Source organism: Ctenopharyngodon idella, chromosome 4, assembly GCF_019924925.1.
Source record: "Ctenopharyngodon idella isolate HZGC_01 chromosome 4, HZGC01, whole genome shotgun sequence".
Lineage (NCBI taxonomy): Eukaryota > Metazoa > Chordata > Actinopteri > Cypriniformes > Xenocyprididae > Ctenopharyngodon > Ctenopharyngodon idella.
The window spans coordinates 13814097-14073505 of record NC_067223.1 but is presented as its reverse complement, the minus strand read 5'-3'; the positions used below and the strand labels follow the sequence as shown (position 1 = coordinate 14073505).

The 259409-nt window shown below is 38.0% G+C and overlaps 14 protein-coding genes and 3 long non-coding RNA genes across 24 annotated transcripts; 5 read left to right on the top strand and 12 right to left on the bottom strand.

Annotated features, from left to right (window-relative positions):
• Nucleotides 1-1221: 1221 nt before the first annotated feature.
• Nucleotides 1222-7855, bottom strand: LOC127511007 (uncharacterized). The gene is made up of 4 exons (XM_051891264.1): nucleotides 7618-7855; nucleotides 7450-7518; nucleotides 3346-3438; nucleotides 1222-3055 (listed from the first exon to the last, which is right to left on the bottom strand). Exons 1-4 carry the CDS (start codon nucleotides 7732-7734, stop codon nucleotides 2966-2968), a joined length of 369 nt encoding a protein of 122 aa, XP_051747224.1. The 5' UTR covers nucleotides 7735-7855; the 3' UTR covers nucleotides 1222-2965.
• A 2296-nt stretch (nucleotides 7856-10151) lies between these two features.
• ntf3 (neurotrophin 3) lies at nucleotides 10152-28846 on the bottom strand. The gene is made up of 2 exons (XM_051892312.1): nucleotides 28693-28846; nucleotides 10152-14897 (listed from the first exon to the last, which is right to left on the bottom strand). Exons 1-2 carry the CDS (start codon nucleotides 28708-28710, stop codon nucleotides 14121-14123), a joined length of 795 nt encoding a protein of 264 aa, XP_051748272.1. The 5' UTR covers nucleotides 28711-28846; the 3' UTR covers nucleotides 10152-14120.
• Nucleotides 28847-52215: 23369 nt separating this feature from the next.
• On the bottom strand, nucleotides 52216-67725 carry tbc1d30 (TBC1 domain family, member 30). 5 transcript variants are annotated; one of them, XM_051892246.1, is made up of 14 exons: nucleotides 67028-67725; nucleotides 66013-66177; nucleotides 59889-59950; nucleotides 59720-59785; nucleotides 59512-59637; nucleotides 59023-59208; nucleotides 58074-58242; nucleotides 57830-57998; nucleotides 57637-57742; nucleotides 57335-57441; nucleotides 56118-56257; nucleotides 55360-55566; nucleotides 55179-55244; nucleotides 52216-53884 (listed from the first exon to the last, which is right to left on the bottom strand). In XM_051892246.1, exons 1-14 carry the CDS (start codon nucleotides 67551-67553, stop codon nucleotides 53037-53039), a joined length of 2943 nt encoding a protein of 980 aa, XP_051748206.1. In that variant the 5' UTR covers nucleotides 67554-67725; the 3' UTR covers nucleotides 52216-53036. The 5 variants fall into 5 exon arrangements, with proteins under 5 accessions (XP_051748206.1, XP_051748208.1, XP_051748209.1 ...); XM_051892248.1 differs by lacking the exons at nucleotides 66013-66177; nucleotides 67028-67725 and adding an exon at nucleotides 61424-61870 and having other exon boundaries at nucleotides 52225-53884; XM_051892249.1 differs by lacking the exons at nucleotides 66013-66177; nucleotides 67028-67725 and adding an exon at nucleotides 60849-60967 and having other exon boundaries at nucleotides 52228-53884.
• A 1215-nt stretch (nucleotides 67726-68940) lies between these two features.
• Nucleotides 68941-74498, top strand: gnsa (glucosamine (N-acetyl)-6-sulfatase a). Its single transcript, XM_051890755.1, has 14 exons — nucleotides 68941-69249; nucleotides 69382-69441; nucleotides 69669-69875; nucleotides 70042-70107; nucleotides 70612-70710; nucleotides 70795-70962; nucleotides 71493-71575; nucleotides 71676-71794; nucleotides 71883-71986; nucleotides 72071-72172; nucleotides 72333-72443; nucleotides 72527-72637; nucleotides 72772-72932; nucleotides 73043-74498. The coding sequence occupies exons 1-14, from the start codon at nucleotides 69070-69072 to the stop codon at nucleotides 73116-73118; spliced, it is 1647 nt and encodes a 548-aa protein (XP_051746715.1). The 5' UTR covers nucleotides 68941-69069; the 3' UTR covers nucleotides 73119-74498.
• On the bottom strand, nucleotides 74114-80472 carry zgc:194209 (uncharacterized protein LOC570908 homolog). Its single transcript, XM_051890759.1, has 9 exons — nucleotides 80318-80472; nucleotides 79481-79570; nucleotides 79233-79354; nucleotides 79055-79153; nucleotides 77554-77706; nucleotides 76572-76684; nucleotides 76338-76498; nucleotides 76069-76267; nucleotides 74114-75996 (listed from the first exon to the last, which is right to left on the bottom strand). Coding segments are annotated over exons 1-9 (1146 nt in total). The 5' UTR covers nucleotides 80320-80472; the 3' UTR covers nucleotides 74114-75789.
• A 287-nt stretch (nucleotides 80473-80759) lies between these two features.
• rassf3 (Ras association domain family member 3) lies at nucleotides 80760-123376 on the bottom strand. Of its 2 annotated transcripts, XM_051890756.1 has the most exons (6): nucleotides 122839-123376; nucleotides 112748-112881; nucleotides 88747-88854; nucleotides 86824-87079; nucleotides 84374-84489; nucleotides 80760-83792 (listed from the first exon to the last, which is right to left on the bottom strand). In XM_051890756.1, exons 1-6 carry the CDS (start codon nucleotides 123269-123271, stop codon nucleotides 83643-83645), a joined length of 1197 nt encoding a protein of 398 aa, XP_051746716.1. In that variant the 5' UTR covers nucleotides 123272-123376; the 3' UTR covers nucleotides 80760-83642. The 2 variants fall into 2 exon arrangements, with proteins under 2 accessions (XP_051746716.1, XP_051746717.1); XM_051890757.1 differs by lacking the exons at nucleotides 112748-112881; nucleotides 122839-123376 and adding an exon at nucleotides 101125-101669.
• Nucleotides 113715-121694, top strand: LOC127510762 (uncharacterized). The gene is made up of 4 exons (XR_007929745.1): nucleotides 113715-113917; nucleotides 118123-118216; nucleotides 119349-119508; nucleotides 119716-121694. It is a non-coding gene; the product is annotated as an uncharacterized LOC127510762 (long non-coding RNA).
• Nucleotides 123377-124725: 1349 nt separating the features above from the next.
• Nucleotides 124726-152038, bottom strand: LOC127510947 (diacylglycerol kinase iota-like). Of its 2 annotated transcripts, XM_051891127.1 has the most exons (35): nucleotides 151970-152038; nucleotides 150229-150285; nucleotides 150014-150136; nucleotides 149857-149925; nucleotides 149086-149202; nucleotides 148001-148075; nucleotides 147716-147811; nucleotides 146751-146833; nucleotides 145230-145290; nucleotides 144837-144950; nucleotides 143602-143727; nucleotides 142613-142691; nucleotides 141977-142032; nucleotides 141830-141892; nucleotides 141626-141699; nucleotides 140037-140148; nucleotides 139500-139699; nucleotides 137395-137457; nucleotides 135598-135698; nucleotides 135388-135467; nucleotides 135143-135187; nucleotides 134639-134708; nucleotides 133236-133276; nucleotides 133022-133146; nucleotides 132878-132903; nucleotides 132596-132633; nucleotides 132261-132381; nucleotides 131777-131813; nucleotides 131593-131692; nucleotides 129403-131504; nucleotides 128246-128511; nucleotides 128003-128128; nucleotides 127826-127884; nucleotides 125588-125860; nucleotides 124726-125477 (listed from the first exon to the last, which is right to left on the bottom strand). In XM_051891127.1, the coding sequence occupies exons 5-30, from the start codon at nucleotides 149176-149178 to the stop codon at nucleotides 131388-131390; spliced, it is 2196 nt and encodes a 731-aa protein (XP_051747087.1). In that variant the 5' UTR covers nucleotides 149179-149202; nucleotides 149857-149925; nucleotides 150014-150136; nucleotides 150229-150285; nucleotides 151970-152038; the 3' UTR covers nucleotides 124726-125477; nucleotides 125588-125860; nucleotides 127826-127884; nucleotides 128003-128128; nucleotides 128246-128511; nucleotides 129403-131387. The 2 variants fall into 2 exon arrangements, with proteins under 2 accessions (XP_051747087.1, XP_051747089.1); XM_051891129.1 differs by lacking the exons at nucleotides 131593-131692; nucleotides 131777-131813; nucleotides 132261-132381; ... (24 more) ...; nucleotides 150229-150285; nucleotides 151970-152038 and having other exon boundaries at nucleotides 129403-129565.
• LOC127510948 (diacylglycerol kinase iota-like) lies at nucleotides 151978-177375 on the bottom strand. The gene is made up of 4 exons (XM_051891130.1): nucleotides 176742-177375; nucleotides 154660-154768; nucleotides 152528-152623; nucleotides 151978-152060 (listed from the first exon to the last, which is right to left on the bottom strand). The coding sequence occupies exons 1-4, from the start codon at nucleotides 176951-176953 to the stop codon at nucleotides 152046-152048; spliced, it is 432 nt and encodes a 143-aa protein (XP_051747090.1). The 5' UTR covers nucleotides 176954-177375; the 3' UTR covers nucleotides 151978-152045.
• A 2112-nt stretch (nucleotides 177376-179487) lies between these two features.
• On the bottom strand, nucleotides 179488-201194 carry creb3l2 (cAMP responsive element binding protein 3-like 2). Its single transcript, XM_051890105.1, is given in 13 exon segments — nucleotides 179488-180740; nucleotides 182089-182282; nucleotides 182284-182333; nucleotides 183566-183689; nucleotides 183903-184002; nucleotides 184149-184217; nucleotides 184869-184927; nucleotides 185047-185193; nucleotides 185285-185466; nucleotides 186388-186472; nucleotides 186567-186745; nucleotides 187933-188161; nucleotides 200757-201194. Coding segments are annotated over 13 exon segments (1584 nt in total). The 5' UTR covers nucleotides 200853-201194; the 3' UTR covers nucleotides 179488-180670.
• A 298-nt stretch (nucleotides 201195-201492) lies between these two features.
• On the top strand, nucleotides 201493-210803 carry LOC127510527 (uncharacterized). Its single transcript, XR_007929664.1, has 3 exons — nucleotides 201493-201552; nucleotides 209571-209767; nucleotides 210057-210803. It is a non-coding gene; the product is annotated as an uncharacterized LOC127510527 (long non-coding RNA).
• On the bottom strand, nucleotides 201833-206983 carry ssbp1 (single-stranded DNA binding protein 1). The gene is made up of 7 exons (XM_051890107.1): nucleotides 206891-206983; nucleotides 206424-206498; nucleotides 206284-206341; nucleotides 203181-203321; nucleotides 202561-202648; nucleotides 202387-202475; nucleotides 201833-202270 (listed from the first exon to the last, which is right to left on the bottom strand). Exons 2-7 carry the CDS (start codon nucleotides 206445-206447, stop codon nucleotides 202230-202232), a joined length of 441 nt encoding a protein of 146 aa, XP_051746067.1. The 5' UTR covers nucleotides 206448-206498; nucleotides 206891-206983; the 3' UTR covers nucleotides 201833-202229.
• Nucleotides 208004-220300, bottom strand: c4h12orf56 (chromosome 4 C12orf56 homolog). Of its 2 annotated transcripts, XM_051890102.1 has the most exons (13): nucleotides 219941-220300; nucleotides 218306-218492; nucleotides 216327-216405; nucleotides 212457-212814; nucleotides 211967-212055; nucleotides 211708-211852; nucleotides 211528-211616; nucleotides 211224-211313; nucleotides 211046-211142; nucleotides 210811-210885; nucleotides 209856-209933; nucleotides 209526-209704; nucleotides 208004-209440 (listed from the first exon to the last, which is right to left on the bottom strand). In XM_051890102.1, the coding sequence occupies exons 1-13, from the start codon at nucleotides 220235-220237 to the stop codon at nucleotides 209326-209328; spliced, it is 1878 nt and encodes a 625-aa protein (XP_051746062.1). In that variant the 5' UTR covers nucleotides 220238-220300; the 3' UTR covers nucleotides 208004-209325. The 2 variants fall into 2 exon arrangements, with proteins under 2 accessions (XP_051746062.1, XP_051746064.1); XM_051890104.1 differs by lacking the exon at nucleotides 209856-209933.
• Nucleotides 220301-220413: 113 nt separating this feature from the next.
• On the top strand, nucleotides 220414-228342 carry LOC127510526 (uncharacterized). The gene is made up of 4 exons (XR_007929663.1): nucleotides 220414-220551; nucleotides 223300-223802; nucleotides 227981-228014; nucleotides 228231-228342. It is a non-coding gene; the product is annotated as an uncharacterized LOC127510526 (long non-coding RNA).
• Nucleotides 220983-228639, bottom strand: zgc:162331 (uncharacterized protein LOC793007 homolog). The gene is made up of 5 exons (XM_051890106.1): nucleotides 228177-228639; nucleotides 223589-223780; nucleotides 223319-223475; nucleotides 223052-223237; nucleotides 220983-221767 (listed from the first exon to the last, which is right to left on the bottom strand). The coding sequence occupies exons 1-5, from the start codon at nucleotides 228355-228357 to the stop codon at nucleotides 221542-221544; spliced, it is 942 nt and encodes a 313-aa protein (XP_051746066.1). The 5' UTR covers nucleotides 228358-228639; the 3' UTR covers nucleotides 220983-221541.
• Nucleotides 228640-233479: 4840 nt separating this feature from the next.
• On the top strand, nucleotides 233480-250791 carry slc13a4 (solute carrier family 13 member 4). The gene is made up of 16 exons (XM_051890101.1): nucleotides 233480-234100; nucleotides 237849-237977; nucleotides 239859-239995; nucleotides 240084-240259; nucleotides 240363-240423; nucleotides 240511-240541; nucleotides 243682-243756; nucleotides 243836-244020; nucleotides 245176-245295; nucleotides 245378-245479; nucleotides 246342-246443; nucleotides 246588-246694; nucleotides 246910-247040; nucleotides 248167-248328; nucleotides 248471-248608; nucleotides 248780-250791. Exons 1-16 carry the CDS (start codon nucleotides 233981-233983, stop codon nucleotides 248915-248917), a joined length of 1914 nt encoding a protein of 637 aa, XP_051746061.1. The 5' UTR covers nucleotides 233480-233980; the 3' UTR covers nucleotides 248918-250791.
• Nucleotides 250777-253550, bottom strand: LOC127510525 (cytochrome c oxidase assembly factor 6 homolog). Its single transcript, XM_051890108.1, has 3 exons — nucleotides 253371-253550; nucleotides 253015-253173; nucleotides 250777-251058 (listed from the first exon to the last, which is right to left on the bottom strand). Exons 2-3 carry the CDS (start codon nucleotides 253156-253158, stop codon nucleotides 250963-250965), a joined length of 240 nt encoding a protein of 79 aa, XP_051746068.1. The 5' UTR covers nucleotides 253159-253173; nucleotides 253371-253550; the 3' UTR covers nucleotides 250777-250962.
• Between the last annotated feature and the right edge of the window lie 5859 nt (nucleotides 253551-259409).

The following is a 259409-nucleotide window of genomic DNA, read 5'->3' as shown; positions in this document are numbered from 1 at the left end:
GACCTGATTATTATATATCCCAAAAATATCCACATTTTTTTTTAAAATGAAATTATGTAAATATTTTGGCAGATAAAATAATAGCCCCTTTCACACAGAAATCCCAGTTAATTACCATAATAAAATTACTAGAATTACTTTTCTTGTAAATACACAAATGCACTGTTCACACAAGCAACGGCGTTCCTTATTTTTTAAGATACCATTCACACATCAGTATCAAAATACTGGTAAACTCATCAGAAATGACCTTTAAATGCTGAGCCATTTTTCTTCATCCACCTGGATTAGGAGAAGAGATTCATACGATAGCATCACTGATGATTGGAAAAGAAGTCAGGGAACGCGAGATGCGGCGCAACGGTCAGATGTTCGTCTAGCTAAAAGCATCGAACTTGCGTAAACAGCTCCGACAGAGTTTTATGATTGGCTCAATGCAAAGCTCTTACATCAGCGCGCTCTGACCTTGTACATGCTCATACCAGTGGTAATCTCCATTCTTGGTTCACGCACATGATACCAGTAATTTACTGGTAATGTTACAACTTCTCACACCAGGAAATGCCAAAACAGATTTACCGGTATTTTTCAAGAGGTCCTGTTCATACATGATCTCATAACAGTAATTAACCGGTAATTTACCAGTAAAGATGTGTGAAAGGGGCTAATGACTGGTACTAATTCCAGTTGAATAACACTAATTATCTCTTCATCACGGCACCTGTTAGTGGGTGGGATATATTGGGCAGCAAGTGAACATTTTGTCCTCAAAGTTGATGTGTTAGAAGCAGGAAAAATGGGCAAGCGTAAGGATTTGAGCGAGTTTGACAAGGACCAAATTGGCAAGAAGACTGGGTCAGAGCATCTCCAAAACTGCAGCTCTTGTGGGGTGTTCCCGGTCTGCAGTGGTCAGTATCTATCAAAAGTGGTCCAAGGAAGGAACAGTGGTGAACCGGCGACAGGGTCATGGGTGGCCAAGGCTCATTGATGCACGTGGGGAGCGAAGGCTGGCCTGTGAGGTCCGATCCAACAGACGAACTGCTGTAGCTCAAACTGCTCAAGAAGTTAATGCTGGTTCTGATAGGAAAGGTGTCAGAATACACAGTGCATCGCAGTTTGTTGCGTATGGAGCTGCATAGCCGCAGACCAGTCAGGGTGCCCATGCTGACCCCTGTCCACCGCCGAAAGCAGCCAACAGTGGGCAACTGGACCACGGAGCAATGGAAGAAGGTGGCCTGGTGTGATGAATCACATTTTCTTTTACATCACGTGGACGGCCGGGTGCGTGTGCGTCGCTTACCTGGGGAACACATGGCACCAGGATGCACTATGGGAAGAAGGCAAGCCGGCGGAGGCAGTGTGATGCTTTGGGCAAAGTTCTGCTGGGAAACCTTGGGTCCTGCCATCCACATGAGATGTTACTTTGACACGTACCACCTACCTAAGCATTGTTGCAGACCATGTATACCCTTTCATGGAAACGGTATTCGGTATATCCTCTTTCAGCAGGATAATGCGCCCTGCCACAAAGCAAAAATGGTTCAGGAATGGTTTGAGGAGCACAACAATGAGTTTGAAGTGTTGACTTTGCCTCCAAATTCCCCAGATCTCAATCCAATCGAGCATCTGTGGGATGTGCTGAGCAAACAAGTCCGATCCAACTTACAGGATTTAAAGGATCTGCTGCTAACATCTTGGTGCCAGAAGTGGGACCAACAGGATTAGGAAGGTGGTCATAATGTTATGCCTGATTGGTGTATATTGCAAATTTTAAATTTAGGTATTTCATGCATACTGAAAACTGGCATAATGTGCACAGTATATATACCAAAGACAGCCCTAGTAGCCCTAACATAGCACTAGTGCTCTACTTTGACCACCGAAAAACCTTGTACGGTTATGAGAATGAAGGGTCATGGCCCAGAAATGCTCAAAATGAGAAAAGAACAAAATTGAGTGTTGAATGACCCAAAATTGCTTAGAAACATTTAATGTGCTAAATGAATTGGAATCTGAAGAGGTGTGTGGGAATGCTAGAGGGAAAATTACTGTTTGATTCCAGATGGAATGCTTCAGTATGGTGGGATGAATTGCCTAGAACTATTTACTGGAACACTTGTTTTGGAAAAGACTCTAGCATGTCGTAAGGTAGCATTTCACTGAAATGTGTTCTGCAGTGCATATTGAGGGTGTAGAATAAATCAAAGCTGTACAGCACAGCTACACATACTCAGTGTGTCTGCCATGAAATAAACACAACAGTGCACATGGAGGTGATGTAGAGCCGCAGCGTGCAGAAAGGAATTCTGGGATGTGAGGATGTGTGACACTGGAGACTGTGGCATTTTCCTGCCCTCAGGGGTCAGACATGCTGTAACATGATTCTGCTGTGTTCTTCTACCTTAATGCTAGACCTGTACCACAGGAACCACCTGTTTCTTTCTCTTCCATCCTTTCTTTTGCATTCTCTATTCTCATCTTTTGTGCCAGAGATCACCAAAGATGCATAAAAGACTCTGAAAGACATGAGAATTAATTGGTTCTTGTTCTCTTTTGAATCTGAGCTCCTCTGTTTGTCTTGCTCTTGCTCTTTCCCTCCTCACCGCAGAGTCATGCGATTTATTGTCCATTTATACTCATATGCTGCAATATTACAGTGAAACATCGGACATGTGACACACATTACGTCGTTAGCTGTGATTTATTTGCCACACAGTCAGCGAGCTTGTTATTTAATCATTTTGAACATCAAATGAGCCGTAACTCACTCGGTTAGTGTCTTTGAGCTCGAAGAAGAGGTAGAGATATGATTTCACTTAAGTTACATGCTTTTTCGCTAATTGTCTAATATTAACACGTCTTCAGAAGTTATCCGACCACACACCTGTAATATATCATATAAAGCTCTGTTAGCATTTTAAGTATTTGAACAGTTTGGAGTTCATCCATTTAATAGTAAACACAGTTACAGTCGCATCAGAAGGTGCTTGACAGTCTCGTTTGCAGAAGCAGGGTCCACACCCAAATCCTGAAGCACAACTTGCTTCTGAAAGTCCTGAAAATTAAAAGTGAGATGCATTAATGTCTGAGATGATATATGAAGATACACTGTAGGTGAACTTCCTTCTTGAATTTTTTGGTGTCTGTAGATGTAATCTGCGCCTGTCCATTGCTGCGAGTCAGGTAGGTATGGTATTGGTTAGCATACTTTGCATTAGATATGTTCAACATCTGGTCACATTCAGTCATACTGCTTTTGGGCCTCACATCTGTATCTGGGGACTGTAGTAGTGTTTCTGTGTGTGTGTTGGTCTATCTGCATGTGTGTCTATAGACAAACCTCACCCTAAATTCTCGTAGTCGGTCTAGTTTTGCACGGATGGCCTTGCGTTGGACCGCCAGCTCGGCCACATGACTTTTCCACTGCTCTTCTTTCTCCTTTCACAGACACAAATACACAGCATGTTCATAGTTCTTGAGAGGCTCAGAAATGGTGAAAACAGGATTGTAATAGTGGGTAAATTAAGGGGCATTCAGCTTTGTAATAATATTAGGCTGTTGTTATGAAACCATTAATTTTGAAAATAGCATTAAGGGGCTATATTTATGTTGCAGTTTCCTTTTAAATGCTTCAGTCCACTTATAACGTTAGTCAAGGATTCTTGTACCAAAATTAGCCTTACATAACATTTTCCATCCTCTTAGAAATAATGTTTGCACTATTTGTACAGTAGTGGCCAAAAGTGATGTCCGGAGGGGATATTTGTTTATAATGATATAATTTTTTAAATATGAGAGAAGAACAAAATACTAAACTTGGTTAAAGGGGTCCTTGATTATGATTTCACTTTTCTTTTTTTTTTTAACTTTAGTTAGTGTGTAATGTTGCTGTTAGAGCATAAAAACATCTGCAAAATTACGACGCTCAAAGTTCAATGCAAAGGGAGATACTGTATTTTCTTTTACAGAAATCACTTTTTAAGGACTACAACAAATGGCTGGTAGGGACTACAACAAGCTTCTTCCTGGGTTGATGCATTCTAAATGTTGTAACTTCTTCCTGAGTCTCTCCATCAGTGTCGACTCCGGTTTGAACAATGTAAGGCTGAACACTGTTACTGACAATCCTCATTCTGGCTGCGTGAGATTCTCCAGTTTTGTTGTTGTCGAGCTGTTAAAGCTCCGCCCTCTTCTGGAAAGGAAATGCTCATTTGCATTTAAAGGGACACACAAAAACGGCATGTTTTTGCTCACACCCAAATAGGGGCAAATTTGACAAGCTATAATAAATGATCTGTGGGGTATTTTGAGCTGAAACTTCACAGACAAATTCTGGGGACACCAGAGACTTATATTACATATTGTATAAGGGCCATTATAGGTCCACTTTAGGGTATTTATCTGACAGCTACAGGTTTTATTTTACTATGCAAAAAATGCATAGACAAAACAAAACGCTCACAAGAAAAAGCATTGACTACAATATAATCAGTTGGTAATATTTCATTGGTGTGTTCATACTTTCTATGTATGACAGCCTGGCCAAAAATTGCCCGCAAAATTTGTCATGTTTCACTGCGTTTTCACAAATAAAACAATTGACTCAAAGCACAATTACGCATAATGTTTACAAAATCTTTTACAAATTCTTAATAACATTTGAATAAAGGGTAAAGATGTCAATTTTCCAAGGCTGGACATCAAGGCCAGACACTGTACTTTTAAGACAATATTCAAATGACCTCTGTTATGATTGGCTAATCACTTTGCATGTAAATCCTTTAATCATAATCAGAATTTGCTAGATACTGATTAGGCATTAATATGTTAATTTGACTTGTATGTTAAAGTGCAAATGGTTGTGAAAGTAGAAAGCTGGTTTGATCTTCAGCAGAAATTACACAGCCATTCATTTCCAAACTGTCAGATGTTATTTTAAGCTTCTTATTGCTTAGAAGCAAGCCTGTGTGTCCGAGGGCCGATGCAGTGAAGCAGACCCTGATGTAGGGCTGAAGGAATGAGGCTAGGCTTGACCTTTGACCTATGTAGGCTTCAGATAGATCTTCTGTGGGTGCTACTTCCCGTCTCTAATGCGATAATATAGGCCAGGCAATAACGTAGCTGTGCTCAGCATATGGAAGACGTTGAAACACATTGCCTTCTAATCAAACTATAATAAGAGAAAAAACAGGCTGTAACACCTCTTCCCTCAGAGGACTGAAACAGTCACAGGCAGTTCTCTCCCAGTAACACACACTCACAAACACACAGAGGGTGGGGTTATCTGTTGATATCTGTGGTTTGAGGGATGTAGGTTATGAATGATAACAGGATCAAATAGTATGACCATGGGAAACAAAAGCAAGTACTTCTTCCCTGACCCTCAGGTACATTAATCAGAGGATGGACACGCTGCAACCCTGAAAACTTGAGACTCTGAGCAGCTGGAGAGGAAGGAAGCGAGAGTGGTGGACTGTCTGTTTGTAGCCTTTAGGAATTACAAAGGCAGAAGGCTATTCCACCGACTTGACTGAGAGAGTAATTTTTTTTTTAACTTAATCCCATTGGGATTTCTTCTTAAACGAGCTTGGAGTTAAAAAAGGCGTTGCAGGAATTCCTCAAGCTGTTGAATTTATGACAACGGCCAAGTGGACAACAACAACATGACTGTCCTTCAGTGACCTCACACTTGGCTGTTAGATTCGACTTTACTGGCAACAGATCATGTGCAGCTGGGGGCTTCATCAACTCACACAAACAGTCCCTGAGCGTCCTGAACAACAGCTACACGGTAGCATGTGCTTTCCACCGTTGCATCTTGCACGCACAGTTTTAGTTTCATGCCCACAGACCACTCACAGTTCACTCACTGTTTGTTGCATACACACTGCATGTAATGCATGTACATAGTTTATCATCATGTTCTGGGAACATTAGATTAATGTTAGAATAACATTCTGGGAACCAAAAACTAACGTTCTGGGAACGTTAAAGAAACTTTCCTGGCTAACCAAAAACAAACCATAAAAAATGACTGGGAACCAAAAACTAACGTTCTGTAAACATTATAATAACGTTATAAGAACGTTAGAATAACGTTATACAAACCAAAAACTAACATTCTGGGAACGTTCTGGGAACCAAAAGCTAAAGTTCTGGGAATGTTAAGAAAACTTTCCTGGCTAACCAAAAACAAACCATAAAAAAAAAAATATTATTATTGGGTCTGCCAAAGTTCGCAAGGTTTGTGGCTGCAAGTTTTTTTTTGAATATTCAATTTTTGTATGCTTCCTGTACATTTATTAATTTAGCATACAAGGTCATTCAAAAGCAATTTAGATCATAAGGAGTTTGTTATAAGAACATTAATATCTGCAGTGCATAATTCCAAGTATTTATTTGTGGTTTAAATTTGAGTCACATACAGTAGTGTCCAAAAATGATGTCCGGACTAGGACAATTGACATATTCACCCTTTTTTCAAATCTTATTAAAACTTTGCTGATTTTATAAACATACTGCATAGTTCTGCTTGAAGTTATTTGTGATATTGCAATGAAACATGCCAAATTGTGCGGACATAATTATTGGCCAGGCTATCATACAAAGGAATTATAAACACATGCAAATCGAGCGAGAACCAATGAAATATTAATAACTGATTATGTTGTAGTCAATGTATGCTTTTTCCTGTGAGCTTTTTGTTTTTCTCTGCATTTGTTTTGCATAGTAAAATAAAACCTGTAGCTGCAGTTTTGCCTTTTTTGCCAAATAATGATTAAAACATCAAAATATGAGAAAAATATTTTTAAAAAGATAAAATATTTTTCTTATATTTTGATGTTTTAATCATTAAAAACAAATATCCCCTCCAGACATCACTTTTGGCCACAACTGTAGCTGTCTACTAAAATAGATGTTGACAAGCCAAGCTGTATATTCTGCTTTGTGTTTCTGTCTAAAATAAACAGTATTAGTATTAGTTCTCTGGTGCCAAGTTTTTGGCACGCAAACTATTTTTAGTGGAATCATCTGTTTACTTCGCTCCTAAAAAAAAAGCATACTGTGGTTGATATTTTTTACATGTCAGTCAGAAGGTTATCAACCAGAAAAAGCTGATTAAAGCGGACCAGACTTCACGCCACCTGCGCAGACTACCAAAGTCCTGTTTTTTAAATACTTTTTGTAGCAGGAATGATTGCATTAGTGTGTTTACCTGCGTTACCTGGCCTTACAATACAGAGGTCACTGCATGTGCAGCCAAAGTTAGGAACAATGCAGACGTAATGCAATCAAGCACAATTAGCCTGACAATGTAAGTCTGATGAAGCAGGTCTGTCGTCCCTGGACAGACTCAGGCTGCGGATGGTGGAGACAGATATAATTAGGGTTATCACTGCAGACAGCAGTGATAGCCCTGCGGTGACTTTTTGACTATGGTCAACATACCTTCTGCTGTTCCTCAATCTCACGTTGCTTTTCTTGTTCCAGCTGCTCTCGCTCCAGTCGACGGCGAATCTAGCAGACCAGAGAATAGCGTAAGCATCGGTATGCGTTAGTAAACACGGACTTGTGGAGGTTTAAAAGAAGGTAACAAACAAACAAGTTTACATTTACCCTTTCTTCTTGCTTTTCCTGACACTCACTCTCCAGACATGTGCTCTCCGGACTCTTATCCTGCTTTCCAAGACTGTTTAAAAAAGTGTAGTCTTCCTCTTTACAAAGATCTCGCATGCACTGAGTGGATAGTAAGACATTACAAATGATTAGATATTAATTTAGCTTTTTTTGTTTATGTTATAGATGCCCAGCTGGTCACAAGCTAAATTTGCAGTGTGTTGCAGGTCTTTTTTAAACAAATCTGACATAAATGGTTAAATGATGCTGTCAATCATATCCTCATAGACAACATATGCATGAAAAAGTTGCAATAGAAACATGAAAACCTTAGACATGGGAATTTGAGAAAATCTCTTCGCATGAGCCATCCTAAAATGAACAAAGTAGAAAATTCAGACAATTTCAAAGATATTTTTTAAGTTTTAAACACAACTGCACAAACAAATTTTGTCAAATTCAATCAGCCAGCTCACCTTTACTGAAGTTATCCTGAAAGCTTCCAGCTCTCCTTTTGTTTGCTTTCGTCTCCTTTCATAAACCTCATACAAATGGTAATATACTGTGACGACATGCATAAGACATCATAGTTATTTCTGCACAAGGCTGCTAAAAAACCCACTGTGGTGCTAATAAAACCCAGTGTCCTTTCACTTTTGATTAATTGAATCGTTCCATGTCAATATGTTTCCTTCACACTTCTGAATGAGGCTTCTGTTCGTACAGATCGACAATCAGCTTCCATGTCTCAGACCGTAATGTAGAAACCCTAAGTCTGATCACAGGTCAGTATACTGTAACAAATGCAATCAGCCTGCAGATAAACACAGAGGTCAGAGTTGTTTTCAGTGATGTCATTGGATCTTTTGGAATGCATAAAGGCTTCTTAACATGAATTGATGGAGATGTGTTTGACATTAAGAGGCACACACAGGCACTTTAGCAGAAACCAGAGACGTGAGCAGCAAACTGACCCAGGAATGTAGATCATATGATGAAGGTGTCTGTTGTAGAAAAAATGAATAGGTTGTAGCCGGAGGAAAGGTATTTGGATTGTTTTACTACGTTTAACCGCCAGCTTTTAGAGGGGCCGTGGTTTAGGTGTGAAGGTCAAGGGTTGATACAACACTTTGACATCACTTTGAACTTTTATGATCTGAAACAAGTTATTGCCAGTGAGTTTATTCATTTAAACACTCCTAGTTCAGTGCAATGTTGTTTTGGACCCCACTGACTTTCATTATATTCAGTTCAAATATCTTCTTTTCGTATCCTACAGAAAAAAAGTGACATGAGGGGAAGAATTTTATGATTTTTGTGTGACCTATGTTTTGAAGTCACACTTAAAAATGTTATTGCATTAGAAAATATGGTAACACTTTATTTTACAGTGTCCGTACTTACCATAGTAATAACAGTAAATTATGCATAATTTACATGCAACGAACCCTCAACCAAATCCTAATCATACCCTAACCCTATAGTAAGTACATGTAGTTAATTGATATTACTCAGTACTTAAATATATAATTACACTGTACCAATGACACCTTAAAATAAAGTGTAACCGAAAATATCAAAACAAATGGCATTGAAAGACAGAACAAGCTCAATCTTCACATATAGATTTTAAATGATTAAACTGTAGATTTCGTTTTTAAGTATTGACACTTTCTGATTTTGAAATGTTACAGCACTTTAAAAAAAAAAAAAAAGAAAAAAAGAAAAAAAAAAGTAAGTTACCTGGTTGCCTTAAAATTTTGAGTTCATTGAAATTAAAAAAATTTGGTTAATACAATGAAGGTGATTGGTTTAATCAACAGAAACTCAAAATATTATTTTGTTATTTGAACCAAATTATTTATCTAAGTTGATTTGACAGAAGAAAAAATGTGATAAATCATGAAAATAATGTTTTGGTTTTTTTTACAGTGAGTGTCAGTAGTTAATGTGATGAACTACACATGTGTGATTTTGAGGGGAAATGACTTCATACTTCCACTAAAAATCATCAAAACACCAGTTACAAAACACCCATTACAAGTCGGTAACACTTCATTTTAAGGATACTACATGTTCATGTTCATTTTAAGGTTACTATATGTTCATGTTACTACATGTACTTACTATAGTATTAACAGTAAATTATGCATAATTACAAGCAACTAACCCTAACCGTAACTCTATAGTAAGTACATGTAGTTAATTAATATTACTCAGTACTCTTTTGAGTAATTACAATGTAACTACGTCACCTTAAAATAAAGTGTAACCAAAAAGTCTCAAAAAAGTAAAATTAGTTGCTCCTGCAGCACTTGAACTCAGATGTCCCTTGTTTTGTTATCTAATGCAATGACATTCACATATTTTTAAAAAGTGTGATTTAAGTGTCCGAATGGTCACTGTACACTATATTGACAGCGGTTTATTGCACTGATATAGAGATGTAAACAGAACACTAGCATTTGTTATACTTTCACCTCATTTAACTCTTTTTCAGCAGTGATTTTTCAAGATCACTCCGTCTCAGGCTTTGCTCTTAAGAACACACCGCAAGAGGATTATATGCTAATTAACCATCGCCCAGAGCTATTTTCTTCCTGTGGGTTCTGGCAAACCAATGTATTTATAGGTCACTGAAGGTTGTTTAGTCCTATATGCTCCTTCCCATGGTTACTCGGGTTTTAAAGAGACCATCAGTGTTTGATTACAGAAACACGGATCATCTCACGACTCAAGGCTGGGAAACATTCTTGGGTTCTCTTCTGGTCATTTGTGAATGATTGAAATGTTTAACATACAAAGAGAGATATTAAACCCTGCAGAGGACAATATTCATACAGTAGATTCCCAAAAGGACGTAATCAGCAGGAAGATTAAAAAAAAAAAAAAACCTTTATTCAGACAAATCTCACACAGACTGCCCTTGCAGCGAAAAGAGGAGGATGTTGTAGGCCAGATAAACAGCGCTCCTTCAAGTATCAGCATGAGAAAGACATTTCAAGAGACATTATGGGAAAAGTCTCTCTCTCTCAAAAAAAATAAAAATAAAATAAAATAAAAAATACAAACAATGGGTTATGGGTACAGCCAAAAGAAACTACTTCACTAAACAACGACCAGCAAGCAAACGAGTCTTTCTTCTTTACTAAAATAGAGATTCGCCTTGCAATTTTCTCAATTTTGACATACCGGAGATCATTTTCATGTCTGAATATTATTAAGAAGCATGTAGTCCTTAAATAGAGTTTGGTGTGTTTTGGCACAGTTTCCTTTTCAGCATTAAAAAGAGTTATCCAAGGGTTTCAGCAATGGCCATTGGTCCATTATAAGGTCGGTTGTAGTGGTTTAAAGCAGCAAGAATCCTACACAGCATGCTTGACACCAGCAGGGCTTTTCAAGACAGCATAAAATGCACAGGAATGTTTCAGTGAAAGTCATCCAAGACAAAATCGTTTAGGGATCCTCATGTTCCAGTGTAATAATGTTTGTTACAGGAAAGGCAATGCATTTGGACAACTGTGTGGGCCATTCCCAGCAGTATCCTAGAAAGTTCCTGTGTTCAGCTTTTATCCTGTTTTTCCGCAGAGGGCCGAACTGAAGCGGGACGTAATCAGCCGGAATATTGAATTCGAAAAAAGGTGTGTTGTATCCTTGGTGGTCTGTGGTTGTGTTTCGAATCTGAGCTGACACTTTCTCAAAATTTCACACCCAATACAAGCATTGAATATCCGGTCACAAACAGAGCCAATTTGATTTTAGTGCCTTTATCTAACAACCCTCTCATAAAGGATGAAAATGCAATAAAAAAAATTTATATCGATTTTTTTTTTATAGCCACATTGTAATAAATGATTGCATGCTAATAAAGTTTTATGTTTGGACTTGGAGGACAAAGTCTTGGCACTTCACTTCATGCATTAATGGGTTTGGACCTCATTCCGGCTTATCCTGCTATGCTGATAGAGAATTAAATATGTGTAGGTAACCAAAAATATCACCAATACTGCAAATGTTGGGTTCTATATGTTGTTCCTTGGGGATGCTCGGACAGTTTTTCCAATCAGAGGTGACAAAGAAAAGCCTGAACAAAAGCCGAGCCGCAGCTGCCTGCTCTTCATATGACCCTAAACGTGCTGTCTATATGCCTCTGATGCTTTGCTTTTCGTGTTGTCTTGGGTATATCATATTTATTGTGAAGCAGTACAAACCATGATCTACTCTGATGTATATTAAATCAATCTGATGAAGAGGCTGACATATTTAGCACATCTTAGATAGCATAGAAATCTCTCATGACTAACGATTGACTAGGTCTCCTTATATAAACGTACAGAAGGAAAACACGGCAGGCCTTTTTATAGCTGCAGCACACCGGCGAACTGCTTATCTCCTAAGATGAGTCTGACAAGAGGGAAACCCTCTTAAGGGAGAGATTACGTGTTCAAATCCCAGCTCTGCACGTATGTACATCGTCTTAAGGCAGCTTTACCTCTGTGTAAGACTACAGTGTCATTAGCAATGGCCCATTTAGTTGCCCTTTTGTTTACATGCTGCTCTTATTCGTGCTGGCTTCGCTCTTTAAGTTTGTAAAGTTGCAATTGATCATAGTAGGTGATCGAAAAGAGGCTAAAAGTGCACTAAGCTTATTTCTGGTGGTCGTGGTGGTCAGATTGGACTCTGGCAGGCTGGGCGTGGCTTCTAGCAAAGGGCGTGGCTAGTAGGAGGAGTCTTTGCTCCTCCATCTGCTGAGGAACCTTTTTCAGCACTACTAATGGTGAGCAAAAGTTTAATCATTGGACCCTTATAAGTTAAAGGGGTAGTTCAGCCAAAATTAAAAATTATCCCATGATTTACTCACCCTCAAGCCATCCTAGGTGAACTATCTTCTTTCAGATGAACACAATCAGAGTTATATTAAAAAGTATCTTGGCTCTTCCAAGCTTTATAATGGTATTGAAGGGGGCTTGGAATTTTGAAGCCTAAAAAGATACATTTATCCATCATAAAAGTAATCCATACGGCTCCAGGGGGTTAATAAAGGCTTTCTAAAGCGAAGCGATGGGTTTTTGTAAGAAAAATATCCATATTTAAAACTTCATAAACTATAATAACTAGCTTCCGGCAGACGGCCGTACACATCAATTTCTGGCGAAAGAGTAACCCTTGACCATGATGTACTGACAAACATGAAAGCGCAGAGAATAGAGAAAAAACAACAGTCACAAATTAGAAGTCTAAAACGAGAATTTTCAAAGAGAAATGTTGGAGGATTTCGATATAAGAGAAGAGGAGCTTAAGTTTGTTGCACAGCCCTATTTGTTTAAACCGCGAGAGGCGTCAATTACGCTACTACCACATCCTACGTCGTGTCAGAGGTTACTCTTTTGCCGTAAATCGGTGCATACGGCCATCTGCCGGAAACTAGTTATTATAGTTTATAACAAAAACGCATTGTTTCGCTTCCGAAGGTCTCTAACCCCTGGAGCCGTATGGATTACTGTTATGATGGAGGATGCACTTTTTTGGGCTTCAAAATATCACGCCCCTCATTGGAAGAGCAAGAATATATATTTTAATATAACCCCGATTGTGTTCGTCTGAAAGAAGAAAGTCATATACACCTAGGATGACTTGAGAATGAGTAAATCATGGAATAATTTTCATTTTTGGGTGAACTATCCCTTTAATTTTTGGCTGCTTTCATCCCCACTTTCCCCTTTACCGCTGCTATGTCGGCATGTGCTAAAGGCGAATTCTAAAATGATATTGTGAATTTTTCTCTAAATACTTCCAGAAGGCCATCTAGAATCAAAACACTGCCCAGATTGAATTTGAGAAATACTAAACCATATTTTATATACTTTTTGGTCCATATATTCTGCTAGGAATGTGACTAATATTCCAGTGGTTTGCTTTGCTAGTGGCGTTTCGATTCTTTTCCATCAGTCTCGCCATCTATAAACCACTAACATCATGTTTTCACGGTGTACAATACGAGTGCTTAGAAAAATATATATTTCTTAGGTATTTCATGCAGTTTTGATACACATATACTGTAAGTTTACATATTTTCATACAACATCCCGACTGTGATTCGTTTTCCCAGATACGAAGAGGATATACTGGCAGCCTGTTCCAGTAGAAAAACTGGTTTTCATGAACAATACTGAAGTAAATATGATATTGAGTGATCTGTGTTTTCCATTGCAACTGTTCCCAAGGTCCAGGTCTAGTGGAGTGACGTGTCCTACGTGAGCAAGGCACAATTCAGCATGCAATGCTCCTGTAGCTTAGCGGCATTGCATGTTTTCGTCAAGTCTCTCTCTCATTCTCTCTTTTTTTAAAAAGCTTTTTCTTTGCAAACTTAAATAAATAACAAGTATATTTATACATTATACATAGACATGTATAAACTATATGCATTCCATATAACTTAAATAATAATTTATATATTTACAGGGAACAATAGAAAGACAGTGGTTAGGTTGCTGTAGTGTTTTTCATGTCCTGCGTTTGCGTGAAAGTGCGCAGACGCATGAGGTGTCTATCCGTATCCAGCGCCAACCCACCATAGATTTATACTGAGTGAGGGCGCGCACGAAAGACTGCGAGGTTTTGCACTGTGAGTTCCAATGCTTCCCGTCAATACCCCTACAGCCGCTCTTGTGGTGCTTGGCGGTCTCACATTTTGTCTCGTAAAAGTACTGCTTTATGTTCGTGCGTCCCGCGTTGATGGACCTCAGAACCGTGACCTGTCGTCCCTCAATGTCCATGGCCGTGGTCATGTCCGTCACCCAATCGCTCTTGCTGTCGCACACCGAGAACTCGGCCCTGTAGCTTTTGTGCTCGGCGTATCGCTTCTGCCGCGTCTTGTTGCCCTCTTGGTTACTGACGAAGTCGTTCGTTAGGTAGAGCGGCGGCGGTTGCAGCGGAGGTCGCTCGCTCAGGAGCACTCGTGGTGAGTTGTAACGTTTGTGCTGACGTAGCAGCTCCGACGAGATGTCTGTCACGGGCTGGTAGGCGGTTGAGCTGACTTTCTCCTTGTAGTCGGTCACTGCAGGTGTGTTTAAGGTGTTGGAAGGAAGCGCGTCGAGGGCACCCTCGTCCTGCTTCTGTCGGCTGCGGCTGATGTCGGCCTGCAGGAGCTTTATGATGAGCGTGTTGATGGGGTCCTGCGTGGGCCGCTGCTTGTCCATCGTCGAGGCTGAGATACCATAGAGGTACGCGAGGAACATCACGTACAGCAAGATGGACATCACTAGATTCACCTGTAAGACCTGTGAAGAAACAGAATACGCTCTTGTAAGCACATACAAAACAGTTTCCTAGCAGCAAACGAAAGCAATCAACTGTAGTTTGTTGGCCCTGTGACAGCACTGAATTCTCATGAAGTTCATTGTTGACATATTATACGGAGGCACTTCTCCAACACATCTGCAATAGAGTCAGGGCACACAGTTAATTGGCCTGTGGTGAAAGATGGCCTGCAGTGACATGAAGTTTGCAGGGCCTCCCTTATGGCATATTTATTTGAGTGTCTGGCGCATCCATTTGGCCCGGTGTATGACTGAGCGCAACAGCATGAAACAGAAACCACAAAGTGCAAAACTCCCCAGGGAAACCTGTGTTTAAGAAGGGTCTGCTAAAGCAATGGAGTGTCATTAGCGTACAACATTCCATATAAAAGATTAGATGTTGTTTAAACTGGAATCAAGCTATTAAAGGAACAATAACAAAAGAAAACCTGTCATGACTTATTCACCTTAATAACTTTTATTTCCGTACTGAGTTTTTTTCCCCGTGCAATTATAATTAATAGGAACTAGAACTTTTCAAGAATGACTTACATTTCGATTTATTCCTCACACAGTTAAAACTTTTCAACTTTTACAAGACTTTTATGATACTTTATAGTTCTTGTGAAGGATTCATTGTAAAAACACTAAAGAAAAAACAAAGTTCCAACATCATTTAACTACATTACTTAACATGAACTAACATACTTCTACAGCATTTAATAATATTCATTAATGACAACTTCAACATTTACTAATACATTATTATACTCAAAAGTTGTATCTGTTAATATTATTGATAACACTTTATTTCGATAGTCCACTTTAGACATTCTACTAACTATAAATAACTTTGCAATTACATGTCATCTAACTCTCGTAAGAATATTAGTAGACTGTCTGCTTAATATCTGCTTAATAACACTTTATTTTGATGGTCCACCAACAGACATTCTACTGACTATAAGTAACTTCGTAAGTACATTCTATTCTATATTCTTCTAACCTGAAGTTACTTAGAGCTAGTAGAATGTCTAAAGTGGACCGTATTATTTAAAGGGAACCTATTATGCAAAATTCACTTTTCTAAAGTGTTTGAACACAGATGTGCCTAAACAACCAGCCTGTAATGGTAAAAATCCACCCATTCCTTTTTTTATTACCCCCATAAATCATAAACAGTCTCTCCAAATGAGCGGCTCCAGATTTTCCCCTACTCTTTTGTAAGCCCCGCCCATGACTGGTGATGATCTGCCCTTTTAGCTTAGCTCCTCCCCTGAGTGAGCTGTACACAGTCCGCCATGTCTAACAGCAGCATTTGAGTAAGAAATGTATTCTTGTTTAAGCTACTAAAGTTATTTAATCAAGAGCCGTGAGTGATTTTGTTTTTCTTTTGTTGTTTGATTCATATTAACAGCATATACAGGTACTGTATATTACGCTGCTTTAACTTTAATACACAGATCTAATACACACATGCGATTTCTTTTCCTGCTGTTTGCATTCACAGACATAACCGACTGTGAGTATTTGACAGTTTAAGTGCAATAAGACGTGAAAGAAATGAGTTTAATACTCACAGGACGCGCCGTCTGACAGCCAGCTTTCTGTGCATGTGCTTCGGATGTGTGCGCTCAGAAAACCATATTTGAGAAGTTTAAACTGTTATGGATTTAAAAGCATGCAAATAATTAACTTTCATGATGACTAAGCACTGCATGACACGCGAGCGTGACCGCGATAGAGATGATGATCAAAACCAAGCAGATGTTTTGTTAGTTTTTGGCAGAGTATCCGAGGCATGAGCTGTACAGGCTCCGCCCTCTTTTCTAGAAAGCAGCAGCTCATTTGCATTTAAATATACATGCACGAAAACAGCATGTTTTTCCTTTCACTCAAAAATGGGCATTTAAAACTTCACAGACACATTCTGGGGACACCTGAGACTTATATTACATCTTGTAAAAAGGGGCATAATAGGTCCCCTTTAATAGACTTGAGCCAACATGAACTAAATGGTTGTATTTAACATTAACAAAGATGAATAAATACTGTAACAAATCTAGCTCATTGTTAGTTAATGCATGCACTAATACAACCATATTGTAAAGTTCTTTTAACATTATTGCCTTTTTCCATATTGCATCAAGTAAGAAAGTCTGTCCTCTGTGAGCTGTTTGTGATATTTACTGCAGATTCTCATGCTAAATATGGTCTCCCATATGGTTAATTTATTTAATGCTAACAATTACAGTTAATAGCCTTTCAATTTTCCTTTCAACAGTAAGCAAGAGGTAGGCAATTATCAGATGCATTACTTTCCTAGTATGACATGGGTACCAACTAGTTTACAGTTAGGCATCAGTAAAACTATGCATTCCTCCTCAGTTCTACCTGAATAACCAGACAGTGACTTGTTGCGTTCACGTTTTGTTTCAGATGAACGTCTCCATTGTGTGTTTTGGGATTACTCGAAATCACATTGATAAAACAAGTGAATGTGAGACACGGCACCCGCTGCAAAACATCTTAGTGTCAAGCCTAGAGTGGTTAAATTGTAAGTGACACTAAACTACAGACTCCAGTGCAAAGTGCAGCAACTGAAGACTAATGATGACACTGATACAGTGAGAGAGGTGTTGCAGACAGTCAGCGGTTACAGCTGCTACATCAAAGGGCCATTTGGCAAGATGGAAATAAATATCAAGTGTGCTCCCTGATCTTTACACTGCCCTGGGTGCTTCTATATCTTTTTCTAAACCACATGTCTTGCCGTCGAAGAACCGCAGGGTTTGGGAGGTCTTGGCATGGTGGGCGATAATGTCATGGGATGCTCGGTTTGTTACATAAACGATTGGTTTTAAATTAGACTTTTGGTGACGAAAACGAACACAAAGACCTCTTGTTCTGCAGGAATGTTTGATCTTTTATCATTTGACATTGAGTTCAGAGTAGTTCACCTGGATTTTATGGAAAATTATCTAATTCGTCATTGCAGACACAAGTGCAAGTTTGCAGCCAATTATTTGTGCATACTTCCAGCACTGACCTTTGTTGTTTAGCAGGTCTCTTTAATGGACAGGACGAGCATATGAGGGAGTGCGAATCAGACCCACGACACTAAGAGGAGATTGTTAATCACTCCGTCCTCATTATCGGTCAATAAGCATGGCTAATTTCACTTTTTGGCAGGGGTGATGCCTGCAATTACACGTTGATGCTTCAAAAGAGGAGTGCGACAAAGTCACCTTACAGGCAGCGGCGCAGAAAATGACTCAGAAGCAGCGAGTTTTATTGTCTGTATGGTTTCATTTTTCTGCCTCTGTAGTTTGTTGGGTGAATGTGATTTAATCAAGTACATGTTCCTGGATCAACATCTTTGTTGATCCTGGAACAACATTCCAGGCAACAAATCAGATTTGAGGGACAAGTTTAGAGTTTATGTCAAGTTTAGACGTCTACATCAGTGTTACTCACCAATCATTTCCCTCTGATTTTAGGGATAAGTTATGGGTAGGGTTAGGTTTAAGGGTAGGGGTATGGTTAGGACTAAATGTTTGGACAGGAATGTTGTTCCAGGATCAACAAAATATGTCTTACTTGGCAAAATCACGTTGCTAGTGATTCGATTTCTCACAACACCCACATTACTGAAGTTGTGATTGAATAGAATATTTAATCTGTAGTAAAGAATTTACTAATTCCAGCTTAATTCCAGGGTGAGCTAATAAGCTAAATTTGATAAACCAAATCTAATTTTCATTTGCAGGAAGATTAGCCAGACACAAAGGGATACAATTTGCACTAAATTCTCAGGCAGTAAGGCAAGAATCAAAATAAGGCCAAAAATACGAAAGCCCTGCAATAAAGCTATTTGTTCAAAATAAAATACACATTATTTTACCATAACACCTTCTTAAAAATGTACACAGGCCTGTAAACATTGCATTAAAAACGTAGAGCTATATGTGACTATCCCAGACAGCCTGTGACAATGAATGTGTATTGATTACAGATTTGTTGTAATGTTTATATCCATTTGCAGACCTACTTCACACCATCTCTCTGTGTAACATTCCCATGTGCACTTTAATTGAAAACAGCAAACACTGAAACTTGCAATGCTTCGTCCTTGTCTGCATTATTTGCATCTCAAACCCCATAAAAGTACGCATAGCCTCCGGGGGAAAGTGTACAAAATCACAAGATTCTGGAATGAACATCAATTACTCTTCCAATTTGGGCTCATTCAGGTGAACACAGGGTGGAAATTTACTTGGAAACTCAAGACCAGGGTCGAACAGATAATCTTCTTCATCCTCTTAAGTGCGATCAAATGCTCGGCTATGTTTGTATACGTCCAGTAAGCTTTTAAAAGGGTTCTTCTTCATTAAGCTGCAAAAATTGCCCATAATGAGCAACTCAGTCACGTTAAAGTCAACTGGCTTCTCTTAAAGCGTAATTTATAGCACAACAAATGATGCGATGGGAACACATGCACTTGAATCTGTTTTGACCATGTTTGAAAAGATAATCCTTTGCATCCTCTTAACTGCTCTCAAATACTTAGCTGTGTTTCTTCATGTGCTGCAAACATTGTCAGGGACCTTCTGGGAAGCACGGCTAATGTGATCCCTCACTAAACTAACAACAGTTTAACAGGTTTGTTCCATGCAGAAGGCTTTTCCAAAGGCTTTCCTCTCAAACTCATGTTAAAAATCTCTGACCCTTTCAAAAAAGTGTGATATTTCTTTATGTGCTTTGCTCTGTCATGTTACATAAATGCAGGAAGTTCATGTCTCACAGGAGCACAGATGTGCATTCATGTCTCTTCCTGGATGAACAGCAGCTTAAACTCTTCGGGAAGGTGCCAGAAAAGAGGCTTGGTAAGGGGAGATGGTGCTTTCTTGTTTTCTTCTAACATCACAAATGAGAGCAGATCAGCTGACTCAAGCTACGCTTCCTAATTTCTATGCAAAACATAGCGGTAGGCCATGCTAATGCTATTATGGAGTAGCTCATGTTCATTCAATGTAAATCTCCATGCTAGCTGTATTTCAGGCATTCAGCTTTAGTCATTTTGCTACTACACATTATAATATAAATATGCTGCTGTTTTTTTTCAGTGAAACACAAAAAGAGAAATTTGAAGAATCTGTTTACAGCATCTAAAAAGAACAAAACACAATAAAAGCACCACAGAAGAAGATGTTTTTTTTTTTTCCAAGTCTTCTTAAGCCACATAATAGCTATGTCTGAAGAACTGACTGAAATTTAAGCCATTTTAGAAACTGCACCAGTACAAATTTGGGTAACTAAACAGTTGATGGACCCCACTGACTTCCATAGTATGGAGAAAAGAAAAAAAAAAGTAAGTTAATGGGGTCCAATCAACTGTTTGGTTTCTGACATTCTTCAAAATATCTTCTTTTGTGTTTAGTAGAAGAACGATATTCATAAAGGTTTGTAACAACTTGAGGGTGAGTAAATGATGACAGAATTTTAATTTTTAATCCCTTTAAAGGTTTCAGCGGATAGGAAGATTTTGATAAATGTTTGTTCCTCACACAGTGTACGACTTCTGAAGACTTTTTAACTACTTTTATGGTGCTTTATATGAACTATTGTGTGCAAGGATTCCTCAAAAATCATTTTGTATTGCATGAAAAAACATTTGCATATTAGTTTGCAATGGCACCAGGGAAGAATAAATAAAGAACTGTCATTTTTAGGTGAACTTTTCCTTTAAAGCACAAGTAAAAACAAAGGAAAAATGTTTTCTGCCAGCACTTTTACATAGTAACATGAATATTTTGTCGCATAATGAAAAATGCTCTTTTTTAATGGCAATTACGTAAAATGTTAACAAATTTGAGGCTGTTTTCTATATCATTTTGTTGGACATTTGGTTATGGTTAATGCACAATAACAGAAGCTAAACAATTTTTTTGATAAAATATTTATATTTACTCTCCTCTGTTGGTTTTAAATTTTTTAATTAAATGTTTAAACCCAACAGTCGGGTTTGTCCATATTTGATCCAAACATGGGTTGAAACAACCCAGCATTTTTCCAAGTGCTCTCACAAAGGTCTAAAGGATATTTAAGGGGGGTTACAACTTTGTTCATTTTAAACAGATGAAATAAAGCAAAGACAAACTCACTAAAGTACCCAAACTCTCGCTGGGCCTCAATGAATCTCTTAATATAAAGTCAGGGGGAAAAAAAATAAAATACTTTAAAAGGCCTTAATACAGTTCATGCACAAACAGAATGTAGGCTAAGTTACTTGTTATTGGATAAAAGTTTTGCATTTGGTAACATTCCTGGTTAAAAAAGTCTGGCACAGTGACCGCTACAGCCCGACCAGTGGTGTAAATCACTCCCTGTGTCTGTGACGAACTCTTTTGCTCGACCCAAGTTGTGCATGACATATATTTATAAGTGGTCAATGACTTCCCTTGGTGGCAGTTCCACATACAACCTCAGAGCCAAACCACACCAGACTGTTTTAAGCGCCTGGAATGACACTGTAAGTTCATGTGATTGGCCAAGTCAGCTGATAGGGCAGTTAATGGACTCTAGGTTGCTTTCTTCGAAATGCCTAAATTTGTTGATGCCCTAATCCATTTAAACTAGGTCGGAGAAGGTAGAAGCTGTCTGTGTACTTCGAATAATTAAGAAAACTCCAAGACACGATAAGACTTTTCACGCGGTATCAAGTTCGAAACACAAATTGCAATGATGAGCTGTTGGGCACATACTGTACAAGCTCACTCATTCAAGCGTTTTTCCATTTTGCTAAGACTTTATTGTTGGGCAGTGCTGATAGCAATGTTAACACCACATATGGTGCGTCTGCTGCGGGCTATAAAAATTATGCAATAAACAACGCATACAGCATATTTGAATTCCTGATTGTATGTTGGGTCGGAACAGGATCAAGAATTGCTCTAGGAGTGGACTGATCTTCAGCAGATCAGAGGGATATTGTTCTTAAATCACCCTGGGTCCTGTGTACTCTAGTACTGCTCCTCCTCAGCCAAAATTGATGTGTTGAAGGCGATAGATAACAACCCAACAACCTCCTTGACTAAATGCTTCCCAAACACAAGTGAGCATTGTTTAAAAGCTCACAAGCCTATAGCCTCAGAAGTAAATTACCTCAGAAAACTACATCAAGAAATTCCTTTCATTTACACACAACTGACTCTCACACAAACTGTCCAGCACAATCAGTTTGATCTAAGCAAAATGCTTTTTATATAACCTGAGTCTTGTGATATCAATGCATGAACCTTTTCTATATTGGTAGCAGTTTCTCTCTTCATTGGAAAACAAAGGTCCTGGCTATCTAGCCAATATTCATAATGACATAATATCAAACGACATAAAACAGCACTCTCAGTGAACTCTTATTCCAGGACACGGGAGCATTAGGCGTCAAAATCTGGTCCTTGATCTCCTTTAACTGGTTTAGGCCACTCCGATGCACAGCTCTGCACTTGCCTCGGGATTAATCCTCATAAACACTTGTGGTTTCCTTAATTTTAGAAACACCAACCAAATCATTCCAAAAGGTCAATAGAGGTCCTAATAAAAAAAGGTCTTTGTTTATTTGATTCTGCACAGTAAATCTTTCTTCCTGCTGAGATGAGATATATAGGAATAAAAATCATTTGCATTCATATTTCGGTGTTGTTTTCGACTACAGTTCAACGTACAAAATACTTAATTTGTTTGAGTAGGACAAACTTAAATTAAACAAATTAGTTCAGTCAAATTAACTGTTATGAGTATTTTTTTTTTCTTTTGAGTTCTCAGCACTGACATATTTCAAGTAAACTGAACTGTTTTGCCTATGCTTTGCCCACAGCACTCGAAAGGGAGAGTAAATGCTAAAATTAAGTGTTATATAATGTTTTTTGTGCAAGAGGTTAGGGTTAGGGTTAATGGTAAGGGAGATTTGGTAGTGATTAATGTTTTGTTATACTAATTTAGAAGAGTTTCTATTAATGTGGGTTTTTGGAGATTTACCATCATGGTGACAAATGGTGCATGCTGCTCGGTTTGAGAGCAGGTAAGTTACATGAATTAGTTTGTTATATCTAACAAAATATTTACGTTGAGATAACCTGATAATTTAAAGTTAAATGTATAAATTAGTGTATCAAAAAATTTAAAGTTAAGAACAATTAAAATGTATGAGTACAAAATAAACATCTTACTTTAACTTTGATTTTCTTAAATTAAAAAAATTCTCATTCAACTTTTTTGAGTTCTGGCAACTTATTAGGGTTTACAGTGAAGTAAATAACATTTGATTTGCAAGAACTCAAAATAAAAAAGTTAATTAACTAAATCTTTTATGTTAATCGCTATCAAAAATGTACGAGTTAGCTAAAGTTAGGAGCAATTAACATGCATGAGTACTACAAACTCAAAACTTGATAGTTCTGCTTACTTAAAATTGATAACATCATAACTCAAAAAAATTGATAAATTTTTTGAGTTATCCCAACTTATTCGGTTTTACAGTGTAGTTGTGCATCTACAGAGTAGCATTTCCATGTACGACAGGTGTTAATCTCTTGCAGCACTGTGTCAGTGGCCTCGACATCGCGGCTTCTTCACCACCTACGCACATCATCTAAGACTGGCCAAGGAGGCTTACAACTCCCTGAGCTTTTAACTCCTAGAGGATTGGCCTGAGATTAGCAAGAGCCTTCACACCACCCAATGCACCATTTAACACACCATTCAGCCCGGCACGCTGTGCACTTCAGTCTAGATAACAGAGCTATTGGAGTTGCACGGTCAACATGCAAAGGACTATTTTAGCATGCATTGACTAATCCACATGTCCTGATTTTGCACAATAATACACGTTCCTGGGTCAACATATTTTGTTGATCCTGGAACAACATTCCTGTCCATATTCCTACCCCTAAACCTAACCCTACCCATAAGTTATGCCTAAAATCAGAGAAATGATAGGTGAATAACACTGATTTAAAAGCGCCTAACCCTGTTTCTAAACCTAAACTTGACATAAACTCTAAACTTGTCCTCAAATCTGATTGGTCGATTGGAATGTTGTTCCAGGATCAACAAAGATGTTCCAGGAACATGCTGCACTTGGTGAAATCAGGTTCTGCAACTAATCCACTCAATGGCCAGTTTGACATATTTACACCAAAAATGTATTTTCTGCCGTATCCGTCAAAATACAATACATTCAGAATCTGCAGCCAGTTTCCCCATTCTTAGGGTCTTGTTTTCTGGGATTGAAATCTTGAAATGAGCATTAGACCTCGAGCATATGCAAGGGACATGCGTCCAACTACAGAATAGCGAGACAATCTATAGATACTGATATTCTTTGTATACCTCAGTCACATGGAGTAGGGTTTTTAGCTTTGGGAAGAAACCGAATAAAAGAGTTTTCCATTCAGGCACACTATGAACTGTTTGGCTATTGTTTGAGATCGAAACATGTGCATACATGCCACTGGAGAAATAATACTGACTAGAAATAGTACAATGAAACGGAAAATACAATATAAAAAAGGTAAAAGCCACTTTAAAGTAGCTGCTCTCAATGCACACAACTGTTCTGTTAGCAATGCATTGGCACATTGAAAGCATCATGTAAAATGACATGCTATCCAATGCATCTTATGGTATGAATCAAGAGGACATGACACTATGACCGTACATATTTCTCTTGTGTTGCAGAAGAGCTACCCAAGTTGATGGACTCAGGATGGCTTAGGAGGCAGCGTGCCAGCGGAAGAAATCCACCCAGGATTTTCAAAGAAGAGCGTCTAAACCCTAATGCTGTCCAATTGCCTCCAGATGTTCCCCTAAAAGAGCGAATAGACCCCCCGTCTGGATGCTCTCCATCTCTGACCAGCACCATGCACTAACTTCCATCTGGATTCATGCTGTGCTCACACACATCTCAGGTTAGTTCTGAATGGTTGTGAGATGTAAGGCATGACCTGCAGTGTTTGGAAACCCATCAAGTGGTGGCATTTATTGCAATCAAGAAAACGTACGCAGATGCACGCTGACTTCGCACATTACGTTCAGAAGACAAACATTTCAGCTGTAATGATTTATAGGTGGGTTTTTGTCGAAGGTTAGCAGACTTTAAATAGCAAAAGCTAGACAAGCTATGTAAACTTCTAAAACACATTTAGCATGTCTTATGAAGCATGCTAGCTCATGTCATGTTGTCAAAGTTCAGTGCCTCATGATGGAGTCGTTCAGTGTAAGGGACGCATTGCAGCTGTTTGGCCTTCTTTGCAGCTGGTGTCAACACCTCCCTTAACACAGTTCTTTCAGTTGGCATGTGTTTCTGGTAAGTTCTGATAATCGGCCAATGTGCTGAATGGTATATTCTATGACAAGTGTAAACTAATATGACAAAGCTGAAAAATGTGCATGTCAAATTTTGGCAGCAAATGCTTTCACGTTGTTGGCACTATTAGAGTGATTACAACACCAGTAAGGGTCTAAACTCCTTAAGATTCAATACTTGGAAGTTGTAGTTACCATCTTGGTCTCACAAGCAGGCGCAGGCTTAAGCAGAAGAATAATAGTTCTTTACATTTTTTTTCTTCGAACAAACTGCCTTCCATAACATCGCAACTGGTGATGAAACATTTTCCTAAAACCAGCCATGATTACAAGCCTATTACAAAGTACAAAAAAGTCTAAGTCGGGTGTCTTGGTGCCATAAAACAAACTATTAACGTGAAGTCTGGGAGTCATTAGCGATTAGCCTGGATTTTATAGTAAAATAAACACAGAACGTGCTCTCTGTTTGACACAACACTGCCAAACTCAACAGTTACTGTAATTAACAGATCTTGGAGTTTGTAACGTGAGCATGTTCGATGGTTGTTTTGATGTAATGTGATAGACGGGTGTTTGGCAGCTGACAGCAACACTTTGTCAAGGATACAAACTACAAAAGGTGTAGCTACTTCCACTCAGCAGGGCTGATATATCTACCGCAGCTTCATGTTTAATGCATCTCACCTCACGACACTTCTAGAACACATGTTAGAAGCCTTTTGGAAAAACTGATGTACAGAAGACTAAAAAGGTTTTAGAATTTTTTGGGTTTCCATGTTTTATGGGGACTTTCCATAGAAAAAATATCCCCAGAAGGACAAGGATTTTGGATATTGCCACCTTTGTGGGGACATTTTGTCCCCATAACGTAGGGTTTACCTGAACCAAACACACACAAGACAAATTATCTCCTGACTACAATATCAATAATATATATATTTATTTAAATATTGGCATTAGCCAATATTTGTGAGGGGTTGTAAAATGTCTAGACATCAACCACAGAATATCAAACACCACCATTACCACACCATGTGCTGAACATTTCTGGTAAAAATTACTATTTATTGTAACTTATTGGTAATAGTAACAGACTACTGTACTGTACAAACCTGCTTACAGGGTTCTCACTCTAATGCCACTACCCATAGCAAAAAGATAACATATGGAAATGCACAAACAAATTCTGCTATACTTCCTTGTCAAAACAGCAAAAACTTGCTGTTCTTGCCGGGAACAGTGCAAGCAAAAGCATAAGTATGAAAGTATTAGATTACCCAGCATACCATGCTTCCGTGTTGTGCCACACAATATCAATGCTGTGTGCTGATAAGGTAAACGTGACAGAAAATAATGGAAATGCGATGGCAAATTCTGTGCTGTTACGCTGTGCAATTTATTGGTGCATTATCGCTAGCTCTAACCGTTTTGTGTTCTGTAATAATCAATAGCATGCAAAATGAAGAGATACTAAGAAATGCTCCATTTCTTTGAACCTGGCCTTGATAAATGATGTATTTAGGCCTGGCTGCCATCTGTGATTTGGATGATGGGTCTGTCGGTGCAGTGAACTGACAGCTCAGACTCTGTAACCTGCTAGCGTAGCATGCTAGGACACGTTTATCTTGATGGAAAACATAATTTCATTTGTTAATGACAAATGACCATGTTCAACTATCTGTCTGCATGAACTGGCATACATAAGGTATTCTATAATGAGACTATCCATATATGGTCACCGTTGCGAATTTCCCACAGTTTAAACATAGTGACTTTTGGGTATGAGTGACCCATGATAAAGTTGATGAGACCCCTTGATGGCCAGCCAACATTTTTCGCTGTTCCCATTTTACAGTGACAGAGAGCTATACCCAGAAAAATGAGGATGTGCTGCAACTGGTCCCGAACATTTACCCCCACCGTTTTTTTAAAACCACTACTACACAGTTGAACTCAAACCACTGTAGGTAAACCACAAGCCTGGAAGTGTTTTAAAGCCGCAATAATGGAGAAAATGACATAAGTGAATTGGTTATCCTGTTAGCTAGTGGACTAAATCACCTATTGTGTGCAGTGTCTGTGGGCCTAGTTAAGACAGTATTCTGCAAATTTAGAAAAATATGATTAATGGAATATTTACTAAATAAGGTATTTAGTCACATATACTTAAAAAAGAAACAGGAAACTTTGCATATATACTTTAGTAAAAATCAGTAAAATTGTGCTAAAAGTCATTATGGAATAAAATAACAATTTAAGACTAAAGAAAATGCTGTACATTCTCAAATAGTGCCAATGGGTTCACCGCAGCCATGTCCCATATCTCTTTCGACACATGTTCACCAGTAAGTTTAAATTATTTGCATTAACCCTTTAGCCTTGTCTTCAGTGGATGCCTCTTGTCAAATCCTTGATTTGACAGATGCTTGTTTCAGGAGCATGTCTGCACAAGACTTCCCTCTACACACACAGCAGGGAAACATAAGCAGAAACACACACAGGCTGGAGGAAACAGGCCTATCAAATACACAAGTGGGGGGAAAAATATGCCAACAACTTCCAGTTGAGGAATAGGAAGAGCAATAAGTTAAACTCACAGAAAAACCTGAAGGGCCTCGAGAGCACTGGCCAATAGCATCTCCAGCACAGATTTATGTGGATTATCTATTTTAGGGATTGTCTGCCAATCTCAGCCAGCTCTCGGAGGAAAGACGAAAGAGCAAAGTGTTTCTTAGACTACATTTAAGTAGATTTTAAAGTCTGGCATTTGTTGTTTTTAATGCATCTTTTCAAATAAGTGCATCTTAACCTTTTATATATACAAAAATATTTCTATTGGGGTGAATTCAGGTTGATTGGGACACTTTTTCCAAGTCAACTCAATGGCAAAAAAGTGTCCCAAACACCTTGAATTCATCCTATGTAGATAGATATAAAGTTATATACATGCATTTAAAGTTACATCACCTAGATAGGTATAGACAGATACACCTTAATTTATAGTTAGAAGACCTAAAGAATCGTATTAAAATAGCAAAAAAAGTTTTCTTGGCAATCTATTGTTTTGTGCATAAAGAGAAGAGCACTCTGTGAAAGGTAAGAAGTGAATTTGTCCGTACTGGTTTACAGTTCAGCCCGAGGCGCATAGCAGTTCAAATTCTTCCCAAATACACAAATACGCTGAACGTTCCAAAGACTCTTTAACTCTAATATTTTTGAATAACATTCCAAATTACGCAGTAGTTTCTCTAGAAAACGCCTTGTGTTCAAGCACAACTTTTTTCAGTGGCAAATCGCACAGAAGCCGTCCTGGAGAACAAGCGCAAATGCGCAACCGTGCCATGAGCCTTCCAGATTCCCACCAAACGATATGGAAGCAGTTCGAGCAAACAAACTTTGAAAGGATACATACCGTAATAAAGGTAACCATAGCATCGGTGAGGAAATATTCAGCAGTGCCGACATGAAGGTAATGAGTTTATAGCGAATCCTTTTCGAAAGTTTCCAGATAGAAAGCGCGCGGTGCGTGCTGAGAGTCTTACTGAAGAGTGCAGCGCGCAGATCTCTCTCCCTCTTTCTCTCTCTCTCTCTCTCTCTCTCTCTCCCCCCCCTCTCTTTCTATCTCAACGAGCATAATCTTCTACTCTCCTGTGCACATCCAGCATAGACAGATGGCTTTTATAGGGTTGCTGTGCTTAGTCCAAAGTGATGCTGTTTTCATTAGTCAATCATGCATTGGTAACTCTAATAACTTTCATTTTAATAATGTTCATTTTTAAAGTATGCATTAAATGCTCGTAAATTACATTGAAATGACTTTCACTTATATTCATATTGAATTTACGTGAAGTAGCTATACTGCTCTGCCTTTTATGTTTTGTGATGAAGACTGCGATGAAGATTTCTTAAGGGACGAAAGTTCATCAGACGTCACCTATGTAGATCTATGTGAAAGAAATTTGGCAAAACAACTAGTTATAGTAGCTTATTATAGGTATAATTTTCATATTTGTTTGGTAACAAAAGAAACCTTTTACGAATTGAGAGAAATTGCATACTTTCCCATCTACTCGAATTGATGTAAAAAGTTATTCAAAAGATCCTAATAACTAGGTATGACAGCCAACTGAGGAAAAAATGTTGAAAAATTAATGCACAGTTTGAGCTCACGGGCATTAAGCGTGACTCAGCCGAAAGCTCTATAATCATCATAACTGTCATAGTATATGCATATTATAAGAGCAGACTGAGAGCACGAATGATTTTATAATGGGCAGGGACAGGAAACACTCAACAACCCTCTATAATCCTCTCTTTTCTTCTGTTAGTTGACCCTTTGTTGGAGATGTTTGTGTAGAATGACGTCTTGAGGTCTTCAAGCATTGCAGTGATGATATACAACACTCTAAAAATGCTGGGTTAAAAACAACCCAGCAAGTGGGTTGAATTAGGTTCATTTTAAGCCAGCAATATAGTAATTTTTAAACAATATTTGGGTTAAATAAAACTAACCAACACTTTGGGCAAACATTTAACCTAACTGCTGGGTAAAAACAACCCAATTGCTGGGTTTGCCCATTTTCAACCCAACTTGTGTTGTTTTTAACCCAGCATTGTTTAGAGTGAAGGATATTGAGGTAGCCAATTAACCATCTGGTGTTGCCTTTGCAGAGCAACAAACACAGTCAATGTACAGTAAATAGAAAAATAAAAGACAAAGCATTTATGTCTCTCACATGTCTCGTCATTTTCATCTTTCTTTTGTTTGTTCTGAACAGTCATGGTCACTAGGTGATCCATATTCATATTGAAAACCAGAAAATTAAATACTGCAGAGGGTTGCATGTCCATCTTTTCTAGACTGAGCCAATCACCTGAGCCGTAAATGCCATGTGACTTTAATGCTATGTGAAATTATCCCATAAACTAATGAACAAAACCTCTTGTGCAGATCAACCAAAAGCCAGGTAAAAAGAACAACTTACCTGTTAATACTTGGTGTGAACTTCCTGGTAACATGTGAATGTGTTTCTTCCTCTTTTTGGATGGCTATGGGACATCAAGTGTGACCGTAAGAGCAAAAGAGAGATGTTTTTGGCTAAAAATAAATGGTTGTAATGTTGTTGCATGTCTCAATCAGGACAAAGCTACCTTTATGACATTTTCTGTTAAAGCACAGTCATGACACAACCAGTAGCTGCGCCCCCGGAAGTTGTAGCAATGCCTCAGTTTTTTCCCCAACCAGGAAGCTGACCTGTGAATATTCAATGAAGTTATCAGTTGCTGAATGAGGACATACTTAGGACATTTCACAAATGAAGTCATTTCCTTTTAAACCAGTCTAAGAGGAAGATAACATTGAAGGAATTTGTCTTGTCAATGCTTTTTGCATCCTTTCAGGAACAAATAGTTTTCATTCGAGTATTGCATCACATTAAGTCTGAGCTTTACAGATGCCTAGAGCTGAATGTTAATAATATTGACCAAATTCCATTCCAAACTGTGGAATAAAAGGCTCAGTTTCTGTTAAATGACACAGCACTGATGGTAAGCAATATTTGTGGAAGTGTAACAGGAATATTTTTGTGTTTAAATGTGAATTGTGTATTTTTATGTCAATAGTGGCAGCAAACGAAATTGCCCCTTTCATTTTCTGTACCATATTATATTGATTTCCTGTGTTCAACTCATCATTTTTATGCAATTCCAGAGTTTTTGATCTTTGCTTGAAAATTCAAATGGGTTTTTTGGTTTGCAACTACATGTCAACTAACTCTCATTAGAGTATTAGCAGACGGTTTGATGGTCCCCCAACAGACATTCTACTGACTGTAAGCAAAGTCCCTTTCAAGGAAAGTCTTTTCACTCTGCGGCCATATTTTCAACACCTCTGGGCAGCTATTGCAGGCATCCAAGACCAAGTCCTATTTACTTGAATGGGGGAATCCTGAAATCTCAAAAACTGCTTCCTGAACTCACAATTAAATAACATTTCAATTCAGCAACAAAATCTAATATAAACTGTCCTATAAATCATGTTTTTTATGCTCAAATAGCGTTTAAAAAGCTTCTTTGTCAGCAGCTGATTCTAACAGCAGCTGCAGTGATGACTTTACCAATCAGCGAATGGCTTTTTTAATTAGAAGGCGGGACTTATACGTTGCATATTGCGTGGACCATCGAAATAAAGCGTAACTCGTTTTTCTATTATTTTCATTAACATTTCATGCTGTTTCTCATATTAGATTATTTTGATTGCTTTAAAGCTCTATTTCATGTTTTTTTTTTCTCATTGATTGATTGATTAATGCATCATTACTTTTTTTGCTGTTGAAAATCAAGCGGCAACCTACCGGTCTCTCTCTTTAATTCAACATGGATGTGACTTAAACTGCAATTCATCGACTGGCCGCTAGAGACAGGCTCCAAAAGGGAGTACAAAAACACTTTTTTGTACAAAAAGTGTTTTTGTCGGATAACGGTTCTAAAAAAAAATAGTGTTTTTTGTAATGAAGGGCTAATTTTTCTGTGAGGGGGGTAATTTATTTTTATAACTCATTCGTATAAATTATATTAAGCTTTAAAGTTCTGCATAATTAAGAGCGTGGCCACTTAAGTGACAGGTGGACACTTTGGTGACACTACTAGCCATTTGTCTGCTGTCTCAGCTCCACCCACATCCCACCTCTTTGCCCATTTTTGGTTATCCAGGAGTGATGCGCGGTGATGTGCTGCCAAGATGGTGACGGCCGACTCCACCCACTTTAAGCTTCAAAAATGCTCTTCAGAAACCTACGGGTGACATCACGGACACTACGTCCATTGTTTTATAGTCTATGTTGAAAATACTACTTTTTCTTCCATTTTGTCATTGGTTTCATTGGTAGGTTATTTTGCCTTTTTGAAGATTTTCCTGTCTGCAGAGATGCAAGTACATTTCTGAAAACTTATTTTCCATTAGAAAAATGAATGATTTAACCCATCCTCCAGAGCACCAATACGCAGGTGTTAACCCAGTGCTCCTCGTGCTGCTCGTGACTGAATCAGCTTTAAAGTTGTACAAAATGTTTTACAAGCGAGTGAATCAGTAGACCTCAGGTTGGGCCAGGTGGTGTGTGTGTGTGTGTTTTGTTTGAGAGGAATGCAGGGCACACCTTACTGGCATACATTGGGTTCTGCTAACCTCAGCATACACAGCTACTGCTGCCTTTCAAATAGTGCCACACAATGAGACACAATGGAGTACGAACAATGCCGGCACCTGTGGCTGGTTAAAGGAGTTCCCTGCTGTAAGTATGCTTTTTATTTTGTTTAATGATGGAGTACCTTTTGAATCATCCGTGGAGTAAATCTCCCCACCGACAGCTCTGTAACCGAGTGTATCAAAACAGTGGCTGTTTGAGTAACTTTGTGTCACCAATAAATTATGCGGCCCGTGCAAAAGTGAACTTGTTGCCAAATTAAATATTTATATACTTGCATCTACAAGCGTGATGGTCTATTTGCACTACATTAGTTTTGTATGTACAGTACTCGGAAAGAGATTTTAGGTATTACATGCATGAGTAATTGAGAAGCATAGAGTGATTTATGTGTTAAAAGATCTGATTTCCTTGTGCTTATTGAACAGTCAATAAAGGATTCCTGTGAAGTCATTACATAACTTGATTTACTCATATGAGGCCACTGAGCAGTGATTCATTGGATGTATATGGGCTAAGGTTGAACAAACATAAACAATAAGCAGTGAAGTTAATGTTTCAGACCGCAGGAACTTTTCTACAGGTTTCTTCCTTTTTCACTTTCGTCTTTTAGTCCCAGTCAGCATTCAGCACTTTCACCTGCACCTACAATGAGTCTGTTGTTTACAGTCCCGTTCGGGCATCGCTAAAGTCGCTTTCTCGTGATGGATGAGGTGTCTCCCACCTGGCTCCGAGGCCATCGGGGCGTTGATCTCTGCCCCTCGTCACAGTAAGCCATGGCTAGAGGGGAAGGTGGGAAAGATGTATCAGAGAGATTGAAAGAAAGAGGAGGGGAGGAGGGAGCGCTGCTGTCGGTGTAGGTCAGATCGAGTTTCTGCCCGATTACAGCCGTCACCCCAACCAACCCCATACACGAACGCACGAATACGGTGGTGCCAAATAGAAAAGTGAAAATATGCTGAAACATGTCATGCACTCTTAAAAATAAAGGTTACAAAAGGTTTTCGCAGCGATGCCACTGAAGAGCCATTTTGGTTCCTCAAAGAACCTTTCAGTGAACTGTTCTTAAAAGAAGCAGTTCTTAGTGTGAAGAACATTTTAAAAAATCTAAAGAGCCCTTTTACACTATAAAGAATGTTTTGTACAATGGAAGGGTTCCATGGATGTTAAAGGTTCTTTACAGAACCACTGATGAAAATAAAGAAATTAAACATTGCGCTGGATGATTAAAGACGACTTCTGAGAGCTGAATCAAACTTGTTTCATAACTGACAAATTTTATAACTTATTTCTTGTGTGTCAAACAAGTACGGTTGAGTTTGTTTATGTTCGCTGATCAATGTTTATATGTGAATAAAAGCCTAAATTAAATCTGTTCATCATTTAAAGCGATTGATTCTCTTCAGAAAATATGGACTAAACCGCTCGATTCATATGGATTCGTTTTATGAACTCTTCATGAACTTTTTGAAGCGTCAAAGTGGTAGTTCCGTAGCGGTCAATGGAGGGACAGAAATCTCTCAGATTTCATTTAAAATATCTTCATTTGTGTTTCAAAGATGAACGAATGTCTTACGGGTTTGGAATGACATGAGGGTGAGTAATTGATGACAATATTTTCATTTTGGTGGAACTAACCCTTTAACGTTTCGTATTAAGAGTGTATGAAAGTTTAAACGTGTTGTGGTGCACCTCGGCTGTGGAAATGGGCCTCCCAGTTCCTGCCTCCCCACATTTATTTACTTTGTTCTCACACTTAGGCGTTCACTGGTGGTCTTTCCGACTTGTATCCTGTGGAAGTGTTGAGTCTCTGCCATACTTTTTCCTCTTCCCTTGGGTCCCGTACCGCTTCTCCTCCCATTTTACATCAAACCTCTTAAGCATCCACGCTCTATCGCTGCTTTGAGTCAACTCTTCCCTCTCGCTTTGTCTTTTAAAGTGTTTCTGTTCAAACGGACCCGACCGTGGCGTTCACGCAAACACCAGGGAGTTCTCGCTGGGTCCAAACCGTCGAGGGGTTGCAGACAGGGCCTCTCTTGTGCTCTTTGTGCGGCAAATCCGACAGCGCAGACCACTGACCTGAAAAGTGAGCCAGGGAGTGCAGCGTAACTCAAGGCCCGGGGTTCAGCTTACCTGCTGGGCTGCTGTGAGAGCGGAGTGGAGTGCTCTCTCCGCAGGGTTAGATTGCCCATTGAGATAAGGGCCAAATACCATACGAGAGTTGTTAAGCAATACTGCTACAACACAAGAGACAGATAACACAGCGGTCAGAGCCCGCTGGGGAATGTTAGCTCGCTGTGTTAACGGCACTGAAATTGCATCAAGCCTGCAGAGGGGGTTTTCCATTTGCCTCTTTCAAAGGAGTCTTATTGTTGTCAAGTGCCATGTCTGAAAATAAAGTCAGTACACTATAGAGCCAGAACGTTATATAATATTTCAAAGCCAATTAAGCAGAAAATTAATCAGCCTATTCAAGTGTATATTCCCATAATGCTCAAATACAAGACTGTTTCAATACGTAAGATAACAAAACTTCTCACTTGAATACATTTATTCCCATGTGAGTACAGATATAACCAGGAACAAAAAAACAAAAACAAAAGAACAGCCAGGTTGGCACAGTGTTGCTCCCAAGAAAGCATTAAATGTGATCTCTGAAGAGAAGTTTAAAAATTTTCACACTGCATTTCCTATAGACATGAGAAAAGATGGACCTGGATCCATTTTCACTTAACAATTAAGATTTCTTAACATTTCCACTAACAACTCTTACAAACAATTTTAGAGGTGATAGAAATACAGTTCAATACTTGGACTTTATATTAATATATTGAAAAAATAAATAATTAAATATGTATTATACAACAATAATAAACAAAACATAACATACTGTATTTTAACATACTGGTAATGTGCAGTTTACATGGTTATCCCAGTAGGCGACAAGTGACTGTCGAATCACTGACTCGCTGATTCAACCGATTCATTTAAAACACTGATTCATTCAAGAACAAAGTGACTGTATGCGTCAAAAAACTTGAGTCGTTACTTCTTTTGGTGCTTCATGAACAAAATATAGTACATTCTATATACAGTGCACTGTAGTACGAATGTGTAACATGATAGTAATCCAGGAGTAATACATTCGTCATGTTGTCGTTGTCATATGACTTACAGTACAGTCATGTCGCTTCACTGCCATTCACAAATCCTCTCCTGTGGCCTCATAGACCTCAAAGTGTCCATTGGATGTGCACTTTGGAAGTAGTAGGTCATTTCTGTTTTACCGTGAATTTGAACATACTATCTACTTTTCACACATACTGTTTTTTGCCTGCTGCATAGTAAGGAGGTAAGCATATTTGGATGCAGCCACTGTTATAAGTGAGTCATTGAATCATTCAATCAACCAATTCATTTAAAAACACGATTTTGTTCAAGGATTAAAAACACTGGTTGCTTGAAGACGAAATGGTTCATTTTGTTTTGATTTTAAAACTATTTTTGCTGGCAAGCAATTCATAATCGGACTACACTGGTCATCCTGTGGCGGCACTTAACACAGTATGTATTGCAGACTATTTTAATATGGTATTTCGTGTGCATCTGCAGAAGAACGCATGTGCGAGAACCATTAACCAAACTGAATTTGATGTACTTATTTAAAGAACTTTTAAAAGAAAATTGTGTTGTTACTACGTTTTGCCTTTAGGACAGTATATTTTGAATTCTTCATCTTTTGTAGTTGTTTTTGGGTGTGCACGCTTCACGTGATTTACATTACCAACAGGTTTAAGTTAAACAGGAATCTGCACTGGCAGAACTCCACAGAAAGCTCTGCAGATTTCCTTAGAATTATTGATGTTATGCACATTCCCTACTCCTTGCGTATTAGTTTCTAAAATATTTAGGTTAATTTCATTGTACTGTCAGCTATTAATATGAGCACAGTAATCTCAGCTTCGTTTAGTACATTTTACCATATTAAATGCAGAATTCTTCTGATTTTCCCCCCTAAATCATTGCATGTTTGAAATTGACACCTATATGTACCAAATTAAGTTTATTTTCACTATTTTCAATGCTTACTTAAAGAGGTAAGATGAGGTTTTGCTTCCTGTCCTAGAGCAATTTAATCAGTGTGTGGACAATATAGCAGTGGTCACCTTGGTAGCAATGTCATTAAAAACCACCATAAATGTTGTTTTTGCACTTATGCAACACTGATAATCTGACACAGGTGAGCCTGTGACCGTCCGTCGGTTCAGGAGAGTTCCTGATGCTTTTACAAATTAGTGTCAGGCTGTTAAACAGTGAGCATAAGGAAGCAAGTACATTTCCACGGCAAGTAAATTTCCACAGCATCTTCTGGACCCGATTTGCTAAATAAATAATGCTTGTTGTCAGTTTTAAGTAGGCGAGGCGTGTAACCGTATGGTTTGGTGTCATATATACTCCACATGGTGGGCAAGTGGGTCTTTACCTGGACTTGACAGGCGAGAGCAATTCTGCGAAACGTAATCCGAGGATCAAAGCTTGTCCTAGTCCAGTCTGTGGTCAGAACGTTCCTGATGCTTTCCAAACTGCCATATAGGGTCGTCTTTAAGAGCTTCAAGTTTCACCTAAGTTCAAAGTTGGAGTTCTTATGATTCACTATGTCTTAGAAACGTTTGGCATGCATCAGGATTGAATTTCATGTCTTTTTGCCCTCAGGTGTTTGGATGGTTCACGGTGTGCCCATATTAGACTGGGAGTGACTATAATATCAAGTTGACTGATAAGCTTGTGTGCAGAAGTATGCATACTAATTATGCATGCTAAAAAAAAGAACAGAGACCGATCAGGTGTCGTCTCATGGTGCGAACACATATGTTCTAGCAAACGCACAGCAGCAGTGACCTGAACATGAGGCCGTTCCTCTACTTGTGACTGCCATCGCATTTGGCTACAAAGCCAAGTTCGGAAACTTGAACACAGATAATTATAGATTGTGACAGGTGCAGACTCCACGAAATAGTGTGGAAACTGAACTGTCGGTCTGCTTTAACTTATCATTAAATTGGATTTTGCCAGGGCAAAAACATCAAGATATTAAATGTGCCTACCATAACATCTACTGTCTGCTGGATTTGCAGAAACTGCCAAATTACACTTTACAACTTGCAAGTTTGTTTTGAACCTGTTTTAACTTGCAATTTATATTGCAGTAGCTATATAAATTCTGACACAGAAATTGATTGCTATAATTTTTGTTCGTTTTTTTTTTTTTTTTTTTTTTTTTAACATGCCACTGTTGAATATAAAAAGCAGCTTGACGCTGAATTAAATTACTTTGGGTGTTAAAATATTTTCTCTCTTCACATGTTGTGGCATTAGGGAATTAATCATTTTTGCTGCTTGATTTCTATACATGTTATTTTTACAAGACCCCTTTAAGCTCAAAAGAAAAGTGAAGAGGGAGATTTGTCTGTTGGAGTGGTACTTCGTGAAGATAATCCTGTGTTTCATTCACAGTCAGTTACCACACAGGTAAGTGTTTATGTTGGATCTTGAACTGAATGTTTATTTCAACACCCATTTGTTAAGGAATGTCATTTGCCAGCCAGCAAGGCTTCATTTTACTGTATCCTTGTATCTCACTGCCAAGAGCAGAAGACATTTTCAAACCCACAAATCAACACTTCTAATATGTAAGTGAAAATTAATATTTAGACATTTTTAGCCATTTCTTGTGCAGATTAATCCCATCTAACAAGTCTTTTCTTATTTTTAGGCTGCCCTTTTTACCGCAGATGTCTGATAATCCAGCGGATGGCAATGACAGTGAAAGGAAGACCTTGTGTGACAGCAGTGACACCAGGATCGATGGGCTGAATCCGAGGTTATAGCTGACTCGGATATTATCAGCGTGTGACGTATGGTAAACTGCGTCATCATCTTTGTCTTTGTCCGTCCTCTTTAATAATCTTTAAAGGTTTTTTTTTTAGGAGACACAAATGGCTCTCTGGATATCGTGGCCAAAGATGGTTGGTGCTTATTTTTTTCATTTATGGGTAAAAGAGGATGAGATGCTTGCTCTCATTTTCTACAGATGTTCAGAGGTTAACTTTTCCAAGATGATATTAATTTCAAGTGTTTTTAAGCAGCTTATGCATCTGAGCAAAGGGTGAACAAAGTTGATGTAAAAAGCTGCTTACACTCAAACAAATAAAGGTTCTAAAAGGTTTTTTTTTTTTTTTTTTTTTTTTTTTTTTTTTTTCAAAGAAATGTGTGAACTGAAGAATATTTTAAAGAATTTAAAGAACCTTTTTATGATCCATTACTGTTAAAGGTTCATCGATGCTAATAAAGAACCTTTATTTAAGAGTGTACTTCAAATGTGGACCAACTGCAGAAAAATTCACAGAATAACAAAGTGTGAATGTTTTTGTTGAGTGGCTGCCATTTGAACCAGACGTGCATGTATAAACTCTTCTACAGAGTTGACTGACCCATACCAAACACCTTTGGCATCTATTCTGATTTGTTCCTGGTTCTTTGCGGTTCAACCCCATCCTGAGTGACTTTGAGCAAGAATCCCTCCCTCCCACTACTACAGCCTGTAACATTTTTGCTGTTTGACAGTAAGTACACAGTAATTAATTGAGGGTGTGATGTTGTTGTTGTTATTGATGATGTTGATTGTTGGATGGTTTCATAATTCCTTTAACAAACGTGTTCCGCCACATATTGGCTGCCATTCTGTTACTGGTAAAAATGTTCCATGGTAACCATAGTTGTTCAGAAGTTCTTTTCATTCTTGGCTTGGGGGTAAAAAGAAGTTTGAAATACGTCAGCAGTGGTTTACTGTTAGCAAACATCCTGATGTTGAGAGTGGCGTTTAGATTAATATGTATAAATATGTGCTGTGTGCTTTCCTTTCAATAACAAAATGAACACACAACAAAAATGATAGCGGTGAGAAAAAAAGGATAGTTCACCCAAAAATGAAAATTATCCCATAATTTACTCACCCTCAAGCCATACTAGGTGTATATGACTTTCTTCTTTCAGCTGAACACAATCGAAGTTATATTTAAAAATATTTTGGCTCTATAATGGGAGTGAAGGTTTTTTTTTTGAAGCCCAAAAAACGCATCCATCCATCATAAAAGTAATCCATACGGCTCCAGGGGATTAATAAAGGCCTTCTGAATCGTAGCGATGTGTTTTTGTAAGAAAAATATCCATTATTATAACTTTATAAACTGTAATGACTGTCCACATTTTCATGAGAGAGTCGAGTTTTGTCGTATGACGAAGGATGTAGGAGTAGCGTAAGCTCAGGTGAGAGTAGACACCTTTCAGGTTAGGGGTCACTCTTCGACTGAACTAGACTCTCGTACGGTCATTACCGGAAGCTAGTAATTACAGTTTATAAAGTTATAATCACGGATATTTTTCTTAAAAAATGCATCGCTTCACTTTAGAAGGCCTTTATTAACCCCCTGGAGCCGTATGGATTACTTTTATGATGGATGTGTTTTTTGGGCTTAAAAAAAATGGCATTGCCATGGACCAATGGTAGTTTGAAGATGTTTACCAGCCGAAGTGAACTTTTTGTTGGTCAGTGCAGCGAATTTGCACAACCAACTAGAACCTGTTGCAAAATCTACACAAAGAAATCTTTCACCCTCACATGAAATTACAGATCGCATGGATTTCTATTGAAATGGCTGGATTTTGTCTGCATAAATCCGCTGAACAACAAGAAATGTGAGGGAAGTTTATTTTGCAATGCAGGGGCCCTATCATACACCCGGCGCAATGTGACGCCAGGTGCGACAAGTGTTTTTTGCTAGTTTCAGCCTGACGCAGTTATCATTTTCACGTCCAGCGCCCACATTGTTTAAATAGCAAATGCACCCAAGGCCATCTGTTCGCCCATGGGCGTGCTGGTCTAAAAACGAGGTGTGTTCAGGTGCATTGTTGGCATGTAGCTATTTTGAGGCAACTGAAAACGACAGCGCCATTGACCAACTGAAACCTGGTCTAAAGTCAATGGCGCAGTATAGCCTATAGACGGGTGCACAACGCATGTACATTCTGCTTGTTACACACACAGGGACCCACAGCAGCACACAAACATGCCAAATATTAAAAATAAAAGGATTATTATTGTGTACATAAAGATAAAAATTCCTACATGTCATGATAGATAGTCATTGCATGTATCAGAATTACCTATTTGCAGTAATGACGAATGAAATTGGCTAATTATTTGACAAATCATGGCAATACACACATGTATTTAAACTGACTCATCAGGTTGAGGGTGTAAATAGCATTGTGCAAATAGCATGGTGCAAGCGCACCTGGCGTTTAAAGGCTTTTAAAGAGATGACACTCTGATTGGTTTATTGGACGTTACACCCAAAAGACACTCATGACTCATTAAGAGACTTGGTACAACCTTTTTGGAACATGCGCCTGGTGCGCAAAACATTTTTTTCATAGTTAAACTAGCAAAAGTGGATTCGGACACATCCTAAGTGCACCTTCAGACAATGCACTTAGATCGTTAAAATAAGGCCCTCAGTCTTAATCAGTAACGCCCTGATAGACTTTAATGCATTAAGTTTAAAACTTAAAGCTTTAAATATCTCTAAAATTTTATCGACTTATTCTGATATGATATAAACATGCTGTAGGCTATAAATGCACTGCATTCTCTTCCCTTTTGATGAAGACAGACAAATGATACAGTGAGGAAAAACATTGGCAGCCTGATGCATAACAAGGTTTTTAGATCTGTTTTTATACGTTTTATCCGTCTAAACAGTGGCTGTTGATGTATTGGCTGCAGCAGTGTGGCACTTTGCCACAGCCTGTCGTGATTCAATTTGCTGCAATTCCAGTGCTTAATCTCACTGACTTCTATTTAACCTGTGGTCAATAAGACATTTTACTGTCTAGAGAGGCTGAATTACCTCTTCACATTTGATCTTGAGCTCTCAGATATTCTCTTGGCATTAACATTTGATTATTTTACAGGGAATACTGAATTTGAGCACATGCAGTGTAAATTACTTTGTGAATCTGCTGAAATTACATTTGCATATAAATACGCATGACATGTATGCATAAAGCATATTTACATTAAAATGCATTAATATTAGAAAACATATTTAGCAGGAATTCATCCGAATGTTTAATTTGGCGCTCTTGCAGTTTATGAATGACACATGCAGGCATATCTTCTGCACTGATCTCATAACTAAACAGCTTTGAGCCTGTTGCAAAATTAAATGTCAGAAGTAATTTATAGGTTTATTTGAAAAAACTCCTGGAACATACAGCTCTTTTTTTCTTCACAAAGTATCTATAAACCAAACAATACAAACAAAATTTCCAAAAGGATGCAAATATGATCTTCAGATTTTGGAGTTTTTATCTATTCCACAAAAATACAGATTGCATTGCCACTTTTTCATGCCCCAGATTTGAACTCCCCCTCTGATAGACAGACTCAGGTCTTACATCTATAGGCAATTTCACATATTAGACACTTTTGGCTACAATGTGTGATTTAGAGTTTTTTCAAACTGCATGTGTGTGCATGCAATGCGTGTGCATATTTGTGCTTTAGCAGTATGTTGCTCTTCTGTTCCAGCTGTCAATACATAAATTGTAGCATAAGGTAATTTAGCCTAAAGGATCACTGTAGAAGTTCTGAGGAAGCAGGCATGGCATGTACGCTAGCGTTTTAACAAACATATTCTCAAAAAACAAAACATAACGCAAGTCCCATTCTGCACACTGACCTCATTTACCTTTGTTTACTTGAGGAAAGCACTTTCTGTGTGTCTATGCATGTAGTTCTATGCTTATCTGGATTATAGGGTCAGAGCTTAATGTATCCCATGATATAATTATTTGAAATTTACTGGAGAGGACTGTGCCATAAACATAATATCCTTCAACAATGTGTATGGAATAACAAGGCTCTATGAAAGCCTGTTAATTCAAATCCCCTGGTTTTATTTTTGCATTTCTCTGTTTTGTCTGTAATCCAGCTTATCGGCTGGTAATATTACATTAGTATTTACTGCATTAACACGTTTGTCATGGGGTCAGTGCGTCACAACAACTTAAGTCTATCCCATATTACATCATGATTTCCAGTACTTATCATAATGGGTCATTTGTACGAAACACAGGTGCCATTTGTGCCAGAAAATAACAGGAAATCTATATTTGGAATTCATATATGTATCTCTCAAGTTTGTCAGTGTTTTGGTTTCAGTTTCAAGAACTTTCAGTTTGTTGTCAGTCAGTGTTGTGGAAAGTTACTTTTAAAAGTAATGAATTACAATATTGAGTTATTCCCTAAAAAGTAACTAATTGCATTACTTAGTTACATTTTATGGAAAGTAATGCGTTACATTATTCTTGTGTTACTTTTCTCACCTGGGCTGGGCTTGCTTGTTTGTTTTATAATAACAAAAAAAGTTATATTTTTGGCAAATGTAAAGGCCCTATCACAATGGATGAATAAGCTTCAGGCTGATCACAAATGTGATGTTTATCTAAAGTCATTTTGCTTATTAGTATGGTTGAATTGGATCATTGAAGGTCAGCAGCAAATACATTGGTTAATAAAGTGAGATTAAAGTATATTTGTTTAATTTAATAAATTTAATTATTGCAGGTTTGTGCAATACACTGTTTTTATTCATTTTGAGGAATACTGACTAGTCTAGAACTACAATAACCATCATGTTTATTAGTCAATACATGGGAAAACAAAGTAACTTGAAAAAGTAGCTCAGATATTTTGTTGTAAATTTAAAAGTAATGCGTTATTTTACTAGTTACTTGAAAAAAGTAATCTGATTACGTAACTCAAGTTTCTTGTAATGCGTTACCCCCAACACTTGTTATCAAAATTCCCTCTGTTTCCTATGTTTTCTTCCCGCTTTCGTTTTGATCATCATGCATTGCATCCGAAATCAAATACTCCCCTAATATATAGAGTGTGAAAAACAGTATGCTAAAAGAGTAGTATATCCGAATTCACAGTATTCAAAAAACAGGAGGCGAAAAGTTCCCGGATGACCTACTACTTCCGGCGAGATTCTGAAGTGTGCAATCGATGGACACTTTTCACGTGACAGCAACAACATGGCGGATATTGTACTTCTGTATTTCATTCATACTACCCATATTCATACTATATAGAACATACTTTTTTAATGGTCACAAAATAAGTTCAAATTCAAATGTTGTACGTACTCAGACAGTACGCGATTTCGGACACACAGATAATTCATTAATTGATTAGTGCTCACCTGTTTTGTATTGAGTTCATTATCTTATGTATTTAAGACCTTCAGTTCTCTCAGTTCATTGTCTTGTGTTGATTGTGACTTATCGCACTTTCGTTTACCTTTGTTTTCTTTCTAGTTTTGTATTTAGTTCTTTTGTTTGATTTAATAATGTACGCTGCAAATAGATCTGCTATGCCTCTTTTGCCTCATCATCAATGTGACCGAATTATTTGAATAGAATAATTATAATGTAATAATACCATTTTTTTTTTCCACTTCACAGAGCTGAAACAGAGCTTGACAAGGGTGTTTTAAAAGTTAAATCCATCAAATACTGTGAATTACAGTATATCAGTAGTAAGTAGGAACGTTTTATGAAAAGAAAATTTATCTCTGTACACAATTACTGTTGTGCCGATTCTCTATCTTGATTGTTTTTAATATCAAATACATTATTCAGACAATAGATCAATAACTTTCTCATTTCTTTGTGCTGTTTGTATCCTGGTTACCATATCCTGCTTTCAATATACCCTCATTTTATCTCCATTAAAATGCCGCCATTGAGCGTTTGTCCACCTCCACATCCGTGAGTCTGAAATAAAGGGCGGTGGAAACTCACTCCAGCAGTTCTGCTCCGTATTACTTACATTATTTGCATTTGATTATGGAAGATTCTCAGAGCAGCTCAATGAGCGGTCACTGATGTGTACCTGACCGACCAAAGAGCAGGAACCCGAAGAACAGACATCATTGTTCACTCTCACTGCCAGAGACGGTCGTTCTTCTATGTGTGTGTGTGAGGATATCAGGATGTATTTTCCTGCGTCGTCCCTCCTCTTCAGAGGAAACGTGGCTACCTGGTGCTTTCTGTTTCCTCTGAGGACATCTAAAGGTGAAAGCTAAGCGCTACAGAGATGGATGAAAACGTGAGGTTGTGATGTCTAGGCAACAGAAAAGTATTTGAAAACAGATCTGTTGTTTAACTGCACATCAGAACAGGAATTTGGGAGGCAGTGTAATTCGGCTCCTTAGGGCCTCTCTTTCATTCTATGACACATAAAAAAAAAAATGCTTATACAATGTTCAGGATAATGCAGAAAGAGCCATTCTGTAATGTAATGTCAATGTGTCATGCAAAGAATAGGGATTAATTCAAATTATAGTCTCACATAACCGGATATATATAGTCTCAAATACGCTTTATAATCAAACTATCATAACAGTGTACTTTTAACTACCTCATCTGTCAACATGATGCCGACGAATTGCAGAGCTGGTACAAACAGATGCTTTCTTAACTGCCGTTTTCTCACCGCTGTCATTTTTGTTGACAAAAAGCACATGGAGCATATTTACATATTCATCTAAAAGTCACTCTCAGACGCCGTGTCTGAGATGTTCGTTAACAGTATATTGCTGCAAAGGTATTTAGATTTAGATTGGTAAAATAGGGCCCATAGTCCCTTTAGTGCTGCATTAAAAAAAAAAAAAAAAAAAAAACTTTTTAAAACATTTTTTGAAAAACTGGACATTTAAAATATATTTCAAAAATAACATTTTTATAACAACTTCATGGGAATGTTAGCAAAACTTTCTTAGAACATTTTTGTTTTGTTAGCTGGGATCACAGGCATGTTGAAGAGCATATGGTGCAGGTTAACTAGTAAATGCATAAACCTGTCATTATACACTAAAGACTGTCCACTGCTTTTCAAAACCAAAAAATACTTGTCTATGCATAGAGATGTCATCGATCAACTAACAGCAGGAACATTAACTCCCAGTGCCAAGATTCCTCTGGCTTTAATAATCCTGCATTGTCACTCAATAATGTCTCAGGGGTCTGTGCGGCGTCTTTATCCAGTCTTCGTCCTTTTCCCCCACTCTGCTTTACTAAAAGCCGAGGGAGAGTGGGAATTTGAACGGGAAGGCTTTTTCCTCTTAAACTGTCCGACTTTTGTAAATTTTGTATAAATGTCTGTCCACTGTGGAAATGAAGAGAGGTTTTGCTGGTTTTACAGGTGCAACATTAATTTTCCCTCTTTTAGCCCATTGGGGTAGAGCGAGGATATTTGCAAGCCGTCATGTGCACGCCTGGCAGCATGTTTTACTGCATTCTGTTTGCAACAGTTGTGGGAAATTGCTTTTGCCTTTATTCTTTGTCATATAAAACATACTTAGACATGTCAATCTTTTTTGCTCAGACAAACCCAAAACAAGTACCAAACAATCTAAAAAATGCTGGGTTAAAAACAACCTAAGTTGGGTTGAAAATGGACAAACCCAGCGGTTGGGTTAAATGTTTGCTCAACCTGCTGGGTAGTTTTATTTAACTCAACTATTGTTCAAAAATTACTGTATTGATTGCTTAAAATTAACCCAAAGTATGTTGGAAACTAACATTTTTTAATATGTTTAATAAATGAACATTTATTAATAAGTTTAATGAATAATAATTAAACAACAAACATTTATTAAATTGCTTATTAATAAATGTTCTCCTTTTGATTATTATTGTTGCCTCTAGTAATTATGTGTCTGATTTTTAATTTTGGGTTCATTTTAAGCCAGCCATATAGGAATTTTTAAACAATAGCTGGGTTAAATAAAACTGCACAGCAGGTTGGGCAAACATTTAACCCAAACGCTGGGTTTGTCCATTTTCAACCTAACTTTTAACTTTTTAGATTTTAAGATTTTAAGTAATGCAAACTTTAATAAATAAGATATATTTATTTTATTTCTTATTATTTATTCATACATTTTATTTTTTAAAAATCAATTTAATCAATAATAATAATATATATATTTTGACAGAAATAGGGTTATATCCATCAGATACTGTGAATTATATTAGTAATAGAGTTATATTAGTCATAGAGACATGTTATGACAGAGATTTGTCTCTGTATGCAATTACATTTATATTGATTTTTCTAATATCAAATACATTATTCTGAAAATAGATCAATAATTTTCTTATTTGCTTGTGTAATGTGTATCCTGGCTACCATATCCTGCTCTCATTAGTCTCTTATGAAAAATGTTTATGTTACTGCTGGGAATAACAAAATTCTTTCCCACCGGCTTTAAATGAGCAACAGGAACATCTATATGTGTTTTCCTATTGCAGGAGTTGCATGCATGTGCCAACTTGCAGGTATTGACACAAAATGAGACCCAACCACCCAAACATACACTTTCGCTAGTAGGAAGTGTGATTGCCTGATTACTTCCAATATTAGTCTTTTTGTCTCTCTCTCTGTTTATGTCTGGCGTCATATCCACGTCTTATTCAACTGTATGTGCCGTTGCACCCATTTTAAGAGCAGGGCATTGTTTGTATGAGGAGGACTGGAACCTCCCTTATGAGCTTATGATTTTTACGTGCTTTGTGTGGTTAAGCACACGGGACAAAATTCACAATGAAACCATTAATCAAATACATAGTCTGCATTAGTTCCCATGCTTTGTTTATGAGCCCATAGGGATGAACAGGCAAAGCGTATGTGTGTACAAGTGCAACGGTAAGAACTATTTTAGCCTCAGAAAAAAAGAAGAAAAATCATTTTGCAGGTCACATGCTAAATGACCTTTTAATAATTGATTTTTATCAGACTATTAAATTTCCATTTGCTGAATGCATGGGTGAAGCTCTTAATGTGTATATGACCTTTCCTGTAGATGACTCACTGAGTGGGCACGTCCTCTTGATTATAGTTATTATTACCCCAGAGAACAACCTTGTCTGCACTTGTCTGCTCTTTACATTGACATGTTATGATTGCGTTTGTGTCGCTGAGTGACATGTAACTTCTGTTATACAAAGAGAAGGTAAATGAATCAGAAATTGAACGAGTGAAAGCGAGAACGGCAGTAACCAATCAACACGCAGGCCAGAAAAGTCCAGAAAATCTCTTCGCTTTGAGTGAACTCACAAAAGTTAACAAAATCAACTCAATAAAGGACCTATTTTGCTTTTTTACATGTTCAGTTTTCTTTAGTGTCTAATGTTGCTGTTTACGCATGAAAAAAGATCTGCAAAGCACAAAGTCACTCTAGCGGGAGTTATTCTCTATATCAGTGCGCAGATTCTGAACTCCCTGAAACGCCACGATTGTGCGTGACATTTCCGAGACATGCTCAAAACAGCTGACCAATCACAACACACTAGTCCAACCAACCAATCAGAGCACACTGCACTTTTCGGAAAGAGGGGCTTCTTAGATACATGAACTAATGCTGCCTTAACGTGCTATCGGTAATTTCCATCTGAAGTTGTGGGCTGCATCCAAAAACTTCGGCAGCTGACATGCCATATCAGTCAATGAGTTTGTAGGCAGCATTTGCGTATGAAGGCACCTCACAAAACTGATTTCAGACAGATTTCAGGGGCAGTGTAATGGTTTAATGATCTACAGCAAAATAGAGCAAGCTTTGGTGATAACTAAGTGAATATTTAATAGTAATTTTTCACTAGAAATGACATTAAAAATGGAAAACAATGGTCAAAAATGTACTGCCTGTGGCCTTTTTGATAAAAGTGACGAGGCTTTCAAAATTATCCTTCTCAAATTCCCAGTTTCAATAGGAATGAAAATGTTGCTTGTCAGTGTGTTTTATTGGCTCTTTGAACTCTCTTGCACATCTTTCTTTGCACATCTGTTCAACTTTCACACACACAGATTGTGTAAGCCTCCGCTTCCTCACAGAGTAATCCTGCCGGAAACGCAGAGGAAGTGTGATTACGCCCAGTCATGCATGCATGGATTATAACGTGTAGATTATGTCGTGCAGGAGCAGGGCGGAAGGGGACGTCAGCGTGGGGATTCACGCATGTAGTGCCCACTCCTGTATGACCGGGACAGATAAATAATCCATGTCTGAACCGACGGATTGAGAGATTACTGTGGCCATCACTCGGCCAGTTAATTAAGAGAAAAACGGAAGCATCTGAATAAAGTCATTACTGGGTCACTGGGCGGGACGGAAATGCTTTTTTCCCACAGGAACTTCAAATAAATGGGAAAACAACAGTTACACTGCATCATCATGGCACATCCATGTAATATTTTTATGTATACTTTACAGTGGCATTGCTTTTCCTTTCATTGCATTTATTTTTTTATTATTTAATTATTATTAAAAGGTACACTATGTAACTTTTTGCCCTCTAGCTGTTAAACAAAACTGCATGCATTTTGCGGAAGAACATTGTTTTGGCTCTGTGTGACTGTGCAGATGAATATGACTTTACAATGAACTCTGTTAGAGAGCTATATATGGCAATTTATCTGTTCAATAAAATACCTGACTGATCTGTTGAGTAATAAAAACGCCATCTCCGAGACGCTTTTACAACATTTCAAATCCCACAGTTCTGAAAAGCCAACCCAATGTTGATTCTTGTTTTATTATGAGTTCTGTCACGTTCTCTTTTTGCCAGCAGACTCTCCTCTGTTCTGTGTTTTTTTAAAATGGGTGATTCCCTGGAGGTTAGAGATTTAGCTGCTCCATGTCAACCTTTCTTGCTCATTGTGAAAACTAACCTATGCCACTTAAACACCATACAAAGCTGCGAGAGCAACTTTCTTCTATTTACAGATATGATGAGACACATACGGGTGAGTGACATACAGTATGTATGCAATTTCCCATGAAAACCATCCTGTCCAGTCTAAAATATAAACACTTAGAATAGGCTTGTGAATCAGGGTAAGACAAAAACACATTTTGGAAGGATTGATAATGTATTGACTCGTTACTTCAATTTAAAATTTAAAAAAAAGTGCAGTGTAGCCTTACTTTAAATTAATTTTAAACATTTTTTTTTATTTAATTAGATTGCAGTAAACTTTCAGCTGTGGATCTCATTTGTGAATCATCACAAACAACTTTATTTACTTTTTCTTATTAAAAATATCTGGAATTAAATAGAACCTTTTAGTATTTAAAAAATCTGAAAACAAACAAAAAAAGAAATATTGAAGATTCTGTCCTATTTCTAACAGGTCACTAATCTTGAGTAAAATTATGTGACTCATTATTTGAATCTTTGCACTGACAGTCAGATGTTCTTGCTTCCATTAAAACATATGAAACATTTCTAAATCATGCAGGAGAACAAGATCATCAGGTGTTTTTTCTCCACACAAAATGCTAAGAAATTTGAATATTCATTTGAATCAGATTGATTTCTGTGCTCTGCAAGTTTAAAAACAACACCTAGGCAACCAGAAAAACAAACTCAGTCAATCGCATTATTCGAAGGTGAATTTCAGCCTTGTCCTTTGCTTTTGAGACAAATTGGCCCCTGAGGAAATCATACATTAAGTAAATATAAGCAGAACTCGGCACCTTGCCAGTCTCAACAGGAACGTCTGCCCATTCGATCAGTAGACTAAATTCAGACCATCCCAGAATCCTTTGGGAAATCTGCATCCAGCATTTTCTCAAGGTCGCAGAGATGCATAAATCCTGCACAAATGACACCCAGGGTTTATTTGCATCTTCGGGATATATTAAACACACTAAACTGGAGCTGAAGGAATTTTAGGGACTGTTTGATTCATGTGTGTTTTTTTTATTGTGGTCATTTTTTGAAATACTGCATCTTCATATCAGCATGTCAAGGCAACATCTCTCCTCATGTGGCTTTATGAACAGTATGATGTTTTATAGATCAATTATTAGATGCTTAAGAGGCACATTGGCGCCTGCTGAACACCACCACAATAAAACTCAGTCAATAACATCTCTGTGTGGAAGAGAAGACCCAGCGTTTGAGTCGATCATGGCGATGATGACACATCTATGACGATCTAAATTCATAACCCTAAGACTTTATCAGCATGATCTTTACCAGCTCATTTTGTCAAAGAGGGTTAAAAACTAAGCACAAGTTTGTCATCTTTTCAAATGTAAACTTCACTTATGTGGAGAAATAATGTGATTATGATCTGTAGCCTACTTGTTTATATCATGTTGGAGAAATTTAATTACGCGTACAAAGAGTTTTTTTTTTTTGGTCATTTGTATAATAGGACATTTCTTGTCACAATCAGCTCCTAAACCGCACAAGGGCTTTTGAGAGGTAAAACTAGAACAACAGCGACATCTAGTGTTCAGCACAATAACTATTAAAAACTCAGTCAGAAACCTTCTCTAGCTTTTTGCTTACTCACATCTCATGTAAACATACTGCTGAATGTAGGCTATTATCTTAAGTATTAATAATGAAACGGTCGTACACAGAAAAAAAGAGAAAGAAACAAAATGGCCGTCTTAGTTCTGATATAAACAATCGAGTGGGTACTCACCTGAGTTATCTGACTTACTTCTGCTGCAGTTATAGTCCGTTTTAGAGCTCCTTAATGGGTTCATGATTTCATACAGCAGCACCGGAAAGCCTGTAGCCACATACAAAATATGTGTGAGTGTCGTTGTATTAGATAATGTATCAAACCAATGGGGATTTCTTATTAGTTCACCCAAAAATTACATTTCTGTCATTGATTACTCACTCTCATGGCGTTCCAAACCCGTAAGACCTTCGTTCATCTTCGGAACACAAATTAAGATATTTTTTGATGAAATCCGAGAGCTTCTGACCTTCCTATACGCAGCAATGTCTTAACCAATTTCAAGGCCCAGAACGGTAGTAAAGACATCGTTAAAATACTTAATGTGACTACAGTGGTAAAACCTTAATGTTATAAAGCGATGAGAATAATTTTTGTGCGCAAAAATAAAACAAAAATAACGACTTTATTCAACAATTTCTTCTCTTCCCTATCAGTCTCCTTTTAAAGTTTTTTTTTTATTATTTATTTTTTGTCTCCTATTGAAGTTGTAAACACAGTGCAGTGCTTCCGGGTTCGCTACGTCAGAACGCCGACTCATTATTGGCCGGCTCCTGCGTCAGCAGCACACGCATGCGTAGTAATCTGTAATCAAAATAACCCTCCCTCTCTCTTCTCTGATGACGTGTTACTATCGCGAGGGCGGGACAACCTGTCACTCACATGAGATTGACCAATAGCAAACTATCAAACCATCCAACCAGTTCCCCATGGACAAAATCTAGTCACGCCCTACATTTTTTGTTGTTCAAGAAGCCAAATTATGTCTATTATATTCTCAGCATCTAAAGTGATTAGTTACATGGTGGTTGTGAGTGGAATAACAACTTTAACAGCTGATGGGCTCTTGTGTCTTAGCTTTGTAGAGTTAAGGCTTTTAAAGAGATAATTATAAAATCACTTCAGACTGGATGCATTTTACATTTCAATTATTCATGAGGCACTGGTGGAGATGCCAGATTAAATGACTATGTTACATTACAATTTAACCAGAGTACAATCTCTACTAGACTCAAAAGAGATAATGTCAGTGTGAGATATTGGTGGTTTATGTGTCATTTTAGTTAAGTTTTACTTTCCTGATAGATGTCTTTGTATACATAAAAACTATTGTAGTTTCAACATGAAAGCAAAAACAAATTACTTAATGGAGAGGACACAGCAGAAATAAGTAGAAACGGAAACGTTTTTTTTTTTTTTTTTTTTCATACTTGCATGTATTTTATTCTCTTTGGGGTGTTTGTGATCCTTCAATACTCATAAGCACCAAAGGTTGATAAAGAGAAACATTCAAAGGGACGTTCAGTCACAGGAGCGTTTAGAACAAGAACTCCAAAAAGAGATAAACTAAATTGACAACAACTTGTATTATTCAGATGGCAAATGAATAATTTACTGAGGGAAAGATCAAGAGAAGTGAAGAGAAAAGTGTTTGAAAAATTATTGATAAATGAAGAATGCAGAACTGTAGCATTTCCCACAGTCATAACATGAGATATTTTACATAAACGTGATTGTGATTTTCCTAGCTTTGGAGCATATGAGTAAACATACACAGTGTATTGTAGCGAATACTGGTGCCCCTGAACATGCAGAAAGAGCTTGTGGAACCATCATCCGTGTCTGCCGGGTATTATTCCCAGATGTTTTGGTAGGATTTCATTTTTTTTTTAAAAAGAAAGAAAGAAACGGCCTTCATAAATTCATATGATCAACTTCATGGGAGCATTAAATTATCCAATATGGTTCCTAAATGTAGATGGACTCTTGAGGCATGTTTTGGAGTATCTGGAAGCATAGAGTTCAGAATGCATGTGCTTTCATGGTAGGTCGGGAGTTTCGAACCCAAGCGTCTCGTGCTCGTCTCTAGTCGACGACTCATCATCGGCGCTTCGTGGTGCTTCCTACGCAGTTCATGCTTCTGCTCATCTGGGGAAAGTGCACATTTGGAGTTCTGGCAGTTGGGCCGTAGAGGCCCAAATTTCTCGCAGCAACGGACTTGCGAGGGGTTTTGATGCAGGGGAATGGAGAGAAGATCTGCTGAGGTTTCGGAGGTTCTCCAGCCAGCGTTGAAGGGCTTCTTCTGAGGGAGCCTACACTTTCTGAGCTGGAAGAGTCTGAACCTGGACGGCGGGTGGATGGGAGCGGAGCTGGGGCTGTGGACTCCGGCTGAGGTTCTGGAGTTGGTGTAGGTGGATCAGAAGCTGAAGCTGGTTCTGGTGAAGATTCTGGTTCCAGTTCCAGAGAAGACAGCTGGTTGTCAATCTGCTGGAGTTCCTCTCCTTCTCCAGTGCTGTGATCTTGCTGAGAGACATCTGAGCTTCCAGCCGTCAACTTCTCTTGCTCTTCATTCTCTAACTTCCCTTGCTCTTCATCATCCTTGTCTTCTTCAAGTCTTCTCTCCTCTCCCTCTTCAGATGCTTTTTCCGTTTTGCTCGCATCAGTTTGATCTTCTATCTCCAGAGAATCATCAAAGCCGAGCTGTGCCCGTGCCCTGGCGATGTTCCTGCGGTGCGCACGCACATGGGTGCGCCAGGGGGAATGATGTCTTGGCCGCATCATCTGATCCTGGCTGGGAGTGGAGTGGGCTTGGGGAACTCCACCATTATGGATGATACAATTCTTTGAGGACCGCTGAGCGGATCTGGGCCTCCTGCCCAAGAGAAGATGGTTGACCACAGGGGAGGGACCAATTTGGGAGGCAAGGATACTGGTGGCTGGACACTTATCTGTGAAGAATCAATAACAAAGCATAAGAAAACAGTAGTAATTGTAAGCAGACTGTCAACATGGCAACATGAAACTGTTTGCAACCGATTTCACTTCTGTAATATAACGTATTTCTGAGTTAAGCCGGGTGCACACTGTATGATTTATAATAGCCCTTTACAATTGTTGCTTGTCAGACTGTACGGACATGATCCCCGCTGTAAGCCATGTCACACTGTAGGATCTCGGCTGTCATTAATGTCAGACTGTACGGATGGATGTACACGAGAAGACTTGTCCATCTCGTTTGATGACAGTGAGATTACATGCGGGACTGAAATGGTGGCTAACAAAGAAACACAATCTTTAGCGATAATGTTGATTGTAGCTTGTCTAGAAAAGAAAGAAAAAAAAGATGACGATGCGTTTGGAGCAAGTGGTGGTTTGTTGTTGTCACTGCACTAATTGCACCATCAGGTTTTGCACTCCTATTAATTTTTGATTTGATGGTCGTCGTAGGAGAAGCCACAAAACTTCTGACACTGGCAGAATTTCATCAGAGGTAAAATTTGATAGCAATAGACATTAATCGGCTGTCGGCGTATATGTCAAACTAGCGATCAAAGACTTAAGATCTTTTCGGATTCTCAAAATGTGTCTCAGATGGCCAAATCATACAGTGTGAACCCAGCTTTAAACGATTAATCGATTTGACAGCACTATAAATATATATATATATATATTTTATTTTCAGGGGATTGGTATATGCTTAAGATTCTTAATTACCTTTTTTTCCCCATTTATTAAAATATTGGAAGATGTAATATTGCAGTACCACCATTACAGGGCATAATGGAGATTTAAAGTCAACATGAAATTATTAAGAGAGAGAGAGAGAGAGAGAGAGAGAGAGAGAGAGAGAGAAATAATTAATTATATATTTTTAAATAGTGTGCAGTGATGATTGTGCATTATGAAAATAATTGTGACCTATTATAATTTCATGTTGACTTTAAATCTCCATTATGCCCTGTAATGGTGCTACTGCAATATTAAATCTTCCAATATTTTAATAAATGGGGAAAAAAAGGTAATTAAGAATCTTAAGCATATACCAATCCCATGAAAATAAAATATACATGATCATGATGTAGAAAATACCTTGATTAATCAGTTCAGCCATCACCAAAATTACAAATTACAGTGTGATTTATTGCATTATACACCAGCAGACCCAACACCGATCAAAACCGATCTACTGCACCATATCTCTACAGTATAATGAAGCCATAGTTGGCCCATGAAGATCAATACCAGTGTGTTGGTTCTGCTGTTTACTGGGTTGATGAGGTTCAATAGTTTCAGCTTCCACTGGAGGTCCTGGGAAAAATGTCACAACACACTGACTAACACTTCATATGCCTTCTGTCACTTCCTGAACTCATCTTCGACAGAAAAAAGTTTATTGGTCATGAAATCAGTATGATCCTGCTACCTGAATGGATGTAAAGTAGCCCGGCTTGCTGCTGTTGTTTTTGTTTGATGCGTGAGTACTGTTTCTTCAGCGCGCTGATGTCAGTGCTCATGCGCTCCAGCATCATGCTGTTGATGGCCGCTTGGTGCTCGGCCCGTCCTGCGCCCACCGCCCCGGGACTGAGCTCGGCCATGTTACTGCCGTGAGAGGTCTGCTCCGCTCTCTGATCTGCAGAACAGATAAAAACAGAAAGAAAACATCCAAAATGAAAAATGACAGTTGGTGAGTGCAAGAATATTTGTGAAACATTTTAAAGGGTAACTTGAGTAGCGGCTGTGTCGGCTCCTTTCCAAACATTCCATTTATTTAGTTGCACTGGAACTGAAGGCTGTAATTAAGGACAGCTTGAATGACTCGACCCACCTCAGATTTAACAAGAACTGACAAATGCATCAAGGATTAAATCCATTTGAGGGCAGATTCAGACAGGATTGTCAAGAGTTAGAGTCTTGCCAGAGTTAGGTTGGCAGAGGGAGCTCATGTTTGCATTACTCCATGAAATCACCCTTACTTTGGCATAGCCAATATAGTTTTAGTGACTCATAAAATGTTAATCATTAAAAAAATTTTTTTTTTTTTAAATTAAACATCTTGTGTATTTTATAAATGTGGTCAGTCTGTGTTCAGAAGGACATAAATCATGTTTGTAACCTCAGACTGACTATTAAATCTATTTCCTTTTTAGGTTTTTTGCTTGTGAAATGTAATCAGACACAGACCTTTAAGGTGCTTTTGGTATCTTTGGATTTCAGGGGCCAGAAGACCACCAAGAGGCCCTAGGCAGCCCAGGGCGGTGACAATAGAGTCTTCATCATCCATGTCAGCATCATCATCACTCTCCCATCCATGGAGTGCCAGACTATACAGAGAAAATATAATACAATTATATCATACATGAAAAAAAAAAAAAAAAATCAATTAATATTAATTTAAAACGTAATTATATATTTAAAAATAAAATACAAAAAATGTATAAACTGCATTAATAATGCATGAAAAATATTAAACAACACATAATAAAATATAAAATAAAATTTAAAAATAAATTAATATTTTAAAATGTAATTAAATATTATAAAATAAAATAGAAAAAACAAAAATAATAATAAAATATATAATTAAATTAAAAATTAATTCATAAAAAAATTATATAAAATTTAAAAATGTAATGAAATATTTTAAATAAAATAGAAAAAATAAAAAAGAAACAAAAACAAAATCTAATGCATGAAATAAAATATTAAATTAAAATAATAAAATATATCTAATTTAAAAATAAATTAATAAAATGTAAAAATGTAATTAAATATTTTAAAATAAAATATAAAAAGAAAAGGTTATAAAATGCATAAATACATGAAACAAATTAAAAATTAATTAACATTTAAAATGTAATAAAATATTTTACATAAAATAGAAAAAATAAAACAGAAACAAAGTAATAAAATATAATGCATGAAATAAAATATAAAATGTAAAATAAAATTAACAAAAAATATAATAAAACTGAAAAATAAATCATGTTAATAATGTTATTAAATATTTTAGAATAAAATAGAAAAAAAATTAACAAAAACAAAACAATTAAACCATGCATGAAATAAAAATTAAATGACTATAATTTAACAATAAAATTATTTAAAATAATGTAAATAAAAAGAGTAAATAAAAGAAAAATAAATAAATAATAATTATAATAAAATGGTTTTATTATTTCATCAATGCTCTCTTTTTTAAAAAATAAAGTCAGAAATTATCTTTAAACTGAGTGTAAATCTTGTCAAGATAAGGCAGAACATTTGCTTTTAATATTTGCATGCCAATATATACACACGTGCCATAAAACATCACCCTGCAGTCTCATAGTAACGTGTTTATGGCTGCTAAACTCTCACGACTGCCATCTGTGCTGTGGGCGGTGAGTGTGGTTTTATACCTGCTGTTGGCTCTGACCGGGGCAGGGAAGGGGGTGATGTTGTAGGTGTATTTCTCCCTGAGCTCTGCCAGCTGGGGGAATGGGAACGGGGCCATGGAGTAGACCGTCTTTCAGGAGGAAAACAAGTGCACACACATTTTCAGCCAAAAAAACAGTCTGATATACTACTTTAAGAAGCTTTCTGCATTTTCAAACACAATTCTGCAATATTAAAGCCGTTACTCTCGATTTATCTATATGATAAGTTTCATATCTAATTAATGCCATGAATTATTCATGATCTTTTCTACGCTCTGTCTTACCTGCATGAGTTCATTGGAGTCGATAAGGTTGTGCTCCAGCATTTCCTGTGTCAGGCAGCCCATAGTGCTATAAAATTCATCAGCAGTCTGGCACTCCTCAATTCGCCTGAGAGGGTTGAAAATTTATCTTATAATTTATGAGCACATAATTTTCTTTGCAATCTACAGTGCAACCAACTCTTAGTGAACTTACTCTCCGAGTTTGGCCCAGATGGCCAGAGCGACACGCAGCAGCATTTCAGAGCCCTCGAAGAAGACCGAGTCCCAGATCTTCAGCACGGTGTGATGGGGCAAACAGGTGGCAAACATGGTCAAAAACCACTGCATGGTGAAGACGTTGGTGAGCGGAGGCTCATAGCTGCCTGAAACACAGTGCAGTCAGCAGGTACAGACATTGTTCTTTCACATCCATATATGTATACAGGGTTGCTACACACCTCCTCCTTCCCGATTGGCTGCTTTCTGGAGGTGGTGGAGATGCTGAGAAAGTTCTGGAAGCTTCAGTCGCAGAAGATCTCTGAACACGGCCATGTCCACTGAGAGGGCACGCAGGTTATTGGCGAAGTAACTATCGGGAAGCACTTTATCGATCAAATAGATCATAACCTATACCAGAACGACAGGAAAGAAATATTAGGTTTAGAAATTCTTTTTGCTTATATAAGATAATATCTTATCTTGCTTATATAATTTGTCTGTCCAAAATGTCATGCTCATTTAAACTGAGGGGGCAAATTTTAATTTTTAAAGTGGATTATGAATTAACAAATAATATTAATAATTAATAATAAATTAATACAAGGATATTATAATTAAATTAATAAAAGATAATTCATAAAATTAAATAAATTAATTGCCCAATTGTTGTAGGATTAGTTGCAAATTCTTGTTGGTTTCTTTTTTAAAAAAAAAAACCTAATTAATTAATTTTTAAAAATTAATGAGTCAGGACCGGTGTTATTTTGGTTTTATATATATATATATATATATATATATATATATATATATTAGTTTTCATGTTAATTTTAGCTTAATTAAATTAAATTAATTAATTAAAGTCTATTAGTCATCTCATTATGTGCTTTTGTCATTTTATTAGTTTTTTGTTTGATTTAAGTTTTCAACTAATATTTATATTTTATTTTATTTCAGCTTTATTTTAATTAACAGAAATGTTAATAGTTTTAGTTAACAATAATGGTCAGGATTCAAAAATATATATATATGTACATAGGGTGAATTCAGGTTGATTGGGATGCTTTTTCCATGTCATCTCAATGGCAAAAATTGTCCCAATCACCCTGAATTCACCCTATATATAATATATATATATATATATATATATATATGTAAAAATTCACAGAATTTATGGACATCTAGACAAACCTTTAACGCATCTCCTTCGTTTCCCTCGGTGACCTCCAGAATGAGGGCAGCCAGAACATTGAAGCCCTGACAGTAGCCGACAGTCTTGTTCCAGCGGGCGTATGCCAGCAGTACCCGCTTCAGCACCACCCGGTCCTGCTCCGCCTCCTGGCCACAGTAGGAACTGCAGCCTGTCCTGTGCAGGTCCTGAATGAGAAGAGACAGGAAAATAAAGTGTGACTTACCTATGTACATAAGCACACTGAACTTTGCTCACTTTCACACAAATACCTCGCTGTTCTCTTTAATCCACACTACACACACAAGCACACATCCTGCTCCATTATCCACTTACTGACGCACTGCAACAAGTAAATATCCTGCTGTTTAACCATTTAACCTTTTATCAAGCTGACTTCATTCCATTAAATATCTCTAACGCTACAATTTATTTGCTGCCTCATAATGTTATATATAGCCTTAAAACGAAAAATAACTGCATATATGAACCTTCACTATTTGGATTCCCAAAGAGTCATCATCTGGATTGCTGCGATCATTGAAGGCAAATCTCATGGTTTTCTCCCAGTCTATGGAGATGCTGTGGAGGTACTGGTCAGCCAGGGTCAGCCAAACCTACATCAAAACAAACAAACATTATTTGGTGTGTAAAATGTCACGGATATCATGAAAACAGTGAAATTTCCAGCACACTTACCCTCTTCCTCCACTCTTTGGGAATACCCACAGGGAGTCTGGCCACTGCTTTCAGGGCGTCGTACCACTGCAAAGAAAAACAACCCCAAATAACATTCAAACCAAAAGCATATTTGTTGGTTTATTGCAGTTTGAGCATTTTATGTCCATAGTAAGGATCTAATGCATACTTGTTGAAAGCCGTTCTTGCCTAGAGAGGGTTCGATAGTGAACTTCAACCTGGTGTCCACCCCTGCAAAAGACAAATCAGAGAGACAATGACGACAATATAAAGACGTCTCTTCTGTAGCTGCAGGTGTTTCATTAACAAATGAATGAAGGGTTGTTGCGTAATCAACACTTGGGATGAAATTTAAAAGATATAATGTCATAACCTGAAATAGGTTAGAATAGATTTTGAGTTAACAAATAATATTAATCATAACTAAAAATAATAAATAACCCAATTATAGAAGGATAAGTTGCAATTCTTTTGGTTTATTTGAAAAAAAAATTTTAAATAACTGAATCAGAACTCATCAAAAGGAGGTACAAGAAAATATTATACGTTTTCAAATTCTTGATATTTAAAATTTATATTTGTAAAAAATTAAATATGTCCTTTCATCATCCCCACTCGCATGATACACTGACCCATTAATAATAAATAATGTTTGTTTTCATTCAGTGGCTCATTATTTATGGAAGGCAGGTTACCTAACTCTCTTCTTTGTGAGAGACAGGAATAAACATTAATAAAAAAGCAACAGACATTACTGGAAACGAAAAGTGTATTATCGACCATGACGCAGAAATCAAACGCTGGATATCGAATAGTTGATAAATGTCGCTGTCCACTGCGTAGCGGTGCTGAATCCCACTTCCGCCTACAGTTTCTTCCGGATACACGACACCATCCTGTATCACGACTAAATAAACTGTGTTTTTTTCATTGTTAAGATGTCATATTGTGCGGTAAAGAGCTACAACAACACGACGAACTCTTTAAATTGATGTAACCTTCACATTAGCTATTGCTAAAGATGCTAAATCCTGTCAAACGCGCATGTAAACAACTGTTACCTCACCAACACGATGTGAAAAAGGAAGCAGCATTTCTCCTTCATAAGAACACCAATAATAAGACCAACCTGAGTCCATCTCTGTCATAGTTTCATGGTATAAATGATAAACAGGAGTGGCTCCATTTCTGCATCTATTTCACTCGTCAGCCGAGGCTGTTCCGGATTAACCTACACGATTACCATCATCTCTCCAGCCCTCATACTGCACTCATGTTCGGCACAACACATGTGTCTGGATGAGAAGTGTGTATACTGACTATCTTAATCATTAAAAAGATCATTTTGACTTATCAAAACAATTATCATTTAATAAATATATAATGTTAACTATTTCATAATAGACTAAAATAAGCCTATTCAAACTTTCAGGACCCCTCAAAGTCAAAACCATAATATTTCTCAATTTAAATGTACTAATACAGTTTACTTAAACATATAGTTCACAATTACAGCTGATAAAATATTTATTTAATAAAAAAGAGAAGGCCCTTCAGGTCTAATTATCACAGAAATGCCATTCTGCATTCAGCACCAGTGCAAAAAAAAATGGGCATCTTAGCAATAAACCGTAGGAAGAGTATTATCTATAATCACAGGGCAAAGACAGACTAAATGAATAGAAATGATGATGCTGTATTCACCTGGCTCTAGGGTGCACAGCAGGCGCGGCGCTCTTCTAGAGATGCCGTTGCGTTTCTTCAGCACATTACTGATAATATTACCGACTCCTCCAGCTGCATTCTGCCGTTTCACACAAACCCTCGATCTCTTAGAGGAAACAAACCGTTCCTGCTTCATCTGGAGAAAAAACTGGGAGGACGAGGTCCGCGCATTTAAGATTCTCTCATCCCATCTAAAAATATCCTACTCGTTATGATATCAATAAAGCAGAGGAAAAGAACACATTGAAGTATCATTTATCCTCATACATGAAGATGCATATCTGTACCTGAAGTATAAGAATTATAAATGGCACAAAAAGAATCAACGGTGATCGAAACGAATGCGCAGGATGGGAGAGGCGGAATATCGCGGAGATGCGCGCGTCTACACCCACATATGAGCGTCACATTCAGGGTTGTGAGGGAGGAGGGACCGCTGGAGCTCTGGAGGAAGGGCCAGAGACAGCTGAGGAAAACAACGACCAGTACATGAATGACTAGTGCCATGCTGCCAACTTTAGCTTTAATCTTAGAAAGAATAAGGAAATAATATACTCTGAAATCACAAGAAAACCTAAAAGTAAACAGAGTCTTAGGACCCAATTATAGGCTAAAATCCCAAGATAAGAATAAGGATAAGATGCTTAAAATCACCATGAATTCAGTCATACAGTATTACGCAAGCGATCTGAATGATTTACTAAAGCAATAAGCCACAGGAAACCGTGAATTTAGAACAGTTAAAACAGCTAAAACCCCCTTAGCTGTTATAAATTTACTGTAAACCACAGATTCACAGGGCTTATTGTTTTTATAAAACAGTTAGTACATTAAAATATTAATTTAAAGTGGAGCAGTAATGCTGGTGTAATGAGATCACACAGGTGTATGTTTGTAGAGTAATTTAACCAATCAGAATCAAGGACTGGATCTCTGTGTTTAATAAAAAGGAAATGTTGTACTTTAAGGCACTTGGAGGAAATAGTAAATTATTTTAAGTTAATTCTGTATAATGTAGGGCCGGTTTCACAGACAGGGCTTAGCCTAAGCCAGGATTAAGCCTTAGTTCAATTAGGATATTTAAGTATCTTTAATAAACGTACCCTAGAAAAAAACATTACTCGTGTGCATCTTGAGACAAAACAATGGCACTGGCATATTTTAAGATGTGTCAGTGCAAGTTGTTTTCAGTTAAAACAGCTCAAACATGCATTTTAGTCTGGGACTAGCTTAAGCCTTGTCTGTGAAACCAGGGGGTAATGCTGTAAAACATTACGACAAAGCGAGGGAGATAAGTAAAAAATAAAAATATAAGCAGGTCTTCTTATTCAATGCTTATTTTAACAACAGTGTCTCAAAATATTCAAAATTAAAGTATCTATCCATACAACATACAGCAGGATAAAGTCAAGTATATTTGACCATTTTTAACAATATACAGATTGTCCTAAAGTGTCTCAATTTACCCAAACTCATGAGGAACATCTTAAAGTGATAGTTCACCCAAAAACGAAAAATCTGTCATCATTTACTCACCCTCAAATTGTTCCATATTTTGAATGTCGGTAACCAAACAGTTGATGGGCCCCACTGACTTCCATTGTATCAGAGTTGCCAGGTCTGTGCAACAAAAGTAGCCCAATGCATTTTCTCCACAGGGTGGCTGAATTCTCCATTGAATTTGTACATCTGGGGGTTCTTTTTGGGGTGTTGGAGCGCCAAAATTGTACGTATTGGGATTTTTTTTTTTTTTTTACCTGCTTAAAAGTAGCCCAATTCTACGGGAAAACCACAAACTTGGCAACACTGCATAGTATGGAAAAAAATACTATGGAAGTCAATGGGGCCCATCAACTGTTTGGTTACCCACATTCTTCGAAATATCTGCTTTTATGTTCAGCAGAAGAAAGAAATTCATACAGGTTTGGAACAACTTGAGGGTGAGTAAATGATGACAGAATTTTCATTTTTGGGTGAACTATCCCTTTAATGTGGCTAACAAGAGGGACACGAAACAGATGTTTAAAAACTTCTGGCAGAAAGAATGATAGTCCTGATACGGAAAATGTATATTTTTTCCATTGGACGATAAGCATTCGGGTATTTTTTCTGACATGCGTTTACTGACAAAACTATGTCTCATTACTCATGTTTACAAAAATAAACATGCCAATAAATACAACAAAATCCATAACCGTTAACATCTACTATATAAAGTCACACCTCTTGCATCAAGAATAGACATGGACTGAATAATGGCAACCATGTATTGCTATAGATTTGATGTGATTTCATACTGTACCTGTTTGACAGTACTTGTCATGCTGCATGTAGATAAAATGGAGGAAAAAACATTAAGTGAATCAAGGCCACATTATCTGTTGGTCTGATACAGACTGCATGAATTACTGCTGGACAATGACTAGTTAGCAAGCAAAATTCAAATACAAATTTGAGCTCACTACAACGTTACGGTGCTAATTTGCATGTCAGTGTCATAAACTCATCACATGAATGAGTCGCCTCTGAACCGGCAGTGACCTTGAACAGAGTGTCGGTTTTGAATCTAATGCAAATAACTGAGTTGTAAAGGTGAGGAGGAGTCAATCCTGTGGTAGCGGGAAGATATTTGAGAATGCTTCTAAAATATCAACTGAGAGAACTAGACCTAGGTGAAGCAAAAATGCATTTGGTTTATGTAAGCCTTTCTGCAACCATTATCTATGTAAGCTATATTACACCACAGCATCCTTTTAAAACAGCTGAAGGATAATAGACGTCCAGCATCAGTGAAAGCTAAGGTGTACAGTCAATCTAAAATACATTAGTCTTTAAAGAGCAAAGAAGGCCTTGGGTAATTTAAAGGGGTCCTATTATGCTTTTGTAAATGTTCAAATTTCTTTAGTGTGTATGTTGCTGTTTGATCATGAAAAATGTCTGCAAAGTTACAAAGCACAAAGTCACACCAAAGCGAGTTATTCTCTATATTAGATCACAATTCTCCCATGATTTTGAATACATAACTAAACAAAACAGAAAAACTAATATAACAATACTACTACTACTACTAATAATAATTATGAATTAATTCTTTAAAAAAAATGGTTTGAATAAATGATTCAATGACTTATTCATAAAGACTTCACTTGTTTCATTAGGATGAATCAGCATTTTTTGAACGAATCTCTTGAATGAATGATTCAATGACAAATAGCCTACGTTTTTTTAACAGTCACTTGTCGCCACCAACTGGTGTAATGACGCAACTGATATAATCTTTGTTTGAAGCATCAAGTTACTTTCAAAAGGTGATTTACTCTATTTTGATCGCAATCCTGGACATCAGTGTTTATATCCGAACTATATTTAATCCCAGTACTTCTGTGATAATATGAATTATTGTAAAAGACAGAAATAATGATACTGTTTGTTTCATATCTATACATGCCAACTGCTCTCTCTGGATCAGCGGCAGCGCCAATGCAGATTTGAGTAATGTTCCTCTGTGATCGTACTTTTCAAAGGTTTAACAGACTGAATCGTTGTCATTTAGGAATAAGATCACGTGGGTGTCTGAATCAAAATCACGATCTTTTATTAATTAATCGTGCAGCTCTACTTTATATCAGTGTCACTGTTTCTGAACTCCCTGAAACGCCTCCATTGTAATCTTGAGTTTTCTTCTCAGCTATGGTAAGGGGTGTGACATTTCCAAAACACGCTTGAAGCGGTTGACCAATCACAACACACCGGTCCAGCAGACCAATCAGAGCACATTGCGCTTTTCAGAAGGAGGAGCTTTATAGAGACTGGTGCGGAACTAAACAAGGGTGCGTTTCCCACCCAATTTATGTAACTCGCTGCTTAAGCCCCATGGTACAATGCATTACTTTAGAAACTAGCTAGTCACGACTGTTTCCCCGAAAATGTAGTAACTTTGTTGCACATCCATTGTTCAAACAATGTCGGTTCAACAATATAGCTAATGACATCACACAGGTAGTCGAGTAATAATGTCTACTAATTAATCAGTTCTAGATCTAATTAATGTCAGATTATTGCTGTAAATAACGAACATGGCATCTGAAGACTACTTAGTTTTTTGTTCTAAGTTGTTTTGCTTTATTTCCAGATGTTTGTCGCAGGTTCAGGGGGGGCTTGATGATCAATGATCTGAACCCATCCACATGATCGATTTAAGTCATACTAACAAGAAACTGTGCTTCTAAACACAGGTCGAGAGCTGTAGGTCCAACCACACAACTTTGTGATGCCATTTGCGAATGTTCGTTGTAACTATGGTTTCGGGAAACACTGAATCATTGAACTATGCTGGTAATGATTGAACTTGTGACCATAGTTGGCAAACAAGGATTTAGGGAAATGCACACCGTACATTACTGACAGACTGGGAAGAGAGGTGCTGCAACAATGTAAAGTGTTTTTTGAAAAATCAAATATGAAAACCGATTGTAGTAAACCCTAATAACAAAATCAAGACTCTTTAATACTGCTCATTACAGTAATGACAGCAAGAGGAGTGAAATGAGAGAATGATTTGTAATTACGTCTTTTCTGAGAGACGGCTTGCAGGCAGGCGGTGACTATATCACAGTTCTTTTGAAACTTCTGCCGGAGTCTGTCCCTCCTCTTGACCTGACGCACCAGTTTGGCCGACTGGACAGCGATGCGATACTTCACCTCTTGAACGATCCACTTCAGCTCCTCTGGACCTGAGCACGAAATAAAGGTTGTTTAAATCTGAAGGATGTCCATTCATTTGATAAAACATTTCTTTGAAATTATTGCACAGCGAGAGTGCAAAACACACTACATATGTAGACAGATTAAGATAATTATGAATGACAGAACACAGTGTAAAAGACTGTCGTATGTAAATTGTCATTATGGCCTACAAAGAAGCTGAGCACCTGAGACAACAATTAAATTACTTCAGCAAACAAAGGGTTAAGATTTAACTGGCTTTTTGAGTGGCATTATAACTGGGTCAGTTCTGTCACATCATTCTGTGACATGCCATATTTCATCTAAAACCATTTTAAACACCCTAATCATATTACATTTAATATTACTTAAGAGTAAAGTCACTCTATTTTAGTGTGTACATGGAAAAGCACAGAAAAAAAAAATCAATACAATAAACATAAAAAATAAAAATTAAAAAGTAAAAATGGTGAAAATACTTCAACACTAAACATCTACACTTTCCCTTTTATTTATATATTCATATTCCTATTTAGTTATTTATAGCATGACTTAAGATCAAAAATTCCATAAATTATGATTAACGTTTGGAATAAATACGGTTTTTTAATGTTTTTGAAAGAAGTATCTTGCACTCACCAAGGCAAAACATACAGTAAAAACTGTGAAATATTATTACAATTTAATAAAAAATGTAGTTTTCTATCTAAACATATTTTAAAATGTAAAATATTCCTGTGATCAAAGCTGAATTTTCAGCTTCATTACTCCAGTCTTAATTATTCCAAACGTTTGACCGGTAGTGTATGAATTACACAAATTGGACTGAATTGAGTTGAAAGGGAAAGTGGTGCTCACCTTTTTGAGCCAGGTACTTCATCTGATGGCGTCTCGTGTGCTTCTCCTGAAGTTCTTGCAGAAAGTTGGAGCCGGTGTTGCTTCTTCCCAGGAAGGCATCCGAGCTGGAGGCTTCTGTCGAGCTGTCCACCCCTCTGACGCTATTACTGTACGTGTCATAGAGCTCCACTAACAAACACTCCACTATAGATGATGCCCGGGACGTTCTCAGATCATCTTCATCCGAATACACACCTGTTTCATGGATCCCCCCTCCTTCTCTCTCCATACGGATCTCTCCAGCTGGTGATCCATGTGGCACATTTGCGCACTTGGATAGTGCGACTGATAATGATGAAGCTGTTTTGGCGCTCTCACAGTTTTCATCTGAGACTGAACGTCCCTTTGAAACCCATTTGTGAAACGCCGAGAACCCTTCAAGGTACGACGCACCTGAGCTGACGAAAACTCCACTCTCCTCCTCCGAGCAGATGTCACATATGTCAATCTCCTTAAGTTCCTCTTTAGCGTCGTCCACGCCAGACATGTTTTATCGCTCTTTAAAGTTCAGCATTACACACTCATGCACATTTGCTGCACATAAGTACAAACCAAAGATTGTTTTAGATGAATCAATAAGGAACTCGAGTTCCGGGTGTGTTCCATTACTTGAGCAGGGTTGGCAGCGCCGTTCCCAGGCTCTGGTTTCCTTCCTGAAAAGGTCTAAATCCTGATTGCACGCCCCTGCTGCAGGAATAGTTCATCCCAACCCTGAAACTTTTGAAACAAAGTTTCTGAACAGGTGAATGAGAAATAGGCTCTATGGTATTTGTTTATCTTACTACACATATTTGAAATAAAAATATACATTATTTGTTTGTAAATTAACGTCTCCAAATAAATACATAAAACAGTAAAACATCTGGGAAAATGTTCATTTACATATTACATATTTAAATCTATATACACATATAATATAGCTATATAAGGATATATATATTTACATACAATATAGCTAGGCTATATATGTGTGTGTGTGTGTGTGTGTGTGTGTGTGTGTGTGTGTGTGTGTGTTTGGAACATATGTTTTTAATTATACGTTTGTTGCTTTTTTAAATATGTTTTAATGTTTTCAAATATATTTGTATGTAGTATTTTAGTGTATATTATTTTAGCCTTTAGTTAAGTACGATTGTTATTTTTATTTCTTATGCATGGTATTTTTATTTCTTACACGTTTTTTGATTATTTTATCATTATTTTAATTCCTTAACTATGTAAAGTACTTTGAATTACGATTGTGTATGAAATGTTCTATATAAATAAACTTGCCTTGCATTAGGCTATAAATATATAATAAAACACAATTGTATATGTATATTCTTGCACCTTAATACACGTGAGTTTAGTCATTATTTTTAATTTGTTTTTTGGGGGGGGAGTTAAATTCAGTTGAAAACCTGCGTGCATCATTGTTGTTTTGCGTGAAAATCTAGATTGAAACGTGAAACTGCATCATTCTTACATACTAGTTAAAATATACAACTTTTGTAGGCCTGGTAGAGATTTGAATGGGAAAGACAAATAAAAAGAGACCATTTAAGCCATAAAACAGCGTTTTAATGAATGACATCATGTCTTAGAGCGTAAACATCAGCTGACCGGGGCTTCCGTATCTCCACATGACTCAAACCGAAGAGGGAAGTTTTATTAATCCTACTATGGCGACGCGTACGTTTATGAATATTAATGACGCAAAGCGTCTGATTGGCTGTAAGGCAGACGTTGGTAGGTGGGCGTTAGTCATCTGTCGAATTACTGAATCTTACTATGCTGAAGGCTTGGCTAATGAATATAAATTAGGCTACGTGACTAGACGCCACAAGAAGGTAACAAAGCAACGTCAGAACGTCTAATTAATATTCATGAGTCAAGACGTCGCCATAGTATGATTTGTAATTTCGTACACTACTAGACAAGGAAAGCTAGCTGCTCCTCTAAAGGAGCGTTTCCCATAACAGTATTTCATGCTTTTATCGCAAGAAAAGGTCCTCGTTTAGGCCATGGCTTTATTTGTTTTTAATTCGGCATCAAAGATGGTTTCATCTCCGTTAGTAATATTACATTTTATTCTCATCTGCGTCACTTTGCATTGCAACAATCTGGCCGCGGCTAAAACGAATCTCAGACCGAACATTGTTTTAATTCTGACCGATGATCTGGATGTCTCCATCGGCGGAATGGTGAGTATATTTTCTGAGAAGCTAGTTTTATTGTTGCCATTTTCTGTGGTCGTGATTTCGTCCATGCATTTTACTTTAATTATTGTTGCCAAGTAAATGAGCTACATCATCATGACATCTTTCTTTGTACAGATCCCTTTAGTGAAGACTAAAAAGCTGATTGGTGATGCTGGAATAACCTTTACAAACACGGTGAGTAGAAATTGTCAGACAACAACTGTGTCCTTATAAAAAAAAAAAAAAAAACATAAAAGTGCTGTGGGGTCTTGCATGTTTTTGCACATAGTCTAAGCTTAAATATTGTAATATGCATAGATTTGTTAGGAAGAGTGTGCATTATGGATCAACCAGCATGTATGTTTGCCATTGCATCTTCAAGTCATTTCCTAACCCTTCTTGTCATCTCTTCTCTCACCCAGTTTGTAGCCAGTCCCCTTTGCTGCCCCAGCAGGGCGAGTATCCTGACAGGCAAATATCCCCATAACCATCATGTGGTCAACAACACGCTGGAGGGCAACTGCAGCAGCACAGCATGGCAGAAGACCCAAGAGCCCGACAGCTTTCCTGCCTTTCTTCAGAAACACGGCACCTATCAGACCTTCTTCGCTGGGAAGTATCTGAATGAGGTAAAGAGATACTGGGAGCGTGAGGGTGCTTTCATAATGATAAACCCTTTCTTTGGGGTGGAAAATCATTTTTATAGTCTTTAACATCATGTTATACTGCCAGCCCTGACAGAGCAAATCTGAATCAGCTGACAGTACATCATCCATGTGTGTTTCTCTGCTTCAGTACGGCAGTAAAAAAGCTGGAGGAGTGGAGCATGTTCCCCCGGGCTGGGACCACTGGTTCGCCTTGGTAAGAAAATAACAGAAGCCGATCATGCTTTTTACTAGAGCTTCAAGGTTGTGACGTACACAGAGAGCACTGAGGGTCATGAGTAGAAGACAATAATGATTTAGTAGAGATGACAAGCTGGAACACACTGACAAGCCTGTCAACCTTTCCCATGAGCCCTGCAAAAGTCTAATCTTAGCTAGAAGGCTAGGAAAACAGTTAGTAGCATGTTTGTGAAGCTGGTACAAGAACTCAAGCAAATTTAGGCATGGAAATTAATCCAGAAGAAAAAAAGTATGTTCTCTGGAGCCATGCTGATTATTCTTATTAGCAGCTCACGGTGTCTTCGAGAGCAGATTGTAGGTCTCTGTGTCAAACTGCAGTTGAATTTATATGTATGTATTTACTTCTTTGTTTAGTTGAATTCTATTTATTTTAATTACTGATTTTTTTTAATTAAATTTATTATTCATTTTATCCTGAGACCAGATTTATTTTTTGAGTGAAATCTTTGTGTTCCTACAGGAGAGAAACTCCAAGTACTACAACTACACGCTGTCTGTGAATGGCAGGGCGCAGCGGCACGGACAGAACTACAGTGAGGATTACCTTACGGATGTTCTGGTAGGAGCAGATCTCACCTGCATTTATGAGATTACATAGACCCTTGTGCAACAGAAGTTAAGTTACTTGGCTGATTCCATCCAGGCCAATATTTCCATCGACTTCCTGGAAAACAAGTCTAACCGCAGGCCTTTCTTCATGATGGTGTCCACTCCGGCCCCACACTCACCCTGGACGGCTGCTCCTCAGTACGAGAGCAGTTTTTCCAACGTCAAAGCGCCAAGAGACCCTAACTTTAACATACATGGGAAGGTAAGGGTCTTATGTGTCTTAAGGGGCTTTCACACTGGGTAGTTATAGGAACTATCCACCAGGGCGGTCCCCTGAGAAATAAATTTTCCCTCTAGACCCATTTTCCTGGTTGCATTCGCACCGCCAGTAGGAACTCTGAAGTGACGTGAGCCGGCCGACAGCTGACTTGGTCATTTAAGTGCCATGGACTTTGGTGTCGCTCCATCTATCACTGTTTTCCAACTGTGTGTTTACATGGGTTTTCAAAAATGCCGGGTGTTTCGTACGGCATGCGTTCGGCCATTCAATGAACACTTACATCACTGGTAGTTCCTGTTGTGCTGGGTTAGGTGCTACTCTGATGTAGGAGCAAATTTAGTCCCCCTAAAAGGAAAACTAAAATCGTTCGCAGTTCCAGCAATTCAAACATGCCAAAAAGCGGGTACTTTCGGCAATAGTTATAGGAACGTTCCTCCGATGTGAAAGCCTCTTTAGATGTTCGGATTGGATGTTTTTCAGCATATCTGACAGAATTTAAACTTGATTTTCAGGACAAACACTGGCTCATCAGGCAAGCAAAGACACCCATGACAAACTCTTCAGTGGAGTTCTTGGATAACGCCTACAGAAAACGGTATTCAGATATATTTTTTTTTTTTTTTTTTTTTTAATAATTTAAATCATTTTAACACTGTACATGAGGTAATGCAGTACTGTTGATATTGTTCCACTAGGTGGCGCACTTTACTATCAGTAGACGACCTGGTGGAGAAAGTGGTGAAGAAGTTGGAGGTCAGAGGAGAGCTTAGCAACACCTACATCATTTTCACCTCAGACAATGGTTACCACACAGGTACATGATGAGTTAAATAGTTGAGAAATAGTTTTTCTTTAACTCTACCTATCTTTTATCTTGTCATGTGTCTGTTTCTTCCTCTCAGGCCAGTTTTCTCTTCCGATGGATAAGAGGCAGCTCTATGAATTTGACATCAGAGTTCCTCTGCTGGTGCGAGGGCCTGATATCAAACCCAACCAGACAAGCTCGGTAATATAAACAAGCATTTACATTATATTTATTTTCTTTTTTTAAATCTATTGTGTGTCATTAATAATTGATCTGTTTTAATAGTTACTTGTAGCAAATGTGGATTTGGGTCCAACAATTTTGGACATAGCAGGATATAACGTCAATGAAACTAAGATGGATGGGATGTCATTTCTTCCTATCATGGTAAATCATGTTTGAACTTATCAACTTTGAACTAAATAAATAAATGCATTTTTTTGGTTATTTTGGGCATTATGCACAAGTTTTTTTTCTTTCTTGCTACACGTACAGTGTAATTCATTTAAATTCTACACAAGGTTGCATTTGATTTGATTTGTTTCAGGTCGGTAAAGGGAACAGCAGCACATGGAGATCTGATGTACTGGTGGAATATGAGGGAGAAGGAAGCAACATCTCAGACCCAGCCTGCCCTCTGCTGGGCCCGGGGGTCTCGGTGAGGGTCTGCGTGCTACAAATAGACAGTCATTACAGTAATTGCAAAAAATGAGTGCTATAACACAGCTGTTTTCTCTGCAGGAGTGTTTTCCTGACTGTGTTTGTGAAGACTCGTACAACAACACGTACGCCTGTGTTCGCACAGTATCGCAGGCTGCCAACTTACAGTACTGTGAATTTGATGATAATGAGGTAAAAAAAAAAATCTATTGGTTCCTCTATATATATATATATATCTACACAAACACACACACAGTATATTATGTAACTTATGTTTGCTTACTATATATACTGTAATAATAATAGCTCACTGCCTTTTCTTGCAGGTGTTTGTGGAGGTCTATAACCTGACAGCAGACCCCTTTCAGTTGAGTAACATCGCCAAGAGCATCGATCAGGAAGTCCTGGAGAAGATGAACCACCGTCTAATGATGCTGCAGTCCTGCTCGGGACAGTCCTGCAGAACGCCAGGCGTCTATGACTCAAAGTCTGTACTTCCTGACCATTTTAACATTCAGTATTCACTGGGAACAGTTGTCAAATAAAATAATTCTAATTGTTTTCAAACTTATATTTCACCTGTCACTGTTCCACCAGGTTTAGGTTTGATCCTCGGTTAATGTTCAGCAGCCTCGTCCCTCACAGGAACAAACTGCGACAGACGTTGAAGTAGAGCGTGGAGAGAATTAACAGAAGAAGACCAATGGAGGGAAAGAATAAAGGGCACTGAATAACAAGCCCTGTTGTTGCCTTTATATCCTGACGTTCTCCCAAAGACGCCCAGTCTCTCCTCCTCAGAAGAGATCATCAGGGTGCGCCAGGGTACCAAACACACTAGACACTTACAGACAGGACGGCCCTCTGACATCATTCACATCAGATCCTGACACACATCTGTGAGAACATTCACATCATATTCCTGTTTGTTCTGAATTAATCTTTATTTGTGCTGCTTTGACTTCAACAATAACATAGAATATTTCAAATTTTGTCTTTATTTTAATTTTATTCATGTTTCGAAGATTTTTGTTTTACTTTTGCTTTAAACACACACACAGTTTTGAACTTAAGCTTGAATTTTGAGAAAATTGTTAGATTATTTGTTTGTTTGCCAGATGTAACTGAAACATTTCACTCCACATATTTGGTTCAAAAAACTAATATTTGAATGTTCTTGGCCTTGATTTCTGATCAACCACAAGGATTGAAAGATTTATTTTTCTTGTTTAAAAATGGCAAATGTTAAAAAGAAATACATTGAGAACAACCACAATAGAAATATATATAACTGCACACTTGCCAGTCTTTTGTGATGAACACTTTCAGGCCCAAAATACCATATTTAGTGAACAACTATATTTTTTTTATGCACAATTTTACTGTTAAAATATTCTATCACCTTTTCAGTTCCTGTCACTTGCATATGGCAGCAAACAATCTGTGTTTGGACATTTCACTTGAGTAATACCACAAAATAATTACTTATTAACCAAGTGCAAATATTGTATTTTGCATTTCATTATTGTCTTTTAACTGTTGTTTTTCTTATTGTTTCTTGCGTTTTGTTTGTTGACGGATGTCAGTTGTGAATGAGCCAAAGGTGTGGATCACAGCAGGTCAATGAATATCATCTGACATTGTTTAGCCTCAGTTTAGTACAAGAAAACATTTTTTTTTTTATTATTTATTTATTTTTGTTCTATGAGGGAAATCCTGTGGTTGGGTTGCTTCACAGCAACTCAAACTTGAAGCATTAAGGGACTGTTTTACTTTCAGACTACTATGTATCCTTCAACAATCTTCTGCTGGAATTGGCAATATCTTAAATCACCCAAAATGATCTGAGAGACAGTGGACAGGCATAAGATGTGCGTTTGAAAAGGTCTTTCTCACAATACTTCAATATATCCGTTCCGTGAAGCACTTTCCAGTCTGTGATCAACATGTCTGACATGTTTTGCACATAATTCTTTCATTATATTTGTTAGTAGCATTGCTATGGTTGGTGTGGACTTTTGTCTTGTGTTTGATTGATAAAAGCATTCTGAAATTATTTTTGTTGCTGTTGTTTTTTTCTGCTTGAATCATTTTAAAATATTTGAAAAGAATAAACCAAACAATTGATGTGGCTCACAATTAGATGATTATTATATAATCTAACTGCAATGCAATTATTTTATTAAAAAACAAATTTTATGTTAGTGTGATACATACATGACACATTTTTAAATGTTATATTTGGGTTGTTGCTTGAAAGTTCATTGCATATTTCTGTTTTGCATTACTTTTGCACACATTTTTTTCCACATTTCTATGGCCAGTGCAGAAAAACAAACAAAACAGAATGTGATGCTTCCCCTTGACTAATACAGTTAAAATGTCTGTTAAACAAACTACAATGGCTTAACTATACTTAAAGAGGCCATATCATGTTATTTTACAATGTGTTGCTTTTGTTTTTGTGCTTTACTAGAATTGTTTTTCATGCTTGAATGTTCAAAAAAAAAAAAAACTTTTTTTCACATATTGTTGCAGCACCTCTTTTTCAGGGTTGCCAGGTTTTCACAACACAACCCACCAAATTGCTACTCAAAATTAGCCCAATTGCGTTTCAGGGGGGGTCCCCCAGTAAAAATCGTGTTATGGGAGGTAAAATCCATGTTTTTGGCGGGGTTCCCCTAGTAAAATAACATGAAACAACCCGCTGCAAAAGTGTTGAAGTAGCTCAAATGCATAGGAAAACAGTGGACTTGGCAACACTGCTCTTTTCCCAGTCTATCAGTAACGCTCTGTTTAGTTACTGTCTCTATAAAGCCCCTCCTTCCAAAAATTGATTGGTCGGCTGGAGCAGTGTGTTGTGATTGGTCAACCGCTTCAAGCGTGTTTGGGAAATGCCACGCCCCTTACCATAACCGCGAGTTTCAACACACTACTAACTCAACCAGGCCCCGCCCCTTTATTTTGTGTATACCTTGGGTGGGAATTATTTAAATGAGGAATAGTGTGACGTGTTTGTTCCTGGAAGAAAACTCAAGACTACAATCAATGCATTTCAGGGAGTTCAGAAACAGTGACACTGATGTAGACAATAACTCCTGCTGGAGTGACTGTGCTTTGTAAATTTGCAGACCTTTTTCATGCTCAAACAGTAACATACACACTAAAGAAAGTATAAAAGCATAATAGGTCCTCTTTAAATCACAGAATTCACAGTTACGACAACATGTATTTTTCTCACAAGACTGCAGTGCATTGTTAAAATTCAAATTTTACATTATCTACGAAAGGTTATCGAAAGTCCTACTTTTCCCATGTATAAGTCCACTTGTAAGACAGCCAGACGATCAGCTCCACTCCTCCAGCACAGGAAGAAATGGCAGGTCAGTGTTGCCCAGATAGTAGTGTGCCCCCTGCCGGAAGACATCGCTCACAGCCCACGTCAGGCTGCCCGTGGGGTCGTGTAAGCTGTCAATCACCTCTCCATCAGGCCCCAGCTCCAGAATCAGCCCGTACTTGGGCAACAGTACATTGTACCAGCTGAGAGGAATGAGCTGCAAGAGAGATTTCACGTTTGTCACTTCTGAACTGACTTAAACTCCACATACTATTTAAGATTTACTTACCTTTACTATGAAGCGCTTAAGAGTGGGGTACGGACCAATTAGATCCAAGAACGGTGGGAAAAGTCGGCCACGGAATCTAACGGTGGATATGCCAACCAAAAATGTGCCACGGTCACTGCGGCGGATGTTATCAGGATAACCAATCATGTTGTTCAGGACGATCTCCTTAGTGCCCGCTTTAGGTCCTTTCAACCAGAACCTGAGAAACAGGAAGATTTCCCTAACGATACTTTAACCTGTGGATATATTAAAAAATTAAAAACTCTTACTTAATAATACGTCCAATACTGGTCTCAGCCAGAAGCAGGAAGTCCTCATCAGGTGAGAAGGCAAAGCCATTAGGCATGTAGAGAGAATCCAACAATGTCCGAACGTGACCGGTCACAGGGTCATATGAGAGAAGGCGACCCAGATGATTCGTCTCCAACACCTGCAGAGAGAAACAGCCTTCAGTGCAGGTACAATTACTGTTGTAAATTTTCATACCCCGTTCTGTTACTCACCTCATAACGGACATGACGTCTTCCCCATTTACTGCTGGAGTCCGTGAAAAACACGGTTCCGTTTTTTGAAATCTCCAGACCATTTAGGAAGCCAAAGGGAATCCCATCAGTTCCTTATGAGAAGAATGTGAAAGAGTTATTTAAATATGATGTTCTTTCAAACTGCAGGATGCAAGGGAATCATAAAAGTAAATATGTTTTAATAAAGTCTTAAACTTCGCACAAAGCAGCAAATATAAAGTACACTGAGATAAAGAAAACCATATGTGCAGTACAGTACAGTGGCCAAAAGTGATGTCCGGCCTAGGAAAATTGACATCTTCACCCTTTATCCAAATATTATTAGAAATGTGTTAAAGATTTTGTAAGCATATTGCATAGTTGTGCTTGGAGTCAATTGTTTTATTTGTTATAACACAAAGAAGCATGCCAAATTGTGCGGACATAATTTCTGGCCAGGCTGTCATACAAAGAAATCATGAACACATGCAAAAACAAGTGAGAACCAATGAAGTATTAATAACTGATTATTATAAAACCAGTAGCTGTAGTTTGCCTTTTTTGCCAAAAAAATGTCAGATAAATACTTTAACCAATTTTAGTGTTTTATTCTTTCCTCATATTTAAAATATTTAAAAATATCTAAAATACTTTCCTCATATTTTGATGGTTTAATCAAACTTGTATGGTGATTAAAAACAAATATCCACTGTATGAAGAATTTTTGGGTATAATATGTCACAGTTTACTTTATTTTGCTATCCTCACTGACATAAATGATCTATAGTGTCCTGCACCCACTAGTAAAAATAAATCAAAAATGTCTGAATGTCAACAAAACAAAAAAGCAAGTATTAAGTATAGAAGAAAATATACAGTAAATTGAGATAAAAATGGCCAGTTGATTATGACTGTCCAAAGCAATCAAATTGTTGTGCAAACTCCTTTTTTGAGACACTTTTTAACTCAAATGTTTACAGACCCTCTTTGCTGGAATGTAGCAATGTCTTCTCTCCAGTCCAAGGGTCAATCTTGAAAAGACCCTGGTAAGAGTCAGCCACGATAAGCTGCCCATCACGGTCCAATTGCAGACCATGTGGACGACCACATACTGGCTCATAGTCCGTACTTGTGCCTATAGGAAGAACAAAATGCCAATATGCAAATATAGCAAGATAACTATATCAGGAAAACAATAGTATCTACTAACTGACAGGCACATTTTGCATTCTGCTTAGTGACTCACTAGAGAATACCTTTGAACACATGATTTTGTTTTAAAAGCTCTGGCTGGTTAAATATAGTAAAATACAAGAAAGGCATCAAATATTCATAAGCCACACCATAAGGAATGATAAGGATCATGGTTACGCTCTAATGAAGACATCTGCATTCAAGATTTTTTGAACAGCCGAGCCTTTGACACAACAACACTTGAGTCTTTGTGAATCACTTCAGCATGTCTAATGTGTGATGGCAGCAGGACACTGGGGCTGTTGGATTTTTCCACACGTATCGAGCCAGTGAACGCCTCCATGACAGCCGATACATATTCATCCAGCCACAGAGGGCACATGAAATATATATATATATTTCTTAAACATATGCATGTATGTATATATACATAAATATACACAGTACAAACGCATATATTATGTAAAGATAAATTAATTGTTTGACAGCACTACTTTTTAAATTTTCCTTTCTAAAAAAGCCTATTTCACCTTTAAGAAGTCTTTCTCAACATTGCATTTCTAATTAACTCCTGATGAACACATTAATTATCATTTGAATTATTACTCAGTCATTTAACTGTGTATTACTGTCTTTGCAAGGCTTTTGTTTTTCAAACACATTAAAATGTACAAATCTGTACAATCTGAACTTCTTTGACCAAATATATTTACTTGAGATTTTAGGTTAATAAGTTAGATCAATAATAAAATTAAGTCAATAATAATAATAAATAATAAAAATAAAATAAAATTAAGTTCATGGTTTTTTGATGTCTGTCATGTGACATGCAGGTAAACATTTTTTAAAATCGAGTTTTATTTTGATTGTTTTTATTTTAAAAATATTTATTAATTACATTTTTTTATGATATAATTGCTTAATAGCTTTTCACTAAACTCACAAACCTCTGCCGTAAAACTCTGACGTAATGTAATATTTAATGCACTTTGTGTTGTTGATAAAAATGGAAAATATTTTTTTCTCTTCATATTTTTATGTCAATATGGTACAAAATTATCCTATTCAAATCAATGTGATAAATGAGTTAGGTTAAAAGTAATCAAAAAGTAGTCGGTTTATATTACCTAAAATGTGTAATGTAATGGATTACATTACTAACGACAATTTTTGTCATGTAATTTAGAATCAGTAACCGACTACAATTTGCAAGTAATCTACCCAGCAAGGATTCAGGTAGAATTGTACAAGCATTTTCTCGTCTTCTGCTGGTCCGATAGTGGATTTACCACATTCAGGGATGTTCCGGCCCATCTGAGTGATGAAAGTGAGGGATTCCTTGTTGATTCTCCACAGCTTCCCGTCAACAGTGCCTGTGTAGATGTTTCCTTGAGAGATACAATGAAGAGATCAAACCTGACTGTATTTCTCAATAACAAACAGATAAAAGCACAAGACGGAGCTCACCGTTCTGGTCTGCTGTAAAAGACTCCGGGCCTTTGAGCTGACCAGAAAACAGCCGTCGACCTCTCTGTAGCCGTGTGTTCACTGCCAGAGGGCCCTCCAGAGCAGGCGGGGGTCCCTCGAATCTGGAAAACATTAATCAGCGGGAAAACATACATCACTACAAGACTGAAATCTCTTTGGAGATCAATTTATGTGGAATTCACTGCAAAGTAAAGAGATTTACAATAAAAAAAGCAAGTGAGACTTACATGTACGGCTCTGGATCAATCGGGGAGGGAATGAGATACAAACCAACTGCAACTGCCAATAATACAACCCTTACAGAACTCTGCCCTAGCCTGCATAAAGAAAGAAAGAAAGAAAGAAAGAAAGACATCTCATAGTTGTATGTCATTATGTAAATTAAAGATAACATTCTGGGCTTTTCTGTAATACCAAACGTTTGGGGCTGTGGTCTATATTATATTATATTATATTACATATCGCATTATTATGTTAAACAATTTTTAAAAAAGTATATAATAAAATTAAAGTACATCATTTATAAAATAACATAATAAAAACAGTATTAATTAAAATAATATTGATCAAATTTAATGTAATATATTTATTAATTAAATATTACATTGATATAGCCTCACATATATAATATTTAATTTTATAATATTATTATAATAATAAAAGAACTAATGCTGGACTTCAGGAGGAGGTTATAACCCATCAAAATATATATGTCATCACGACATGTCTTGTGAACGTGCAAAGTAAATATATATTTATAAGATTTTGAGGCAGCACAGATTCGCGCGTTATCTTTCATCTCATAATTAGAGGTTGTAAAATAATGTTTCATTAACACAAAAGGTGCGAAAGCACAAAAGAAAGACGATTTTCTTACTAAATAATGCAAATAATCCGCCTTATTCACTTCAGCTCAGCGCTTTGAATGTAAAGTACACTACACTCTAGTGCGCCCAGAAGTCAACAACAATAAAAAAGACGACGTTTATTTATCCAAAGTGAACGTTTGTACGTTCCTTAGTGATTAATATGATATTCCGGCTTTATAAATTGTGTAAACTTACATGGTTATGTCTTGGAGCCTTTCTGATAGTTGTATAAAGTTCAGCGTGTGTTCCAGGACGCCATGAAAGAAGTGTTCGGTGAGTCATCGATGAGTTCAGCGATGAGGACATTAAGACGGGTTCAAGCAGAGGGCACATCATTCACGTGTGAATGTCTTGGCCTCAATCAATTCTTCACAGTTTAGTGTGATGTTGAACGCTAGTAAAGGGGCTAATAACTGTTGGTGTAACCCTGTGTACAGTGTCCCTCTAATAAGTGTAAGCTTCTTCATTGTATTTGCATAAACACGTGTTTAATGACAAACGAGTTGCAGGTTATTAGAAATACCAGCTTTTTGAGCTCATGCCAAAAGTGAGATCAAGCCTTAGGTGTACTTTTCCAGCATTATCCAAGAGGAGTCAGTTTTTTTCTTACACACAAACAGATGAAGGCTGCAGTGAATTGAGAAATATTTCATCTTTATTTAAAGAAACCATGTCTTTAACAAGAAAGGCCACGATTGGTAACAATACAAACCCTTAAACAACCTCCATCATCGTCAAAAATGCATGACATCTGGATTCATTTGGATTCTAATAATGTAATAATATTTAGTGAAGCTCTTTTAAAACTCAAGGACAATAATCATGCCACTTCTGCCAAGAGTCCTCACTTCATCTTCGATGTATGAAACTTACATCATTCATAAACATCACAAAAAAAAAAAAAAAAAAAATTACAACTGTGGAACAAAATGAGAATTTTTTGGCAAATACAGAGTATGGGTTTCGTGAGCAAACTATGTCTAACTATGCTGTTGAACAAAAAGATCAACAACACTGGCCTGTGATGTCCTAAAACAGCCATAAAATATGCATGAATTAATATAACACATGCACGTATACTTAAAAATATTGAAGCAGTTCACTCGTATCCACACCCCTTTACTACACATGAATACAGTTTAACATTCATTCACAGTCTTACTCTACAAACAAAAGCTTGTTTATGAAAAAAAAAAAAAAAAAATCAAGTACTGAAACAGCTTTAATTATTAAAAAAAAAAAAAAAAAAAATTCATAAAACATAACTCAGCTTCCACTAGATGCAATGCCGCTTAAAAACAGTGGAAGACAATAGGCATCTGATGAAGACTAATAAATCAAAATAATTCCCTGAATTAAAACATAAAGTGCCCAAAAAGCATTTATAAAATTACTGGTCTTATTCCCCTGACAAATCCTCTTCGGTTGCATATATTGAGACTGTTGTGATGTTATACTGACACAACAAGTACACAAATCACTCTAATTTATATTTACCCCAGTGTTTACAATTAAAGTTGCCATGGTAAAACCATTCAACAAGATAGATATTGTAATTTAACCTCAGTTTATTGAGGTGTACAAACTGATTGCACCAGGCAATTGGTTTCAAACTTAAATTAAACTATGCATTTTAACTATATCTTTGGTTAGAGGTTATAAAACCAATAATAATAAAGAAAAAAAAAAAAAAAGCACACAATCCGTGTCTAATAAGACAATTGAATTAACCGACATAGGGGAGACATAAGACTGCAGAGATGTAGTTACAGCAGTTGATCACAAGGTGTCGCTACCTCGCTATGCATGTGTCACAATAGACTCAATGTTGCAGTACCCATCAGAAAACCGTCATGCAGCACTAGCATACAGAAATTCAAATATAAATGAGTATATATATATATATATATTTATTAAACCGCCTACTACTGATACACAAGTATCATTTAAAATCATCGTAATTAGCTTTGACCTTGTGTGCTGCTGTGACAAAGTAGCACTGACTATTAAAGGTTTGTTCACCTAAAAAATGACATTTGTCATTAATTGCTCACCCTCATGTCGTTCCGCACCCGTAAGACCTTTGTTCATCTTCGATATTTTTGATGAAATCCGAGTTTTTTTTATCCCCACAGAGAAAGAGTTCAGAAGATGAACGATGGTCTTACAGATGTGGAATGACATAAGGGTGAATAATTAATGACCGAAAATTTATTTTTGCGTGAACTAACCCTTTAAAAACATGTCTGTTTATTTTACTGTACCTCATAATAGTAGCGGTTTCAGCTACATCTCCATGCCATGAAGAAATGCACATGTAAAAAACTTTTGGCAGAACTTTGCATCCTCCTGCGACTGCAAATCAGACCAGTGTGATTATACAAATATTCATAAATCACAGAAAGAAATGAAGATTACACTGCAATAAGCAGAACTTTGACAGACGTAGCTGAAATCTACTATTTTCAGGCTGTAGCATCAAAACAAACAACTTCATTACTTATATATTCAGTCATTTGCCTCAAAGACGTCCTCTTTAATGGGTTGATGAGAAGTGGCACCCATTACTGAACAATGAATGCCCTGCTGACTGTAATTATCTGCTCAAACCAGGTCATCATGACCCATCATTCACTGAGAAAGAGCGTCTGACCCTGACTAACATCAGTCAGATCTTGAGCAGAAGTCAATCTCTGCGTGACACTTCCCGCATACTTTCCAACATCCTCTATGCTCCTTTTTCCAACTTCCTGAAATTCGTTCAGTTCCAATTCCAGCACATCACCTAAGAATGCTTATGCACACTTTTCTGACTTAAAAAAAAATGCAAGTTTGGTTTTTAATTTGCATTTATGCCATGCGTTCAGCAACTAATGATCATGACATGCTACATTGCTTTAGTCCTCATTTCCTGCCCCTACATCATCACATTCAATCTTTTCCATCACAAACATACTCTTCCTGTCCTGTTTGGTCTCACATGGTTTTCAGCTCTTGGTCACATGCTACGTTTGTCAACAGCACATCAAATGCCAACACTATCTTTGGTAGGGCACATTATGAGTCAATTGGTATTTAATATAAAACAAAAACAATCCCCAATTCCATCAGTTTCTGGTCAGTAAGCATATATGAAATAAAATAAGACTCTTTCAGTAAAATAAACAAAAGAATAAAACTTCACCCACATAAATTAAAACAACAAACAGTAATATTTACAAACCACAGCATCCAACAATTAAATAAAAAACACAAAATTTCACGTTTGCATCGTTCACAACTTCAGGAGGTAAAAGAACAGAAAACATGAGAAATAACTGTGACGGCTGAAACTGTGAAAGATCACGAGAGGGCGGAAGGGTAAATATGGCACCTGAGGTGCATTCTGGGAGGTCAGTGCTCTCCTCTGAGTTTCTGAGACAGGGTGTCCACTTGGCACAGTGACACCTAATAGTGTTCATTACAGACAGTGACCACTAGAGGCAGCAGTGCTACAGTTCCTTCTCTCGGCATGTTAGCTTTAACCCGGGCCGCCCACTGCTCTCATGGCCTCCTCCAGTTTCTCTTTGTAGGTGTCGTAGCGTTTGGTTATTGACGAGATCTGGTCCTGTTCCTCTTTATCCAGGATTCGGAGGAAGTTATGCAGTTCGGGGATGGAAAAGGCGTCCCACTGATGAACAAGAGGAAGATGTGTGTTATAATTACTTCATTTTATTTATTATTTTTTTAATGCCATGTCATCAGCATCAAGGCTATCTTCATGGCGAGAACAAAGTGAATAACAAAATTCAAACAATTAACAAAAAACACTACCATTCAAAAGTTTGGGGTCGATAAATGTTTCTTATGTCTCTTATGCTCACCAAGGATCCAATTATATTCATTTAAGATTCACTGTAAAATAGAAACTATGGATGTACTGATACCATTTTTTCACAACGATCTCTATCCGATACCTACATTCTGAATATCGTCCGATATCTGTCTGATACCAATGCTGTTTTTTATTGGATCATTGTAGAATATCTATACTACTGTAAATGGAACTGATGATCAATATTTTAATGTTAAACACATTCCACTAAATACCAGGGATGTCACAAGACCTATTTTAGGGAGGCCTAAAATATTCATTAGCTGCCCCAAATAAATCAATATATCAGTCAATATATTTTCTCTATGATTTTTTCCCCACTGTATTCCACTGCATCTTAAACTTCTTACTGGCTGTAATATATAGAGAAACCTCACCATGACTTCCCCGGTTTGCTGCTCCTTCAGGACAAAGCTGAGCGTGTCAGTGCTGGGTCCCGCCACCAGACGCAGGAACAGAGGGTGTTCTTCCTCTGCCAACTTACAGGTGTACACTGCACACATACAGACACAAAACACACACTATTACCATCACAGACACTTCATTCACATGACCAGACATTCACTCTAAAAAAATGAACTACATCCAGCAAGAATTAGGGATGCATCAGGAAGGTCAACTGATGTTTTCACCTTCTTTTTTTTTTTTTTTGGTCGGCGTTGTAACCTCATAATGCATTCGGGTCCATTTTGACCCTGAAGATCAATAACAATTTGAAAAAAAATGCATAGTTTTTAAGTACGGGAAAACAGGAATTAGACCACACCATGATAGTTCGTCTGGTCCCTCGACTGAACCTGGTTTCTCCCAAGATTTTTTTCTCCATTTTATCGACAATGGAGTTTGGGTGCCTTGAGGGGGCACTTAATATTCAGCAATACTGACTTGAATGCGCTAACACTACTGGATGAGAACTGAACTGAGCTGAATGACGAAATCACTGTTTTCTCCAGAGCTGCTTTATAGATGAATTGAACTAATTTCATAATTGATGAAATTTACACAGTTATTGAACCGAAACAAATCAACACTAAACTGATTTCACCTGAATAAAACTGTTTACTATTTTCTTTTTAGAGCTGCTTTACAGCAGAAATGAACTCTGTTTGCATCGCTGAATCATTATTTTCCTGTTTATCTCTGTAAAGCTGCTTAGAAACAATCTGTTTTGATAAAACGCTATATAAAAAATGGTGACCTGACAATTTAAAGAGGATTAATTTAGATACAAAACTTCTCGGACAGGGTAACAACAGTAACTGAGACCCTCTCTGAAAAGTTGAATATAATATACTCATGTCAATTAAAACATATAGTTGTATAATAATAATGGCCCGCCACACCACAAAGAGGAAGACACGCCAAACTACTGAATGTTGATCTCAGGCCAAATTTCACAGTAAAAACAAACTAAGCTCAAAAAAAGGAAGAGCACCACCTCATATCAGGAACAAAAAGGTAATTCTCTAGAACTACTGTTTACTTAAGCATTATTGGAGATTTTTCTCCACCCAGAGTGTGGAAGAGAGCACAGACCTGCATTTCTTCATTTTTGAGGAATCTCTCATCTCACTTCCTGTTTAACGAGGGCTTCCTTCTGCCTTCAGTGGGGGTTAATCAGAACATGCAGGGCTGTTATTATGTCTACGCTAATGCGGTTGATTCATTCTCCTTTATAGGCCGAACCGCTGTGATATCACACATGAGGGTCTGTCTGTTTTTATAATGAGCTATGAGATGGGAGTTTATCAGCATCTAAACTTTAGCGTTTCTTAAAGTCGTCTAGTCTAGACGGGGTGTTTAAGAGCTCAACGGCCCTTTTACACACATTAAAAACAGCTGTAAAACACAACGTCTCGCATATCTGTCTCCTAGCATGTGCTGGAGATCTCTCACAGTGGTGAGACCTCGTGAAAACGCTCTGTCTCAGACGGTGGAGAGAAAAAAACGTCACTGTTCAAGACAACCTCCTCAGCAAAATTCCCCCATTGGCAGCAGCACTTATTGGCTCCTACACACACTCCTACAAAATAACTGAAGATGAGCGTAATATCTCCCCAAAGTACTACGACGCTCAGTTCATCAATTCACTGCGACTGAATTCAATTCACAGCAGCGTAGTCTAATTCATGAATGAATGATTCTTATGAGTCGATTCTTGTAATGATTCGTTTCTGTCAAATAAACCAGAGCACATTCCAACCGGCACATAGATTTCGAAAGCAGGTACTTAAAGTCACTGAGCCATATGTGTGTCTGGCTTCCTGCTGTGTGTGTGACGTCAACAGGGGCTCAGACAGTGGCTGGGGTCTGTCAGAGGAAGGAGATGGATTGGAAACACCACTGCTCAGGAATTCACTGTTTGCGAGCCTGTGACTGATACAGCACTGAAAAAACTGACTTCAAAACTGAATAGTCGCTAGTAAACTAGTGAAGTTGATCATCCTGACCCATCCCAGCTGAGAATATCCCTGTATGGCAATGATATGTGGGGAACGAGGCTGGTTAGTGTCTGCATTCAACAGGCTGGCACAGACAACAGCTGGTGTGTATGTGTGTTTACTACGCTGGCATGGTGTATTCTTGGCACATGCGTGCACATATGCTTAGAGTAACAGGCCTGTCCTGTATGTGTGTGTGCCAGAAGTCAAGAACGTCCTCAAATACACACACGTTCCTAGGATTGACCTATTCCAGGAATGCATCTGGTCTTGCCAAAACATATACTGTATACACTAGGGGTCCTGAGTCATTACCATGCTAGCGCTGGTGTACTGTACGCACACATACGCTGATGCACTTTCCACATTCATGCTCCGCGTCTCACCTTGATCTTCTCTGCTGAAGCGTTTGAACAAGGCGAACTTGGCTGGGTTGTCGGCCACGGTGAACTTTTTCAGCAGGGCTTCGATCACCTGTCGCACCGTGTTGGTGCTGCTGATGTGCAGGGTGTTTATGGAGCCGCGCGGAAGGTAAAACGCCTCTTGACCTTTGAGTCCTCCAGCCCCGCCTCCTTTCACTGTGATGGGCCTCCGTAGGTCCATCTGCACCTTGATGAAGCCTGTGTACATGCCATTAGCACTCTGCATAACAGAGACAGAGGAAAGACAAAGAAAGACATTCAGTTTTATGATTAAAACAGCAAAGACCCTACTCTGATCAATGAACACCGGTGTTGAGGGTTAGCTAACTACAAGTACTTTTTTCCTCAAATGAGCAGCAGTTTATTTTGACAAAATGCTACATTACAAATGTATTTTCTATGAATGCCTCTGACAATTGGTTAGAAAGTCTGATTCATTTCAGCAAATCGCTTCCTTTCAGGCAGGTAATTTCTATGAACTGATTCAAAACAAATATGCCATATATTCAGTGTTGTCGTAATTAAGTATTACGCATTAAGTAATGTGAGTTATGTACACGGTTGCCACCTTGTGGATAAACTAATTACTGCCAAAAAAATTAAATGCGCATGTGCAACCTGTGTGGTTACAAAAATACGGCGGTGTGCGTACTCTTCTGATAACGAAATTCACGTTACGTGCATTGTACGGGTAAAAAGTGAAGTATACTTTGGCCTTTGCAAACAAACAGCCCAGCCCAGTCAAGAAAAAGTAACGCAAAAGTAATGCATTACTTTCCATAAAAAGTAACGCAATTAGTTACATTTTTAGGAAGTAACGCAATATTGTAATGCATTACTTTTAAAAGTAACTTTCCCCTGCTTTGGTTTTTTGACTAAATCAAATAATCATTAATTATTACTGTATATGTTTTAAGGTTTTTCTTAGTAACTTGTAGTGTTGTTAACTGCTTTTTAAAGGACAGCTTAACTATAGTTGAACTGCTTAATATGATGTGTAGATTGTAGCTCAACAAGCTTCAGTTTCAAAGCAGCTTCCTCAACACTGTTGAGCACATCTTGCCGTGTTATCTGACTGCGTCCAGATGGAGCTCAGATTTGAGGTTCTACTGTCTGTAAGCTCATTAGTCCAAATGGCAGCCGTGACTGCAGGCTACAAGGGGGGTGTAATTACAGCTCACAAACCTCCTCTGAAACTCAATGCATTGCTCTCCACCACAGTGACACACAACCCTACTGAACACAGGTCTTAAACTTAATGATCCAAGACACAGTGAATGTTTAATGAGTAAAATGTCAGATATACTAATACAAAGTGTTTGTGCCACGGTGGCTAAATTAAGTCTATTCCAGTCTCAAGTCTAAACAACACAGACGCAGTCTGTGATAAAGCAGCAGCAATCTGGACAAAGGTACAGTGGTAAAGTCTGATGTTCTGACATCACAGTCCTTATGGCTGTCACATGATACATTGGAGGCATGATAAACAGATTACAACATGGACAATGATAAAGCTTTTATTAAAAGGGACAAGTCTGAGACTTTGAAAAAAAAAAGTAAAATCTATATAAAAAATATATATGTCATTAAAATTGCTATTTGTATTTAAAAGATGTAACCACTTAGCAAAAAGCAATAAAATATTAATCAGGTTTTTCTTGGGTTATTCTATTTAACAGCCTGAATTAGTTCTGGGGTCATGAGGGTCCTTTTTTGATACTATACGTTTTATGGTTTCCTTGTCTAATGGCAAAAATAGCTTTCTGCATTATTGTAAAACAACTTTTAATCCAGAAGAAATTCAGTAAAATTCTAGATGATATTTTCTGGAGATCTGAGCTGACAAACACTGATGTTTTGGATTTAGCCCAGAGATCATTAACTCACCAGTGTCATTTTAAAGTGGTCACGTGAGTCTGCGTTGTACTGCTCGACCTTCTGTCTGATCTCCTCGTGAGTGAGATGAGTGCGCAGTTCTTTCTCTTTCTCCACATCCTGAAACACAGACAGTGATTATAAGCATTTAGCAAACAGAAAGGTCAGCACAGGTCAACCCGTTGCTCATTTTGACAGCAGATGAGGTACGACTCCAGTACTGCTGAATAATGAAGCCATTCAAAGCAATGGCTTCTTTGTCATGAGCCTGTTCCTGATGCGGGAGCCCAAAACAGCATACGTATCCATCCTCTTAACTGGTGACATCCGTGTGTAGCATAATGACAAATATAGATAACTGCAATACTTCTCAGATGAAGCAAACCCACAGTAGACAGCAGCAGGGTAAACTATTTGCATTTTCAATCTTCTGACCATAATACGAACCTTTTAAGTATTTAAAATAGTGCACATTCCTAGAACAATACAGCACTTGAAAGTTACAACCAGCAGAATTTTGTATGAAACACGTGCAGTGCACTGAACTCTGGTCTTACATGGTCATATCACAGAGAAGCTGATCCGCTTTCATGAGCGCTCAAAGCTCAAAACAAAAGCATAGAGCCCCTTATAAGGGAACAGTCCTGGGCTGAAGTGACAACACATTGATGGACAAGGACCTTCTCAGCTAACAGAGTCCAGAGGCTGAATACTGTGTGTGAACTGTTAAAGGGATAGTTTACCCAAAAATGAAAATTTTGTCATCATTTCCTCATCTTCAAGTTGTTCCAAACCTGTATGAATTTCTTTCTTCTGCTGAAAACAAAAGAAGATATTTTGAAGAACGTCTGTAACCAAACAGTTGATGGACCCCATCGACTTCCATAGTATAAGTTTTTCCATACGATGTTTTTTCCATACTACGAAGTCATTAACTGTTTGGTTCAGCAGAAGAAAGAAATTCATACAGGTTTGGAACAACTTTCATTTACTATCCCTTTAAAGACAGTCGTAATTCCCCTTCTGCAAGCGCCAAGAATGCCTGGAGAGTTTGGAATAACAGGTGGTTTTGTGTTGCGTGCATTGATAATGAACTTTACAGTGCATGACTCACACTGTTTTCATACCCAGAAAACATCTAATTAAAGCCTAAACACCTTTTTAACTTCCTAAGTTTATAATAAATCACCAAAGTTCTTAGAATAAACATGTTTCCATGCAAAACTACAACACTTTTCAAAATCGACTATATTATTCTTTCTTCAGTAAGTGTAGCCTTACAATAGGATAACTGACAACATAACTATATGCCTGTAAATAAATAACTATAAATATGTTTTTATGAATTCATATTTAAGTTCACTTTATAATTTAATTCCCAGAGAGGGTTTTACCCATGCCAAATGTTAGCATGCTAAAGCAGAGCAGGTTATGATAGGTTATAATAAACGGGGAAACTTTTTGAGCAATGTTGCCGGGCAATGTTGTTGAGCCATGTTGCTTGGGCTCTTTCCCATTGAGAATGGGCAACAATTTTTATCTAAAATATCCAGATAGAAATTTGTTGCCCATTCTCAATGGGAAAATGCCCAAGCAACATCGCTTGGCAACACTGCTCGAAAAGTTGCCCCGTGTACCATCACCTTAATTAAGGGTACGGTTACACAACAAGGAAGTTTTTTGACTAAAAACGCTGTATTATGCATGCCAGGTCACTTTGTAAAGAAAGACTATGCTTCTGCGCACATACGCATTCTTTTACTGAGCACTCGCGCCAAATGTGCATGCCTATAGAATAAACACGTAATACGCATGTGCATGCCGTCACTGCTTTCACAGATCCGCGTGTTTGTTGTTTACACCGAGATGATAATGGTATCGTTTTCAAAATTTTGCACTTTGAAACCCATTTTCAAAAGTTTATGTTTTTAGGCCCCCAAAACACCGTTGTTGTGTAAATGAACAGCCATGAAATGCATAAAAAGTTTTCCATTTTTAGTTGAAAACAGTTTTGTGTAAACAGCCCCTAAGAGATACTGTGTCTACAAATTGATAAACTCACTAATTCTGACCCATCTCAAGTTTGGAAGAACAGTCCATTGGCTCAAAAATCCATTCCTGTGCTACTCTCTCTCTCATTCTTTGGTTGGTTAACCTGATCATAGTACCCTCAGAGCTCTGAATGGGGAACAGATTAACCAAGTAACAGCTGCTAAACTAGTGCAATCAGATATCTTATGGTCAAGACTGCTTGGATAGGTGGCTCATGATATTGGAGAGAACACAACAAACACCAATAGGACAAATCTTTAATGACAGAGCTTAGTCTTTCCACTAATTTGGACGTGCCAACCGTCACACCAAGAAGGTCATTAGCATGTGACCATCCTGACAGGCAAAAATGAGAATGGAAAACAATACTTTCCAGACTTTCTTATTAAAGGTTTCTGTCACATGTTCAGATCAGACCAATAAACCAGAAGAAACACTATTATAAGAAGTCACAACTACAAGCTGAGAGCCCATTAATTCTACATTCACCACAACAAAAGCTGGTAAGAGCTTTTTAAATGAGGGGGCGAGTGCGTCTCTGTGGGGCCCATTGAGCATTGAGTGCGTGCAAGGGATTGCAGCTCACCACATAAGCTTGTACTGCCTATGGGTTCAGTGATGTGGTCTCCATCAGCTCTCTGAGGGTTGTTCATTAGCCAGGCTGAACCATGCATGTCGTTCACGTAAACTTTGATTGGTGCCCACAAAGTAATAGTGAGACTTGACGCCAGCTTAATTTCAGTGCCCTATCATGGTCTTTCAACAATAGCTCGGTTTCCATTCAAACGTGAAGCGAGTCTTTAAAAAGTTCGCAAAAAAAAAGAAAAAAACAAACAAATGCGAATTATGTGCATTTCCATCAGGTTGTTTGAGCGGATGATGGTGGTACTGGTAACCTAGTAACCAACAGTAAATAAAACACCATCAGCGGAAACGTACGATTAGTCACATGGGTTTAATGTTTGCTACATCAGAAATTATTTAGCAAATGCGTTTCCATCTCCCATTATTCACATTAACTTTTTTCACACAAGTCAAAAAACCACTTCAAGTAAGCGTAAAAACTTTTTTGCATTTTTTTTCTGAAATTTGCTGTTTCTATCATTAGTTTCTGATGCAATACTTCAAAATGCGCATAAAAAGAAGGTGATGGAAACATAGCTAGTGTAGTCCTACAGGAGTTGACATTGATTTGTCTAGCTAAGAGTGGTTTGTCAAGGTACTGCTGACGTAATGTTTGGAAAAGTAGACACCATGAGCAATGTGAACAGAAGGCTGGGCAGAACTAAACCAGGAAGGACAGGGTTAACACGGATGCCTCTACACAGCAGTGTGACAAAGGCAAAATAAACACTAGCCCGATGAGGTAATGCGACAGAAAAAGCAGCTCTACCTCCCTTGCTGTGAGGGATTGTGTCCTCGCTCTCATGTGGAGCAACACATTCAGAGAGGACAGGGAACAAGAAGAACAGGTTAAAGGTATCCTTGAGGTCCGACCGGACCGTCTCTACTTATCAGAGATCAATCAAGTGTACTTTGAAGGAACATTAGTCAAAACTTTAAAAAGGGAGAAAGCAAACTCTGCACTCTGTAGGCCCCATAGAGTCCTGAGTGAGCTGATAAGCAAGACTGGAGGGTGTGGCATGTGGTAATGTTAGGGTTTTTGTTCTTTGTTTTCAGTCATGTGTTAGCTGATTTCTGTCACACTTGGTGGTCACGGCATACTCGACTTGAGCAGGACACATGAGGTGCGACCGAACTGGTTTTTCAGGGGCACTCCTATCTGACAAACTCTTGACTTCTGCAGATAAAGCACTTGATATCATCTGCGCTACTGACAAATGAGTTAGATGAGCGTGAGCATCAGAAAAACACCAAAAGGCTCATCGGACAAGACAATCAAAAGGCGATCTGCTTTTTATTTTTAGCTGAGATTTTGCAGGGGATTTCTGGGCACACCTATAATGACTGCAACTCATCACGCTTGCCAAAGTACACTGATCTGCAAGCTCTAATAAAACAGCCTATTCCCCCCTACCCCACAGGAAGTCCCTAGTCACCACACCTTTCCTCCCCAACACATTCCTCAGCTAATGAAGTTTCTGTAGCAAAAAGCAGAACCAGTCAATAACCTTATGCAAACCAAAGGCTGGACTCCAGTCACTGGGCGATTGTTCGACAACCGAAGGCATAAAAATGACCATTCTGTGTGACTTCCTACTCAGTGGGACAGTGGGCAGATTTGACTGCATGATGTGATTCTAGAATAGTCAGAACTGCAGGGAGGTTTACAGAGTACAGGAAACCATGGCCAACAAGAATAGAGGAATAGAAACCACCAAGGAACTTGTTGCCAGCGTGGTGAACACTCACACCAAAGCTCATCAACTTACCGACAACACTTATTTCATGTTGTGAAACAAATAGTGTCATATTCTGAAGTTTTAATTTTGGGATTTACAGTTTAAGGAGTGTTGAGTTGCAATGCCTACAATCACTGTTGCCTCAAATCTTCAACTCACTGAAAAATAAGCCACATTTCCACCAAAATTACCCAAAACAATTTGTCCCGGGAACTTTTTCCCCCAGACCTATTGCTTTTCCATCGCGGTCTAAAGTACCGTGAAGATTAGTCCGGTGATGTAGGACTGCGTGTGACCTTCCAATTCCTGCTGGAGTTCGTCCTCCGCACATAAGCTTAATAAAGCCTGAACCTCATTGTCTGTCCATCAGATGTAGTTTTTAAAGTCCATTGTTGATTCGAATAGCAAACAACTGTTACTGTACGCCCCACAACAGACTTGGTGGTTGAAATGGTGGTTGAGATAAAATGCTGCGTGGAGTCAACCAATCAAAATGCTGCGTGAACTCAACCAATCAGCACCCAATTCCCACCTCTGAAAGTTCTTGAACTTTGAAAAAGTACTGCCTTGTGAGCAGGGACTTTCTGAAGGGGAAATTTTTACCCAGAATTTAATTTAGACCCTGGCCCCTGCAGTCGAAACACACAGAGTACCACCCCAAAGTCCCTAGTTCCTGGGGAAAGTTCCTGCGGTGGAAACGCAGCTATAACATCCTTTGTTTTTCTCTTTCTGTAAATCTCCATCAATTTTATTTCGCAATAGTCCAACAAGTATTTTGGTTCTTTCGCAACCAGCGAAGTTCATGCGGTTATCTATCCATGCAGGTATATGACTCATGGGTGTCTTTTATTAGAAGTATTATAACATCACCTCACACGGAGAAGTACACATATGCCTTGATACGCCCATCAGACATTGTCCTTTAACCCTCAATGCTCTCTTAAACTTCCTTCTACAAATTACAGTTTCATAACTCTGTTTATGTCTGCAAGGAATGCCAAGGGAACAAGGAAAATATACCGTAATGTATATTATGAAAGCCAGGCGTGCCTGAACGACACTACTTGTGTGAGGTAAGAACGTAGAAAATATCTTTCATCTCCTCTGTTGCTCTCCCCTACAGACAGGCCAACAATAACACAAGAGCCCCTCAAGGACTCTTACAAGCTGCTTTCATTGGAAAGCGTGACCGATGCCTTCCAGCAATTTCCATCCCAACGTCATAAAGCTCTGCTGGGATAGTAGCTTATGACTGACAGCTTGGTTTCAAAGTTCAAAGTTTTCACTGATCAAGTAGGGCCATTCTAGACCTTCAAACATACTTCACAATATTCCCAAGAAGGTGTCTGTGACTTGCTTGGGATTTATGGGTAAACATAGCTTCAAAGATTACTGATAACATAGGATATGAGCTGAAACATAAAAACAGGGTGTGGTTTGTTTTGCTTGCAACTGAAGGCAACTCTATACAGTGAAAAAAGGTCTGTTGCTTTTCTCGGAGAGAAGATTTCTCGGAGAGAAGACTTAGCCCTTTACAAACTAAAAAGACTCATCCTTCATGCACAACGCAGAATTAAATATGATCCTGGGCTGATTCACAAAGAGAGGAAGTGGAGCTGTCTGACTCACCAAGGCGACCCGATTGATCATAACAAACCTGTCAGGCCAGATGGGGAGTACAGGGCCTTCACTGAGCCCAGAGAAAAATGAAATACAACCCTCACTGTATGACGTCCCAAGTCATAATTCTGAAGAAATCTGCACACTCACCACGGCTGTGGGCAACTGTGAGAAACTGAAGAGGGTTTTTCAAACTTTGTGGCTGGCGCTCATCTGCTTTTGATTGATGAGATGCCACACAAAGCTGAAATATGAAATCACAAACCAGAAAATATCCAGCTAAAACGCTGAATCTGATATACTTGGTAATATATAGGCTAAAGGGGGAAGATACTTGACGTCAAACAGGCCTCCATTAGCCTGAAAGCCCTTCAGAGCCATGTCCAGTTAATTTGCAGTTGGAGAACAAACAGAGTCTTTCAAATTTATCATTAACAGGATGTACCCTCTGAGCACAATTACTTGTGACAAAAATTAACCCAGTATGGAGAGTTTCAACTAAGAGTGTTGAAGATCTGCAACTAACAACAAAAACAAATTGTTGATCTAGCAACCTAAACAAAAAAATGGTAAGATTTTGCACTAAAAATATCATGAATCTAACACTAAAAAAGCTGGGATGATAATGAGAATAAAAAGGACCTTTGTTCATGGGATATAGGATACATTCACTACAGTGCTCAGCGATGATGTCATTCCAGAGGAGTGATGGCTTAGGAAGGATTTCAAAGAAAGGCGTAAAATGGAAGAGGCTGAGATCAGATGTGACACATGCCAGGTGCAGCCATGTGACCTATGCACTCAAAAAACTTATCTGGTTTCAAAGTTACATTCACCAAACTGTGTGCCTTATCTTCTCACTGAAATGTGGGTATGTTTTTTTTCTAGTAAAAAAAATTCATTCAAACAACACGAAAGTTATATATACAAGCTGATTTCAAATGAGATGGAAGGACTAAAGGCCATTTTAGGTATTAAAATGATAGAGATAATGGAAGATTCAACAAATATTTATCCAGAATAAAGTGCATGAACAAAACAGCCAAATGTTAGATCTAATGAAATCCAGGAAGCGATAAAACTCGAGGAAAACTCTGGAGTCTAAGCGCCATTTCCTGATGGATCCATATCTCCAACTGTAAAACACAGAGATCTTTAACAGCACAGAGCTTTCTTTGAAATTAAAACATGACCTAGTCCATCATCACAACTGCAAATGAGCCAAACTAACTAAATAAAGAACTGTTCTAGTGTCTACATGTGTTAATGCAAAGACTGTTACTGTACATGTAGACTTTAAGACTAGATTTATTGTTTTAATTCAATGGCAATTGGGCCTTATTTTTGAAACACCAGCAGAACACATTTCTTTTGCTAAAAAAAAGTTTTATTTTACATAATTCCAAACTAAACAAGTAATTCCCAAATCATGACATGTGCTCCAAATGTCAGCTGGAGAGTTTATCTGCTGACTGGGCTGAGGTTTTGTGTGACATTCAGCCGATGGACCGTAACATAGCAAGACCAAGAAACAACCACTTTCATCTAGTCTTATCTTCCTCTTAACTGTAATTACAGCCCTTCTCTGAGAAACTGCAACCAGATGCTCTACATGTGGATCCACATGAGTCTAACAGAGCCGTGACCATGAACAATGAGAGGGAGAGAGTGGGATGTGCATGTCCATAAAACGTCAACTTTTGACCTATTTTCAAAGCATGAGGAAAACCAAATGCCTCTTGGTCATTCAAAAGCAATCAGTGGGTCCGCAAACAGGGGTCTTGAGAGTTTAACAGCTGTTAATTTATGCATTGACTCAAATATTTATGTTGGAAAATAGGTGCAGACTCTTAGAAGGTGCTGTTTAAATGTTTCTATCATCAAAGGCACCTTGTAATAGGCCACTGGAGGAACACACACCTGAATGATAATCAAATACTGCTCCATGACGTACTTTGTGGGCTAATCAGATTAAATGGCAATGCTCTCTTTATCCAGACTTCATGATGATGAAAACAAACAGTGGCCTACTGGAGCGTTGTAATCTGATGCTTTCCTAAACAGTCAAAAATATTGCTCCATAACTTGTTTTAAATTCTTAATAATTTGGTTTTGTGTAATGCAGGATCTGAAACCGCTCAACCTTGTCGATGTGTTCATGTAACAGTGAGCTATAACAGATGAACAAACAGTGAAATTCTTTTCATTCTGTGATGCAAGGGCATAAAATATGAACTCAGACAAAACAGCAGCACAAAAAGAGTTTTTCATGGTATAAACAGAGCAACACATGGCTCAAAAATTGTCTGAAGAAAATTTTGTTTTTCACTTTGCAATGTAAACAGCATGATCGCTTCACATCACCTTCTCTAAACAGTTTCCCTCATGTGAAGGTCTGTCACCACTAGAGTTTTTTTTAAAGCACTTATCCTGGTCACATTTCAGTTTTGTAAATGTCAAAAAAAAAAATTGAGGTGAAGTTAATGGCGCTAAAAATGCTTTTTTTTTCTTGAAGCAAGGAATAATTTCTATTTCTCTTCATTTTGGTGTGAAATTACATGTTTTTGAATGGTTGAATGTAAACCCTAACGCTCAAAAAACTTAACTGGTTTAAGTAGGACAAACTAAAATTAAACAAATTACTTCAGTTAAATTAACTGTTATGAGTATTTAGAATTTTCCTTTTCTTTGAAGTTCACAACACTGACATATTTTAAGTAAACTGAACCGTTTCATTGTTTTGAGTTGTATGAACTCATTTCTTTTAATTTAGACTAACTGAAACTGGGCTGGGATTTCTATTTCCCAGCATGCTTTGCCCATGGCACTCAAAGGGAGAGTAAATGCTAAAATTAAGTGTTATATAATGTTTTTTTGTGCAAGATTAATGGTAAGGGAGATTTGATAGTGATTAATGTTTTGTTATGCTAATTTAGAAGAGTTTCTGTTAATGTGGGTTTTGGAGAGTTACCATCATGGTGACAAGTGGTGCATGCTGCTTGTTTTAAGACCAGGTAAGTTAAATATTTTAAGTTGCTGTACTCTTTCAGTAAGTGCTATACCATGTTATTGTTAACATTTTAACAAATGAGCCAGTTGGCATTTTCTAAATTATAGCTAGCAAAATATTTACGTTGAGATAACCTGATAATTTCAGGTTAAATGTATAAATTAGTGTACGCAAATATTTCAAGTTAAGAACAATTCAAATGTATCAGTACAAAAAAAAAATGTTACTCAAACTGAGAGTTTCTTAACTTAAATTCTCATTCAACTTTTTTTGAGTTCTGACAACTTATTAGGGTTTACAGTGAAGAAAAGAACTCAAAATAAAAAAATGTTAATTGCTATCAAAATGTTTGAGTTAGCTAATTCTGTACTTCAAGTTAGGAGCAATTAACATGCATGAGTACTACAAACTCAAAACTTCATAGTTCTGCATACTTAAAATTGGGAACATCATAACTCAAAATTTGATGTATCTGATTACGTCAATTTTTTTGAGTTAGCCCAACTTATTCGGGTTTACAGTGCAGCCAGGCTTTTACAATTGACAATGTGGCCTATTAATCCATCTTTTAAATGCTAAAGTTTTTGGTGGTCCATTCATGACTTGCACATAGCAGTGGAAAAAGTTCTACTTTCTCTAAATTTCTATTCTACTTTGTTTGAGAAGATATGGGTAGTATGATATAAACATTTACTCTCAGTCCCTTGAATAGCAGCGTCTCCGGCACACATACTCTTCTCTTGGCTGCTCTCTTTGGATTTACAGCAAGAAGACCTCAATGCAGGATTCCTGGATGTGCTCTCGTGTAAACTCAGACTGGAATCAGCTCAGGCCTGCTGCATTAACATCCTCTAGATTTAGTTTTAACTTTCTGAGTGTGGTTGACATGAAAGTCTTCATCTAATGCTCAGTGAGTGCATGAACTCCTGCAGCTAGCAGATGCAATTCACATCATCAACGCGATTAATGGTCCAAATCGTTTGACCGATCACCTGATCCTTAATGAGGAATTGACGCAATGACTCAAAATGCTTTGATCAGCATCTGACGGCTGAAACATGCCAAGCGGAAAGCTCAGGATAAACCTGGAAAACCTTGTGGAACAGCTAAACAATGGATGAGAAACTTTCACAAGAGTTCAGAGCTAAGTTTCTTTGTGCTTTCAGTGCCTGTGTTGGCAAAGCATGCGAATATTCAAGGCCAATGACGTCATGCACAAACCATTCGCCACCAAATGGAACGTTGCCACAAAAATAAAGTGAGATACTGTGAACAAGTACACAACTGCAATAATCTACAGGTAGAGTAGTGGCTGTCTACGAACATGGGCTTCTGTATTCACCCACAGCAGATGCTTTTGAGTTTTATCTGTGTATGATTACTAATTGAATTTCCGTTCAATCAGGCCTTGAGTTATAAAAACAGCCTGCAGACTGTAGATAACGTCTGTCTTTCTTTAAAACCTTTTCCTGAATAGCAAATCCAGGAAAACTGTTTCAGCACTTCTAACTTCAACAACACAATTCACACTCTCTCTTCGACTGTAAAAATAATTGTGAATGCAATTACTGCCTAAATGTACAGACTGCACCTGTACTGCTTTCTGAAGTTGATGCAACGAAATAAACATTACTGATTTTCACTCCAATAAACTGAGCCATTATGGTCACAATGTTTCCCTGTAGGAACCGAGTGCTGTGGCCCACACAAACCCCCATGATCCTGCTGTTTTGCATGCCTGCCCTAGCAGCTGTTTCCCAGGGTCAGTGCATTTGTGGCATGCAAGAGGTGACAAAACAGATGAAGTACAGGGCATATCTGCTGCGCTTGATAAAGACACTTTACTTTTGTAGATACAACAGTATCTATTTGCATCTTGTGCATACTTTGAAAGTGCCCTTTTAAGAAAAGCCAGAGTTTGAATTTTTGGTTATCTTTGCTGATGATGAAATAGTTGTGAGGGGGGGGTGGTTCTTTGTCAGAATGAAGTAACAGGAAGTGAGCTATAGCAATGTGCCGGGCTGTTTAAGGAACTGACTCATTTTGAGCAATTCCTTCTACAGCTGCTACATTACACAATGGATAGCCATACACTGCATGTGTAGCGTGTGCATTCTAAAAGTCTAGAATTTGATACATCAAGACGCAAAAAATCTGAGTGCGCTGCCTTGCTTTTTACTGACTACAGAGCCAGTTACTTCTAAGGCGGAATAGTATAATGGACTGATCTGGAATGCTCTCACTAAGCTTTTTACAATGCATCCTGGGATTGCTTTCTCTGTAAAGGATGCATGCAACTCAGCCTATCTTTTGGAGCTGCCTTTGATGCCTTAAAATGCTCCCTATGTAGGCAGCTCAATGGGTTTTGGAATAAACACCCAATAAAACAATCTGCAACAGTTTCCCCCAGAAAATAGAAGTCACATGACAGCATTAACTTCATGAAAAATTATCTCCGCTGACATTTTTCTCACAATCGGGTAACTGACAGAAGTGTGGGGGTGATACTATGAATCTTTTCTCTTTGAGCCAATCTTTTAGTCACACATGACTGTGTAGAGGCCATATTCAAATCACATGGGGTCAGTCACACTGACTGGAGTTTTAATAGTAACTCAGTCTCAGACAGAATTTATGAGCAGTTGTCTCTGATACGGACATGCTGATGTTAGCCAATAGACAATCACAATAAGCATGAAAAAGATACTGAACAAAACAGCTTTCATGAGCGGAGAGTGACCTACTTTATCATAACTTCCATGCCATGATGGCATGACGTAATGCTTTTAAATAAATTCAGACGTCATACACAATCAAATAACACCCTTAATAATGATAATATGCATAATAAATCAAAACAATTAGTGTTAAGTGTGCATTATTGTGCTAAATCCATTATTAAGCCTATTAAAGATGTCTGTGTGGCCAGAGAAACAAGGCAAAAATGATTTTAGGATGTCCATTAAGTGTTTTAAACAGTACTTTCTCAATGCAATCTGACACAAAAGAGGAATTATCTTAAGGTCATTGATATCAAGGACATGCCTGCAGGTAGAGCTACGTCATACTGTAACATTCACGTAACATTCAGGTAACATTCACGTATGCAACAAGTTAGCCTAAATAACAGTGTGATAATCATGCTATGGTTAAACTAAAATCTTGTTAATGATCAAGTCTCAGTTTCAAACACTATAAATCAATGAAATATTTTACTATAAAAATTTAAAGCAACAGCTGATCCCACCTGGACACCAACACAATATGGCACGTAAGCTTCCAAAACAAAGAAACAAACAAATGAACTTATATAAATAAATACATATTTAATGTAAATATATTCACCTTGAAGTTCGTGGGTTTAACCGAAGGCTTCTTGAAAAGGGAAGTTCTGGCAGTGAAAAAATATTCCTCTGAATCCTCTTCCAAACTACTGTATCCACTACTCATTGTGCTCGTCCACGACATTTGAAGAGAAACTCGGACACATCCAAAAACAGGCTTTATATGCGCGCATATACTGTACTGAATGATAAAGTCAAACGGAGTAGTGAGTCAACGCTGTGAAACGTGAACCGCGCGAGTCACCGTCGCTCCCTAATTACGGCTGTATTTCTCCCTAAAGACGAAACAGTCGCCAAATTACAAAAACACTTTTCCGTTTCTGTTTAAATATGTAATACCTATATCTAATAAACGTATTAAGAGTGGAAAATAATATAAATGCTTCAAAACATCAAGGAATACGCGCAGTCGAGTCCTTCCCAAGCACTTTTCAAAGTAAACTGAGTTCAATAAACCGGAGCGACTCACTGTAGAGAACACACCCACATTCACAACACACACACACACACACACACACACACACACACACACACACACACAGCATTTCCTCATTCACTGGCTCCTGTTGCGTCCCCTACCTGCGTACCTGATTAATGTTTTTTTTTTTTTTTTTTTTTTAATAAACTTCTTTTCATAAACGGCGGCAATGGTAATAAAATAAACCAATGTTCAATAAAAAAAGATTAATTTATTAGTAGTAATAATCAGGAGGAACAATTCATCCTCCGAGATTAGTTTGTGCGCAAACTGTTGCCAAGCAACGTACAGCAGCCGCTTCAAATTAATTACGGCGGGAATTTTATAACGGCTTCGATCGCTTCTTATCCAGTTACGGTTAGTACTATGAACGCTTTTTCTGTGCTTAAAGAGCAAAAATACAGCTGGAAATCAATTTTTAATATGTAATTTCACTTACCTCTATAAGTATGCAACATACAGATGCAAGTTTTCTTATTTTCCTTCTTTGAAACATAGCATGGACTACTTCTTAAGTTGGTGCAGGCCTACCATCTGAGCTAAAAATATAGGTTTGGGGCATTTAATACAAGGCAGTACGCCCATATGAAAGGGTGTAGCTGTGGACCAATGCAAACATGAGGACTGAGTAAAAGTGGAAGACGGTTTGATGACAGACTTCTGTAAGAGATGTGTGTGCGTGCATGTATGTATTGTAGTAAGGTAATACTTTGACCTACTGTTTGCCACAAGCGTGAGAACAACACCTTAAACATTGTGAATGGTAATTAACAAGTTTGGACAGGGACCTATGTGTCCATGGTCACAGAGGAAATTGGCTGCCACCACTTTTACAACTTCTCACATTTCAGGTCATGTGATCGAGACTAAAGAAGTCCACTTAGGGCTGGTTCACACAACACGTTTTTGCTTTGAAAAACGCTAGACGCAGGCAGTGGAATGGGGTAAATAAGGTCTTGAGACGCATCTTTTAAAAGTAGAACTTATTTTAACTTAAGCACCGCATTTTTAGAACGGCGTGTCAAACGATGCAAGACGCGAACGCAACAGTCAAACGCGTCTGTCTAGCGCGTGTTTACATAGAAAAATAATGGAAAAAAAGCAGTGGAATGGAAAAACGTGTTCTGTGTGAACAGCCCCTTATCTGTTTATTCGCTCATGAAGAGCAAACTTCCATGTGGAAGCTGCTACCCAGTAAAAAAATATAAACCCATTCATCCATTGACAAATTACAAGCCTCATTTTTATGACTTTGTGTCTGGTTTTGGATCTACTCCACAAGCAAACCCATTATTTTTGGGGTTAGCTGCTCTTTGTAATTTACCCACTTTTCTAAAGATCACAAATATCCGGAGAATTAGAAAGTTGTCCTAAAATTAAACATGTAAGTTGTAACACATTGTAACTTCAGGGAAAGTTCTTCTAAAAAGCTAAGTATTTTTCTGTTATATATTTAGTGCTTAAAAGAGCACAACATTTATGATATCCTAAGCAAATTTTCCACTAAACCCATGACAGACCCACAGCTTTGGCTTGCATTATCAGTCAGGCGAAATTCATTACTGCAACCACCACCAAACAGTTTTTATATCAAGAGTGCCAATCCAAAAGAGCACAGACATCATCTTTACTGTGTTAACAGCTGCTTTGAGGTTTTAGCTTATTATGTTTCCAAACAATTTTCCACTTTATACATGTATATTTTCTATTTTACAGTGCTTCACATATGATAACAGCCCACCCAGTCAAGAAAAAAAACATAATTCATTCCAAAGAGTGAAATCCAAGCAACATCTGCAGTAGATCAAGGACAGGGCAAACCACGCCTCACAAACTGCAGCTTTCAAGAAGTTTGTGGAAGGACAGTGCTTAATTTAAACCCAAGAACATGGAGAAGACCTAAAAATACCCTGTCAGAAAAAGAACGGCCAAATCATGCAACCCAAAGGCATCAGTGGTAGGTCAGTACAATGTCAAATTAACACAGCCTCATGGCCATTTGTAACTATTTTATGTTTTGGTGAATTGGTGGCTAATTTTTTTTCTTTTAAAGATTTTTTTTTGCAGTTATTATGATAGGACAGTAAGCAGACAGGAAGCGAAGTGGGAGAGAAAGACGGGGGGCACTCGAACTCGGGTAGCCCAAAGCGCAACGGCGCTATATGTCGGTGCTGCCTACGAGGCTATCGGCACCGACGAATTAGTTGCTAATTTTTATGCATTTGTACAATCCCATTTGTATGTTTTCATACAATCTGCAAGCAACAGTTAGGTTTTGAGGTGGAGCTTCATGCTTACTATCGTACTCTTTCGTACAAATCTAATCGTATGAATTCATACGAAATCACCACTTTAGAAAATATTTAAGTTTTTTTCATAAGATCAAGTTGAATTAACATAAATTTTCACCCAAAAACAATTCTTAGGCCACGTGTCCACCAAGGCATTTTTAGCTGTTAGCGTACTTTTCCAATTGTTTTTAATGGGTGCGCAGCGTTTTTTAAACGCCAGGAGCGTAACAAGGCGCTGAGCGCTTTTTTCATGCTCAACCGTTTTTTACCAGTCGCTTCGAGTTGAAGAATGTTCAACTTTGAGTAAATGCTGCGCTCATCACTGTCACTTTTTAGCCAGCCGTCCAATCAGGGTGGAGGAGGGACGGGACAAATACAACACTGACTAACTGAACAACGGAACAAAATGGATTAGAAATTAATATTGCTGGTCTCCGAACATACATAGCAAGTACATTGTGTCAAAATTTTTTAGTTTGAGACAAATTATCTGCTAAATCAGTTACAAGTTACAGTGCCGTTGATATTCCGTTTCATAGCAACAAAGCGTCTCAACTGAAAAAAAAATTCTGCGATGCCGAAGCGCTCTCAAGCGCATTTTCAGCAAAGCATCTAGTGTTTGCAGCTGGCTAAAAACGCTTTGGTGGACACGTGGCCTTATTCTAGAGAAGAAATATTTTTATAATGTTTTAATTGCTGATTCAATTGAAATTGAATTCAATTGAAAAATTGAAATGCACAATAAACTGAAGAGGAAATACCCTCCATAATTCAGTGTTGCCAAGGAGCGTGTGAAAATCTTTCACTCCGCAAGGAGACTCATTCCAAGTCCACTACAGAACAATAGGGTCTGGCGGGACGGATACAGAGGTGACCTGTGACTGCAACCTGTAGTTTTTCTGGCTGTGGGCCATAGCCTTCATTATACATTACCCACATTCCTTTGCTAAAGGGGGAGTGACTCGTGTTCCCAGCACACAGTCACTGTTTATGTGCCGGCATTTGCATGAAGGCGTGTGGAATGTCTCGTAAATCAAGTTGAATTCCTTTTACATACGCACAAAGAGTTTACTGTGGATGACCTCAGGAAGTACACACCTTACTACGCTCGATGTCTGATCTCGTCTGGCAGGGTGTGGTTTGAGAGGTCAGAGCGTAAAGCCATTTCAGTCCTCTAATTGTCCAAAATTACAAGGCTAAACCTGTAATGACAAATTGCTACATGTACAGTGTTTGCTCTTTAATTATACTTCAAGAGGCCATTGAATCAAGGTGACGTTAGAGAATTTCTTTGCTGACTGTAATTGTGAAAAATAATTTTAGACTCAATTAGTAGCAAACCTTTATACCCCTTTACATACAAAAATCACAAGTGAATTATTTGAGGAAACCAATACTGTAAAGCAAATGCCAGCACTCAAAGACACAATAACTCTACAATGCATGATAACAAAGACACGTAACTCTTATTAATGTCCAAAAGGAGTATTTTGCATAAGGTTTTAACAGTTTCCCTCTGCTCTGATACTCCAGGGGTTATTGTTTTGGGATGCTCAAGATATGAATAATGATCTCATAAAAAGACAAGAATCAGAGGGAAGCTGAAACAGACAGTGACCTCAGCTTCTCAGTCTAAACTCTAGCGAGATCCAAGCCGAGATCAGGGTTTTCTACACAAACAATCAGTGTTCACGTAGATGGAAATCGTAGTCTTTCCTCCAGCCAAACCTCACATATCCAGACAGTAAAGGAAGACTAAATAGAAGGCAATTTGGTCCCAAAATCCACACAAAGGACACCCACAGTTATACAGTCTAACCCCAGTGCAGGTTCCGTCTTGTCTTGTGGTGGGTTTCAGAAGGTCTCTTGAAGTCTTTAAAGACTCTTTGTATGTTAGTCTACAGTTGTCTACAGTTCTTACAGGCATAAAGATCTATGTTATCTTACAATCTGCAGTCTAACCCTCAGGAAAGCATCTATACTTTGCTTTAAATAGTTTTATCTAAACATAAACATTGAGCTGAGATGGTCCTGACCTCTATAAACAACAGCTCGATTCAAACTCTCTAGATTGAACCTACAATGGGGCCATGATTGAATGAAAAGCGAGTGGAAGGATGAAGATAAGGCCTGATGGATTGTGAGACCAAATTTTACCTGAATACAGCATTCCCTGGTTACAATATGGAACTTACTCTGGGTAGAGTATGCACGATCCTATAAATGATATTAATTATAGTTTGGTTATTTTAGAGCCTGAAAAATCCAAAGATAGTTTTATGGAACAGGTTTGTTAACAATCCAAAGGTTTGTGCAATCCGACCTATTGCTGAGCTTTCTACTTCTATAGATCCAGCTGAGCCTGTCCTTCTGAATGTGGTGACGGCTGGGAGCAATTAGCAAACACTCATTCACATGCAGAGAAGCTGGGTGCACTTTTCCATGGAAAGGTGCTTTATTGCTGTTTGATACAGAAGTAGCCACAGCAACTACTCTCTAGTGTTCTGTCAAAGGGTCTTCAGTTTTAGGGGCTCCATGGTTTCATTTACAAACATAGGCTTGCTTTTGGCTAGCTTGATTAATCCTGAGAACTCATATATCCATGCATTGATGCACTGTGATTACATAGCAACATTTACAGCACTTGGAAACCAATAGTAAGTTCCAGAAGGTTTTCTGGATCAGTGTGTGAGAATTATGTGAGGTGCTTACTGGATAGTTACCGCTGACCTAGTTGACTGAATGAAGATCTAAAGAAAGAGGTGGGATTAGCTCTTAAGATAGACAGCGTCTAATCCCAGACCTAAGGGAAGAAGACCTACCTGCTTATTCTGCTCTAAAGATAAGAGGGTTTGTCTTTTTAAAGTCGCATGAACTAAAAGTCAATTATGGTCGCCGATTTCTAATACACCAAAAAGGTCAAGGGGCCTGACCTACATAGGAGGGTATTTATAGATTCCTTTAGGAACGTCATCGTGTGACTGTTAAAAGCCAGAGTGATTTCTTGTAGCATTCCAGTCCAGCAAAGAATGACATATTTTCCCAAGCTGCATTACTGGAGCATATGGAAGTCAGAATTGTAAGATGTAAAGTCAAAATTGTGGGTTATAAAGTCAGAATTGTCTGACATAAAGTCAGAATTGGGAGTTATAAAGTCAGTATTGTGTTATATAAAGTTAGAATTGCCTGATATAAAGTTAGAATTGTCTAATATAAAGTCAGAATTTTGTGATATATAAAGTCAGAATTGTGAGTTATAAAGTTAGAATTGTGAGATATAAACTCTCAATTGCGTGTTATAATGTCCAATTGTGAGGGAAAAAAAGACTGACGTTTTTTTCCGAATTGTGAGTTTATATCTCACAATTCTGACTTTATAACTCACAATTGCAAGTTTAAATCTTGCAATTCTTGGAAAAAAGTCAGAATTGTGAGATAAAAAGTCAGTTACTTTTTTAATATTTTTATTTAGTGGCAGAAACAAGCTTCCATAAGAGCAATAATTGACAAATTGTCCTTTCAGAATCTTGTCAAAAAATGTCAATCTAACCCTATACAGTGCTTGAGGTTTGATAAATAAATCAGATGTCAGTAAATGCTAAAATAGCTACATTTTACAGGCCTTACAACATTTCAGCAGTCAAAGATCAGCTGGACTTTGGGTCCAACCCATTGAGGCTAGATTTTGTTCTGCACTGATGCTTCATTATACATTTCCACATAATAGCATGCGTTCCTGCAGAATTGCATGATTAACTTAGTCAAACATCATGTTATCTGTGACATCTGACATCAGTTGCAGGCAGAAATATTATGCATGCAGGCATAAACTCTAGACCCAATGTGACGCAAAACCAAATCAAATCAGTCTTAAGTAAATCAGCCAATTGATTTACAGTCTTTTCACATGACTGTCTCGGCCTGATACTGTACTCCAGATGGGAACCTTTAACTAAAATATCTGTCCTTCTCTACTTACAGTAATCGTAGGCTTACACGAACAAAATTCAATGCTAAACATACAGTAAACTTGACCAATAGAGACCAGATTGTGTAACATGTATCCCCATTTCTTTGTTAGTAGGAGTCACATGGGCGTGTGGTTAGTGTGGTGGGGTTAAAGCTTTGCCTCTTGCATTTTGGTCCAGCTTCACCACCCAAAGAGTTCCCAGCATTCAGTTCACGCCTGCCAAAAAACTGCAGCCTCACAAAAAAAAAAAAAAAATGAACGACACACATTATCCTGCTGCATACTTGTGCTGAAACTCAACTTTAACTTGCTTTTTTTGGGAGCACGTAACTACAAAACTTGTACTTGTGTTGCAATAAAAAATTATGTAGATTTAATGTCCTTGATGGTCTCTCCCACTGGCTTACAGTGATGTTTGGTATGCGCAAATGGGCGGGCACAACTGGAGCTTATCAGTTATTGTGGTCAATGCACCTTTGTGTTTGTGTTTGTATCTGTGCTCGAGTCTAATGTGATGTGTGCTAGACGTGTGTGTGTGTACTCAGCTATGCTGCAGGCATCCTGTGACTGTTTCCTGAAGGGAAACTCTCTCTTTCCTACATCTGTCTGTTTGTTCCTTTTCGTTTGGATCATATTTACACCTCTGTTTCTTTCTCAGGCTCCACACACAGTATTGCTGATCCAACAGTACAGCGATTAATACAGCAGCACTTTCCAAGGTAAACCACATTTACAGCAGCAGCTTTACAGAAATCCATGTAAAGTCTCAGATATGAATCACCCTTATGCTATGAACAGACATGCTTATAGATTGATAAAGCTAACTTTTGTAAAACAACGAACTATATTACTTGGTTTGGATATTTACCTATTACCTAAATATTAGGAATTCATTTACCTGTAAATATATTGTAAATATATGTTTTGGGTAATTAAAAAAAAAAAGCTGAAATCAAATATAATATAAATATTGATGAAAACTTAAACTGAAATAAAAAATACAAAAAGCGCAAATGACAAAAGCACATAATATTACTAAAACTTAAACTAAAATGAAAATATAAAATAAAAGCTAATTCAAAATAAACATATTAGTATTTAAATCATAGGTGGAGTTTGGGGGGGGGGGAGACATTTATGATTAGAGACATTTATGATTTTCTGGGAGCTATGAATAAAATAAAAATAAATTATAGAATTCACATTTTCTCATTTTATTTGACTTATCTATTATTTTAGTGAATAGAATGAGTAAATTAGGGCTAAAACATTTTTAAATACTATACTAAAAAACATTCTCTCCCAAGTCCGAACTCGCGAATCATATAGCGGTGGTACGCGAGTTGACTCTCTTCTCGTTCTGTTCCCGCTATAGATTAGGCTTATGCTAAATAGCAGACTAACTAAACTAAATGGATATTTATTCATCGTTTTTTAATAAACCCACAACTAAAGGAGAGGGGGCTCTAACTCTGATGCTTCCACTATCAACATCTACACAACTCAGAAAAGAGGCGGCTTCCTCTGCATTAATAACATTAGGCCTAAAGATGTGTTTTTGACTCTTTGCATAGCAGTCGTTCATTATAAATTTTAAATGTAGAAGATATGATACATATATTTTATGAAATGCAGAGTATATGTTAGATATATAGCCACCATAGACATTTAGAGGGACTTCCCAAAGTTTCCCCAAAAATTAGAAATGGCCAAATTGTCCCTCAAATCTTGATGCTGCTCTGCTGCACTTCATTATGCATAGCTCTGTTTGTTATTTGGAAGACAAAACGTTTTAAAATCTGTCTCAATAGTCTAAAGGTGATGATACACAGGGCAACTTTTTGAGCAATGTTGCTGGGCAGTTTTGCAGAGTGATGTTGCTTGGGCACTTTCCCATTGAGAATGGGCAACAAACTTCTATCTGGATACTTTAGTTTGAAATGTGTTGCCTATTCTCAATGGGAAAGTGCCCAAACAACATCGCTCAGCAAAATTGCCCGGCAACATTGCTCAAAAAGTTGCCCCGTGTATCATCACCTTAACAGCGCTCGTCAATGTCAAAATGAGTGAGATGGCCAATCAAATCAAAGAAGGCAGGTCTTACAGAAGACGAGTATGAATTCCAGCGCAACGCTTTAGTTTTATCTCTGAAAGAGTGCATGGAAATTAGCAGCTAAACATCAATATACTGTTTTACGAGAGGAATGCTGAACGACCGAGAGTAATATCCAGGGATGCAAGCAACTCAACTTTTTTTTTTTTTTTTTTTTTAAATGTTACTGTTTTGAATGTAAAATATGGTATAATTTACATTTGATTCATGTACCTCATAACTGAATGTGACAAGACAAGAAACGTTTAGCGTTTGCAGCATATCAGATATCTGTAGAGTGAACGTGTGCATATTTTAAAACAAAATATTATTTGCAAATAGTGATAAATTGCCTACTTCACAACTGCAGTAGAAGTTATTTTATAATGTTTACTTTTATTTATTCCCTTAATCCTTTTAATACTTAATAATTATTTAATTCCTTTAAAACAAAAAGGAACCCGTAAAAAAGCTGAAATAAAATAACTTAAACTTAAAAAAACTCAAACTGAAAAACTCAAAGCTAAATAGAAATATTAAAAAAAGAAAATGACAAAAGCACAACAATAATATTAGTAAAACTTAAACTAAAATGAAAATATAAAATAATCACACACACACACACACACACACATGCATACTCTAAAAATATAATTTTCAGGAATTACATTTGCTCAACAAACTTGACGTTATGTCTTAATGTAATTTTGCCCTTGTATTTTATCAGTGGTTTGTTTTTGCATAGTTGAGTGGGTGTTACATGTAGACACCCTGTCCTCCCTACATCCCTCCCTCAACCGTCAGTGGTTTGTGTGTCCTTGTCTGGCCCTGAGTAACGTGACTGACTCAACCGACTGTCTTCAGGGGGAGGGGGGGCTTCTGGTCTGGAATGTTGGGTCTATATGAAGAGTCAAACACACGCACACTAAAATGAATGTTGGGCTCGTCCATGTTTAACTGACACAGACAGTTGGTCCTCACTGTCCTGTGAGAATGAACACACCCATGTTTAATCCCAAATTACTAACGGACCAACTTCAGACCTCACACAGCACCAACTAACAGTGCACTACGTACTAAACATCCATAATACAAATAAACAAAACCGCATAACGTTATTAATGGCACCATTGCGCATTCACATACATTTTATATGTAAAAAAATCTGATTAAACTGGGACATAATTTCAAAATAACATTTGAGAGGCTGTTCGATGTGATTGGTCGGCTGGTTAGTCCAGTGATCCAATCACATCCTCTGTTGAGGCAAAGTCACAGAAAAGTTTTTTGTTGCACATCAAGGGATTTATTCAGTAAATGTGTTTCCATCGTAGTTTATGTGCATGTCTTCTTACCGGACAAAAAAATATATCTGCCTCAATTGGGTGCGGAAGTTGTTTATGCACATTTTTAGAATTTATGCACATCTTGCTGTTTCCATCCAGAATTTTTTATGTGATATCCCAAAATGTGCATAAAAATAGGTGGATGGAAACAGCTATGTCACAAAGAAATGTCTGGGAGTGGGTCAGTCATATTTTACCTTCAAAAATAAATGAAAAAAAAAAAACTACAATTATATTTTGCATAAAAAAATTCTTTAAAAGTCTAGTTTTAGGATTATTAATGTTACACATTTTTCACATTTTCACATTTTATTAATGTTACACAATTCTCTCTACTGTAATGCTAAAAAACCTCTTTCTTATTAATGTAAATCTTGCCTGCACACACTTATTTTAGCAAAAACTACCATGCTTATCTTCAGGTCCACTTTACAAACGTACTTTAAATAATATGCAAATTATATAATAATTTTTCAGTACTATAAAGTAATGAGATTTTTTTTTCACTTTACACTAGGCTACTAATAGTTTGGAGGAATAAATGTGGTCAATTGTCTTCCCCCCCCCCCATGACTGTTGACATGTTCTTGACAGTTTTCATTAAATCCACCCATTTATAAGTAATCTGAATCACTTTTCAATTCCAACCAGTCACAATACAGTCGGCTCTGTAGCCACAGTTACACAGCAGTTTACATATTCCAATATCTCTTCCTGCGTCGCACTAAACGGACAGACCTGGATTAGTGTGAATTGCACACATACCACACTAACCTGTGTGTTGACCTCATAAGGTCGCACACACACTGCTCGTCTTTCATTCATACTGCACAGTTTACAGAGCGTTGGGGGTGATAGTCCACATGAGAACAAAACTGGACACTATGGGAACCAGAGGAATTCTGCCCAAGAGTAATATCCTGCTATTGTTATTTCCATGTCAAGTGCAATGGGAATGAGTGTGTGTGTGTGTGTGTGTGTGTGTGTGTGTGTACACTCATATGGCACTAAATAACAGTGTATCATCTGTTAGCTAAGTCACACCATTCCATTAAACAGGTCTAAGTGAAGACTGAAGAAAAGCAATAATTACTATGACCAAACTATGACCAACACACCCACAGAAGAAAAAACTTCAACACATGATCTCTGCTAATGTCTGTACTAAAAAAATATATGCTTTTCCATTTGTCTGCCAATGAAGATCTAACATAGACTAAGGTGACCAAGAATGAATATAACACTGATCAGACTACATTTACAGCAATACTGAGACTAATTTATGTTTTATCCGGAATTGTTCTCCCCCTTGTGGTCACACCTAACAATCACTATCAGATGTCTGTGATTCTTGACATTCTCTGAGTTTCACTCCTGTATTTCAGATGATATTGAACTGAATGTTCATGCAAATATGAAAACACACACAAATCAACTCTGTACTCACGCCGTGTGAGGACTGGTTGTTGTTAAGATGGTCCTGAGCAAGAGCGCTGAGTGGGCAGCCATTAAAGGATCCATTCTGATGGCAGTCTAGCGCCACCTGGTCACGGCACTGAGCATGACATGTGTATTTGCAACCTGGAGGAGAGGAAACAAGAACAGACAGCAGTTACTCCTACAGTTTGGTTAAAATAATACCTTTTTAAAGACTTTTATACCTAAAACTGAACTGAACTCGCTGGCACAACACAATAACATTGCAGTACATTTGTAAAACGTTAGAATATTTATTTTTTGCATGTTGCTAGGTGGTTGCTAAAGCATTTCTAATGTGTTTTGAGTGTTTTTACCAAAATGCTAGGTGTTATGGGTCAATAGCACACCTCTCCTCAACAAACAGCATCAGTTTTGTTCAGTAGGAGATTTAGTGAAATACGGTGGTTTTTCTGGTGGGCTAAATGGAAATATCGGTTTGTAAATAAGATGCCGCACATGCAAACTTTTAATGTAGAAAAGTATAATTACGTGTTTAAGGAATGCGATGTAAGAATAATACAAATGTTAAGAAAGATGTAAGAAAACACCAAACAAATTGAGACGATTAAAAAAAAATAACAATCCATTGTTAAAATGAGGTTGATTTTACATGTATATATCTTATGTATTCTGGACTGAAAGTTATGCATACTTCCACATGCATAAGAATACATGTTTTCTGATGCTGAAATGAAACAAAATCCATCTCAGAAATGCATTGGATGGATAATTAATTAAAATGAATAGACAATAGGAAGAGCATCATCTGCTTTCCAGTCCTCACCAGAGACAATGTTCACAGAAAACCTGACGCATACCACATACACTTGCTTATTCATGCAAACGTAAATTTCATGAGGCATTTTTCACTGGCTAAAAAAATCCCTATGGTGCTTTTTTTCAGTTCCTGTTGCTGTTATGACCTACCTGAAGACTGACGCTTGACTTGCTGGGTAATTTTGCCGTAAAGTTTGCAGAATGCTGCTCCCATCCCACTCAATCATATGAGTGATGACGCTTTCTGTCTCGAAAGCTTAACTCACGGCATGCCATGAGAAACACAAACGCTCATCCTGTGCAGTCCACTCTCAGAACAGAAGGACAAACTCATTTGTCTCTCGCCCATGCAATCTCCAAGGTAACTCTCTCTCTCTCTCTCTCTCTCTCTCTCTCTCTCTCTCTCTCTCTCTCTCTCTCAGTGTGCTGAGTCGATTGATTTGACTGTCAAATGATGAACGTTGTGCCCAGAAAATGATGGACACATATAGGACAGGTGATGAGGGAAGCACTTTGTGTTTAAATGTATTTTTATCACCACTGTAAAAACCCTAGATACATCACCCTTAACATTCAGAAATATTAAACAATTAAACCAATTTTTAAACTATTACTTTTACTGTTCTCATATTATTTACGTCACAGCAATGCAGATGCTTTGCTACTTAGTCAGAGGCTGGTGGAATTCTCGGTTTACAGAGCATTCGATAAGACAAAACATTTTGCAACACCCAGATTTCAAGATGAGTCATCACAATTTTTTTTTATTATCCATTGGGCCCTGTTTACACCTGGTATTAAGATGAGTTTTGGTCGATCTTGGTGTTTTAATTTGTCTCTTGTCCACTTTCAACCACTTCTGTCCTGGTTTCTTCGAGGGGATGGTCTATGGGTGGGTAAATGTATGGGCTTTTTCAGATCTTTCGATCTAATGGACGAAATAAGCTCACGCAATTTACATATGAACGCGACTGGAGATGACGGAAAAACATATGGAGAGCAGCAGCTTTTGTTTCTGCTCTGAGAGCCGCAAGACCGCCCGGACACTGTGACTGTGTGTTAGAAATCAGGAATGGTGAGAGAACATTGTGCTTAGTATGTTTTTCATCTTCAGACTGAACTTGTGTCTTCATCTGACAAAGTTTAAATCCCGTCTGGCTAGCGCGCTTCCTATAATGTTTACGTCAGTAGGCGGAGAGTAGATGGTCTTTTGTGGCTGTTCAAATGCATTCGACCACATGAGCGTCTACACTACTAATGCGTTTTCGACTACGTCTGGAAGTGGTCGAAAATGGACAAGCTCAAAAACGTTTTAGACTCCGTTTACATCTGTATTTAGTGTCGTCCACTTGTGATATGATTGACCAAAACGCATCCTAATACCAGGTGAAAACAGGGCCCAAGAGAAAGACAAGTAAATTCTGAATGTGTGTTGGTGCTTAAAGATAATTTTGTTAACTTTTTAGGAAGTACACTACTGTATGTTAACCCCAGAACTGACATATATGCACTAAGGGCTAGTCCACACATAAACAGGTATTTTTTATAAACAGAGTTTATAAAAATAAAAAATTGCGTCCAAACCAACACCTATAACCCTAACCAAAAACCCATGTTGGCCAATCAGAAGCCAGGAAAATAGGTTATAACCAGTTCTGACATCACAAGCCAAACTCTCTGGTTTCACTGTCTACATGATAACACTGCAACCGGAGTTTGTAAAAATTTTCACCCTGGCTGGAATTTTCAGAAAAGTTTGGTTTCAGTGACTGGATACTGCGTTTGTGTGTGGACCAAACCACATAGAAAAAGCTGTGTTTTTTTCTCCACTAACTCATGAGTCTTTTCAACTTTAAGATCTTTACTGACAGCCATCTAAATCCTGCACATTGTATCCATAATCCACTTTCTGCTCCTCTGGTTTTTAAAACCCAAATTGAATCTCTGCCCCTCAAACAGACAAGGAAATGAAAATAACAAATAAGATCTTGTTAATATCTTAAATATTTCCGCTAGACAGCAACAAGATTAAAAGGAGAGCAAATGGTCCCCAGTAAACTCACAAGGGTCTCCTCCAGAGTTTCAGAAAAGATTTTCAGACGTCTCAAACTGTGCTCAAGTCTGTAATCAGAAGCCTGAATCTCAAACATTTCTGAGTGAATTCTTAAAAGGCCAAAGTATTTAAACTATGCTGTCCACATTCATTTCATAACTCTACTGTATGTCAACACTTATCACATATGTTATATATGTCTTTTTATTTCTCCTTAAGCATTTTAGACATCTAGGACAATGGTAATGCTTAAATGTGTTCATCTCATCATCTCTGAGCAATAAAATATTCCTCTGGGAAACAGGAGGAACGCTGCTCTTTTTAAAGATCAGCAGAGAGTAGAATGACACTGAGGATGAGCAATGATAGGGGTGTGATGAAAGTGGATCTTTAATACTGGGGCATGTTAGGTAATGGTTGCTTAAAGTGCCATTCTTTGCACCGAGCTGCGGTCTTGTCAGTGTAGGAACTGAGCTAATGTATGCACACACACTCAAAATCGGTTCTCTGGGGCGGGTGGGAAGTGCAGGCCTGTCTCTTCCTTAATTGCACTTCCCGTAATGAGGGACGGCGCTATCGATCAGGACCTGCCCGAGGAGCAAAACTTCATACACACACACACAATACTGTCCCGTATCCAGACTGTGGCGTGATGGTGCAATATTTGGGACTGTTTCTAAAACTTTGCATGTCGACAGAGAACAAGTCATTCGAGTTCTTAAATGTTTCCTACACAAACACATTACCGACAGCAGACAGCTCATATAACACACATTCCCACAGCAGTCTCATTTTCTAAATATTTACCAACCTCAAAACGAAATCTGCTATTAAGGTACATTTACATTAGATTTCATTAACACTCTAAAAGAAACTACATGCAGAATCCCAATTAACACACGCAACATAATAAATTATGCATGCCTTAATATAATACAATGAAAAAAAAAGTTGACCAGATAGATGATTTTTTGGACTTGCATGAAAAGGAGATGTTTGTTGTGGTTCATTTTTTAATTTTTCAAAGCTGCTAAAGCACTTTTTTTAAAAGCATGAACTTGAAATTTAAATAAATTCAAGATAGGTACTACATTTAGCTTGATGCTAATGTTTACTGTTAAGGCTTCTGTGGAACTGTGACACAATTTTTTGATGTGGAAGTAATATGTGCCAATACTGGCTTACTATAAAATGTTACTGACCCCAAACTTTTGAACAAGTGTACGTACTTTTGGTACAACGTCTGCAAATTGGGATGCAGCCATAGACTGTGACTGACTCTGACAACCAGGAAAAGAAACACATAATGATCTGTAATTAAAGGAAAATGCAGCTTCTGATGTCAGTACAGGGAGTTTGTGATCATGAACCAGGTGTTTTTTACTCTCTCTCTCCCTTATTTAACAGATGTTTGTTCTGGACAGGTGGAGGTGTCAATCTTTCACGATTGTTTTTAACTTCACTTTTCCACATAATGTTTATTCCATCCTCACAAAAAACAATGCCAGAAAAACACAATGTGAAACAGTATGTTAAAGTGTAAAACATTTGTAAACCCTTTTTGTGTTTGATAAAATGTGTCCCTCAAACTGACAAAATGACATTTATCTTTGTCGCCCTTACAAAAAAGAAGTGTACTATTAAAATAAAAATAAGAAAGTATACTTTCAGTCTACTTTTTATACTTCTTGGAAATATACTTAAAATTACACTTAAGCATACTTGACTTGACAGGAAAGTCTAAGTATATTTGTCCTATATGTGGACTCAATCTTTTGATCAAGATATACTTAAAAGTATAATTAAGTATTCTAAGTATACTTGACTTGTAGTTGTGTTTACCCTTCTGATTGAGTACCCTATTAAATACTTTTTTCACATAGTTTTACATACTGTCTTATAACACTTTCAAATTCAAATACTTCAATGTGCTTTCAAACGCTCCTGTGCATTGGTCATTGTAGCCACAGACATATCTGATGAGCTTGTGAACACAAAGACCAATCAGAGGTGTTTATGAATCCGCTCAACAGCGCTCAAAGCATCACATTTTTTAAATGTAAGTACCGATTTGGTATTGTGGTCGGTACTTTTGACAACACTACTTTATACACTGAAAATTGGGCCAATTTAGACCCTAGTAGTATTGAAATAGTATACTACTAGTACTTTGATAGTAGTATACTTACTACATGAGGTATTTTTAAAAAAATACTTGAACTTTACTTAAGTAAACTTAATAAAATTAACTTGAAGTATACTTGTTTTTTAAAGGGGCAGTATGATGTTGCTTATTTTTGATGGTGCCATTTCCTTGTCAAATGTCTCTCTCATATCAGACCTGCAAAACAATAGAGTCTGTTCGTGAAAACTGCACATCTTGACTAAAGAAGTAGCTGAGCCTGTCCTTGCTCAGTTGATCACATAGATAACTATTGTTTCAGTCTGTGTCTGAGCTGTTTTAGGAACAAGATAAGAATAGAGATTCTCATGTTGCTTTCTGTTCACAACAGGGTCGTCTCCATTCCAGCTCGGCTCCGCGCTGGGATTAGATCAGACCGCTGAAACAACACACTGCAGACGAGACACACGCACCACCATCCAGAGGTCACGACAACACCTGCCTGTGACAAAATGTCAAGAAAACACTCCATTCTTTTCCAATCAGTTTTCATTACTTGAGTCATTCACTCGATGGATGTTAAACCGACAAACTATTTGGCATATTATCGTGAACCTCTTCCCACATCGGTGTCGGCTGTTTAGACTCGGCTCTGTCCTTCACTGAGGAACGGCGAGCGGATGTTTTTAGTGCTCTGCTCTGTGTTTTTCTCTGTGGCTGTTGGCATTGCGCAACTTAGCACTAAATTTGTGCCTAAAAAGTGTGAGGTGTGTGAGTTCATTTGTCTATAAAAAGTATGAAGTATTGCTTTGCTTCTGTGAGAAACAGCTCAGCTTTCATGACTTTGGTTTGCACCACAAAGCTGCACACAAAGCAAAACATCAGGCTGCAGCGAAACACACACACTTTCAGAGCTATAGTGTCCTTTCTCAACCACATCAAGGGTCCACCTCACTATAGCCGACATTAAAGAACAATGTCTGCAACTGATTCGTGCAAGATTGGTGTAAATCTTCTCTAAGATAAAGATACTATTTTTGTCTGTTCTCACAAATCTCACAAAGTAAAAGGATGCCACAATTACGTAATCGTTCAAAGGTGCAATTACAAAAAAAAGTACACTTACATTATTCTGCGTGCTTAAGATGAAGTTTATTTCTTGCGACAGGTTATCTTAAAGGGTTAGTTCACCCAAAAATGAAAATTCTCTCATTATTTACTCACTCTCATGTCGTTCCACACCCGTAAGACCTTCGTTCATCGTCTGAACACAAATTAAGATATTTTTGATAAAATCCCATGGCTCAGTGAGGCCTCCATTGCCAGCAAGATAATTAACACTTTCAGATGTCCGGAAAGCTACTAAATCGAAATTTCAATGGTTTACCACTGGGGAGCGTGACTTTGGCAGTTTGATACACGCTCCGAACCACTGATTCAAACAAAAGATTTGTAAAACTTCGAAGCTTCATGAAGCAGTGTTTTGAAATCGCCCATCACTAGATATTGTTGAATAAAGTCATTATTTTGTTTTTTTTGGCACACATTTTTAAGACAAAAAGGTCAGTAATGTTTATACTAGATATGACACTAATATCTGTCCTCATTGTTCCATAGACTTTCAATGAATCAGAGACTTCATTTAACGTCCGTTTGCCTGAACGATAAAACGACAAAAAGCCAAAGAGATCTGGACCCACCGGATGACTTCCACAGCAGACTAACTTCCAGTCGACCGGAGCGCCGCATCATTTTTGGAAGGCGATAGAGGATTCCAGTAAGTCTTCTTAAAGTTCTTCCAAACCCTTTCCCCAGACCCATGACTTACAGTCCACTGCCCAACCAGAACAACATTGAGTCTCACTTGAGTATTTACTGGCTAAAATAAGTTCCCTTTAGCACTGAACCTGCATCATGGCTTCTAACTACTACCTGGTTGTAGTCTCCTGTCATTAAGCCCCTGCTCCTATGTGTGTGTGTGCAGTTGTTCCACTGGTTCCCCCTGCGAGCGCGTCAGCTGCTTGAGGGGAAGCCCATTGTGAGCCTTGGTTCTGCTGTGACAGGACGGTGTGCCTTCTCTAGACACACTGTCACTGCTGCTACACAAACAGACAGATGGACATTAGGGGAGCGAACAGGTGGGTGTCAAATAGCAGGACACAATACTTTTGAGCTAGGAAGGCCAAAAAGGTTGTGAGACCCAGAAAGGTGAAAAAAGGCATCTTTGTTCATTCTGGTTAGGTATACTGACTATTATTTACAGTGAAGTGAGTGAAATCCCACAGAATGCAGACGCTACACTACAAACGATAGGTTAAAGGATTAGTTGACTTCAGAATTAAAATTTCCTGATAATTTACTCACCCCCATGTCATCCAAGATGGTTATGTCTTTCTTTCTTCAGTTGAAAAGAAATTAAGGTTTTTGAGGAAAACATTCCAGGATTTTTCTCCATATAGTGGACTTCAACAGTTAACGGGTTGAAGGTCCAAACTGCAATTTCAGTGCAGCTTCAAAGGGCTCTACATGATCCCAGACGAGGAATAAGGGTCTTATCTAGCAAAACGATCTGTAATTTTCTAAAAAAAAATTATATAATTTTTTAACCACAAATGCTCATCTTGCGATGTGCCACGCATTATGTGATCACGCTGGTCATGTAGGCGTAAAAATCTTGGATGGCATGGGGGTGAGTAAATTATCATGAAATTTTAATTCTGAAGTGAACGAATCCTTTAATAGGCAGAATAAAGCATTGAAGATTCATTAAGTCATTATGACCATTAGAAAACTCCATTACAACTACATTACAGGTGGTAAAAAAATAAAAGAAGGAAACTGTCAGTGACCACATTTTCCCCCTTTTCATAATTCTTTTGTATGGACTTTGGATATATGCAAATGAACAGTATATTATAATATTTCAAGTGAAATGGTTGCATCCCAGTGTTATTTTAGTGTTATTTATATAATGTTCTAGTATTTTTTTTTTTTTTTTTTTCAATTTTAAGTTTTAGTAATTTAGTTTTTTTTTTTAAAATGTAATTTCTATTTAACATTAATTTATTTTTATATCAGTTTTATAATTTAATTTTTTAATAGTTTTACAATTGTGTGATTTCAGTACTTTAAACTTATTTGGCAACATTTCTAATTTTACGTTTTTCAACTAATATTTCTATTTTATTTTCTCTCAGCTTTATTTTGTTTACCAGTTTTGTTTAGTTAAAGGGGTGGCTGATTATGATTTCACTTTTTTAACTTTAGTTAGTGTGTAATGTTGCTGTTTGAGCATAAACATCTGCAAAGTTACGACGCTCAAAGTTCAATGCAACGGGAGATATTTTCTTTTACAGAAATCGGCACAAACGGCTACAACAAACGGCTGGTAGGGACTACAACGAGCTTCTTCCCGGGTTAGTGACATCACTAACCCTAAAATTTACATAAACCCCTCCCCCGAGAACACACAACAAAGTGGGTGAGGCCATGTTGGGCTGCTTTAGAGAAGAGGAAGAGTTGTTGTAATAGAGTGTTGTTAACATGCCGTCATTTTACGCCGGACTGCTTCACAAACGAGGGTCAATTCAACGCTGGATTTGCACAAAAGATTAACATGACGGCACATGCTAGTCGATGAGTTGAATCAACTCCACAGCAACTACATAAATTTATCCACTAACCATTCAGAAACGTCCAGTTTCATTCTAAATGTTGTAACTTCTTCCTGAGTCTCTCCATCAGTGTCGACTCCGGTTTGAACAATGTAAGGCTGAACACCGTTACAGACAATCCTCGTTTTGTCTGCGTGAGATTCTCCAGCTTTGTTGTTGTTGAGCGACCGAAGCGCGAGCTGTTAAAGCTCCGCGCTCTTCTGGAAAGAGGGCCGAGAGGCATATTCTTGCTGTCTTTTTTTAGACTTATATAAACTGCAAAATATGATCTTGACTGCTCATTTCACACTAGTGTATATATAAAGACATTTAAGGAATATGGCAATATGTCCTACTGTAAATATGGCCAATAACCCGCATAAACACTACACAAATCTAAAAACATCAAAACATGGCAGGCCAACTCATTACCTGCCATAACACCATCAAAACAGATACTACTCAGTTAATGCCCACATATTCCAGCATCTGTCAGTGGCCCCTTAAAATGTACTAAAAACAAAATGAAAGGCTAGTTGACTTGAGAGGGCAGAGTGAAAATTGGATGGCTGCTCTAAAAACGGGCTTTCAGCCGAGCCAGTGGCTTTCTCGCTCTCAATTACCTGATCACTCAAGTCAAGCAGCAAGAAGACTCAGTGAAAGTTACCTTTGTCCAGTTGTTCCATTTGAGTTAACTCTTGTGAATGGACAACCTCTGCACAACTGCAGCTCAGACAAGTGAGAGCCATATTGAGGAGAATGAATTGAGGAACATTTCTTTATTTTAATGCACTATGCTGCTATGATCATGCTTTCTTAGGATCACAAAATTTACAATACAAATTTGGTTGCAGCTAAATGCTTTGCATATGATTTTTTAGGAATGTTTTCACTACTGAAGACAATGCAAGGCATTCAGTCAGGAATGAAAATGTCATCCACATCTTTCAGTGACCAATTCAAATGTTCAGTGTGCATATAATTTGAGTCCTAGATTTGATAGAATGAATTTTCAGATGTAGATGTCTGACTTCTGCATTGTCATGTATAATTAGTGTACATATTTGTGACATATGTACAGTAAACTAAATGTGGGTGCTTAAGGTGCACCTCAGTGAATTTTATAAGCCCAAACCAGTCCATCCACATGCCTGAATGAGTGTGTGGTGTGTGAGAAAGCTCAAGAACATACTCTGAGTTTATGATTTATGAAATACTAGCTCTAATATAATTCCATTTTATCCAAAGTAACTTACAATACACTACAAAAACAGTCATTCTCCTAAGTGTCTTGATCAACAGCACAGTAGTGATTAATTGACTAATATGCTAATATATATATATATATATATATATATATATATATATATATATATAAACATTGTTTGACATTGACTACCTCTCTGTTTACATATAATGGTCAAATCTGTAGAAGGCTAATATAAAGTTCTCACCCGTGCATGTCAAGCCATCTTGAAAGATATACGAGCAACACACATCGCACCAAGCGTCCGTCGCGTCCTCACAAAACGTGTGTCCTTCTCCTCTCTCTACCTTCACGCGCGGGTCGAATATCGTCCTCACATCTGGGGGTTTGAAGCCCCTCTTTCTGGACCGCTGTCCGGCTCCTCCGTTCTCTGCCACCTTCGGAAGCGCGTCGCTTTGCACGGGCTTTGGAGAGACGCGCGGCATTTTGGGAGACGGAGCTTTCCTCACCGCCTTCACCTTCGCGTTGCGCATTTTGGATTTGGCTTTCTGTGAATTCTTCTCCATCAGGTTACCTTCTTCCACCCGAAAGGTCGGTAATCGATTCAGCTGAGGCACCTCTAGCGGCGACCCGACGGCGCAGTGGCGCGGTGGCGAGTACTTCCTACTGTGATGCTTCATGCCAAAGGAAACACAAAAACACCTGTAGATCTAGGAAGAAGCCTGTCCGTGGATGTTTGCGATAAGACATTTCTTAGGCCTTTTTATGAGAATTTCGCCGAAATGACCTAAGACGGATTGGTGCTCAAGCAGGTAAGACAGGTGCACAGAGCGCGTCTCATGTTTCACCTGAGCTGCACGCAAGATGCGTGCGCGCACACTCGCGCAGACACCCACAGTTATTAGATCAAATCACTTTACCAGAAGCAAGGTTATAGTTAACTAAAACTAAAACCATAAAATTCGTTTTAGCAAACTACAAATAAAATGGACTTGAGCTAAAATAAAACTTAAAGGCACAATATTTAAGATTTTATGATTCACTAAAAAACCAAATTCCAAAAACCACTAGAGCAATGTTATATATTTTGTTGACTTGTGTACTTACATTATCCTAAATGTTTAAGAATGTTTAAATCCAGAGAAATAAGCTATTTTAACCGGGACACGGACCATGTTTTATTTTGTAGAAACCATGGAAACACCAAAGATGCTTTAATATATTGTGTTTTTTTAGACAGGTGAGCAACTGTTTGGATACATTCATCAACAGAAAACTAATCATGTTATATAGCTTAACACAGTAAGTCTTGTTGTTTAAATCTCGTTTTTTTGATTTACCATGTTTTACCATGCCTAATATCGATGTAGCTTACTACAGTGTGCAACAAGTGTCTCATAGCAGCTGCTAAGTGAACGCAGAGTAGCATTATAACAATATTCAACACACAAATGTATCTAATATGATAAAACAGTGCTGCATTACTCCACATACTCATGACCGGAAGAAGCGGAAGCGGTCGTCTGCGGCATAATAAAAGCTCCGCTGCTCTCGAGCCGTGTGTATCGCGCTCGTCTCTCATTAGCAATCGCTTCAGCGGCCTTGTTCCACTCCATTGGCTTTCAGCCACACCCTGCTTCATACTACAGTAATGTTAATAAATCTTTAATACATTAGTTCAAACATTAATATGATTTCTGCCCGAGTCCCGATTCTTTTCCACCGGCTGTAGACATGAAGACAACACCTCCCATGATTCCGCAAAATCAAGACATCATCAAGCTACGCCTTTGTTTTGAATAAGAGACCTCTAGTGGTGAAAATTTCATATTGTACCTTTAAACGTACTTTATTTCAGCTAGTCCCCAAGAAAACATTTCACATTTTCATTTAGTTTCACTTGATGCAGTAAAATACTATATATGTAAAATCTATATGGACATTAACAAAATTAATAAAGCTTTAATAAAAACTATTTAATTAAAAAAAAAAAAGAATATTTAAACCCAGAGGTTAATCAATGACCTTCTGTTTAGCATTACTGAGGTATGCCTATTAATTAGAAAAGTTGGTCCACATATTTTTATAATATCATATAGTGTAGTAAAGAAAACATTAGACAAAATGACAGAGATTGTGAAAATTATGTTTATTATATCATTGAAAAAAATAGAATTATTTAGGCAAAACTTATATCCTCTTAAATAATTACAAATACTTTCTAGAGGCTAAAATAAACATCTGAAATATGTTCATTTCAAAACAAAAACCGTTTTAACAAAAAGAAAAATAACAATTTGGATGCCTCATTAAATAAAAATAAAAAAAAGTTTACTAATGGAGCTAAATATGTAAACTTGTACAGTCAGGAATGATGTGTCATCCTGATTTTCATAGCATAAAATATGTGTACGCCCGGTTTCACAGCAAAGGCTTAAGCTAGTCCCAGACTAAAATGCAAGTTTGAGCTGTTTTATGAAAGCAACTTGCACTGACACATTTTAAAGTATGCCTGAGCCATTGTTTTGTCTCAAGATGGATAACAGTAATGTTTTTTTCTAGGGTATGTTTATAAAAGCTACTTAAATGCTATAATTGAAATAAGGCCTAATCCTGGCTTAGCCTAAGCCCTGTCTGTGAAACCGGGCCCTAATGCTTTGAGGCAGTAACCATAGTACTCTTAATGAGGTATGGTGTACATAAATCCTCTTTTTTGGCCTGAGATGTTCAGAGAACATGAAAATCATATATCCTTGCTGGTACACTGGAAAATATCTTTTTCCTGTGAATAAAGTGACCGTGCCCCTGAGTAAGACGTTTGTAATGCGAGGAGAACATCTCTTCAGCTTACTGGACCTCCTCTATGGATTCATCTCCAACTTCTCCCTGTGAGAGGGAAAAATGGCACTGTGACTAAAGATTCGTCCTGGTTTTGTATGTGTCATTAGGCCCGATGTCAATGCTGTGAATAATTATATTGTCATTGAGACACTTACATTACATTGTATGTTTCTGCTAATCCAGTTGGAGTATCCTGTATCCTGAAGATACTTGGCACCGAAGCCCAGTACGCGGTTCATTGGATGGTAGTTGATGCCATAGAGCTGATTGGTGGCTTCACAAATCAGAGCGACGTTGACTTTCTGGTCTTTCTGTTCTGTTGGCAGTTCCGAAGAGACACTTCTACAGAAAACGTCCATCACTTTCTTGAAGAAGCCATACTTGAAAGAGGACTGCAGCGCTTCGTTTAAGGCCTTGTCTGCCTTAATCTGCAGCAGAGGTTCAGAGATAAAACAGAACAGATAAATTTAGTATGTTAGAGTTTACATTTAATATATATATATATATATTCCCCCACAGTGTTGGTCTTCAGATAATCACTGTACATATAGCAGAACAAGTCACTTAAATTGTAGCATGTAATCAGTCTAGACTAGTCTAGTCTTACAGAAATAAAAGCCTGAATAATGCTTTCAAAAACACTGGAGGACAAAAACGGTTTAACCTTTGATTTTAAATAGATGAAACTAGATTTGACCACTGACTGAATTGATCCGTTTATCAAATTTCAAAGTAGTATCAAATTGGACACCAAGGTTCTTCACTCTATAGTGAGTTTTGAGTGTCAGGGGCCCTGAACCAGATTATTTCAGTTACGCTTTCATTCAAATTCAGAAAATGATGTGACATCCAATTTAATAAGGACTCAAAAGAACTTTTGTCCCGTTTACGCAAAGGTAGGTACACTTGAGTGTCATCTGTGTAACAATGAAAAGATACTCCATGCTTATGAAATATATAACCTAAGGGTAGCATATATAATGAAAACAAAAATAGATCCTTGCGGAACCCCGCTTTCCAATGGGTCTATTTTAGAATAATGTTGACCAAAATGAACTGAAAACGTCCTATTAAAAATGAAGGACTTGAACCACTTGAATTCCCACTGTCTTTCCTAGGCGAGAGATAAGGATATTGTGATCAATGGTATCGAACGCTGCAAGATCTAATAGAACTAAAACCACTGAGCTGCCAGAATCAATCGAAATCAAGATGATTTGATTTAAAATCTAATGACTGAAAATTTTCAAAAATCTCATTTTGAACTAGAAAAGTCTGCAGTTGGTTGAATGCAACTTTTTCAAGAATTTCAGATAAAGATGGCAGTTTAGAAATAGGCCTGTGATTAGATGAAACATTTGGATCCAAATTAGTTTTTTTCCCAAGAGAAACATATACACACACTATAAATATAATGATTGTTCAAACGTAAAGTCTATTACAGAGTCAATTACGGAAAGTGAAAATACATTTATATTGTGCAGTTCACTGACATTTTTTCCCATTACAAATTATATAAACAGCTCAGTGAAAAGTTAACTTGACATGAATTTTACTTTTTATCATTAATGTTGCCTGCAGACTTTTGGAATCTACTGCTTATTGTGTCAATAACGGGATAAAAAAAACATTGTGTACTATAAAATAGGCTCAATGAACACCATTAAAGAGTTAGTTCACCAAAAAATGAAAATTCTGTCATTATTTACTCACCCTCATGTCGTTCCACACCCGTAAGACCTTCATTCATCTTCAGAACACAAATTAAGATATTTCTGATTAAATCCTTGAGGCCATTGAGGCCTCCATTTACAAATCTTTTGTTTCGAATCAGTGGTTCGGATCGCGTATCAAACTGCCAAAGTCACACCCCCCAGTTGTGAACCATTGAAATTTCGAAACACTTATGACATAATGAAGCCTCGTTTATCGAAATCACGTGACTTTGGCGCTCCGAACCACTGATTCGAAACAAAAGATTCATAAAGCTTTGAAGCTTCATGAAGCAGTGTTTTGAAATCGCCCATCACTAGATATTGTTGAAAAAACTTTATTTTGTATTTTTGGCACACAAAAAGTATTCTCGTTGCTTTATAATATTAAGGTTGAACCACTGTAGTCAAATAAACTGTTTTAAATATGTCTTTAGTAGCTTTCTGGGCATCTCAAAGTGTTAATTATCCTCACTGAGCCATCGGATTTTATCAAAAATATCTTAATTTGTGTTCTGAAAATGAACAAAGGTCTTACGGGTGTGGAACGACATGATGGTGAGTAATTAATGACATTTTCATTTTTGGGTGAACTAACCCTTTAAAGTGCTGGTAGCAGCGTTTGCAGAGACACCTGGTGGTCAGGTTTAACATCTCATTAAACAATGTCATTACACTGACCTTTTCATTCAGCTCATCGCCGTGTATTCTGAGGAGCTCCGCCAGCCTTTCCACAACATCTGCAGAGAGATCAGAAATGAGAAGTTTAGTTTGCAATCTTCTCTGAATGAAGCAACTCAGTGGCCGTTACAATTTACATCAGATACAGAAATCAAAAGAGAATGAGCTTGAACTCACCCTCACCATCACCATCACCAGGACCATCTGTTTCTAGTTCACATGGAGTGAAGTGCACAGAGTCTGATATCTCTGTCAATTCACTGACCATGTTTTCCATTTCATCCACATTCCCATCATCTGAACCTGAAAGAGGAGATGATAGCACATCATACTTTGGAATCTCCACAATCTCACTTTCTCTATAGAGAATGTTCTATAAATAAAAATACACATTTGAAGATCAATATATTTCACACTCACCTTCAAGCATCGCTGGCTGTGGTTCAGGCGTGTCATCTGTCTTGGGTTTAATACATTTCAAGAAGAAAGAAAATCTCTTCTTTTTGAGTCTTTTTGCTTTCTTGAGTACTTCATTTGGCTCTGCTGAAGATGTCTCTCTCTCTGGGATGTCCTGCTTCAGACGGGTGTCCATGGGCCGTCTCTTGCGGGCGTACGCCTTGAGGAGTCTGAACTCCGGACTGTCCGCCGAAGGAATCTGGACATCACCGTTGCTGTGCTCCTGATCCCTGTCAGTTATCAAAACTTCATCAAAACACTTGAAACAGGAAGTGCAACCTACTCTTTATAGGTGCACTTTCATTTACTGAACAGCATTAATAATTGTGTAATAAGTGCTGTAAAACTGATTTTTTAGGCTACTGATATGAATGGAGTCTTCAGCTCATTTGGATATACATCATTTTACTCTTTTTTTTCAAATTCCTATTCATTTATTTATCTGTAAAACTTTTTGAGGAAACATGACTAACTTACAAATCAGGGTCTTAATTTAACTTCATCTTGAAATTCAACTGTAAGAATAAATATCATATATGATTTTAAAGTTTAAATTCCGCTAAATTTGTTAGATAAACAACCATAAGCTTATTTTAACCATATGAGGTTAACTTTAAATGTAATTAAATTTAAGAATAAATATTCTAATTTAACTTTAACATTGATTTATATATGTAATGTTTGCAAAAACGAACTAAAACATGTATTAATGTACTTGCAATGGAAGTCTCAAGTATCAGACCATGAATATTCCTTGAACTTACATTTAATTTTACAATCAAGTGATTTCATTTCTACGTTTATTCATGAAAAGATTTCTTTCATTATAGTTAACTCGCGGTCACTGTGTAGAGTGAATGTGTCTGGGCATGTTCGTCAACATTATCTCGAGACGTTTGTTTCCTTTTACTTCAGACATTTCCATAAGTTTAGACAAAAATCAGACGCATGACAATGTTTTGAGCATTCTCCACACATTTCTACATTAACTGACTGAAGTCACGGAAGTGTGAACCAAATGTACACCTAATCTTTTTAAGAAAAACAGGACAACAGTCTGAGACAGTCACTATTACAACTGTGTCTATGTAAATAAATATAATGAAAGTTAAAACACTTACATGACTCGGTTTCTCGGTGTGAAATTATTTATGCCAAAATAGACGGAGTTTTATACTATAGGAATGAAAGGCGGGGCAAAAACTGGCTGCGTGCTGACGTGCGCAAGGCAAAAACTGGCTGCGTGTTTACGTTCGCTGAGTCACGCTCCATGAAATAGTTTCTCCTTCCATTCATCTTCGGAGCTTTGTCTTTGGTGCCTGTTTTTGTACTGTTCGTAAGTTCTTAAAAAAAAAAACGTTTCGTTCGAACCAAATGATTTATCGATTTCCCTTCCCTCTAAAATATAGATCACACAGCAAAATGACTTGCTTTTTATTAGCTTTTCATGCTTTATACTATCTTAACTCTTTATATTAACTTTCTCGGTTTTGTATACTAGAAATAAAGTGCACTATTCATTGGCTACGTTTTTATATGCTTTCATTGTGTGGAATGGGCAGCATGAACATTATCATGCTAAACAGTTTCTTTTTTGGGTGAAATATCCCTTGAAAAGAGACCCTAAACAGTCCTTTGAAAGTGTAAAGGAGAACGAGTAAAAGAGGTGTAAATGTTCATTTTACGTTTGCACATATTGTATTACAGAATAAAGGGGAGAAGAAACATAAATGTCCATACTTGTCTGAGTGCTGACAATGCATGTTATCTATTTACAGTAATTTCTGTAACATCAGAGTCATCTATGACTGTACATTAAACACAGAACACTGGTGTTTTCCATCTGACTGCCCTTTAATGAGAAAAGCATTCTCAGTTTTGATAATGTGCAACATATCTGTCACATATCCATGTCTACTCATCCGTGACCTCATACACACCTAAAATAGATATTCAGAAATTAGAAAAAACTAAAACATTCAAGTAGTCCCATCTTTTAAAAGATTTTAAAAAAGCAAAATACAACCACTGAACAATTTTCATATAACTTAAAATTAAAAAAAAAAAAAAAAAAGCCATTTCATTACATAATCACTGAGGGGTAGAAACATCCAGAGAGGTAACAAAATTCCATGCACAATAATGTGTTAAAATCTCAACTGATAATACAGGATAACACAGCAGATCACTCATATGTAAATGGATCTCAGCGTGATCCTACAGGCAGCCGTTTTCATGCATTTCCCGTCATGAGTGATTTGACATGGTAGAGGACAAGTAATGTTACAGAAGTGAAATACCACACAACTCTCGTCAGTGTCTTTCTTACGTTCATTTGGTTTAGTCTTTCTTCTCACAGGCCAGTGTTGTCAAACGCAACCTTATAATGGAGCCAAAAACCAGCTGCCATCAATGGAAAAACACATCCGGTTCCCTTGCTTGTCTTGAAACATTAATGTAATGTAATATTAAATAGATAAATGCACAAATGTCATCCATTCATATTGCATTGAAAATGGCTCAAATGTTTTCTTGTAAGATAATTTCACAATCACGCCACTGTAACGGCACACAAACAAATCAGGATGAACAGATTGTGTAAAGTCTGTAGTTATATAGACTTCCGATTCATCGACCTCTGGGATTTGAGTTTAAAATCTCAGCAGTTATTTTGTCCGCTGTGAAAACTCTCTGGAAGATGATCCGCCTTCAAACAAACTCTGAACCAATGACGGGCCTCTTCAGGAGCAGAAGATGTTTTTCCTCTCTGTGTGTCTTTGGCACACAACATGATGTACGAAAGCATGTGTCTCTAAACCTAACCCAATCCAACTTTGAATAAATAGTTATAATAAATAAGAGTAATAAATAAATGCTAGGTCAGAGCCTACAATAAAATAAAACCCACAGCGACTTCAGTGGAAAAACAACAGCTAGACATTTTCCTGTTCACCGAGGACTTTCTCAGCCCGAGGCGTTCTCGTTACAGCTCTCTCTTCCTCCTTCCCCTCTCAAGCTCATTCGAGTGTGAGCAGACACGCGGAGGAATGCTGACAGCCACTTTCTGTGGGTAAAAATCTTCCTAACACTAAGCGCGTGAGCCCGTTCATACAGCCGTCTCCAGATCCTCGTGTGCCGTGGGCTCATCTACCGGCTGGCTCTCCATGAGGGACGCCAACTCTGAGTTCCCAGCATCCAGGGCACAATCCTTGGGAGTTTTTCCCTAAAAGGACAATGGCATACAATGGTTATACATTAGTACTGCAACTGTTTCTTGCAGAAATGAAGAGGAATTCCAAGGAGATTCTCACCAGGAAGTTTGTTTTGCTAAGGGAAGCCCCAACCTCCAGCAGACGTCTGCACACCTCATGGTGCTGCTGGGAAGCTGCTTTGTGCAATGCAGTGTCGCCTCTGACAAAACGGAAATTAGGACAAATGAAATGCCAGTTTACACCATTATTTCGCAAATAAATAGGTCAAACCACAACTACGTACGTGTCTCTCTCAGTTAAATCCAACATCAGCTTGGACCCTGAAAGAAACAGAGTTTTGATATTTCGTCAGCCACGTGCTTTCATGACCCAAACAATGACCCAAAACGCTAGTACTGCCAACTCAATCAAGATTATCATGGTAAAGAAATTTTAGGTTTTAGATTGGCCAAGTCAGTTTCTAGATTTAAATCCTATTGAACAAGCATTTCACCAGATGAAGAGGAGACTAAAGGCTGAACCCCACCCCCCCAAAACAAGCAACCGTTGAAAATGGCTGCATTAAAGGCCTGGATTTATATATATATATATATAATACACATTTACAATTAAATTTTTAATTTATATAATATAATAATATAATTTTTATGTGTAATTTTTAAAATAAAAAAAAACTCCCTTCCCTCCCAGACAAGCATGTGACAAACTTTGAACTTTGAGTATGCAAGCACAGGAGGGTGTGTCCAGATGCTTGTAACGACACTCACCATGTTCTAGAATGAAACCCACAACCTCCGTGTGGCCGTGTTGGGCCGCCAAGTGCAGAGCGGTACAGCCCATAGAGTCCCGCACCAACAGACTGACCCCGCTGCCGCACAAGCCAGACAACTGAAACACACAAACATGATGAGTCAAGAGCATATGATTGAGCTGAGCTGATTTTGATCATACAACAAACACTGGTTTGCCACACGCTTTACAGGTTGCGCAAGCTACACTGCATCATGTGGTATTGTGCACCACCCTGATGAGTCACGCACTTCTAGAAAGCCGTTTCACTTTCATTTTAATAAAAAATAATTATTCAAATAAAAAAACTCACTGCAGACAGGTCTCCTTTAACAGCAGCTGACAACAGAGCTGGAAAAACAATGTCAACACATGTTACTGTATGAGTAACAATCATACACTACCTGATAATTATGACATGCATTTGGGAATTTCTGGTGACACTCTGACTGCCCTTTTGATTATTTAACCAATAAGCTTATCCCACCACTTCTGACAGGAAAACCTCTCTTTATTTTAACTTCATTCCTAAACAGTCCAGACCTGTTTCCTATCTCTCCACCACTTCAAAGAAACACTTGTGTTTGTACTGTACCTTGTTCGTCTGAGGTCAGGGGAATACTGCAATAAGGAAACGAGAGCAAAAAATAAAATAAGCTTTGTTTATGAAACAGCACAGAGTAGTGAGGTATAAAACAGAAAGGAACGAATGGAAAAATAAGGTATTGATGATTCTCACCTGGAACTGGGTTCCACCACCACATCTGGCATTCCAGGAGCACGGACCTGGCTCACCGCTGGAGCCTCGTGGTCCAGGATGAAAACCTCATCCTGGCATATTTCAGTCACAAAGTGAAGATGCTCCTGTGTGTACACACATTACAAGTGCACATTATGCAGCTTCCGATATCTTTTTAACTTTCTATACATATTATAACACCGTATCAACATACCTGAGCCTTGTCTATGCGGTAAAAGCGGTCGGCTGATGTAGCTGGAAACATACAGTGAAGTGATGATTATTACATGCTTTATTTAAGTACAAAAACCACAACACATTCCTGTGTTACTGTGGAGGTAATACAGCTCAGTACTCCAGGGGGTGATTGAGTAGAAACGTCTGTGCTTTTATTCAGCATTAAAGGATTAGTTCACTTTCAAATGAAAATTAGCCCAAGATTTACTCAACCTCAAGCCATGCTAGGTGTATATGACTTTCTTCTTTCTGATGAAAACAATTAAAAAATAAAATATTTTAATGTAAAAAAAAATATCCATATTTAACAAGTTACGAAGTAAAATATCTAGCTTCTGCCAGACCGCCTTCCGTATTCAAGCTACGAAGAAAGTGTAAACTGGCGTCACGTCAGTAACACTTTTTCCGTAAGTTGAATAGGGAAGGCGTAGGACATACCGTAAGCTTTGTGAACTGCAAGAGTTTTACACTTTCTTCGTACGTTGAATACGGAAGGAGGTCTGGCGGAAGCTCGATATTTGACTTTATAACTTTTTTAAATATGGATTTTTTTTTAACACAAACGCATTGTTTCGCTTCAGAAGGCCTTTATTAACCACCCGGAGCCGCGTGGAGCACATATTTATGATCGATGGATGTGGATGGATGCACTTTCTTCAGCTCATACTAGTGACCCCCATTCACTGCCATTATAAAGCTCGGATGCATCAGGATATTTATTAATATTTCTCCGATTGTTTTCATCAGAAAGAAGAGTCATATACACCTAGGATGGCTTGAGGGTGAGTAAAGCTTGGGCTAATTTTCATTTGGAAGTGAACTAATCCTTTAAACAGTTAGGGTGTGCATATTGAGAAACGGCCAATGTGAACACAGTCCAGCGGGGACAGGGGGAGCAATCGAACTCGGGTTCAGAGAAGGCAATCAAACCAAGTGTAAAAGCACCCTAAAATGCTTCATTTTCTTTTTTGGTCCAAACCAGAACCAAGAGAACTGAACTTGAAGTGTGAACACATGCTTAAAGGGTTAGTTCACCCAAAAATGAAAATTCTGTCATTAATTACTCACCCTCATGTTGTTCCAAACCTGCAAGACCTTCGTTCATATGTCTTTAGTAGCTTTCTGTCCATCTGAAAGTGTTAATTATCTTGCTGTCAATGGAGGCCTCACTGAGCCATCGGATTTTATCAAAAATATCTTAATTTGTGTTCTGAAGATGAACAAAGGCCTTACCGGTGTGGAACGACATGAGGGTGAGTAATTAATGACAGAATTTTCATTGCTGGGTGAACGAACCCTTTAAACTAACTTTACTTGCAAAAAGTATGTCTCGTCTTACAGTACAGACAGTAGAAACACATTTGGGATGCAGAGACTCACAGTCTAGGAAGCTCCAGTTGGATGAAAGTCTGTGAGCTGAACTCGGTCGTGGCAAACCTGCGCTCTCATCCTGAGAACAGAAACACATTACTGGAGTTCTGTGTGACGCAGAGTTTGACAAGATGCTGTTTTAAAATCTAATTCAGTTCCTGAGTTTGAACTGAGGCATCAAACAGGATGGTGAATTTGAATCAAAAGGAAGTAGAAATTAGAGTATGAATTTCAGTATGATTCACTCAAACACAACACACAGTGTATTTTGGGGTATCATTTATTTATATATCACTATATTTAATAAAAGAATTTCTATTGTATGGACCACAGTAAAAGACTACATTTCCCACTATGCTCTAATTTAAAATTTTATAACTCAAAATCTTACATAATTAATAGATTAGTAGATTAATAGACAACAGTAAATACTGACAAAAAATACAGACAAGAGTCCCAAAGAGTAAAAACAGAATTTGACTGAATTTTGTCCATCCCAGCTGAGGCATTTACCTGGTAGTGCACTCTGTGACCAGTAGACGGTGCCTGATGTAAATCCTGCCAATAACAGACAAAAATTTGTACTCATGGAAATTCATAACATGATGGTGACATGATCTGAGGTTAAATGATGCAACTAAAAACTACAGGACCAGAAACAACATTCAGTTTTACATCCCAGCAAAAAAGAAAAAGTGAATCTGTCTCATTTTGTATTGTGAAATCAGACTGACAGGAGCAGCATGGGAAGTGCTCACCTCCTGCAGCCTGTCAATGTACAGTCGACAGGTTTCCAGGTCACAGTCTCCTCTCACCACCACGATGCCAACAGGAGTAGCTGAACAAGCAAACACACACACACACACACACACACACACACTGAGTCACTTCATATATTCACCCTTCCTACAGCAGCACTATATTATGATATGTAAACTGAATTCTGGGAAAGGGTACAATTTACTTACAGATGTCACGCAGACGCTCCTTGTCGAACTGCATGCTCTCATATTCCTGCAGGATGATGCGGTTCACGCGCAGTCGCAGACGCTCAGGGACTGCATGAGGGCTGTGATATGCAGACGACAAGAAATAAGAAGCGATGCCACATAAAAACATTGACATATTTAACCAACAGAAGTGGAGGTGGAACAGACATTTTCTTGGTTTTATCTTCTGCTTGCTGATAATGCTCTACATGAAAGGACTTTATGATTGAACTAAATCATAATGGAAGACTATGAAAACACAGTATTTATCCCAGATGATGAGGAGCTAAAAGGAAAAGTGGAAATGAGTTTCACAAAAGGACAGGTGAAGATCAGAAAGGACTGTAGTCGTTAATACAAATCCTTTCTGGGGCCGTTTGGTCTGTTTAGACCAAATCTGTCATCCTCATTCAAGTCAACATGATTGATTCCTAAAAGAATCTTGACATATTCAAAATTAATCGTTATGTACTATTATTTCTGTAACCTTAACCAGCATTAAATTATGTAAATACTATCTGCAATATTTTATAAAGCATTTAAAATGCTTAAATAGCTATTTGAAATATTTTTTCCACATGTGCAGTGCATATAGTCAAAAAAGTGGTATAGAAGGCAAAAAAAAAAAAAAAAAAAAAACTTAAAAAGGTAAAAATAATAATAAAGTAAAAAAAAAAATTATATATATATATACATACATATATACACACACACACACAAAATTAACATTTAAATTAAATTATTATTTATTTAAATAATTATTTGATTTTATTATATTATCATTACAAAATATATATATATATTTAAATTCCGATGTGAACATTTTTAATAATAAATAATTTATTTTTATTACTTTATTGTTACAAAATTAACATTTAAATTCTAGTGTGACTATTTATTTTAATTATTTTTATTTATTTTTTATTTATTTATTTATGTATTTATTTTGTGGTGCTGTAAATACACAAACACACACATACATATATATATATATATATATATATATGCACACACACAAAATTAACATTTAAATTCTCATATTAATATTTATTTGAATTATTTAATTTAATTATGTTATCATTACAAAGTTAATAGATTTAAATTCTGATGTGAACATTTTTATTTTTATTACATTATTATTACATTATATTATTCAAATTAACTGCAAAATTATCATTCCAGTATGACTATTTATTTTAATGATTTATTTTATTTATTAGGACATTTTGTGGTGCTGTATGGCAATATTAAATTCTATTTTGATGGTTGAATTCATTGTTTTGACAGCACTGAACTTATGTGGGAATAATTAGGCATAATTATTGTCACAAAACTTTTTTGTTTTCATTCCTGCAAGCAATAAATGATAGTACAAGCTACCTGCAATAGCTTAGAAAGATAAAACACTAAAAAAGCCGTTTGGCAGCATTATTTTTCCATCTGCATGGTCCATATCGAGTGGCCTAGAAGATGTCAGCTAAAACTGCAGAGCAAGTTATGAAATTCTGATGAGAGGTTAATAAAACAAACACTTTTTTGGACTGTGCTTGTGTGCAATAAGACCAGAAACATGTACACAGGGTCGATTTGATGATTTCATGTTGACTTTAAGATGCACAGCTACAGAACAACACCTCAAGACAGTCAGCTGGGCGAAAAACACAAAACACTCACGAGTGAGGACCCTTGACACACACGCACACACACACACACTCGGTCAGCAGGCAGAGGTGTGTGTGTGTGTGCTGGAGGGATCGTGAAAGATACCATACTTACACAGAGAAGGAGTCGGGGGGAGCAGAGAGCCGGCGCAGGTCGGCTGCGCACACTTTCTGAATGCTGCGTCAGCGCAGCCACACAGGAACACAGGCAGCACAGCCAAGCCAGTCAGCACAAGAGACAGAGATACAGAGAGAGAGAGAGAGAGAGAGAGAGAGATGGAGGCGGAGAGGGACGGAGATGAGAGACAAACGCATGAAGGGCAACCAGTAATTAAGGAGGAGAGAGAGAAAGATGGAGACAAAGAAAAAAAAAAGAAAGAAAAACACACTGAGGCACTGAGCAGCACACAGACAGTGAGAGAGGTTCTAGAAGAGCAGTGGATTAGAGCTGTTACTAGAACATTCATCAGTCAAGCACACGTGAGCCGCAGCAACTACTGTTACAACCTCATCCGGTGGCGTTTGAGCGGGAAACGCATTGTTTTGGGTCAACTGTGAATTTGAAGTCAATGACATGATGCTCATTTTTGTGTCTGTATTTATTAATGTATTCAGAAAGTGTTTAAAACATAATTCATGAACATGAAGATTTGAATATACCTGTTTTGTGATGAAAATGTTTTTAATTTATGACTTATTTTTAATTTATTTAGATGTGTTTTGGGGGGCATAAAGTAATAAACATCAGGTTAACAATCCAGAGATCTTTAAAAAAATCTTTAAAATGAAAAGCTGCGTTTATTTGATCAAAAATACAATAAAAACTGTAATATTGTGAAACATTACAATTTAAAATAACTGTTTTCTATATGAATATATTTTAAAATGTGCTGCTTAATATCTTTGTTTTCTTTAATGAATAGAAATTCAAAAGAACAACATTTACTTGAAATAGAAATCTTTTATAACATTATAAATACCTTTACTGTCACTTTCGATCAATTTAAAGGTCCAGTGTGTAATATTTAGGAGGATCTATTGACAGAAATGCAATATAATATACATAACTGTTTTCAGTGGTGTATAAAGACCTTACATAATGAACCCTTATGTTTTTATTACCTTAGAATGAGCCATTTCTATCTACATACACTGCGGGTCCCCTTACCTCGAAGCCGCCATGTTTCTACAGTGGCCCTAAAAGGACAAACTGCTCTACAGAGCGCGTTTGCTTGACTGGCTACTCTCTGCTGTCTCAGATGGCGACATCTTTGTCCTGTGTCGGCCACCGTAGCTTCTCTATGTGCTTTGAAAGGGAGATGTGACTGGTGGACTGAGCTTCAAAAACAGGCCCCCCTGTTCACTTCCATTATAAAGCTTGGAAGAGCGAGGACATTTTGAGTAAATCATGGGATAAATTTTATTTTTGGGTGAACTATCCCTTTAAGACCTGCCGCACATGACGCAGATCTGACACGCATCCAATTTTCTCAGCTCTTTAAGACTTTATTTAACTCATTTAAGATGGGCATTTTTGCATAATTGTTTTCGACCGTTCAAGCGCTGTCTGAAGCGTCTTTCTGTGCACATGAGTCACACAGACAGGAGATTCACAGACTTTTGTGTCTTATCGTGCTTAAATGGTTTAAAAGCATTTGCATGAATAAGAGCGTGATCATATAATATAATGCTAGCCAAATGATGATGGAAAAAAAGGAAGCTGCGTTAAATATTTTTAACATGTTAAACTGAAATGCATTAATCGCATGCGTTGACGCATTCATTTTGACAGCCCTAATATTATTATTTCCACCAATGTTTTTAAAATTTTATTACGATTTTTAAAACTTATCTGCCAAATCAAAACGTGGGAATCCACTGATCTTGTTCTTGTCACTGTTTTGTAACAAGAAAACCATAAAAAGACCCTCATGACTGTGTGTCAAAGTCAGTCTCTAAATATTTGACCTTGTAATAACAGGACTAGGTTAGTTCAGGTTGTCAAATATCACTTTGTAAAACACCAAGAAAGTTTCATAATATGCATGAATCTGAGATCAAAACGTAAAAATGTGTGAAACAAACAAGTTAAAACCAAGATAAAAACTTTTACACATGCATTTTAAACATCATCTTGCACATCCACATATGCATATGTATTTTGCACTGGTGCATAAGTGGAGTAAGTAGTACTTTTGTGTGCAGATTATTGTGACTCACTCGTTCAGCAGCGGCACAGACGTGCGTCTCTTGCTCTTCTGCACCATGTTGGCCTGGTTCCTCAGTGATATGCGCAGGGTCGAGGGCGCGAGGCGACACGGCTCGCCGTCCACCTGCACGGGCAGCGTCTTGAAGGTGGTGAGGACGACCTCTCTGCACTGATGCAGTCGTTCGCCGTGGCCGCCCACCTGCAGCGCCGCCTTGTGGTGAAGACAGGGAAATGCATGTATGCCATAAGCCTTAAAGCTGCATCAAAGACTTTAGATATACAAAGAAGGTGTGGTGAGAAATCGAGTCTCCCTAGGAATCAGGTCTTCTTTATGACCCGAGTGATCCCATTGGTTCAACAGACTTTTAATGGGTAGTATTTTTTAACATTACCGCCTGGGTCCTAAAGGAGACCCGATTCCAGGGGGGGACTCAATTTCTCATGACAACAGTGCACTCATATTACTATGAATGGGAGAAAATGCAACACGCAATATGGCGGAATAAGTCCTGCCTTCTAAATAAAAGAGCCAATCGCCTGTTGCTCACCAGAGAGGCCATGGTGAATCCGATCACCTCGATGCAGCCGTCGTCATGCCTCTGAGGCTCAAAATCTCTGTGGTCGCCCGTGTTGCCCCATGGCATGGTACCAGCACAGTACCTACAGAGAGAGTACAGCATTTAATGAGGTACATAAAATAAGACTGATATGTTTAAAAAAAAGTTGAATGAATCATTCAGGTAAAAACTGGGATAGAGCCGCACGATTAATCGTTAAAAGATTGCGATCTCGATTCAAACATCCATGCAATCTTATTCCTAAATGACAGTTTGACCAATGCGATCACAGCAAACATTCAGATCTGTGTTTGTGCTGCTGCTGATCCAGAGAGAGCTGTTTTCATGTTCATGTATGAAACAAACCACACAGTATCGTTATTTCTGTGTTACAATAATTCAGATTATCAGAAGTACTGGGATAAAAGTTTATAATTCAGATATAAACACTGATGTCTACCGTAGTGATCAAAATAGAGTAAATCACCATTTGAAAGTAACTTGACGCTTCAAATAAAGATTGTGTCAATTACATCATTACACCAGTAGGTGGCGAGAAGTGACTGTTAAAAATGTATGTGTCATTGAATCATTCATTCAAGAGATTCATTCAAAAACGCTGATTCATCCAGTTATGAAACAAATGAAGTCTTTATGAGTGAGTCATTCATTCAAAACGATTTTTTAAAACAATAATTAATTCAAATTAATTAGATATCTTTTAAATAGACAGCAGCAATTAACATTTTGTCAGAATCTGTAGTAAAGTGCATGTTATTTTAATTAGTTACTTACTACCGATATAATTAACAACATATTGAACTTTAATTTACATGCAATTGTAATGCAAATGAAATGAAAAGCTTAAAAACAAATTAACTAAAAGCTTAATTTTATTTTTTTTATTGGAATCAGTTTGCATGACTCTTTTCATAACCATTATATTTCATATTGGGTTAAAAAAAACTTCTAAAACTAAATAAATAATAAATGTTAAAATAAAATAAAAAATCTAATTAAAATAAATGCTTTCAGCCTACAGTATGTCATTTTTAATGCTCTATGCAGTTTCCAAGAAAATGAAGAAATTGTTCTTTCTTCTGCGCAACCCTATTATTTTGTAACATTTCCCTCCGTAGATGGTTTAAAATATTGGTTTGACCTTTCTAAAATCATATTTAGGGAAGTGACATCACAGAAGTCAGAAGATTAACAGTACTTCATTATAGCCATTATTATAATTAACTTTTTCAAACTCAACATTTAAACACTGTTATGCCAAAAAATATAAAAGTAATATATTTGTACGGAATTGTTTTTTTCTTGGCACTAAGTACAAAAACAATGTGTTAGCGAAGGCCATTATTAGATGTTTTGTACTAACCTTCAACCCAGACACATTTCTAATGTACCATTAGCAGAAAAACATTGGCAGAAAAACATGTTTTGAAAGTTGTTTTATATTTAATGTTTTGTTACAAGGCACATACTGCCAGAGTGATACTACCAGAATTTATTATATAAAAATAAAAACACATAAATGGCTTTTCCTGAGAATGACCCTTATTTTTGCACCCCACCTGGGAATATTCAAGAAGACGATGCACTGAAACTTCAGTTCCTGGATCTTGGGTGTGAGATCCGTACCATCACACTGCCAGGATGCAGAAGAGAAATAATTACAGAGAACAACATGTTAAATATTCAATTCAATTCAAATATCAGCTGGGAAAGTTAGCATGAGCAGACAGGAACAAGAGTTTCAGGTGAAGTTTCATACTCACCACCACTCTGACATGCTTAGACAGATCCCTGGAGCTCCGCTGGAGAAAGTCGGAGAAAGCCGCCTGAGGGGACAAAACTAAGAGTCACACTCACTCACACACACACTTAAACACACACCTCTTCTGTTAGACAGGAACTCTGCCTACCCCTGCATAGAACATCTTGTTACGGAAGCGACTGTTGAATTTCTCGGGGTTGGCTTCTGTGAAGGAACACAACGACACAAGTGATTATGCGAATGAAAGAGAATGAGAAAGAACAGATACATAAAAATCTCGGCCAACAAGGACATTTTATTAAATGCCACACACGTGTGCAGCCAATAATGTGAGTCGAGAGTTCATTCTAAAAGGGTCATATCATAGAAAACAGGATTTTTCTTTCCTTGCTCTTTTTTGAAATAAAAGGTTTCAATGTGCCACACATACGCTGAAGATCACAATCCAGCCCACCGTTCAGAATCATCACGGCTTGTCATCATATTAACATATGCCCGCCCACATTTACTATACACATCAAGACCTGTTCAGTATTCAACAGCTTGACTGATGAACATTACATTTACATATAAAAGCAAATTTATATATATATAAGTTTTAAAGGTCCAGTAATACGTTAATATGCAAAATGCACAGTATCTATCTATGAAAATGCAATTTTAAATGTATTGACTGTGACTGTAATGAACTTAAATGATCATTTCGCCATCCTCATTAACATATTCAATACATCCATCCAGTTCAAGTAATATAATTCAATTTTTAAATTAGCAAATAACAAACCTCTAGACTCGTGGAACTCCAGGGTGACGTGGGCATCAAAGCCGAGGCTGAAGTAGTTATTGAACACATTTAGAGGAAGCTGATAACAGACAACAAAGAGACACGTTGTAATATCAGCAGCGTATAAGCGCAACCGGGGCTTGACATGAACTTTTTTGCTCACCAGCCACTGTGGCTAGCGGTTTTCCAAAGTTACTAGCCACTCAGTATTTTCACTGGCCACAATTTTGACATCGATACCATGGGGAAAAACTGCCACATAGATATTTTTAATATTATATTTGGCAGCAGGTATATTAGGCTGCTGTCACTTTAAGACCTGACACACGGATCTATTATACTGTTACACATGAGTTTTCTTTCTCAACTGTTTACGTTCACTTAAAACATTACTGTGTTTACGTAAATACTCGCCATTATTTTGCATGTATTTGACTGTTTGAGTGCAATAAGCAGCAAAAGAGAACTCAATTTAGTACTGAGAGGCGGCTTTATGTGGCGCACTTTGGGTGTGAGCACAAAATCTGCGGGAATGAGTAAACTTAAGCACAATATATGCAATCCCATGCCGAAATTCAAGCCCTGTAACACAAACAATATTCATCCGGAGCAAATGAAACTAGTGAGTGAGGGGAGGCGGGTTTGTGTGTCAACTCGCTGTCAGAGAGATGAGAGAGCGAGAATTGGTATTGTGTATCTATTCTGCGGAAAATGAGTATTGGAAGCACTTCAGTATCGATATGTATCGAAAAATCAATATTTTTGACAACACTACATTACACTTACTGTAGTTTATTATTTCAGATGCCTTTTTAAAAGACTACAATTGAAAAATGTATATATTTTATATAAAATTCAACCCGCCAAAGTGGCTAGTAGGAGTGACTGCGTTACACGCCACTGCTGAAATCCACCCGCATTTGCCGGGTGTTAATGTCAAGCCCTGAACGTAACATATATCCTCGTGTCAGCATGAATACAGCGATCACCTTCTGTGTGCCCTCCTCCGGCTGAGCAGCCGAACGCTCCACCTGCAGATTCCAGCGGTCCAACTGCACCACTGTACCGTCCTCCACGTGACACAAGACCTTAGACACCGGCTCATCGGTGTAACCCTGAAATATGAAGAGATCATGTTGAGTTGAGAGGTCTTACCTTACATAACACAGCTAATGTATGTAAAGGGCTATTTACTCCTGGCATAAACACAGTACTTGATCATACCATCAATTCAAATGTTCAGAGTAGAGAGTGAGGATCATTATACCCGCTTCATTGCTAATAATAGACTTTCAATTGAAGTGTGGAAAACACAGGGAAAAAAACGAGAGAGACACTCCAGATTCCAAGGCCAGTGTTTCTCCAGGCACGCGGTCAGAGTATAATGGAAAATAATGAGCGGCATTTATCAGTGACAACCACTTAGCTGGCCAATTGCACAATTACAGCCTCTTAGCCAATCAGAGCAGCCAGATCATATCCAGCTAATGCTGTTTGCTTTCATACGCTCTTGTGTGGTTTAAAACAAACCAAATTAAAATACAAAGGTGCTTTGATTCAGCATTAAGATGAGGGTGAAATGTGTGGTGAATGTCAGCTTTCTGTGATAGCAACATGATTGCATGAGTAATGGTGATTTCCACTAGCAATCGTAAGAAAAACTTACTAAAAAAAGGAGAAAGCACATGGGGTATAAAACTATTTATTTTTCCAGGATTTTTCTCCATATAGTGGACTTAAACAGGGTACAACAGGTTGAAGGTCAAAATGTCAGTTTCAGTGCAGCTTCAAAGAGCTCTACATGATCCCAGACGAGGAATAAGGGTCTTATCTAGAGAAACGATTGGCCATTTTCTAAAAAAAAAATAAAAATGTATATACTTTTTAACCACAAATGCTCGTCTTGCACTGCTCTGCGATGTGCCACGCATTGCGTAATCACATTGGAAAGGTCAAGTGTGACGTAGGCGGAAGTACCGCGGTAGGGCGAAAAACTCCATCTCATTTTCTCCTTCAACCCTTCAACCCATTGAACCCTGTTGAAGTCCACTATGGAGAAAAATCCTGGAATGTTTTCCTCAAAAAACTTAATTTCTTTTCAACTGAAGGACATAAACATCTTTGATGACATGGGGGTGAGTAAATTATCAGGAAATTTTAATTCTGAAGTGAACTAATTCTTAAAATGATAAATAAATAGTTTCCTTTAATTTAACTGACTCACCCCTCCCCAGTTCAAAGTCCTGGCAAGGTCATTTCCTGTACCAAGAGGAAGCACAGCTACAGGGGGTTGTGGGTTCATCTGTAGTTCATCTAAGGCTGAGAGGATCCAGCCCACCTAGACAAAAAAAGACAAACTACTCATTCGTGGGCAGAAATGCCAAAAGCACTCAGGAAATCCAAGTTTCATCTTGCATGAGTCATAGATCTAGAAATTACCCGTAAGAAAGCGTGACACTGCAAACCACAGACCCACCATTAGCTAATTACAGTGTTTCGCCACTGCTTGTTACTTTTCAGTTAATTGTCGTTCCACACATTTGTCACCAGAGGGAGTTGTGTCCAAAATGTCTAAACTTCCTCATATCTGATCATCCCAACATGCACTGCACCTTACCGTTCCATCTCCTCCACAGGCAAGGATGCGAAGATTTGGCACTTTCCTGTATAATTCCAACCTGATGGACAGAGGGAAACAATAGTGATATTTGTTACTGATGCATTTGCAATCAATTAGCAAGCACCCTAAAAAGTGACCCCAAAAAGACTTAAAGGTTTTAAGGTTTGGGACTTAAAGTCCCAAAAATGAAAATTCGGTCATCATTTCCTCACCCTCAAGTTCCAAACCTGTATGAATTTCTTTCTTCTGCTGAACACAAACAAAGATATTTTGAAGAATATGGGTAACCAGATTGGTATTTTTTCCATACTATAGTAGTCATCGGGGTCCATCAACTGTTTGGTTACCCATATTCTTCAAAATATCTTTGTTCGTGTTCAGCAGAAGAAGTAGTTCATACAGGTTTGGAACAACTTGAGGGTGAGTAAATGATGACAATTTTCATTTTTGGGTGAACTATCACTTTAAGGCACATTTACAAATGGCTGAACTTCAAATATCAAAGCAAGTATAATTTTCTCAGAATTTAACTTTTCTGAGACATTTTGCAATGACATTGGTAACACTTTACACTAAATGTTATCATTAGTTAATGCATTAGGAATCATGAACTAACAATATACAATACTTTAACAGCATTTTTAATGTTAATTTCTATATATACTGTACTAATACATTTTTAACATTTAAGGTTGTGTAAACTACCTAACATTAGTTCATGTATTATAAACGAACATGAATTAACAATGAACAATAGTATATTTATAAAATAACATTAACCTATATTGATAAATGCAATAAGTGTTGTTCATTGATAGTACCTAAAGCAATAAATAATGTTAACACGCTGACTTTTAACCAAATGGTTATTTTTAGCAGATGTATGAAGTCAGTTCTCCTATTAGAGTAACCACAAGTGTGGTTCAATGCACATTAGCTATGCACAAAATACATTTTGTCTTCATTTTGAACATCTATTATCTATTGTTTTATCATGTAAAACTTAAAAAGATGAATTTGTTTGACATTAAATGCCACTTGGTTTGATATTTTCTCTTTTTTCCCTCTAATGCAAAGACATTCAGACATTTTTAAGTGTGGATTAAATGTTTTGTGGGCCATTGCATGTGTGTGTGTTAGTGTGTGTTGGTTTTCTGTTTTAATAGGAGTTTAATCACAGCTCTGTCAGACAGCTCCAAAGAAAAGCCCCCAGCCGCCCAGCTGTGTCTGCCCTCCCATCTTAATACTCTCTCTCTCTCTCTGTCATCGCTAGAGCCCATCAGAGCCCCTGTGCTATGCTGCCTCACAGCTCAATTACTGAGACAAACTGAGGCAGTGGGCAGCGGGGAGAGAAGCTTCTAGAACACTGAACTCCCTCACAGAACACAGCACTGCTGAGATCCAACGACTACATAATTAATGTGGTCAGGACAAAGAAATGGTGGGTTAAAGCGCATTAAGGGAGGGAGAGATGATCTGAAACGGAATGAAAGAGAACGCTGAAACCGAGAGACTCACGCTTCTCTGGGCCCTCCCTGAGACAAATCAAACACCTGCCGAGGGTTCAGGATCCACATGAACATCTGCAGCAGCTTAGTCCCCTGAGAACCACAGACAGAAGATCAGACAGATCAGACAGAGAGAAAGATAGACAAAACAACACAGAGAGAAAGACAGAACAAAGGACAGAAAGAACAATAGACGGAGTGACAGATAGGCTGATAGCATGACAGAACGACAGACAGACAGATGATAGATAGAAAAACAGATTGACAGACAGATGACAGATAGAAAAAGAGATTGACCGATGGAACAGACAAACAGAACGACAGACAGAATGAAAAATGGAACGACAGACAGACCAGGCGACAGATAGAACGTCAGACAGAACAATAGATAGAATGAGAAAGACAGAAACATAGAACTATGACAAACTGAACGATAGAACGACAGACAGAACGATAGAACAGACAGAATGATAGAACGACAGACAGACAAAACGATATATAGGATGACAGACAAAACGATAAATAAAACGACAGATAGAACGACAGACAGACAGACCGATAGAATGACAAACAGAACGATAAAATGACAGACAGAACGATAGATAGAACAACAGACAGACCTGCAGAATGACAGAATGATAGACAGAACGACAGAGAGACAGAACGATAGTGACAGACAGAATGATAGATAAAATGACAGACACACAGACAGAACGATAGAACAACGGACAGAATGATAGATAGACAGTGACAGACAGAACGATAGAATGACAGACAGACAGAACGATAGAACGAAAGACAGGCAGAACTATAGAACATAGACAAAACGATAGAATGACAGACAGAACGATAGATAGAGTGACAGACAGACAGAGAGATAGACAGACAGAGAGATAGACAGACAGAGAGACAGACAGACAGATAGACAGATAGATAGATAGATAGATAGATAGATAGCTCCTCTATTAATCTCACCTGGTTTCCGCCGCTCTTGGGGTTGACAAACACCAGCACTGGTTTCATCAGCGGTGACGGCAGCGGCTTCAGCATGAACGGACGCCATTTTGATTCCTGTCATTTCAAAGTCACTTCATTATACTTCAAATAAATGCACACGTTTGCACACACACACACACACACTGCAGCAGTAAGCTGTGGGGACAGATGATCACTGAGCAGGAGTTAAGGGAAGAAAGGCCCTCAGAAGACATTGTGGCATCATTTAAAAGGAGGGACAGGACAGGAATCAGATCTACTCACATCCGTGCCCTTTTTGCTGGCTCTTCTTTTGAACGATGTCCGTTTTTTCCTTCGAGTGGAGTTTTTAAATGAGCTCTGGGACACAGGAAAAAGACGTCGACTAAGCCAAAACATACCAAAACCAACTCGAGCAGGACCATGTTGAAATTTTACCATTACTGATAGAAGTGTTCATTTCAAATTAAAGGAATAGTTCACCCAAAATGTAAAACTTATTCATCACTTATTCACCCTAGTGATGCTCCAAACATGTTGACATGAAGTTCACACTGCTCTTTTCTACCAACAAAAGCAAAGATTGACAGCTGTCCAACTCCAAAAAGGGCAAAAAAAGCACCATAAAATATCTTAAAAGTAGTTGTTCAACGTCTTCTGGAGTCATTTAATGATGAAAATACCAACATTTAAGACTTTATTTCCTAAAAAACTTCTTCTGGTCTTAAACTCATTCACATTGTTTAAAAAAAGCAGTGTGAACATTCTGTAAAACATCTTTTATTTTATTTAACAAAAAAAGTGATATGGGTTCAGAACGACATGAGGAATACATGAGAAATAAATTATAAGATTGGTTGAACTATTCCAACAACAGTTTGAGTACAAACAAGCAACTTCCCTTTTAGCAACTCCTGAATTGAAAGTGGCAGTAACATGCCACATTTCAAAAACCTGCCCCATCAATGCATACAGCAAATCCACCAATCATAGCTGAGCGTGGTCTAAATATCTTCTATGACTGTTGATATGATGGGTCAGTTTTTGATCAATTCAATTCTAGCTTTTAATGCAACAGATAAACTGTGACGTTGAAAGTGTAGGAAACAATGAAAGAAGCTCCATATAAAATATGTAGAGGAGTTTTAATGAAACGCGATGTTACTGATATAAAATCTCGCAGCATCAAAGCATATTTAAGCTGAAGATGATCAGCAGAAGAAGACAAGAGCATACAGCCCAGCTTCAAAACACAGTCTAGTGTCACTTTGCATTAGCGTCTCCTGCAGGACATTACATAAACCTCGCTTCATAAAGTGCTGATAAAAACCCAAACAGATGCGAACAACAGCCGTCTGGGGTGAGCGTACCTGCGGTTTCCTGACTTTGATGATCCAGGAAGGGGGTACGATGACCCCGGCGTGAGCTCCCAGCGAGCAGGGCTCCTCGATCTGATGGAGCATGAAGCATGTGACCTTATTGTGGAACTGTGATAGACAAACATGGAAAGAGATGGATCAAGTCTGCATCACATAAACCAGTGAGGTTTTGGGAGTTAAACACTCGGGGTGTAACGGTTACATGTCCTGAATCGTCACGGTTTGGTGCATACAGTCAGACGACGAATACAGTCAGTCTCCAATCCAGAAGGGGGCGCGCGCGGTAATGCAACACTGTTTGCTAACCGCCACAACAGGAAAAAGCGCAGAAGAAGAAGAACAGATGATCTATGCATAGATATGTTGACGTGTAATCTCTTAACCAGTGTTTCAACCACAGAAAGACATCAATAAAACAGCTTGATGTAGCATTACATTTACCTCAGGCAAGTCATTTAGTGTCCACAGCATGTTAGTTTACTAGAGAAATTAACTGTTTCGCTAAATATATATACTGTATTAGCTTTTATATTCATTATATTTTACTTAACCTGTTAGTAAATAGTCTTAATTATTTAATATATTTTAAAATAAATTTGTCATGAATTTAAAGACAGTAACATAGTTTGTTCAATAAACCACTGTTATGTTTAGTTTTCTCCCCCCTGCTGTAACGAACCATGACTGCAATACCGAGGTACGTACCCAACCGTCATGTTTGTGTACCGTTACACCCCTATTAAACACAGACGTGACACTCACTGCCAGCTTGCACCATGAGCAGCTGATGGCCACGATCTCCTTACTATGGAAGAACTTCTGCGGGAAGCTCTACAATGAAAGTGAAGGACAGCATTAACACACTTGACTTATGCATAACGAACTGGCTACTCTCCTTCAACAAAACGTTGAGACATACTTTGCCGCACTGACGACACTTCCCCTCTTGCCGCCGGCGGTGGACCCAGTGATGTCTCAAAACGTTCTGCTGTCGCAAACAGACACAACGGGTCACATGTAAACGTGCCAACAAGGGTTCATTCTGCCATAGCACATAAAGTACAATAAGTATACGTCAAAGCAACTTCAGTGTGATGCAAAATTTGAAGTCATGTGGCGATGAAGTGGACTCACATCTCTAAGGCATCGAGAGCCGCCTTCTCTGAAGGTGGGTTTGCAGCGGAAGTTGATCTGTGAGGGAGAGACAATGAAAGACAGATGTGTAGCTAATATTGTTGTAGTTTAATACTTTATATTAATACTTATATACACTCACCGGCCACTTTATTAGGTACACCTGTTCAATTGCTTGTTAAAGCAAATATCTAATCAGCCAATCACATAGCAGCAACTCAATGCATTTAGGCATGCTCAAGACGATCTGCTGAAGTTCAAACTGAGCATCAGAATGGGGAAAAAAAGTTATTTAAGTGACTTTGAACGTGGCATGGTTGTTGGTGCCAGATGGGCTGGTCTGAGTATTCCAGGAACTGTTGATCTGCTGGGATTTTCACGCACAACCATCTCTAGGGTTTACAGAGCATGGTCCAAAAAAGAGAAAAAATCCAGTGAGTGGCAGTTTGGTGGGTGAAAATGCCTTGTTGATGCCAGAGGTCAGAGGAGAATGGCCAGACTGGTTCCAGCTGATAGAAAGGCAACAGTAACTCAAATAAGCACTCGTTTCAACCGAGATATACAGAAGAGCATCTCTGAACACGTCAAACCTTGAAGCAGATGAGCTACAGCAGCAGAAGACACACCGGGTGCCACTCCTGAACAGAAAACTGAGGCTACAATTCACAAGGACTCACCAATATTGGACAATAGAAGATTGGAAAAACGTTGCCTGGTCTCAATTTCTACTGCGACATTCAGATGGTAGGGTGAGGATTTGGTGTAAACATCCTGCCTTGTATCAATGTTTCAGGCTGCTGGTGTTGGTGTAATGGTGTGAGGGATATTTTCTTGGCACACTTTGGGCCCCTTTTGGGCCTACCTGTGTATTGTTGCTGACTATGTCCATCCCTTTATGTCCACATCTTCTGATGGCTACTTCCAGCAGGATAACGCACTATATCACAAAGCTCAAACCATCTCAAACTGGTTTCTTGAACATTTCAATGAGTTACCTATACTCAAATGGCCTAAAAACCCAACATAAGTCACCAGTCACCAGATCTCACTCCAATAGAGAACTTTTGGGATGTGCTGGAATTAAAGATTTGCATCATGGATGTGCAGCCAAGAAATCTGCAGCAACTGTGTGATGCTATCGTGTCAATATGGACCAAAATCTCTGAGGAATGTTTCCAGCAGCTTGTTGAATCAATGCCACAAAGAATTAAGGCAGTTCTGAAGGCAAACCCAGTACAACAAGGTGTACCTAATAAAGTGGCCGGTGAGAGTATATACATACAATATATTATGAATATTATTATTATTGTTATTATATTTTACAAATTTAACAAACAATAAAAAGAAAGTTTGAACTATTAGTCTATCTCTGAACTCTTAGTTAATTCTACATAATTTCTAATATATTTAATTCAATAACTGAACCAAAAACAGACATTACCACATAGTAAAATATAAATATTTTTTCATTAAATAGATATTGTGATATATACCGTTACATTGATATTCTTTCACAACTATTCACACAATTGTACTGATAACTATATTTGAACATCGCAACAGCAGGGACCCACAACTCCTGATCCTAAAACCCATAACTGCAATATCTAGATTAGACCATCTCATCCCATTTCATTATCCTCCTGATGTCTGTTTGAAGAGACAAACGTCAGCGTTCATCTGTGGAGGGTGTATTTATGACGTGCATGAGAATGAAACGGATATTTCTGCCTCTGCTCACCTTGTCCAACTCCTCAATACACGCCGTGTGGACCACGATCTTACAGGCTGCACACTTCCTCCGGGGAGCCGACTTCTTAAAGAGAACCGAACAGCACAAAACACACAACGATTTGTCATAGAGCAATAGCCTGTGCAAACGCACACACATCTATGATGCATCTTTTAATTCAATTGTAAAAGGAATATGCTCTCAATGCACTCTCATCTTCAGCTGTAAAAAGCTTGTTTCCTCTGAGGCAAGGAAGGATTTTGCCAAACACTTGAAGTGGCAATAATAGAGTTTCTACGGCTCTTGAAAACATCAGAGAGCAGCGCCGCGTTTTAACAAAAGCCTAACAAAATCCTTTTACCTGCTGAACATTCTCAGACTAATAGCTGCCTCTTCCTTTCAATACACACCAGCCTCACATTATCTCATAAAAGAAAATGTCACTGCTAAAACGCTCTAATGACACTCTCTTCTCTGCCTTCAGCTAGCTCTCTAAATACAGCAACTGTCTGACTTCTCTCCAGTTCTTTTCATCCGTTTTAACCTGTTTAAACACAATATACTCACTGCAATCTTGACCAAGCACGTCTCTTCTCCCAGGTAGCAGAGATCGCCGGAGCAGTTCGTCTCCAGCCACAGGTGATCACCGTTCACTGCGTTTTCCTGTGCACAGGCAGATCAAATCAAAAGTTTTGTGGCTTTTAGTCCATGTCTAATAGCTTTGAAGCTAACATCTGCATGCTTGCTCACAAAATTAGCAGATATACACATTTACATTACTCTTCCAGGAAAACTTTGACAAATGCTCTCTAGACTGAAAAATCCCTTCATGCAAATCATGCTTCATGGCTATTACAACAATTTCCATGGATGCAATTATACATATAGCTATAATATATCTGAATTTAGCATGTTTCATAATTTGATGAACTTCACACTATTTTTGACACTACTATCTTCTGTAGAGCTACTTTATAGTTGAGCTCAGTTCGCTTCATACCTAAATTGAGCTGAATAATCACACTATTGTCTTTTTAGAGCTGCTTTACAGCTGAAACTATTAGTTTCATAACTGAAGAACTTTGGAACATTAATTCTGCTTCTTTTTACTGTAAAGCTGCTTTGAAACAATCTGTATTGTATAAAGCTCTACATAAATAACATATGACATATGCAATTGAGCATTTAAATGCAAAAACATTCAGCTTCCTGCATTCAAATCGCACACATTGTGAGGCTTCAATTAGCACTGCCTCGTACACACACTTAGCAGCTTTAGGAAGGCGCATTAATGTTTGATGGCTGCGCTGGTCACGTCGGGAACTAGCGGGGAAGGAAAGGCCAGCAAAGACGCACAGGAAGCGTCCCGCTGGGCTCCGCCCCCTTAGCAGTCTCCATCTGTACACACAGCACCTGGATTAACGAGTCTCTCTTTTGCCATGCCAACCGTCTTTGCGGGACCCGCCCACGGCAAACAGCACCCACCAGTCCAAATGTGCTGATATGTGCAAAACAAATCTTCTAGGGCTTTAGTCTTGGAACGTCGCATACTGTATTATATCAAAAAAATCACTATATATCATGCTTTCATTGTATTTTGAGGGGAAAAAACTATGCAACATTCTAAACTAGTGCCACTTGCCTGTGCCAAACTCATTACAATAGGGGCTTTCGCACTGGTTAGTTAAAGGAACTATCCACCAGGGCGATCTCCCGAGAACTAAATTTTCCCTTAGGGCCATTTTCCTGGTTGCATTCGCACCGCCAGTAGGAACTCTGAAGTGACGTAAGCCGGTCGACAGTGAGGCCATTTAAGGAGCTGTGTTTTTGTAGTGTCGTGGGCAGTGTTGGGGAAAGTTACTTTTAAAAGTAATGCATTACAATATTGCATTACTCCCTAAAAAAAGTAACTTTTTTTTTAATAGAAAGTAATGCATTACATTACTTTTACATTACTTTTTCTCACCTGGGCTGGGCTTGCTTCTTTGTTTTTTAATAACAACAAGAAAGTTCTATCTGATTACATAACTCAAGTTACTTTTAATGCGTTACCCCCTATACTGGCCTTGGGTTTCATGATAACAGAGATGGAATGTAGACGTTATGCATTTAAAAGAGCAAAAAGGAGGGCTACGAGACAAAATCTCCAATGACAACTTGAAATGCTCCATATCATTGAGGCTGAGAAAAAAATACAACGCCACAGACAACGGCAACAGGTAAATGCTATCTATCAAAGTTTTCCACGTTCGTGGAGTAAGTATATGTAAACTGTGTGTTTACACTGCTTTTTAAAAATGGTGGGTGCCAGTGTTTCGTATGGCATGCGTTCAGCCAATCAATGTACGCTTACATCACTGGTAGTTCCTATTGTACTGGGTTAGACCCTACTCTGAAGTAGGAGCTAATTTAGTCCCCCCAAAAGGCGTTCCTATAACTAAAATCCTTCCCAGTTCCTGCAGTGCAAACATGCCAAAAAGCAGGTACTTCCGGCAATAGTTATAGGAACTATGAAAATGTTCCTGTTTTGGGTGGTTGCTTGTTGGTTACTTATTGGCTTAAGTCATATGGACCCATGTCTATATCAAAGTACCATATGATATCATTAAAGCACTGCCAGTATTGTTTTCTATGGGAAAGCTGATAAGACATGCAGTTGGATAGACAATCAGAATTAAAGACAGATGAAGAACACTTACGCTCCAGTCCACGGTGTTGCGGAGCTCCTTGGCTGGTCCATTGCTCAGGGCAGGGAAGGGATTCTGTGCTGGACCCAAATGCTGGAGGCCTGACCGCGAGATGGCTTTCCTGTGTAACAGAATGACCACAAATAGCTTCAGCCGAAGACTGAGTAAATGCATTCAAGAGAAAATAATGAGACCTTGCTGAGCTGAAGGTTTTGACATCTGGGCTAAGCTCCTTGCTGTTGCACATAAAAGGACTAGTCGTTGTGGATCTAAACTGGGGACACACTACAAACACACACACACAACAGGAGACGGCCGTCTACCTTGTGCCAGTATCAAAATGATCCAGACCAATCTGTTAACCAGTCTGCTTGGCCAGGAAGTTCCCATAATTCCCTGCATGCAAAGAGAGCCTCTGCCTCATATGGTATGAAATGGGCTGAGAAGACTGTTCTTAGACACGATGTCTGTGCATGTCTGTGTGTGTGTGTGTGTGTGTGTGTGTGTCTCAGCAAGGGGCTTGCATGAGTCAGTACTGTATGATCACTTCCTCTGTCTGTCATTCTTCCAGTATCACAGATAGATCACAGAAGAATAACCCCCCAAAATCAACCAACTTTCAGAAACTTCCCCAGCTCAAATTTTTGATTTTGTTCATATTTTTTTCTGAAGAAAGACAGTCATAAACACTGATGAAAGCCAAAATATTAAATGCCATGTATATTTACTGAGTAATCCACTGTTTTGTAGAGGGGGGTCAAAATGACAATTTTCACCTGAGATTTGGAGCCAAATTACAGGGGGGTAAAAATGACTTTGAAAAAGATGGCAGCATCATTATTTTATTTTTACACTGAGATTGGAAGGTCTATTAGTTAAATATGTTGACTTTAGCAATCTTGGTTGCATATGCCAACAGTGACCATTCAAAAATGGGGAAAAAACACTTCTTGTGTTTTTTGCCAGAAGTTTGCATGCCTGTAATTCAAGAAGTATTAAAGACATCTTAATGTCCTTTTAGATTTTGGTTTTTAACAAACGTTTCTTTTGGTATCTTATTTTCTACAGCACAATATGCTTCATTTAAAGAGATATGAGGATTTTAATGTGGCTCCATGAGTAAATTGGTAAATTTTACACATTTTCAGTGGTCAAAAAACCAAATGTGGGTCACTTTACATATAGCTAATACTTTTTTCTTTTAAAGAGGAATATCTGAAGAACAAATGATGTTGAAACTAGAAATGCATCTCAATTTTTTCTATTGAAACAACTGCATAGAACATTCCTGTCGGAGTGCTATAAATAATGTTTTTCCAAAGTTTGCATGCCTGTTCTTTCACCAGAAAAAAAATTATCAAAATCAAATTTTTTAGCCAGGGACCTCTGATTGAGTTGACATGGAATGACTTTAGTTTGGAAATTAGTTTTTACAAAATACACACATATATATATATATATATACATAAAGTTTGTAAAGTTTGTACTATACAGGCATTTCAGGCATTTATGAATGTGCATAATCAAAAATAGTTTCACATTATTATAAAACCATCTATAGGCGCCATTTATACAAGCATTATACAACCTGATCTTCCTCCAAAAGGCTCAGTATTTAACATAGTAAACACAGTGCCATATGGCCGTCCCTTTTGAAGCGAAGGTTGAAAGTGACCCCACGCTCCGTGTATAATTTTATACACACTTATGACACAAGCAATAGAGTCAGGGGGTGAAAAGAACAACGGACGAGGAAATGGTGGTCCGTACACCTGACACCCTGCTGAAAGTTTCAAATCCTCATCTAAAATTATCCCGTTCAGAAAGAACACAAGCGAGAGTCTAGTTACGAGCTCTTTTGTAAAGCGAGCTGGGGCCACGGGATCACACACCTTTACCCTCCGAGCTAAAAATAGAGCCACTGTCGGATGACATGTGCGTTGAAAACATGCCACTGTGACAAAATGTGGTGAAGGCCAGAAACATGACAACAAATAGACATAAACAAATGTTATACACACATAGACAAGAACAAAAAACACAAACAAGATCTCTTTAACATCTCAGTTGCTTCTCCTATACACCAACATGCTAAAATGGAGACAAAATGAAGACTTAAGTTCTCAGATTTTTCTCCTGACAAAAAGTAAGGTAACACTTTGGGATGGGGAACACATTCACTATTAACTACGACTTTTGCCTCAATAAACTCTTAATTTACTGCTTATTAATAATTAGTAAGGTAGTTGTTGTAGCGTTTGAGTTTAGGTATGGGGTAGGATTAAGGGATGTAGAATATAGTCATGCAGAATAAGGCATTAATATGTGCTTTATAAGTACTAATAAACAGCCAATAAGCAACTAGTTAAAAGTGAGAATTGTTCCCCATACTAAAGGGTTACCAAAAGTAATTATCTAACATGTCTTCTTAGGGTTTTCAGAAGAGATCTCAAGGTCTTTCTCCTTAGACAAAGTTTTTATTAAAAGATTTATTTTTGGAATTTTTGCCTTTATTATGATAGGACAGTAAGCAGACAGGAAGCGAAGTGGGAGAGAGAGAGAGGAGGTTGGGATCAGGATAGGTCCTCAAGCTGGGACTCGAACTCGGGTCGCCCGAAGCGCAACGACGCTATATGTCGGCGCGCTGCTCACGAGGCTATCGGCGCCAACCTCCTTAGACAATGTTGACACTTCTCCAGAGCAACTTGTGAGCAACAAAATGTTCTTGTGGGATAGGATGACACATGCATCTGAAAAAAGGCCATTGTGACAAAATGCTGTGAAGGAAACATGCAATACATACATGCAATATGCAATACAGGGAGCTGAGTGAGAAGGCTTGCATTAGAAAGCAACGTGACTACTGAATTATTAGTGTCACATGCTTCAGGCACAGCAAGCAAGCATGTCTTTCTTGTGCCTGTGAATGAGTTAAATGTTGAATGGTCAAGATTGCACTAAACTTACATAGAGACGAGGTTGAAGAGGTTGAGACCTCCATATCCTCTTTCCCATTGCAGTCAGGTAAATGAGTAACGCATTTCTGTTTAATATTATTCCATGGCATTAAGCAAATCAATCAACGATGTCCACTGTTTAAAGACACCTTACATTAGGGTGTACAATCAGTCCTGGGTAAACAGTGTCATTTCGCGGACAGCAGAACATATCACTAGAAAGTAATCAACTGAGTGCATGGCACGCAGGCAGAATGGAACACAATTTGAGATAAAGGATACGCCACATGCCGACCAGAGCCGGTGGAAACAGACAGGAAGAGCAATCAGGGAGACTGCTATAATGGAATTAGTTCTACTAAAACGGGCTCTGACAGTGGTCTGGCTTCACCGGGAGATTTCAGATGGATGATGTGCATGTGTGTGACATTTGTCATCGGCCAGTATTAATTTGCCGTGCAAGCTCCTGTTTATCCAAGAGGCAGACATGAAGGGATGGACAGAGGGTTTACATGTGCAAACGCAGGGGATGTGTGTTCAATTTAGCGGCCACTGACTCTCCCTCCCTCCCACGACACCCTGCGGTAATATCATCCCTCCTGTGTAGTCATGGCAACAGTCCAACACACGCCACCGTTGGTGTATTTAAGTCTTAAATCTTGTTGTCAGCATCATAATCTCTGTCCCCACTCCCATTGTCTCGGCCAATTAGGTTTTGTAGTTGTGTGTGGGTTGAAAACTCCCTCCACGCTTTAAGTCAGGTGTCAACCCACGTACACAGCTATGATATCATCTCTCCGCGCCGCCCACTCTCGATCTCAGTGAGAAAAGAAGTAAAAGTGTGGAGTTCAGCTGCTGAAGTGATATACAGCAACACCTGGGCCAGATAGAGCGAAAAGGCACCACAAAGCTGTCACTAACCTGTAGCCCAGAAGCCTGTGGTACCAGGTCACCTTCCGCTTCCGCCCTTTCCCGCATACTCGGTTCTCCTCTACTGTCCTCTGGGCCCTGATCATCCTTCCATTTTGCCTTTTCAATCTGTTTCCTCCTTTCCTAACTACCGGTATGCTTCTCACCTCTTCTCCAGCAGCATGCGAAGTTGGGCAAGGCTCACTTCCACCGGTGCAAGGTAGGCTGACATCACTGTTACACATGGCTGCCTGCTAGAGCCCAAGCATGCCTAACACACCCAATCGTGCACCCTCCCGCTGCCAGTGTAGTGCTGAGATCATCAGGCCGTCAGATAGCTGAGACCTGACGGAGGACACCTGAGAACCGGGGGGCGTGTATGGGTGTCAGATCCTGTCCTGTCACCAGAGACAGACAAGAATCTCTCGCAATCATCATTGCCATCGTTACCCCCAGAGAACCAAACCACAAGGTCAGCCCCACGTCTAGCACTTTGAGCTATTTTAAGGACTATTATGTAACCCAAGATGACCTTCTGCAAGACAATCTATGGGCAACCTGTTACAAAGGGACACTTTATCCATGGATCTGTTAGTCTAAAGGAGTATTTGACTGGCTCTCTGCTCTGCCTAGACTGATTGAGTGACTCTACAGGATGTGACTTAATTTGGTGACCTCACACTTTGATGATGCAAAGCTTTTTGTGAGGAGTCTGATTACGTAAGGGCTAATAGTCATGGATCTATGTTGTTCAGTTAGTGCCTGGTGATGTATGCCAGCAAGTTCTTTCATGATTTGATTGTGAAAGAGTGAAAATGAATGAGCCTTGTCCATGTCTTTTCAACAAGTAACGTGAAGACAATGAACGATCTGGAAGCGATCTTCTGGAATTGCTTGCAGGAAGAGTCTCTGATCTTGACTCCTGAATCTCTTTTTTTCTCTCTCTACTTCTGCTTTGCTAAATCTCTCCTTGCAACTCTATAACTGGGTCAGTGTGCTCGCTGTGATTCTACCCGCCCGCGGGGCCCTGGCGAACATGCACTTGAAGGACAGCTTCTCTGAGCCTTAGCATTATCAGCTTCCTCAAGGCTACTGGCGCTCCACAACACAATCCTTCTTCCTCTCCTCATTTTCATCGGAGCAGGATGTCCTTGACTCAGACCTTTTTCTCATGCCTCCCTCTCGCTCCAGAGATTAAGATCTGAGACTCTGCACTGGGGGGATGAAGAAACGCAAGCAAGAGAAAGATGTGCCAAAGGTAATGAGTGTAACAAAATCAACGTGTACGCAGAGCTCCCGCGAGACCCCAAGACTGAGAGGAATCTTGGGCAGATCGGTGATTAGTGCTAATTCAATCTTCGTGCTTTTATCTGAAGCCAGCAGTGTCCTGATAAGAACGTGATGAACAGAACAACACAAGAATGTATCAAGAGGCAATACAGAATGTTCTAGATAAGAACATCACACATTAACAGCACTTCATTTTTAGGACACGTCTTGTTATCAGTTTATCAAATTAACAGTACGCAGGTTTCCCACAAGTCTTCTTATACATGTGTGTCAGATTTGGGACATTCCATACATTACATAGCCATACAAGCATCAGGAATCCCTCTGGGGATAACTTCTTTCTTGTTGTGTTCAAAGCAGCAACTGTGCACAGCAGTCCCAACAGTGGGAACCAGTAACCAGAAGGCTGCTGGTTTGAACACAACAAGAAACAAATTATCACCATTGTGCTCTTGAGGACTTTGTCCTTGCAATAGTGTACTGCTAGTCACTCTGGATAAAAGCGTCTACTAATTCCGGGTTTCCCAAGCTTTTTTGAACCAAGCACTCCTACTATGACTCCAAAGGTTTTCAGACCCTGTGGTAAATGAATGCTTACTTATAAGGTCTTCCAGAGCCATCAATTGTTGCTGTACAATATACGCATGTTCCTCAAAATGTTTTCAGAGAAACATGCTGATTCCAGCATCATACCTGCTGCAAGTCAGGAGAGAAATAAATATTTTCTACAAATGCTTTGCATGCTTACTCTATCCCAAGGCAAGGATGCAGTTTCTAAACTACTGCATTTACGCTAATGTTTCCTGAATAAATGTGTGGTCAGGGTATTAGTCATTCAGTTTGTATGTGTTGGGGCCGAATTCCCTCAGGTCAGGGTCTTTTTGTATGTGTGTGTCTGTGATGTTGTTGTTGTGACTATGTGTTCATGTGTGTGCCGGATGGAGACACATTTTTCTCATTTGCCCCTGAGCTCTGTCACTGCAGCCTGACACACACCTACTGACAATGGCAGGAAAACTACACACAAACACACACACACACACAAGCAAACTCAGCACATACATCACACTTGTGACCGGATCATGGGGAAGAAATAGAAGTGGTAGGTGGACGTATCCGTGGGCAGATCCAATCATAAACGGGTGTTTCTTCACCTATGGACACTTTTGGCCTGGTGGACCAAAAGTGAATAAATAAACTCTTGTAAACACTTTTCACACTCTCACTAGTTTATCTACTAACAAATTTCCAAAACTGCATATACACACACATTTCAAATTATAATATATATATTATTATGTGGTGGAAAGGACACTGTAAGAGTTTTAAATAAAATGGCCAACTTTGTTTTCTTTTTAATGTTAGCATTTAATGTATTCTAAATACATTTTTCGTCTTTACAGGATTCATATCTCCTCTCAAGCTCTTCACTGAGGCTGTCTCCTACAATAATAGCAAGATCAGATGGCACTGGAATCTGCACTGGGTATTTCACATGACATTTTCGCACATACAGAACAAACTTTACTGCTATCCTTCTCGGGATGTCGTGTTCGCTCTTGATAACCCAGATAACATCTGCGGTGGAGCTGGTGACGGAAGAGCTCAACAAGCCTGATTCACTGACAGATAAATGGTCTTCACATCTTCAGTGATTTCAGCTAAATAAACTTTGCGCCTTCTGATAACAACGTAGGAAATGCATGATAAAAAAAACTGCATGATGCTGCATGATACTGTTCACTGACAGCATGTGTTTGCTCAAACTATTTGAATGACAACTACACATACATGCGCAGATACAATCTAAGAATGTTAATGCATGTGTGTACTAGTGCTACTCATGGAACGAGTAGCTTTCTAGTGTTTAAAATCTTTAAATGCATTTGTTTTCTAATGCATTCATTGTGTAGTTCCATATTCGTTTACGGTGTTTCAATAAATGTTTGTAGGGCATCAACATGCATTGAGAGTATTGTGTATAAAATGTGTAACAGAACTCCCATCCTGCTGGTACAGCGGTCAGACAGGAAGCCTGGGCTTTTCCCGCTTGAACTCCCCAAACAACAGTGCTCAGATATTTATATCCATCACCTCCCAGCCTCACGCTGCGACACACACATTCCCTCCACAGTCCACTAATGACTGTCATCCCTTACATGTCATTCTGTCCGTCCTGTCTGAGCTCTGCCTTCCCTCATGAGAGTGTTTTCATGTCCTTTCCTCATAGTGATGTGATAGTCTGTTCCTCAATCTTTCTCTCGGTACCTCTTTCCTTCCTCTACAGAGAGGTATAAATATATAGGGCATGTTTTCAAAGAGCAGACATGAACAACCTTCTACAGTCTCTCTTTATCTTTCTCAACATCATCTCAGGTCTACAGTAGGGATGATCGATCATGAAAATGATGATCGCTGTGACTTTAAAAAATCTATACATTTTTTCTGATTGGTCATTGCGGAATTTTGTGCGGTACCTGAGGTCTGATTGGTTACCGTTAGGACAGCATGCCGTCCAGACCGGCGAAATAAAGTGACAGAAAGTGCACAGTGATGACTGGAAAGTACAGTAAAGTGCAAGATGGGCAGTGCCAATCTGCCATACATAACATTATAATGAGAACACTATAGAATGTTGTGCTTCCTTTGTGCTATAGGCCCTTTTTACACCTGGTATTACAGATGTGTTTTGGTTTATCGGATCACAAGTGGACCGTGGACGACACTAAATACAGGTGTAAATGGGGTCTAAAACGTTTTGAGCTTGTCCACTTCCAGAGGCAGTCGAAAACGCATTCAACCGGATTGCATTTATAGTGTTGGGCATTTGGTCGAATGTGTTCGAACAGCCACTAAAGACCGCCTACTGACTTAACACGTAAACTTTATGGGAAGCGCACTACCAGACGAGATTTAAACTTTGTTGGCTGAAGACCCAAGTTTAGTTTGAAGATGAAAATCATTCCATGCACATTCCATGTTCTCTTACCATTCCTGATTTCTAACACACATTCACAACGTTCAGCCGGTCTTGTGGCTGTCAGAGCAGAAACGAAAGCTAATGCTCTCTGTGTTTTTCCGTCATTTCCGTCCTCGTTCATATGTAAATTGTGTGAGCTTATTTCATACATTAGATCAAAAGATCTGAAAAAGCCCATATATTTACTAGGGGTGTAACAGTTCAAATTACTCACGGTTCGGTTTTTATCATGGTATTTGTCACGATTTCAGTACGGTTCGGTATGTGCTATGTTCAAGGACTACTGTCAAATAAAAATAAAGAAAATAAGATCAAATAAACTACAAGCAACAGCACAAATAAATACAACAGAGCAAAGATACAAATAAAATAAACAGTGCTTTTTAGGTTATTAAGGGATCTAACAATAGCTTTCATGTATAGAAACTGAATAAATTAATCAAATGTAAAATAACATTGCATATAATCTTCACTGTATAAATTAAATAAAGAGTAATCAACATTAAAGTTACAAAAGCTATTCAGTCAAGAGCAGTGAGTGATTTCCTTGTCTTTTGTTGTTTGATTAACATTAAAAACACAGACAGCAGGAATATTAGGCTGCTGTCACTTTAAGACATGCTGATACTGATACACATGCATTGTCGTTCTTGACTGTTTACGTTCACTTGAGACATAACCAACCTACTATGTTTGCTATGATACTCGCCAAGACGAGCATTTTGAAACAGTTTTTGTGGTAATTTGTCCGTCCAGGCGCAAGACTTGAAAGAGAACTCAATATTTGCTCAATGTCTGAGACGTGGCTTTCCGTGTGCGTGTTTTGGATGAGTGCACACACAAATCTTAATACGGATCTTAATACCAGGTGTAAACAGGGGCATAGTTGCCCATGTTTCAATGCATTGTTAATGGAAGAGTGCGTCCACAACGGAAGTTACACAATCTGGTTAGCACATAACATTTTCACATGCATTTTCACATCCTTTTGTGCATATACAAGACTACAGCCTCTCACCTTCCTCCTTAACTCTCACTTTATCTATGCCTTTTCTTTCTCTTTCCTTCCCTTTCTTTCCCTACCCTTCTCCCTTTCCTCCTCGTCAGGGTCAAACTTCAGTTTCTCCCGGCAGACCAGCTGCTGTGGGCCACATGCACCTCGTCCTTCACCACATGAAGGAGCACAGACACTCTCCCCCTCCATCCCTCTGTCCTACATTCATCTCCCTCCCCCTCATCTTTTCCCCACTCGTCTCTTTCACAGTCTGATTAGCTCACAATTTAGCTTCAAGTATTTTTTAAGAATCTTTGGATATTTCTACTGGAAAACAAGACAAAAATACTGATTAAGGGACTGATTTTTTTTTTGCAGTGCAGCGGGTGCAGGGGCCGTGGGTGGTTTGGCTTTGGCGAGTGCCGTTCGCGCGGATCCAAGTGCTCATGGGTAATCGCCTCTCGCTCTATTCATTTCAGTCTCTCCTGCTTTCTGACACTTTCTCCTGTTAAAGATCCTCATGCGTAGCGACACCAGCTTCCTGCCACACATTTTATGATCACTGAAAGACTCAAGCGGGGAAAAGAAAAAGGTGAATCTTTAAAAAAAGAACTGAATTCAGACACTCAATTGACAGAAGATATAAAAGTGAAATAGATTTTTACATTTTCTAAAGAAAATATTAAGTGGTGCTTCATTGTGCAAAACTAGACAACACTATGCTATAGGTGTTGTCCAATTTCCAACTTTGATACATACCTTAAAAAAACTACATTTACAAAAAAAAGACAAGTAAACAGTCAGTAATAAAATAAGAACAAATAAACAAATTGTAAATGATAGCACAAATAAATATAACAGAATAAAGAGGAAAATGAAATAAACATGGCTTTAAGTTTTTCAGGTGGGTCTAACAGTAGTATTCAGGTAAGAAATACTACAGAAATTAAAGTGATCAAATGTAAAATAACACTGGATAGTTTTCATTGTAAATACAGATTAATGCTTACAATTAAAGTTACAAAAGTTATTCAGTCAAGAGCAGCGAGTGATTTTCTCTTTGTCTTTTGCAGCAGGTTTATTAGGCTGCTGTCACTTTAAGAGCTTATGCATGAATCCAATATACTGTAACACAACATGCGTTTTCTCTCATCTGGACATTTTGACAAAATGTTGTATGTATATGACATTTTAAGCGCAATAAGCCATGAAAAAGAAGTCAATTTGGTACTCGCGAGCTGTTTGAGAAGCGGCAATACAAGCACTATTCAACCGCGAATGAACATGTTTTTGAAGCGTTGATCATTGTAGCTAATCACAGACATATCTGTTGAGCGCGTGAACACAATGGCCGCTCGACAGTGCTCAAAATGCTAGGGGGAAACCACATTTTTAAAATTTCAGTACCAACTTGGTACCAAAGACAGTAATTTTGACAACACTAGTATCGATATATATCGAAATATCGATATTTTTGACAACACTATGAAATACTATTTATTGCATCGCTATGATGTTCTGATTGTTTTATATCTTGTTGCTACGTGGTTGCTAGGGTGTTCTGGGTAGCTATACTGGTTCAGTCAAACAAAGGCACCCACAAGTCACTATGATATTCTCCTCTCTTGATATGGCTCGGGTCTCTCCTTCAATGTAAGTCAAATATTGTAAGCATGATCAGTTAGGAAAGTTACAGCACACTCAATAAGCGGCACAATTTCAGGTATCATTCTTGTCTGTTGCACAAACAGTGTAACAAATGTCTAATACTTATGGTTGGAAGCTTGTTCAAATCACATTAGAGCAAAAGCAATAGCGATTGTCTTAGCAAACAGTGCAAATAATTTCTACAGATGAATGGATTCATTATACTTTATATAATGTGGACAGCAGCTCTTTATTAAATGCTGTAAATAACACTGTTTTTTTCCTCTGATGCTGACATTTATTGCAGACAAAATAATGCTCATGGTTAGCTCTTGCATGTAAAATGTGTTGTTTCAATTGCTTTGCGGCGCAACAGAAACAGCTGTGACACATTTCCCGGTGTTTTGAGGGAGAGGTCCAGACCCCCTGCAGTTTCTGTGTCCTTCCCTTGACTGTCTGTGACCTGACAAACACACATACACACACATTCAAGTCTGCCTTTTGGCCAACAACAATCACAGGAAACCAGTCAGTTCGGCCCCTCAGAGTTTAGTAAAAACACCACATACAGTATGGCTGAGCAACATTATTTAATAATTAAACATACAAACTCAAGTTTTACAGGAGGTGGGTGAACCGGGTCTGTACGGCATGCGATGTTCTTTCACGTTATAGATATATGTTAACGTAACAATACCGCGTCGTGCGCTCTCTGTGGCTCCGCGAGTGGGAGCGTGTGGGATCGGACTGTATAATTACATATAACTGTGACGGTGATGCTTTTGTGTGAGTGAGAGAGATTAAGAGCATCACTGGCAGAGTATGTGGGAGTGTTGGAGCCCACTCCTGCCTGTACATAAACCTCCTCTAGCTCTTTCTTCTCTCTGTTCTCCTCCTCTGGCTGCTGACACCTCCATAATTAACCTCAGCGTTTGGCGCAGGGTGCGGGGGAGGCATCGGAAGCACGCATCTCTCCCCTGGATCTGACCCATCCATCTGCTGAAAATAGCCCCGCCATCAAGAGCAAAGTTCAGGGTTGAGATGGACTCCGGTGGACTGCACACCTACAGAAACTGCTTGGGTTGGAATATGAGTCCCAAAAGTCCACTTTATACTAACCTCTCCAGAAGAACAGGAATAGTCACTATAATTTTTAAACGACGATGTTCACACAGCCAGACTTGTTTTGACTATCCAATAAAGTCTGTTCTACTTTGCAGATTATTCTGGACGAGAGCTCACTTAGAAAGGAAGCGAACGAGGACTAACAGGTAAAATGATCAATCACAATTTGGTCATTCCGTGTCAACTCAACCAGTTATTCTTGGAGCCATATTGAGATTCCAATATCTCTGGAAATAAACCATATAGGGCCTTGAAAATTCAGACACAAAAAGAAAAGTTTGTTAAGAACCAAAATCTAAAAGGATATTAAGATATCTTTAATACTTTTAAAGACTTTTTAATACTGTAAAAAGTTACAGGTAAGCAAACTTTGGGGGGAAAAACTTGAAAACTGCTTTTCCCCCATTTTTAAACTGTCACCATTGGCATATAATGCAACTAAGATTTCTAAAGTCAACAGATTTCTTTAACAGATCTTCCAATCTCTGTGTAAAAATAAAATAATGATGCTGCCATCTTTCTCAAGTCATTTTTACCCCCCTGTAATTTGGCTCCAAATCTCAGGTGAAAACTGTCATTGTCATCTCTACAAAATAGTGGATTACTCAATAAATATTCATCCATGAAATTTAATATTTCACCTTTCATCACTATTTATGTTTGTCTTTCTTCAGAAAAAAATATGAACAAAATCAAAAATTTGAGCCAGGGAAGTTTTTTGGTTGATTTGTAATGTTGACATGCATTCTCTGTAAAGCTGCTTTGAAACGATATGTATTGTGAAAAGTGCTATACAAATAAAATAAATGTAATGTGAATTGAATTGAAAAATTGAATTTGACATGTTAAATTTAAAGAATGGGAGGTTGAATTTAAATTTTGAATTGAAATATGGAATTCAAAGACGCAACTTTTCCCGAAAGGGCTTTTATTGTGCAAACTGTCTTAACAGCTAAAGCTCAGCACGATAAATTTAGCACCAAAGCGAAATCTATAAAAACAAAATAGTAGACGAATATTCGTCAGTTGTGGACGATTAGTCAACCATCATGATTCATCTCTATTCTATGGTTGGATGGATGTCATAAACCACAATTTTGAATTGAAAATTAACCCTTCGACATTCTAAACCACATGAAATGTAAATAAACCTCTCATTCATGGCAAAAACACATCCATGACCTGCAGTTTTCTTTCAGACAATATGTAGTTGTTATCTGTGACCTGTGCCACTTAAATACGCCAATCCCTACGTGTCCCAAAAAGCCAGTCTCTGAACACAGAGCAATGGTGGCAGATGGCTCTCCTGCTAATGATCAGGTAAACGCTGTGTTGTGTGCTGAAAACAGCAATCTGAATGCAACACTAATGTGTGTCAGGACCCTGGATCCTCCATTAGTGCACTAAAAGCGGGGCCGGATCTCCTCGGTTCCACCTCTCGGAGGGCAGTGTATTGAGGGCTTCAGGAACATGAAGGGCCTCCTGGTTTTTCTTTTCCACCTGAGGTCCTTGCTGCCTAATTGAATTAATCATTTGCTAAATGAGGCCCGTGCTGCCATAACCCTGTGCTATCAGTGCATAAAGGGCTGAACCCACACACACACACACACACGCAACCTCCCAGACCACAGCTGGAGAGAGATATACGGCGAGCTATTATTAGCGAGCAGAGCGCATTACACAGAGAAAAAGACCAGGAGAGAGGCAGAATGAGCTAATTGTGTTGAAAAGATAATGTGTGCAGAGAGTGAATGCAAATGAGCTGCACGTGCAGCCGCAATATTTACAACCTTTCCCAGGCATGGGAAACAGATGATAAACTCGCTTCAGGTCTCTATCACTGACCTCTGCGTCTTTTCATTTATTGTTTCCATTAGTGGCAGGACTGCATTGCGATATTTTCACTTGAGAGCAACAAAAAAAAGAAAAACTGAAATTAATAATTCACTGGATTAGCTTGTTTTCAGGTTTATTTATTAAAAAATAAAAGTTTAAAATATAAAATGAAGTTGTGATTGTATGGAATAAGGTTGCAATTATGAGAAATAAAGTCCTGACCTACCCTCACTCATGAACAAGACACAGAGGTACTTAAAGGGATAGTTCACCCAAAAATGAAAATTCTGCCTCACCCTCATGTCGTTCCAAAACCGTAAGACTTTCGTTCATCCTCGAAACACAAATGAAGATATTTTAATGAAATCTGAGAGATTTCTGTCCCTCCATTGACATTTAAGCAACTTTGATGCTTCAAAAAGTTCATAAAGAGATCGTAAAACTAATCCATATGAATTGAGCGGTTTAGTCCAAATTTTCTGAAGAGACTCGCTTTATATGAGCATGGATGGATGGAACGATGGACGGACGGATGGATGGATGGATAGACGGAATAGTGAGATACAAAGTAACATGTTATGAGATATAAAGTTGGAATTGTGAGAAAAAATTATTTATAAGTTTTCCTTTATAAATTTATAACTTTTTCCTTCTGAGGCAGAAATAGGCTTCCATAAAAAATGGCTTTTTTTTTTAAATATCATGGAAAAGCAACTATTGTGATATATTCACAACCACTGAAAAGTTTCAAAAAGAGTCTCTTATGCTCACCAAGGCTGCATTAATCTGATTAAAAATTTAGTTATACTGCGAAATATTATTACAAATTAAAATACCTGTTTTCTATGTGAATATATTTTAAAATGTAATTTATTCCTGTGATGCAAAGCTGAATTTTCAGCATCATTACTCCAGTCTTCAGTGTCACATGATCCTTCAGAAATCATTCTAATATGCTGATTTGCTGCTCAAGAAATATTTATTATTATCAATGCAGCTGAAAACAGTTGTGCTGCTTAATATTTTTGTGATTCTTCTCGCCTACTTTATATCAAAAAGACTAAACGAGGATAGCTAGTACCTGGTGGGCATTTCCATTCACCTAGAAGCAAACACAAGTGGATGAAATCCTCTAATGTGCCATTAACATGAATGAATACAAGCGGTTGGGCACAAAGCCGTACTTCACTTCATCAGGTAGGATTACACACCAATATTATTGCTCTAGCAATCAGTGAAATTACTCGGCGTCAGGATTCAGATCATGAATAAAACTCACATCATTTGAAAAAAAAAAAAAAAAAAATCTACCCAGTAATCCCAGTACAGCCTGTATATAAGCAGCAGCATGCACTATGTGCTTTCTACTCCATTTAACACATTTACCATGTTTACATTCATTATTCAGAATTCTAGATTTTCCACCAAAATCAGCACAGAAAATGCAAATGCACTGAAACTTGTGTCTAAGAGAAACTAGCATGATGGGTGCTTAAAGCCAGTCCATACGGCAAAATCACGCCTACAACCGACTACATGTTTCATTCTCTCGTTTGACGCCCCACCAAAACACACTCACGGTAGCGGCCGTAGCAGGTTTTATGAAAGACCAGCAAGCCTGTTTGAGCCGTCAGAGTGAATTAGAGCGGGTGAATGGCACACGCGGCGAGACAGTGTTAACTCCCTGTTGAGGCGGGGGGAGACGAATGAAGAGACGGAGGCGGAGATGAAGTCTCTCACACCTCCAATGTGGTGGCTGTCTGCAGGTGCTCCTCTGCCAGAACTACAGGTGCAGGACAGAGTCACCGCAGAGGAACGACAGGAGACAGCAGAGGGAAGTAGGGAAATGAAATTGCTTGTATTACTTCAGATGTTAAAATGCATTCTCAAAAGTAGAACTAAGAGTTAGAAACAAGCACTTTGATGTACTACATTCGTTTGTGGGCAGGATATGTAGTAACACAGACACTTATTTCATCATCTGGCTCTTATTTAGTGTTGCTGTTGAAAAAGGTCTGCAAAGTTACAAAGCACACTACAAAGTCACTCCAGCAGGAGTTATTCTCTATATGTCAGTGTTTCTGAATGCCTTGAGTTTTCTTCCGGGAATGAACACGTCACAATATTCATCAGTTAAACAATTCCCGCCCAAGGCATATGCAAAATAAAGGGGTGGGGCCTGGTTGAGTTAGTTAGAGGTGTGTTGAAACTCTATAGGTTGAACAATCACAACACACTGGTCCAACTGACAAATCAGAGCCCATTGCGCTTTTCGGAAAGAGGGAGACAGGAGCTAAATAGAGCGTTACTGACAGATTGGGATGAGAGGTGCTGCAACAATGTCAAATATGTGAAAAAAATGAGGCATTGAACACCTATTTTAGCAGACCCCAAAAAACTAAATCAAGACTTTGAAAAAGGGTATAAAAAAGGGTCCCCTTTAAAGGGATAGTTCATCCAAAAATGAAAATTATCCCATGATTTACTCGCACTCAAGTCATCCTAGGTGTATATGACTATCTTCTTTCAGACAAACACAATCTGAGATATATTTAAAAATATCCTGGCTCTACTAAGCATTATAATGGTAGTGAACAGGGGGCGTGTTTTGAAGCCCAAAATAAATGCATCCTTCCATCATAAATATAATCCATACGGCTCCAGGGGGTTAATAAAGACCTTCTGAAGTGAAGCGATGGGTTTTTGTAAAAAAAATATCCATATTTAAAACTTTATGAAGTAAAATAACTAGTTTCTGCCAGATGACCATATGCATACTGCGTAAGAGTAACCCATGACGCGATGTTTGACGTAGAATAGGAGTATCGTAAAAAACCCATTGCTTCGTTTCAGACGGACTTAATTAACCCCCTGGAGGCATTAATTTTTATGATGTATGGACGCATTTTTTTGGGCTTCAAAATCTCGCCCCCCGTTCACTACCATTATAATGTTTAGGAGAGCCAGGATATTTTTAAATATATCTCTGATTGTGTTCGTCTGAAAGAAAATAGACATATACACCTAAGATGGCTTGAGGGTGAATAAATCATGGGATACTTATCATTTTTGGGTGAACTAACCCTTTAAATTAAGTGGAAACGCAGCCCGGGCCTACAACAAGACAAAAGCCTGGGGCTAAATTTCTGCTTCGACCCCTTATGAGGCGCAGCTCAGCAGCAAACTCATCTGTGTGATGCTTCACTGAACAGAACAGCCTAGGAAAATCCTCTTACACTCATATACCTAATAAGGAAAAGCTTCAAAACTCCAATCCTTTAATGCATCTCCTCAGACTGCAAAACAAACCCCCGCCACAGCGTAAAAAAAAAAGACTGGCTTTATCGGCGTTAAGCCGGCCGGTCTGCACACAGCCATCTTCAGGAGAGATTATGACCATTTATGTAAAATCCTTATTCGTGTCTGCCATCAGGATCTACTGCGTGCTCCCTGGTTTTGCGTTCAGCGTGCAGGAAACGAGACGAGTACCTAGACGCTGCCCTCTTTTACGCACATAGCATACCTTTGCATGATTTAACACGTCAGCTGGACGTCGGCCAATGAAGCGCAACTTACAAAAGAACAGCAGGTCTAAAAAAGGTACATTAGTCATGGATGGAACGACTATTCGAACACCTCCTTCTTGATTTCAGCCTACGTACAGTATTTACACACAATTCCACTAACGCATCCACATTTACAGTAGGTGTGCCGGCCATTTCGCACTCTGATTCAATGCCAACTAGAAATGAGAATAATAAAAAAATAACACAGCACAGTAAAGTAACTGTGAAGGGTACGTCCTAATTGGGTGCAGTGTCTACACAGCTGATTTCAGCCAAACACATAAAGCAAAGTGCCAAAAAGGAGGAGGACTGGCACAACTTGACAGATGACTAAATGCACCAGGGCTCTTATTAAAGTTTCCCTGATAAAACACAACACTTGTAAGCGATCAAATATTAAACCCATTCCCATCTATTTTGCAGCGTCGCTGGCAGCACAATGCATCACTTCCTGGTAATATGCTTCCTCATTGTGATGACTGAATGTTCTGGATTTAAAATGCAGACAACATGTTCAAATGAACAAATTGACCCTATTTACTAGTGTAATTATGCATGATTGCACGTTATTACGAAGAAGTTTCTAATCCGCCATCAAAATGTAATTTGTTCTGATCCTAAAACAACTTTCCTGTTCTGATGACATCACCAATCCCTCTTACTTTACAGCACCGACCCTCCAACCACCTGCCATATAGAGACCATCCCACAATTAAATTAATATCACTTTTTTTCCCCTCATTGAATACACGTCTTCACACATTACACATGTAAAATATTTCCGTCCACACTAGTTTAAATCAGATTTAATTGGTCATTTAGCAATGTAAGTTAACGGAGTAACCGTCCACCATTTGAAGAAGCTCAACAAACAAGTTTTTTGCACTCTCTGATAATGAGCAGACCGCAATAAATATGCATGTTTAACTTTTCAGCAGCCTGGCAGAGTGAAAATGTGTCAAGCATGTATAAATCTACAATCGGGGCTGTGATAGGACACTTAAAAATGCATGAGTTCTTTTTATGTTCCACTGTCTGCTGCTGCAATCCTAGAGCGTTTTTCATTTACACCGCGAGAGAGAGCGGACACAAGAGCCTCTTTATAAGCTGAACATGATTCACTAGATAACAAAAAACTGATATAAGTGCTTTATTTGAGGAGAGTATGAAGAAGAACACTGAGGCTCTGTTCCAAAACCTACCTAGGCAGCATTTTAAGACATCAGATACGCTTCAAACGTGAAGCCTGTTCCAAAAGGCAGCAGCATGTTTAATATGCTGATTATGCTGTCTACTGAGATAAGAGTCAATATTAAATGGGGTAATTAAATGAAACAGATCATGTAAAAATGCATCATCTTTTATTGGAAAATGAAACAACATTTTATCACACTTAGATAATCGCCTTAATCTTTTAAACAATTGAGAAGATAGTGAGTTCTCAGTTCATCTATTGCCAAAATTATGAAAGAATTGCAAAGTCATAAAAATGTCTGTCAAAATAATAACATACAACACATGTTGAACAATGTTCACGAACCTAATGGAGTTTTTCAATTGGAGTGGCATTTATTCCCTTTAGCATGCAGTGTGAAGTATTTCACTCAGTTCCCTGATCATTCCGATTCAATTTCAGTGAGTGAAGAACAAATTTATACTTGTGTGTGTTATGTATTATGTACGTTATCGTCTCTGACAGACAGCATGTTGAAGCCGCTCAGGCGGCCATTTTCTCCCTCTTCTTGGAAAGCGATGACGTAGTCAAAACATTCGGTAGTTTGGGTTTTCAAGGAAATGTGTGACTCGCTTGACCTCTGCTTCTTGTTAATACTACTGTGTATAGTGCATGTTATTTTTTGACAGACATCAATGTAGTGACATTCAAATTATGCGGATTTGAAAACAGATAAGGTAATAATTATTATTTAATTCTTAGTCAGCAAGTATTTAGTGAAGTGATTGATGCTCATGAGTGTGTTATGTCAGTGTTTTTAGTTCTAATATTTCAACCGACAGCCAGGTTCAGCTTTTGATGGACATGATAACGTATGTGAGGGGTGAACTACGTTTGATTTTTGGGTAATTATAAAACGTGCTGGAGATGCTCAAAATGCTTTTTGCGTAGTTCATTATACATTATAACTTTTACTGAATGAAATGTATTTCTTGGCTTAAATAAATTACATGTTACTGACATGTTTGGCTAGTCAAAAATGTTATATTCAGCTGACTCAAATTTGTAGATTTTAAATTTTTTTTTTACCAGAAAAGGAGTGGTTTTGATGCACAAAGTTGTTGTTTTTTCATTGTTTCTTATAACAAAAATATTTTTCTTAAACCCATGAATAAATATAAATAAAAGCGAAAAAAAAATCACTTTTTTAAACCATTATTACCCCTTAGCAGATTTTGACTCCTATTCAAATTTATATAAAGAGCTTGGCAATAATATTCTTACATTTTGTGAACAAATAATCAAGCAGTTGAGATTTGTTATAAAGTCATTTGCTATAAAATCAAATGAAATCACACTGAGATCAATCGTGAGTTGAGTTTCCCATGTATTTCATGTGAGGAACGCTATTTGTGGGATGCAAAGTTGCTGTCCATATAGAGCGCTGCAAGGATCCATTACAGTTAGGATGTTGCATGTAGACAGTAAACCAAAAGACAGCTCACTAGGTTTTGGAACAGTGCCTGTTTGTGTCTTTGGCAACTTCAAAGCTTCCATTTTTAGAGCCTTTGCTTAAAAAAGCTGAACAAGACACTTTTATCTAAGACAAATCACATTTTAGGCCACATTGGCTTGTGTTTGTTTGTTTTACTGATGGTGTGGTTGAGTTTCATGGGACTAGTTGACGTCTTATCTGAATTGGAGATGGATATAGATTGCTCCTACAAAAGAAAGGACAACTTTGATCATTCCTTCAGAGACTGGCCTTAATTGTGAGCGGAGGATTGATCTGCTCGGAGGAGGCTGACCTTAAGACTCTGAAGGAGCAGTGAGGGTAGCAGTGACCTCCACTCCTCCACTGACAGGTGGAAAACGGAGGAGGGGGAGGTCAAATCAGGGGTCCCTGAGAAGAAACGAACAGGCAAGTTTTCTCATGTCTCTGCTTGATTCACGTCAGTTACAGCCCTTTGGGTATCAAAAGGTATCAGGTACATTACAAAGTGATAATGATGAGGCTGAACAGCTAATGTTTCAGCATGAAATCAGTGTTGTCGATACGTCTCAATCCACTGTTCTGGAATGACCAATCATGTCCAACATGACCAATGCATCCAAAAAAAGGATTCGATTTAGATGTTTTCAACAGCTTTACAAGGTCTACACAAGAGAAGCACCATTGCACAAGCAAAACTAACTGATTAATTCCAACAAGAGGGCTTTATGATGCACTAGATACTGTTATGCACTGGAATTGAAAACCATTCAGTGCCGAAATGACCTTTAAAGGGTTTGTTCATCCAAAAATGAAAAAATAAAACTGTCATCAATTACTCACCCTCATATCGTTCCACACGTAAGACCTGCGTTCATCTTCGAAACACACATGAAGATTTTTTAAAATGAATTCTGAGAGATTTCTGTCCCTGCATTGACAAGCCATGCAACTACCAATTTGTTGCTTCAAAGAGTTCATAAAAGAGATTGTGAAACAGGTATAGGTTTAATTTAGTCTTTTATTCACATATAAACATTGATCAGCGAACATAAACGGAAGCTCAACCGTACTTGCTTGGTGCGTGAGAACAAACCTCATTGGTTCTTGTAGAAGCTCAAACGTGATTCGTAACACGAGAATGAACCTTATTGGTTCTCGCATGTCAAGCAAACATGCTTGAGCTACCACAACTGATGTGTGTGTTGATGAATGTTTATATGTGAATAAAAGCCTAAATTAAATAAGTTCATCATATAAGCGATCGAGTCTCTTCAGAAAATTTGGACTAAACTGCTGGATTCATTTAGATTCGTTTTACGATCTCTTTATGAACTTTTTGAAGCGTTAAAGCGTCAGTTGCGTAGCTGTCAATGGAGGGATAAAAATCTCTCAGATTTCATTAAAATATCTTCATTTGTGTTCCGAAGATGAACGAAATTCTTACGGGTTTAGAACAACACGATGGTGAGTAACTGATGGCAGAATTTTCATTTTTGGGTGAACTAACCCTTTAATAAAGCAAAGCGTGCCGTTTCTGCCCCTGACATTGGGGAATCTGTCTCTCTACCGCGGCGGATGTCTAATGCATCACCAGACAGCTATGCATTGCTCTGTTCGTGTCATTTTTATTGTCTATACTGGTCAAATGTCAATTAAATAATTCAATACAAGTGCCTGTCTGATTGCCTAAGGGTTTCACGTGCAAGAGGAAAACACAATTTAATCCTGCTAGCAAATCAATAGCGGGCCAAACGATAAAATACATCATGCACATGATGTTGTGCAACAAAACGTTTTCCACATAATGCAATTCATTTACCAACACTAACCCTAATGCACGTACTGTTCTAATACTAATAAACGAAATCTTCAGTGGTTTTCCTTTTACAGAGACATCCAAGCACAAACCACGATGTATATTTATTATTATTTTCTGTTATTTAGTTGGCTGGGTGTTGCTTTGCACAACAAATGGGGTTTGCATTGTTAAACACAAGGAGTAACGCACAACACAAGCAAACCATCTGACATGTTTTACCGCTCCATATGGTGGAGAATTACATGCACAAATATGCAGTGCTGTACACAAACGCGTAAGGATGAATTAAACTGCATATTTACCTATACGAGATCTGTTTCCTGAACGCCAGACCTTTGAGTTTCTCCTCCAGCGAGTCTTCCATGTCGGCAAAGCTGCTCAGGCTGTCGCTGCCGCCCATCGCCGCGTTTCTCCCGCAGCCGCGTTTCTGATCGTCCGCTGATTCCCCACCGGCAGCTCCTCTGCTGCTGCGCTCCGCCTGAGACGCGCGTATGTCGGGCAGGGGGTCCATCATGCTCCGGTCGGCACTGAGTGGACCCCCTCTCTCTCCTCCGGAGCTTAAAATTCCTTCCAAATGTGTCCTCCGATGTCCCTCATGGGATGAATAAAATCTATCTATCTATCTATCTATCTATCTATCTATCGATAGATTTACTCACGCGCACGCACGACTCTATCCAACGGAACTACAACAACAGCTGCATCCATCCGCGAGGACATTCTGGGATTTGCCTCCTCATCCTCCACGCGCAGCAGCAGCATCAGGCATTAAAACTAGGGCAGAGGGTCTCCGACTGGACACACTCAGGCGCGCACACGCGTGTAAATGCGTGGTGATCTCTGACGTGTTCACTGTGACTGTGATAGAGTTTGAGAGCCCGACTGACAGAGACGAGACGCAGAAGCTGTGTTTACACGAGGGTTTAAACCGGACCTGATTGTGATTACAAACCCCTTTGTTCAGGCAGGAAGAGACGCCTCGAAAAAAAAAATGTTTTTTTAAAATAAATAATAAATATATATCCTTTAGATTTGTAGCGTTTGTATTTTTTATTTAAAAACTACAAATATCCATTAATATTATCATAATATTAACATTACTACTAATATTATCATATTGACCACGCCCCCTAACATTTGTTACGACGACAAAGCTATTATTATCTTCACATTTATTCGTATATTAATTTTATATTAATATATAAAGCCCCCAAATATTTGATTTGACAGAAAAGCACTGGATGCTAGTGTTATTATAATATTATCACATTAAATCACAGGCTATAAATGTATGATCATATTGGCCACGCCCCCAAACATTTGTTACAACGGCAAATTTATCACATTAATTCGTATATTATCTGGTCAGGCCCCGAATATTTGATTTGACAGAAAAGCACTGGATGTTAGTGTTATTATAATATTATCATATTAAATCATAGCTATAAATATTATCATATTGACCACGCCCCCTAACATTAGCTATTATTATAACATTATCACATTAAATCATATATTAATATTATTTTGGTCACGCCCCCGTGTTTGATTTGACTGTATGTTACTATTATTATCATTTTTATCACATTAAATAATAATAAAAAAAAATATTAAATTATCATACTGGCCACACCCCTAAACGGCGAAAGAACCCAGGATGTGCTCTGTAAGATTTCATCCAGATGTTAAACTTTTTAACTCCATTTGAAGTTGATTTTGGTAAAATCTGAATGATATAATGACACAAGTGTCTGACCATATATAAAGCCACAATATTTGTGGCAATGCATCGTTAATTATTTCAAAAATACAATGTTTTTCCTGATAAGTAGAGTTTTTGGAGATACGAGAGCTGCGTCTTATCAAAGACTAGATATAGAAAGACGTCAAGGTTCACTCCTATTAGTTATGAATGGGAGAAACTGGAACGCGCAATATGGCGGAATACGCCCCGCCTTAAGTAAAAGAGCCAATCGCTGATTGGTAAAGTCATTGCGTCACTGCAGCTGCCATTAGAAGCTCCTGTTCCCCAAAGGGTTCCCATAGAAACCTGAGACTTGCGCTTAGGACTGCATATGCGCATTGGCTCGTCTAGCCTGAAAAATAACCTTGTTTTTAACGTTATTTGAGCGTAAGAAACAACATTTATGGGACAGTTCATGTCAGATTTTGTTGCTGATTTGAAATACGTTATTTAATTGTGTTTGCCAAGCAGTTTTTGAGATTTCAGGATTCCCCCACAGTGCCCGACTACCCGGAGGTGTTGCAAATATGGCCGCCGAGTGAACAGAGTTTCCTTGAAAGGGACTTTGGTCTTATTTCGAAGGCTGTGTCCTCCGAAGATAGCAATTAATAGGCTGCATACGTCATCGAGGCAGGTCTCATTTAAGAAAAGTAACCGTTACATTAAAAAATAAAAGAAATTGGAGTATTTTACACCTCGCAAGGAGTAACAGTCAATTTTATTATGATTACTTTTCTTAAATAAGACATCCTTGATGACATATGCAGCCTTCAAATGTGACCTCCATAGGACACAGCCTCCGAAGTGGGACTCTTGGTGTCTTGATATGTCCAGTACACAGGACACAGCACATTTATGCAAAGGATTACACAATTTTTTTGCTTATAAAAGGTCCCAACACCGGGCACGACAGACCTTCACTGCTCTGTAAAATAGAGCAACATGAGTTTAACAGGCAAGATATGAAACAAGTCATGAGAGTCTGAAGAGAACATGCATATTTCTTCTAATACAATTTGGCTAATGTGATTTGAGGTATGAAGGGGACCATCTGAGCTCTCTGATGTGGAGAAAACACCTTTCTTTTGCATAAAACCCTCAAGGACAGGAAAATTGTAATGCAGATCCAGTTTTAATGAAAATAATTAATAGTCAGGTATCAGAGTATAGTCATATGATGACATAAAATATCTTTCTAGACATACTTAATTCCACTCAACGTCCTAGTAAGACCAATAAATCTGGCTAATTTAATATTTTAATTTAGACATGGATAAAAGCAGCAAAATGACGGCTCAGACACGTGATTTATAATGCTTTTACTAAGGAAAATATTTATTTGCTTTGCAGAAAACAGGACAAAAACAAGGCAGAGTGATTTCAGGAAGATCATTTAAGAGCCTGAATTTGTATTGTGATGCAAAGAAAGTGTAACATAATTAAGACTGCAGTCATATAACACTCATTACACCGAATACAGAGGAAACACACCAAGCATGGACATTGCATCTGAATGCATCACATCAGGACAAAACCATCTCCTTCAAAATGCTCTCGTTTCCAGGATAAAAGGATCGCAGGCATGCTAAAAAAATAATAAATAACAGATCGATTCTACGGGGACACAGTGCAAGTGAGTTCACCACATGCCTGGATGCAGATCGCTCAGGACTCAGGTTGTCACAACCGTTCATATCTGGCCAAGAGAACGCTAGAATTGTCAGCGAGCATCCTTTACTCCCAGAAGAGCGCAGACGGGGTTTGGATGGTGGCCAGCCAGAGACAAAAAGGGCCATCTGTCCTTTAAAGACCTTAAACCAAATAAAAGAGGGCAACGTCATGGGCTGGAGAGCGGCCGTCCTCTTCATGTCATGTCCATATTGTCCCTCTTTTATTGCCCTCAATGACAAACATCTCCACTGATATCAATCACATTAATTCATATCTCTCCTAAAATACTTCCTCCATATTACAATAGAGGATACTGCAAATATTTACATATTCAGACAGAGCGTTTTTAAATGCTTTGGAAATTTGCCATCTTCATACTGTAAACACAGCCTATTATTTCAATTCAATTTTTTTATGAATCTTTGGATTAGTTTTGAAAATCCTCTTTGATTGACATGCTACATCGTGTGAATATGCAAACAGATGCAAATTCAATATATTACTACACATATTCTCAGTAGCATGGGGCAAATAGGCAAAAAAAAAAAAAGAAAAGGAAAATATTAAAACAAAAAAATTCAAAGCATATAAAAACAATGAAAATAATGCAAAACAGTGTACTTGAAATATCAAAATTTGATATACTGCTGGAATGGAATAAAAATACATTTTTGGGTTTTTTCGTGTTTATTTTAAAAAAAAGGAGATCTAAGTAAAACAATACTTAAAGTATATCTATAAATACAGAGCCTATCGCCCCGCTGCTGCAGGGAAGAGGAAGAGGAAGAGGGGACATGGAGGAGGACCAGCCGGATCTCACGATGTCTCGTTGACGGTCCTCTCCAACTGTATGACTTTAGCGGTCTCGTTTGACCACTTATCGGACCTGTGAAAATAAAACAGATTGTTTTACATCCATTCCACACCAAAGATGTACAAAGACGGTGCACTGATATTACTATGAATGGGAGAAAGTGCAACACACGATAGAGTGCAACAGTCAGGTTCCAGAGGTAAAAACATTCATTCATTTTCTCCATAGGGAAAGTGATTTTAAAAGATAACTTGTAAATCTTTAAAGAGAGACATACTGTGAGCTACAAGGTTGTTAATTGATGGTATTTGCTTCTGCTGAAGCTGCTAACTCACCCTTATTTCAGCTTATAATCGTGTTTAACAGCAAAATTCCTAGTGAAAAACTACATTACCCATAATGCTGTACAGAAAATTCCACCAATCAGAGTTGAGACCAGTAAAACACACCAAAACATGTCTTTAGCTCCGCCCACTCCCATGAAGCACTGCAAATTACGTAATCGAGTTGATCTCTCTACGCTTTTAAAATACTTCAATGTTTGTGTGTGTGTGTGTGTGTATATATATATATACACACACACATATATACACACACATACATACACACACATGCATGTTTTGTAATCTTAAAAAAATTATATTTTATATACAAAATCTATATATCAATATATTTTATATATAAAATCAACATTTGTAAATTAGTAGTTTTATATTTCTCCATTGTTTTTAATTCGATCATGCTCTTTGCAATGCTTCATGGGATTGTAGTTCTTACTAAAGCAGTTAAGTACACAGTCTTGTACCATTGTATTTTTGTCCAATTTTCAAATGCTTTTTTGCTTCAAATCAAAGTTTGTAATGTTGTGATTCACCTTGTAGCTGGTTGGCTTTGTTCATGGCTTATAACTCTATAACGAAGACTTCCCTATGGGAAGAATGAATGGAAAAAATACTTCCGGAACCAACGCCGCTGAAAGAGGGGGCGGCACTGTTGCACGGAAAAGTCCCGCCTTGTAAATAAAAGAGCTATTCGTAAATCATTGCATCACTGCAGCTGCCGTTAGAAGCTCCGGTTGCTATAAAAACAGTCAGTGATCTGATATGCGCGCTTATGACTGCATATGCGCATTGGCTGGTCTAGCATGAAAAATGCTTTTTGAGCGTGATTTGAGCATTTAGAAACAACATCTATGTAGTCAGATTTCAATGGTGATTTCAAATATGAAATTTAATCATAGGCTTGGCGAACAGCTTTGGAGATTTTGATGTTTTCCCATTCAAAGAGATAAGAGCTGTACTTGCATGACTGAAATAGTGTTTCAAAGATGGCCGCCGAGTAAAATGACTCGCCTTACAGGTACTTTGATCCACACTTCATAGCTTATCAAATCAAGCGGCCATAAAAGGAAGTGCATTACCTGTGAGAATGCAGGTCTATAAGAATCGCCTTTTGCGCATGCGTTTCATTGGTGTTGAGTAAAAGTGGGCGGGGCTCTGCTTCACGCAGCTCCGTCTGTTCCTGTTTGTTCTGCTGTTCTAAGCGCCAAGCCGCCATGACATCAGCCTGTCGGTCCCATTCAGGATATTCCCCGCCCAACCCGACAAAATAGGGGGTCGTCCAGACCCCCGTGCTCCTGAATGCTCAGAAGGTTCCGGGACTTCACTGTGGAAAAGAACAAACATCTTCATGTTTCTTATCACAAATGGAGATGCATTTGAGCTGTTAATTCCAGATGCAAATGCTAAAGTGTCTCGGCTGAGCATTTGTGATCGGATCACCTGAGATAGATATTAATATCAAGACCTGAAATCAAAAGAGAGCATCTCTTTTATTAATGCTAGGCTTTAGACAGTGGCGTTTTGTTCGAGCGGTGCATTAACTGAATAACGTGCGTGGGAGAAACGTGATGGAGGGAGATCAGAGATCAGCGATGATGAACCGATCGCTCTGCTTTTAAAGGCATGATAATTACTGTCCCACTCAACCACTGATAATGACTCTCAGAAGCTCAAGAGTGGGGCGCAGCCAACTACAGCCTCTTAATATGGATCCAAATACAGCCATTCCTCCATTCATTAGTCAGAGAGAGACAGAGAATAATGAGCAAATTACAGGAGGGATTGCGATAGACACCAGTGGCGCGTGTGTATTAGGGTTGGATCGATTTTAAACAGTTGGCTTCGGTACAATATCAGCTCTAGTGCCTCGGTAATAAAGGTAAATCGAACTTTAGGCAACAAATTAACGGCCTCAGACAACTGATACGCGTAAAAGATTTGCATATCATTACACATTAAAAAAGTTGAAATGTTCAGAAATAAGGCACATCTTTAAAGATGATTTTTGTTGATATGAAATAATTTTTTGCTTAAATTAAATGATTTAAATTAAAATGCTTAAATTATTAAAATGAAATTACTTTAGGCAACAAATAAACAGCGTTAACTGGTATGCATAAAAGATTTCATATTATACATTAAAAAAAGCTGAATGTTCAGACAAAAAGCACATCTTTAAAGAAGACTATTGAATTTTATTGATATTAAATAACAATTTAATATAATTTATTAATTTATATAAAGTATCTATAAATATATTTATTAAAGTATCCCTCTCTCTCTTAGATATATATATATATCTTTATGGGAAAAAAATCTAAGATAACTTCAGTAAATTATGGAGTGCCGCAAGGATCTGTCTTAGGCCCCCTGTTATTTTCAATATACATGCTGCATACATTAAAGTCTTTTTCCACAAATAACTAAAATAAATTATTAAAATCACTAAATTGTGGTTTAAATAAAATTAAGTTATTTCAATTAAAAAAAAGTACATTATTAAAATGAAGTTATTTTGAACTAAACTCAGTATTTCATGTCTATGTGCATGCGTACCTGTAGCAGTGTATGACTCCTGTATGGAGATCTCTCTGGTCAGGCCTGTTTTGGTGATAGAGGAGCAGGGGCTCAGGCCTTGGTAGAAACTCCCCAAGAACACAGAGAAACACAGAACCACCACCTGCACAAGAACAAACACCAACACAGGCTTAATCTAAATATAGCAATGCTTCTGTTTGCGTTTGCATTTGTCTTCCTCCCCCTCATTCTCACACACAAATGCGCACACAAACGCACACAACGCACACACAAACGCACACACACATCTATAATATGAGCAGAGGAACTGAGCGTCCAGCAGGGCGGTGACAGAGGAGGGGCGGGAAGCTCTCACCATGAGGCATGTGGAGGTCTGAGTGCCCGTCACCCGGCAGGACCGCGGGACCTTTCCTGCCACCACCGCCTGCAGCGAGTGCAGCTGCTGCAGAAGAGACCTGAGAGACCATTTACATAATCAATAATTAATAACTGAAAATTCAACCAGCAAAGGAAACAATGTGTTAGAATGAATTACTAGCAAATTATTTATTTATCACCTTAAGGTGTAGTGTATAAAAATGGAAAGGTTTGAGGGTCTTACTTGTTGGTGCACTCGAGTGTTTCAACTTTCCTGCGTAACTCATTGTTCTCGCTAGAGCATGTCTCCACCCTGTGGATGGAGAGGGTATTGCAATGTCACATGAGTTTCATCAAAGTCCCTTTCAAGGAAAGTCTGTTCATTCGGCAGCCATATTTGCAATGACTCCGGGCAGCTATCCAAGACCAAGTCCTGTCTACTGAAATGGGGGAATCCTAAAATCTCAAAAACTGCTTGTAGGAACTCAATTAAACAACATATTTCATATCAACTGTCCAATAAATGTCCTATAAATGTTGTTTCTTATGCTCAAATAGCGTTAAAAAAGCTTATTTTTCAGGCTAGACCTGCCAATGCGCATGTAGTCCTAAGCGCACATCTCAAAACACTGACAGCGATTGGCTCTTTTATTTAGAAGGCGGGACTTATTCCACCATATTGGGCGCTGCACTTTCTCCCATTCATAGTGATATGAGTGCACCATGTTTGTATATCTAAGGTCATTCACAATAATATGAACATTTATTATGTATTTAAAAAGTAAACAGGGTCCGTTTTGATTTCACATTGACTTTAAGAGTCACTGAGTGACGTCAAAGCCTTTTACACTTGATCAACTTAATCTTTTAAACAGGTCCGAGAGCGTAAAATGTTCATTTGTACTTCATAAATGCTACAATTATAATGTGATTATGTTAAAACCAAAATATTTATCAGACTTACTTCTTTTCTAAAGCATCCATGTACTCTTTCTTTTTCCGGCGGCTCTCTTGTGCTGAAATCTGACAAAAGAGAAATTCACAAGTGTTAGTATATTTGACATTAAATTTAGTACTTAGATTTGAAGTATGCATCTTTTCACAGTTAGACCATTTACACAAGGCTGAAGTCTGACACCAACCTTGTTCTTGATCTTTCTGCGAATCTTCTTCAGCGCTTTCTCCTCAGCCTTGGACAGCGGCAGCTTGGTGGGCACCGGGTATCCTTCAGCAATGAGTGTGCGTTTCTCCTCCTCAGTGAGCAGGAGAGGACCTGAGCCCTGCAGTTTCTGTCAGACGAGACAAGAGGAGGTCACTTGATCATCTTCTTTCATAAAATCTGACACATCTTGTTAATTAACAAGATTTCTTGGTACTCACATGGGGTGCCGTCAGCAGAGGAGAGTTGGAGAGGGAAGAAGGTGCTCTTGGCGCCACCTTGAGGACAGCGGGGGTCTGTGTGGGGCTGGCGGGGGCACAGGGGTGAACAGGGCTCTGACTTCCCTCAGAGTCACTGCCGTGAGAGCTGGGAGGAGTGGGCGGCATGTGCAGAGACTCCAGGCCTGGAGAAAAGCATTACAGATTGATTCTGATTGGTCAGTCATAGCATTCTGTGGGCAAATATTTGTAATATCTGAATTTTCTGCATAGCTGTGCCGTATTCATGTCTCTTGTATCACTCTGAAATCTTGTTCTTCTCAAATAATAATATAATAATACAATTATTTAAATGATATGATTAAATGATCAATATTTCATATCCACATTTTTTAATCCACACAAGTCTCAAATAATAAGATAAACTATTTAAATAATTAAGTGATTAAATTAAATTATTTAAATGATTAAAATTAAATTATTTAAAACAAATTTGTTTTTTTTTCTGTAAGTACACATGTAATAAGTCTTGTTGTTTCAAATAACTAAAACAAAGTACTTTAATTATTCGATTGTTATATTATTGTTTGAAATTATTTAAATTAAAATATTTAAATAATAAAAATTAAATGATCATTATTTCATGTCTGTTTTTTTATTTATTTATTTTTGTTTATCATATGTGATGTCCTTTCTTCTCAAATAACTAAAATAAATTATTGAAATGATTAAATGATTGCTTAAATGATTTAAATAAAAATATTTAAATTATTACAATTAAAAATGTATTTAAATTATTTAATTTAATTTAATTATTTAAAGTTAAAATCAATTTTTCTTCTCAAATATTTAAATAACTTATTTAAATTATTAAAATTAAAAATATTTATTTAAAACTAAAAACAAGAACTTTTTTTGGAAGTACACATGTAATAAGTGTGATAATGTACAGTCAGCTGTTCATTATTGAAAAATATTACCTTGTTTATGACAAGGACCATGTGACTGTACATTATATCTTGTACTCAATAATGCACTCTGATACTATTAACAGTGATCTTTATCTTCTGTGCCATAATGCAAAAATGTCTGAAACAGTGTTTTACCTTTGGGTGAGAGGTTCAAGAACTGATCCACCTCGTGTGGCTCCAGCTTAATCTGAGGGCTGAAACTCTCACTGTCCTCCTTCACCTGCAACAACACACACAAATCAGCACTTCAATCAGTACTTCAATTCAAACACTGACTATAAGGGCGTTGTCATGCTCACATTGAGCGGTTTAACCTGTGTGGCCTGGGAGAGGGTGGGGTCGCTGGTGTCAGTCACAGGCTCAGAGGCGAGACCCTCGGGGGTCAGAGTGAGGGTCAGCGTGGGCAGCAGGACGGGCGGGTCACACAGAAGAGGTTCCATCTTCAGCCCTTTATCTTCCTGCTCCATGGGCCACTCGTCATTGTCTGAATCACCTAATAAAACAGGAGTTCAATTACAGATGCAATACGTGACATGTACATGTGAAATTAAAGGGCACCTATAGTGCTTTTATTTGATTTGACCTGTGTAATACAGCTGTTTGCGCATGTAAACGATCTGCAAAGTTACAAAGCACAAAGGGAGTTCATCTCTGTAACAGAAAACACTTGAAATGCTGCGTTTGTAGTCCTGTCATTATTTCTGAGACTTCATCGTGCGGCTACATCATCATGTTACACATTTGCACATTTTTCACACACTGATTTTAGTTGTTACAAGTGTACTTACTAAAAAAAAAATTACATAAATAGACATGAAATATGAATTTGAGTTTTAAATAATTTTAATCATTTAAATGTTTTAATTTAAATAATAAAATTTAAAAAATTAAATAATTTAATTATTTAAATAATTTACTTTTAAAATAATTAAAATATTTTTAAATAATTTATTTTAAACAATCGTTTAATAATTCACATGATATATATTTTTAATTATTTTATTGAACAGTTGAGTTAGCGTTTTCTCTGTCAAGTAGACACTTTTTTTTGTTGTTGCTGCGAGCAAATTTTTTTTCTTCGCTGTATGAACTTCCAATATTGATGCAATTTACCATAGATATAATACCGTTTACAGCTGCACAAAATTTCTGACACATGCTCCAAGCGGTTGACCAATCAGAGCAGGCTAGGCTTTTCCGAAAGGCAGGCTTTAAAGAGACATGAACTAAAACCGGTGTTGGGATTGGGCTACTTTAAGACTGTTGCCGTGGGTTGTTTTTCATGTCCGCAGGTTGAAGCATCCCCAAATAACATGATATTTAACCCCTGGAATGCAAATTTTACCAGGGAAACCCTGCCAAAAACACGGATTTTACCCCCTGGAACACGGAGAACCCACCCTGAAACACGATTGGACTAGTTTTGAGTAACAATTAGGCGGGTTTTGTTGTGAAAACCTGGCAACCCTGACTAAAAAAGAACATTTCAGGGAGAGGGTGAAATGAAGTGTTGCAAAAATGTACAGTATGAGAAAAATAATGCATTTTTTTAACTTTAAAATCATGTAAATGTATTCCAAAAGGCTCCCAAAAAAAATAAAATTATGAACTTGTAAATGATCATAATATGGACAATTTAAGACTAAATGAAACTAGTTTCACATTCTGGCCAAAGCTTACCAGCATCACTGCCAGGTTCCCCGGGCAGATGGGAAAGGGGCGACTGTGGGCGTGAGTCTCCGCACAGCGAGTAACTGTGTTCGGCTTGAATGTGTGGCGGCACTGGAGATGCAGGGGTCAGTTCCTCCTCGGTGTCCATAGCATCTCCACGCCCGGACAGGAACGGGTCGCTTAACAACTGCCCCAGCAAAGCTTCTTGGGACAGATCATCCAGGAGCTCGGTGAAGTGCTGCACAGGAAGAACAGGAAAGTGCTTATTAAACCAAAAGCTTGTTAAATAGACCTTAACTGCAGACCATAAAACATCAGCACGTTTCTTTGAAGATCAGATCCCACAGCCTGGAGGAACAGACTAAACATGAGAACAAGTGCCCACAGGGTACCCTGCTCCACCAATCAGAGAGGATCACACTTTCTCCCGTCCAATCAGACGGCTCGTTCCGATCCTGGTGAGATGATTTGATTCAGGGCCAAAAGCGACAGACAGCTGCCTCTCTTCTCCTTGGCATTCCTATCAGTGCATTCCATCCCTCTCTACTGCACCTCAACATGGTCCCCTACTCCTCAAACAGGTTCAGACAGGCTGAAACCCTTCCAGACATTCATTTCATCACTTAAAAGACTAAACGCAGCACTTGTGCTAACTCAGGTCAACAGGTTTTTTCCAGCAGAACCTCTCAGCTTTTCTCCTCAGGGGCTGTTTGAAGGAATGTTCTGAATTCAATTTTGACTCGCTGTGGATTACCACAACAAACAAAAAACATGTTTAATGCACTTACAATGAAACACTGGGATAAGCATTAAAATTCACAATAGTTCAGCAGAAAGTTTAGCCACAGCACTTCAAAATTTTCCTGATAATTTACTCACCCCCATGTCATCCAAGATGTTTATGACATTCTTTCTTCAGTTAAAAGGAAATTAAGGTTTTTGAGGAAAACATTCCAGGATTTTTCCCCATATAGTGGACGTCACTGGGGTTCAACGGGTTGAAGGTTCAAATATCAGTTTCAGTGCCGCTTCAAAGGGCTCTACATGATCCCAGACGAGGAATAAGGGTCTTATCTAGCGAAACGATTGGTCATTTTCTAAAAATAAAATAAAAAAATTTGCTTTTTAACCACAAATGCTCTGCGATGCGCCACGCATTACATAATCACGTTGTAAAGGTCACACGTGACGTAGGCGAACATACCGTGCAAGTGTCTACAAAGTGAATGTGCAAAGACTAAGTCAAACGGCCTTTACAAAAAAAAAAAAAAAAAAAAAAAGTTAAAACAACGATATCAGACGATTTTGAAATTTGAGGAGAAAATGAGGAGTTTTTCGCCCTACCGTGGTACTTCCGCCTATGTCATGCGTGATCTTTTCAACATGATTACGTAATGCGTGGAGCATCGCAGAGCAAGTGCAAGATGAGCGTTTATGGTTAAAAAGTATATAATTTTTATTTTTTTTAGAAAATGACAGATCGTTTTGCTAGATAAGACCCTTATTCCTCGTCTGGGATCATGTAGAGCTCTTTGAAGCTGCACTGAAACTGACATTTGGACCTTCAACCCGTTGGTAACTGTTGGAGTCCACTATATGGAGAAAAATCCTGGAATGTTTTCCTCAAAATCCTTAACTTCCTTTCGACTGAAGAAAGAAAGACAAACTTCTTGGATGACATGGGGGTGAGTAAATTATCAGGAAATTTGTATTCTGAACGAATCCTTTAAAAGTGTCATAGAATTGCTTACAAATCGTGTCTGTGCAAAGTTATAGCTACTGATTTTGAAGCTGCTCTATCACAACAGACTCATCTCCATCTGCACAGATGAGTCAGAGTCCAGGCAGCTCATCCACAGGAAGAGGGTCAATGCAGATCTAAGATGCAGACATTCAAACAACTGCTGTCTCCTTTATGTGCATCTGTTCATGTGAAGAACCAGCAGGATCCATAGTACAGTCACGCATGGTGCAATATGTAGGTCTTTGGGTTCAGCCAACAAAGGCAGATTATCAGATCAAACAATGTTGCTTTGACTAGCACAGCCTGATACAGCAGGATATGATGCTTGGTGCTGCTGAGTGACAGTAAGATACAGACCAAAACTGCGTCAGAAATTGCATACTTTATAGTAGGTACTATATTTGATTTGAAACTTGCTTTGTGACCATTAAAAAACTATGATTTATACAGTATGAAATGTGTGTAGTATGAATGAATTTTAGAACGCACTACATCCGCCATGTTGTCACTGTCATGTGACCTACTGCGTCAGTTGTGTCGCTTCACCGCCATTCACAAATCCTCTCCCTTGGCCTCATAGGATAGTAATGTGTCCATCGAATACGCTCTTCAGAATCTTGCCGGAAGTAGTAGATCATCTGGGTACTGTTTTTCTAATACCATGTATTCGGACCAAGTGTGCCGCACAAGTCCTGAAAAGTGAAGCCAAAATGTTTCGATCGCCCCCCAGGTGGCTGGATGCAGTATAGGCCATAAACCCTGCCCTCTCCTTGTACTATAATGGGATGTGAGGCAAACTAAACAATCAAATTACTCTTCAAACATTTTTTCACACTCACTACAGCGCAGAATCAGGTTCCAAGATGTCCGCGGCATATTTGGACATTGGCGGCTTCACTTATCTACAACGGAAGAGAGTGAAGGTGCGTCGTCCATATTTTTTTACAGTCTACGATTCAGATATATATTCTGTTGGCGTACTGTTTTTCGCATACTTGTGGTAGCGAATTATTCAATTTTGGATGCAGTGCAAGTCTCTGAAAAATCAGAGAATCCAGTTTCCAGAGTTAATAAGTTTTAGAATTAATGGCCTACCAAGAGTTTTTGGCAGTATCTAGTAGAAGCTGAAATGCATACATGTTGAAGTGCATACATATTACTGTGCACAGTGTACTTTTCAAGGCCACCTAGCAGATAGATCAGTTTGGCTAATTCTAAATATAAACTGAACGGCCTGTCAACATTATGTCATTTGAGGGGTCATGTTCATAGTAGAGAAAACAAAACTGAGGCTCTGTTCCAGGCAAAAAAAAAAAAAAAAAAAAAAAAAAGTACAGTAGGCTGCATTGCAAAACCTAGCCTGATGTCTACATAATGCATCTTCCTTCTAACTCTTACTGAAAAATAAGACCATTCAAATGCTCTTCATGTAATGTGCAGGACCTTTGCATAAAATGAAACTAAACAGAACAACAACAACAAAAATACCGGAGACTGCAACAACAACAAACTCCTGCACTGACAAGCACTTGTGTGAGGGGGTTATGAGATAGCTGCAACTTCAGTTTAAAAGAATACAAAGACATTTTTATCGGTCATAACTTCTGGAGAAAAATAGTGCAGACAGTGGACAAAGATGAAACTTTCTAGAGCGTTCATGCACACTATCAAATGGAGTATACTTTGAAAGGCCATGCATTCGACTGTAGACATGAATCTGCATGAAGGCGAATGATTTCCACATGCAGATTTCGCAATGGTTCACCAATAGAAAGCTGCTTTGAAAGTGACTTCTGTGTGAGCTGTGCTTCATACATCACAAACTATTGACAACAGTGTTGTCAAAAGTACCCACTTCGATACCAAATTGGTACTGAAATTTAAAAAATGTGACGCTTTGAGCGCTGTTGAGCGGATTCGTAAAGACCTCTGATTGGCCACTGTGTTCACGCGCTCAACATATGTCTGTGATTGGCTACAATAATCAACGCATGGGAGTGTTTGAAAGCACACGGAAGTGTTTGAATTTGAAAGCGGGAACGGTCTGCTGATAGATGCCTGTTTTCAAATGCTCCCATTTGTATCTGTGTAAGCGCTTGGTAAAGAGCATCATTGATGTCTATTTACATGTTTTTGAAGTGTTGATCATTGTAGCCAATCAATCACAGACATATCTGTTGAGTGCATGAACACAATGGCCAATCAGAGGTGTTTACGAATCCGCTCAACGCATCACATTTTTTAAAATTTCAATTAGTGTTGTCAAAAGTACTGACTTTGGTACCAAGTTGGTACTTTTGACAACACAAATTTACAATAGACAATGGGCATTTTTTGCCTGTGAAATATAAAGGCTTTTAGTGACATCGATGCCTAAAAATGCCATCTAGGTAGGCAGCTCACAAAATTTTGGAAAAGAGCCTCCAGCAAGCATGATAGAAATGAGTTAAACAGAGGCAAACTGAGCAAACTAGGAAGGAAAGAGGTGGAGTTGGGGCTCAAAATGGAGAGAAGCCAGCGTATGGGATCAATTACAAGACTGACTCAGATCCAGAGGTTAGCCAAGTCAAAAAACAGACAAACACAGAGAGAAAAGAAAACAGCTAAATGACTATACACAAAGCAACCAGGAGAAGGCGAGAGAAAACAAGTGTAAGCATGGGTACTAGCACTGACAAAGTCGCTCTGGAATGCCTTGTCCTACATTTTCCACTTTTGTTATTCAACATCAGCTCTGTCTTGAGAGCCGGCCTTGGTGAGAAAACGTCTGGAATCGCATGAGAAATGCATGCAAGTGTTCCTAGCCTGCCGCCCACCCCAAACACATATTAAGTATGTGTTCATATAAGCAGTTCTCCGAAAATGTCTCTCGTGAACTTGCTTGAACTCCATATTTGGCAAAGAACTGCTTTTCTGGAATGTCTTCTTCGGCCCAAAACCATAGCATTTACAGCAAGCATTTTCAAGGTCACTTAAGGTGAACGCACCATGTAGAATGAAGAAGCGATTGAACGCCATTGAGCAGCAGTTCAAATCAGGTCAGGAGTGGGTGAAGTTATCAAGCTGTGTGACATAACATGTCATAGTTGTCGTCTTCAGCAGTCATTTACATTTCACTGCAAAATTGATGAATTCACACATGGTGTGAATTATGGCTGTACACCATCACCATATTATTATGCCATTCCTGTTTCAGTCACAGGCGATATGCAATTACATCTGACACTCTTGAGTGCGTGATAAGATGATTATGATGATTGCTGAAAATTGCTGGGTGTCGACTGCTCTCTAAGAGGAATATAAGAGACCGTTCACTCTGAGGAGGACAGGCGTGAGGTTTCCTAAGGTTCAAGGATAGAAATAATCACTTCTAAGTTCCTGTTTGGGATCAGTTCCTTCACCATATGGCAGTCTACACTTCATTTAAATACATTATTAAAAAAAATTATAAAATTTTGTGAACAATACACATACATATACTTGAAATAGTATGCTGTTTGAGTAAGACGCACCCTCCACCATCATTATTAATGCCAGCATCCAGTTGGGTGGATTCTGGGAGTGAAGGCTTCTTTGTCCATAGTTTGGATGGGTGTATAGTACATGTGGTTTCAGTTGGGGGCAGGGTACTACAATTTAACTATTTCTGAGTTTTTGCCCCGCTGGAGAGTCGAATAGTTGTTGAAGCCGCTCCTCCGGTGATGACAGAGACTTTGGGGGTGGCGATGGTGGATTCAGACAGTGGTCTGTAATTTTTTCCCCCCTTAAGGGGGTCGTGAATGTGTGTGCAGGAAGAGGGAGTTTACTGGCCAAATGTGGACACAGATGATGCAACCTTTAAGCAGCAAAACAGATGTGAGGAAAGCTGAACCCACAGGAGACAAAGATCAGCGCTCGCGAGGCTGGACCTTGTCCTTTACGCACCGTTGGATCTGACTCACTGATATTAGTCACCAAAAATCAATTTACTTTGGACTGAAGTGCTTCAAACTTATAACAGACTTGAGGAAAGCCAGCATGTTTGTCCTCTTAAACAAAACACTCCAGGATGGTTGACGGATCTCTTTGAATGCTGTTGTACAAGAAATGACTGATTATTGAGTAGTGATATTCTAGGACAAGAGCCAATGTTGAGTGACTGGTGGCCTTGTTTGACTGGATAACAAGGGTCTTTTTGACTCAAATTCAGAGTTAACCTGTCTTAATGGACGTTTGTTTAGAGTTTAATGACTGCCTGTACTGCTGCCGTGAATCAAAACAGCTCAACTCCCAATAAACTACATCACTAAGTAGGGTAAAGTTGCATGATAAAGTTACTTTGAGGAGAAACTGATGTTCCTTTCTTAATCAGATCATAAATAATTAACGTGATAGAGTGAAATTTAAATTCCATGAATTCTTGTGAGAGTCTCAAGAATTGAAAAGAGCAAAGAGCATGTAGGACACATCTAATAAGGAAATAAAATTGATTATGAAAAGTTTACATCCTCTTTAGCAGTTGAGTGTACAATCTGAAAAAAAAAAAAAAAAAAAAAAAAGTGGTCTGCAACTTCGGTACCAGGTCAGTACTGAAATTTTTATAAATGTGACGGTACCAGCATTTCCCCCTAGCATTTTGAGCACTGTTGAGCAGATTCTTAAACACCTCTGATTGGCCATTGTGTTCACACACTCAACAGATATCTCTGTGATTGGCTACAATGATCAACGCTTCAAACGCTCCCGTGTGTATCTGTGTAAGCGCTTGGTGAAGAGTGTCATTGATGTCTATTAACATGTTTTTGAAGCTTTGATCATTGTAGTCAATCACAGACATATATGTTGAGCACACGAACACAATGGCCAGTCGGAGATAGTAGATAGAGAAGTATCCGCCAAGATAAAATTTATTCTGATTGTAAAACTAACCAAGTAACACTCCCTCCTAAAATTAATGGTCACCAGCATAAGGTATGTTTTGCTTGCTGGTAAGAGCATATGATGCTGGTTTGCTGGTCCCCAGCATGCTAAGCGGGAGAGCAAACCAACTCAGCTTTGCTTGAAAACAGCATGACTATGTTGGTCCACCAGATTGACCAGCTCTAATCAATGCTGAATGCTGGATTTTGTTCTGGAAAGGTTGCTTGCTTTAAAGCAATGTAGTGCTATATAAATAAACGTGACTTTTGTGGGAAAAGTTGTGTATCTTATCCTAAAGTTCACATTACTAATCTTATTTGTGCCAGGACAAATCCCACCAGAAGTCCATCACTTTTTCCATGATTCACTCCGCCCTCTCTGAGAGTGTTCTGAGTTCGCTTGGCTCTTGTTCAAGCTCCTTGTGTGCAACTGTTGGGCATCGCAGCTGCGGCTTCAGTTTATATTAGGGAAGACTGTGCTGTAAAATCACAACAAGACCAAACACATCCTGCATATTCAGGGACGTCCCATCCTCCCTTCCCCCAGCGGAGAGTGAAGCGCTGGAACTGCAACGGGTGTCGGCGACTTCTGTAACCTCAGGGGTCCAGGAAATGGCTCCTCTGTAATCAACATCGGGCCAATAGTGACTTTAAAGTGCACTGGATGTAAACAAGCAGTGACGGTGGATAACAAAAATCCAGTCTGGATTGATTGGAAACACTTGATCACCCACTCTTTGCTCTTTTAGAGGAACAGTAAAACTGAATGGAGTGAAAGACACCCTGTATGTCCAATACACAAGTAGCAATGGCGTAAATGAGTGATACCACCGTACCATGAAAATACAGAGTGAAATATATTAGTTTTACTGTTTTGAGTTTTTGTTTTTAACAATGTGAGGCAGTTTTTGTGCACTCATGTCAGACTTACTATTTATTTAATAATCTAAATTATTTGGTTTGATTTTATCACATTAAAAATAAGAGATCGAAAAAGTAAATGAGCCCGAAGCACATTTTATTTGTAACGTATTTAATTCACTTGATTATACAAAATAGGCTTTACTACATGGTTTGTTTATTAAATTCAATGTATTAAAATTGTATTAAACAACTGTTTAAATAATGTGGTAATGTCTATTTTATATATATATATATATATATATATATATAATGTAAAAATCATAAAATATAAGTATACATTTGAGATATTTTAATTTATATCTTATAATATATAAACATAATATAAAATCTAAAATAATATATATTATATATACTATAAAAAAAAAAAAAAAATGTATACTACAAAATATAAAAGGACATGAATGCTCTGGATCTGACTTAAGAGTTGTGTACTCAATTTCAATTCCTGTTTTATTTTGCAAGACAAATTATAAAATGAGTAGGGGGGAAAAACACTGTGCATACAACGGCAAACTTGCAGCTCACTAACAAAATCAGTGGCTTTGTTCTCAGAAAATAGAGGTTCTCATGCAATGTTATACTCCCAAAGCTAATAACCTTTCCCGCATCCCAGCACCACCATTACAACTTCCCCACCACCAAAAATACATTGTTTAAATCAAAGAAAGATCGGCCTCCAAGGGGCACTTAGACAAGGCCGAGTGAAACCAAAAGATCATGATGAAGAAAATGAATGTGTAATGAATGTGTGTGTGCTCAGAGAAGGTTCAGGCTCAAGTTGCAGCTTATACAAACCATCCATTCAGAGCTAAAGAGCAAGAATGTGCATCGCAGAATGATACAGCTTGCAAGAACGATGGATGCCGGGCCACTCAGAAACCCTGCCCTCTCGGAGAACAGTCCGAGCCTGTGTCCACCCGGCCCACAGAGAGCAGAGAGAAGGCGGCCTGCTCATGCTGGAGGACAGAGGGTTTCTCACTACAGACCGCTTGCCAGTAGACTCATCCCCCCTCCCGTCCCACAAGACCACTCCACTAAAGCTTGAGTCATCAGTGGCACGATGCTGTAATGAATACCACGTGACTCCTGAGTGACAAATGTTATCAAAATGTCAGAGAGCTCAGGGCTACAAGATCAGTCTGTCCTGACATGCTATCCACTGACCACAAACATTTTAAGCACCAGGATACTGTCAATAAACTGCCCTGTCCTAAATCATGATACGGTCTATTTATGTGTATAAAAATTACACATTCATAGGGTTTTTCAGTTACTAGAGAGTCATATATAAGGGATGCACGATATATCGGCCACCATATCAGTATGTGCCGATATATGTTCATTTTTAATGTTATCGTTATTGGCTTGATAAGAAAATTTGGTCGATATATTAAAGCCGATAAATAATGGATTATTTCCTTCAGCTGAGACACTTCAGATGCACACTGTCCGCCATAATGGCTTTGAATTGCTTGAAATATGATTGAAATCACTTCAAAAAGGAAAATACAGTTAAGTAAAGTGCAAGTCTGTCATATAGGCTACATAATATTATAATGAGAACATTATAATTGCCTGCTTGGGACATGGCTTTTAATGGTGAGACTTTTGTTTTTGTAATCAGGCTTTCAAAAATCATATATAAATTTTGATTTAGATTTATCGGGCAATATATCGGTTATCGGTTATCAGTATCGGCCAAACTTTTTATATCGGTGCATCCCTAATATATGCATAAAGGAACATGTAAATTAACAGAGTGAAAAGTGTAATTGTGAGCATCCTTGTCATAAAAGTGCAACAAAGTGTAACTATAAGCAAATGCATGTGCAACTCAATAAAAGGCAGTGATTTGGTCAGGCACAAGTTGACCACAGAAGCCTCTCAGTCTGTTCCAGTCACACGAGATCTTAAAAACATAACGTCAGCAGCACAAACCAGATGTGAGGCCAGACTCCTGTTCTGGTGTTTACAATCAGACACGGCCTCTATGGTTGAGACAGACAACTTATTTTCTTAAGATATCCTCGTCAGTCCAGTGTTTAACATCACTGATTGTGTGTGACCACGGAGGGAATATTGGCCTGTGTGTGTTTCAGAGTCATTTTATATCGTAATGTTATTCATGCAGGAAATTCAATTAAAAACTTTTTTTATATTAAATAATGCAATACTTAAATTAAAAGGTACTTCATTTCATTCATAGCAAAAGAAAGATAAGTCTGGTATCAACGCAAAAACAGCTTCACATTATGAAACATTAAAAAAGGGGAAAACTACTCAAATTAATTTTGTGTTTGTTCAAATAACACAAATAAAAGTCGGGACAACAATGGGCAGTTCTTCTTTTTGTTTTACTGTGCAATAACTGAATCACGAACTCCGTTTGTCCTTTGGACAATTAACTGGCCAACCAATATTTAACCCAGAGTGGCCAAAAGTGCTTATTCCTGAGTTTATTCTGGGTGTATTCAACTCAATACACTACAATTAATATCTATAAAACTGATTCTGATTGGATGTGCCGGTATAACCAGTATAACAAAATCACTAACAGTTGACATTTCTATACAATAACATAACACCCAGTCCTAGTTAACAGAATTTACGCTGTACACAGATTTTAACCATCTTGCCTTAATGCATGATGCTGATATCACAGCTAATAGAAAAGAGCTAAAATATAATTCTTGGTAATATATAATATATATATATATAACTAGTGTAGAAGTTTTTTATATGTAGAAGTTTCTTTCTATGAAATCCCCCACTTCCTTAAACAATTGAACTGATAGTGTTATCAGCTGTTCATAACATCAAATCATCAGGAGAGACAAATGAGATCATCTGATACAGAAGATATGCAAATAACCAAGAACTGGGTGATTACGACTGTCATTAGTACTAATAAACAGGTCAGTGCACACGCTCTTGCTAAACCATGCCTTTCCTCATATTTGCGTTAACCAAGAATGACTTACACAGTGGTTCAGGAAGTACATCTGGTTGCCACAAGGCCTCAGTCTGCAGGAGATAATATGCTTTCAGGCTAATCGTGTCGGTGTGATTATCAGCACAAAGAAATGCTGAGCATGACGCCTGAACTGCTCCTCTCAGCATCTCCTTAACCCCTGTCTTAAAGGGGGAATGAGCCTTGGGTTATTTTTACCATTTTAAATCACCTGAAATATGACGACTGAGTCTTTGCTTATAGAGTAAGTGACATGCAGGTACAAACACACACCCTCAAAACAAGTTCTTCCCAATTGACAATGAAGACATAATCGCAACTATTAGTAACGTAAGGCAACAATTGGGCCTATTACGTCATAAAAAGGGCATGTTCGCATTCCTCAAATATTATATTGTCAGAAGATTGGCTCCAGACATGCATTAAATTTAGAGCATAAATTCAAATCTGAAAGTTGACCGGCACGCCACGCCACGGCAATGCAGTTGACTCATAATGCAGAAGGACAAGGACGCAGATGCAACATGCATAATGATAACAGACGTATGCAACAGGCCGAGCTCACAAAGCAAGCTTCAGGGGAGCCTACGGCTCCAACTGAGAACAGTTTGCGTTGTTGTGTGGAATTCCATGTCAACAAACCCTGGGGAGCAAGAGTGAAAGTGAGGAGAAATAGTACATTGAGACCCATGAGGTGGGGGAGCATGTGTGTGTTTGGGGGGGGGGAATGATGGGGGCCTAAAACAAAGACCCTGTTCTGTTCTAAAGGTGAAGGAGAATGCGAACCATTCCTCAACCTTCACAAGGCATATATAGTTCTCATGGAAGTGTATGTTACTGCCATGATCCTGTCGGTTTCTGAATCCCAGACAAACCAAACTGCTGCACCTCAAACGCTGGCTTTGATGCTGTCTGGAAAAGTGTTATGAGCCTTGTCTGGTAATTTAATTGGGATCTCGGTTTAGTAACTGATCGTAACCTACCACATCTGTGCAACTAACTTCCTTCGATGAGTATTATAAATTTGAGTTAGTCGACATGAAATAAGTAAAGTTGACGTCCCGCAGTGTGACTTGCTTGCATTTTAAACAGCATTTATATGTGCTGCAAATACTCACAATGCAACCAAATACAGAAACGCACTGCAAATACATGATAAAATAAACCAAAAACTCACCTTTCAGGTCACGGACAACACAACTAAGGAGTAGACGTTGAACAATAAGCATGTGCCAGCCAGGTTCATCACTTGTTGGGGTCCCCTTGAAACATTTCCATTGTGGTCTGTGCTATTTGCCACACATTTATATATACTAGTATTTGCCATGAGTTTCTGTATTTGGTTGTGTTGTGAGTATTTGCAGCGTCTTTCTGTATTTGGTTGCGTTGTGAGCATTTTCAGCGTGTTTTCTGTATTTGGTTGCGTTGAGAGTATTTGCAGCGCATTTCCGTATTTGATTGTGTTATGAGCATTTGCAATTAGTTTCTGTATTTGGTTGCGTTGTGAGTATTTGCAGCACATATGTTGTCAAACTGATGAAGATGTTCTCTCAATTTGCTGGTGTTTTTTCTATTTGCATGTGTTTTCTTCAGTTGCAGAGCACTCAGCTCTTTCTAGGCCACCATATTTAAATGACTATAAGGAATACATATAAATTTGTGTCACATTTATAAAATATTTTTATTAATTCATACCATCATGACTATTAAAAAAAAAAGTGCAGATAAAAAGGATTTAATTTTTTTTTTTACAAATATAGGCCAAAAATATACTTTCCCTTCCATTCAAATACATTTTAACCGAAAATCTTCATGTTGACTAAAAAAAGTACATGCACCAACTACCCACTGCGAACCCCTTAATTAGTCAGCAGTCTACCCATCAAGTAGAGGCCCCTTTGAGCAGAAGTTGGAACACAAACCTATTATTACATAACCTGCAACACCTCTTCAAGGATTCGAGCACTATATTCTGACTTTATTCAAATGGGCTAAACCCATTACTTTGTGTGGCACTATACATGATACAATCACTGGATAACTGCACCATCTGAACTTTATCCCTTGGAGCCAAGTGGAACCCATGGCACATTAGTAATCTTATAGATCTCATATAAAGTGTCTCTGAGCGATCAAATGAAATAAAAACTATTTTAATGACTAAATGTTGTAAATGATAAGGTTTAGAGCCATTTAAATGCATTCTGGATGATCTGACACTAGTTGCAACACATCAAAACATGCGAAGTGAAAGATGGCAATCATGCCACGGTATCATATGAAGATTCCCACTTACAGTGCTGTATAAAATGTCGTTATCCCCGGCTTCGGACAATTCGCTGAGATTTTTGTCCCATTGTAAAAACGTTTCCCCGCTATCCATTATTTCCATGCTTCGATCTGCGTCTGTAATAAATCGTCACGGAGGCGCAGTCGCTTCAACGACTCCACAAACGACAATTTGTCAGCGTTGGCGATCGCGTATCCGTTAAATGGCTCGTCCGACCGTGATTCAAAGTGATTGTTTTACTGTCAACGGAAAGTTGATTATAAGTTGTGCGTCTGTAGCCAGTGTTCACGGAACTTTCCTCTCAGCTTCCTTGAGAAATGTCTCCCCTTCACAGGCGAGCAGGAATTTGGGGCGGGGAAATGATGGGAATGGCAAAATTTGTTTACAAAAGACAGTTTGTGGACTATACTACATTCATGGAATGTTTCATTTGTTTCCAAACAAAAAACAAAACATGGGCTTTTAAATGGGTTTATATTTTGTTACACTGTTTGAAAACACATCCGCATAAATTAGCTTGAAATACAAAACTTTCTTATCTGAGGTCCCGCCCTTGGAATCCATGCGTGAACCAATAAGATAAGCTGTTACGTTTAAAGCTCACCTCACACTGAGAGGCGGAAAATCACCGAAGACGGACAACCCATCTGACCAATAGGAGATCGCTACTGTATGATTGACGTGGGATCGCTCCAATTAAGGATGACTCCGCATTATCTCTCAGCAAACCGTGTAAAGCCAAGAGTACCAAACTGTGTGCACCGCCTCAACTCCCATTTCTGTCAATGGATTCTTACTACGGGTAAATATCTTGAAATGTGAACTTACTCTTATTTTATAGCGCATTTAAGATAATCTTACTATATTCTGGAGGCTAAGAACGCCTGAAAATTAGAACTAAATGACCGTACCAAGTAACACAAAGGGTAAAATGCGCCCAAACAAATGGAAATGACTGAAAAACAAAACGAAGAAATGAAACTGCTGTTCTCTCAGTTTCAGACAGCTAACTTTTGAAAAGTTTCTGAAACCAGATGTTTTACATCATGGAGGGCGAGAATATTCACAAAAAAAAAAGAAAATACTGACAAACTACTACATTTATTCATGAGCATTAGGACGACAGTACAGCATAACAAATTTGAAGTGACTTTGTTAAACAATTTCAAACATTACGCTTTCCAACATATCCGTTATGTTTCAGAAGTCAAAAAAAGAGACATTTTAACATTTTTGTTTCTTTTATCAAATCCAGTTCATGGGACTGGAACATGTGTTTACATATCAAAGTGCATCCTGCTAGCGCCCTCTGTCGCGACTAAAACAGCATGACACAATCATACCAACAACATTACTTCATTTGCCTATGTATGACTGTTAAGGGCAGGCACTAAGATACTCAGAGTTAATGTCAGTGAGCAGAATAACGCTATACAAAATATCCTCTTTTGGTTCCTAAAGCCTGGGAAGGCGTCTTCACTACTGGTCCCGCAGGTTTTCACTTAAAAACACAATATTATCTGTGGAAAGAGAAAGACAAATGATATTTGGTTAATTTTTGAATGGTTAAAGCAAAAAAACAAAAAAATAAGATATAATTTTTAGATTCTGTGGTAAAGAAGCAGCAAAGTCTGACCTGCAATAATAGTTGTTGCCTGTCGCCTGACGTTGTTTTTATCCGTGTACTCTCCATAATCAAGCTTTCCTTCCACAAGAATTCGAGACCTGAAAATACGTTTAATCCTAAGTTAATAGCAGTACGTTTTATTTTTATATTCATATATGCCTCAAAAACAAATAGGGAACACACCCTTTCTTTACATACTGATACGCCACATCTCTGAGGCCTGGTTTGAATACTGAAATTCTGTGCCATGTTGTTTTCTGGGTGACATCTCCTGCAAAAAAATGAGAACGATAACCTTTCTTAGTTTATTAAAGTCACCATGAAATCAAAATTGACAATTCTTATTTTTTTAAAATTCATATTCCCTCATAAATTACATTTTTTAAAATTCATATCCAACATCTCTTCTCTGATGTTTATTGGTGCGAGGGCGGGACAACCTGTCACTCACATGAGATCAGCCAATAACAAACCACAATCAGTTCCCCATGAATAAACTCAAGTCCTGCCCTAAATTTGACCACATATTTGCACCAAGACAATTTTCTCAGAAAAAGCATATCTGAAAACTAGAATTAATTTGTTTGTCACCCACATACTTTAACATCATCTCTTTGTCTAACAAAAAGCAAAATTATCATATCATAGAGATTTAAGATTTTTATTTGTCTCATACACTGTTATATACAGAATGCAAACTGCAGTGAAATGTAAATCTGATCCACTCCATAGACTGTGCATAAAATATATAAAGAATAAACAGAAATAATAATAAATACACAGATTTATCATTAAACTCTCACCTGTAGTTGTGGGTTCTCCCTCCCCAGACCGCCACATCTCGTTTGTTGCCATGGAAAAGATGGTGACGGGGTTTCTGCCCTCCACCTGTCTCATGACGGGGTCTTGCCCCACTCGCCCAAGAAGCTGCACCTTGTTAATAGCTGTTAAGAGTGGAAGCAAAGACAAAAACATTGTTTTTTAGCAAAGAGAATCAAAGTAAAATGGTTTAAATGTACAAAAATGTCAATAATATGTCTCAAATTTTTGGATGAAAATAGTGATTAGTTCTTTCAAGCACTTATAAATATAAAACAGGCAACGTTCAAACACAATTCATCAGGCTGATAATATTATGCAGTAGACCAGGGGTTTTCAATCTTTTAAATACAGTGATAATTAATATTATAAATGTGTAATATTATAAATATTATATAGAAAATATTTAGCTTCTATTACATTTATTTCTACTCACTATAGTACTGTAAAATATATTTATTAGGGCTGGGTAAAAAAAAAAAAAAAAAATTCTCGATTTTAATCGATTCTCATTTTTATGGACCGAGAATCGATCTTTTAGTCTATGCTGTTTTCACTTGATGAATGTACAGAACATTGTAGCACCTCCCATCCAATAAATCGCAATAAGCTTTGTCCTTTGTTACTTTTGATATAAAACAAAGTCTCAGATTTCAAATTTTGCCCATTTTAATATGAAATTCAAACAATAAATACCATTTTGGCGCTCTTTAATGTGACACGAGCGATCGTCGTAGAGCCTTAGATCGAGCAAAGCGGCAGCGCGAAGCGCACGTGAACTGATCATCTCTTTTGCTTTACCACTAGTTACAGCACGAAATAAACATGAATGAACATCAGAAGGTATGTTAAAAAGTATAGAACTTACCGAAATCCGTATCATGTCTCATGTAATCGCTCAATCAGTGTTTCAAACGCAGAAAGACGCAAATAAAACAGCTTGTAAATAATATGTTAAAATGTTTTACATATTTTGCTGTTCTTCAATATTTAATGTATGTTTGAATGAATCAAATTTTTATGAAAGCCATCATTTAATTGTTTATATTTCAAATAATTGTGTAATTATAAAAGGTAGTATTATAATTTTATTATTATAAAAAACTTCCTTGTGTTTAACCGAAGTGTTTGTATACAAATCATCAGTTAATTTTAATATTCAATATAGTAATGTAGTATCAACTGACTCCCTGTATAGGTCACAGCAATAGTTGTTAATCGATATCGAACTGAAAGCTTGTGAATCTAATTCGAATGGTGAAATTTGTGTCAATACCCAGGCCTGGTATTTATTAATCATTTATTATCAATCTAATTACTTTTTTATTATACCTAGTTAAATCTTTTAATTATTTATTTTTACACTGTTTTTTTTTTTTACACAACTTTTCCACAGACCCCTTTGTGGGCCCCAGTTTGAAAACCCCTGTTGTAGTAAACTGTATACAGTGGGTACGGAAAGTATTCAGACCCCCTTAAATGTTTTACTCTTTGTTATATTGCAGCCATTTGCTAAAATCATTTAAAGTTCATTTGTTTTCCTCATTAATGTACACACAGCACCCCATATTGACAGAAAAACACAGCATTGTTGACATTTTTGCAGATTTATTAAAAAAGAAAAACTGAAATATCACATGGTCCTAAGTATTCAGACCCTTTGCTCAGTATTTAGTAGAAGCACCCTTTTGATCTAATACAGCCATGAGTCTTTTTGGGAAAGATGCAACAAGTTTTTCACACCTGGATTTGGGGATCCTCTGCCATTCCTCCTTGCAGATCCTCTCCAGTTCTGTCAGGTTGGATGGTAAACGTTGGTGGACAGCCATTTTTAGGTCTCTCCAGAGATGCTCAATTGGGTTTAAGTCAGGGCTCTGGCTGGGCCATTCAAGAACAGTCACGGAGTTGTTGTGAAGCCACTCCTTCATTATTTTAGCTGTGTGCTTAGGGTCATTGTCTTGTTGGAAGGTAAACCTTTGGCCCAGTCTGAGGTCCTGAGCACTCTGGAGAAGGTTTTCGTCCAGGATATCCCTGTACTTGGCCGCATTCATCTTTCCCTCGATTGCAACCAGTCGTCCTGTCCCTGCAGCTGAAAAACACCCCCACAGCATGATGCTGCCACCACCATGCTTCACTGTTGGGACTGTATTGGACAGGTGATGAGCAGTGCCTGGTTTTCTCCACACATACCGCTTAGAATTAAGGCCAAAAAGTTCTATCTTGGTCTCATCAGACCAGAGAATCTTATTTCTCACCATCTTGGAGTCCTTCAGGTGTTTTTTCATGTGTCTTGAACTGAGGAGAGGCTTCCGTCGGGCCACTCTGCCATAAAGCCCCGACTGGTGGAGGGCTGCGGTGATGGTTGACTTTCTACAACTTTCTCCCATCTCCCGACTGCATCTCTGGAGCTCAGCCACAGTGATCTTTGGGTTCTTCTTTACCTCTCTCACCAAGGCTCTTCTCCCCCGATAGCTCAGTTTGGCTGGACGGCCAGCTCTAAGAAGGGTTCTGGTCATCCCAAACGTCTTCCATTTAAGGATTATGGAGGCCACTTTGCTCTTAGGAACCTTAAGTGCAGCAGAATTTTTTTTGTAACCTTGGCCAGATCTGTGCCTTGCCACAATTCTGTCTCTGAGCTCTTCAGGCAGTTCCTTTGACCTCATGATTCTCATTTGCTTTGACATGCACTGTGAGCTGTAAGGTCTTATATAGACAGGTGTGTGGCTTTCCTAATCAAGTCCAATCAGTATAATCAAACACAGCTGGACTCAAATGAAGGTGTAGAACCATCTCAAGGATGATCAGAAAAAATGGACAGCACCTGAGTCAAATATATGAGTGTCACAGCAAAGGGTCTGAATACTTAGGACCATGTGATATTTCAGTTTTTCTTTTTTAATAAATCTGCAAAAATGTCAACAATTCTGTGTTTTTCTGTCAATATGGGGTGCTGTGTGTACATTAATGAGGAAAAAAAAGAACTTAAATGATTTTAGCAAATGGCTGCAATATAACAAAGAGTGAAAAATTTAAGGGGGTCTGAATACTTTCCGTACCCACTGTATACTATGATTGACAGATACTCACATCTCTCCAAGATCAGACTTGAATCTGTGGTCCTATGTCGGACAAACTGTTTAAGTATCTGTCAGGACAGAATAAAAATAGTCAGCCTATAATAATCCTTATAAACAAACAACATAAACATCTGCATCTTGTTTCGTTACCTGTGCGGAGGCATTTCTCAACATCTTCTTTACTTGGTGGATGGTGCTATGATGTTTGCTGATAGGTCATTCACTCTGTGAAAGAAGAATGGCATTATCAGAGTAAAAACGTTATAGTATAGTAAACTGAACGTGAAAGCAATGTTGAAAATTATATTATTTGCCTTATTCGCATTCCGCCTATAAAGACAGCAATGTTAAAAAGGTAAAATGTCCTTTACAATATCCTCTATAATATGATTTCTTCATTATTAATTTTGTAACTTAATTATTTAAGATTTGTTCTGTATTCTGCTTTAAGCAAATCCAATCAAGAAACACATGTTAATCTCCAGCCATTCACTTGCACCAACTAGTCACGTTTAGAAGACATATTGGTGATGGTACGCTTTATACCTACGATTTATAATCTATATCGTCTTAACAGTTTATATAAAAGACAAATGCAAAGATAAACTTCGACTTACAAGTTCAAAAGATCTTGAGAATGCTTCAATAACCCCACGCTGTTTCCGGTGCGTCTTAGAAAACATTCCCCAGCAGCAACAAAAACGAACAACATCCGTTCCCGTTCTGTCCTCTCTTCATATTTATTTGTTACTTATTATATTTTTATGTGCCTTCAATTACTGGCATTTTTATTTTTTATTTAAGTTAATATATTTAAACTGGTTTGTTTTTGTTAAATGAATGTTGCATTAAAATGAATAATAGGCCTATTAATTTTGCCCCAGACCCATATTTCCAATACAAAATATGAAAATCCATCATAAAAATATTAATAATTACATGTTTAAAATTATGAAAAAAAGAGGGAAATAAACACAAAACGTCTTGTGTGAAAAGTTTATATCAATATATACCGAAATTACAACACCCAAATAAAAATTTTGCCCAAAATAATTTTTTTTCTCTCTCAAAAGTTAGTGTATAGTTATTGTTTTGTTGTTGATTTTATACATTTTTTTAACTGAACAGTTTGTACCGTCAAGTTGGCAATAACAATATATCTTTGCATTAGAACAGTAAAATCAGGTGCATAAAAAATAAATACATAAAAAAAAATTAATTATAAAGTTTTTTTTTTTTTTTTGTAAATCATATTCATCTTTTATGGTAAAAAGTTTTATTTTTATTTTTTATTACATTTGTATGAGAACCTCATTGTGAAATACACAAAACAGGGTAAATATCACAATATTATAATTGTGACATTGCAGTCAAGCTGAAATTGTCAATTTTTGCAAATATTTTTTTAATTGTTTATTTGTAAAAAAAAAAAAAAAAAAAAAAAATAGAATTGTATTTATCATGCATAAAATGCTAGCTATGAAATTAGCAATTTTTTCCCCCAAAAATATCATAGAATATATTTAAATACAATACATAATTTTAAACATGATGGAAATGGATCATGAAGTTTAATTTAAAATATGACAAAAATGACATAATCATGATGCACTTCTGTACACTGTTGCAGTTTATTTATTAGGTCTACAGGGCTGAAAGTGATCATAGTTGCAGAAACACACATCTTCATTCAACAATTTGGTTTTATAAAAATGTGACAGACACAAATGTTTATTTAAAATATTTGTTATTTTTAATTTGAGGCCTTGAGGTACATAGAGTTCCTGAAAATCAGTACAGTCTTATAGAGAGAGTGCATCCGAACAAAAAAGTAAACCAAAATAAAGAAGTGCATTCATACCAGTGGCTTTACCTACAGTAAATGTATGAAGAAGATTCATATTTAGATGATAATACTGTGATCAGTGTCATATATTAGAGTGGTCTGCCAAACCTGAATTTGTTCAGTAAAAAGTGCCATTAGACATCCATCTTTTTATATTTATATATAATAAATGGTTTAATATAATAAATGTTCTGTGATGTTCATGTGCTCTGCGTTGACTTCCCATTAAATCTTTGATATTTTACACATATTACAGTGATTATAATCCTGAGTGTAGACAAAGGCAATATGCTAAACAGAGTGGAATCCTGCAGTCTCTGTTCAACACACAGTAAGACACAATACAACTTAAATTCAATCTTAAAGTGCAGCATATTCATTCAAAGGCATATTCGCAAATCAGAATACCTGTGCGTCTGTTTTTTATGGAAGCTTGTTTTCACCACAGAATAAAAAAAAAAAAAAGGTAATTGCAACTTTTTATCTATCAATTCTGATTTTTTTTTCTCTCAATTGCAAGTTTATATTTCACAATTCTGAGAAAAAAAAGTCAGAATTGCGAGATATAAACACGGAATTGCAAGAAATAAAGTCAGAATTGTGAAGAATAAAGTCAGAATTGTGAGATATAAACTCGGAATTGCAAGAAAAAAGTCTGAAATGCGAGATATAAACTTAGAATTATGAGAAAAAAGTCATAATTGCGAGATATAAACTCGGAATCCTGAGATATAAACTCGGAATTCTGAGATATAAAGTCAGAATTGTAAGAAATAAAGTTAGAATTGTGAGATATAAACTCAGAATTGCAAGATAAGAACTCGGAATTGCAAGATATAAACTCGGTATTGTGAGAAATAAAATCGGAATTGAGAGATATAAACTTGGACTTGCGAGATATAAACACAATTGCAAGATATAAACTCTGAATTGCGAGAAAAAAAGTCTGAATTGTGAGATATAAACTCGGAATTACGAGATATAAACTCAGAATTGTGAGAAAAAAGTCAAAGTTGCAAGATCTAAACTCTGAATTTTGAGAAATGAAGTCAGAATTGCAAAATAAAACATTGCAATTGCCTTATTTATTTTTTTATTCTGTGGCGGAAAGAAGCTTCCACAGTTTTTACTATGCAGAAATAAGAAATTCAATCTGAGAGGGACAGAAAGGAAAAGGTAGAGAAAGATGCTCATAGGCAGCAGATCTCAGGGTTTCTGGAGAACCAGACTGAGCAGCTGAGAAAGAAGGCGCTGGGCCGGCTGGCTGATGGGGTAGTGATGGGGCAGTTTGTCCTCCAGCCCTGACGTCTTCACGTAGTACCTATGAAAACAGAGGATTTTTTTAAAAATATGACAGCCCTGTCTTAGCCTTGAAAAAATTGGTCTTGATGAAGCTCATGAAGAACCTGAACTCCTCCTTGAATCCAGTCCTGATGTACTTGCTCAAACAGGTGCTGTGCTGCAGACAGGCCAACAGAACATGGAATCGCTGGTACAGAAGAACCGCCTGAGACGGGCTGACTGGATACTGCAGGTCTGAGAGAACCAGAACCACCTGCTGGGCCTGATATCCAACAAACGGGAGCTATGATAGAGATAATGGAAAGACCAAACAGGATGATCATATTAGCTGAAGCTCTAGAGAGAGGTACGTTTAAACGTTCGTTCTGATATGGGCATGCTAATCATGTGGATTCATGCAAATGTGCATGAAAATGAAATGGTTATATACTTACTAAAAATGGATGAGGTTTAAGCAATCGAAACACCCAGCCAATGGTAAGGAAATGTCCCAGAGAAGGTGTGCGACTAGCCTTTGAACCACAAATAAGACAAGTAAAGACAAGTAAAAAAATATATAAATACACACTGATCAGGCATAACATTATGACCACCTTCCTAATATTGTGTTGGCCCCCCTTTTGCTGCCAAAACAGCCCTGACCCGTCGAGGCTTGGACTCTACTAGACCCCTGAAGGTGTGCCTTCTTCCCATAGTACATCCTGTTGCCATGTGTTCCCCAGGTAAGCAATGCACACGCACCCGGCCATCCACGTGATTCATCAGACCAGGCCACCTTCTTCCATTGCTCTGTGGTCCAGTTCTGATGCTCACGTGCCCACTGTTGGCGCTTTCGGCGGTGGACAGGGGTCAGCATGGGCACCCTGACTGGTCTGCAGCTATGCAGCCCCATACGCAACAAACTGCGATGCACTGTGTATTCTGACACCTTTCTATCAGAACCAGCATTAACTTCTTGAGCAATTTGAGCTATAGCAGCTCGTCTGTTGGATCGGACCACAGGGGCCAGCCTTTGCTCCCCACGTGCATCAATGAGCCTTGGCCGCCCATGACCTTGTTGGTTCACCACTGTTCCTTCCTTGGACCACTTTTGATAGATACTGACCACTGCAGACCGGGAACACCCCACAAGAGCTGCAGTTTTGGAGAAACTCTGACCCAGTGTCTAGCCATCACAATTTGGCCCTTGTCAAACTCGCTCAAATCCTTACGCTTGCCCATTTTTCCTGCTTCTAACACATCAACTTTGAGGACAAAATGTTCATTTGCTGCCATATATATTCCACCCACTAACAGGTGCCGTGATGAAAAGATAATCAGTGTTATTCACTTCACCTGTCAGTGGTCATAATGTTATGCCTGATCGGTGTATTTATATATGCTACTCACCTCCTGACAGAGCACAACCACCTCAAACAGCAATGCGGATGCCGCGTCTAGATAGTCCGCCTGAAGATGCTGCATCTGCGACACACAAAAACATTTCATTATCATAAATTAAATTTAATTATCATAAATTAATTGATCATTAAAAAAAATCATACCATTTTTTGTCTGTTCCTCACACTGGGAAGTAAATGAAGACAAAATATCACATTTTTCCATTTTGGACTGTTTTTTATACCTTAGTAACTGAAGATTTGGAGTCATTCATAGAGTCTGGCAGCTGAAGATCCGGATCACACACTAAAGCTAGCAGCATGTCCGCTGTGAGAGCCCCTCTGCATCAAAAAGCAGCCACATCTCATTAAAATAAGCTTTGATGAGCAGACTGATATTATTGCCAAGGCAGAATCACTTACTGTTTGGCTGTCAGCATGCTGAGTCTTGTCGGTTCAATCTCTGTTTCCCTGAACATCAGGCTTAATATCTGAACCACTAAAGTGCAAAGCCTGCAGAACAAAAGCAACAGCAACTTCATCCATTACAGAAAATTACAGCACCAATCATGAAAATGTGCTTGGTGAGTTGAGTTTAAGAGTTGTTTAACTCTTAAACATGGATAGTTTAGCTAAACTGACTGTCATGTACCTCATGTACCTCAAATTACATGTGCATGCGTTACATGACAAGTTGCATGTCTGCTTTTCTTATTATGATGCTTACAGAAGTCTGTCAGCTGTGTAAACTCCTTCCTGATTGCCCTGAGAGCTTTCAACCAGAGTTTTCACCAGGAATGGATAAAGGTCAGGTGACTGAGGAGCAAATAAGTGAGAAATTTTCATTTTTGGAAGAACCGTTCCTTTAAAGTGCATGTAAACACTAATGCATACAGTAGCATCTTACCCTCCAAAAGAGTTTTTTGATAGTGGGGTTGCGGTATGTGGCCGTGTGCAGCTCCTGCAGTAGTAAATACAGACTCTCCAGACTGATGCTCTCCTGTAGCAGCTCTCCACTCAACTGACCGAACAAGTGACACGTCCGCTCCCAGCTGGAAACACATGAGCAGACACTTTCTTAGCCTGTGCATTTTACACTGCCTGCACGCATAAATATGAACGGTTCGGTCAGATAGATACAGCATATAGCAGATATATAGCAGTACCTGATCTTGTGATATTTCTGTTTCTGAGGAGAAGAGGAGGATATGCCACATCTCCTCCTGTACACTGGGTCCAGCATCAAAGTTGATCTCTACAAAAAAAAATAAAAAAATGGGACACATGGGACAAGGTATTTCAAAAGTGTTTATTAAAACATTTAACCCTCCTATTGCATTCGGGTCAGTTTTGTATGGAAGCTTGTTTCTGCCACTAAATAAAAAAATAAAAAAGGTAACTCGCAATTCTGACTTTATAACTAGAAACTCTGACTTTATCACAATTCTGAGAAAAAAGTCAGAATTGTGAGATAAAAGGTCGCAATTACCTTTTTTATTTTTATTTCATGGCGGAAACAAGCTTCCAGTTTGACCCGGAAGAGGTTATTCTGTGGAAAATGGCCAACGTACAAGATTGACTTGCATTGGGCATTAAACACAAAAAACCCAGAAGCTAAGACATAGAAATGGACTCCACAAACACACACACACATACTATGATATAGCTGCTCCAGGAGCTCTGTAGGTGAAGGAATATTCGAGACGATGGAGATACAGCATAAAGGTGCAACTCTTCCTCTTTCTCATCTTCCTCTTCCTCCGTCTGCTTCTCTGCTATTGTCCTCCTCGTCACTCTCGCCAGGACTGAACCCCTGTGACAGAACGCTACGGGGTCTTGAGCAGAGGTCCGTCGCTGGTCATTTGTGATGCTGGGGAGAGGAGTTACACTGGAGCTGGAGGAGTGAGCGGGGGAGCTATTAAACAGACCCAGACTCAATACATCCGGGTTTGGACAGGAAGCTGAACGTCTTTTCGGAATGACGCTGCCCTCTTCTTCCTCCAGCCCACCATCACTATAACAGACAAAGATATTTTTTTGTTGGGGCTAGTCAAAATTGTCAAGGTGATTAAGATATGAAGATCGTCTTTAAAAAAAAGCCCAGTCAAAAGACTGGAATAAAATTATTATTGTTGTTGTTGTTTTTTTATATTATTAAAAACATTTTATTTTAGATGAAAAAGTAGGGAAGCAGTTTTATTTTAAAATATGAATATTATATTAATAATATCAATAATAATAATATTAAATAAATAATATTATTAATATTTTAAAAACCTTATGACATGGCAAGTAGGGTTATTATAGTTAACTAAAAGTAAAACCAGAACTACAACCATCAAATAAAACATATTTTTTGATATTAAAATCAAAAATGATAATCATTAAAATCTTATGATATTCAAACTTTTAAAATAATATTACGTTGAAAATAAAATGTGTTTAATATGTGGCCTATCGTGTACAAAAAAGGAAAATTTTAAACTATGCATTTTTTAATCATTTTGTATTGTCACACAGACTTATCTAATAACAAAAAATACTTCATAATAGGCTGATCTAAGAGATCTTTTTATAATCAAAACAGATGTCTTCAAAGAGGTCCTCTGAACTGTATAATTTACTAGGGCCTTTGATTAAGCATAAAAGCAACTTGTTACAGCGCAAACTAGCTGCACTGACAGACCATATCCGCAAGGAGGCGCTGGCAAGTGACATGTTCAGTATGGCACAGAACTTCAAGGTTTGGATGCCAGACAATGTCGTTCATGCCCCATCGTCATCATCATCATCAACATCCTCCCATTTCAATCTCCTCTAGTAGGATGCAGGATAAAAAGAAAATCTTTCCATATGCCTCAACATTCTCAAAATTTCCCAAGTGGAAAATGCCCACAAGCTTTTTTTTAGGTGCACTGACCTACTTTTTGTCTAAAAAACGCTCACAGACCATCTCTGTGTAACCACCGATTCAATAAACCCTTCAAATGATGCTTAAACTGTGGAAAAGCTGGCTTTAAATAACGTTTATAGCACTTCCCATGTGGTTACGCGTGTGTCTCTTCAGACAAATTGCAAGTGCTCACAAATATGTGCTGAACGTGAACTAATGGTCTCCCTTGGGTAGGATTCGACTGGAGCTGAGAGGCACATTACAGTGCTACTGAGAGAAATCACACATTCACACTGTTCTCAGAACAGTCTCGGAGAGGTTTGATGAACACAAACATATAGTAGCAGTGAGGGCTGGCATCTCCTGTTCTTCGTCAAACCATAAACACGTGTCGTTAAGAACGTCAAGCTGGCATGTTTTGCTGAGACAAACAAGGTCTTTTAATTGGACATTTATTGGTTGGCGGTTTCCATCTCATCTTGTGCCCTGGCAACAGTGTGAATGACGCCAGTGGCCTCCCCCTCTGCGTCCCCTGCTCACTGCTGTAAAGTCATGGACTGTCAACAGTGTAAATGCATGACTGCACATCATGTTTGCAACTGATGTCAGTTTTGGAAACCATGTTAAAGTGGTTTTCAAACTTTAGCAGCTTTGGTTGTGAACAGCAGTGTTGTTATTATCATCAACTAAAACTAAAAAGCATTTTTGTGTTATTTGAAAAAAAAGCTGAAATAATATATATATATTTAATGAAAAACTTAAACTAAATAGAAATTAGAAACATTGCCTTTGCAACTAACTGAAATAAGTTTGAGTTGAAGTACTGAAAATACTGACTGAAAACTAAAACTGATACAGAAAACCCCCCAAAATAATAAAAATGACAAAAGAGCATAACAAAATTACTAAAAATGTAATAAAAACTAAAAATATAATATAAAAGCTAATTCTAAATATGAATTAAAACTATAAAAATACTAAAATAACACTGATGAATATATGTAAATAAACATTATTTCTACAACAAGAAAACCACAAAACCAACATGAAACAGCAAACACAAAACTTACAATGCTGCTAGTGGTTTCTAATTTACAAGATCCGTCTTTTCTTTTTCTGCGTTCATTAAACATGCATATGTAATGCAACCTCTCTTCTCGCCTCATTTCCTGTTCAGAGGCTCACATTGCAACAGAGAGCGACATGCTCTGCAAATTGCAACAAAAAAGTTACCTTTAAAGATACTGAAAATAGTTCCAGAAGTTTCAGTATGTTTTCATAGTAAAGTGACCCTGTTATGCTATTTTAAATGTTCCTAATTTTGTTTTGGAGTCTCCTACAATAGGTTTACATGCATCCACTTTTCTCATAATATACAACGCAGCATCAGCTCTTTTCTCACAGTGTCTGAAACCGCTCGATAAAAGATTCAGTCTCTCTAAACCCCTCCTTTCCGAGAGCTTACTCTGCTCTGATTGGTCAGATGGTCCAGTCTGTTGTGATTGTTCTACCACTAACAGCAAGTGTCGGAAATGAAACCATATCTGAATTTCAGCTCCTCAACACTTGATACACAGTGACATGAACGGTAATGATGGCGTCAGTTTTACCGTATTGATTCAGGCTCAAGTCATCATCCTTTGGAAGTGCATGCAAAGTAGATTTGCTTTCACAGCGCAGAAAACAGCGTCTTCTCGACATGTCGACAACACGAACCAAACTCTTCCAGGCCTCAGTAACAACTACAGTAGTTGTTGTTCGCCGGCAGCCAATGAAGACCATAGACTGGCATGATGCACATTTGTTAAAATCCAACATACATGTTGTGCAGGAAGTAAGACTGGAATTACTGATGACTCGTTTCAGGCACTTCAGAATCGCTTCTTTCTTTTGGGAGACAATAACTCCATTTATCATGCACAAAAAAGCATAATAGAGACACTTTAAAAAAAATCAAGGAAACAACACAGTCTATTGATCTATTTGCTGTTTCTGTCCTGTCTTCTCTGCTTCTCTTTCCCCCTCTACTCCTCATTTTTTCCCAATAGGAAGTCAGAATTACAGAGGATTGTTTTGAGACCAGCCATGAGCTTAATAGCATACTAGTATTATTGAAAACTTTCGACTATAGTGAAATAAAAGAGTCAGCTTATCATTCATTCATTTTCTACTTTTTGATCCATTAAATTGCTCTAATTAATGCTTTTTGTTGCATGTCACTTTTTTGTGATGTTAAACAATTCCTTTGAACCTTTAAATCAATATACTATGTATATTGCCTATGGCATCATTGATAGTTTAGCACAGACAAAAACTTAATCAATTTAGTTTCTAAGCAACAAAGCACAACACACATGGATCTTGTGCGCCCCGTGAGATATAGAGCAGTGGGATTCGGAATATCTCTGCATTTATTATCACACCGGTTTGTTTAATATGATCACTGTAGCTCGAGTTGCTAAGCAAATTCCTCTTCAAAATTGAGACTGTTCGTTCTGAGCATTGTAGAGTCAGAGGCAGTAAAAAGCTGCGTGGTGGAGATAAAGCACTTTGAATGGGTCATTGTGATGGTCACAAATACACAACAGTTGTGTTGGTTGAAAGTGAGGCCGTTAACACTGAGAGGGCTTTACCTCATTGATGTGGGAGAGATTCTCCAGCTGGAGGACTCAGACGGTGCTGAGCGTGTTGACAGGAGATCATGACTCATTCCTGTAGGATCATAGGATAACACAGTTATTTGGCAAAAAAGGCAAACTGAAAGTTAAATGTCATCACTCAAAAATCTGTGATTTTTACCTTGAAAAACGTGTTGAACTTAAAATAGAATTTTTACTTTTAGTTTTAAAAACTAATTTGCCATGGTTTTGTGTGCGACTTTGCCTGTAATGTTTGTTTAAAGAGGACCTATTATGCAAAACTCACTTTAATAAGGTGTTTCGACACTGATGCGTGTCAGCAGTGTGCGAGAACAACCAGCCTATAATGGTAAAAATCCACTCACTCATTTTTTCACAATTCCCATAAATCAAAAGCAGTCTCTTCAAATGAACTGATTCAGATTCCCCCCTACGATGACATCATCATAGGGAGAAGCCCCGCCCACAGCCAGTGACGATCTGCCCTATTAGCATAGAGACAGCCCTGAGTGAGAAGCACAGAGTCCACCATTTCTGTATCCATTTCTGAGTTTTACAATGTCTGCGCCAAAGAGGCATTACAAGTGTTGTGTTTTGAGATGTACCAATGGACGAGATGTACCACAGACTTCTGCCATCTGAGTCACTGAGGACATTGTGGTTAAATATCATTTTTTAAGGAAATGTCCTGAAGAAAATCGGTAAAGTCTTATACGTTTGCACCAATCATTTTGCGAGGGCCTTTTTAACGACTCCTGTTTAAACATTTAAGGCTGAACACGACTACTGACAGTTTCTGACATTTTCAGTGCGTGAGATTGTCCTGTTTTGTTCTGGCAATCTGTCAGTACACCAGCCGGAGCATGAGCTCTTCTCAAAAGGGGGTCGGAAGCAGCAACCCATTTGCATTTAAAGGGACACACACAAAAACAGCACGTTTTTGCTCACCCCCAAAAAGTGGCAATTTTAACATGCTATAAAAAATGATCTGTGGGGTATTTTGAGCTGAAAATTCACATACACACTCTGACATCAGAGACTTATTTTACATCCTGTAAAAAGGGGCTTAATATGTCCGCTTTAAAGGTTGAGAATATGTATGATTCATTTTGTTGCTTGTTTGCAAATAAGAAAACCCAATAAACTATAAATCGTAAAAAAAAAAAAAAAAAAAAAGTTTGCCATTGACCCGTTGGAAGTATTAGAACAAACTGCACAACGAGTGAATCCTCTTCATTCACAGATTAAATGATGTATAACCGCTGAGTGTCCTTGTGCGTCTTGTCCACAGTGCTGTTTCTCTGAGATAACCTTGTTTAGCTGTTTATCCTGAACTAGTTAATCAGCTTTCTTGCACTGCCTATGTACGGACAGAGTAAATCTCAATGCCGAAGTGTCAGGCGCACATATCCTAACAGTTAAGATGGACACAAAACTCACAGCTGACACAGTTCAATGTGGGTCAGTTAGGTGTCAGTACTGCTGCTTCATCTGGACAGGTGAAAGAGCTCATGGATTAACACACATACCGGCTGCGCAGGTCAGGGACTTTACTAATGCGATTACAGGTTGATCACACTGTCGAAGGAAAAATGGGCTGAATTCTGAGCTTCTAATAACAGCTATGCTGTCATATACGTCTGCAAGATGTCTGTTAAAGAGCGCTTCATCTGGAAAGCATCTGCTGTGTACAAACATCTGAGGAACGTCTTTAAGATGTCAGTTTTACATACATTCTAAATCATAAACATCTTAAAGACATTTTCTAAATGTCTATTTAACGTCTGAAGGGAAACGTCTAAGAGACGTATTGCAGATGAGCAAACACTCTAAAAAAACATCTTCCAGATGTAAACTCGCACATCACATAGATGTCTCTGAGATGTACGTGTGCTGTCAAGGTGCTTGAGAACAGTTAATGAATTCCTGATTAATTATTAATTCTTGATGTAATTAAATTGCTTTTTTTTTACCCTCCAGAGAATGACGGGCACTCGAGTTGCGTCCTTGCGATGGAGATGGTGGGCATTCTGGCTTATTCTTGCTGGATCCTTTGGGTCTTTTGCTCTTTTTCCCAGTATTCTTTGCAGTATGAACAACACGAATATGCATTGAACGCTCACGATCCTGTCCACTGAGGAAATCAGGCAAATCGTTGATCTGTGAGGAAAAGATCGAGATTTGTGTTGACATCACGCTACATTAAGGCCCGTTCACACCAAGAACGGTAACTATAACGATAACTATATTAGCATCCACACCAGCGAACAATATCGTTCTGTTGTTTATTTTAAGCTTAAGTTTAGATTCTGATGGTGTGAACTCTGCTATTCTTTAATACTGAGAAGGATTTTTATAACTATATCTTTATCATTATCTTTACAGTTATCGTCCTTGGTGTGAACGGGCCTTTAAGCCGCTTGAAGTGGGAATGAATGACCTTTCAATAACGTCTAATCATCAATAATCAATTAGCATCATTAATATGTATATTTATATATAAAATGTGCATATATTGTATTCCCAGCCAGCAGCAAGCTGTAGATAATGCAGCTAAGTCTTTCCTTGGTAATTCTGCCATTGTGACATTTACAAGGTTCATCCGTCCATCTTTTACAGTCTTCCAGTGCCGAAACGTTCCATGACTCATGCTTTGAGCTGTGTAAGTGCATAGGCTTACCAAACAAACCTTCTTTAAGCAGTTTAACATGACAGGATAAGTTAACGTCCTCACTATTATTAGCGTTGTCTTGGCAGTACTGCAGCTTAGAAGACAGTCGTGCTTTATCTGACATTTAGAACACATTGACTCAGCGGTGAGTGACGTATGATTTAAAACTGATCAATAAATAGCAAGTAAATAATATTACATAGTTATTAATGGCAAGCAACTGAGTGAGGAAATGAGTCATTTAGGTTTAATAAATATACAAAAAATAAGACTATTGCCCTGTAAAATGCTTCAAACAGGGTTCCCACATTTCTTAGCTGATTTATTTCCATGATTTTCCAAGACTTTCCAGTCATTTGTGATGACTGGATAAGGAGATTGCTCTCAAAAAGAGTAATTTCTAGTTTAAAAAATGTTTTTGACCTGAGCGTAACAACACAAATGTATATTTCCATCTATGACCTTTTAAGATTTTATTAATTTTAATGACTTCTCCAGGACTGGTGATCACACTTTTGAAATTCCCTGATATTTCCATGTTTTTCAGGACCGTGTGAACCCTGTTCAGAAGAGTATGCCCAAGTTAAATTATGACAATACATTTTGCAATACAGATTTTGAATTTGTGCACAAAGAAGTCAGCAAAATATCTTTCGTTTATACTTATCTATGCAACTTTTCCCTAATTGTGCAAATAGGCCTGCACAAAGCAGGGTGGTTATATAGTGTCTATTTTGTTTATTTTTATTGTTAATATACTACTGATGTGCATGTTGCATTGTACTGTTATTGCACTAGATTGTGTTATAGGCTACTGTATTATTGTGTTGTTTGAGTAAACGCATTAATCAATCTGCATGCAAATGTGGCAATAAAGCACGCTATATCAATAAATGAAATGACAACATTAATATTTCTATATATATCTTGCTCTCACCAGCTCGATGCTCGTGACGTGTCTGAAGCTGAGCGCCTCTCGCAGCGCGCGCGGGGGAAACTCGCTCAGATACACGCGCTCATCGGTCAAGATCACATGCATGAAAACCTTCTTCACCGACCCCGAGACCACCACACACGGCTCGTAGACCCGGATCCGCTCGTACACATCCCGACTGGTGTTTCTCTTGAGGAAAGAGTCCAGTTTGCTGTTGTTCTGGCAGAGCAGCCCGTCCGCGCTGGTTCTGGCCATGGGAATGTCACCTTTAACACCACGCTCACTCACTCTACGTCCCATATCCTGCGCATGCTGTCATATTAAATGTAACGCAGAAGTTATTAATAGATTCATTCACTCCTTTCCTGCCGTGTTGTCTGTAAGGTGTATTCTCGCTCTCTATGCCTATTTAACTCATGTTAATGGGAGCGGAGCAGCGCTCTCGTTGCGCATGCGCAGCCACCTTTATAAATAGTGCAGCATGGCTTGGTTCTTTGTTATGAGAGGAATATATACATCATGCAACAATCACAAAAGATAAAAAAGGAAAAATAAATGAATATAAAAATGTTTTTGTGTTACAGGGAGAAACGGGTGTTTGGAAAGACTTGTAGGTGAGTAAATAATATTATTTTTTTTTGATTGAACTATATATACTGTATAATAATGTAGAAACAAAAGATGCCCTTTTCATTTGAGGAGGAAAGATGGGTGTCTAAGATTGGATTGCGGTTTAATGTAAGAGAAGAGTGCGCTTACTCTTTCATGACCGCTTTTGTGGTCAAAGCCACAAGCGTGCAGTCTAAAATGATTGTGGAACCATTGCGCCATCTTGTGGACGTAGAGGCAAGTCAGTTTTGAGCAAACGTTTCCATTTCTTATTGATGTGGAGTATAAATGAACCTGGGAGCAATTAACTGAACTGCCACACATTACAGCATTCGCATGTCGCCAAAAGTTTTATAATATAACTTTAAAGGTAGGGTAGGTCATTTTCTGAGAGGCTAGAAATAGCGAGCAATAAAAAAAAATACAAGACAGATAATAATTTTAATCTTTTTATTTGTTTTGTTTTAAACAAAATCAAGTTAAGTATCATAAGTTTATGAGATCCCAATGCCTGTCCGTAATCAGGACATCAACACAATTCTCCTATACTCCCATAAAAAACATAAAAATATTAAAATTATGCTCTAATGTGACCTTAAATGGTGGGATTTTTAAATTTTAGTGAGTGTGTGCAAATAGTCTGAACCTTTGCCACAAAAATAAGCTGAAAATAAAACCTGGAGTGGATCACAGTACCAGTATGGAGTACCACTAACTTTCCTCTCCAGGAAACTACACAAAGGGCCTGTTTAGAGTCGTTCAGAAATGTTCTTACATATGCAACATATTAAATGTAATTACTACACAGAGACCCACACATGGTCCAACGTCTAGATCTAGTACTGTGTAGAGATCTAGGTGGCTCTAGCTTGAGTCCATAATTTCTCTTGCTTTTCTGAACCCCAGTCACCCTACAGGAGCCGTTTGCATGTAGGGGCCGTAATCCGTGGCCATGGAGACAGTTGTAAAAGTTCTGAATACTCAGAAATGTGTTGCTATGGCCACAGACACTGTGGAGTGGCACTGGGGTACGGTGGCAGAGCGGGCTGTTCAGTGGGGCTTTCTGTGGGCGGAGGGGTGGAGAGGCGGAGGTAGACGGGCGCACTGGGTGCAGTCGGTACAGTGGGTGTGGGCACCCTCTGCAGGACCACATGAGGGTACATCTGACTTTCCGTACGGTAAAGCCCAGGAAGAGGAGCTTTTAGGAGGTTTTCCTGACTCCTGCAAAACAAGCACAGTTTGTGGTCAGAAAGAATTATTTTTTTGGTACTAATACTTTTTCATGATTGGATAGAATAGAATAGAATAGAATAGAATAAAATAGAATAAAATAGAATAGAATAGAATGCAACTTGTTGCTACCACTTTTTCATGATTAGACTAAATAGAATAGAATAGAACTTGTTGGTTTCGCTTTTTCATGATTAAACTAAATAGAATAGAATAGAACAGAATAGAACTTGTTGCTAGCTACCACTTTTTCATGATTGGATTGAATAGAATAGAATAGAATGCAACTTGTTGCTACCACTTCTTCATGACTGGACTAAATAGAATAGAATAGAATGCAACTTGTTGCTACCACTTTTTCATGATTGGACTAAATAGAATAGAAAAGAATAGAACTTGTTGGTTTCGCTTTTTCATGATTGGACTGAATAGAATAGAATAGAATGCAACTTGTTGCTACCACTTTTTCATGACTGAATATAATAGAATAGAATAGAACCGAATAGAATAGAATAGAATGCAACTTGTTGCTACCACTTTTTCATGATTAGACTAAAAAGAATAGAATAGAATAGAATAGAATAGAATAGAATAGAATGCAACTTGTTGCTACCACTTCTTCATGACTGGACTAAATAGAATAGAATAGAATGCAACTTGTTGCTACCACTTTTTCATGATGGGACTAAATAGAATAGAAAAGAATAGAACTGGTTGGTTTCGCTTTTTCATGATTGGACTGAATAGAATAGAATAGAATGCAACTTGTTGCTACCACTTTTTCATGACTGAATATAATAGAATAGAATAGAATAGAATGCAACTTGTTGCTACCACTTTTTCATGATTAGACTAAAAAGAATAGAATAGAATAGAATAGAATAGAATAGAATGCAACTTGTTGCTACCACTTTTTCATGACTGGACTGAATAGAATAGAATAGAACTTGTTGGTTTCGCTTTGTCATTATTGGACTACATCAAATAGAATAGAATAGAACTTGTTGGTTTTGCTTTTTCATGATTGGACTTAAACAGAATAGAACAGAGTAGAATAGAATGCAACTTTTATTCAGCAAGAATGCATTAAAAATGAAAATGACATTTATAATGTAACAAAAAATTCTATTTCACATAAATGTAGTTTTGGACCTTCTATTCAGCAAAGAATCTTGAAAAAAATGGCAGATTTTTTAGATGATTTTTTTCTATTAATGTCACATAGAAACACATGTAAATACAATTAAGCTAATTTAACAATTCACCATTTCTCACCTCTGATAGCCGCGGTTATCATAACCAGCCAGTCCCCCCATATAGACTAGGCTCTCAGGGGTCAAATGGGGGTCAAGGTGCTGGGAAAGATTGTAAATTTTAGGTGGAGGAAAAGCTTCCCAGTCTCCTTCATCTCTCTCCAGCCAGCACTCACTCCTCCAGGATGATTTGCGCTTGTCTCTCATTCTGTAAAGTCAGAGAAAATCATTAGCATCCTATTTTAGGTTGCCTTGTCTCTTCTTCCCCAGTGTGTATGAACGTGCATACCTCCCCCGTCCGTCTGTCCGTTCTGCCCTTCCTTTGCTCATGCGCTCCTGCAGGCAGCAGATAATGAAGGACACGGACATGGCGAGGATGACGATGCTGCTCACTACCGATGCCAGCACGGCCACTCTCAGCCCGCGGTCCTCTGGTTTGGGAATGGCTACCACATTTACACAATAGTCCACATTGAAAATCTGGGATTGAATTAGCAGGAGTGCATTTCTTAACTGTTTTTATCTCTTTAAAACAGAAATGATGGCAGTGAACACAGACCCTCGCAGTCAGGCGGGTAGTTGCTCCACTGAGCGGTGTTGCTGCGCAGGACACAGGTGATTTTCTCGCTGCCCACCAGCTGGTACCCCTCGAGGCACCAGAACGCCAACACCGTGCCCACGGACATCCCACTGCCCTTCTCTACATAGAAAGAACCTCGCCGTGGGGGCAGCAGCGATGCGCAGCTCAGGACTGCAAAAGAGACAAACAGATGGTTAGAAACCATTTTTAAATGTGTTAAGACTTCAACATACACTTGGATCAAACACAGAATAGAATAGAATAGAATAGAATAGAATAGAATAGAATAGAATAGAATAGAATGCAACTTGTTTCTATTGCTTTTTTCATTACTGGACTGAATAGAACAGAGCAGAACAGAACAGAATAGAATAGAATAGAATAGAATGCAACTTGTTTCTATTGCTTTTTCATGAAGCACAGTATAGAATAGAATAGAATGCAGCTTGTTGGTTTCGCTTTACATGATTGGACTAAATCAAACAGAATAGAACAGAATAGAATAGAACTTGTTGGTTTTGCTCTTTCATGATTGAACTAAATTAAATAGAATAGAACAGAATAGAATAGAATGCAACTTGTTGCTGTCACTTTTTCATGATTAGTCTAAACCAAATAGAATAGAATAGAATAGAATAGAACTTATGGCCACCGCTTTTTCATGATTGTACTAAATCAGAATAGAATAGATTAGAATAGAATGCAGCTTCTTGCTACCACTTTTTCACGATTGCAATTAATCAAGCACATAAAATAATAGAATAGAATGCAACTTGTTGGTTTTGCTTTTTCATGATTGGACTAAATCTAATAGAATAGAATAGAATAGAACTTGTTGGTTTTGCTTTTTCATAATTGGACTAAATCAAATAGAATAGAATATAATACAACTTGTTGCTACCACTTTTTCATGATTGGACTGAATAGAATAGAATAGAATAGAATAGAATAGAACTTATGGCTACCACTTTTTCATGATTGGACTAAATTAAATAGAATAGAACAGAATGCAACTTAGTAATAATGCACTTAGAGCATTATTTCAGATGCCTTTTTAAAAGACTAAAAACTATACAAAAATGTATATATTATATATAAAATTCAACCCGCAAAATTAGACTTAATATTTTCGCCAGGTAAAGGATGAAGGAAGAAAAGACACCTAGCAACCACCCAGAACACCATAGCAACCGCCTAGCAACCGCCCAGAACACTCTAGCAACCAAATTAATTAATTAATACTATAGATCTCAAACAGGGGGCAGGGCCTACTAGGGGGCCTCAGCAAATTACCAAGGGGGCCGCAGGATGACATAAATGTATTTAAATAAATATATATGTATATATATATGTATATATATATATATATATATATATATATTATAAAATATATTAAAATGCAAATCTAATCTAAATTCAAATGCTAAAAAACAAACCAAAACCAAAAAACTTTGAAATTACTATAAAATCTATAACTAATAATGAAAAATCAATAACTTGTTTTTAATCAAAATACATACAGTTCACAAACCGAATCGTGGTTAATTAATTTAATATAACAATATTGTCAATTTCTGTTAACAAAAAAAGATATATTTTATCCTACAAAAAAAATATTTTTTATTTTTATTTTTATTTAATAAATAATAAATAAATAAGTATACATAATAAATATCAGTAATCACAATATCAGCGCTCATGTTTTCCATCAAAATGACAGCTTTAAATCTGTCTGTGCAAGAAATGTTTTCCTGGGACTTAGTTAACAGTACTTAGTTATTCTCAAGGGTTCAGATGAAAGCATTTTTCCTTCTCTCTTTCTATCGGGACCCATGAGGTATTTTCTCCCTCGCTCTATCCCATAATCCACCTCTCCTTCAGTCTCTCTGCATTCCCACAGAAGATTCAGTGTCTTCTGTCTTCTCCTACCGAGTCTTCATCACTGCACTGTCCATCTCCATTGTCAATATACAGTAAAATTGAGCTCATATTGACTGTGTTGGAGTCAGTGTGATTAAGCTGGCAGGGTACACTTGATCGTGTTTATTGTTCACACCAGTTCGACTCCACAGAGTCCTTTGCTGGTCTCATTAAGCCCGGCTTAGCTGGCATGGCAATGCTGCTCACGCCAAAGCCCATTGCTAGCATTAAGCAATCCGACTCCATGGCAAAATAAATAAATAACTCAACTGTCACTTTTTTTTCTCCCCTCCCTTCCGTCTCACTCTCAATCCCATACTCCCCAAGGGTCGCACCAGAGAGGTTCTCCTAGAATAGAACATGATTAAATAAAGCATAGGGCCGTACATTAAAAATTGATCACCCACAAGTCCCTGCAGCCGAGGAGGCTGTGATGATGCAGGCTGACCACACGCTCCTGAACCTGCACTGCCATAATACCACAGATATTCTCCAGTGGGATAGTTTGAGAGGATCAGTTTGTCAATACATGATTATGTAACTTTAAGAAGAGTGTGGTACAACTTTTCCCGCTGTGCATTTTTAAGGTGTAATTCTAACTCTGCCGCCCTCACGAGCTATTTCTGTGAGTACTAGCTTTCTCTCTTTAACACATTAAGTAATCCCTTTAAAGAAGTGACGTGAAAGCCTCTGTGATTGTGTTGCAGGTAGATAGGTGACTTGGAGTGAATGGAACAACTTTACTGGTGTCCTAGTTTTTATATTTTTCATAAAGGAAATACATTATGCATTACGATTATTTGCATTATTATCATTGCAATTAATTTTCTCCCAAATTCTTATTACTTTAATGTGCTCATATTTTTTGGTTACGACTTTTCTTTATTCTACAATGAAAACATGAAATGAAAAAATTACAAATGTATTATTATTGTTATTATTATTAATTAAATTTCAGCTCAAAATACCCCACAGATCATTTATTATAGCTTGTCAAATTTGCCCCTATTTGGGTGTGAGCAAAAACACGCCGTTTTTGTGTGTATCCCTTTAAATGCAAATAAGCTGCAGCTCCCGACACGCTTTCCAGAAGAGGGCGGAGCTTTAACAGCTCGCGCTTCAACAACAACAAAGCTGGAGAATCTCACACAGCCAAAATGAGGATTGTCAGTAACGGCGTTCAGCCTTACATTGTTCAAACCGGAGTCGGACACTGATGGAGAGACTCAGGAAGAAGTTACAACTTTTAGAATGAAACTGGACGTTTCTGAATGGTTAGTGGATAAATTTATGTAGTTGCTGTGGAGTTGATTCAACTCATCGACTAGCATGTGCCGTCATGTTAATCTTTTGTGCAAATCCAGCGTTGAATTGACCCTTGTTTGTGAAGCAGTCCGGTGTAAAATGACGATATGGCAACAACACTCTACTACAACAACTCTTCCTCTTCTCTAAAGCAGCCCAACATGGACTCACCCTCTTTGTTGCGTGTTCTCGGGGGAGGGGTTTATGTAAATTTTAGGGTTAGTGATGTCACCAACCCGAGAAGAAGCTTGTTGTAGTTCCTGCCAACCGTTTGTTGTAGTCCTTAAAAAGCGATTTCTGTAAAAGAAAGTATCTCCCTTTGCATTGAACTTTGAGCGTCGTAACTTTGCAGATGTTTATGCTCAAACAGCAACATTACACACTAACTAAAGTTAAAAAACTGAAATCATAATCAACCATCCCTTTAATGTCCTTAAAATAGCCTTTGCCTTTATACTAAATATCTCTTTTTCTTCATAGCAATTCTATAGGATGAAAAATGACCCGTGCATGAGAGATCTGCTCAAGACTCTTAGGTTTGCAGTGCACTGAAAGCAGGGCAAATTCTGTCACGGCCACAGTAGTGATAAACCCCCTCCATTTCACTTTCAAAGCTGGCAACCCTGTAACGGAACTGACAAACTGCCAAGGACTATCCCACAGCTCGCCATTGCCACGTGGCAAAAAGCGTCCTTTGTTTCACCTGTGGAAGAAACCTCAAGGTAACTGACACCTGTGGATGGTTCGGGTACGTCGGTGTCTTTTCTTCCACAGATAAATTAAAGAATCGCCCTCTGCAATCAAACTAATATATTACACATTACAGCTTGATAATGCCCTCTTTCTCTGTCCAGCTCAGAGCCCCACAAATCCGTCACACATATTGACTTTAGGTCAGAAGACATCAATAAACTATTTGCAAAGTATGCGAGCCTGGAGCCTTACTTTATATGTTCTCCAATCATATTAAAAATCTGAGTTATATACAGTTCAGGCTGATCTGATTTGCTCTGTTGATCATGGAGCATTTATTATGAAAGCTCTGTTTGTGTGTAAACCCTTAAGAAGATTTTGCTTTTTAAAGCCAACACGTGAATTCCAGGAGAAAGTATGTGTATTAATTTATATATTTGTGTGTTTTTGCAGGTATAACAAAGATGTGTACTGTAAATGCTGCACGGTGAGTATGCTCTTTATGAAAAAGTTATGCAAAAAATACATTTAAAATGCCATCCAGTTCTCAAACATGCACTACAACACATGCAACTTTTTGGACAGAACTGCTCATTTTTTTGCATAGCACTATTAGATCATTATGAAAGTACAGTGTTGTTGTACACACCTGTGTAATTGTTCGTGGGAGCCTCAGTGCTGTTCATCCCCCTCTCTGTGTCAGGTGGAGTAGTTCGATGAAAAATGGGACTGACCGAAGACCCTTCATGTGGCGTAAAAGTCCGAGCCGAGCTCCACGTTATTGACCACAGCAGGAAACCCCAGGTGAGCAGGCTCTCTTTCAAAGCCATTGAAGTCTGGGGTTAAAAAATGAGAAAGAAAGTGTGAATGTCAGTCGGTCATATCCACCGGTCCTTGGTGACTCCAGAGACTCTCCTGCGCTTCCAACAGCAGGCTGCTCGCTCCTCCAGAGGATCAGGCACACAGAGAGAGAGGGAGGGAGGGAGTTACGCTGACTCCATCCCCTCTCATGCAGTGCAGCTGTGTGTTTGTCCTCCGTAAGCTGCTTGTCACTGCGCTCGGTGCTGCAGCTCCGCTGCTGATTATGATCCGCTTGCGTAATACAACACACGGCAGAGCTGCAGTTATTTATGCGCTCACACATCCTCATGTACATATGCACCTCTCTCTCTCTCTCCCTCTCTCTCACTCACTCTCACGTGATTACATGACAGTGGCTTTAAAGTGGTGGCATATTTACTAGTTAGTTTTAGTTAATAAAATAAACTAATAATTAGTTAATAATTTTGGTGAATTGAATCCTCCAAACTAAAATTCCAATTACATCATATTTTTCAAAAACACAAATGTTTTCCACATTTTCCTAATTTTTATAATACTGGTAGTAAAGTCATCTAAATTAATTTCAAACATATAACAGAAAAGGAAGTATGGCATGTTTTGAAGGAGCCACACTTCTGGTTTCAAAGGTTTGGGGTTAGTAAGATCTTCTGCTCACCAAGGCGACATTTATTTGTTTAACATTATATATTTATTTACTGTCAATTTTGAACACACACACACACACACACACACACTCACACATATAAAGATAATATAAATAAAGGTAATATAATTTTTATATTAATATAATATAAAATAAATATATATTATATATATATATATATATATATATATATATATATATATATACACACACACACACACACAATAAAGAAAACATTTAATAAACGACTGTAAATGAACATCAATGGTTATTAATAAATTAATATATGAATTATAATTGTGTAATTTTTATTATATGGTATAGTTAAAATAATATATATATATATATATATATAATTTTAACTATACCACATAATAAAAAATGTATATATATAAAGGTAATATAAATAAAGGTAATATTATTTTATATTAATATAATATAAATTAAATATATATATATATATATATATATATATATATATATATAATATTTATGAATAAATAAACAAATAAATAAATATACAATAAAGGTAATATAAATTTTATAAATTATATTTAGTCATAATAAATGGCTGTAAATAAATTAATATATTAATTATAATTGTGTAATTTTTATTTTATGGTATAGTTAAAATTATATATATATATATATATATATATATATATATATATATATATATATACGGAATAATCAAATTGTTATTTTTATATTTATATCTATCTATCTATCTATCTATCTATCTATCTATCTGTCTCTCTCTCTTTCTCTCTCTCTCTCTCTCTATATATATATATAATATCATATTCCAAACAAATTGATTATTCAGTGTCAATAAAGAGCTAGTTTATTGTGACAACATTCCCCATAATGCGCTACCTCCTGACTACCTAACAATGTCTGATCTGATAATGATGACATTCTTGTACTTCATTATATTAATTTATGCCTTAATCTTTCAGTTTCTAAAAAAATATATATTAGTTATCACACAAAGCTTTCGACCTCTAAAATCTACCTTACACATGACAATGTTCGCTACTGCTCGTTCAGTTCATTCAGTTCAGTTCCTCTGGGACACTGGGTCTGTCAAAAAGTGTCTATTTTGTCTTAAATCACCTTATTCCTTCATTCCTTCTTGTCCATTTTATTCTGAAGGTTATAAACACTATTAGTGCAGCATGTCACTCACTCACAGCTGTCTCCTTCAGAGCTGACAGTGGCCGTGATGTTGGTGACAGACTCCTCTTTCTCTAGCTGTGACCCTTCTGATCTGTGTGTGTTTTCCCAGAGAGGGAAACAATCAGACTCTCAACTCATCTGAGCAAACAGTCTTTATATTCCACACTCCACACTCTCAATGTTAGACTTCTTCAGCATGAATTACGGATTGTTCAACGAGCCCCTTGATTAATCAAACACCTCGGCCGGTCTTTTAAGCCTCTGTAATGCTTTCATTACAGAGTGCTGTAATGCTTTCATTACAAGTGCTGTCCTCCTCAAGAGGAGGACAGCACTTAATCTTCAGCATTGTGTCGTGAAGAACATGGTCTTTTCACAGCCTCATGCAGGAGCAGCGCTTCTTCTGACTGCTTGTTCAGTGTTTGAAGATTTAAGTGTTACTGACATTCATCCCCTGCTAAAACCCTAAAGAGGTTTACAGGTAACTTAGGCAACATTGATTAGGTTATGCAACACTGTATTCGGCGTTTCCTCCCCACTGACTGTATGGAGAGCGGACCGTTGATTTAAATGCAGACAAATGCAGAACATGTAACGTGATTATGAAACCTGAGTGAAGAGAATAAAAGTTAATCAAACAAAACCACACAAACAGCTCTGCCCTCCACCCCGGCTCATTCAAGCTTTGGATAAGCACAGCATTTCCTCAGATTAAGTTTTATTGCTCAGAAATAAATTACAGAGACTTAGGCTGCATTACACAACAGAAAAGCAGCAGATTATTTTTTGTTGTTGGATGTATTTTGTTGCAGATGTTCTCTTGTAACAACACTTCACAGCACAGCCTGTAAAACTAATACTTGAGAAGTGCCAATTCAGTTACAGTAACTGCTCCTGTTTTCCACTAGGTGGCATGTTATGCACATAATGGTCATTTGAAAATGTATTGGACTGATTGAAGATTCTGTTTTACAGTTAGTGCTTTTTTCGTACAAAATCTGGCAAATAACATGTATATAGCAATCTGTATATAACATGTATATTTTATGGTATACTTAAAATTAATGTTATATATAAACCGCTCAAAAAATTAAAGGAACACTTTGAAAACACATCAGATCTCAATGGGGAAAAATATCATGCTGGGTATCTATACTGATATGGACTGGGTAATGTCGGGGCATGCTCCTAATGAGATGACAGATGGTGTCCTGGGGTATTTCCTCCCAGATCTGGACCAGGGCATCACTGAGCTCCTGGACAGTCTGAGGTGCAACCTGGCGGCATCGGATGGACCAAAACATGTCCCAGAGGTGTTCTATTGGATTTAGGTCAGGCAAGTGTGGGTGCCATTCAATGGTATCAGTTCCTTCATCCTCCAGGAACTGCCTGCATACTCTCGCCACATGAGGCCGGGCATTGTCGTGCACCAGGAGGAACCCAGGACCCACTGCAGTAGCGTAGAGTCTGACAGTGGGTCCAAGGATTTCATCCCGATACCTAATGGCAGTCAGGGTGCCATTGTCTAACCAATAGAGGTCTGGGGATATGCCTCCTCAGATCATCACTGACCCACCACCAAACCGGTCATGCTGAACGATGTTACAGCATAAAATTCTCCACGGCTTCTCCAGACCCTTTTACGTCTGTCACATGTGCTCAGGGTGAACCTGCTCTCATCTGAAAAGCACAATTCTGGTGTTCAATGGCAAATGCCAATCGAGCTCCACGGTGCCGGGCAGTGAGCACAGGGCCCACTAGAGGATGTCGGGCCCTCAGGCCACCCTCATTAAGTCTGTTTCTGATTGTTTGGTCAGAGACATTCACACCAGTGGCCTGCTGGAGATCATTTTGTAGGGCTCTGGCAGTGCTCATCCTGTTCCTCTTTGCACAAAGGAGCAGATACCGGTCCTGCTGATGGGTTAAGGACCTTCTACGGCCCTGTCCAGCTCTCCTAGAGTAACTGCCTGTCTCCTGGAATCTCTTCCATGCTCTTCCATGCTGGGAGACACAGCAAACCTTCTTGCAGTGGCACGTATCGATGTGACATCCTGGAGGAGTTGGACTGCCTGTGCAACCTCTGTAGGGTCCAGGTATCGCCTCATGCTACCAGTAGTGACACTGATACTAGGCAAATGCAAAACTAGTGAAAAACATTCAGAAAAATTGAGTAGGGAAAAAAATGTCAGTGGCCTCCACCTGTAAAACCATTCCTGTTTTGGGGGTCATCTCATTGTTGCCCACCTAGTGCACCTGTTGATAATTTCATTAACACCAAAGCAGCTGAAACTGATTAACAACCCTCTCTGCTACTTAACTGACCAAATCATTAACCCAGGAGTTTAACTTAAAACTTTAACTTAATTAAATTAAATTAAATACATTTTATAATAAAATTATGATTGCACTTTATACTTTATTTTACAGTATTTGCACTTACATGGACTTACAGTGTACTTACCTAAGAAACTAAGTACTAAGAAAGTACTGGGTAATATAAGGTAACTACATGGGTTAAGGCTAGGTTTAGGGGTAGTTTTAGGGTTAATAAGTACATAGTGTGTACATGGGGAACAGGACTGTAAAATGAAGTGCTACCAAAATCATAGATGATATATGTATACTAATTAAATATTAATGCACTGAATAATATTAATAATAAATACTATAGTTTTATTTGAATTAAAACTGGACACTCCTTACTTAATTTGTTTAACATTGTTTTTAAAACCTTTTGATTGAAAGGCATCTTTCTAAATGCTTGGAATTTGTTTTGTCATCAAATATAAATTGTGCCTTTACAAAATGTATTTATTTTATTTTTTATTATTTTATTTTAATAGCTTATAATGAAGGCAGCCTTTAAGTGTTCAACAACTCCATTACTGATGCACATCACGAATATTTGTTGACTGTGGAAAACAGTCATAATAAATAATGAGTAGTAGTAGTACGCATATATTTATCCTGCATACATGCGCTACTAATCATGACGTACATTGGGTTGAATGGGCTGCTGTCACGAGCTTTTATGCGTGTATTAATTCAGGTGCTTCTGCTGCTTGTCCAGCGCTCTTTATTTTCTGACAGTCTTAACAGCATGTTCCCTGTTGGATTTATTCTAAGAAACTGACGGTGTTGCATGTAAACGATTCAATTTGGCCCAGGATCATCGCAACCCCACGACCCCACATCCATTCATAAACTCCACTTATTCAACTCTGATTGGTCCAGCTTTAAACTGGGAGGAGATATGGTTAGATTAAAGAAAAATTAGCATTACCGCGTAGTCATACATTTCGTATTCATCCTTGGAAAGGTTTTTTTTATAACACAGAGAGAGAATAAGTTTATTAAGAGGACAGTTCATGCATACTTCTACGCAATTTGCTGTTAAAACTATGAAAGCATGGCGAATCACAGATAGACGCATTTACAGGTAGAGACATAAGAGAAGCCGTCGGTGTGCTTTTCATCAATACATCCTGAAGCGGTATAAGAGGGTCTGCACATCACTCTTAGATGGATCAGAAGGACAACGGGACCAGGGGTATTCAAACAGGAACCCAAACTCACAATCCACGCAACTAGACCAACTTTTCTAAAAGGCACGGTGTGGAGCGCGTAAAACGCACGAAAAGGGGAAACAGCAATTTGCGCGGACAACAGCTACTCTACAGTTGCAATTATAATTTATGTAAAAGCTGAAAGGGGAGTGAAGTGACTGGTGAAGTGTTTCTTGAAGATCCCTCGACTTCTGCGAGCTGATTTGAGCAAAGAGTTCTCCCATGAGGCTGGAAGGTGCCAGAATGGACTTAATCAAAAAAATATGGACGGCTCGGAAACTCATTCTCGTGGTCATGATTCCTTTATCCCTGCTGCCTCTGCCTCTCATCCACCCGTGCAGTGTAAGTAGATCCTCATCCAACTCTAAAATCACATGAGCTCGTGAGCAGCGCGCGGTGTCCGTGCGCTTTTACGCGCTAATGCGCGTTGAGTATTTGCACTAAATTATACATTTAACATGCATTTTATTTAAGCTTTTATCATTGCTGGGTTTTACGCGATAATAAGTAGATTTAGATTCGTTTATTGCGCTGAAACATTTTTTTCATATAGTTGCAGGCGCATGGAAAATTTGGGCAGAAGTAAATAAAATGCTGTTTTAGAGGCAGTCTATATAACCATATAATGTCTGCAACATGATCATTGATTATGGCCTCCTGTGGGGTCTTTGTGGTTTCTTGAGGAGGCGCGGCGACCTCTCACCTGGTTGGTAGTTTTCCAGGTGCGCAATCGGAGCACGTTCGGTGCCGTGATGGTTCAAGCCGTGTGCTTTTCTTTTGGGAATTGTTTGTTTGAAAAATCGGCAGTTTTTACAGATGTTGTTTGTTTATGTAGCATGTGGGATCTTTGATTCAGTCCAAAATCATCAAAGCCTGCAGAGAGGCATTGTGCTAATCTCCCATCACTTGCCATATTGAATCCTACGAAAATTAGCTATTTGTTTGCTAATCGTTTTAGCGCATTTCATTTGTCCTACATTTGTATTGTCATTCTTTGATAAAATACGTTCAGAGATTATGAGCAGAAACCACTTTCAGATTTAATATTTTACTACTTTTAGATTTCAGGCATTTTCTACATTTATGCATCCAGGTTTTTTTTTCTGTAGCGTCATGTGGTGTGACACTATAATTCATGTGAAACAAAGATATAATCGCGATTAATCACATCTAATATAAAAGTTTGTATAAGTGTATATACATACATACATACATACATATATATATATATATATATATGAGTATATGTGTGTATATATACACACACACATGTAAACACAAACTTCTATGTTAGATGTGATTAATCGTGATTAATCGATTTGACAGCACAAATATATATATATATATATATATATGTATATATATATGTGTGCAATTATAGATGCAGTTTTGTGACGTCATATTAATCTCAATTCAGGGCCATTTAAAATGTACTAGTAAGGCAAAAATGTTTACAGATGGTGACAAGATCTAAGATATACACTTTGTCTTATACATAGATGTAATTTGTAAACTAAAATCTTAAAGTTTAAGTATCCGATTCTAATCAGACACTTGATTCAAATTGATTTCCACAGCTGCGAAGTCAACAGACAAACAGGGAAACAGCGCATAGATCAGGAAATGTCATTATCATTATGCCTTGACTACTTTTTTACAAAACATTTTTAAGATTAGATCACTTGCACAGGTTTTGTGTGCTTATCTCTCTCTGGTAGCACTTTTCATCAGGAGTCAGAAATAACGGCATGATCAGTTCACAATAGCTCACTATAATCCCATCTCACCTGCTGACTGAAAGAAATTATTCACACAAAGCAATTATGTAATGAATGTAATGTGTTCTGCTGCAAATATAACAAAACAAGGTGAAGTTGAAAAGATAGGCTTGATGATGTGTAATCCTCTGAATACATCATTCATGCAAATGAGAGGAAATGATCTGTTTCTTTTATCATCTGTAAGTGCCTGACACATCAGTGCCCTATTAGACCTTTTACCAGAAATCAATTCGGTCTGAATGGACTGATTTCTTGAGCAATGATGAGATTAGAGCAGAACAAAAACAATGTGCCAATGGACGCTTAATCTGCTAGCGTGGCACATAACTGGAAGTCCTTTAAAACAGTTGGGAGGTAATAAGAAAGTGGAAAAGTGGGCAAAGTTTATGAACACAGGCACACACTGGGTGATAATCAGCTTTGGCAGGAAAGCTGAGGGACAGAGGAAAGGCCAAAAATGTGATGGTGTGACGTATAGTGGCTAATGGAAACCAGAAGTTTGCTGGTTCGAGTCCCATAAGGTACAAGAACCATTGTCCCCTTGCTAAATGAATACTTAAGCATAGATTAATGTCAGATGATGGATGATTTGAGATTGATGAAATGGTAACACAATAATGTCATATTAGTTAACATTAGTTCAATCATGACAACTCTCTAAATAGTTTTAGCATATTATTGAATATGGCAATGTTAATGGCGGACTAGATCTGCTACACTGATGCTACTGCAGAGCAAGTATGGACTTGCTACTGCTAATAGACACACAGACACTCTGCTGTGAGCTTGTAAGATATGCTGCTGCTGCATAAATAGACATCCATGAATCCCGTAGCAGATCTAGGCAGGTGGAGCTGGGGAGGTGGAGCTGGGGAGGTGGAGGGTCTGATACACACTGCAGGACTAGTTTACAGCAAACACTGAACAAGACTATTTAAATGTTGAGCAAGCAATCTCATTGGCTGCAGAGGCCAATCAGCTTGTGCCATGTGATAATGAAATGATTGCAGTATCAGCCTGCGCCCTCTAGAGTTTCATGACTGAGCTAGATATTAAATGCATTAACTAACATTAACTAACAATGAGCAATATTTGTTACAGTTTATTAATTATTGTTAATAGTAGTTAATAAATACAATTGTTCATTATTAGTTCATGTTGGCATTAGATAATATTAACAGATACACATTTTGATTTTAATAATATATAAGTAAATGCTGAAATTAACATTATTATCATTGAAATGAACATATTAATATTAACATATAACACAAAAAGCCAGCAGACATAATCATTGGCTGATCATCACAAAACGGTCACATATCAGTGCCTTTCTACGTCCTCCTCATCAGCTTGATGTATTTATTGTGTCTGGAATGTGTGAGTGTGTATTAACTTTGCTCGCCTGTTATGAAATCTGATTAATTATGAAATATAAGTCACCTGACAAATGCTCATTCTGTCAGCTTAAGCTCCACATGCAGACTTTACAGACTTTGTATTCTACTAGGCCTAATTATTTGTTGTTTGGTGGACCCACGTGAAATGCTTTGCACCCAGGTCAAAATATTTGGCAGAGACAACCGGATTTGGATTTTTGTTCTGATTTACATACTGACGCACATGATTTCCTCTTGTTTTGCTTGTAATTAAAGCCATAATTTGGTTGAAGAACTGATTTATTCCTGCATTTTAGGGCTGGCTGGTACAAGCAAATCCTCTTTCCTATTTATATATGTAGATGTGTATGTAATCAGCTTACTTATCAACCGCATAAATACTATAGATCTTGCTATAGCTCATATAGTTGCTCAATTTATAATAAACTAAATTTTAAATTTAAAATGGCAACAAATTTACATGTACACATGCAAAACACCCAAAACACGTTAAAAAGCATTCTGTGGTGTGTGTGTCTGTGTGTGTATATATATATATATATATATATATATATATATATATACTGTATATACTGTATCATGATTGGCCTATGCTGAGATTGCTTGCTCAACATTTAAATAGTCTGAAGTAGTCCTGCAGTGTGTATCAGACCCTCCACCTGCTACGGGATTTATGTATGTCTATTTATGCAGCAGCAGCATATCTTACATGCTCACAGCAGAGTGTCTGTGTCTATTAGCAGTAGCAAGTCCAAACTTGCTCTGCAGCAGCATCAGTGTAGCAGATCTAGTCTGCCACGACCAAATACATTAACATAATGTAATTCCATCCAGAAGCAAAGCAGTGTTTAAATCACATCACATGATGTTCATAATGATGAGTTGATCCCTGTTCGGTCTCTTTTGCAGGAATCATCATGTGCTTATGTCCTGATTGTGACAGCGATATATTGGGTATCTGAAGCTGTGCCGCTGGGAGCCGCTGCACTGGTGCCAGCCTTCCTGTACCCGATGTTCGGGGTCCTAAAATCCAGTGAGGTAAGATGTTTCTCTGGGCCTTCTCCCTGTATGCAGCATCCCACAATATGATGTTTTGTGCAACATGCTTAGGCTGGAATACTGTAGGTTAAATATTTAACATACTTAAATAGTAGGATTTTGCATTTCTTGCAGAGCTGGTTTATGTAATATACGACCTGTTTTCTGAGAGAAATGTCTGACCTGGTTACATTCATCACGTCCCTTATGACCATTTGAGCCTCTTTGTCACACTCTTAGAAATGTTGAATAGGGTTCTATTGAGAACTCTAGGGTTCTTGACTAAATTTTTAAAGAACTCTTTTTAGGCTATAAATGAAATGTATTAAATGATTGCATAATTTTTTTTTATGTTTAATGGTTTATTTCAGTTTACTCTAGTGATAAAGTATGCTTACAAGTGTAAAATGTAATCAAAATAAAATAAAAAAATTAAAACAAAAGTAAGTAATTAAAACTAAATGCACAAAAGGATGCCATGATGGAATCCCTAAATGGTTCTATAAATGAAGAATCTTCAGATAGAATCTGAATCTCTTTTAATCTAATATAGAATCTGGAAGATTGCAGTGTATGAGACTTCTATAGCTGATGTTTTAAGAGTGAAAAATGTCATAGTGTTTTTGTTTCGTCATGCATGAGAGGTTTACGGCTCTTAGAGTTGCTGATCATTCATTTGTACCACCCTGTTATCGCGTCCACAATAAACTGCCAAGATATTATGTAAAACAAAATGCTGCATCATGTGACTAAATCAAATTGACAAACTTGACAAAGCAACCTGTTATCTTAAATACTTACTTGTAATCGCGTTTGGTAAATATTCCCCTTTTTTACGCAATCTTTTTTTGCTCTAGTCTGCTGACTGCAGAAATTTTGGGTTGTCTGATGTAGGCCTACTACGCTTCAAAAGTTTACACATAATTTATATTTTTTAATATTTTTAAAGAAATGTTTCTTGAGCAGCAAGTCAGCATATTAGAATGATTTCTGAAGGATCATGTGACACTGAAGACTGAAATTAATGATGCTGAAAATTCAGCTTTGCATCACATGAAAAAATTACATTTTAAAATAAATTCAAATAGAAAAAGTTTTTTTTAAATTGTAATAATATTTCAGTTTTTTTTCTGTATTTTTGATTAAATAAATGTAGCCTTGGTGAGCATAAGAGATATTAAATCTAACAGACCCCAAACTAAATGTAAATAATGTTGTTTAAAAACAAAAATCAGCATCAAACCAACATTAAAACAGCTTCAACAAGCTGGTGTTTTCTGCAGGGTTGAAATGATGTTGCAGTTCTTTAGATCAGCAATAGTAAAGGCTTTAACTGCATATGGTGGGCATAGGTCAAAAAATAAGTCAGAGGGGATGGCAATAAAAGCTCAGTTACCATAAACAACATTCACGCTGAATCTTCTGTGTCATACTGAAAATGTATTCATTTTTGTAAGTTCCAGTAAGAGCCGTGTGGCCTAGATAAAGGAAATATTATTAAAGACGACCTATTATGTCCTTTTATAAAGTCTTGATTTTGTTTTTAGGGTCTACAAGGTTTATAGGTTTCCATGCTTGAATGTTTAAAAACACCTTATTTTTCACATATTTGACATTGTTGCGGCATATGCCTTGGGTGGGAATTATTTAAATGAGGAATATTGTGACGTGTTAGTTCCCGGAAGAAAACTCAAGACTACAATGGAGGTGTTTCATGAAGATGAAACAGAGCACACTGATAGAGAGAATAACTCCCGCTGGAGGGGCTTTGTAACTTTGCAGACCTTTTTCATGCTCAAACAGCAACATTACACATTAAAGAAAGTTGAACGTGTAAAAAAGCATCATAGGACCCCATTAAATATCTGTGTGTGTACGCAGGTGGCCTCTGAATATTTTAAGGACACCACCCTGTTGCTGATGGGGGTCATATGTTTGGCCGCATCCATCGAGAAGTGGAACCTGCATAAACGCATCGCCCTCCGGATGGTCATGATCGCTGGGGCCAAACCTGGCATGTATGTATTCCAGCACCTTTAACATGCACTTACTGTTATAAACTGACTCTGTGACCTACATGTGTTCTCTGCGCTCTTTGTGTTGTAGGCTGGTGTTAGGGTTCATGTGCTGCACGGTTTTTCTCTCCATGTGGCTGAGCAACACGTCCACCACGGCCATGGTGATGCCGATCGCTGACGCTGTGCTACAGCAACTTATCTGCACTGGAATCGCCGATTCCCTCGATGACTCAGGGACCATAGATACACAGGACGAGGAGAGCGGTGAGTCAAAGTGTCAGTCTGAGAATGTGTGCTTGGTGGTTATGCATGTATTGTGTTTATTATAACTTTTACTTTTTCATTTAATTCTTCTGATCTTTCACAGGCAAAGAGGAAAACCAAACATCAAGCAATAATCACCTTCAGCTGCATAACCGCAAAGACAAGTAAGACAGTATATCTGAGCTGTATTAAAACTCCACCTGTATTAAACTCAAACAAGCTTATCCATTGTATTTTCTTTTTGATTGCAGTGAAAAACATGAAGTCTGTATGCTGAGTGAGGTAAGATTAAATCTATAATTTATTCCCAATAAAATAACTATCAAATTTGGAATAATATGGCTGTCAGAAAGTAGAAAGAAAATAAGAAATAAAAGGATGAATTTAGTGGGGTTATTTAAAACAATTGAAAAAAAAAAAAAAACCCTGCTAAATAAATAAATATTTTCACTATTTTTTGTAATTATAATTTATGTGAATGTGAATATGCTACATAGAACATGTAATTCACTGTCATTAAATTTAATGTATTTTAGATATTTTTCTATGTAGATTGCATGTTTAATGCATAAAATTGCATAAAATTTAGGAATTTTTTAAGTAAATACAGGTAAATATATGTACGGAGCCCGCACATGACATGCAAGAAAAAAAGTAAATCGCTCTCTCGATTTGTTAAATCATGCACACGATTTGCTAATTTGTTCCCTCGATTTGCTAAATCGTCCAAACGATTTACTAATTTGTTCCCTCCATTTGCTAAATCGTGCGCATGATTTACTATTTTGTTCCCTCCATTTGTTAAATCGTGCACACAATGTAATATTTTGTTCCCTCGATTTGCTAAATTGTGTCCACGATTTACTAATCCGTTCCCTTGATTTACTAAATCGTGCGCACCATTTACTAATCCGTTCCCTCGATTTGCTAAATCGTGCGCACTATTTACTAATCCGTTTCCCTGATTTACTAAATTGTGCGCACCATTTACTAATCCGTTCCCTCGATTTGCTAAATCGTGCGCACGATTTACTAATCCGTTCCCTCGATTTACTAAATCGTGCGCACGATTTACTAATCCGTTCCCTCGATTTACTAAATCGTGCGCACGATTTACTAATCCGTTCCCTCGATTTACTAAATCGTGAGCATGATTTACTAATCCGTTCCCTCGATTTACTAAATCATGCGCACGATTTACTAATCCGTTCCCTCGATTTGCTAAATCATGCGCACCATTTACTAAGCCGTTCCCTCGATTTGCTAAATCGTGCGCACTATTTACTAATCCGTTTCCCTGATTTACTAAATTGTGCGCACCATTTACTAATCCGTTCCCTCGATTTGCTAAATCGTGCGCACTATTTACTAATCCGTTTCCCTGATTTACTAAATTGTGCGCACCATTTACTAATCCGTTCCCTCGATTTACTAAATCGTGCGCACGATTTACTAATCCGTTCCCTCGATTTACTAAATCGTGCGCACGATTTACTAATCCGTTCCCTCGATTTACTAAATCGTGCGCACGATTTACTAATCCGTTCCCTCGATTTACTAAATCGTGAGCATGATTTACTAATCTGTTCCCTCGATTTACTAAATCGTGCGCACGATTTACTAATCCGTTCCCTCGATTTGCTAAATCATGCGCACCATTTACTAATCCGTTCCCTCGATTTACTAAATCGTGCGCACTATTTACTAATCCGTTCCCTCGATTTGCTAAATCATGCGCACCATTTACTAATCCGTTCCCTCGATTTACTAAATCGTGCGCACTATTTACTAATCCGTTCCCTCGATTTGCTAAATCATGCGCACCATTTACTAATCCGTTCCCTCGATTTGCTAAATCGTGCGCACTATTTACTAATCCGTTTCCCTGATTTACTAAATTGTGCGCACCATTTACTAATCCGTTCCCTCGATTTACTAAATCGTGCGCACGATTTACTAATCCGTTCCCTCGATTTGCTAAATCATGCGCACCATTTACTAATCCGTTTCCCTGATTTACTAAATTGTGTGCACCATTTACTATTTCGTTCCCTCGATTTACTAAATCGTGCGCACGATTTACTAATCCGTTCCCTCGATTTACTAAATCGTGCGCACGATTTACTAATCCGTTCCCTCGATTTACTAAATCGTGCGCACGATTTACTAATCCGTTCCCTCGATTTACTAAATCGTGAGCATGATTTACTAATCTGTTCCCTCGATTTACTAAATCATGCGCACGATTTACTAATCCGTTCCCTCGATTTGCTAAATTGTGTGCACCATTTACTATTTCGTTCCCTCGATTTACTAAATCGTGCGCACGATTTACTAATCCGTTCCCTCGATTTACTAAATCGTGCGCACGATTTACTAATCCGTTCCCTCGATTTACTAAATCGTGAGCATGATTTACTAATCTGTTCCCTCGATTTACTAAATCATGCGCACGATTTACTAATCCGTTTCCCTGATTTACTAAATTGTGTGCACCATTTACTATTTCGTTCCCTCGATTTACTAAATCGTGCGCACGATTTACTAATCCGTTCCCTCGATTTACTAAATCGTGCGCACGATTTACTAATCCGTTCCCTCGATTTACTAAATCGTGCGCACGATTTACTAATCCGTTCCCTCGATTTGCTAAATCGTGCGCACGATTTACTAATCCGTTCCCTCGATTTACTAAACCGTGAGCATGATTTACTAATCTGTTCCCTCGATTTACTAAATCGTGCGCACCATTTACTAATCCGTTCCCTCGATTTGCTAAATCGTGCGCACGATTTACTAATCCGTTCCCTCGATTTGCTAAATCGTGCGCACCATTTACTAATCCGTTCCCTCGATTTGCTAAATCATGTGCACCATTTACTAATCCGTTCCCTCGATTTGCTAAATCATGTGCACCATTTACTAATCCGTTCCCTCGATTTGCTAAATTGTGTGCACAATTTCTGATTTCTTTTCCATGATTTACTATTTCGTTCCCTCGATTTACTAAATCGTGCGCACCATTTACTAATCCGTTCCCTTGACTTACTAAATCGTGTGCACCATTTACTATTTCGTTCCCTCAATTTGCACCATTTACTAATCTGTTCCCTCGATTTGCTAAATCGTGCACACGATTTACTAATTCGTTCCCTTGATTTGCTAAATTGTGCGCACAATTTACGATTTCTTTCCCACGATTTACTAATTCATTCCCTTGATTTGCTAAATCGTGTGCACGATTTACTAATTGGTTCTCTTGATTTGCTAAATCTTGCGATTTAGCCTACTTTTTTCCCCCGTATGTCATGTGTGGGGCTCCGTATTACATGCAACTTTATCAGCATTACTTTTATTTAAAAAATTAGACAAAGTTATCGATCAAGAATAGATTTTTTTAAATGTGTTTTTTCGTACTGTAGGAGTTGAATGGTCTAACATTAAAGCCTGGTTTCGGCCCAGAGTTTTCTAAAGAATCAAATGGATATCTGCCAGAGGTGAGACTTCGCCCAGCTCACAATAACTGCAGAATCTGCTACTTAGATTTCTAAAATCATTCCAATTGTTCCTAAACAGGCTCCAATTAGCGTTCCTGTGCCAAAGAAACCCAAAATCCGAAGGGATTCGCTGTACCCCACCAAGAGAGACCACTTGATCTGCAAGTGCCTGACACTGAGCATCACGTATGCGGCCACCATCGGAGGTCTCATCACCATAACCGGCACGTCCACCAACCTCATATTTGCCGAACAATTCAACAAGTATGTTATCACTTCACTGTGCCTGGTCTATTCAATAAAAGGCACATTCACAAAACGCCGGGCACTGCAGGGATTTGTTTAAGCACCTGTTTCAATCCGCTCAATCTCATTTCTTGCACATTGTAAAGACGCTAAGCAGAGAAAAATAACCCTTTCCTTGTGCAACATTTCTTGGGCAAAGGTGACTCTATATTTGCCAGGAAGTCTTTTGCTGATGTAAAGATATACAGTAGTGGCCAAAAGTGATGTTTGGAGGGGATATTTGTTCTTAATGACCCTATAAGCTCAATTAAACCATCAAAATATGAGAAAAATATTTAAAATATAAGAAACAAAACACTAAACTTGGTTAAGGCATTTATCTGCAAAATTATTTGGCAAAAAAAACACAAACTACAGCTACAGGTTTTAATTTACTATGCAAAAAAATGCATAGAAAAACAAAAAGCTTTAACACATTTTTAATAAAATTTGAATAAAGGGTGAAGACGTCAATTTTCCTTAGCCGGACATCGCTTTTTGGCACTACTGTAAATCACAGTGAAAAGAGGGCATTTAGCAGGTCAGTGGGGTTTGTATTGACGCTCTTTTCAGGCAAATTGCTGTATTGACAGTAACTATCACAAGTTCTGTTATAATCTGTGCTCACTGGAGTGTTGTTATCACTGACTTGACATTTTACCAGAAATAATCAATGTAAAGTGCTAATTGGCCTAAAGTGGGGCAGCTAAAAATCTTGCACCATATTGACTGGCTCTCAGTATCTTCTTGAGGCTTTTAAACGCTGTGTAAACAGAACCTTGTCCTTTTCTTCCACACTGGAATGAAGTAAAGGAGACATTTGACCCCCGAGCACAGGGGAATTATAATTTGCACTCTGGTCTCAATAAGACTAGGAACATGTATGTGTATGATAATGACTTCTTTAATGATCATTTTAATTATATCAACACTGTAAAGCATGATTGTTGCAATTAGCTATCACAACTTAACATTTAGCATTAGAATAACTTTCCCAGATTTGTTGTCACTTAATACAACTTAACATATTTAAAGTTTACTAAACTTAAAATTTAAGGCAGAATGAACACTTACAATTTTTTTTAATAGTAAAGTTATCATGTTTTAAAATTTGTTATAAAATGTCTTTTTCAGTCGTTACCCTGAAGCAAAAGTCATCAACTTTGGCACCTGGTTCATCTTCAGTTTGCCGATCGCTCTGATCATGCTGATACTCACCTGGATCTGGCTGCACTTTTTATTTCTGGGATGCAAGTAAGAATAAAAGAGAGACTTTTTTGATTTTGAAATGATTTTGTGAAACTTGCTGAACTCAGAAGCTGTTATCTCTCCACAGTTTCAGAGAGACTTGCTCTCTCAGCAAGAAACGCAAAACCAGGCGAGAAATCCTCTCTGAGAAACGCATCCATGAGGAGTACCAGAAACTCGGCCCCATTAGGTACACTGTAAAAAATGTTTTTTCGAAGCTATAATATCACTGGAGTATGTTTTACAAGAAAATACTATTTCAGTCTTTCTACTTCAAAATTTAATTCAATGTTATTTGCAATTTGTTGTAATTATTTGTAAAATGTGCTAGCAGTTTCTAAGTGAAAATTGTTTCACCATTTTTTAGTGTACTTTAGACAGACAGGCAGATGATAGATAGATAGATATATAGATATATAGATAGACGGACAGACAGACAGATAGATAGATAGATAGATAGATAGATAGATATATAGATATATAGATAGACGGACAGACAGACAGATAGATAGATAGATAGATAGATAGATAGATAGATAGATAGATAGACGGACAGACAGACAGATAGATAGATAGATAGACAGACAGACATAGATAGATAGACAGACAGACAGACAGACATAGATAGATAGATAGATAGATAGATAGATAGATAGATAGACAGACAGACATAGATAGATAGATAGATAGACAGACAGACAGACAGACAGACATAGATAGATAGATAGATGGATGGATGGATAGATAGACAGACAGACAGACAGACATAGATAGATAGATAGATAGATAGACAGATAGATAGATAGATAGATAGACATAGATAGATAGATAGATAGACAGACAGACAGACAGACAGACAGACATAGATAGATAGATAGATAGATAGATAGATAGATAGATAGATAGATAGATAGATAGATGGATGGATGGACGGACAGATATAGATAGATAGATAGATAGATAGATAGATAGATAGATAGATAGATAGACATTGTGGAAGACTTTATTTTGATGTTGTGACTAATATACCATTTTTCTCTCCTGGTTCACAGCTATCCTGAAGTCGTGACAGGCATCTTTTTTGTTCTGATGACCGTACTTTGGTTCACAAGGGAGCCGGGTTTTGTCCCTGGCTGGACGTCACTTTTTGAGAAGTATGAGAACATCTTATGTTAACCCTTACACAGTCAATAAATTGATTTCCATTTCTTTTCCTAGAAGAGCCATTTTTTTGCTTTAATGCAAAATAAAGCTTCTAACATGTACACAAGATTCACTAAACATCACGTGTCCCACAGGAAGGGCTACAGGACTGATGCCACGGTGTCTGTGCTGCTCGGCTTCCTCCTCTTCCTCATCCCCGCTCGAAAGCCTTGGCCATCTGCATTCTCCAGCGAGAGCAAAGGTCAGATCCCACGCTGCCCTCAGCAGGGCCGCTCCACACTTCAATGCAGCCGCGAGCATTCGCTCAGCAGGCTGCTGCTGTAATACGGACCGCCAGGGTCTAGTTGTACAACCAGTTCAGTCGGGTTGAGGACATGAGAGCAAAGGTGAATGTTCTGGATGCCGCACCCTGCTGGCTGGGTTTTGTAAGTGCTCTTGTCTCTGTTCTCTGTGCAGGTGATGATGACGAGGAGGAGGAGGAGGACCCTCTGGCCCCTATGATCACGTGGAAAGACTTCCAGAGACTAATGCCGTGGGAAATTGTTATTCTGGTTGGAGGAGGATATGCACTGGCTGCCGGATGCAAGGTGAGCGTGTCTGAAAGGTTGAATTTCAGGGGACTTTCTGATAAGTTTACTACAGTGAATCTCATTAAAACGTTCAAAACTTGGCAAGTAATATTTTATGACCCAAAATCAAAAGAAAAAAATTCAATTTTGGATAAAATAAATAAGGCTTATTTTTTATCAACCATAATATATAAAAATCATATATGTATATAATACATATACTATATAGTATATATATAATTATATATATCATATATCATAATTTTCACTGGTCTACTGTAATGTGAATGCAGAGAAGGAATATATGTGATATATTATTCATATTTTAAGTACGATTATGAAAAGATTGTGACAATGCAGTGTTAATGGTCCTAAAAAATAATGGTCTTGGTCTTCCTTTATGTGAAATATATTTTATTTTATATATATATATATATATATATATATATATATATATATATATATATATATATAACAATATTGTGCAAGATTTACCAACAAAGTTGCACTGGATAATAATGTCCACTAAAATACACAGATTACTTTGAATTATTTTTAGATTTATTTTATTTTATTGTTTATTTATCATTTTTATAATTTAATTTTACATCACCATTTTATTATTGTATTCCCTTATTAAACATATACATTTTATCATTTTTATTTTATTTTAATATTACAGTGTAATATGACTCAAACACAAATGTTTTAATTTAATTTAATTTTAGTGTAATATGAACAGTGTAAAACATTTCTTTGCAAAATTAACCAATATTAATTTTATATTAATATATAAATATTATATTGACTTTTAGTTGACACTTTTATCCAGAGCAACTTTGTTGGTTAATTTTAAATATATATATATATATATATATATATATATATAAAATTATTTTTTATATTTAAGATTCCAAGTTGCTTTGTATAAAAGTGTCAGCTGAGAGTCAAAATATTAAGTAATAAGTAGCATTTCCCTTAAAATCACACCTAAAAATCACAGTGGAAAATAAAGAATATTGTATTAAATCATAATTTTGTTAGAGAAGTGCTATGTGACATCAGACAGAATCTTTTCTAGAAACAAGCATGTCCTATACATTTACTTAACTTGTAAATGAACCATGTGACTTCTCTCGGGCAGGTGTCTGGGCTCTCCATGTGGATCGGTCGGCAGCTGGAGCCAATGAGTGGTCTTCCTCCCTGGGCCGTCACGCTGCTGGCGTGTCTACTCGTGTCCGCCGTCACTGAGTTCGCCAGCAACCCCGCCACGCTCACAGTGTTTCTGCCCATCCTCTCCGCCTTGGTCAGAACATGCTAACACACACCTGAAAGACAAACCAGTCTCAGACAAAGAAATCAATCTGCATGAAAGTGTATTATTTCACAGCGGTGTTCTGTCCCGAATGACCCTAATGAACGACCCTGTGTCTCCTGTCCCCTCACAGTCAGAGACGCTGCACATCAACCCTCTACACACGCTCATCCCTGCCACCATGTGCGTGTCCTTCGGTGTCATGCTGCCTGTTGGAAACCCGCCGAACGCCATTGTGTTCAGTTATGGACACGTGCAGATCAGCGACATGGTATGAAACAACATTATCCTGTTATATCACCTCTGTCACGGCTCACAGCTGTGTCAGGAATGCAATGTTGAAAGGCCAAACCATTAATCATTTGTTTTTCATAAGCATGTCTCTGAAGTGCACACAAACTGAGGTTGAAAAAGGTGCCTGTTTTCTCCTTGTGATTTGCAGGTCAAGGCTGGGTTCGGAGTGAATCTGATTGGAGTTTTTGTGGTCATGTTGGCCATAATGACATGGGGAGAGCCTCTCTTCCACCTGAGCGAGTTCCCCAACTGGGCAGTGATGCGTAACGTCACGGGCAGCTTGTAGCTGGAGGTGGACGGCAGAGGCGTGAGTGTTTGACATGTAGGGACTGAGGACACTGGATATACACTGAAGGAGGCATATAAACGTGATTAAGGCCTTATTTTCCCCCCATCCGTGGAGTAAGAGAATATCCGTGACACCTCCTTCGGAGGATGCAGAACTGCTCACTGTGACTGAATGAACGGCACAAACGGTGGAAACTATTCTTACACTTCTATATCAATGTTGCCTTAAAGTATTAGGCGTAGATTACAGCTGAACGCACAAGTTTACGTGCCTACAAAACACAATCGGCAATGCTTGTGTGTGCCCACTGAATGTAACATGTCTGTATGCTTTTTTTTCTGATGTCTAACAAATGTTGTGATACATTTGCGTTATTTACTTGAGAGGTTTGAGGGAGATTCTGCACCAGCTGAAGTCGCTGCTGAAATCAGACATAGAATCTAACATGCTCTTACCAAAATGTTACATAGCTTATGTGGTCAGGTTATAGAAGATTATTTCAAATCCTTTGTTATTCTCATAATCTTAAGTTGAATAAACCTTTGTGCTTTTTGAAGGTGGCCATTAAAGGGATAGTTCACCCAGAAATGAAAATCTGTTATCATTTACTCACCCTCAAGTTGTTCTAAACCTGTACGAGTTTCTTTGTTCTGTGGAAATGAAAAGATGATATTTTTGTAACCAAACAGTTTCTGGTCCCCATTGACTTCTATAATGTATTTTTTTAAATAAGTCAATGGTATGGAAACTTGTTTCCACCACTTAATAAAAAATAAAAAAGGTAATTGCGACTTTTTATATCACAATTCTGACTTTTTTCTTGCAATTTTGAGATATAAACTATAACAATGACGAGTTATAAAGTCCAATTCTGAGGGAAAATACTTTTTTTCAGAATTGCAACTTTATATCTCACAATTCCGACTTTATATCTCGCAATTTTGACTTTATAACTCTCAATTCTGACTTTATATCTCGCAATTTTGACTTTATAACTCTCAATTCTGACTTTATATCTCGCAATTTTGACTTTATAACTCTCAATTCTGACTTTATAACCCGCAATTCCGACTTTCTAACTCGCAATTTTGACTTTATAACCCGCAATTCTGACTTTCTAACTCACAATTCTGACTTTATAACTCGCAACTGCGATTTTATAACTCACAATTCTGACTTTATATCTCACAATTCTGACTTTATAACTCAATTCCAACTTTATAACCCGCAATTCCGACTTTCTAACTCGCAATTTTGACTTTATAACCCGCAATTCTGACTTTCTAACTCACAATTCTGACTTTATAACTCGCAACTGCGATTTTATAACTCACAATTCTGACTTTATATCTCACAATTCTGACTTTATAACTCAATTCCAACTTTATAACTCGCAATTCTGACTTTATAACTCACAATTGCGACTTTATATCACGCAATTCTGACTTTGACTCGCAATTGCGAGTTTATATCACGCATTTCTGAGAAAAAAAGTCAGAACTGAGAGATAAAAAGTCGCAATTATTCCTTTTTTATTTTCATTCAGTGGCGGAAACAAGCTTCCATACAATGGGGATCAGCAGCTGTCTGGTTACCCACATTCTTCAAAATATCTTCTTTTGTGTTCAACAGAACAAAGAAACTTATACAGGTTTAGAACAACTTGAGGGTGAGTAAATGATGAAAGAACTTAGATTTTTAGGTGAACTATCCCTTTAATCGTTGTACATACATGAAACAAACATTTTGTTATTGTCGGCCACCCATTGTTGGCTTAGTCACGAGCGAATCATTGTAATATTTTCTGTGATCGATTTATTTCACATGACATCTCTGAAACATAATAAAACACTGTATTTTTGGTTCATTTATTTATTTTGCATTTCAAACATTACATTGAAGCTCCATACAGCACAGACTGATTAAATGATTATAAATAAGACAAAAACACAATGCTTTATATAGGCTAGGAAATGTTTAGTGCATCACTGCCATTATCAGAGTCCAGTGTTATCATTCCCTCGGATGTACGTCATTGCTGGCTATAATTTGGATGCTCCTTCAGTTGGTTCATAGCCCTCATTTTGTATTTTCTCCTTGTACTTCAAGAAGTCCCTCCGTTTGATGAAATACTTCACCTGCCGTTGAATTACAACAATCAGTTCATGTATGTGCATTGTGAAATTCAACAGAAGACAATATTGCCCTTGTAAAAAAGAAGTGTACTTAATTGTATTCAATGTGCACTTGTAGTGTACTTCAAATCCTAAAAGTACATATTTCTAAAAACTGTACTATTAATGTAATAAAAGGCCACGTAAGTGTACTTAAAGAGAGTATAATTTCATGTCTGTTTCCTAAGACGCTTAAGTACTTATAGTATCAAATGAAAAGTTTTACTTTAAAGTCAATGTTTTAATAATCTTATGTTTTAAAGAAGTACACTTACTTTAATGTTGACTAACACACTAAAGCACATGTACTTGATTAGAATTTTAACCATAGTGTGCTATTTGATATTAAATTTAAAATTAATATATTTTAAATGTACTAAATAACTTCAGAATTAGAATTGTGTAATTTGAAGTGTATTTAAATACATGACATACACAAGTTTCAATAAAAATTACATTAAGGTATATATTAATTGTCATAAATGCTTGCCAGTACATTTGGCAGTATACTTGAACCATATTTCAAAGGCCCTGTCCCAAATAACACCCTAAATACACGCAATCTTCCTCCGAGTTCACAATTTCGTAACATAATGCCGCTTTAACTGTTGGGTAGAAGCCACAAGAAGTCCACAAGAGCACATGAACGCTCTGTCCCAAATGGCACACTTCAGGTGCACTTGCGGTCTTGTGACGCGTGTGAATGTCCGTTAAGTCCCATTTGCCATTTTAGGTTTCAGAAGGGCATTTGCAAGCGTCCCCTGTGCGGCCGATACGTGCCCTCGATGCACACTTTTGCCGAGCTCCACAGCAGACTTCCACCTGACAGTCGAAGCGGCAGTATGTTACCAAAGTATGACTCGGAGGAAGATTGAGAGGGCTTAGGGTTCCATTTGGGACAGGGCCAAAGACAATATAAGTAATGATAAAATTACATATAAAGACTAATACTAATAAAGCACTCTTAAAGGGATAGTTCACCCAAAAATGAAAATTATCCCATAATTTACTCACACTCAAGCCATCCTAGGTGAACTATCTTCTTTCAGACGAACACAATCGGAGTTATATTAAAAAATATTCTGCCTCTTCCAAGCTTTATAATGGGAGTGAACATTTTTTAAAAAAAAAGCACATCCATCCATCATAAAAGTAATCCATATGACTCCAGGGGGTTAATAAAGGCCTTCTGAAGTGAAGCGATGCATTTTTGTAAGAAAAATATCCATATTTATTACTTTATAAACTATAATAACTGGCTTCCGGTAACGACTGTACTCGACACTCTCGTGAACGACGTACGGACGGCCGTTAACGAAAGCTAGCGATTACAGTTTATAAAGTTATAATTATGGATATTTTTCTTACAAAAATGCATCGCTTTGCTTCAGAAGGCCTTTATTAACCCCCTGGAGCCGTATGGATTACTTTTATGATGGATGGATGTGCTTTTTTGGGCACCATTCACTCCCATTATAAAGCTTGGAAGAGGCAGGATATTTTTTAATATAACTCCGATTGTGTTTGACTGAAAGAAGAAAGTCATATACACCTAAAATGGCTTGAGGGTGAGTAAATTATGGGATCATTTTCATTTTAGGGTGAACTATCCCTTTAAGTTTAACTAAATGCATTTAAAATACTTTTAAACTATAATACATGGCTACATTAAGAGGGGAATATTAGTGTAATTATTACTGAATATTGTATGCTATTTTGTAACAATGCAATGGCCTAACATGTAAATATAAAGGCAATGTAAATCAAATGTTTTGGTTTCATTTCAACAGAAGAAATAATCCAGTAAAAATTCCCAATATTCCTGACAGCTGCTGCATATAAATTCAAATCGCAAGCAGGTGTCACAGAGATTCGTATGTTTCTGCACTCAGAACTATTGAATCAGAACTAGTGACAGACCCACTGGGCAGGACACTTGGCTTCAAACTCCTGCTGGTATTTCTCACAGGCAGATGTGCTGTCTTGGTGGACATCTAGACACTTCCAGAGCTCATCTCTCGCGCTCCAGCAGGCCTTTCGTTCACTGGCGTTAGGAGCACTCATCTCTCCTCAGTCATTCTGCAGGTTTGTCAACAACTTTTAACACTCGTATTGTTCGATATAAATCTCCAAACAAATGTCAATAACTTTAAGAACATGTTTAACCATCAGTGAACTGTCATAGAGACAGTATTTCTACTAGAGAACACGTTATAACTTATGAGAGATAATTTTGTCTGACAGTGAAGTTCTGTAAAGAAAGAATAACCGCTTACCAAATACGATTCATCGCTTCATATACTTTGTATAATTATTATTATCCTAATAAAAGTGTTAATCAGTCATATTCTGTAGTACAGAGAGTCCCAAGGACGCGTTGAGCATGTAGGAAGTAATGCGACAAAACATGTCGCCTTCTGATGACCTAAGCCATTGCGTAGAAAGTAGTTCGGTCAGTGACCGCTAGATGGTGCACTTAAAACATTTTAGTCCCATTTCTAATGTATAAACGCGTTTCCTCCTATCAAACATTTGCCTGTAATGTCTTTAATGTTGTCCTGGCTCCTGTAAGTTACTTGGAGTGTCTGTTGATGCCACAGTATGTTTTGCAACAGTTCAAACTCAAGGGTTTGAGACTGAAACTAATGTCAAATAAAATGTTGCCAAAATCTTCTGAGGCTTTTCAGTTTTTCATGTCTTTGATTTGATCCCATTCCATCTGTCAAAAGTCAGTACTAGAAAGAAAATCCTTTTTGCTGCTCTGTTTCTCCCAATGTTTTGAAGTCCTCCTTGTGCTCCTGATCCCAGTGACTCATTGTGGCCATTAACAAACAGGAATTAATTGTGTGTGGGAATGCTATTGAAAGTGAGCTCTTTTGTAGGGACAGAGAGTGTCCATTGTTCAGTGCTGAATGTTAAAGAGAAAGAAGAGCACAAACATTTGAGGTCTCAGATAAACCCTGAACGATTTAAAAGAGAGTTTTTTCACCTCCATTATTACTAATTAACAGACAGACCTTGAGATTCCAGTGCACCAATGAAAAAGATGAAAATGAATGACATAGTCAAAATTATTAGCCATATTTGACATGAAAAGTTGAAATTATGACAAAGAAAGCCATAATTTCAACTTTGTCATACTTTTAGACTTTAACATAGAATGTCATAATTTCAACTATCTCATATTTATGACATTTTATTTCATAAGTATTACTTGTGTCATAAGTATGTCTTGTGTCTTTTTATCTCAATTTTGACCTCATAATTTTGGCTTTTTATCTCATAATTCCAATTTTTATCTCATAATTATGGCTTAGTATGTTAAAATTATAACTTTATCTCATAATTTCGTTTTTTTTATCATAATTTCAACTTTTTATCTCATAATTATGACTTAGTATCTTAATTATCTAAGTCATATATAATTATGACTTATCTCAATTATGATTTAGTATGTCAAAATTATGACTGTTTATCACATAATTTCAATTTATCTCATAATTATGACTTAGTTTGTCATAATTATAACTTTTTATCACATAATTTCAATTTATATCATAATTATGACTTAGTATGTCATAATTATGACCGTTTATCTCTAATAATTTCAATTTATCTCATAATTTCAACTTTTTATCTGATAATTATGACAGCATAATATAATTATTTATCTCACAATTTCGATTTATCTCATAATTTTAAAAGCATGTCATATCTATGACTTTTAATCTCATAATTTCAATTTATCTCATTTTCTGTCTGTCTTTATTATGTCTTTATCTCATAATTTCGATTTCTCATGATTTCGGCTTTTTATCTCATAATTATGACTTGGTATGTCATAATTTCGATTTATCTCTTTTACTACTTTTTATCTCATAATTATGACTTGGTATGTCAAATTATAACTTTTTATCTCATAATTTTGGCTTTTTATCTCATAATTATGACTTAGTATGTCATAATTATGACTTTATCTCATAATTTCAATTTATCTCATAATTTAAATTTTCTATCTCATAATTATGTCTTTATCTCATAATTTCGATTTCTCATCATTGCAGCTTTTTATCTCATAATTATGAATTGGTATGTCATTTTATGACTTTTTATCTCATAATTTCAACTTAATATGCAAATAAAGATTTACCAAAGCATTTTTTTCGTATGTGTCAGAAATGGCCTTCCATATATTGGGGCTGCTGTAGATGTTGCATGAAATAATCTGACTGTAAGAGAGCAATCGAAGAGTTTATAAGGACAGTCATGTTTCCTCTCAACTCGAGCACTTTTGTGTTCCACTTTTGTTAACTTTGAAGTGCTGATTCTTTCATCTCGGCCTGTGTTCTTGATTGTCAGTCGTGTGTGATTATGGGTCAGCGCTGGGCTGTTTGAATTCTCCCCTGTCTGTTTTCTCTCTCAGTTGCTAAGGAACTGAGATGTGGCATAAGTTGCAGTCATGCTTCTGAGTTTCAGCACCTATTAGTGATCAAAGTGATTTCAGTAATCCACAGTGTTTTAATAGTTTAATAAGTGTACCCTGGGAACCGGCGAACCAAATCGTCAAATTAGTATTCCATAAAGACCCCGGTCAGGACAGCGTAAAAGCATGATAAATGACTTTAAAACGCTGTAGCTCGTGAGGATCACAGCTGTAAAACTCATTACTCTTACTGTATCATGTGTCAAAACATTCATTAATAACAGAGCAATCCTTTTTTTGCCACTGGCATGCCAACAAGAAAAAGCACATCAAATCAATTAACATAAGTGCATCTGTGCATTATTTGTGCTCCGAAGCAAACTAGAAGTTCAAGACAAACTTCAAATGTTGACATGGAAATTTACAACAGTTTTTCAACTAATGTTGGAGTTTTTTTCTGTGCGTTTTTCTTTTCTTGTGTGATTAGAAGTCACACGCTGCTGTCCTCTTTTCAGCATGTGTGCATGTGTGATGTGTTTTGATTTTTCATCTCTCTGAGGGGGATATAGAGACAGCGGTCTGTGTTGTCCTGGCATTACGCTTCAGATGAAAAGCCCCCAGCACTCTTCCTTTGGGCCCCTCTCTCTTTTGGACTCAAGGAGCCCTGATGTCACATTTCAGAGGCTTATTTCAATGCCATGTTGTGTTGTGGAGGGATGGAGTTAGCTTCATGAATGGCTTTTATCACACCCCAGGGATGCTCCTCACCACACTGTTCCTGGAGAATAAACCTTCACGGGACTCACCAGTGTATCTAGAGTGCAGAAGTGGTGCTATTTGTCCAGTGTTTACTGGTTTTATGTTTGCGCATTGGTTGGACAATACATCTCTGAACAATATTGCAAACCACTGTTTTTTTCTGCTATTCTGAGTATGTTGGAGTTAGTGATTTTAACTCCAAACATTAAGTAATAAACCTTTTAAGTGTTATTCTTTTCTAAGCAATCAGACTTGTGTCTTTTTTGCCTTGTGGATGTTTGAAGCTTGTGAAAAATCCCATAGATGACAACACCCTAGCAATCATCATAGTAACCACTTAGTAATGCCTTAGCAACCACAAAAGCACCATGGCAACCACCTAGTAATGCCTTAGCAACCATGAATACACCCTAGTAACCACCTAGAAACACCCTAGCAACCACAAAAGCACCCTGGTAACCACCAAGTAATACCTTAGCAAACACCAATACAACCCAGCAACCACAAAGCACCCTAGTAACCACTTAGTAATGCCTAAGCATCCACCAAAACACCTTAGTAATGACAAAGCACCCTAGTAACCATATAGCAACACACTAGCAACCTACTAAAGCATCCTTGTAGTCAGCTTTTGATGCCTTAGTAACCACCAAAACACCCTAGTAAACACACAGCAACCACAAAGCACCCTAGTAACCACATAGCAACGCCTTAGCAACCACCAAAGCACCCTGGCCACCACTTAGTAATGCCTTAGCAACTACTAATATACTCTAGTATCCACATAATAACCACAAAGCACCCTAGCAACCACCAAAACACCCTGGCAACCACCTATTAATGCCTTAGCAATCATAAATACACCCTAGTAACCACCTAGCAACGCCCTAGCAATCTCCAAAATTACCTCTTGCTAATCCCCAAAATTACCCTGGCAACCTCTTGCCTTAGCAACCTCTAATATACCATAGAAACCACATAGCAATCACAAAGCACCCTAGTAACCACTTAGTACAGCCCTAGCATCCACCAAAGCACCCTAGTAACCAGTAATGCCTTAGCAAACACAAATAAAACCTAGTAACCCCAAAGCACACTAGTAGCCACTTAGTAATGCCTTAGCATCCACCAAAATACCTTAGAAATGACAAAGCAACCACAAAGCACCTTACTAACCCCATAGCAACACCCTAGCAACCTACTAAAGCATCCTTGTAGTCAGCTTGTGATGCCTTAGTAACCACCAAAGCACCCAGGCAACCACTAAGTAATGCCTTAGCATCCACCAATATACTCTAGTAGCCACATAGTAACCACAAAGTACTGTAGCAATGCCCTAGCAACCACCAAAGCACCCTGGCAGCCACTTATTAATGCCTTAGCAACCATAAATACACTCTAGTAACCACATAGCAACCACAAAGCACCCTAGTAACCACTTAAAAAATGTCCTAGCAACCACAAAACACCCTGATAACCTCAAAATAATGCCTTAGCAAACACGAATACAAGCTAGTAACCACCTAGCAACCATAGAAGCACCCTGGTAACCACCTAGTAACCTTTAGCAACCACCAATACACCCTAGTAACCACCTAGCAACGCCCTAGCAATCTCCAAAATTTCCCTGGCAGCCACTTGCCTTAGCAAACTCTAATATACCATAGAAACCACATAGCATCCACCAAAGCACCCTGGTAACCACCAAGTAATGCCTTAGCAAACACAAATACAACCTAGTAACCACAAAGCACCCTAGTAACAACCTAGCAACTACCAAAGCACCCTGGTAACCACCTAGTAATGTTTAGTAACCACCAATACACTCTAGTAACTGCCTAGCAACCACCAAAATCACCCTGGCAAACACTAATATATCCTAATATATCCTAGTGACCACATAGCAACCATAAAGCACCTAGAAATGTCGTAGCAACCACAAAAGCACCCTGGTAACCAACTGTTAAAGTTTTACATATGCTAACTCCACTCTGAAATTTAGTTTAAAACATAGTGTGCCATTAGTAGTATATTTTAAGTGATTTTTATGGTTGCATAATGCAAAACTGAGAAGGCTGTTCATAATCTGTAGATATTGAACCCCCTGCAGATAAATAAGCCAGGGGGATTTGCATTTGAACACCCCCTGTATGATCCGCATTGATTTACAGCGTGTGGCAGAATGCCAGGAATACTGAAGCTAGAGCAGCACAGCTGGTTGTCGATATTGTTGATATCGGTTTCCACGTCCAACTGTGGACAAATCATCTGTTTGATCCAGCCAATGCAACGGCACAGAGAAACGCAAAAACCCAACTGCGGTAGAAGAAACCTGAGGTCACGTGATGCTAATGCTGCTAATGAGCTGCTCTTTCTCCCATACTGCAGATGCTTATCTAGAGTAATTCAATCCTCATGTGTGAAGGGAGGACCCTGTGAGGTTGTTGTTACGCCATTTACGGCACCTTCAGTTGTGATGCTCCTCGGTGTAAACCGATCTGCCTCTTTCACTAAAGCAGATCATGGATTCTAGATGCATCTGACAGAAACTAAAGATGCTATTGATTCAAAGTTGTCTGGGTGTTTCGAGTCAGTGGAACTAATCTGGATGTTGTGATTGGCTGAAGTCTCAACACGCCCTCTTCCTCTTCACTTTTACGACTGATACAATTACCAGCGCCGTGTTGCCTCAGTGTGACCCCTTAACTCTCTCCGTCTTTCACATAGTCTCTCTTTTGGTGGCTTTTGTCCACCTCCCAGTGTATTATTGTCATCCAAATGCTCCCAATTAACAATGCTGCTGCTTTTTCTGAAAAGATGAGACCTGGATCTCCATCACAGGGTCACTGTTTTTCTTATAACAGCCCTGAATGGTAGAGCATTGAAGAATAAAGGAGGTGTACTGTTTACCAGCCGAAAACAACACAGCATTGTTGACATTAGTCTCGGCTCGCGTGTAATCGAAAACAATCTTTTCGTAATTGAAATGATTGCAAAGCTCCCTTAGTGCCTGCGTATTTTGACCACTGAACCCATGGGAAGTGTATTTCTAGCACATCATCAACAGGTTTTGTTGAGTCTAATCTGAGCGGTGTAGACGTGTACAATGGGCTTCTCTGAATGCTGAAGGAGC

What these genes read in the sequence shown, in the direction of transcription:
- rassf3 (XM_051890756.1), bottom strand. Translation starts at nt 123,271, where the DNA reads ATGAAGCATCACAGTAGGAAGTACTCGCCACCGCGCCACTGCGCCGTC. An exon ending in AGATGGCTTGACATGCACGG is followed by an intron (nt 112,882 to 122,838) that starts GTGAGAACTTTA and finishes CCTCTCCTCCAG; the next exon opens with GTTGCAAATACACATGTCAT. An exon ending in AGCAAACCGGGGAAGTCATG is followed by an intron (nt 83,793 to 84,373) that starts GTGAGGTTTCTC and finishes CTTGTTCATCAG; the next exon opens with TGGGACGCCTTTTCCATCCC.
- LOC127510525 (XM_051890108.1), bottom strand. Translation starts at nt 253,158, where the DNA reads ATGAGTGCTCCTAACGCCAGTGAACGAAAGGCCTGCTGGAGCGCGAGA. An exon ending in CCAAGTGTCCTGCCCAGTGG is followed by an intron (nt 251,059 to 253,014) that starts GTCTGTCACTAG and finishes ATTCAACGGCAG; the next exon opens with GTGAAGTATTTCATCAAACG.
- LOC127510948 (XM_051891130.1), bottom strand. Translation starts at nt 176,953, where the DNA reads ATGATGGACCCCCTGCCCGACATACGCGCGTCTCAGGCGGAGCGCAGC. An exon ending in AGGAAACAGATCTCGTATAG is followed by an intron (nt 154,769 to 176,741) that starts GTAAATATGCAG and finishes TCTGTTACACAG; the next exon opens with GAAAGCCATCTCGCGGTCAG. An exon ending in GCAACACCGTGGACTGGAGC is followed by an intron (nt 152,624 to 154,659) that starts GTAAGTGTTCTT and finishes GCCTGTGCACAG; the next exon opens with GAAAACGCAGTGAACGGTGA.
- c4h12orf56 (XM_051890102.1), bottom strand. Translation starts at nt 220,237, where the DNA reads ATGGGACGTAGAGTGAGTGAGCGTGGTGTTAAAGGTGACATTCCCATG. An exon ending in ACGTCACGAGCATCGAGCTG is followed by an intron (nt 218,493 to 219,940) that starts GTGAGAGCAAGA and finishes TTTTCCTCACAG; the next exon opens with ATCAACGATTTGCCTGATTT. An exon ending in TACACAGCTGACAGACTTCT is followed by an intron (nt 211,314 to 211,527) that starts GTAAGCATCATA and finishes TTTGTTCTGCAG; the next exon opens with GCTTTGCACTTTAGTGGTTC.
- zgc:162331 (XM_051890106.1), bottom strand. Translation starts at nt 228,357, where the DNA reads ATGGCTTTGAAAGAGAGCCTGCTCACCTGGGGTTTCCTGCTGTGGTCA. An exon ending in TCCCACGAACAATTACACAG is followed by an intron (nt 223,781 to 228,176) that starts GTGTGTACAACA and finishes TCTCTTTTGCAG; the next exon opens with TCCTGAGCTGCGCATCGCTG. An exon ending in CTACCCGCCTGACTGCGAGG is followed by an intron (nt 223,476 to 223,588) that starts GTCTGTGTTCAC and finishes TAAATGTGGTAG; the next exon opens with CCATTCCCAAACCAGAGGAC.
- ssbp1 (XM_051890107.1), bottom strand. Translation starts at nt 206,447, where the DNA reads ATGTTGAGAAATGCCTCCGCACAG. An exon ending in TGAGAAATGCCTCCGCACAG is followed by an intron (nt 206,342 to 206,423) that starts GTAACGAAACAA and finishes CTGTCCTGACAG; the next exon opens with ATACTTAAACAGTTTGTCCG. An exon ending in TATCAGTATGTAAAGAAAGG is followed by an intron (nt 202,476 to 202,560) that starts GTGTGTTCCCTA and finishes ACGTATTTTCAG; the next exon opens with GTCTCGAATTCTTGTGGAAG.
- LOC127511007 (XM_051891264.1), bottom strand. Translation starts at nt 7,734, where the DNA reads ATGCGAGATCTTTGTAAAGAGGAAGACTACACTTTTTTAAACAGTCTT. An exon ending in AGGAAAAGCAAGAAGAAAGG is followed by an intron (nt 7,519 to 7,617) that starts GTAAATGTAAAC and finishes CTGGTCTGCTAG; the next exon opens with ATTCGCCGTCGACTGGAGCG. An exon ending in ACCGACTACGAGAATTTAGG is followed by an intron (nt 3,056 to 3,345) that starts GTGAGGTTTGTC and finishes TTTAATTTTCAG; the next exon opens with GACTTTCAGAAGCAAGTTGT.
- zgc:194209 (XM_051890759.1), bottom strand. An exon ending in TTTTACAGCAGACCAGAACG is followed by an intron (nt 79,154 to 79,232) that starts GTGAGCTCCGTC and finishes GTATCTCTCAAG; the next exon opens with GAAACATCTACACAGGCACT. An exon ending in GCTACATTCCAGCAAAGAGG is followed by an intron (nt 76,685 to 77,553) that starts GTCTGTAAACAT and finishes TCTTCTCATAAG; the next exon opens with GAACTGATGGGATTCCCTTT.
- slc13a4 (XM_051890101.1), top strand. Translation starts at nt 233,981, where the DNA reads ATGAGGCTGGAAGGTGCCAGAATGGACTTAATCAAAAAAATATGGACG. An exon ending in CTCTCATCCACCCGTGCAGT is followed by an intron (nt 234,101 to 237,848) that starts GTAAGTAGATCC and finishes TCTCTTTTGCAG; the next exon opens with GAATCATCATGTGCTTATGT. An exon ending in TTTGCCGAACAATTCAACAA is followed by an intron (nt 244,021 to 245,175) that starts GTATGTTATCAC and finishes TGTCTTTTTCAG; the next exon opens with TCGTTACCCTGAAGCAAAAG.
- tbc1d30 (XM_051892246.1), bottom strand. Translation starts at nt 67,553, where the DNA reads ATGTCTGGCGTGGACGACGCTAAAGAGGAACTTAAGGAGATTGACATA. An exon ending in AGCCGTCTCTCAGAAAAGAC is followed by an intron (nt 59,951 to 66,012) that starts GTAATTACAAAT and finishes TGTCTTTTGCAG; the next exon opens with GGGTGGACACCAGGTTGAAG. An exon ending in ATACCAAAAGCACCTTAAAG is followed by an intron (nt 55,567 to 56,117) that starts GTCTGTGTCTGA and finishes TCTGTTCTGCAG; the next exon opens with ATCAGAGAGCGGAGCAGACC.
- gnsa (XM_051890755.1), top strand. Translation starts at nt 69,070, where the DNA reads ATGGCTTTATTTGTTTTTAATTCGGCATCAAAGATGGTTTCATCTCCG. An exon ending in AACCCAACCAGACAAGCTCG is followed by an intron (nt 71,987 to 72,070) that starts GTAATATAAACA and finishes CTGTTTTAATAG; the next exon opens with TTACTTGTAGCAAATGTGGA. An exon ending in TGCTGGGCCCGGGGGTCTCG is followed by an intron (nt 72,444 to 72,526) that starts GTGAGGGTCTGC and finishes TTTTCTCTGCAG; the next exon opens with GAGTGTTTTCCTGACTGTGT.
- LOC127510947 (XM_051891127.1), bottom strand. Translation starts at nt 149,178, where the DNA reads ATGCTCCATCAGATCGAGGAGCCCTGCTCGCTGGGAGCTCACGCCGGG. An exon ending in CGGAGGAGGGCACACAGAAG is followed by an intron (nt 142,692 to 143,601) that starts GTGATCGCTGTA and finishes GTCTGTTATCAG; the next exon opens with CTTCCTCTAAATGTGTTCAA. An exon ending in TCTGTGCCGCTGCTGAACGA is followed by an intron (nt 137,458 to 139,499) that starts GTGAGTCACAAT and finishes GCGCTGACGCAG; the next exon opens with CATTCAGAAAGTGTGCGCAG.